Source organism: Pyrgilauda ruficollis, unplaced genomic scaffold, assembly GCF_017590135.1.
Source record: "Pyrgilauda ruficollis isolate IOZ18807 unplaced genomic scaffold, ASM1759013v1 scaffold1, whole genome shotgun sequence".
NCBI lineage: Eukaryota > Metazoa > Chordata > Aves > Passeriformes > Passeridae > Pyrgilauda > Pyrgilauda ruficollis.
Window position 1 is genome coordinate 4714738 of NW_024508100.1, and position 288358 is coordinate 5003095.

At 39.2% G+C, this 288358-nt stretch overlaps 5 protein-coding genes across 15 annotated transcripts; 3 read left to right on the forward strand and 2 right to left on the reverse strand.

Moving 5' to 3' along the window:
- The first annotated feature begins 6947 nt into the window (after positions 1–6947).
- Positions 6948–94147, forward strand: RGS12 (regulator of G protein signaling 12). Of its 5 annotated transcripts, none has more exons than XM_041464424.1 (18): positions 6950–10403; positions 16015–17965; positions 32002–32121; positions 50962–50983; positions 59250–59419; positions 62496–62588; positions 63699–63842; positions 67324–67503; positions 68739–68892; positions 70110–70186; positions 71900–72100; positions 72920–72993; positions 75163–75289; positions 76236–76332; positions 77815–77879; positions 78401–78554; positions 81149–81766; positions 93501–94147. In XM_041464424.1, exons 2-18 carry the CDS (start codon positions 16109–16111, stop codon positions 93860–93862), a joined length of 4515 nt encoding a protein of 1504 aa, XP_041320358.1. In that variant the 5' UTR covers positions 6950–10403; positions 16015–16108; the 3' UTR covers positions 93863–94147. The 5 variants fall into 5 exon arrangements, with proteins under 5 accessions (XP_041320527.1, XP_041320606.1, XP_041320358.1 ...); XM_041464507.1 differs by having other exon boundaries at positions 62496–62586; positions 63697–63842; positions 81149–81727; XM_041464593.1 differs by lacking the exon at positions 93501–94147 and having other exon boundaries at positions 6948–10403; positions 62496–62586; positions 63697–63842; positions 81034–83300.
- A 14846-nt stretch (positions 94148–108993) lies between these two features.
- On the forward strand, positions 108994–148249 carry HGFAC (HGF activator). Its single transcript, XM_041458065.1, has 14 exons — positions 108994–109062; positions 110601–110655; positions 112470–112566; positions 118031–118104; positions 122481–122594; positions 123248–123379; positions 124730–124840; positions 136440–136614; positions 138926–139011; positions 139462–139702; positions 142201–142340; positions 144456–144596; positions 145608–145756; positions 148079–148249. Exons 1-14 carry the CDS (start codon positions 108997–108999, stop codon positions 148247–148249), a joined length of 1752 nt encoding a protein of 583 aa, XP_041313999.1. The 5' UTR covers positions 108994–108996.
- Positions 148250–151897: 3648 nt separating this feature from the next.
- On the forward strand, positions 151898–217218 carry DOK7 (docking protein 7). Of its 7 annotated transcripts, none has more exons than XR_005955472.1 (14): positions 151898–152013; positions 152140–152185; positions 154393–154638; positions 158483–158683; positions 165126–165245; positions 172779–172886; positions 174255–175129; positions 193969–194011; positions 202725–202790; positions 203853–203924; positions 206698–206850; positions 214170–214234; positions 214506–216591; positions 217159–217218. XR_005955472.1 is itself a non-coding variant. In XM_041471633.1 (13 exons), exons 1-13 carry the CDS (start codon positions 151960–151962, stop codon positions 214638–214640), a joined length of 2184 nt encoding a protein of 727 aa, XP_041327567.1. In that variant the 5' UTR covers positions 151898–151959; the 3' UTR covers positions 214641–216831. The 7 variants fall into 7 exon arrangements, 5 of the variants coding, with proteins under 5 accessions (XP_041327567.1, XP_041327745.1, XP_041327834.1 ...); XR_005955471.1 differs by lacking the exon at positions 217159–217218 and having other exon boundaries at positions 214506–214875; positions 215203–216829; XM_041471633.1 differs by lacking the exon at positions 217159–217218 and having other exon boundaries at positions 214506–216831.
- A 2677-nt stretch (positions 217219–219895) lies between these two features.
- Positions 219896–229984, reverse strand: LRPAP1 (LDL receptor related protein associated protein 1). Its single transcript, XM_041458779.1, has 8 exons — positions 229762–229984; positions 225276–225420; positions 224711–224835; positions 223273–223393; positions 222634–222792; positions 222015–222097; positions 220934–221110; positions 219896–220617 (listed from the first exon to the last, which is right to left on the reverse strand). The coding sequence occupies exons 1-8, from the start codon at positions 229939–229941 to the stop codon at positions 220552–220554; spliced, it is 1056 nt and encodes a 351-aa protein (XP_041314713.1). The 5' UTR covers positions 229942–229984; the 3' UTR covers positions 219896–220551.
- Positions 229985–232069: 2085 nt separating this feature from the next.
- LOC121365757 (C-C motif chemokine 3-like) lies at positions 232070–233448 on the reverse strand. The gene is made up of 3 exons (XM_041490200.1): positions 233267–233448; positions 232923–233028; positions 232070–232335 (listed from the first exon to the last, which is right to left on the reverse strand). Exons 1-3 carry the CDS (start codon positions 233370–233372, stop codon positions 232245–232247), a joined length of 303 nt encoding a protein of 100 aa, XP_041346134.1. The 5' UTR covers positions 233373–233448; the 3' UTR covers positions 232070–232244.
- Positions 233449–288358: the final 54910 nt, after the last annotated feature.

Sequence of the window (288358 nt, forward strand, 5' to 3'; positions counted from 1 at the left end):
CAAAGATAGTTTTACACATTTCAGATGTAGATCTGTCATGCATTCAGGTAGGCTACATGTTCAGTGCCTCCTGACACTTTAACTTGTTTACAGCAAGATATAAAGAAATTCTCCCCTGACTCCACAGGAATTAATAGTATTTAATCTTACTATCTACTTGAATCATATAGCAATTAAATCCAATTAATGAGCAGTAACAATGGCAGCAGAGCTGAACCTTGTACTGTAGAGTAGGTAGCCCCCCTCCTTCCCTGTTATTACAGCTCCAGATCTGTAGGAACACAAGAATGGAGAAAATCTTATTCCTTGCCTGCTACCACGAGGAACCATGTCATATAATCCCTTTTGTAAATGTATGAACCTGTATCTTAAAATAAGTTAGGGGTTTTGTCCCCAGAATTATATGAAGACCTGCATTACAGACAGGTAAATGCAGTTTATAAAATTGCTTCTAGGATTATTCCTGATTAATTTATACCAATTTTCTTCTTGTATCAACCCTGATTTTATTGCTTTATATAGCATTTACTCTTGAGAGCTAGAGGTCATGTCCCATGCAACCCTTCTTCTGATGGATAATGCTCTTTTATAAGGTAGGATTTTGATGACTGTTTTGGTAATTTTGCTCTTTTGAGTTCATCTATTTTAAAGGTGAGTGACCAGAATGACACACAGCATTCCAGATGAGACTCCAAACATTGTCTTACATAACTGCTTTAAAGGAAATGATGTTTTCTGGTGGTTCTGAGATTTTTTTCTATATAAACCATCACTTTTAGTAGTTACATTTAGAAGTTAAAGTTTTAAATCCTCACCTCTTTAACAAAAGACTTTATTCCCATCCATGCAGATTACCTGTGTTCTAGCCCTGTTTTTGCCTAGAGTGAACACAGCAAAGCTTTAGACAAATATTACAAGTTTCATGTATGACAACTTTTCTAACGTTTTTTTGACAAGCTGAAAATTCCCCACCTACCCATAGTCTCCTTTTGCTGCTGTTTCTTTTGTTTCTGTAGAGACTGAAGGTTTACTTGAAAAAATAGGTTGAGTGTTTTTTGAGGGGATTTTTTTTAAGGTAGTCACAGTCTTTTCATCTGCATGGGACAGTTAGCTGCAGGTACAGATATTTGAATGTTTGTGATATCCAGACAAAATGTGACTTGAAAGACCTGCCTATAATTAAAATTCTTGGTAGAATTCCTGGTTTTGTAAAACAGACACTGCTGCTGTGTCTGTATGAGTAGGGAGCTGAGTATAATAAGTATTCAAGGGGAGCACATGAGGATTTACCCAAGTTTATAATTTTAACTATGACATTAAAGGAACTCCCTCATGGCTTCCAGAAGTGTGATCAACAAAGAAACTGTAGCATAGGAAAACAAATTTCTTATTTTCAGGGCAGTAATGGGGTCAACTCAGTTTGATATCACTTTTGCCAAATGAAGTGCTTGTATTATGTGTACACACACAGATGGTACAAATGGAAAAAAAATAAATAGGGGAGGAAATACACTGCCTGGAGGCAGGTGACTTTGTAAGTGATGTGACAATAAAGGAAAAGGAACCTGAGGAGGCAGATGAGAAAATGAGATGCTGAGAAACATGGAGACAATTGAGAAGCAGATTTTGATGAAAGTTGGGAAAGAATATGTTGGACAAAAGGGCAATGTAAATGCCGCCCAAAAAACCCCAGTAATGACAGGGATGAGGGAACACAACATTTTAGGAAGTGAAAATTAAAGAAAAAACATAAAGCTGAAGGAGAAAACTTTGAGTGTGAAAAGTAATGCTAGTGAAATTCTGTATATTTTGAATAGAGAGCCCCTACAGGTAACTTAAACAAGTTACAAACAGTGTAGAGCAAGGAGTGACAGTTCTTCCCACCAGAGGAAAATAAGGCTTTGAACAAACATTTGGAATCAAGGATATTTTTCACAGAGGAGTGAGGTTAAGTAATTTGTAGGAGGATCCTGTAACAATAATTTCTCATGCTGGTATTAAAAATTTGCTGGGTAAAAATGTTAGTAAATTTTTTAAAATTTATTTTTACTCCTTGACTTCAAACTGGAGAAGCATTTTAAACCTTCCGTTTATTTCAGGCCCTGCCAAGTTTAACAGTTATCCACCAGACCAGGAGATAAATTTATGGATGGGGTATGTCTTTTATCATATTCTCCATAAAATGCTCTCTTTCAAAGAAAAAAAAAAAACAGAACAAAAAGATGTATACAGGATTTTTTTTTTTCCACAGACTTAGCCTGCCCAAATTGGTGTAGGCAAATTGTTTATAACTGTAGACTTACCCCAAGTTGACAGCCTGGTTCTGTGAACAGTCTCCTGTTCTAAAGTCAATGGGACTACACAAATGAATAAATATATTGAAATCTTTATGTATATGTTTGCAAGATCAGTTCCTATGCTGATAATGTAATGTGAAAGACAAATTTAAAAAAGAAATTTAGGAACATTTGGTGGTGTTATGTCAGCAAGTAAATACTAACCATCTGGTCTCTAGATTGCTAATCTATTTCCCCTGATTTTATGGTAGCATGCTTCCTGTGTCTGCAAGCTTGAGACTACATCATTAAACTTTTGTGTTGATCTTTTTTAGTGTTTTAACAGAAACATTTGAAATACTTTGCCATTTTGGGTGCTAATTTTTCTTCCTATGCATATTTTTTCTGGCTGGAAATTTTTCATTCTGTTACAGCTTATTTTAAGGTATTTATTGGACCACATTTCTAATAAGGATGAATAATTTCAGGTATGTTCTTTAAAAAGCAGACCAGTCATCCACAGTGAATGACATCCACTTATGTAGAGCTGACTAATTGCTTCCTGTAGATAGGCTGTAAGATCTGTTTGATCCTAGTATCACACAGTACCAGGTTGAAAGGAGCCTGGTCCAGCCTTTCTTGGCTTTCTTGTCTGCAGCAGGGGCACCCTGGTCACTGACACTGAGCTTGCTGTCTACCAGGACCCTCAGGTCCCTCTGGCTGACAAATCCCCACCTGTGCTGCACTCCTGAATTGTATTTCCCAGGTGCAAATTCTTGTCCTTGTGGAACTTCATAAAGTTCTTGGCAGCCCACTCTTCCAGCCTATCCAGGTCTTCCTGCAGGGTGGCTCTCCCTCCCAAATTGTCCACTTTCCCCCTCAGCTTGGTATTATCAGCAAACTTCATCAGGATATACCTGATCCCATCCAGATCACTTATGAAGATATTAAACAGATGTGAGCCCAATATTGGTTCCTGGAGGACCCCACTTGTCACAGGCTGCCAGTTTGAAAAGGAGTTATTTCCCACCATCCTTTGGCTGTGTCTGGCTAGCCAGTTCCCCATCCACTGCATGGACCAGCTGTCTAGACCCTAATGCATCCACTAGTTTAGGAGGAGTCTCTGGGAAAATATACTGAAAGTTTTGGAGACAATGTTCATTGCTCACCCCACATCAACTGAGGTCATTGTGTTGTCAGGTGATCAGGTTTGTCAAGCATGACTTGCCTTTGGTGAATCCCTGCTGGCTTTTCCCAGTCATGTGCTTCATTTGACTTGTGAGAATCCCCAGGAGAATTTGTTCCCCAACTTTCCCAGGGAATGGAGTAAAACTGACAGGCCTGTAATTTCCTGGATCCCCCTTTAAGCCCTTCTTGTACATGGGCTGACATTAGCCTTCTTCCAGTCTTCTGGGATGTCCCCTGATATCAACAGCTTCTCCAAGATTATGGACAGCATCCTTGCAATGACATCAAACAGCTCTGTTAAAACCCTTGGATGGGTAACATCAGGACCCATCAGTTTGTAGGGATCAGGCTCCTGTGACAACTCACAGACAAACTCTTCTTTCACTGACAGTTGTTTCGGTGTTTTTGTCAGTGTATCTATAAACCTGGATTTTTAATTCTGGGACCTGTGTCCCAAGGTGAAGACAGAGGTTAAGAATGTGTTGGGAATCTCTGCCTTTTCAACATTATGGGTGACCAGCTCACCTCTACTGCTGAACAGTGGGCCAATATTTCCTTCTTTTTGTTGGTCATGTACCTAAAGAACCCTTTCTCATGTTTTTGACCTCTCTGGCCAATTTCAATTGAGCTGAGCTTTTGCTTTTCTAACAGCGTCTGCTCACCCTGGCAATGCCCTTGTAGTTCTCCATGGGTTTTCCATCTCTGGTACGCTTCTCTTTCAGTGTTGAGCAGACCCAAAAGCTCACATTTAAGCCAGGGAGTCTCTTATTCCACCTACTTTCCCTACCTTTAGAGAGCATGAACTGGTTTTGTGCTTCCAGGAGAGTGTCCTTGAAAAATTGACAGCACTCACAAGTTCCTTCATCTTCCATGGAAGCCTCCCAGGGAATCTGTCCCAGCTGGGTTTGGAGTAAGCTAAATATCTTGACTGCATGTTGTCACCTTAGGGGTAAGCTCTGGATTGCTATGCATTGCAAGAAAAAAAAAAAAGAATTGGTACATACGATTTAAACGTATAAAATTTCCAACAGACTGAAATGTTGAGAAGCACTTATCACAGCTTGAGGAGGGCTTGTTTCACTGAGGGAAACTATAGGAATATCAATTTTCTATGAACTGCAAAGTAAACATATTTAGAAAATTAATTAAAATTACTTTAAAAAACTCTCCATGATCCTTGTTCTTCTCCCTAGAGGTTTAACTATAATTTATTTTTAATTCAATATAATCAGATCAAATGCAATCTCTTTTATGAATGCATAAAACCTTGCCCACATGAACTTATGTTAACTATAATGCCTATGCTTTCTTTAAACTTACATGAATAAGATTTTCTATCTTTCCTTTTCATTTAACTTAACCTAGAACTTCACTAAATGAAATATACCAATGTTAAATCTTTAACAAAACTAGCTGCCCACACAGGGTTTAAATCTACAACTCATGAATTCAAGGATTTAAGCATATTTAGAGCTAGTTCACATTGGTTAACATTCAGTAAAAATGAGACAGAATTTCACTACAGTTGAAATGGCCTAATACAGATTATACCAGAAATTATGCACTTGTTTTGTGTCTCCTTGCTGCCAAGAGGTTCTTGTAGTTTGGTTTGTGTATTCTCATGAGAATAATCCATTATTTTAGGAAGCTGGTTTAAAAAGGCATAGTGTACATTGAAAAACTTTATTCTTAAGCAGACTTTCCTCCTGTAAGACTGTCTGTATGTGTTCATTCATGCAAGGAACTCCATGCAACATCCCTCCGGCATCGTGGTTTGCTTGCAGAAGGGCACCAGCACCTCAGCTGACAGCCCTGTGCTGACACACCAGGAACCAGCCACAGCTGTGCCTCTGAATCTCTTAGCTGGAAACACAGCAAATTCTTGTGATCTTGTCTTGCCCACTCCAAATGAAAGCCAAATACTTTTGATGTATAAGGTATGTAGTTTAAGTCCACTATTAAGATCTTATGAAAAAAAGCATAGGCTAGTTTTCTACTTCAGATGAAATTAGGATGTTATACTAGGCAATAACTTGGGGGATGCCGGTTATCAAAGAAAGAATGTGAAAATGCTTATGGAAGACAAGCCATAATCATCGGGACTTCAGCAGGAACTGCCTGGGTCACCTGATTCATGCAAGTCACCACAGATGTTGTAAACTTAAGAAGGTGAAAAAGGAAATAGGCTGCCACAGCCTGAAATAAATAATCCATCAACATTCAACTTTTACCATGGAACTTAAATTTTAATAGGAGGCAAGACCTTAACCTAGTTCTGAGAGGAACTTAAGAAGCAATGGTGAAGGTATTCAGAAGAATTCCACACATGCTGTCAAGGCCAAAATGACTCTTAACAAATGAACTTTCATTTCAGAAGGTCATTTAGAATAACTGCAAGTTTATTCTTAGATGAAACCACAGTTTTGGTGGAGCACAAAAAAATTATCCTCTTTTAGATAAGTGTATCTCAGTGCATTTTATATGAGTTTTAATTGCTGAAGTTATACAATAATCATGATGATTTTTACCTGGAATGAGCAAGTATCTTCTAATTTCATTTAAAAGACATTCAGAATCTCATTATGAGGTGGGGGAAGATGAAGTCAGCCTGAGCTGAAGCAGATTTGAGAGCCAGGGCAGAATCCTGTCATTCTGTGTTATTAGGAATGGCTGCTGTTTGTACCAAAACCATCTTTGCCAAGGTGGACCTCAATGTCATTGCAGTCATGCCATGCCTTGCCAGCTGAACTTCAGGAGAAGACAGAGCCACAAGCAGAGCTGTGTGTCTGGCAGGTATCATAAAGACAGACTGAACTTGGTCCAAAAGGACTTTCTGTCCTCTCCAAAGTTTGGAGGTGAAAAGCTTGGATGAGGAAATAGAAAAATGCTTGGACTTTGCCACATACTGACTAGAGCAAGGTAAAATGATTCTTGACTTAACTGCTGAGAGCAGAGATCCCTCCTCCTCACTTTAATGCCGCATAGTTTGTCCTGGAGCCAGGGTCTTTTATCAGAGGAATTATGTTAAATAGTTAAATAGACGGAAGTGTATAAATATTCTTGTGTCCTTGAAGTAGATATTTTAGCAGATTTTTTAGTTCTATACCTTAGGGTTGTTCATCAGCACTGCAGGTTTAACATGACATCACGTTTAACAACAGGTAGCTATACTTAAGGAAAGAAAAACTGACATCAGGGAGCACTACTTTGTGTTTTCAGTTTTTGACTACATCAAAATGTTTCATTTAAACTCTGTTAGTGAATTTGGAAAAATAAATACAGCACATTCTATTGTAGGGGAATTAATTTTCTTAGGATATGAAAAAATTATATTTATATTGTGGCACTTTCCAAAGGCACACTCAGGACCAGGGCCTGGCTGTGCCTGTTTTCACACACAAAAAATTATTCCAGACAGTTTACCATTTGAACCTTCAATTTTGCAAGTGGCACTGTTCTCATATTTAAATGCACAAAAGAACCTTTCCACACAAAATCTATTTAACTATATTTTAATGTTTAATTAACTATCATAGTAGGTAAGGACACTATTACAAAGCCAAGTAGATGCACAAGGATCAATTCTTTTATTAAATAGAATTTGGGAGGATATGTCCTCTATTGGCCAGTCAAGATTCAACAGGATCAGTATCCATCCCTTTTTATTTCTACTACTTCACAGCTCCTTGTAAGGGTTTCTGTACATCAGCATGCATGGATGGGAAACACCATCATCCAAACCAAAATGCATTTATACAAAATTTGGCCCTTTGAATGGGCTGGTTAACAGAAGAGCTTTTGGAATTTAAAGAATAAGTTCTTTAACAATGACTTTGCTCCCAACTATGTATTAACTGGCCAACACAAGCTAACTACACTGTATATCACACACAGTCTTCCCTGCTGTTCAGAACAAAATCAAGCTGCGAAAGTTGGAATCATGTTTGTAAATTGAAAAATCACCTGACACTGACAATCATGTACAATTTTATTATTTTAAACAGATGAAAACATTAAATGATAAAAGTGATATTTATGTGAGGATTTTTCTGTATCCTGTAAAAACCTTTTTGGAACAACCAGCATTTCCTTTCCTTTACTTAAGGTAATTAAACAATGGTAATTAAAACCACAGGCTTCGTCAGATGCTGGACTATATTTATTCTCTGACTTCTCATTTGGTGTTTGTGACAGCAATAATCTCACTCCATTACAGGATGCATTGTAAAGCTCTCCAGATGAAGCCTGACAAGCTGTTTGGTGACAGCCACCCTTGGTGTGATTGAGATGTCTGTATGCCCAACATTAAGCTACTTAGCCTCATAAGCCAAAGCTTTTCCAGCCCCAAAGCCACAAATCCTTATCACTTTGTTTCACACTCTTTCTTCCTTTATTGTCTCCAACAGTGGTGAAAACAGTAAGTTACAGCTGAGACCTTGTGAGGATTTTTGAGGAGCCATTAATCACCTTGTTCCAGATTATAACATGAAGTCTTAATCACCATTTCCAAAAGCACTGAAGAAAAGCACTAAATTCAGTCTGGATGAGTTGGATTTTCTGACTCAAGTAGGGCACGTGAGCACACCTGTGGGCATGTCAGTCCTCAGTTCTCACTTCTTCCTTCCTGAATATGACTGAAGTAGGAAATTCTGCTGTAGTACAAAATATCTTCTGTGAAGCCAGACTAATGACATGCTCCTGTGCTATTAGAAAGTGCAAGCAATTCTGTTGATTATCACAAATATAACAGACTCAGTATATTTGGAAGGGGTAATCTGACACTGCCATGGAGTAATTGGTTTGTAGTTAGCAGCTGATGGCACTTTTTAGCATTCCTCCTCTTCGAAACAAAATAAAACATAATTCCTGTGTATTAACTCCATAAAGATGCAGTGGGAGACCTGCAGTTACCTCTGTGGGATACTTACAATTCCACTTGTCACTTTCCAAGAGATTTTCTTCAGTTACAGCCATTTACAAGGTCCGACTGAAATACACTGATCAATTTTCCATTCAGTAGGCAAGGAGATTGTGCAAGTCCTAGATCTGTTGGGGTAACACAGCAAGAGAAGCAGTGGCAAAAGATATAAAGTCTTGACAACCCCCTGTGGCAGCTGGAAATAATTGGGCTCTTAAGGGATGGCAACCAAACCAACACCTTGGATTTGTGGAAGGCAATTCTTTACCTGTGACATCTTCCTAGCCAAAAGGATAAAGAATTATAGCTTCTTTGGGCAAACTTAAATCACTGGAGTATTTTTTTAAAATTACTGTACCTTGCCTGAAAGAATCAGCTGTGAGGTTTAAAATCAACCACTGAACTTTCTTCATTGTGTTTTGAATTTTTAGGCTCCCTAAGGACTTAATAATTACTTTAATGAGACACAATACATCTTACGAAGTTCAGAAATCTGTTACACTGATCTGCCATGATGTCTTCTGTGAGGATGAGAAAAAGACATAATACTTATTTTATTCAGTTATCTTTTCTTTTCAGAAGCTTTTCCCATAAAACTGGATAAGAGAGATAGCAAAACCGGGATCTAGGTCGATCTGAAATGTCTCAGATTGGTAGAAACCTCCTTGGGATTGTTTGACAAAGAAAAAAACCAGCAGAATGAGAAGGTGAAGGCCAGAGTAGAAGAGCAGGATCCTCTGTTTTTCCAAAAAGCTTTTTCCTTTGCCCTGTGTTTTTGTTTTTCCTGAAGACTCTGGTATCCTGTAAGCATTTCAGCTCAGGATGGAATTATTAAGATTTTGTAGACTGGATAAGAATTAGACAAATTACTAAAGTTAAACCATTAAGCCACAGTATTACAATTTAGGTATTATCTTACACAGATGACAGCAACGGTGAGTTGTGGGATAGATATCCTGCTCTGGAGACTGGGAACAAAACCCCAGAAGAAGGTAAGAATTCTCCTTCAATTTGTGCCTGGTAAGTTCAGTGCCAGGTTTCCTGTGCATAGAGAAATAAAATTAAATACCCCACATGCAAAGGATTTCTGTAAGTACACGTTAACGATTACAGATTTCATTCTTCTCCTAAGAACACAAAATCCTTTCAGGTTCTGTAGAAAAGTCAAAGAGATTTGGTTAATTCTTCCCTTTTTCTGACTCTTATATTCCTTACGAATTTCTTAACTCATGTTAACTTTTTTCCCCCCTCTTCCTATCTCTCCTATTTAAAATAAGGGCGACCTTTTGAAGTGAAGAGGTGTCCCCGGAGTATTTTGGGCACTTGCTGCCCGTGCCCAGCTCCACCCTGGCAGCAGAACTCCCCCTGCACACACACTTTGCCCTTAGTGTTAATTACCCGCAGTGCCTCCCTGCCGCCTCAGGCTGCCCGGGTGAAGGCAGCGCCCGCTGCTCCCCCCGCCCGCACCTTCACCTTGCGCGCTCTGTCTCGCTTCAAAGGCGCGGCACACCTGTCTGAGGCGGCTCCCAGCGCCTCCCTGTCCCACCTGCGCTCCGAGCCGCGGGCTGTCAGTCCCTCCCGGGCTCAGCTCTGTGTCCCGGACCCGCCGTGCCCGCGGTGCGAGGCCGAGCCCGGCTCCCGCTCCCGGCCCCGTTCGAACGGCCGCCGCCAGCCCGCGCCTGCGCACTGCCCGCCCCGCCGGAGCCCAGGGCGAGGCGAGGCGGCTCGGAGAGACCAGTGAACTACGCGCCCCGTCATGCCCCGCGCGGTTAGCTCCCCACGGCCGGAGCGAGCGGGCCGCTCGCAGAGCACGCCGGGAGCTGTAGTCCTCTGGCGCGGGGTATTGTCTCTCCCCTTTCTCTGTCCAGGAACCCGACCGCCACCCCGCCGGGCGAGCGCGGTGACTGACAGCGCCGGGCAGCCAGTCGTCGCAGCGCCGTGCGGCCGAGCCCGGCGCCGTCTCCCCGGTGACCGGGACAGCCGCTGCCTCGGCGGAGTAGCCGGAGTCCCGGGGGACAGAGGTGAGTGGGTCCGAGCGGGGCAGCGCCCACCGCAGCCTGCCCGTCTCTCCCATCCCCCTCACCGCCGAGCGCCCGGCCCGGGACCCCGGTGGGATGCGGCGGGAGGAGCGGGGACGGCAGATGGACGGCGGGAGGGGGGACGAGGGGGGAGGGGAGCACGGCGGCGGGGGCCGAGGGGAGGCAGGGGGCAGACGGGAGCCCCGGCCGCCCCTGTGCGCGCCCCTCGGGCTGCGGCGCTGCCCGCGACCCCCAGGCGCGCCGCGGGAGGGGACGGCGGGTCCGCCCGCGGGGGGGTCGCGGGCGCTCCGTGCCCTCCCGTTTTTTACCGCTTGATTTTTCAAATCGTTCCTGCGGGCTCAGGTGCCGCTTCTCCCCTCCCCGCAGCTCCACCCCCCGGGAAGCGCTGCCCCGGGAGCCGGGCAGTTAATGGGTAACCCCGCGGGCGCTGCTCCAGCACCGGGCCCGCCGCTCCCCGCGGGATGGCCCCGCACCCGCTGAGGGCAGCGCCGGAGCCTCCCCGGGAGCGGGGCAGCGGCGGCGGGCCCGTGCGAGCGGGTGTGCGGAGCTGCTGCGAGCCCGCCGGGCCCCCCTGCTCCGCAGAGCTCCCCGAGCCCTCCCGGCTGTCCCCGAGCCCGTCCCGCCCGGGTGTCGCTGCTGCCACCCCAAGTGCCGCCCCTCTGCACGGCGTCCCAGCAGTTCTGGAACGAATTTGGAAGAAAAGAACGGGGGGATAAATGCCTAACTGCGAACAAAACTTTTCCACCTTCTTAAGTACAGCAAATAAATTAGTCTGAATTGTAGGCGCATGACTGTCTGTACAATAGCTTTAGGAAACTCTGTCCTTGCTCACATGAGTCTTGTCAGACAAATCAGCAAATATCCTGTTTGTGTTCCTTACACTTTGTACACTGTCTTCAGCAGAAGAAGAGTTTTTATTAACTTTTTAGCCTGCTGTTACTAACTACAGTCAGTATTTTTTGAATGATCACACTAGGTACACCTAAAGGAAACATAATGGTCTGTCTTGCCAATTGTGAAATGCAATTGTGAAATGAGATTTTTTTTATCAAAACATTGTCCTGCCCAAGTTCTCAAACAACTGGTAGCTGCCTTCTACAGGTTGTGCTGTTACATTTCTTGTGTAACTTGTCTATAAACATGTACCACATTTGAATAGTTAGTGGAATTCAAATGTGACAGCTTCATTTGAGCTTTGTAGGGACTTGGCATCAGTTCTGCCTCAACAACTGGCACCCATGCTGAAGAGTCTTTTGCATTACTTCAAGACCTGTGTGAGAGATGAGGGAACAGTCTCTCTCCTCTGTGCACTTCCACTTTGCATACTTTATTCTCTTACAGTCTCACTACAGAAAAACAGAATAAAGCCAGACAATGAAGCCAGACAGTGTCTCTGCACATTAACATGGATCCTGTAGTACTGAGCACCAGCTTATTTCCAGAGGCTTTTTGGGAAGTAGTGGTGGTCAGTCATGTACTCCTGATCTTCAGGGGCTCCCCTGCTGCCCTCTGTGACTGCTCAGTTACAGTTTAACATGGGCTGCAGCAGGAGTGTGCCTCCTGTTTCTGTTCTCTTTGTTGCTATGGCATAATAAGAGCAGAAGCAGGAAACAAACCACCTCTCTCCCTTGAAAGTAAGCAAATACATGTTATTTTCTTTGGAGCATTTGAAAATGACTTGAAAAGCTAGCATGGATATGTAGCAGCATTCCATACAGAAATGCAGTGTTTGTGGGATACAGTACAATTCAACTGTAACTGGTATTTTTGGTGTTTTATACCCCACAAATAATTGATTCAAATGGTAGACCAGACTGTATACTGGCAGAAGTCTTGAATGTTTTGTTTAATTTTGCAGTTCTGTGTCAAAGCTGATATGTATAGACAAATTATGTTATTTCACATACTTGAACAACTCTTAATGTGTACATATTAAGTGTTTATGCCTGAAATGTTCTGTGAAATATTTTGTAGTTATAAAGCTACAAAGCTTTATATCAGTGCAAGTGAATTGGTGTTTTTGTTTCACTGTATATGTTATATGTTTTATAATTTATTACAGGAAAGGAATATTCAGACATGATTGCTTTGGAACTGTGAAAGTTTTTTCCACTTCTGTCCCTTATCTCTTCAGCTCCACGTTTCAAGTCTGCAAAGAAATTAGGAGAAAAGCTAGCAATTAGAGAAATTGATAATTTAGTTTTGAACTAGTCTGTTAACAGTTTGACAATCAACTAATCTCTGCTTAGGGGAAACACTATTTTCATAATTTTTCTATTTGCCTGTCATGCCTTTATTGCAGTAAAACATGGATGCTGAGAGTTCTTGCAGAAGAGATATATTGGTCCTTTGTCTTGAAGTTTCCTAGATACATTTAATGAGCTGGTTGCCCTGGGTGTAATTAGCATAAAGATTGCACAGTAATATTCAGGTACTGAGGGAGGGAAGAGGTATCTAGTGAAGTAATACAGTTTTTCTTTGGTTGGTATTTTTTTTTGGGGTTTTTTAGAGTATAGACACATTAATAGCAAAAACCCTTTAATGCTGAATTAGTTCCTAACTTTACACCTACAAAATTTCACAAATATATTAATAGCTGAAAGTCTTCATACCTCTGGAACATCGTTATTAGAGGAAAGTAACATGTTAGCAGCCTGCTGTTTTGTTTTTATAATTGTCAGGTTTTTGAATGACATTTCATTGTCAGTGGCTATCATCTACAATAAATGCTTGATGTGTAAGGGTCATAGGTTAGGAAGGAAAGTGGGTAAATTGACTTGTGAAGAGAGTTAAAAGGAAAACCTCTCTTAGCAAATGCAGAATTGTGATGTAGGACAGCATTGGGGTTTGCCTCTTCCCAAGAGCAGCCTAACTACATTTTCATTGTGTGTTTTTTATAGTGGCATTTAGGATATTTTTTATAGATTACAGAGATAGCTGTAAAAAACCTGTTTTTCTTATCAGCCACTTCAACATTACAATACGGAATCTTAAGTTTTTTAGTAGCAACTGCTTTTTATTATATTTTTAAAAGGAGATTGTTTATAATCTCATACTCTCTTGTTTCCTTTCCTCTTGCAAGCTAGTAGTCCAGTTTTAGGTGCCAGATACTATTGGGCTTTATGGTAACCAGGTTAACAGCACAGATTCAGAGGGTACCCAGGGGTCACATTAGGCTATTCTCCAGACAGCTGAAAACAGAAATATTCACTAGAAGGCAAATTAGAACATGAATATATTCATGCTTCTAGATAGAAGGTTTTTATTTACTGTTAGGCATTTGTTAGTTCTATTTTTTTTTTTTTTTTGGGAACTATATGTTGAAATATTTAATGATTATTCTCAAAAAGTACTAGACCTAATTAGAGGTAGCTGAATGCACAGTGACCTCTTGATTCCCAAGTTTAGCCCCATCAGAAAAGGGTCAAACAACGTTTAAGATATGAGACAGGATGCCAGTTGATGGGGCTTTCTTATGGCAATGTAAGAGTTAAGTTTGGTTAAATGTTTGCAAAGCACTCCTTATGTTATGATTTCTGTTTAAAGGTTAAGTGTGAGGTTTTATTACTTCTTAAAGCCAAGGTGTAGGTGTTTTTTTTTGTCTCAAATTATAGGAAAAGTATCATTTAAGAAGCTGGATAATTGCTACAGTAAAACAATTTGCAAAAATCATTCTACACTAAATACTTACAGCTGCACCATGGAGACATAAAAACCTGATGTCCCTTTGTTAAAAAAAAACCAAAACAAAACACCAAAAAACTAAACCCCCAAAGTAAGGCCAACTGGATTTCTTCTGGTATCTTGAAATCTGTCCTGTTTTGGGTTTAGAAGGATCCAGTGGGAATTACATCCTTCAGTTGAGTATCTAGCAGAATATTTGAGAAACAGCAGTGGTTTCTTAAATTTGGTAATCAAGGAGCTCATATGTAGATAAGTAATTAAGGCTATAATTCTGAACTATATTTTAGTTTTGGTTTGGTTTTTAATTGGTAAAACTTCTGAAGTAATTGCCTTGTTTGTTCTAACCCAGGCAGAAATACTGTGAAAGTAGCGTGCTGTGAATTTAATCACATTCTGAGTGTGGGTTTATTGTTTCTGTAGCTGAGAGCAATGTCAGTAGGATTTCTTGGTCATTTTTTGTCCATGCAAGTAGTGAGTGGGACACCACTAATTTAGCACTTTAGATATGATAAAGAAATGTGTTGTCTCTGTGTGTATGTATATTTATGTCTTTATGTGAATGCATTTATCTGAAATGTTGCCTGCATTTTGCCCACATATGCAAGATACTTGCTTTCAAGTACCTGTACACTTTAAATATGTTACAATGTGTCTGAGTTAAGAATAGGCCTGTGGACCAACTCAGAGTAATTATTGTCAGATTAGTTCTCACTTGCTCAGATGGTGTTTATTGCAATTTTATACAGCTGTAGTCCCATGGGTTTTTCTGTCATTCTCCAGACCTATGGAAGTGAGGGTTCATATAGTGCAACAAGGGGGGAGTTTCAAAAGTTGAACAAGTTGTCATTTATTTTATTTGTATTAGTAATTTTCATGCATTTTAACCTGCTTAGTGGGGAAAACCTCTCTAAAGCAATGGAATTTGCCCGAGTATATTTAGAACAAGACATCCAGACTTCAGTGCTGACACCAAAATGTAGTGAAATATTCTACTTCTTGCTGTTCATACAAAGCTGTTATATGTTAATTGTAAAGTCATGTCTAGATTAATGCTGGCAGCATGTGTCTTTTTCACTCCTTTTTTTTTTTTCCTTTTTTTTTTTCCCTTTTTTTGAATGTTTGAGCTAAACTAAAACACATGGATGTTGGAATGATGGTCTGAAATGCATTTTTACAGTGTTTGCTATCTGACAAATTGTTTTGAGTGGATTAATTGATGGGTGTAACGGTAAATCTGATCTTGGATCCCTTTGGTCTGATGCATGACTGAATGCCCACTTGTCATTGCATATGTAAGATAAATGTATGTAAGGAAGTTGAAGTCTGAGATACTTATTTTAAGCTGCCTTTAGAGTCTGTGGAGAGATACAGGCTACTCTAGGGGTAATTAATCTCTTTTACATGATACATGTGGTACCTGTTTCTGTACGCTGTGTAAAGGGGGTGAGGTGTAGCTGAGTAGATGAACATGAGCTCTCATTTTTGTTTTGGGAAAGGATGTATGAGCTTAAATAAGGAAATGTAAAATGTAGTGGTAGTATAATAGTGCAGTAGGCCAGAAGGTAACTGAATAGTAGGCAATGTGGGGGTATTGGGGAAGACATAACATGCTTAGTTTAAAAAACACTGACTGAACATCAAAAAACTTGGATCTTGTTCTTTGCCATTCTGTCGTGTTGTATCTTGGACAGCCACTTTATTTACATTTGCAACTCCTTTCTTATCACTAAAATTAACACTGTGGTACCTGTTCTTTTCAAACTGTTCTGAGTGTTTAGTTAAATCTCTGGCAATAGTTTTTGTAGAGTTCACTAGTGATTTTTTTCTCAACAGTAAAAGGAATACTTGGTGCTAAAAAACCTGAAATATGATAAGAATTAAAATGTCCTTTCTTTCTTTCTTTTTTTAGATCTTCATCAGACGGAGTGATACTCTTGAAACATGAGAAAAAACTGGACTAAATAAAAGTTTTCCTATTTTAGGAAAAAAAAAAATAATCCAAAATGTACAGACCAGGAGAAACGGTCAAACGTCGGCTCAACATGCACGCTCCTCCACGGATAAGAAGTGTGGAAGTTGCTCGAGGAAGAGCAGGTTATGGCTTTACCCTTTCTGGACAAGCTCCTTGTGTTCTTAGCTGTGTGATGAAAGGAAGCCCTGCAGATTATGTTGGTCTTAAAGCAGGAGATCAGATATTTGCAGTGAATGAAATCAATGTGAAAAAAGCCTCACATGAAGATGTAGTGAAACTTATAGGGAAATGTTCTGGAGTTCTGCACATGGTCATTGCTGAAGGGATTAGTCATATGGATTCATGTTCAAGTGATGAAGAAGTTGGTTTTTATGATGGTAAGGGGTGGCTGAAACCCAAACCTGACTCTAAAGCTCTGGGTATAAACAGAGCAGAGAAAGTTGTCGAAGAAATGCAGTCTGGTGGCATTTTCAACATGATCTTTGAGAATCCTGCTCTTTGTGCTGGTAACTCAGATAATTCTGCATCAAAACAAAGATCATTTTCAGTTTCTGCTGCTATGAAATTTGAAACTGGCAATGAAAGTGCAAGCAATCCAAACCTACTGTCAAAGGAAGAAATAGCCAAAGTTCTGAATGATGATTCAGTTTTTAGAATTGGACTGGAGAGTGCGGAAGACTTTGGGTTAGATGCAAGTATTTTGAATGTTGCCATGATTGTAGGTTACTTAGGCTCCATTGAACTTCCTTCAACAACTGCAAATTTGGAAACAGAGAGTTTGCAGGCCATTCGTGGGTGCATGAGACGCCTGCGGGCAGAGCAAAAAATCCATTCCCTGGTGATGATGAAGATAATGCATGACTGTATTCAGCTCTGCAGTGACAAATCAGGTGTTGTGGCAGAATACCCTGCAGAGAAACTGGCATTCAGTGCTGTTTGCCCAGATGATAGAAGATTTTTTGGACTAGTTACAATGCAGACAAATGATGATGCAAGCTTGGCTCATGAAGATGAAGGGGTCCTGAGGACATCTTGCCATGTTTTTATGGTGGATCCTGAATTATTTCATCATAAAATTCACCAGGGTATAGCAAGACGTTTTGGACTGGAATGTACAGCGGATCCAGATACAAATGGCTGTCTGGAGTTTCCAACATCATCTTTACCTGTCCTGCAGTTTATTTCTGTCCTGTACAGGGATATGGGGGAGCTGATAGAGGGAATGCGTGCGAGGGCTTTCCTCGATGGCGATGCAGATGCCCATCAGAATAATAGTACGAGCAGTAACAGTGATAGCGGGATTGGAAATTTCAACCAAGAAGAAAAGAATAATAGAGTTCTGGTGGTTGATTTAGGGACCAATCCAAGTAAACACATTCCTAGCAGCATATGGGAAAATCCAGTAGGAAGGGGACAAAATCAGCCTGCTTCCCATTGGAATGGCTTCTGTCATGAGCAGGAGGGGAGCATCCCTTTAGAAGTAATTCAGAATGAGAAGTCCCAAAATGTAAGCAAACACTTGAGCCCTTCTGCTCGTATTGAAGTTCCATTGGTTTCCTCCCGAAATTCAGTACCCCCATCCAAGAAAAACGCTGCAGGCCTGGGCAATCAGAGGTGGCTGCCTGTGCACGTTTTACAGGAATGGCAGCATGGGAATGCCAGCGACCAGGAGTCGTACACCGACTCCACAGATGGCTGGTCCAGTGTGAACTGTGGGACCCTTCCCCCCCCAATGAGTAAGATTCCAGCTGACAGATACAGAGTCGAGGGCAGCTTCGGTCAGCCACAGCTAAAATCTCACAAAAGTGAATGGTCCAAGAAGATGTTCTGCATTCAGAACAAATTTGGCCCTCCGCACAGTATCAGGAAATCTAAAGAAGATAAAAAGGTAAGAACATGCTGGTGTTGGTTCCTAACTGTATCAAAAACCCCTACACCCAAACCCATCTGCCTATGGTACTTTTACACAGTAATATTTGCATATTAAAATTTAAAGGTGTATTATATAATTTACAAAATTTCAGATTAAAAAAATATACATTCTGCTCTCGTCTGCAGAGGCGTTTCATATTCCTCTTTAATTGAGTGCAGCTGGAATTATACTTCTGCTGGAAGTGTTGTCTGTTAGGGCTTTCTCACTTTTCTTCTTGTCTCTCCATTGTTTCCAAATGTTTCAGTGGCACTGAAATGAAAAGGAGGCTTGACATTTTAGCAACTTCAATTTCTGACCTTCAGCTGCAAAAGAATGGAAACAGTCTGCATCTTTAGTCTGGTTCCTTTTTGTAGAAGGCTGGCTTGCAAATGTTGTTATTTTGGTGCCATCTATTTTTATAGAGACGTAGTCCAATAATCAGTCAAAAACCTGGATTATATACTTTTTAACCGAATAAGACTGTTTTATTACAAACTTCACTCCAGCAAACCTCTCAATACAAGTAACATTAAAAACTGACATAAAAAACTGGTAGTGGTAGGTCACAAATCTAACATTCTGCCAGCAAGACTGTAATTTAAATTTTATTCCAAATTACCGTTTCTTCTTGTTTTGTCTACTATTAGACAAAACAAGGAGACTTAAAAAACAAAAAAAGGTGTAGGAAGAGTATTCAGGATGATTACATACCCTTTGTGACTCCCATTTTGCTGTTAAGAGAGCTAATCTCAGGGGGGTCTGTTGTTGATAACTGGAATTCTGGTAAAGTGGAGGCCATTGTTCTGATACTGAAAGGATCAGTAGCAGTTCCATATCTGAAATGTTTGCTGACTCCAGGGAAAGACAGAATTTTATACTCCAAATTAGCCTTCAGGAAGCTTTGTCATTCCAGGCTGACATTAGTGTTCACCTTAACAACACACCAGTGTATAACTATTATATATACTAGTTTGTTTGTTTTCATTTTCAGCACAAAAAGTATACAAAACTCTGTATGTGAAAGTTTTGTGTATTGCTTATATTATTGTTTCAGACGGCCATCATGATATCCAAATCTGTTTTGAAAAAAAATGTGTTTTTTTCTCACCTGATTAAAAAATGCAGCCACTGATCAAGTGGATGACAATAGAGGTTCATTAGTTGTTTCATACTGTTAGAAACAAAACCTTTCTGGGGATTAGGCTGTAGAACTTCAGAATATTTTGGGTTTGGTATGGAAAGAGAAAATATTTTTTATTGCTTTTCCTGCACTGTAAAGCAAGCAACTTTTGTGTACGTTCTATTTTATGCTTTTTGTGCTGAAAATAAAAAGAAATAAACTAGTATGTGTAATAGTTATACACTAGTGTATTGTTAAGGCAAACACTGCTACAATGTTTTCCAGAGCCACAATAAAATTAAATTTCAAGTGTTCTTAAATACAAGGTGATTCACACTTTCAAAAGCCAAACAGAAACACTAAATTTGTAAACATTGGCCACCCAAACCACTTAAGACTCAATTCTGTATGCTGCCCTGAAGTTTTTGCTGATGGACCATGAAAAAGGCCCCTTTATGTGCAGCACCTGGTGCAGGTGCGTGGTGGATGTTGGTTGCAAGCACTGCATTGGATGCTGCTGAAATTCCTTCAGGGTCTCTGTTATAAGTTTGTGTTTGCAGTGTTGTCCATGACTGTAATATGGGTATTTTTCAGAAACGCTTACTTCATGGAAGTCAAGATTATACTAATTAAAATCTCATGGAAAATTTTACACTTTGAGATGAAAGATGCTCTACAGTTGGCTAAAGAGTAATAATATTTCACCTACTGTAACATTCAGATCATCATAAACCAACACTAAGAATGTCAATCCTCCCTTTTAAGTCTATCTGATAATAAAATAGACATTCTGTTCTTTGATTAATGACAAATTTGTTTGCAAGACACATTTAAATGTTCCTACATGGTTTTAGCATTTAATCTCTTCATTAAGGCTACAGACCCTCTTTTGCATTTTAATTTCATTTTTCAGTGTTACTGAAGGCTGTTGAAACTGATGAGAAAAGCTCATGAAGATTATTTGGAGTAATTCACAGAGATGAAGTTGTACAATGTTCTCATCTTAAATCTTTCATGTAAATAATCAGAGGATCTCATTACTGATGATCATACCTCTGTACTTCAGGTGCTGCAGAAATAGGGAAGATCTGTATTTGCATCTTAGAGCCCTAGTTCATTTTCATAAGAGAGAAATTCTGGCTTTCCTGTTATTTTGTGTGAAGGGACGAGGTAAAACTGCCCATTCCAAACCATTATTCAGGTGGGTTAGCTCCTGTGTTCTAGAAAATTACATGTTCTTAGCTGCCTGTGACCTTTTTAAGTGGTGAGGACTTATTTTACACAGCTTGCTCAGACTCATTCCAGTCAAGAATAAAGTGCATAAAGTGGCCACGTAGGATTACATTCATATTTTTACAGCCTGGTGGCTGAGTCTAAGTCTTCATTTGGCAGAACAGCACTTTAATTGCTTTTGTCTTTTGTATCAATACCAAAGGTAAAACATCCTAAGAGTGGGAATGTAGAAGCCACTATAGGGAGAAAAGGTTACCAAAGCTGGAGATTCTTGTGATGGACTCTGTGCTTCCATATGAAACACTGTCTTCCTTGGGATTTTCATCACACATGAGCTCCTGGGTGCAATTCTGCTCTAGCAGGGCTGCTGTGCAGATAAACAGTGATGATCACAGTGTGTAATTCCAAAAAATATGCTGTACTGTACAATGCTAGTGGGGGGTAAGATGGGCATAAACTGCTTCCAGATTTTATAGCTGCACTTACAAAAAACATTTGTGAGTTGTACAGCACACAAGAGCAGATGTGAGAAAGTGTAAGTGAACATATCTATTTAAAATTGCACTTTCAGAACTGAGTCTGGCAAGTGCTTCTTGTGAGTAGGAATAGATATGGCATTTCAGACCTCAGGTTACAAGCAAGTAAACACATTCTTTGAGCTTTGTTCTCCCTTTAGTGATGATGTTTTCAGCTCACAGACTAGAATTGTGATTAATTTTGTGGTAATTGGCAAACCCACTTTTAAAATATTAATTTTCTTTATGCTGCTATAAGGCATTTTAAAATTCAGTATAAATGTTAATCATAGATAATAGGTAAAAATGCCTAATTTTGTTGTTAGTGGATGCCATGAGGTTTCTTTTTATTTTTTAAATGTTGTAATTATGAATTATCCCCAAATTACTGAACACATGCTTTCACAATTGCTGTATATTTAGGTTTTATTTTTTTTTTTCTAAAACCTTTTAAAAAGGTTTCTGTGCATGGCAAGAGGAGAACTAAATCAGGGAGATTTTGGTTCTAGTCCACCTCTTTTGACTGAGACCTACCAGAAGTTATCTCTGGCCCTGTGCACCTCTCATATTGTTCCCTGTATTGAACTTCACATTTCTAGTGTTCCTTGAAAGGGTCACGTGAACAGATTTCTATTGAAGAAAGGAGACAATGAGGATTTCTACTGAAGAAAGGAGACAATCAATATTCTAATGAGAATTTTTTGGTGGCATCCATATCTTCTGTAGGTCTTAGATGAAAACAAGCAGGGAGAGGTCTGATGATGTTGCTGAAAAGGCAAATCATGGAAGGCAAGGCGCATTTCAGTCTGAGAACAGCTAAGGAAGATTTCTGGTGACAAGAAGCTTCTAAATTGCTCTAAGATTGATGCTGGGTAGGGGTGTATGCTCTCGTGAGGTCTGTGAGACCAACATGAGGAGCCTGGTTGTAGTTTTGGTAGGAATGGAATAATTCCTGCTTTTTTGTTTGTAATTCCAGTTGCACTGTCCTGCCTTTGCTGTTGCATTGCTCTTTTCACCTTCTTTAGCATCCCACTAAATTCCAGTCACTTACCTACTTGATCCTGTGCATGGTTTTTGGGTGACACAAATGAAAAGCACCATAAGCAATGTGAAAACATCAGGGGATGTTAGAATTGGCAGGGGAATTGAGAAATTGCTGAACAGGGAAGCATTCCTTTCCCTCTAGACTAAATTAATATAAATACGTTTGATTTTGTTCAACCCTCACTCTCTGTTTTCAGGCTAGTGCCTGGCCAAAAATATGTCTACCCATTACTGTTTTAAATTAAGTTTTACTGGGAAAATACTCCCTTTTCCACTGGAAAGCTTCATAACAGTCAGTTTAGTCTTTGAGTTCTCTCTCCATAAGGACAGAATCCTAGGCATTGACATCTCACCATTCTCTTTTTTACAAAAAGAAAGTCTGTTTTAATAGTGTGACAGTGAGTATAACATTGATGATCAAAAGGGGTTTTACAACCTGAGCCTGATAACTAGCATTAGGGTCCTAGGTTTATTTCAAGTGAATATGACAAATCTATTGAAATGTAATTAAAAAGCTTTTTAAAGTTTTGGGTATTGGCTTTTAGAAATCCTTTACTTTTATAGAAATTTAGAAATCCTTTACTATTTCACACTTGTTATACTTCTGTCTTGATCACATTATTTGTACTGATGAGAAGTGTTAATTTGTAGTTGGATCCTATTTGTAGATCTTAGAAGAAGACAAAACAGAAAATCTTATTTCATGAGACTCACTGGACAATAGTATTGCAAATGTGTATTTTTTAACAATAAGATATATCAACTGCTTGGTAACATTCATAATTTCAGCTCCTGAAAATATTGTAAAAATGTAGAAGAGAAGATAGGCAAGCTGCACTATGGGGTTCACTAAGGCATCTTTCCCTGCTAATCTAGTTCATGGGCAGCTATTATTATTCCTAAGAACTGTGATCATCACAGTTTTGTTCAGAAGTTTAACTGTAACTACTTTAGAGTTGTCATTGTTTCCAAAGCAAGTGTTACTGAAAAATATATACTGTCAAAGTTAAAAATGATTTTTTTTTTTTCTGGTGAAAATCTGTAATTTGCTTCATATTGCAGTTTTTTACTGTTGGTAACTGGATGGTGAACTGACTGCAAAGCAGATATTTTAGATGCAGAGACAATGTTGGCAAGCTTTGTCGTTCCCATATTTGTTTTTTTGTTGTATAATTACATGTTTTTTTCTCTTTCCTTTAAAATTCTGTTTGCTCACTAGCTTAAATTGTTCCACCACAGCTGTTTTTAAAGCCGAATTAATGGCAGCTGGATTGCTATTCTTATGCATCACAATATCATGTTAACTTTTGGATTTATAGGTTCTGATTTGATTTGTAATCTACCTATATACCTTAAAGAGAACTCAAGGAAAATCCCAAACACCAAACTAGATCTGAGAATGTGCTATTGTGAATTAATCTGCAAAGAAGCATCTATAGGAATTAGGTCCTCTGATTTTTGCTTGGAGAAAATGAAAAGCAATTCAATATTTAGTAATTCCATACAGCCTTTTCATATTAATTATAATATTCTAAAATTATTTTAAAAATGGTTCTAGGATCTTCAAAGTATAAAAAAGCCCAAATAATGCTGGCTGTGTTTCTTTGAAAAAAAAAATTAGATAAAATCTGGACAGTAAATGTCTGTGGAGCAATGCTGACTTTTGTGAAATGTCCTCATTTCAAGTTTGTGTATTAGAAAGAAAATGGTGTGGGAAAAAATTCAGCACAGATTGAATTGAAATAATGAAAAATGGCTTAATATTTATGTTTTAAACATAAAAGCTTTGAGATGGGAGATTATGAAATTATTGTCTGTACTAAGAAAGATCTGAGTTCTTGCAGTTGAGAAGATTTAGAGGAGAAAAGGAGTTGTAAAATACCAGTTTTTCACTGGACAAGAAACATGGAATAAAAATCTTTAATTAACAAAAATAAATATGGAATTGCTAAAACCTGTGTGAACTTGTACTTTTGGCATTCCTGATATCACTTGACTTACATATTCTGCAGTTTAATTAGTGTGGAAAGAAAACACCACGTAATTGTATTTTCTGTATAGTTTCATTTCATACCTGCTAATATTTGTCCTGAGAAATACTAACAGTCTTTCTCTCTACTTTCTCTTTGTGATATTATTTTTGGTTTAAACCTTAATCACCAATCCCTTACTTTCCAATCAGAAGTTAGCTTAGTCTTATCATTTCCAAAAGTCTTTTCATAATTATAATATAAATGGTTGCTGTAATATTATTTTTGAGATGGGTTACCAGAGTTATAAGCAGTTTTAAAAATGTGTGGACAGACAATGTATTCATATGGCTTATTTTTTGGGTTTTTTTTTTTGTTTTTTTTTTTTTTTTCTTTTATGATGATTCCTGGTCAGAGTTTTGATTGTTACTGATTATTTGGCTATACTGAACTAATGTTCCCAGCTAATGCCTACCTAATGTTCAAGATGATTTGAAACTAGTTGTTTTGTCCTTTTTTTGCATTTTTCTTCACATTTTCCCCTAGTGTAGTCAGGTCTTTCTGTGCCTCTGCAATTTCCAACTACCAGACTTCCAACTTATAGAAGATACTTTTATCTAGTTATACTGAGAAAATGATCTTACTTTTTCATATGCATAAATGACACCAAAATTTGTGGGTTTGGTGTTGTTTTTTGTTGTTTTTTGCTTGACAAGGGATTAGGATGGGTCAGGGTTTTATGCCTAATATCCTTAGTACAGAAGACAAGCATTAAATTTCATTTACTTGGATGTTAATGTCAGGACAGTCTCTTTTCTGTGTCTTCCTGGAATCCATGTAGATCTTATATGAAATTTTGCAGCATTCTTCATTGTATCATGGGCCAAACTGGCATTTAAAATGCCATTGTAATGGGTAGAAGGGAGTGAAATGTGTCATTATCATCCGATCAGTAAAGAAGTATTCTTAAAAGTCATCAAATCTGTTGGTCAGCACTGGTGAATGTAGCATTTGGATTCTTTGTCATCTGGGTGTATCCCAACTAAAAAAATAAAAAACAAACAAAAAAAAACCCCAGAAAAACTCCCCAAAACCAAAACAAACAAACAAAAAAAAAAAACCAAAAAAAACCCTAAAACCTAGGAACTGCAGTGTAATTAAAGCCTGCAGAAAAAAGCCTGCTACTAAAGTTTGAATGATGATAAACCTTTTTTAATCAACCCTTTGTCATCTAACTGGGTTTTGGGAGGTACTGTCCTCCATGGTGGTGACACAAGTGCAGGGCAGCCTCAAGGGTGTCCTTTCATTCTGGTTTTGTCCACAGCACCTGGAGCCCTCTCTGTCAGTGCAGATACACCTGGAGCCCTGTGCTCTGTCAGCACAGACACACCTGGAGCCCTCTCTTGTCAGCATTGACACCTGGAGCCCTCTCTGTCAGCACTGACACCTGTACCCAGAACTTGCTGCTCCCTGGGACAGCTCAGGGGAGGGGACCACAGCCAGGTTCCCAGCTCCCCCAGATTCCTTTATCTCTTTCAGAACACAAGAAATCCTTACCCAACATATCCCATATTTCAGTCTGTTCTGTTCTCAGACCCTCCTTTTACAGGCACTGATTTTCAGTGTCATTTTTGGCTGGGGGCACGTGATGCTGGCAGGTGGCATGAGGGACAAAGGAGGTCAGGACGTGCTCTGTTCCAGAGGGGTTCTCAGTCAGGGGTGTGGATGCTGAGGGTGGGAGTGGGCAAGATAGGAGCACAAAGCCACACAGTCTAGATCAGGATTTGAGACTGCATCAGCTACTTTTTTTTTTTTTTTTTTTTTTGTGATCCTTTCACTATTTTTGCGATTTTGCATGCTTTGTTGGCGTTACTGTGGCATCCCTGGTTTCCCATCCCTTTTCAAAGAGCTCTAAGCCAGGAACTTTCTTCCTGAAGTCTTAAAACTACATTATTTTTAAAGATAAACTGCCAATCCAGATTGACCCTTCTGCTGAGGGGCTTAACAGCCAGGATTAAATTCGGTAAATTTTGACTATCCATACAAGTTTCAAATTATATGGTCAGTGTATCTGGGCTCCAAACTGTTATGCACTTCACCACACAAAGTCACAGAATCAAACCTAAAAACAGTGGGAATTTTAAAAAGCTTCAATAGCTGGAAATAGGACACATTAAAATTTGGTGATTTTATAGTTAGTATGATTAAGTTCTGTGACACATAGAACATACCAAATTCTGTTGAGCTGCTTAAGTAGTTGAGCTTTTTAAATTGAGGCAAGCAGTTCTGTGTGAGCATTCTAGCATGTGCATGGTCCTTTGGTGTTCTCTTAAATGGCCAGGACATAGGATAATGTACTTGTTCCAGCTGAACTGGAGGGGAAACATTTTCTATGAAAATTAGTGCACACTGGTAGTGGTGTTTTTGTCTTAAAGCTCCTAGAACTTTGTTCATCACATTTCATTGATTTGTTGTGCTTTTTTTTAAATCAAACATTTGAACTTTTAAAACTATTTCGCTCAGATCTCGTGAGATGAACTTTTGTTGTAAAACAGTTTTGAAAGCATAGTTCTAGAAATGTAGATCATCAGGCTTATTAGTGCTTTTAAAACATTTTTTAATAGCTTCCCTTATATTTTACCTTTCCTTCTTGCTGCTCTTCCACTTCCAGAAGCAAAACCTCTGTCTCATCAGACTCAGTCCCTTTTAGTTTCCTAAACTTAAATTTAGTTTCCTCTCAAGATCACAAACTATAATGTGTTTTCCATGAAAAGTTGTAAATTTGTTGGAAGCTGGCCTAAAGCCTCACAGTTTTTCTTTCTCCTTTTCTCCCCTTTTTGGATTCCTGCTGCCAGCTCACTGTATTTATTTGTTGTCAGGGTTGCCAGAACTCCCAACAAAAATTCCCCCCTTCCTGAGTCTCTTCTGCTCCAATAGCTGCCTGTCTCCTTCCTTGCTAAGCCCTTTCTGCACTTTCAGCTTTAGAACTGGTACCAGAGGAGAGGAAATCTATTAGTAATATCCAGGCAATAACTGCAGAGAGGCACAAAGACTATTTAGCACAAAATAGAAATTTCAGGTTGTTGCATGTGATAATTTGTTACAAGGTTATAGCACTGAATAAGTGCATTTTCTGGAATGTAAAGGAGCACAGTACAGCTCGTGCTATAGCTGGGAATTCCTTTAAGCTAATTGAAGATGTTTTCTGAAGGGGTTTGGTTTCTTTGTGTTCTGAATAATTGATCAAGTTTCATCCACTTTCTTCTGTGCACTCAGGCTCTAGTTTGCAGTCACATATTGGCTGTCATAGTTTCATGTTGCATTTCTTTGGTTGTTCCAGCTTAAAAGAGTTCCTGTGGTGCTCAGGCCAGAGTTGGCAGTGAGTATCATGAGTTGTGCTGGCATGTGTGGATCTGCCTTAGGAACAGGATTATTTCATTTTGTAAACTCTAGTTTACTGTTAGTGGAGATGAGAGCACAGCCTGCTGCAATTTGTGAGCTTGCAGGAGTGGTCAGAGGTACATGCAAAACCCTTAAGCTGCCACAGCTGCCAAAAATCTTATATGGAGCTGCTGCTTAACTTGTTTATCAGTTAAAAATACTTTTAAGAGCCGATCCTTTTTCGTTCTATCTTTAAATAATTAGAGTTGTGCAAATCATCTTACACTGGAACCTTTTTGTTCTTTCTGTCCGTCTGTTTGCAGTCTCACATGAATCACATCCTTCTTCACTTCCTCTGCCTTGCTAATACATGAAATACAATATTTTCTCCTTTCTCATTTGTACTTTTCTTGTACATCATTCTTGTTCTCAGACAGAAACTGTTCTCACTTGGACACGTTCACAAAATGCTGCTGTATCAGTCCTCCCCTGGTGACCTGTTTTCAGTGCTCTCATTGTCATATTTGCACTTGCCATTTCCTATTAGCCATAAAAAAAAGGGTAATTTATCAAAAAAATAAAATAAAGGACACGGACCCCATTAATTGTCCTTTTCCTCTTATATTATACATATAACTTGTATTTCAATCCATTCTAATTTTTACTTTTTTTTTATAAGAGTAGAAAAAGGAATGGATTTTTTTAGAGCCATCAGTACTTTAATTCCTTTAATCCTATGTTGTTTTTCCTCTCCATCTGCCAAATTATAACAGGATAAAGGCTCTTAGAGATATGTTCTTTTATACTTTCACCGTGATAGATAGTAGTAGCAGGGTGGCAAGTATCTGCATTGCAAATAGGAGAGGATGTATTGCTGTGGCACATGCTTTTCACTGATCAATTTGTTTTCACAAATTTCTGTTCTTTTTGGTAGGCTTCTGGATTCCTAAAAGTTCTAAGGTGAAAGCACTTAGTAAAATGTCAGGTGGACTTCAGTTTCTAATTCTGTTCTCTGATAGAATTTCTTAGATTTTCTTGACTATTTAGATATTTTTAGAGTTTCATAGATTTAGCAACACTATTTTTGGAAGAGAATATTTAAGGTAGCATAATAAACAATTCTAGGGCTTCTAGGCAATCTGTATTTAAAACAAAAAACCCAAACAACCCTACAGGCTAATGTTCATGCAGCAAATGTCAGTGTTTTAGCTTGGCAGCTAACAGAGAATGTAACAGCATATCTTTCATAGAGTGGTTTGGGTTGGAAGGGACATTAAGATTGTCTTGTTCCAAGCCCCCTGCCATGGGCAGGGACACCTTTCACTGGACCAGGTTGCTCCAAGCTGGCCATTTTTTTGGTAATACATTTATTGCTCTGAAATTGTTTGTGGACAATTCAGTGGTTTTTAATATTTGTTTAATAGTGAAATAAAGGCTTTTAGAACTACAGTGATTTCTTTATGTCTAACAGACTGCAGAATTGACATTAATATCCGTCATTGCACTAACAATTTCTCTGTGTTCAAATACTGTGGATTTTTTTAGCCATGCTGGTTAGTACATTCTAGTTTCAATGGCTGTTTTCTGTTCAAGTCATGGATGCTTTTATTTCCAGCTCTTCAGAGTCCCATGAAAAACATTTGCCAAAATGGTGCTGTTTGCTTTAGATATGTGATTCTATCCTTCTTTGTGTGCATGTGTGTATGCACAGCCATTTTTTAATTGATCTGGAGGGGGAGGTCTGGCCTCATAGTCTGAACGTCTGGAATAGAGTCAAGAAAAGATGAAAAGGGAGACTTCCCAGACCTGTGAATTGTAGTCTTTTTGGGGTTTTTAATAATGGTCTCCTTAATTCCTAGATGATTAATTTGATTTTTCAGAGGAAGGAAGAGTTTTTTGTCAGTTGAAAATATTTTCTTAATTGCAATTGTTATCCAGATGGATTGGGGAAATGGTTAGCTCAGTGCATTTTTATAGTTTGTAATCATTACTTAAGCATTGTTTTATTCCCAGAGTCTCTTTTCTTAACCTGTTCTTATCTTTACTGTTCCACCCAGGGCTCAGTAGTCAGTTTTGCATAAAAATATAAAAACCCACAAATATAAACTTTGATTGGATACTAATTTACTTTCTCTTTTCTATTACCACACAATTTACAAGTTGTTTTTGTCCGCTCTCCCTCTTTCTCTTTGTTATGCTTCTGACCACAAATAGGTAAGCAGCTCAAATAGGTAATTATTTCCAAAATGGGGCATCTGGTGATAATGAATCTTATCTAGAGTCTGCTTCTCAGTGGAATCTAATTAGATTTGTCTTTAGGCAGTTGGTTCCTCTTCCTTCAATTTGTAATGTTAGTGTTTCAAAAATTTTTTGAGTGCATGTTCTTAATCTCCCAGCATCATATATGGTAGTCTGTACTATTTAAATAAATACTGGACCATTTATATTCTTTTTTGGGGATGAAATAGAATGAAAAATGAAAATGTATTTGTTATTCTGAACAGATATGTCTGCTACTGATAGTTTTTCATTTTTTTTCTTTCACCCTTTTATTTTCAATGAAAGCTGAAGTTCTCTCAGGGCATCCATCTACTTTTAAGAAACACATCAAAGACCATTAAGCATCCATACTGTGTAACTGTTTCATTAGTTTCAAAGTACCAATTAATGATGCCATTAATTTGCTGAGTAGTTGCTAGTCTGATAGTTTTATCACTAATTCTTGGATTAAAAATGAAAAAAATCACAGAATTAGTGTAGTTATGCTTGACTAGTGGTGAAATTGAGTAGATGTACATGTGTATTCATGTTCTAACAGGAAAATTCATACAGGAGGAGCCTTGTTGATGTTTTGATCAACTGTGCAGCAACAGTAATGGATAGAGCTGAGTTTAGTCAGGGGTTGAGGTGAAGTTCACTGTGTGGCACAGATTAGGTGTAAGCTTTCCATCCAACAGGAAAGGCTGGTGTGGCTGTAAGGGATGAGGCAGCTGTGAACCACCTCAGCACTACCTGCCTGAATGAACTGATGATTGTAAAAGTTGCTCAAAAAGATGCTCAAAAAGACAGGAACTGTCCTCATTCCACTGGGTGTTGCTTGTCAACATTTACAGAGAGCAATTTTCCTCTCTTCACATTTATTTGATCATTTAGCAAAAGCCACCTTAGCTTGTTTATACTGCACTTGTAAATACTCTCTTAAAACCTTGGAAGCTAAGATCCAGCTACTAGATTTTCAGGTTGCTGTGGCAGAACCTGCCGAATTTACTTCTCAGCCAATTAAAAAAAACAAAACCAAACCAAACCCTTAGTAAATAGAAAATTGGGAGGGAAAGAGATTTCATAGAGAAAGGGATCACTTTTAATACTGAATGAAGTTGAACTCTCAAGCCTGTTGAGGGGATGAACCCTGCTGCATACTTTGATCCAGATTCCTGTTTTGTCTTGACAATTCTTTGAGCTTGTAAACAGAATCTGTTGAGAGCGCTGGTGATGGCCAGAGCCCAGTTCTTTAGAACAGTGTTGTCTCCATGGGAATTAGCAAACAGGCAGACATCTCCGAGGCTGTACAATGCTCTGGCTGCTCTTCTCTGCTTTGTGTGAGTGGTTGTTGGCATGAGGCTATGAGGATGTGAAATTTGTGGTTGTTCTTTTGATTAATGAGATGTCTATAGACTTTCCAATGAGTGATCAAAGGGAGACCAAAATATTTCAGAACTCAGAGCACAGAAACTTGCCTTAAGGAAGAAATGAACACAAATAGAAAATTTAATAAATATTACAAATCTGCCAAATGAGCAATTATAAAAGTACTAATAAACATATTTTTAAGCTTACTATAATGAAGAAAGATGCTGACATGAAACAGAGGGGGATTTGCTCTGATTTAAAATCTTTTATTTTCTAAAGCAAAAAAGCGTCAGTAGACAGGGAGGAATTTTCCCCACATTGAATGTTACAGTGAAAGGAATCCAAAATTTCAGGCACATAATCACAAGGTTTTGTAATGTAGTGAGTTTATGTACATCTGCTTAGCACCAGTCACTGACTGTGCCTAATTTTAGGTTCAAGCTTACACTTTGCCATTTGGAATAAACTTGATATGTATATGCTGAGTAGCTTAACAGACATCTGGTGACTTTTTAGGGAGAAAGAGTATGATTATGGGCACAAGAGAAAACAGATTTAATTACTGCAGCACCAGTTCTAGTAATGGAACATCCAAGTGAGGGAGTTGCTTTCCTCAGAACAAAAGTTCCTGCAATTTTGTACTGTGTGATTTCAAAAGTTGGACTTTGCAGTAGCAAGGCTTTAAAAAAAAAAAGAGTAGTGAAAGTAAGATTTTTAAAAATGTGGAGAAAAGTTCCAAGAGAAGCTGGGTAAGATGATTTCTAGGATGGTAATTTCCTATAGAAAACACAAATATTTTGTAGTTAAATGGTTTTCAGTTAAGACAGGAAAGAGCCAGGATCATCTTGCTTTTATTACTGACATGTATTGTGTGCAACCTAACTGATCACTCATGTTAATACAGTAAATTAATGCTGAATGTTTAAGATATTTATTTTGAGACTGGAAAAGTCAACTTTAATGAATTTGAGTATGTGATTTTACAGGGGCATAGCAAATGACCAACTTGTTTTGAAATTGTGGTCCTGTTACATTTCCTTAAAATTCAGATCTCACTATGATCAGCAATGTACTAAAATTAAAGAAATAAATTAATATATATTTTCTGGGTTTTTTTAGGGTGCAAAATTTGGACATTCAATGGGATTAAATCAGGCTGCTCCTCCACGTTCTTCTGCTCGAAGATCATTTGGAAGATCTAAGCGATTTAGTATTACTCGCTCTCTGGATGACCTCGAGGTAATTAACTTTCACTTACAATTTAGAAGTGAGTCGTAGAGAACTTGTAGTAGATAATGCTGATAATTGCTGAAAGAAAGGTAGTAATGTATTAGTCTAATAAAGTAACTTACCGTCATATGACATTTGTGTGAGGGGAATACAGATTTCAGGTATCAACCTTTTTCAATATTTCTTTAGTAGGTTACGTTGTGGCCATTCTTTCTGTGTGGAATTCTGACTTTATTTTTCATATCACAGTTGGTCCTGTAAATCCAAACAATACACTTTTGCTGATCAAAAGGTTCATAATATCTCAGAAATTAGTATATCATGATATATAGAAAAATCAAATTTTCATCATATTCTGGTTTTTGTTCAGCTGATGAATTTTGATAGCAGTTGAGAAAAGGGAATTCCTAATCAACTTGGTGATTTTGGCTCATTTTAAGTGTAATATTATGCTATTTTACATCTGGTTTAGCATCAGCTGATGTCTGGTTCTCAAAACCATATTGACTTTGGAGAAAACTAGGAATGAAAAGCCATCCTCCTGTTCTACTGTGGGAATATGGCTTCATTATATCTTCACTCCTAGTGTGCCTCCTCAGGAAAACCCGACCCACAGTGATGTGAAGCTGAATGCAGAGATTCTTCCCTTAGCCCTTTAGCATGCTCATTTGGAGGAAGGCTGGTGTTTGGGGAGAACCAAAGATCTGTGCAGAGCTCTTGGCACAAGAGCCATGCAATGCAAACTGCACCACTTCAGCACGGAGGGAATGTGGCACACTGAGCCCTCCAAATGGGAAGGAGGTGTTTAAAAAGCGTTTGAGATGGGAGGAGGGAAGAAGGAGACTCTGAGTTTTCTGCTGTGGGAAAATGTAGGAAGAGCAGCATTTCACTCTGAACTAAAGGAGAAGGGAGCTCAGTGCAGTGGATGTTGAGGGAGCAGAATATATGGAGGAGCTTCTGGCATGCTTAGGGAATGCAGGTAGGAACTGTAATTACTTATTTCTCAGATGTTTTTCTATTTTTCTGTATTTCATAGCGGTCTGTTTTCTCTGAAGCTTTTAAGTGTCTTGCTTTTTTTCTAGTTATAGAAAATACTTAATTTCTATGTACTCATAACTTTAATACAGTAACTGCATAACTTAAACACAACAAGAACTTCTGGATAAAGGGGTTTAGGAACCATCTAGCTACATCTTTCTTAATCAGAAAATGGTGGTTCTTCTAATTTCAAAAAGTTTGTTGTTATATATATCCAGTTTTGACAGAATTTCTGATTGCAGTAAGAGTGAATTCTCTCAGAATACCAAAGAATCTAGTGCTAGTAATTCACATGCAACAGGAAAAACATGGTTCTTTCCACAGTCTTACAGACTGAAATTTCTTACAGGTTTTTTGCACATCTCATGTTTTGAGTGTTTTAAACATAAAAAATAAAATTTTATTTCTGTTGTTGGAGCTGTTTCACATTACGTAAGTATTCATTAAAACAGGCACTTGGGACTTTCCATTAATTTCAGAAAGATATGATAGTTATTGGCCTAAAAAGTCCCTTTTTCATCTCATTATGTCCTAGTTGGAATTCATTAGTGTCTGTAAACAGAGTAGCACCAACAGGAGGGATTGAGTCAATCTATGTCCCAATGTTCTCATCATTGCTATGTTACTTTGGAAGGGGAAACTTTCATTCCAGGTCACAATATGAACTGGACAAAGGAATGGTCTGAATTCAAATCTGTGTTTGGATGAATGCCCTTACTACATGTAGCTATGTGGGTGTGGACTGTTCTCTGTCCAGCTACTTCTTTTCACTTTGAAATCTTTTTTTTTGCTGTGCTTGCTGTAAGAGAATGATATCTTAGATATCCCAGCCACCAGGAGAAACAGCAATCCAGAGAAGAATTTAAAAAGCTTTGTATGTCAAAATAAAATAATGTTGAGGTGTTTTAATTTTGGTTCAAAATTCAACACTGCTGCTTCAGCACTTGTCCCAAGTACTCTAACACTTTGTGTAGTGGAACATAATGTTGTTAGTACATGTTTAGTTTATTTCAGGGCGTCTATTTAGGGTTGGTGGAAGAGGAAATAACAATAGCAGGAAATTCTTAGAGACTCCACCTTTGGAATAATGACCATGAGTGTATTGTATAGGCTACTTGCTTGCTTTTGTGTTCTTTTCAGTTGTCTTAGCAGACTGGATAAGGTAATAATCCAAACATGAAATTTGGAAGTTAATATGCTTCTCTGAGCTTGTGGGTTTGATTCCTGCTGGCATCCAAATTAATCTTCTAAATTGAGCAGTGTAAGTAGGTTCCATGGAGTTTCTTTTATGGGCATTTGATGAACACTGCTCATTGCTTACAGGTCTAAAAAGGCTGTATTTGGATTTCTTTGATGATGTATGAGCAGTGTGTGAAACACCAGCTGTCAGTGTTGCTGACTGCTGCCATAAGGTGGCGTGATTTCTTTGAAATTTGTTATTTATTTATTTTTAAAAGTATCTGTCAAACAATACAGCATATTCATAGATATTTTAATAAATAAAAACATTATTTCATGAATAAATGTCACTTTTTGTTTTAACTTGTTAGATTACTTCTGGCTATATGTGCACAGACAGAACGTTTAAGATTAGAATTACTAGTATAGTTGCCCCTCCTTAAGGATTTTCCTCTTACCTGCAGAAGCTGTATTATACATAGAAAAAAACAGACAAGTTTGTAGGATTAATGTCTAGCTGGTGTTTTTACTGATAGAAACTGTGCACTAGATTTTTTTAAAAATGCAGGGGTTAAGATGGCATGAGAGTGCAAAATTAATGGTGCAGTTGTGCTATAATTGTGGTAGGGAGAATGTCTCACACAGCAGAAAATGCACAATTTTATTTCTGAACTGTGGAAATTGTCCTTGTTCACAGCAGGTCTGATTATGATTAATTAGTCTTTAAATTGGAACAGAATTCAGAAAATAAGCATGTCTAGGATGTGCCCTAGTTATGTTATATTCACAAGAAATGTATTTAGAAAATTTTCTTTAATTAATTACAAGAAACCTGGTTTTGTTAAGATCAGACTTATCTTTTATCTAGCAATAACTTTTCCTGTGTGAAAAATTTGTTGTTATGAAGTAGTGACCATTAAAAGCCATGTTAACATTCTGTGATTTGCACCAATTTTACTTCTTAGCATATTTGCTGATTCATCTTTTCAAGGTGTAACTTAAGCTAAAAGGACCTTATGATTATTCAATATTTGGCTTAATGAGAGGGCATGATCCTGTCTTTCTTCCCACTTTTCTTTCCTGTAGGTAAATGCCACTACTCTCATCCTCTTGCACAATTCTACTGTGGAAAAGATGTTTGTAAATTTATAAACAAGTTAAAGGTGTCTCTGTGACACTGCAGACAGTAGAACACTATGTATGTAAAAATTTATCCTAAGCACAGTAATTGTAATTCTTCTATTCATCAACAGTTTTGGTAACACTTTCAACTGTAGCCCATTCCACTCATCTTTTAATTTTTCTTGAAGTCTGTAAAAGAGGGGGAACCTTGCAGTATTTTCTTGAAGTTAAAAAATTTAGGTTCCTCCTCACCAAGAAGAACATTCAAATCTGTTTTTTCCTGAAAATAATTTTGGTACTTGTACATTTTGTATTTCTCTGTGGCTGAAATTAGGGCAGAGTAGTATAATGAGAGACATAATCTCTTAGGGAAACAAGTGTCAAATTCTGTAAGTATTGTTAAATAATCATTTAATGCAGAGATATTTTTAAAATTAAAGATGGTTTAATTCTTTGAACTAAGTATCATGACAAGAAGAGATGGCTGTTGCAGCATTTCTTCTGTTCTCATCCTGTTTTGGAAAGCTTAAAGCTATATTGTATATTATAAACAACATTTGTTGTGTCAAATTTCTAGAGTTTAGTAATGTTTTCAAAGTTGGAATGTATCATGTATTCTTTTCAAAAATCAGTGTGAGGGCTTTTGTTAGAATGTTCCATCTTAATTATAACCACTAATAATGTAGTATTATTAGGTGTTATTATAGATAATAATGCTTGGTTTTTTTTCCTGTTTTGTTAATTCTACTGAATCAACTTCTTTTTGCATTTCATCTGCTATTTGAAAGCATACAGCACATCTCTTTGGTATGAGGTTTTTGTACTAATGGATGACATGTCTCTGCTGGATATTAGTTTTGGCATCCGTGGGTGGCAAAACTCCCCCTAAATGCTCTTTGGACTTAATAAGGAGTTTTTAAGTGGGTACCTGTTTTTGTTTGACTGATTTAAATAATCAGACAAAGCTTACACAGGGAGATAATAGCTTGTTAGACCAACTAGTATACTAGGAAAATCAGACAAGAAGATCTAAACATGCCCCAAACTTTTCCCGCCCTCTCATATGATCTAATAAAAAGCATTAACTCTCCCTGCAGAGGTTGCTTTATTGATGTTCTTAGATCATCACCATGGCCACAATGCCACCACTATGGCAAGTATAAGTACATGTTTTAAATCAAGAGGCCTCTTCATTCTCAGCTTTTAACAGTGAATTCAAAATTTGAAAAGAATGTATTGTTTTGTCTCAGACTTCACCAATTAGTTTATATATATTTGAAGAAGGAAACATCATGCCAGTAGTATACATTTTATTTTCTTCACAGATTGTGCTCTAGCATTACTGTTAGGTTTTTGCTAGTATTTTATACTATACCATATTTTTACAAAGATTTTCACTATCTACTCTTAAGTTTACATTTGTAGATATTTTCATGGAAAGTTCTTGTGCTCCTGAAACTGTTTTGTAAAGTATCTGACAAAGGTGGGTTGGTCAACAGATCAACACAATTGTGTGCAACCTCTTTATTGTGATTTTGAGGTACTTATTTCTACATACAATCCAGAATGTTAAACTGTGCACTTTTTCCCCAGACACTGAGAATAATGGGATTTATTTTCTGTTACTTCAATTGGTGAAATGATCATCCTTCAGTAATGTTATTGTTGACTATTTTCTCCTGCTTTTGGGTTATTTTCTTTACTTCCGATTCTGGAGAAATTTGCCATTTAAATTTGCATGTAAGAAGCAGAGTAGTCAGAGAATGTGCTGAGAGCTGGATCTCATCTCTGTTTTTTGTGAGGTGCATAAGGGTAGTGCTCATCACAGCAGTGCTCACCCCATGCTGTGGTGCTTGAGAAGAAACCAACAGTGTTGCCTAGGATGGATTCCTTTGGGAATTAGGTCCCCATACGTGCAAAGGCAGTTGGCACAGTATAGAGAAATTTCTTCTTGAGGAGGCAATCAGTAGATTGTCTGACCCTGCCACTCAAGTGCTGTCCCAGCCTTATTGCCTCCAGGCTTGGCTCCCAACACAAGTCCATTTCTGCCACAGAGACAGAGACACAATATATACTTTCAGGTACTAGAGATAGACTTGTATTCTCTATAAATTAATTTTCTTTTAGTAGCCAGTACTGCCATTCTTAAGACGTGTAATTAAAGGGACACAGGTAAATTCACAGGCTGTAAATACCTCTGCAGTTTGTGGAACTACAAGGATCAGACAGGATGAGCAAGTTCAAGTAACCACCTGAAGCTACAGAGGGGTTGCATTCCTTAGTTCAGCAATGTAAGATACTGGGATTTGGCTTTGGCTCTGTTATTTTGGTTCTGGTTTCTTTGAGTAGTGACAGAACTGTCAGTGCTCACACAAATGGAGCTCTTGTTAGGTTGGCAACCTCTCAGAGGTGTCTCTCTCCCTCATCAAGCATTCTTCAAAAACGTGGCTTACTCTCTTTGGACTGAAACTGTTCCCTCTTCTGGGTCTGAGGCATTAAGGCAGAATAATGCTACTATTTACTGCACTGACTCTGAAATGAAGAGCTATTTGCTGCTTAAGGCTGATCCTTGCTGCAGTTTCTTATATTACATTTGTTGATTCAAGGGCATCTTTTAAGGCTCCTCCCAAGTGAGGCGAAGTTACTCCAGGTAATAAGGATGAGAGCAGTCTCTGAAGATGAGACCAGGCTGCTTTTATAAGTCTGAATGACTGGGCAACAAAATGGCAGATGAAAATGTATGCAGATAAATGTAAAGTAATACAAATGAGGCAAAATAGCTCTAGCTTCATACAACAAATGATATATATGTTTCTCAGCAGACTGTTTCTTCTCAGAAGTGAGGTCTTTGAGTTATAAGGGAAAGTTGCATGTAAACAACAGCTCAGTACAGTAGCAATGAAGCAAAGTCCTGTATTACAGATTATTACAGAAGGAATAGATGATTTCATTGCATACAATGTGGTTTGGTTTTCCATACCTGGTCTCTTTATTTTAAAATGTTCTGATATATTAGAAGAAGAAAAGATTTAGAAAAGTGTAAGAAAGAATGGAAAATCATGGGTAGCATAGGAAAAGTAGCTGGGATTGATTGCTCACTCTCTCCTTCGGGACAAGAAGTCGACACCATTAATTAAAGATAGCTGGAGCCAGGAGCAAAACAAACAGGAGAGCATGATTGTTCATGTGGGAGGTGAGTTGGTCTGTGGGATGCCTCACCACTGAGTGCTGTGGATGCAAGAAATTTGCATGTCCTGGAGGGAAAGTGGACAAGTATTTGGAAAAGAGAGCCACTGGGGATTATTAAGGAGACAAGCCACACCAGGTTCAGGAAATCTCTTGAACTATAAATACCTGGAGACTGGGAGAATGTTACCAGAGACATGTCTGATATGTTGCTCTGTGCTGCTCGTTGGTAGGCTTCCCTGTGTGGCCACTACTGGAAACATAATCCTGGGTTTGATAAACCCATGTTCTGATTGTGTGCAGAGACGTGGGGGTGGAAAGTGCCTTTCCCTGGCTGTGGGACTGTGGTGTCCTCTTGGCACAGGAAGCTGTGTGACCTTTCCCTTGCTGTGAGGTTGTTGTGAAGGGCTGCAGTACCTGCTGGTGCTGGGTGCCTGCCCTGGGCACTGGGAGCATTCCCTGTGTGTGCTGCAGTGCTGGGTGGGATGGCTCTGGCCACTGCCCTGCCCAGAACTGCTGCTGCTGCTGCTGAGATTGCCCAGGCAGCTCCTGGAATGAGTAGGAATGAGGAACTGCCTGACTGGTTTGGTGTCTCTCCATCCCTGCCCTCCCTCACTGCTCTTCCTGTTACCTGGTGTGTCTTTTGACGTGACAAAATAATAACTAAGGAGGGATTTTTGCTCTATGATGAGACCTGGTTGATGTTAGGGAATGAATAAGGCTTTATTGAGTGAACTGGATTGGTATTTCTAGAGCATAATCACAGGATACATACAGCACATACTGATAGCATCTGCAAATTGTTTCTGTTTCTCATGCTTAAACTGCTGGGATTTTGGCTAGGAGTTTGTGCCACCTAATTTTCACTGTCCTCATGCATTTATCTGTCCAGTGAAACTGCAGAAAGAAAAAGAGGCCAGCTATTAGAAGCTTTTTATTTACTTACTAGCATTTCTTATTTACGATTAAATCATTAAAACATTTCACTAATACTTCTAGAACTTAAAATATACAGTAAAAAGCCCATCCACAATTTCCCTCTGGACCAAGGAACTGCTGAAGGATGATGTTTAAGGATTATTTTTGGGCAGAAAGTGCATACATTTTTTTCTGAAAATGCACAGATATTGTGGGTCTGTCTGGAGAGTAGGTGTGGTATTGAAAATTATGAGAGTAATGCTTCACTTGGAACATGATCCTCGTAAATGCCAATGCTCTGCTTACTCACAAGAACACGAAGAGTTGTGGTAGGATGAGATAGGTTGCACAATCTGCATACATGTGATTGTAATCACACTGAGACACGTACCTACATGCCAGAAACTGCAAGGAGTTTGCTGTGAGTCTTACATGTTTTAACAATATTTTTTAAAAAGTATTTTTAGATTATATTTTAATTATTTTTAGTAGAGATTGGTGACTCGGTTCATTCAGGTAATATGCTCATCAAAGGGGAATGTATTAAAAAAGAGAATACTTTGGATGAGAAAGCGATGTTGACTCAATTCTTCAACAAGTTTGGACAAACCTTCACAACAGAGTCCTGTAGGCCCTCAGTGAATGTATTTTACATTAGCAGATTCCTCAGCAGGGCTGTTGTCTTTACAGAAGCTTTATTGTTACGCAGGACCTGCCTCAACACCATTTTGAAAGCTGCCTGTTCCTTTTGATGAGAAGATACAGAACCAGTACTGAGGGCGGGGAATGTGCTGGGGAGGGAGGAGAATGGGAGAGGTGTTGATAGGGCAACAGGCAGAGAAGCCTCATTTTTTTACTGGACTCTGGAAGAAGTAAATATGTGTTCAGAAAGAGCGTAATAATAAAGTTGAAGGGACTGTTTCTTAACAATGAGATATTAAACCATTTATACATGGAGAAAACTTTTACTGATAGTCAAGTGTCTGTAAGTATAAAGTTTTGTTTGTCTAAAGCGAGCAGAAAACAGGAATATGGTTTAATGAGTAGTCTTCTGAGCTAAGAAATCTTGCAGTGAAATATGATAAATTATGCTTCTCAGGATTCAATGAGGTTTTAAAGAGACAAAGTTCGTAAGTATAAGTATTTAAGTTGACTTTCTATATAAGCTGTTATAAAATTAAGAGTACACAATTTTTGTAGCCATTTTTAAAATTCTTTACAGCATTGTATTATTTTTAAAGTGTGTAGTAGATAAACTGATACTTCTCTAAGTTTTTTTTGTAAAGCTTTCACTTAATTTTTATTATACTTGCACGTGTTTCCATACAGCAAAAATGTCTTTACAGATATGTTACCTTGTAATTGTTACAGTGCTTTTTTAAAAGTTGTGCAGCTAAAGGGATTTTTCTTCTTCCATCTGGAATTTTATCCAATAAAACAATCCAGATGGTGTGAGTTATTAGAATAACTGAAAATAAATGAAAGGTATTTATAGAATACAAAATTTCTGAGGTGTAGAGACTTAGATCAGTTTTAGCATGTTGCTGCTCAGAAAACGCTTATTTTGCAAGTAAGCATACTAGCTGTGTTATGAAATTTTTACATTATAGTCTTATTCTGTCTATGTATCTCAGTATAAAATTGTCTTAAATGCTAAAAGTATGGCAGCAAAATTTTCATATTTTAAAATCAGGAGGGAAGTAAATTGCAAAGCATGGTAAGATGTTGTATGCATTATTTACTTAAAATGTAATAATTTTCATTCTCACTTTTACATTGATTTCCTCAAAATCTATTAATTTTTAGGGGTTACATCAGTAGCAGGAAATTCAGAAGTAACTAAATGTGTTTCAGTGATCTGTCAGTTAATCATATCCTCTTTAATATGCAGCTTAAATTTAGTTTACTCTTGGACTGCAAGTTACCTTCCATTTGGATGTGTAAATTACGCTGTTTCTGCATGTTTTTATTACTGGAGAGAATTCAGTTGTCTTAAAATGTTGATCAACAGAAGGGGAAAATAAAACCATGAATTGTTCACCAACATTTTTGCAAAAGTATGTTTTTTCAATTTTTATTTTGCAGTCCTGGGGAATTATTTTTCAAACTTTAAAATATGGCTCATAGAACTAGATTTTTTTTTTTTTAGAGTGGATTTCTGGATGGCAAACCTTGAACTTAGTACTTGAAAAGGTGCACAGGAGTCTGAGCAGTGTGGCAGACAGCAGAGGGCACTCGGAGCAGTGGTTTGCATCATTCCCTCTGCTTCGCGGGATTTATTGTAGGGGAAGTCTCAGTGTCTGACAAGGCAGCTTGTACTTCACTTATTTATACACCAGCAAGTTCCAGCTAGTTTAGCTTCAAAATATTTTTGTTAATATTGCATTGGAATGGGAAGGACTCTTATTCAAAATTCATAGAGGGAATCTACAATGTTGTAAATAAGAGAATCTTTCCTCTTCTCCTCAGTAGCACATATGGGGTCTGTTTATTGTTGAGTAGCTGAAAAATCATTGACAAAAATATATTTAGACAGATTGCAGAAAATTTGGAGAATTAGGGGAAAAAACCGTTTTATTTTGTGGCAGAGTTTTCTTAACTTTTGTGTAGGCTTTTTGATGCTCCTGCTTTTTATTTCAGTAACTAGGATCAGTGAGCTAAAGCATATTCTTAAAATGTGGCTGTCATGCAAGTAGTTGTTACTTTAATATGACATTAAAAAAAATCAATACTTGATGAGATTTAAGATTTTTGGTGGTGCATTCTGCCAATGTCTCATTTAGTTTAGGACTCTGTGTGATGAGGAGCTGGTCCAGGGGATTGCCTCTTTCTGGTTGCTTGGTGGTTTTTGTGTGTGTTTTCTTCTTTTAGGAGTCAGGGATATAATAAATCCCATTAATCTTCTGACAAGTTAAAACTTATCCAGGCTCCCTGTCATTTGGTCTTTCTCTTCAGTATTTTCTGCTCTGAAAACAAATGTACAAAAGCAAATATGAGCAGGAAGTGGAGGGGAGGGTAGGAGAGAAAAACAGATCAACCTTATCTGGGGTCGCTCCCCCTTCCCACAGTTTAGCTCCTAAGCAGATGGATGTGGGTTTACAAATGTCGTCTTTGGTGTAGCTGAATAAGGCTTTTAAAGCTGTTGTACCATATTTTAACACTTTCCATTAATAGCTTTGCAAATTAGCACTCCTTCTGCTTTTGACCTTTGACCTCTGAGTTGCCTGCCCAATTTACAAATATGCTACGCAAAATCACAAGATTTTATATCTGTAGCTGCTGAAATAAGCTGTGAAAATGTAGAGGGATATGAATTTTTTAAAGGGCTTTCAGCGCCACACGACACTTCATAGCCATGATCATTAACTGCTGCTGCCTAATTGCAAGAGCTTATTTTTCAGTGTTAGTTGAGTTGCTGTATGGAAAAAACGTGGATGTGTAATGCTTAGTTCAGTGAAACAAAATCAACAGTTCTTCATGTCTGTTTAAAGGAAGGGATTATTAGGTTTACAGTGCCTAGAATGTGTAAAGCATTGCCCACCCACAGTGTTCCCAACAATGTTCACTGCAGTTGCTGCTGGTCTTGCAGCTACATCCCACTGTTGCATGTGGGGTCAGTTTTCTCTTATTCCTTCTTATGGGTAACATTCTCACCCGTTAAAATTGTACAAGTACTTTTTGTCCTTCTAGGTGATTCCTAGAGGATTTAGGTTGGATGTTAAGTGTAAGTGCCATTGATAAAAGTCTTGTTTTGTGTTACCCCACTTGTGATTATTATGCACCTGATTATTTGTGATATTGTTGCTATTTGATTAAAGTATTGACAAAATACATTCTGCATCCCACTTGGTTTAGTGTCAAACAAAATGCAGTATTGAAACAGCTCTGGCATTTTTTCTTTATGAAGTTGCACATTTTGAATACTTATCCACACACAGTAAAACTGTTTTGTGCAAGTACCATAGGGCACTTGCTTCTGAAATCCTAGAATAATGGAGGGTGTAATTTGTAGTTTTAAAAACACATTTCTTCCTGTCTACCCACCCATTTGTTTCCATTGCATTTGTCATGGTATTAAACGCTTATAGGAACATTCCAAACTGCAGTGGTGTGCCTATTCAAACAAGTAATCAATCAAAAAATTAACTTTCCGTCACAGCAATTGGCTTATGCCTCTAATATTCTAGTTAGGATAGGCTTCATCTGCAAGGGAATTAAATTTCTTCCCTGATCACTCTAAATTAAATTGAGAAGATTAAGTTTTCTGTTAACCAAGTCTCTAAATCCTGAGTGCAAAATGGGAAGATGTGCAGGCTTTTACATATTGGATGTAGCAAGTCAGTCTCAGCATGAAATATTGAGTAAAGGCTCTTCTTGTTCCTCATTTTCTCTCTTTACAAGTTCCAAGTAACATTTGCCTTCTTCACATGGCTGTTTGTGTATTAGGGGCTCAACCTAGGAACTGCATGGCTGTGGGGGATCCCACATGCTGTACTGAGCAAGGGAGAAAGTTCCTCTTTCCTAAATGACTACTAGCACGTCCACCTAGGGCTTAAGGACATCCCACTAGCATAAAAATGCCCAATAATCACTGCCGGATTGCAATTCTGGTGTTTATTTTTAGCAGAAAATTGTGTTCTGATTGCTTTAAAAATAACAGCAGTGAATGATTTAGGTACTGTCACTGTTGTGGACAGCAGCAAACTTCCTGAAATGCTGTACTTTCCATATAGAGTCTCTTGAAGACATCGCTGTCACAGGCAAGTGAATTGCACTTCCCTCTTTCATTACAAGGAGCCTATTTTGCTCTCGGTTCCTGAGGCTCTGTGCACAGAACTCTCTTGACATCAGCTGAGCACAGGTTCAGGTCGTGAGGGAGGAAGGGCAGAATAGAAGTTGGTTTCTGCAAGAATTTTGTCTTTAGTGACAAGAGGCTACTCCTAGGTTTAATGAAATGCGCCAAGTCTCCTTGTATTGCAGATTTTTATGTGCAGTTTACAGTGATAACCGCTGAAAAGTTAAGCAGAATGGACTATTTGAGGTCCTATTTTGTTCTGGCTTGCATTATGTAAACCTCTGAAAATAGTGATTTACTATGTAAATGTTTCTCTAACTAATGTTAGGGTGATTAACTAGTGTTTTTTTGGAAACTGTCTTGGAAATCTGTTTTATTGAATACAGGACTACCATAGGGCTCAGCGTCATTTTATTTTCCTGATTTGTTATAGGAAATGTTCTCAAATACAATCAGCATGATTTATATAAAATGATCGAGCTTTTCTGGTGAGAGATAATTGAGATCTAATCTGAATCCCTGACGAACCACAGCTTCCTGCATTGGCCTGTTGCTATTGGTAACATAAAGGGAGTAAAATAGAACTTCATACGAAATGCCTTTAAACTTTACTGGCATGTACAGGCATGGAACAGCGTTGAATTTTTTAGTTTAATCTTTGAGAAGCCGACGTGTTAAGGAAATGCTTTTTCCATATTAAGTGAAGATGAATTTAGGAAGAGTGCTGCTAGGAAAAATAACTGCTGTTTCTTACGAGGAGCGGGTAAGTGATATGAATTATATTTAGCTAAAGCAAGGCATTGTTGTAGTGAGAAATTAGAATAGGCTATTGTTATTGGCAAGAAATTAGAGAAGAATGGGATCAGCTTCAGAATGCTTTTTGCTTAGCCTTTGAGCTTTTTTGCTTAACAGTATTTGAGTTAAAATTCCTTTGTAAATGCAAACATTGGGTTTTATTCTCAGAGAAAAGTAATATTGTTATACCAACTAACACTGAGATTTTGATATGTATTTATGAACTATGCCCAATATGTATAAAGCTAAAACTCCAGTATGTTTATAATGTGTGCCTATTATTTCATTATGTGCAATGTGTTTTGTATATGCTTTCTGTACCATTATATCAATATTATATCTTTAGGTAAGACTGTATATATTTTGTATATATCTTTATAAAAATAATTTTAGGGATGGATTTGGCACTTAAGGTACTGTTTTTATATGTGATGAGGTTGGTTTTGTTTGGGGTAAAAAGTTGGACATTTATTTCTTAAAGGAATTCCAAATGTCACATCATTTATTCTTCCTGTGTTGTTTTTATAGATTCAAATATTTGACAAAATTATATGGAATGCATTTAGTAAAGTTATTGTACAGTAGTTGTGCAGTATGTTTTTCTTCAGAACTCTTACATATGGAATGCTTTTGTGTTAACTCTTACAAGTGCAATTTGGTGATAGAGAATTGAAAAGTGAAATTGTGTAATAGTCCTCCTTTAAGTGGCATTCTGAAGGGGCACTCTTCTCAAAGAATTCTAAATCATGAAATTTATTGCAATAATATTTTGAAATGGGGATAAAAAGCCTGCAACGTTATGCTACTTTTTAGGTGAGAAGTACATTTGAGGTTCTTTATTAGAAGGAAAAATTAGCAATAATTGATGAGTAATATAGCTTTATTTTTTATGTAAAATGTTAGAATTGTGTATAACATATTTTGAGGCACGCTCTCCCTCCCCTCCCAGAGTCCACTGGAGTTCATGGCATGAACTATGTTGATGCTGTAATATATTTGAAAATACATATATATCATGTAAATCTTGGAGTAATGTGACTGAAGACCTGGGGATTTGCTCATAATACATACCTTGGCAAAAGGAGAAATTGCTTCCGGTGATTTAAGAAGTAGTTTGAACAAAGCTAGATGCAAGCAGACGGTCAGCTGAGAGATGGGCTTTCCCTGAGATAAGTGACAGAATGTTTGAAAGTTGGCTCTTTGTATCCAGCCTGTAAATGTTCAGAACCCAGCAGATTTCCTAGCATTATCCTCTATACTGAAATCGTATGAGAAAATTAGTTTAGAAGGTTGGTGGAGCTAGGTGTGCTGTTCTAACCTGAAAGGCTTATATGCAGGGACTTTATAAAATAGTGTGTGAAGTGATGTTGTACTGGGTAAGTAACAGATTCTGGCAGCACTCAGAGAATTCTTTGGATGCAGCAAGAAGTCGATGCCTGTATTGCAAGAAAGTGTGCTTTGGAAAGGAGACAGAGAGGTCATTTTTAATCCCTTTTATTCCAAATCTTTCTGGATGCCCAGGAAAAGAATAGATGTTTCTGTTTAGTCTGTGATTCTGTCATTGTTAGAATAGGGGAGAGAAATAAATCTTCACTCTCCTTACAGATTTTACCCTCTGTGTCTCAGGAGGAGTGGGAAACAGAGATGTCTTTCTTGGCTCAGGAAGGCACTCACCCCCACTGTAATGGCACAGATGATTTCATGTTGCTCCATTTTATTGCTAAGGCCTGGCATTTCCCAGTATGTGTCACCCACCCCTGCCAGTATCCCCCTCTTCCCCTTTGTTCTACTCCAGTGTTTGAGCATGTCTTCGACTTGAGTGACAAATCTTGAGGTGGAGAGAAAGGAAATTTTTGTATTGTGTTACCTGGGTAGTTGTACACATGGATTTATTTGCTCAATATAATGCCTGGGCTATAGGTGGGGTATTTTTTGGTTTTCTGCAGGATGTTGTTATGGCAGAATTGGACAATACCTAGTCACTTCTGTGGGACCTGATCCTTGTGAATTGGAACATGTAAGATGGATAAGAGTTTCTATCACCTGAAAGATGTCATCAGACAAGCTTCATGCAGAGCTGCACACATCTAGCAGGTTATAGGCCATGAAAGCTAAAAGATACAGCCTGTTCCAACCTTATGAACTTTCAGCCTTGTGAATTATTCTCCTCTATGCCCCCTCTCTCCCTTTGTACCTTGCTGTTGGTGCAAGGTACTTTGTTGTCTACTTCTGCTCTGGGAAAAAATTAGGTACTCACAAAGTAGTTCTCTCCCTAATAATTATTGTAAGCTTAAACTATTTTAGATTTGTTGCTAGCAGATCCTGAACACAACATCAAAAGCTCACAGGCCCTTCTGGTTTTTCCACCTAGCAAAGAGAGATGATGCAAAGGGGAATGTAACAGGTTTTCTCTTATTCAGAACTTTATGCTATCAAATATATGCTGCAGCAATTGCCAGTTTAGAGAGACCTAGAGCATCTTTTGTGCTGTATGGTAGCTGGGAAACCACTCTTCAGCTTGCTGGCTCTGCCACTGAGCTTCCCTCTCAAATCACAGAGATCCAGACCCTCTCCTGAAGTCCCTGGCACAGAGTTGCATCCCCCAGCTTTGTGGGGTGTGTGAGTGTCTGTGTAACCCAGCTGCTAATCCAGTGAGATGAGCAAGCGGAGTTCCCGTGAAGGCAACTACTGGAAGGCATTTTAGCTTTCCTAAATTAGATTTATTTTTAAAATGTTGGTAATGTGTTGCCATCAAATTCCTGGCATATACCAGGGGCTTTTTCCTAAACCAATTTGGTAACTGGGGTAATTGGAAGAAATTTCAGTTCTTGTCTGGTTGTGAAAGATTTGATGGTTTCGTCCAATTAGATTTTATCTCTGGATGATAGCTCATAGGTACATTTACAACATATATGTTCTGTCATTTGTAATAAAATGCTTAAATGCTTTAAAAAAATCCTCACATTAGCCCTAACTGGCACAGAGTCATGCCCTGTCCTTCCCCCTCTTTCTGAAATGGCTCCCTACAGGAGCTTTTCAATTTTATAGCTTCTGATACATATATTTTTCAATAGGTGGTTCTTAATATATGTGTAGTGTTAAATTTCATCAACTAATCTAACTTTTTATGTGTAGTAGATCAAATTTTATCCTGAAGAGCCTCCAGTGGTGGGAAACATGAGTGCTGAAGAATGAAAAAAAGTCCCCAACATAAACTGTATTTTTAAAATGAGATCATCATAGTATTTAAAAAAATCTGGTCTTGCAACTTATACCTTTCAAAGACAAATCTAGACAAGTTTCAGCTGAACAGTTTAGAAGAGAAACTTCTTTGTCTGAATGTGGACTGCATGCAATTTCTGACAGGTTTAAACTGAGATTTCTGAGTACTCACAAACGTAGTTTGAAGATATTACTTGAATATTAATTCTTGCACAGTAATTACAAGCTTTAGTTTTTAGGTTTTATTGAATTAGATGGATTTAGTTACACAGATGAATTGAAAGAAATGTTCTTAAAATATATTTTATTCTGTGATTTATAGAAATAAAAGGATAATGCTTGGAACACAATAGGTATATTTAGTGACTCTGTAGTAAAATATATTCCTCCTATAGGTGCTTTTCTAAAATGTTCTAACATAAAAACTACTAAGGTCCTGCTTGGAGAGATTTTAAAATGCTGATACACCTAATGTAACCTGCAGTAGACAAAGCATTTAAAATAAACAAGCAAAACCAACCTGTGGTGTGCAGAAAGTTCACTGCATTAACTTATGCTAAATGAATTGAGATAAAACTCTCAGTGTCCATTCATGATTGAGCTTTTCTATAAAATTGCACCATTTTCTCTTGAAAATATCTTTTATAATTGATAACTTCCCAGTTTTTGAAAGAAGTAGTATGAATATTCTTTCTGCTATCATGAAAATCCTAATAATTTTGCTTCATACCTTTCAAAACCATGAAGAATTGTACTTGGTGTTTCAATCTAGGTTAATGAAAGCTAACAAAGTAAATGACCATTCCTAAAATATATATATTTTGAAAGGAATTTGGTTTTGTTTTCTGTCTAATGTGTAAGCTATTACTTTACTTTGAGTCATCATTTTCTTTGCTCTTTTAGAAATGACATTGAAGTTGTTTATTCATTAACTGTACTGTACAGTGATGTGCTAAGAAATTAGAAGCAATCACATTTATAAACCAGACTTCAGTAATGCAAATTAAATTTTCTGAATTACCAACATTAATTAAGTTATGGCTTCTGAATTTATAACATGATCACTAGGCTTGTGTACAAAATAGAAGTAGAAAAGATTTCCTAAGCCCCACTGAAGGATTGTAACCATAACCATGTTTTTGATACCTGAAACAAAGCTCTTAAAGGGAGATGCTTGGTGATCCTTTTTGTTATATTATTATGCTTCACAGATGCAGAAGCATTTATGTAGTTAAGCAAGAAGTGCCACCATTTTTTCATTTTTAAAATCTTTTTAATGAGAGGTGTATTTGTGTTTATCTGAACTAGCACCAGGGGAATGACTTTGAAAGTCCCAGAATACTTGTGCCAGAGACTAGCTCAGATCCTCTCCTGCTGATGGGAATGGTGAGGCCATTTATAACAATTTCTTCAGAGAGTGTTAACATCAGGGTGAGAGCCTGCAGTGAAAGAGAGGAAGAAAGGAGAATATATCACTAAAGGGTTTTTTGGTGGATTTTGAAGAAGAGTGGGATTGTTTGTTGCCAAGGCTGAAAAACACAAACTATGGAGAGGTAGCTGTTAGCTTGAATTGTGTTTATATTTGTGCTTTTCTTTTTCTGTGTGTTTCTGACATTGAAAAATTTTAGATACTGTGGGACAATATTTCTAAGCTTTCTAATGAGCATTACAAATGAAGAGAGTATTTTTTAACTATTTAGAAGGTTTCCAAAATGTTCAAGGACACTTTCAATGACCAAGAAAAGATTGGCCAACCTAAAATAAAAGTACTTTCTATTAGTCATTAAAAAATCAATGCAAACTTAAATCTAAAAATCATTTGTCCTCCACACTTCACTCAGCTGAGTGTCAAGGTTCAAGCATTGGAGTACCTATTTGGATTTAATGAGGTATTAGATGCCTTGAGGTCATTTATGATGAAAGTTGAGAAGTCTAGGGTAGATAAGCGCATAAGCTTCAACATTTCACTAGCATACTAATTGTCTTTGAAAATCTGATGTACAATAGGAAGAGGTGGTGAGGAATTCTTACTTATTGGAAGTTAAATTCTGGTTTATTGCAAGCACTCTGAACATCGTTTTGTTTCTGTGACAGTCAGAAGTGACTGACAGGAAAAGCTTTTAGGGTCACCTGACTGACAAAACACTGAATTTTCATTTTAACGCCACATATCTCCAAACACTACAGCAAATTAAAGTGCATGAGGTATTGTTTTAGTTCATATTGTTTTCCAGTCTTTGCAGGTCAGTTTTAGGTGTCTACCTTGTCACAAGTACCAGCTGATTGTCTCTGCCCCTCTAAGAAGGACTTTTGGGAGCAGTGTAGTTACCACAGCAGGAAATTCACCTTCCAAAAAATATTGGTGGGCTGAAATCCCTGGACAGTAGTGGTTGAAAGGGGGGAATTTCATGCTGGGGAGAAAACAACTGTGAGAAATAACAGCTGACTTCTTTAGATTTTCCTCCCTAATATTATCACTTATTAATAAGATGATAAAAGTAGCTAGTACTGAAAATGCTAAATGAATCTCAAAGATTTCTGATACTTGCCATGAAACTTCAGTAACACTTTTCTTTTTCTCTTTTTTATTGCAGTCAGCAACTGTTTCTGATGGAGGTAAGCTGATGCTTGTTTTTACTTTTATAATGAAAAATAATCAGTTTTCCACATTAAGCAACAAAATATGTGGTAAATTATGTGATATATTACAAGATGTAAGTCCAAGGTGGTGCATAACTCTGTGGCTGCTTTGGGAACTGTGCCAGTGAAAATATTGCAGGCTTGTGTTCACATACTTTCACTGGTTTATTTGCATAATATTTTTTGGGTACATTTATATATGAACATTTTTATTATAACTAGGTTCTTCATTCATAATAATAGAGGCAGAGCTGGTAGACTTCTGTGTAATTGGATGGTAGATAAAATCTCATTCTCTGTTTTATTGTCCTTTACATACCTTGTTTGCTTTTAAAGAGATGCTCTAGTTTCTGAGTTGTAAGCTGTGTTGGTACATTTGTTGAGGTTGAACTTTCTTAAATGTCATCCTTTTTGAGAAGGGGGTAAGTAATTTGATATTTGTAAAATCCCAGCATGGAGCTCTTGCATTTCTGGAGTACTTCTAAGTAAACTCCTGTTTATTGCACATAAGCTGGTTTGTTTTGATTTTAACATGCCTTTAATGTTTTAAAGGATGTCCACTCTTTGTTAAACATTAGAAGATGATTTCTCTGAAGCTTTGAAGTTAATTGAAACCGTTTAAAAAGGCTTCCTTAATGGAATAAGGGAATTTGTACAATGTAGGGTATAAAGGAGATGGCTTTTCTCCTTGTCTTCTCTGGCAGGAGCTGGTTCACTTGATCCTGCAGAAAAACCCGTATTTTTGCATTTGCTGTTCTTTGATAACATTACAAGATACATTTATTAAATAAAAAGGACAAAAGGGAACAAGATGTGTTGCCATAATCAGTGCAGTGAAATTGGAAAAAAATATTTGGAATGCTAATGATAATTTCTTTTATAATACATGCAAATGTAAATGAAAATTAGCAGTACTATTTACAAAACTTGTTCATATCCTAATTTCTGATTCCTTGCAAGACTAAAAGTGCACTTCAGAAAAACATTACTGTTTTGGTCCTTTTGCTGGAGCCATTTTCCAGTGGCTGACTTTGTCAGGTATTCTCCTTCTCTCCTGCTGACACAGTCTAATGCTTTACTGTACTTCTGTCTGGACAAGAAGCAGAGTCTGTGTTGTATCTGTCTTGTCCACAAAGTGAAAAACAACAAACCAGAAAATAATACTGTTTATTCTGCTTTCTATTTTTAAAATGTGGCCTGTGTTTTTGTGGGAAAAATACGTATTTTTTTTTCCCCCCACATGTTACCTTCTTGATATAAAAATCAAAGCAGACCACAGACTTTCTGACTGTGTATGTAGCTGTTGAGGACCAAAAATTTGATTGATATTTTTTTAGGTAAAATGCAATGTACTTGTATCTTGTCTCCATGAGGGGTCTTGTTCTGTGTTAACGAAAGTTATTTTGTGGCCTATCCAGACTTGGGAATCCCTGTGATAGTACTCATACAATAATAATGTCAAGATTTTTTATCCTGCCAGCTGAAAATTTATTTTAAAAATTCCACTTATTTTCAGTTCTTCCAATATGATTTGTGTCTTATTCCAAATCTTTAGGTAACTGTTTTCACAACTAATTCTATACACTTTTTTGAACTCATGAAATCTAAGGGCCGTGTAAGGTTACAGAGGTGAAAAAATAGCCAAGAAGTTATGTGCTATTTTTTGAGTTGTATTCCCTATTTTTTTAGCTAGCTCAGAATTTAACATGAACTCTCTCTTCATTGTTAAATGCTACTTAAGAAGGGGTATAATTTTTGTAAAAGTGGTAGTTGAACTATATTGAATAATATTGAATCAATGCTTAAGTACCCAGATAGTGGGTTGGAAGAATAGGAGCCAGAGAGACTGTAACCAGAAAAAGTGAAATTAAATAAATTCCTAATTCACCTCAAGCTGCATTGAGTAAATGGTTCTCATTCATGTATGAATTTTATTTTCTAGCATTTACTTTCATTTAGTATGGCGCAGTGGAATTTTTTCAGTTTTCCTTAATCTTACTAATACACAAATAGATCCACAGACAGACATTTTTAGGGTATGTTTAGTTTAGAGAAATTTTCCCCAGTGTAACCATTAGTACAGCACTGCATACTTCCCTTCCTAGACTAAATCATTGTCATCACAGAATCACAGAATGATTTGGGCTGGAAGGGACTGTAAAGGTCAACTTGTTCCAGCCCTGCTGCCATCCAGCCTGGCCTTGACACTTCCAAGGATGGGGCATCTACAGTTTCTCTGGGCAACCTGTTCCAGTGTTATCATTGCTGTCAGAGTGAAAAATTTCTAATATCTAATCTAAATCTACCCTCCTTCAGTTTAAAGCCATTACCCTTTGTCTGCTCTTGTCAGAAGTCCCTCTCCAACTCTCTTGTACCTCTTTTAGGTACTGGAAGGTGCTCTAAAGTCTCTCCAGGACCTTCTCTTCTGCTTGGTATTATTAATTAATATTATTTCTACATATAGCTACTATAAATACTGTTGTTAAGCTTTAGTTTGGGAAGAAAATTAATGTGTAAAAAGCAATTATGTTGCTTTATGTACATCTCTTCAGTATGGTGGGAGGCACAGCAGTTCTTTGTACATTTTCTTTCCAAAGTCAATGAAGATTTATGTGATATGGCTTTCATTATGTTAGAGCCTGGCCCTGGAAACCATCTACCCCTTTGTGTTTATTTTATATCTTACATCCCAGTTTGTGCAAGGCTGGGATGTTCTTATCAGCCAAAACTGCACTTGGATATTGTAAGATAGCTGACATGTAAATTAGTGTTGTTTCCAGATGTGCTGACCAGTGGCAGCTCAACTCTAATTGATTTGTGTAATGAATTGCAGACAATCAGAATGCAAACTCTAATAATGCTTAGATGCAAGATTACTGCTGTAGATCAACTAACCTGCAGCACCTCTGCTCTAGGAGTAGCAGGAACCATTTTATGTTACTACAGTGACCTGTAATTAGCAGGTTTCTCTGCTTCCCACCTCAGAAGCTGTCCTTTGCTGCTGACTGTGGGAGCCGTGGGAGTGTGTACACAGCACGCAGGCTGTGCCTGATGTTTTGAGCACTGTGCCATCTGAATTGTCACAGGGATGATCAATAGGCCCCTGCTAATGTCTGACTTTGCTATTTATACCTGGAAGGCACTTTAGAAAGGAAAAACCTTAAGGTCAAAGGATCTATAACAGAAGTACCATCATCATTCATCTCCCAGACAGAGGTGGTGAGGTATCCGAGCTAGTGAGAATGTCTGAGTCAGTTCTCACTTGCTGTTCCCTGCAGAGATCAGTTCCACAGAGCTGAAATACTTCAGCCTAACAGATACTCTGTGCACATTTTTTCCTAAGATACTACTTTGCTGTAGTTTTGGCTGATTTTTGCTTTTAGTGTTCATCATGTGGAAATAATTTTCGTAAGGAAAAGTGCTCCTAAAGACCTTTCTGAAAGGAATCTGATGTTTGCAGTAATAAATAATGTAAAACTGTATTTTAAAAAGTAATTGAGGAAGGTAAGGCAAAAAATTTACAGTGAAGTGCAAAATAAAACAAAACACTGTTTATGCTTTTTGCACTATAAATACAGATGGATTGTTTCCTCTAGCATGTATATGACTTATTTGTCAGTTCTGCTGGTGGTGCGTGCTCACTGTAGCTGTGTTCCACTGTAGCATAAATAATTCAAGTTCCTTTAGCAGCAGTGGCAAAAGGTCTTTTCTTTAAATTATTTATGTAGCATTTTATAATGCTTTGTGTTAAGTATACTATTGCTTCCCTCTGCTTGAAGCAACGAGGCAAGAATCAAGTTGTTTAGAAAGGTGTTTGAAGCTCCCAGGAGTTGCTGTGGGGAACTTTGTTAGCTTCTCTCATCCCAGAATTGCAGAGGAACAAACAATGTGCTGGACAGTGAGACTAATCTGCACCCAATGGGTTCCGGGACGTTTCAGCTGAACTTGGTATGGATTCAGAAGGATGGCTTTCAGTGAAGGGCTTGAAGTATTTGATTAAGTGGCACCACAGTGGTTCTTACCAGCTTTATCCAGGTAATTTATTTAGTGATTATATGATTTGTGTGCGTTCCTGTGATTAAGAGGAATGTGCTTAGCTTCTCACAACAATAAAAAGTATTTGTAGGCTGAAAAATGTATACAAAATACATAAAAATGCATACAAAATAGTCTCAATTTATTGTATTCAGGTTATGGCTTTATATTATCTAAACCAAAACTTCTGAAGCCATCCTATCCTGAATGCTTTGAAGACTTAGCTGATTAAATGCCTGTATTTTCTTACATAATGCTGTTTTTGTAGAATAAATAAAACCAAGACCCTCCATGGAACATATAAACACAAAAAGTGCAAAACATCGTTTTTTGAGGATTTTTTTAGATAGCATTCTGTGTCAGTTCTGTATTTCCAAAAGATAATAAATGAAACTGAATGACTTTTCACTCAAAGTAGTTTTTCCTCAGTAGGTATGGTTGCTATCAAGCAGAACAAAAATAAAGTTAGGTCCCTGGGATTTGAAATGTTTGATCAAGGAGCCTCCTTTTACAGGTAATACCAGATAAGTCAGTGCTTCCAGAAGTGATGACAAAGGAAGGCAGGCATTTGGAAACTTCCCAGCACTGCTGTAGTCCACGTTGTCCATGCAGAGCTGGGATTTTTCACATTAAACTCCTCTGGCATCTTGAGATTCCCAACTGCTCATGTTCTTTTTTAAAATACTTCATGGGGTGGAGGAGGAGGAGTCCACTTTGCCCAACAGCCCTGTGGTGAGAACATGTGAGGGTGGGAGTCAGGGCTCTGTGTTTCCTCTGATGACCATCACAGAAGGCTCATTAGATGAAATATGTGACTGGGTTGGAAAGTTTCTCCATTCCTGCTTTCCAAGGTGGGCTGCGTGTACCTAGGAATGCATGAGCTGTGAGAGTCAGGAAACCTGATGCTGGAGTCTTTCATTGGAAACATTCCTGTGCAAGAGGAGTGGAGCAGGAATTATGCCTTATACAGTCTTCATTTCAGTGTGATTTGGATAAATTGGGTACTAATGTTAGAGTCAGGGAAGTGTTTTTCATTCTATCTGATTTTCTTTTTCTCCAGTTCTAAATGGTGTATCTACACTAGGCTGTAACTCTTTTAATTGCTACTGATGATCTGGGTGGTAAAAGAACTAGAATAACCAAGCCTATTTTGGCAAACAACCTTTTCTGTATGTTTTCAGCTTGATGGGTACCACAGCAGAAAACTCTACAGATTTTAAAAACAAACCAACTACATTTTTTCATTAAGGGAAACCAAAGCTGTGCCAGGGTTAAGTATAAATTAAAATAGTTCTTTTTGAAAAAAGTTTGAATTACCTGAATGAAATCTACCATAACAGAGACAGCTTACTGGGAATGAGTAATCCCTTAATGCTATGTTAACATATTGGAAGACCTGTGCTAGTAGCTCTTTGGTTGATGGAAATAGAGTCTTATTTTGGTTCATCTGTTTCCACGGGATCTCCAGAGTCGGAAGCATATCAGAGGAGGGAGAACCCGGTGCAGTTTAGAGGAGTGTAACTCTGAGGAGCTGGAGAGAGCAGGCAGCTGGTAGCAATTAAAGGTAGTTAGCAGTTACCCACTGGTGTAAACACTGGAGGCTGTAATTGCAGTTTGGTTTCCCGGCTGCCATGGGGAAATTGAATGCCTGCCACTGGGAGGGAGGTGATGATGACTGGCTGGTGATTGCTGTGCCTGCCACTTCCCAATCCCTTCTGAGTCCTAAGGCACTGTGACTCCAGGATCCAGAGTTGAGCTCTTGGTGTGGCTGCTCCCTAATTTCTCTCTGTCAGCCAAGTAGGTTTCAGGGGTTTGGTATGTGGGATGAGTTTGCCTTTCTGAATTTGCCTGAAAGGAACAAGGAAATTTTCATCATTCATCTCTGGAGAACACTGGGATTGAACCCTCCAGGAGCAAGGCAGTATCTGAAACTGTTCCAGATCTATCAAGAAGTGGGTGCCTGGACTGTAAAATAGAACACATCCACCTGCAGAGTTAAAGCAAAATACTACAGATAATAAAGTTAGGTATCATTCTCTTCAGATTCACGTTAACTTCTTTCACAATAGTTTCACTCTGGGGACAGGTATTCTCTAATGAAGTTAACAATTGAGTTGGTTATGCTCTTTCATATGTCTTAAAGGAAAAAGTGAATAAATATTTGTATAAGAAAATTTGGCATTATTTGCTGAGTGTTTGTAATTAGCCTTGATTTATATGGTGATTAGGTGAAGAAAGTTATTTGTATACCTGATTTGTTACTAGTGTCCTTAAATATTATCATTAAAAATACAAAGTTACAGTTTGTTTTTCCCTCATGTAATTTTGTATCTTTGTCTTACTCATTTTATTTATGTCTTAAAAAATAGCTGTGCTTGCAGAAACTCAGGATAGTTAACTGTTACATCTTAGTGAATATTTCTGAGCTAAGAATATGTTTAAAAATGAAGTTTTGGAACTCTTAAAAATGTTTATTTTCTTATCTTTACAACAATCTTTATCACTTTTTCCAATGCTTGTAACTATTTTCAATGGTGTATTTTTTCAAAGCTCTTACTTCCAGGGAGGAACAATAGTGTTTTGTAACACGAAGTTTGGAAATGCAGAGTGCTTTCAAATACTTCTAACATGAATAAGAGATCTTGGGAGAGCATATACAGTAGGGTCTTTTTGGTGAAATTACTCATTGCTTTAGTTAGTCTAAGTGATTAACTGAGGAAAATCATAAAAATAGCCCTGTGAAGCACAGTCCCTTTCTGATTGGTTGTGAATTCAGTTTTCTCCAACAGATTGCATTTCTAGTGAGCTGCATACTTGCTTTTCCATTTGGCATAAAATTGCTGAATATAAACTCTATTTAATTTGAGGGTATTAATTTTCTAACATCTGTTACTGCTAATTTTTCAAATAATTGAATGTCTGTGATTTTTTTCATCCCTTCGTCAAAGAATCTCATTCAGTTTGGCATCTCTCTGTGTGCAACCTGTCGTGCTCGAAGCAGGGAGATCAGACCAGGTAGCTCAGGCCTTCGTTGTGTTTCCACAATGAATTAAACCTCACATCACCTCTATGAAGTGTGCAGCTGTGAGTTCAGCATTACCAGTTTTATATTTGTGTACACTGGGAGGTGGAGAGACCATCCTTTAAAAGGGTGTTCAAGAGGTAAACGACAAATCTGTGAATAGAGCTCTGCTGTAAGCAGTTCTGTCTCTTAGAGCAGCCATTTCTTTCCCCTTTCTACTTCTGTGAACAAATGGTCACTTGGACAATTTTTGTGAGCCTGTTTTGTTTACTGTCATGACAAAGATGATCTGGGGTTAATACTTGAAGTTTTTAGCCTGCTACACAAAGGGGTTTTTTTGTGTTTCCTTGAATTCTCCATGGATTCTTGTTAATTTGTTTCTCAGAATAGAAAATCACTTCTGTGATTTTTTTCAAGATCTTTTTCAAGATCTTCTGTGATTTTTTTCTGTGATCTTTTTCAAGATCTAAAGAATCTGGTAAATTCTTCTCTTGGAGTCTCTAGATTATTCCAGTATGTTGGCTGGAGTCTGGAAGGGATCCCTATTTTTATCAGAAACCATAATAAATTGAGGATCTGTGGTTTGATGTCTCTTACTTCCTGTGGATGAGGAAGGCATCCCTTACTATCTCATTTTCCTAATGTTCTTTTCCACAGTTGACTCCTCTCCTAAATTTTTGGTATTAATGGGAATCTTGTATTTCCATGCAAAATTTCACAGATTGCCTGTCTACCAATTGAAGTGTGTATGAAATTTTGCTGTCTCCTATCACCTAATAGGTTTTTGCCCACATTCTGGTAAACAGTGGGTTCTTGAAGGTCAACTTTCCTTGGATAATCTTCTGAAGGAGTGTAGTCTATAATATGAGAAATATTAAGAGGGAAACATATTTTATTTTGTGGAACAAGAAAAAAGATTTTGTTTTGGGCCTGCCCCTTTTGCTTCTGTCAGGGGACTGCTGTTATAACACTCATTTAATTTTCTTTGCAGTGGAACAGAAGACACTTGAGAGGTGTTTTGGGTGGTTTTTTCTATGCAGGTGCTCCTACTAAAAAGGGAGAGGGATATTTAGAAGTCTGCACCACTGTGAGCTTGAGCAGGAGGCGTGATAAACCAAATAAACAATCCTGAAGAGTAAAAGTGAATATTACTCTATTGACAGATGTAATTTCCTTTATTGACAGAGCTGAATAGCACTGAGTTGAAAGACTGCATCAGTGAGAACAGCCTCAGCAGCAATGCCAGCCTTCCCAGCGTGCAGAGCTGCCGGCGGCTGCGGGAGCGGAGAGTTGCAAGCTGGGCAGTTTCCTTTGAGCGGCTTCTTCAGGACTCTGTTGGTGTTAAATATTTTTCGGTGAGTTTTGAGGGACAATGAGAGGCTTTCCAAAATACCTGATACTGCTGCACTAACTTTCCTGTATTCTTTTTTATTTTTTTCTTGACACTCTCCTTGCACAGGGCAAGAGACAGGAGTTCATTCATGCGCTGTTGTTACCTGAGCATCTTTCAGAGTTTACACAGGGTCACAGTTGATTGAAAGTTCATAGTAATATTCAGATTGCCATGCATCTCTGCATGGCTTCCATTTTCACCTGAAACTTCTATATTTGGCGTTGACTGGGAACTTTTAGAATGCTTCCCCATTTTGTAAAATGGTTGGTTTCTTTTTTTTTTTTTTTTTTTTTGGTGTCTGTAGCCTTTGTACAAGAAGAAGGAAGTACTTTTGGTAGTTTCCTAAGAATGGGTAGTTATTTACATCCATCTCCTGAAACATTGGAAGTCACATAGAAGGTGTTTTCAATGACAGAGTGGCTTATTTTCCGGCAAAAGGTTTTTAGAAATACTTTTTGGAAGTAGTTATGGTAGTTAAGAGCACTGGTTAAAACTGCAACTGGAAGGAGTAATGCTGAGTATTTCCAAAGCATAAATACTTTGTAATACATAAATACTGTTCTGCACAGCACATTTATTGTAAATAGCATCATCTCTATTTTGCAAGGAAACTGAGGGTATATACTTTGGCTTTGTTGCACTGAGAGTGTGTTGCTGATTCTGAATGTGTTACACATGGACAGTTTGTGCTGCCCAAGTAATTTTCACAATGAGAATATAAGGAAACATGGTATAGGAGAAGTAGATTATTGGATCCGCAGTAACTCAGACTCTTTTGCTTTATACAAAAGTATTAAGGGATCACAATGGTTAATAAGCAGACTTCCATGTTAACTGGTGGGGGAACCCAAAACCCACATTAAGTTAACATCTGTTTGTGGAAACAGAGAAGAGGAAAGCAAAATAATACATTCTGGATATTGTGTTCCTTAGTTTAGCAGAGTAGTCTGAGAGTTAATAGCATTTCTGCTTTCATACTGAGACTTCTTGTCAGGCTGGAAGAAAAATTACAGTTCTGATCTGATGCTAAAGTTCATCTGAAAAATGATGTAGTTCATGGGGCCCCTACTGAAAGTTCAGTTGACTTGGTTCTAATTACTGGTAAACCTATTGCAAACTTGTGTACACTTAGAAAATTGCTGCATTAAATTTTTAGCTGCTATGATACTTCAAAATTTACATAATAAATGTAAAAAGTAGCTCATATAATTTTAATAAAAGTTCAGATTAAAAGGTTCACTTCATTTCAGCAAAAGGCAACCTCAGATATTCTGGAAGTTTTACTTTTCCCCTGCATTTTATTCTAATTAGAACTTCTTCCTATAAACATTGCAAAAGCACGTGTCTTAAAGAAACACCAACTTTAAAAAACAATTAGAGAATGTTAAAGTTTACTGTGTGCACCACCATTTTCTTGAGGCCCAGGAGATGTCCAGAGCCATTGCTTAGATCTATTAACCTGGTTGCCATAACACTGTGCAGTTACAGATTGCTGCCAGTATCCAGGAACATTGAGGCACCAGCATTTAATTTATGGCTCCATAGCAAGTGTCTTGGTGCATGTGGGATCCAGCATCTGCCTTTCCTGAGGACAGCTTTGTCACAGAGCAGGAATTGCTCTCTAAGAAGGAGAGATTTTGCATGTTTTGCAAATACTCGCACTTTGCATAATTGCTGCTGCTCAGAGCAGTCAGCCAGGAGGTGAGAGCTGTTTGCAGGCTCCCCCCACAACGGGTTCAGCCCAACCTCTGCAGCTTCCCAGCCATGGGTGACACCTGCTTGGCTGCCTGATGTCCCAGCTGGGGCACCACTCAGCCCTCCTGGAGAAGCTGTTGGACAGCTGTGCCCAAATCCTGTGGCCACAAGGAAGCAAGTGGGACATGGACTCTGGGTTCGCGGGGAATGTGCCAAGGGGGAAGTAGGCAGTTGTGTTCTGGTTCTTGCTCATTCATTTGATTCTCTTTAAATATGTAATTACATGTAAAGTGCAGAAATGTTCCCCTGACTACTCTCAGGATTGTCTTTTATGTGTTTGGTGTCTCAGCTTATGTATCTAAAGAACTGTAAATTCAGAGCTTGCTTGGGCATTTAGATTCCCTGTACTGTAGTTTATCTCAATTGCTTTGCTACAGCTGGACTCCCTAAACTCTTATGTAAATCTGAAAAGCACAAATATACTTAAGTATATTTCTGTGGAGATTCTTCTTATACAACTTTCTGTGGTTGCTTTGTATGATAAGGATGCTTCACTGGTACCCATGTGATGATTGAGTGAATGTTGTGGTGGATCGAGTTAATTTTTTTTCATATCTTTACTTTCCCCTGATGTTTAAAATGCTCTTAAGATGTGGAGAGAATATTGAATTATATAGATTTGAAAACAGGACAGTTTGTCATTGTAGAGTTTTCCAGCTGAATTAGTACCAGTGTTCATTTGGACTTTAGGATGCTGTAATATCAATTATGGTGTGTTGTACTGGGAGATATTTTATTTTCCTCTCAGTGAGTATTTTCCAAAGAGAAACCATGTAACCACATCAAACACAGTGAACAGTGATAGATTTTTTTAAAAAAAATTCCCATGTGATACAAAAAGACACTGTAATGAATCCAGGATTGATTATGGGCACATCTTGATAAACATCTACTCTCTTATATCAGTAGAACTGCAATTAAAGACAGTTTAGAGTGTCACTTTTGAATCTAGTTTATATACTATTTAAATTTTTATTTAAAGTGTATTCACCAGTTTATGCACTGCTTAGCATGACATTTCAAATTTTGTACTTGCAAATGATTTGATTGTAAGTTCATGTATTCTTCTTAAATATACATTTAAAAAGCGAGGAGAAAGAGGGGGAATACCAGGTATGTATTGGACATATATTGATTTTTACTTTGGAAAAGACCTGGATTGTGAGACGGATTGAAAACTTACATTTATGCAAACTTTCCAAGCATTATATATATGTTGTTTAAGCTGGCAAAAACTTTTCTTTGAGACATTTATTTATTTATTTGCTTATTTTTTCCTCTAGGAATTTCTGCGGAAAGAATTTAGTGAAGAAAATATTTTATTTTGGCAGGCCTGTGAATATTTTAACCATGTACCTGCACATGATAAAAAAGAGTGAAGTCAATGTACCTTGTGTTGCTTCTTCAAAAATTATTACTCCTTCAACATTATTGAAATTAATGGAGCTGTGCTTGGTCTGTGTACTGTGACATCACTAAAATAGGGTGGGATGACCTAAGTTTAAGATGCTGGATATTTCAAACTGCAGCAAAGTGCAGAGGTAGCTCTGTAAGAATGAGGTGAGGTATCCTGGGTGTTGCAAATGGCCATCAGTGGTCACCCAGTGCATGGAAGTGCAGAGCAAGTAAATTGACCATGTCAAGGAGAGACTCTTAGACTCTTTGAGCTACACTGCCTCCACCAAGCAAGACTGGGTTTCTAAATAACTTAATTATCTGCAGCTGAAAGGGCAGGGCTCTCATGTTTGTTCACAAATTATGAGAATCTCCATCTCATCCTTTTGAGGGAATCCTACATTGGTCAGGCAGTTTGGGTGAAGTTTGAACTTTGTACAGGTTGGCAACACTTCTGTCTACACCACAGCCAGATCTAGTCAGATTTATGTGGTGAAAACAGTTTCACCTTCCAAGTCTCTCTTAACTCTTTTGTCTACTAATGAGGTTTTTTTCTTCTTCTTTCTTCTGTCTTCAAACAAAGTATTTTCTGAACACCACCCTTAAGGGCTGTGGGCGCAGCTTGGTGGTTTTTTCATTATTTTCATGATGTGGGTGTTTCAAATAAATAAGTTAAAAATGAGTGGTTTTGACTGTAAATATTCATATATATATTTACCTTTTTCTCACTTCTAGAAATTTAATCTTAGAGGATGTATTTAAATAGTAACTGTTATGTAAAAGGTCTAAAAATCTAAAAAAAATCTGCTCTCCTTTTAAAAAATACTTGCTGTGCTTCACTGCTTGATTATTTTAATTTTTATTTGGAGGACAACTTTTACTGTTCAAGAAATATTTGATGAATACTTGTAATCATAAAGAAAAAACCCTATTTATGTGCTTAAAACTTGCAAAAGCTATTATATGAAAAATACATATATAAAAGATTCAGGAGTGGCTATCTATTTTTGGGTGGAATATATCAGTGTAAAAATGCCTAGCTAAAAATACAGTTTTAAAACCAACATACATTTAGCATTTGTTTTCTGTAGCTTTCTTACAGGGCTCGGGAGATCTTCAGTAAGTTCTTGTGTAGCAAAGCTACAACCCCAGTTAATATTGACAGCCAGGCACAGCTGGCAGATGATATTCTCAATTCTCCCCATCCAGATATGTTCAAGGAACAGCAGCTTCAGGTAACCATAGTAACCATGAATGCTCTATGTTTTTGTCTGTTATATTTTCCTTTATAGTCTATAAAAATAGTTTTACATACTGTATATTTAGACTCTGTTAGAAGAATAGAAAAAAGGCTGCTTGGCTGTTTTTCTGTTACGTGGAGAGAAAATTTTCACTTAACTAAAAAATAATCTGAAAAGTACTATTATTGAAATGGGGGTTTAGTGCAAGTAAATAATTCCATGTGTTGCTGCACCATTGATAGAGCGTTTGCATATGGCTGCTTTTCTTTAGTGGAGAGTTGAGTACAGAAATAGTGTCTAGTTTTGGTTTTTAAAATGTTGTATTAAGGGAGTTCTTCTCTTAGGCTTTGGTACTACTGTCAGGCAAAGAGATTATAGAACTGTTGGAGTCTGAAGACCTCTGAAGTGGATGTATTTTAAATAATTATTAATAATCAGAACAGTTGTGCAACAACAGGATACACTTTACATTTCCTATAGAATTTAAGTTTCTAGGTTTTTTTTTTCGTAAGTCATCTCTTTGGTAACTCTTCCATCCTACCAGTTTATTAGTAGTAGTTTTGATATCATCATTTTGAAATCAAGGCCATAGCTTTAATGAACCAGGCCACAGTCTTGGGACACAATCTCAGACCACGTGCTTTTGGGCAATCTGAGCAGCAGGGTACAGTGTCATCCTCCTGCAAAGTGGAGACAGAAAGGTAGGTCTGTCTGCTGGTCTGGTGGCTTCCAGCTTTGTAGCTACTCCTTCTGCACCTCCCAAGCCTGAACCTTCTGTGGGAATTACCAGTCACCACCTTCCCAGACATTTTTTCATGCATTTGTCATCCTGGTGTTGTGGAGACTGTGCCTGAATTCCTCCTTATCCTCTCCCATTTGTTTGGTGGAGTACAGGGTGTCTTGGTGAGTCAGGTGACAGGGTTGATGCAGGTTTTGTCCCTTTGAAAATGCTGTATTTTTAGATGGAGGGCTCATAATGAGGGAGAAAACTCTCATGAGAAGTCCTGCTGTGGGTCCAGTCCCAGCCACAACGTCTCTCTGTAGCTGACCCTTATCTCATATTGTCTGTGCCCCAGTCAGATCCCTCAGTCAGACCCACTCCCTTCACTGAAAAATGAAGTGAGGCAGGATGAGAGTTACTTCTGCTGCAGGACATGGCCTTGGAGCTTGTCTAAGGTGCTGGTGGTGTGTTGCCTGGCTGAGGTCAGTGCTGGGGAATCAGCTGCTTGGTGGCCCTTAATTTCTTGGTTTCAGGGAGTGGATCTGCAGGCCAGTTTGTGGTCTTGGTGGATGGCACCACTTGAGAACACACAGCTGTGGGTTGTGTAGTTACTGCAACACACCCACAGACTCTCAAAGTTCAGCTCATGGTGGTGACACAACCTTAATAAAGTGAAAGCTCTGCATTTGTGGTCTTTCACAAGATTTTTTAGATTTGAGCACTGACCACAGGGTGCAAGGGTGCTGCCTTGTGGTGGTGGTTGGATGGGTGTGACGCTGGGGAATGGGGAATGTTGCTGTAAGGCTGCAGAGGAGTGGCAGAAGTGTGTGGGAAAGTGCTTTGGAAACACTCAGGCCATTCTCTTTTCAAGTACTGCCTGTTGGGAATACCCCTGAAAGTTGCTTTCCATCCATATCCTGACAAATTTGTCAGTGATCTTGTTGTTAGAGGTTGTAATGGCAGTGTGGATGCAGCCAAAGTACCTAGTTAGGATGTTGTTCCCTTTTGTAAATTGAATAAGCATTTTCAGTGTTTCTGGAGGGAGGACAATGTAGGTCACTGGAACATACTAAAATAAGAATAACTTAGCATGTACTTCGTGTAGAGTTGATAATGGAAGTTTTTCTACTCTTGTTTATCTGAAAATTTCAAATTACGCTTTTAAAATATATGTTTCTCATTTTTAAGAACAAGAGCTAGCATCTGCTAGCCTTTTCTCAATAAGCAGAAATCATTAAGATGTGTAAATATGATAATAATTCTAAATATAGGAAATCATGGATGTAGTGTGGGCTTGAAACATGGGGCAGATGATAATCAGCTCAAGGTGAATTAGTTACTCTCTCATGACTCTGTCCAGCAAAGTTAAAAGGTTGTAATTTTTTTTCTCTGTGTTAAGTATGTTTAATTTGCAGACGGTCAAAGCTAGCATATCCAGAAATATTTTTCCATAGCTTAGCATGTGGAAAACGGTGCATTAAAAGGCAGCACCTAAGCAGGAATGGGAATATACAAAGGGGAAAGTCAAAACCATGGAAGTTGGCATTCAGTTTGAGTTAGGTTTCTGTGACTCTGTAGATTCAAGTACTCTCTGCTCTAGCTTGCTGTTTACAAGATAAGTTTTGGGCTAAAGCCTGTTGAGAAGGGTGTGTCTACACAGTCTGAAGTGTGGTTTCCATCTGCAAATGGGCCACTCGGTGATGGACTTTCCTTTATACTCCTGGGAATGCCAGAACCTGCTGGGTGGTGCCTACCTTCCTTTGCTTGTGGGGAATTTGTCATGTCCAAAGAAGTAGCCATTCATACTGATTTTTCAGATGAACTGAACCACGGGAGAAGATATAGAACTAAAAGTATGAATTCACTTAAAACAGCAGGTTTGCAAAAATGGAACAAAAAGTTAAACATTATTTAGCATTTAAGAAAAAGCTCTTTTTCACTTTCATAAATTTAGCTTTGGTTAAATCACCCTCAGATATTTGCCTGATATAGATCTGCTTTCTTCCTATGTGGTTAAAGATCACTGAATGTAAACTGTTTTCTGTTGAGATCTACAGCACCTTGATTATTGAATTATCCAGAGATACTGATGGGTTTTTTCTTTATCATTGGGCACATGACTGTGGTTTACTGTTAATACTTGTCAGTTCTGGGTTAATCATGTGGTGATCTTAGAGGTCTTTTTCATCTTAAATGATTCTGTGACTCTGTGAGCATTATATATGCTGCAAAGGACTCTCAGCTTCTCCTCACATCAGCAATTTACTTTGCGTGTCTTGTATCATTGTGTATTATTGCAAATTGTGATTATATCATACTTATGTGTTTTAGAACATAAACTTTTCTTGTTCACAGCTACCTTAAAACACACTTGTGTAACTTAATCCTGTCACATACAGTGCCAGTGTAATAACCTTTAAAATGTTTTAAATGGCCAGCTTGCTGCATGCTCCACACAGAATGGCATCAACGCAGTAAAAGAGGATGGTGTTGTCAAGACTCTACAGCATCTCAGCTTGCAGTTTGCACAAATCATAACTTATTTTCTGAACCTGTAATAAGAGAATAGATAAAATTATATTTCACTTTAAAATGGGTGCAGTGTGTTTAGCCAGGTCTAACCAATGTCATACCTATGCTGTTTACAGCCTGATGTCCTAAATTTTATGGGACTTTCCTGTTGCAAAGTAGCTTCATTTTCTTGATGTGTTACTGGAATGTATGTACCCATTATGCATTGTGGTTTAATTTCAGATATTTAACTTGATGAAGTTCGATAGCTATACTCGCTTCCTCAAGTCCCCTCTTTACCAAGAATGCATCTTAGCTGAAGTGGAAGGACGTCCTCTTCCTGATCCTCAGCGTGTTCCCAGCAGCCCCACCTCTAAACACAGCGTCAGTTCAGAGAAGTCCAACATGTCAACACCAAAAAAGGTGACTTTTGCATTGTTGTTATCACAAAACTGTGCTTTTAAGTAATGTTTTTCAAGTTCTTTAGAAAATCAAAGATAACATATAAAGTAAAATTAAAATGCGTGGTTAGAGATGCTGGCAAATACAATTGCAAAATTTTATGTACTCAGGAATATACTTATTTTTTTATCCTTGCCTTTGAATCAGTTTTCTAGATACTGAATTGCTGAACATAATTTTGAATCTTCATTATTATTTAACTGTATGTGTACAAATAAAAAGTAAGGGCTATTTTGTTAATGCATGTGTTCAGAAGCTTATTTTGTTTGAATATGGGAATTAGGATGTGATAATTTAACCTTTGCTGAGAGGAGACATTTTATCAGAAGTTTTGGAGAAGGCTTAACCCAAACTAACTCATTTTGGCAGAGGATAGTTTTTAATTTCTTACACCCTACTAAACTAAGATAATTCTGTGTTAAATAAGTACAGTTGCTTAAAAACTAGACCAGTAGTCTTACTGACTGATCCCTTGACATTATTTAGGGTTTATTTTTTCTTCTTGTAGATAATACCACCATAGCATTACATAACTGTATGGGTAAATTATAACTTCTCATTTTTCATGTCAATCACTACAGATTACCCCATCTGCCATTATGTATTCTTGTGACTAGGAACCTTTAAAAAGTAGCATTTCAAGGAATATTCTAATAATCTAACAAGAATACTAGCTTGTAAAAAGCAAGTTTAGTTTAATATCAAACATTCCTGACATTTGTATTCTTCAACTCTAATAAATACTTGATTATACTTGTAAATGTTAAACAGTACTTTGTCATTGTCTTTGAAAGCTGTTCATGTTCAAGCCTAGCCTAGGAAAATACCAAAGTGAAAATCAGTGTTTTAAAAGGAAGGCAAATGGCCTTTCCACATTAGCTTAGGCTTTACTGGTGAGCTGGGGACAGTTCTTTCATATTTGCTGGAGCTCTCCAAGGCTCACTTCCAACTACTGTTTTGTACTCGCTACCAAGCAGCATATTTCCATCTCTGTATTTCTTTTTGTTGCCACTGATGAGGTTTATTTTGATTGCTGCTGAGAGGGATGCTGGCACAGGCACTTGTGCGTGGGGTAAAGAAGGCAGCTAACCTGGCCATCACACTCTTGTTTTAGGAAGAAGTGTGGGAAGGTTTATTTTAGACAATATACTCACACCTGTGATCCAACCAGTGATTTAATTGTGTTTTGGTGATAGCTAAGTGGTAAGTCAAAGTCAGGAAGATCTTTAAATGAAGAGTCAGGAGAGGAGGACACTGAGAAGAAAAAGAGGGGAACATTCTTCTCATGGTCAAGAAGTAAGAGTTTGGGAAAATCACAGAAAAGAAGAGAAAATGGTGATTATCCAAACGGTGAGTATCACATTCTGCTTTGTTTCAAGGTTGTTTCAGCAATAGATATGACTAATCTCACCATGATTAGTTGCTATCTCAGTGCATTCTTGCGAGTGACAGAGGAAAGGAGCTGTCAAGTCAGAAGGCCATATTGTTGCTGCAGTTTTGTGCAAGATGTACAAGTAAATAGATGAAAATATGACAATATTTAAATTTGTTTTTACTGACTTCCACAAGACTTTTTTTTTTTTTTTATGTCTTGGAACATTTGCCTTTCTGTGCACTGGTAATTGGTTTTTCAAGCAGAGAGCTGCTATTTTTATAGAAAGATAATTTCAAATCTTTACAGAAAAGTCCAGGAGCAGTACAGCAAATAGTGCTATAGTTATAGCTATTTAAAAATTCCTCCATCTGTGTTATCCTACTTTTCTTTCTTTTATCAGTAACACACAGGTATGTTCACTTTTGAACAGTCACCATCTGTTTTCACCTTCCCTGACTAAAATGAAAAAGGAGACTCGGAGGTGTGAAAGCCCTTGTAACCTGCTGTTTTGTTACTTAATTGTGTTTGAGAGTTTAAGGAAGAGTTCCCTTATGAAAGCACCTGTATGTGATCTCTAGAGGAGACAAAAGTTTTGCAGTAAATTATTCTGTTGAGCTAAAAATAATGAAGAAATTCAAGCAAAGTGCCAAATTTGGTCCATATTTGATGATGTAGTTTTTGCTTCTGGTAATGCCAGACCCATAAGATAGCTTTGATCGTATGGATAATTTGGGTGTTCTTAGTATATTCATATGTGAAAACACATCAGAGGCATTTGCTGACATCATGGACATTACCTTCTGAAAGTGACTAGTAGTTGCATTAGATTTTAGTCTTCTAACACCATACTTGCACTTTAAAAAATATTTATCTCCCTGCAGAGGTAGAATAATTTTTTAAGATGAAATATTGAAATCTTATTAAATCTAGTTAACTAATATTTTTTATAAAAATATTTTCCCCTTTTTTTAAAATATAACACAAATGGGTTACATAACCAAGAAGCATTTGACCAAAAGTTGCTTTGGTTTCCATGCTTCTGTGAGCAGTATGAAGATTTGGTGGTTTCTTTTCTTTTAATTAAAAAAGAAACATTTGTGGCCCAATAACCTAATATTTGAAATAGTTGTCTGTGATAGAATAAATAATGAAATAAGCCTCTTTACTGATTGCTGATTCTTTGCACAAACAGATTCTTTTCAGTCCAATGGATTGTCCTACAGACGGGAATCACAAGGCTCCATGTCATCCACTGCTAGTCTCGACTTGGTAATGGCTGCCTCTTACTAATGAGCCAGTGGGGGAGCAGATGAAACAGGGAATTACTGATTTTCTAAGTAGTGTGAGGTAGCTTGTTTGATGTAATGCCTTGGGAAAGGGTTTTCAAGTGATACAGCTGCAGCACAAGATGTAATATTAGGCAATTTCAGAGTGTTAGAAATGCAAGAGATGTTGCATTTGTATATTACTACTTATGCTGTCCTTGGATATGCTTCGGATCTGGTCTGTCTTCACATCAGGCACCAGTGAACTACAGAAAGTTTCCCTTGTTAAGACTGTAGCTCTTTAAAACCACTTGGTTCTACCTGCAAGGATGAGAATCTGTTTTAAACAACCACAAGTTAAAGCTTTTCCTCTTCTTGGCCTATGCAATAAGGGGGATGCAAGTCGCATTAGGTTGTGCCAGTGTCTGTCGTGCTTCTTCTCTGTCTGTTTCCTTTAAAGTTGTGTGTTTTTGTCATTATGACTTAACTTGGTCCTAAAAACCTGAGAAGTTTGTTGTGAACACTTTGCCATGCTAAGAAATTAAGAATGAAGGCACTGTGATTTCTAACCATCAAGTTCTGCCTTCACAGTGTAAAACTAATGAGGTGCAAAATTAAAACAGTATTAATAAAACATAGACGTAATGCTTTATTTATTGATGTTGATATGGAGGAAGAATCTAAAAAAGGGAAATTGTAAAGTTTTTTTTTGCTTTTGATGCCCCTCTGGTAGACTAGATTCTGTGTAATTAGCCATTAACTAATAACAGTAATTTTATCTATGCTAAAAATATTGATCAGGGAAACAAGCATGGTGAAGTCATGTTTGTTTCTGTTGCAGAAAAGTCTTGTCTTAAAAAATAGAAAATGCAAAGCCACCCTAAAGCAACAACCCCTCACTTCTTTCCCACTCCCACCTGATTTAATTCAGAAGTTACTGTGATTTGAATGAGAAGCACCAAATTAAAGAAAAGAGAAAAAGCATGATGAGTACCCTAAAAGGCTGTCAAAACCAGTATTTTTTAGTGTCCTTTTAAGTTATAAGTGAGCTTTTGTTTAAATTTTCAAAGATACTTTTGATATTTAGTTGTAGTATTACTATTCTACTGTCACTCTAGAATAAAGGTTAGTGCCTAGCCCATAGCATTGTAGTTCTAATTCCCTTTAATAAAAACAATTAATGGTCATGAAGAAAATAATTTTAAAGTTTTAATTTCTCTGTGGTGTATTTGTGCATAGAATTCGTATTATGTTGAAAGAAGAGGAAATTTGGAGAGGAAAGATTGAGGAACCTGATATTTAAAGGCATTCCTCTTCACTTGAATGTTGATTCATAGGGTTCCAGTGGTAATTTTTACATAAGCAGGACATTACTGAGCACAGACATTTAACTATTTGGATGCTTAATGACATTTAATTTACTTTTATAGTTTTTACTTAGGAGTTCTTCAGTAAGTCTTGTAACTGTTTTACACACTTGCTGTGTAAAACTTCATCTGCTCTTGAAATAAATTTAGATTTGTGCAGTATTATGATCTTTATCTAATTTTTTTTCCCCCAGGATTTAAATTTATGTGATATTTGTGATATTTGGAAGGATTTCTAAAGCATGGTAGAAACTATGGTTCTTGGCTTGATTCAATCTGTGCGGGCTCTAAAAGTTTATACCCAGTCCTAATTTTCCCATTGGGCACTGACCTTTCTTTTTCCTTTCAAGTCTGAGACCTCAAGGTTGCCTGCATTTGTGCCAGATAAAGACAAATCCCCCAAGTACTGCTGTGTAAACCTTCCGGATGGCTCATCGAGCAAAATGGCTGTGAAATCGGGGTTCTCCATCAAGGAGGTGCTCTCTGGGGTCTGTGAGAAACATGGCATCAACATAGCTGCAGTGGACCTCTTCCTAGTTGGAGGTGATAAGGTACTGCATATTCCTGGGCCTTTTTGGAAGCATTTTCCTCCCCATTTTACAAATAAGGAATTCTGTTCTCTCCATACTGGTGCATATTTCCCAGTTCTGCCCATAGCTTTACATTGGCAGTGCTGGTTAATTGAAGGAGAATCGAATTGTCCACAAAGAAGACAAATGTCTGGTAGTAGATGCTGCTGCATTAAAGCCCTAAAACATAGTGACATTCAGTTTGTCAAAGACAAATGAGGTGCATTAATGCTAGAAATGAGGAACACGTTTTAATATTGAGGAAAACTTCCAAGACAACAATCTGTGTGGATGGTGCAGCGTGTGTGTGATGGCTCTTAGTCCAACAGAAATATTCTCCAATTCAAAGAGAAGCCATGGACATGAAGTATTTATTCTCTTAAATTCATGCTTTTGATCTGTCTAGATGATTACAATGCAGGCAAAAATCAATGAATGTCCGTAGTTACGGGCTTTTTCTTCTAAAGCTTTCAAAGACTGTTAGCTGGCTGTATTTCCTAATGCATTATTCTGTGTTATTTATGTAAGTTGAAGAATTTAGGTTTGTTTTAAAAACCAAGTTCCTGAATGCCTGCTGACTCCAGTGGAAATTGAATTTTGGTCATTGTTTAACGCCTAGCCAAAAAGAAAACACGCTTTAATCATGTTCCATATTGTAAAGGAGCAGTCACTAGACTGAGTGCAGCCTATATTAATAATATTCTGAGTTACCTTAAAAAAAATTAACAACACAGCTGCTCTTTTTTACATAGCTTAAAATTAATTTGCTCTCTCTTCTTTTATCCCTGGCGTGCTCTGTAGCCCCTGGTATTGCACCAGGACAGCAGTATCCTGGAGTCTCGGGACCTGCGCTTAGAAAAACGCACTTTATTTCGGTAAGAGTCCAAAGTAATGTCTTCCTCTGGCCTTTCCCACCCTGTTTCCCATTTTATTTTTTGTAAGTGCAGTAAAGATATGTTGCTGGTTACCTGTTCAGTGAAACAGGAGGCTGTGCAGCTGCAGGAGGGGGCTTTCTGGATGGCTCTTAGGATACAAGTGGGATTTTGATGCCAGTGTTTCAGTTTAGGGACATTTAAATATTATTGTGATGTCAAAATGCTCAAGGTGAGGCAGCTGTGAAAGCAGTGGGCAGATCTGTGGGTCCAGAGGGACCTTCCATATCAGAAAGAGACATGTTTAGTAGGTTGGAGTAGCACAAGATACGGAAATTGAGCTGTGAGACTCCTATTGTTAAAATTAAATGGATATATTTATTGATGACCTGTTCCCATTCAGTTATATCTGTATATATATATGCCCACCTGGAAAATTACAGTAAAACTAATTGTATTAAAAAAAATCCTCTGGTGAACCCTGACTCTTAAGCAAGTCAATGTTAAATTATTAGTATGGATATAATATAATGCAGTACATGGTATATTTAGTTTTGTGTAATATATTTGATAGTGTGTGGTTTTTTTTTAAATAACATTTGGTTTTTTTTCCAAAATGAATCCAAACTAATGCTGTGAAAACACCTGAAATAATTATTTCAGGAATAAATATTGAAGTAAAATATTTCTGAAGTGAATGAAGTTTATTTTGTGAGGCATTCCTTATTTTGGCTCTATATTACTTTTCCTTAGGAAGCTGGGCTAGTTTCTATTTAAAGCTACTTCAGGTTAATAAATACTACATGGCATATTCAATTTTTGGATTGAGATTGAGCAGTCTTTTATTAGGTGTGAGTTTGTTGAGTCTCCAAGTTAAAAAAGGAATTTTAAGTAGGCAGTACCATATGTTATTTGTGTGTTAATTAAAATGTAGAAATGTTCTACATTATTCCATTCTCTGGGTAGATACTATGTAAGCAAATATAGTCAAATATTTGGAACATTTTCAGACAAAGGGGAAATACTATGTGGGTATACTTAGTTACCTCAGTGTTTGCCACTTTTGTATCAATTACCAGCTAATGACTAAAATGGATCATTTCAATTTAGTAGCTGTTGAATTCAAAGAAAATATGAAAGACAAAGTTCCAGTTATTCTAGCTTCTTGTGGAAAAGTCAACATGACTTAACGTCTTGTGTTTAATTTTTATGAGATAAAACGTGAGTTTTATATTTAATTGTGACTGAAAAAATTGCTGATAATAGTAATATCTGAGGATGATGTACATTTCTTCTGATTGTTTTGTTAGCAATAAGCTTGTCCTTGATTTCATACTAGAGCATCATTGCAACCAAATGAGGCTTATGGAGAATTCAGGGGATAGATGAAGACCATTAAAAAAAAAAGCCAAAACCAAACCAAAGCTAGGTACAGCTCTGTGCAGGGAAATAGATGCTAATGAAAGTTGTTTTGGTTTAATTAAAAAAAAAAAAAAAGTATTTCATTATTCTTTTACTGTTTTAATAATGCAAAATATAAAATAGACTGTGAAAAGAGCTTTAGCCTGTAAGTTCTAAGTTAATTTTTCAGCTTTGGTATACAAGTTTCTCTTACACTGATATTTCATCATATGATGGCACCAACCCTAAAGAAGTAGATCATGTGCATTTCCACAGTGTTTCTTAGTCTGCTTAGAAATGAAAACACTTGTCCAAATCCATCTCATGTAATTGTATAACAAGTTGTGAGTCTGTCTTGTGGAACTGAGAAGAAATATTTTTCTTGCATCCAAGTCTATAGTTCAGGCATGGAGTCACTTTGGAAGGACTCCTGGACCAAACTGGTCAGAGAAATCTCCCTGTAAATATGGAAGTGCTGTGGAATGCATTTCCTTGGTCTGAAATAGACTGGCTCAGGCCTTCACTCAGCTCTGGGAAGCGAAACAGTACAATTTTTATTTGTGTTAAATATAAGTAATAATAAATATAATAATAAAGAAATATAAAATAATAAATTCTTTGTCGTTTCAGTTTAGCATACATTCATACTGCAGTTCCAGCTAGTTACTAGCTGTAAATTGGTACAACTATGTTGTAGATAATTGGATTTGACACTGTTCACTTTATTTACTGGAATATTTCACACTTGATGTTACAATTGCTGTGTTTCAGGCTGGATCTTGTTCCTATCAACCGGTCAGTTGGTCTGAAGGCGAAGCCCACCAAACCAGTAACAGAGGTCTTAAGGCCTGTTGTTGCAAAATATGGTTTAAATCTTAATGAACTTGTGGCAAGACTAGTAAGTATTCTTTGATGTAATTCAAGCAGCAGCAATATTTTCTGTCTGGAGAAGATCATATGATAGTCCCTGGAATGATTTCTCTCCAGACAATTAGGCATTTAAATATCTACAGCTACATTTTTAGATAAAATGCATTGTAATTATAACCATTATGCTTAGTAGTAGTTACCTCAAATATTTAGTCTACATCTGTTTTTATTCTCTTCAGAATAAATCCAACATCCAAAATAAGCAAGCCTGAACTTTGCTTCTTCCAGAGCTCAACTCCAATTACTAGCCAGGGAAAGTTGGTTGGATTAAAGCTTTTGTTCCATTGTCCTGGGAATCATTAAAGTTGCCACAAATCCCCTTGCAGATTTTTTTTTTTGTGAAAGCAGACTGATTCAACTTCTCTGCTACTGAACTCTTGGCTAGGCATGTTCTCCTTTCTATTGTGCTGGAATACCTAGGAATGTAAAGTTAATTTTGTGGTATTTCTAGTATGTACGTTGTCTTAGCTGAACCAGTCCAAGTTTTTAAGATAACTGAAAAGCATATTGGTATAAAGGTAATTCATTTAATGAAATTAAAAAAATTAATGAAATACAATCAATTTAGAATAAAAAAAAATCTAAAGTGTCCTCTCAAAAACATGACTTGCTGAATATACACACTAATGGTGCTAGAGTATTTGAGCACACTTACAAATTGGATGATTTTTTTTCCTCTATGTATCTTTTTTTCCCAAATACCATTCTTCTCACAGAATAGGACTATACTCATTGAAATCTAGGTAGTTTTACACCACTGGAGTAAACATTTTTAGAATGGTAGAAGGATAGATTGAAGATACTCTGAAGCACAAAAATGCTTTGCTTGTTTTCTTTCAAAAATGTCAGACTGCATAAATTTGTTCTGAAAACAGCTTTTTCTCTATTGCATACAAACTGTGATCCGACTTTAGAGTGGTGAGCAGGAACCCCTTGATCTTGGTGTCCCTATATCTAATCTGGATGGTCAGCGGGTTGTTCTAGATGAAAAAGAGCCATCAAAGGGTAGAGGTAAGTTTGTATAGAAGCTTTTGTTTATGGTTCCAAGCCAGTTTTATAAACCCTGACTATGGCTAGTTTTTCCTGTTGTTGTGAAGGTGAGGTAAATGTGATTAAATTTAGGTATATCACGTGTGGCATATATTCTTTTTAACTAAAAAGCAGTGCAGTTTCTGAAGATTGAAGATTAATTTAGTCTGTGATAGCAGGTACTTTTACTGTTGCTGTAAGAAATTTTGCTGTAATAATATATGAATTTTTTGTTTGCACTCAACCACAGATCCACACACAAACTTAGGAACATAGTGCCCAGTAATAATAATGAGAATAAAGTGCCAAATACCTGCTGTGCATTTGGCAATTACTCAGTAAGGAACATTCTGTGTAAGGAAAGCAGATGCAGTTTGTACAGCAGCTGTATATGCTTCTATCATAATATCCTTCTTAAGAATGAGAAAGTTCCAGAACCTACTTCTCCAATTTTAAGTGATGATTTCTGAAAATAACACCAAAAAGGATAAAAACTCATGACCCTATGCAACATAATTGGAAAAAAAAAATTGTCAGCTAAACAGTTTACAATCTCTTGGCACAATTAATGCTCTAGATTAATGTAAGCAGCCTTATGAGTAAAGATTTGGTTTCATTAGGAGACCTTTTTAGAGATATCAAACACTTATTTTCAAAAACCGAATTAGATATGGTTAAATTAAATAGACTTAGAGCTGAGATCCTCTTTGAGGAAAAATTGGCATTATAAAGATGGAGACATTTATTGAGGAGAATCAGATTTGTCATTTTTCTAACCAACAGAACCGATTTTTGTTTTGAAAAACAGTTTTAATCTAAATACTTTCACGAATAATTAGTTTAAAGATTACAAGTAAAGCCTAAATCCAGTGTGTTGCCAGCATCTGTATCATAGAGGATCATTCTGGCAGTGGTTCTTTGGCAATGTACCAGTGAAAGAGGGCAATGATTCTGTGTTACTGAATTTGCTGTAGGCAGATTTAATTTGATGGAGGCTTTTTGTTACTTAGAAGATGGCATGGAGGATACAGCAGTGTCTACAAAATAATTGATGTGTGAAACAGGATGGAAAAGATTCAACATGGCCTTTCAATGGTCTTTTCTGCTGATTTTCTTTCTTTTTTAAATTATAATTTTGAGAATTACAAACTGAATTATCAGATTTTACAATTATTTGATCTAAAGCAACTGAAAATTTAGTACATAAGTGAGACTTCGGCATCTTTTAACTTGAAAAAAAATGCCAGTGTGAGGAAAATCTGAAGATGGGAGGCAGATTCTGATAGGTTTCTACTGAAAAGTATCAGGGTTATCAACTGCTCTCACTCTTTATTTTCTGAGTACACATTAGAGTGATTTTAAAGCAAAAATCTGTTGTGTCCATCATTGTCCCTTAAATTTTGCTTCTTTAGGGAATTATAAATCAGTAGTTACAGAAAGTATATTTATGTTCAATGTTTACAGAGAAACAAAGAGGCGTATTAGTAAAACAGACTGCAACTGTATCTTCAAGAAGTCAAGGATCTACTGTAAGTCTTCTGCAACGATTTTTCTCCATTAGATCATCTTCTGTTTCCTTCTAGAATTCTGTATCAAAGGCTGCATTCACGCACGATTTTGAATCGGCCAAATTATGTAACTAGATTGAATATAGCTGTTCTCTGTCTGATAGTTTTCCACTGTCAACAGCATTTATTTGTGAAGAACTTTGTCTTCATGATGAATCAGTTAACTCTTTCACTGTGTTGTGTTTGTTGTTTCGTGTCACATTGGCTTATCTATGTTTTAAAATAATTGAACTACTCTGTAGTTCAAAGGCCATTTCTGTCATGTGAATTCTTCAGAGTAAACAATATTATATTTATAGCTACATTTTTGGCAACTGCTATGGCAAATGTTCTTTGCCATGATCAAGACCAAACTAAAGCATTTGTCGTGGTGTTAGAGAAATGTGTTTCCAAAATACCTTTCCTCATTCCTTTAGGCCATATTATGTATACAATGATAGAGCCTGATTGTAAGTAGTACCTTAACTTTCCTTCTAATGCAGGGAGAGGGAAGAACTCTAGGAAAGTCTAATTCTATCAAAATGAAAGGCGAAAATGGAAAAAATGCTAGGGAAGTCCGGCTGTCAAAGAGAGAAGACTCTATTGCAAAGATTGGGAAAAAAAAAAGTCAGAAAATAAATTTGGATGAAGCAGAGGGTATGTGAACTTTATAGCTTACATATTAACATAAGTAGTCTTAGAAAAATTTTGTGTCTGTGTAGGTACCATGTGTTTAATGCTGTGTTGTGAAAATCATAGTCTTGACCATTATATTTTTGTTTGGTGTGTTTGAATTGTCAAGTTTTCATAAGCGGAAGGTAAAATTTTAAGAATACCTAAACATCGGTGTAGGTGTCCAGTGGGATTTTCAAAAGTCAGGGGTACCTAATTCCTGCAAAATAAAAAGGAATTAGTTACTCCACTGCAGTTGAACATCCCATTTGATACTCTGTAAGCTGCGTAGAAGCTTGGCTTTCTCTTCACCTCTATATAAGTGTTTGACAGGCACTGCACAGTAGTGTAGACCCAAATGTACTCAGGTAAGAATTTTTGTAAGTTTTCTGCTGAACTCTGTAACAGCCAATGCAGGGCGGTCTGACTGTGGAGGAGATGTGATGGGCAACAGAAAAACTTGCATTCACCAAAAGGTGTTTAGAAGTAGAAATAAGCCAAGAGGTTGTTGGTAATCTTGCATTTTCTGAGTCCTATTTTTACCTTTGTTACATCTTAATAGTTCTGGTGATATCATCAGAAAAAATCTCATGAGAGAATTTGCTTTCTTATAGCAAGATGTCCATGGGCAAAAGAGAAATGAAAATAATGTAGCACTAGAAATTTTGGCATAATACCCCGTGCCCTAGGACATGAACTGAATTGATTACCTATCTGTCAGCCCTACACGCTCCTCCCTATTTTCCCATGTAGAAAAAAAAAACTCAAAGGACATATTTGACCCACAGATTAAAATCTGCTGCTGAAGTTACCCCGTATGCATATCCAAAACCTGGTTATGCACACTTAAACAGCAAATGAATGTTTACCTTTGAATGTTCATCTGTGAATAAATGTCCACTGACTAGAACTGAAAAAAGAATGCTATGGCAAAAACTTCTAATGCAAAATATATGTTTTTTCATATAAGTGTTATTACAAAATATTAGGGCATTTTAAATTATTTTCTGTTGCTTACTCTTTTGTTGACTTGTTTTCCACATTTTAATACTTTCATTTTTTTTCCTAGGACTGAGTAAAACATTAACATAATTTGAAAACTTCAGAATTCGAGGCTTTCACATTTTATTTTGAGTTTTGTGATATTTGTCAAAGTTTGGAAAATGCATACCAAATGTTGTAGACTGTTTTTTAATGCAAAAACAAACAACTGTTCTATGAACTTTGAAATTTCAGAAACATTTTTGTATGACACATCTTAGAAATGTTGCATGTTTTAATATGCCTACTGCCATTTTGCAAAACTTTGGCAATAAGAAGCATTTTGAAGCTTCCATCTTGGCTACGTTCAGATTTTACAGTATTTGAAAAAGCATGTTAAAAATTCATTTTTATGAATACATTGCAAAGCCTGCCAAGTATGAGTAGAGGATTTATGAATAAGGTCATACAAGTGCAAGTGTATGACTTCATATTATGCTAAGTTAAAACTGATACTAATGTTCTGTTGCTTTATTCCTTAATGGCTTTTGCTTCAAACAGTATTTATAAGCTGGGTTGGAACTGTTGATTTTACTTATCTGTTGGAGATGGCCTTTTTAAGCATCTTTTAATATTCTGTATTTAAAGTGCTTTCTTCTTGAAAAATTAGGACATGCAGAGACCCTATATTAAGAATTACATATTTTTATATGTCTATGTTTTGTACCAAAGAGTTTGTTTATTGTTGCAATGCTTCTTTTTTGAGGAGTGGTATAATTCTTGGCTTACAATTGATAAGTTTCTTGTTGCCAAGTTTTGAAACTTTTTAGAACAGTGTTGACCTACTATGAGTATTATTTATAGAAACATATTAAACCATTGGATATCATTAGGGACATGATCAGAAAATCACTTCTAATTGTGTTAAAGCCTCTTTAAAAAGCTGCCCCATTGCTTTTGGTAATGGCTCCTTGGATGGTTACTGACTATCTGTAAGCTACTGATTCATTGCAGCTCCATGTAATATGGGGTTACTTAAATCATCATCTGATCATACCCTGTGATGATAACATCCTGGTTTAAAACTACACCATGAATTGAATTGAAACTGTGATAAAATATAATTACTCTGAGAGAAAGTCAATATAACAAGGAAGTTTGCAACATTCTGAATCTTTGAATGTTCAAATGGCATGCTATTTTTGAGTTAAGATGGGTAAAACCCATCCAGAATATAAAAACGTGCACCCATTGTCTGTAAGACTAGAGCCTTGTTTTGTATAAAGAATTAAAAATTCCTGCATGTGTGTACAGATTTATTAACTGCGTAAAATAGAAGACGTGTTCAAGGCTCAGTGAATTGCAGCTGTTCTAAACTGCAAAACTCTTACAATAGCAATGCTGATGGTCTTAATTATAGTGATGCTAGTGAACATTGCTGCAATTGAAAAAGTTCCTAATTAACATGGGATCTTATTTCAAGGCAGCATTGAAAGAATTGAAGATCTTCATGGAAAATAAATGTGCTGAAAATGTACGTTTTAATAGCATTGCACTTTCTGACAAAAACTTGTCAATTTTGGGTTTTTCCCCAATAGAATTTTTTGAACTCATATCCAAAGCACAAAGTAACAGAGCAGATGACCAACGTGGACTGCTAAGGAAAGAAGACCTTATTCTTCCTGACTTTCTTCGTTTACCACCCACTGGACCAGAACCATCCTCATCTACACCCGCAGGTCCTAAAGGCCTCGGCAAGCGAGTTTCAAAAAGTGACAGCAGTGATGGATGTACATCACCCAGTGGAAAACAGGAGCCTGTGCAAAACTTTAATGAAAATTCAGTAAAGAAAGTGGGTTACTCAGAAAACAAACATAAGTCTGCTTTGGCAGCACTGCACAGAGAGAAGACTTTCAGTGTTCCTTTTAGTCCTCCATTGTCTCCAATTCCGCACGCACAGGAGAGCAACGCCGCGGTGTGGAAAAGGCAGTCGAGAGAGTTGCAGGCTGAAGGCATTCAGATGGTAGATGATGAGAATGTGGCAGACTTGACTCTCGTGGCTGAAGGAGATATTAGTAGCCCTAACAGCACTTTGCTACCACCGCCACCACCAACGCCACTGTCAGACATCAGTAAACTCACGGAAGCCAACTATCCACCCCCAACTCCTTTTGCAGGTAATCAGGAAAAATCTGGATTTCAAAGATCCAATTCAGGTATTTCTAGATTTTAATAGTCTTTCCTTTTGGGTAAAACTACTTTTCCTTGGCACTGTTAATCAGTATTTGGCACCCATTAAAACAGCAAAGAAAATTCTCTCTGCACCTTAATTTATTTTTTTTTTAAACCAAAAAAAGAAGGAAAAAAGATTTTAATTGCCTTAGTCTGTTATAACTGTAATACTTCTGGTTGCCTTTAACAATGTACTTTTGTTTGGATTTGGCATGTAACCATAAATGGCCACATGCAGACAAACCTTTCAAATACATCCACGTGCTATAATTATCTCATTCACCCTCAGAGTACAAAACAGGGTATCAGCATTTTGAGCTCCATAGCACTGTTGTGTTCCAGATTTTCTGATCCATTTCTCATAATGAGATACATGATTAGGGTTTGGAAGTTTAAGTACTTTAACAAAACCCCTAATTATGTGTTGAAAATTGCAGTATTGTTTATGATTAAAATTTTAAAGGGATAAGCCTCAACTTAGGATATATTTCACTAATAAATTTGATATTTCTGACGAAAATAAAAATGTTATTTTTTTTAACCCATACTTTGCTACACAGAGAAATAGATTGCATCTATATCACACTTTCTCCCAGAATATTCACGTATCAAGTAGCTTTCTAATAGATAATTTTAAAGAAAATATCTAACTTTTTTAGGATGTTAAGTTTCGTGGTCTAGCAATATCACAGAGCAATATTAGCCCAAGGCTGAAGTATGGAATTTCTTTATAAACACGGACTCTAGTAATAATTGCTACTACCAGAAACAGGAATTTGAAGACAATGGGTGTCGTGACATTGACATTTACAGTCATTGTACTGTGCATTTTAATGTAAAATACAAGAAGAGGTATCTATGTGCTACATTTATTTTTGATGTTTCACAAACATATGGTGCCATATTTGTATGATCACATTTCTTTGTGATGTGGGAATATACATTTTAATTATTTATCTTTTTACACAGAGTATTTGATACTGTTCTTTATCTGTATGGTTGATGATTTGTAAATACTTCTTTGGTTGTTGGATGCTTATAAATGGCAATGCAAATTACTTCATCCTCTTGGCATTTTAAAAGCCAATTCCTTTATTAGTAGTATCTGAGAAATGTTCTATTAGCGCTACCACTTAATTTCTGAAACTGAGTATTAGACGGACTTGTAACCAGTGCCTATGAATAACAGAACCACAAAATGTACTTCAGACATATTGATGTATATATGCATAGATTTGTGTTGGTGTCTTTCTGATAATATGTCAAGTGTACAACATAGGTATCAATTTACATATTTTTCAGTGAGAACTGTTAAAAAAACCATTTGCACTTAAAAAAAACTTCATGAATTTACAATATTTTAATGCATGCCATAAGTTTCTGTGTAACCACTGAGCTGTAGCTTTCCCTTTTCCCACTTTCTACTTTTTACTTTGTAGAAATCTTTGTGTAGTTTTCACATGTATTTTGTATCCTTGTTCTCTCAGGAGTAATAAATTCTAGCTCTAGTTACGCAAACTGGTTTTAAGCTTTCATTTTATTCATTGTTTTAAAAATTATTTCAGTCCTGGATTAAGAATTCTGATTGAAATTACCTTCTTATGACAAACAGATAAATAGATATGGACTAGCAATTACCATGAGACAAAGCTGACAAACATTGGATTTATTAATAATTTAGACATCAAAGGGAAAATGCTGTCTTGAGATGCTGATGGGTCACATGTGAAATCCATAGCATTGGCATGTGCTCCAGAAAGCAGATAAGACAGGAGATGTCTTTGGAATTAGTCATAACAGGAACTCCTGAAAGGAGAATTTCTTCTGTCTTTGGGTTCTTGGGCTAAACTTTATATTTATTACTTTCCTTCTTATTTTAAACTAAAGCAACTCTTCCCTGGTCTTTAAGAAGTGAGCTGGAGATCTCAGCTCATTTGATGTGGAGTAACCAAAGTAACCACCTCTTTATTTGGTAGACTTGGGTAAGAAATGAGGGGTTGGTTGGGTGATGGAGACCACATTACTCTTTTCACTCTTTGAGATGGGTCCTACATAACAGCACTGTGAAGCCTAATTAAAAAAAGAATAATTCTGCAGAGAGGCGTGTCGTGCTGTTAACTAGGTCTCATTGTGTTCTGGGGAATGAAAATCCAGTTTTTCCAAAAGTCACTGTGTTCTCACATATTTGTGGCCTTCCATGAAAGAAAATAAAGCTGTTGAAAGTCCTGTAGCAGTTCCCCTTCTAAAATTATTCTGACTTCTTCATAACAAATAACTAATACTCTCCATATTGAATTTAATTTTTTAAAAATGGATTTTAATTAGCATGTATTCCAACTAGTGCTCTCTACTTTCAGTGGTGATTGTGTCTTATTATTCTGTCATAGTCACCCATGGGAGTAAGTAATCAAACTAATTTTGCAAAACTAAAAATCAAAATTTCTTTTAGCTTTCTGACAAACCAGATTTTCTTTTAGGAATAACAAAATTTAAAAAAAAAAATATAAAACACCTTCCTTTTTTTTGCTACAATCTTACTGCATATGTTAGCTGTATTCTACACTCCTCTCACAACACACTACTATTTAATGGGAACTGCATTCTATTAAAAAACGGTGATTTTATGGAAAAAATGTGGGCTGAATCAAAATTTTTCTGTTTTCATGATTGGAGTTTGCATGGAAAGGCTGTTTGATGATGTACATTATTATAATAAAGATTTCTGGAAACTCTTTCCAGTCAAGAATTGAAATCTCAGAGGACTAAATCATTAATAATGGTTGCTTTTTTAAGTGCTTTAATGGTTCTTCATTCATAACCCCCATCAATGGAAATTGCATTTCTGATTGGTTTATTAAATTAAAATGTTGGGATATAAAGACAAATAATGACTACATAATTTGAAGAGGTCTCTAGTCTTGGTTCCAATTGGCCTAAAGACAAATGACGTGTGTGCTTACCCTGCGCATTTTGGGCTTATAGATGCTGGGAAAAGGACTGGGAGGAGTGAAGGGGTCCCTCATGTTCTGCAGGGGGCAATTTGCTGATGTAGCAAAGCCAGGCCAATGTCCATCCCTCTAATGGATAACACTTGAGGTTTTTTTCACCAGATGATCTAGAAAGCAAAATGCGAACAATGGAAGGCGGAAAAATAAGGTTTGCCTCACTCTGAGCTATTGAGAACACATTTTCAAAGTCAGTTCTTAATTTTCTGAAATAAGTGAAATGTTTTTATACTGTATTAATACTTAGCTATGAAGTAAATAGCAAATCAGTTAGCAACACAAGAGTCATTACTGATTCTAGTTGCGTTACTCATCAAGAGAAAATGTCTTTATTTTGAATAAGCCTGCTAGTTCTGGCACATTTCCCACTTTAAAAATCAGAGGTTTCTGGAATCTGAAGACATTCTTTCATGTCTCTGCATATAATAGTGGTCCCATCTGTGGAAGAAATAATTATTGTGTGGTGTGATTGGCTTGAAGCGATGCATTCACTTTTGAAAGTGTTAAAATGCCGATTTAATCTCCTTGGCTCTTTTTGGTTTTTTGTTTTATTTTTCTTTTTTAATTGCCTGGTAGAGTCTGGTTACTTTGAATGTTGTCCAGTTTTTCCCAAGAGGCTGGGCACATGTGTTACCCATGGGGAAGGGCAGCCTCCCAAATCTTTAGTCTCCTCAAGAGCTGTGAGTATTAAGCCACAGGCCTTGCACTGGATTGTTTATTCAGCAATATTCCACTGGTCTGAGTTGTTCATGATGGTTTTTGCCTCTACTACAAAGTAGATGGGCATTTTGTCATGATAGCAACTGGGCTGTTTCATGGAATACCATTTCAGCCTGAGATAGGACAATTTGCAGCAATCCAGATTGAAGTGCACAGACTGTAGGATGGAGTCCATCAAAATATTCTTCTTTGTCTTAAAAAAACTCTGGTTTTGGGGCTTTTTTTTCATCTGGGATGAGAATTATTCTCAAAATGACACTAGAATTATAGTCAGTGGAATTGTCTACCAAGTACGATGGATTTTTTTAAGGAGATGTATAGACTGGATCCAGCAATGCAATTAAAAAGTTTATTCAAAACTACCATTTAGGAAGCATATGATGTCATTGGTTAAGATAAGAGAGCCAGCTAGGGGAAATAAAAGCATGGTGAACTCTCTGTGATTATGCATAGTAGAATGTCTATGGAAGTTAAAGAATTAATTCAGACAGTCTAAAGTTATATAGCTTTTTTTAAAGAAACCGCCTTTTTTCTGAAATAGATTTGTACCCTCAAAATAAACTTGTTTACTTTCTTATTGGAAAGAAATCTTTCAGAAACTGAATAGTTAGTAGGATGTTTTTGTTGTGAAAGATAAAATATGCAGAAATAAAATGCAGGGTAGTCAGGGTAGTCTCTCAGAGTCTATATAGGCTATTGTTCCCAAAGCCCAAAAAAAAAAAAATCCCCAACTGATCTTTTTTTGTTATTCACAGAAAGGATGCAGTACCCCACAGCTGAAGAATGAAGAATAGAGATCAGATAATTAGAACAGAGATCAGTGGTATTTCTGTGACTTTCTCTTTTTTTGGCTACTAAATTTTCCAATTCTAATGGTAATGCATTCCAAGTGGAAAAAAGTTTGTGGTAGTTAAGGAGATTAACAGGAGATTAAGAGCAATCACATGTCTATCTTCAAAATTTGAAAATAAATCTTTTTTTTGGTAATAAATGATACAATATTTTATGTAACTAATATATAATCTCTTAATTCATGTGGCATATTTTAGAGACCGTCCAGTGGTGTTCCCTGTGTAAATCAAGATAACCACATGAATGAAAACATAAATAAAAATTCAAGAAAAGTAGGTAATTATGACATAAAAGATGTAAGAATAATGTAAATCATTACTTTTAAAAAAGGCTGTTTTCATGCAGTAACTTATATCCTTTAGTAGTTCTGTGTAAATTTATAGAAGATAATTGGATGGTGGATCAATATAAAGAAGCACCCATGAAAATCCAGAAATACTGAGGCTGGGATGTGTTAATCCTCTTTTAATCAGAGCACAATTAAATGGGAGAATTGCTTATAGTACATGACTGTGATCCACAACAAAGAGAGGAGAAGGAGAGTTTAGAGAAGACAGATGGGAAGCAAGGAAGACCTTGGGGGATGATTATTTGAAATGTAAACTTATTTTGATCAAGCAACAAGATAAACATTTTAGAAAGTATTGCAGATTTTATCAGTGACTGGATAAAATGTTAGAAAAATGACAGCTGCCCTTTGAACCAAATGCACGTGGGCTAAACCCAGATCTATGCAAACCCATGGCAGCATTTGGATGATGAAATGAACTTTGGTGAATTATTGGTGAAATGTAACCGGTAGCCCAGCGAAACCACATTTTAGACTTTCGTAATTGAAAAATAACCTAATGAATGGCAGATTAAATTAAAATTGATTCAAGTAATTCAATCCACTATCTCCCAACATAGGACTCTGCAATAATTAAACCTGCTGTTACCAACCACTGATGGAAAACCAAAATGAAGGTTAACAATAATGCTGGAAGATCACACTGAGGGCTGAATATGTGCAGGCTGCTGCAGAGTTGTTTTATTATGTGTACTGCTTGGAAAGGAGTCAAAAATTGTTTCCGTTTTAGCAGTGGAGAAACAGAAAATTCAAGCAAATTGGACAGTGTTTTTGAGGGCACACGTCTGCCTGGATAAAAATTCAGAACTTCTCATTTAATTTATTCGTGGAGTGCTCCTGGCTTTTAAATGACATTGTGTGCAGTTCCCTTCAGCTGCTGTTGTAGCCGTGTTCATGAAGGGTCCCTGCCCTCAGCACACACAGGTTGCAGTGCTCCCTCTTTTGTATCTGTGTCCACTGGTGAGCTCCCTCTTCCATGTGATATTCCAAATTTGTCTTTCTGAATAATGTTTGGTGCTTGGTTCTCCTTGCGGATGCTTTGGAGATGAGTGCAATGAAAGGATTTCCATCTGCCCATTTCTAAACTTAATGCTGCAAATGTATTTCCAAAATTCCCAGGAAAAAAGTAAATAAACTGGTAATGTGGAATATTGCTGCTTTGTAGCATAACCCATTTCCTGGCTCGATGCCTTCATTTTACTGAGTCAGATTTCAAGGCACTGAGCATATGCTGCTGTTGCTGTTTCATCATGCAAGTGAAATTCAGCATATAAAGTCAAATTTCCTTTGAAAAGATTTAGCATAAACTGTAGGTAGGAATCTTTTATTAAGTCTGCTTTCTCCTTGGTGCTGTATCAATTAAGAGATAAAAAGAAGGAAACTGCCAAAGAAAATTTAACCTCTGGTATTCTAAAACTTTGATGTGAAGTATCCTTTTCCCTTCAGAAGCATAAATCACTGTACAAACTTAAAAAAAAAAAAATTCATGTAGTAGTAACAGTATGTCAGCCAGTGTGGAAGTCATTCATCCACCACTTAAAAGAATCCATGTGTGGGAGGGCTAATATGTAGAAGTAGCATTTCCTAACAGTTTAGGACAGAAAGGGATAAGTGTCTTTCTGAGAGGGAAACTGCCAGATTACGTCCATGTTAAGGAGAAGTTATTTATATTGATTTATTTCTAGAACCCTGGAACTATCTATTCACCCACTAAGTGGAGTGACCATCAACGGGCTCCTTTTTTCAGTCTCATGTAAGAAAATGCTCTCTCAGGCAGTGTGGTACCACCTTGGGACAGGCTCCATGGAGTCAGAGACTGGAACAGTGTCTGCCCAGACTCCTGTGTCACAGCACAGCCCAGAGCCTTGCTGCTTGGGAGACTGGTTACATTTGGGGATGGTATATGTCTGTAAATCACCAATTCCAGGAACTGCCCCTGAAAACGTCAGGCTTCTTTTCACAAGAATTATATTCTATGTTTTATGAAATACTTCAAACAGATTTTTATCAGCTGTAAGTCAGTACAAAATCATTAATCTGGAGCTCATTCCCTTTAACTGAGATCAGATCCTCTCTCACATTAGAAGTCAAATGCCTGGGATCAAGGTATGAAAATCAGCAGGATATTCTTGTTATCTTTCAGTAGAACTTAGAGCCATCTAAATCGTTAATGATTTTGACAAGAACAGTAGGTTTTTAGCAAAGGTAGAATGATGAGTGAAACACTCAATTTACATGAAAGAAATTTTATTAAAAATCATAACTAAAATTTAGCACATTGAAGATAAAACGCATTTATTGATTATGGTATAGAAACCATATAATTGCAAGGTGTTGTGAGCAGGCCTTTAAATCCCCAAGCATCTGCATTAGACTTAGGGTTATCTGATTCTGTTGTCTACATTTGGCAATTAATGCTGCTCCTGAAATTTCCAGGTTTTTTGTGACCTTGTATCTGTGTGGAATTTGGTCAAATACTCCCTTATTCCTAAACTACCTGGAAGACAATGTCTTGTGATCTTTTGCTTAGAACTTAAAGTTTGAGGGTTATTTAATACAGAAGAAGATGATTTCCCTTTGTCTTTATAAAGATAGTTCTCCACAGTGATAATATTAAATTTAGAATGCTTGAGAATAATACACAAAATCCAAATATCACAAAAAGAGAAATATTGGTAAGAGAAATCAGGAGATCAGCCAAAACAGTGCCTGATTGTAGTCACCTTTGGAAAAATGCAGATGGGTGCAGTTAAGCCTTCTAAGCAGTCATTTGGCTGTGAGTCTGTAACACAGCAGATCTCTGGTTTAAGGACAAAAGATGGCCTGCATCTTCCAGTCTTTAAACCAGCTGGAACATATTAACGGGATCAGAGGCACAAGAAAATTCCTCAAGAGCTGTGTGGAATGCTTAGCAAGGGGGGAGATTACCAATAGGTGTGAACGTGGAATTCCAGGCTGGAAATTCACCAGTGTGACTGCTACCATAAGCAGTGTCTCCCTTTCTCTACTGAAGTTAGGTAGGACATCTGAGAGATTAGATTTGGGGAAATGTAGTAACATTCCTGACATGCTTTATACATGCCAAAGCATCTGCAGAGCTCTCCATGGAGGTATTCATCACTTCAGTCAAGAACATATGAAGAGAAATTTTACCTGTGAAGGCCCTCTGCACCTTAGATGGTGCCTGCACAGCTAAGTGTCCTCAGGTATGTGTTACTCAAAAAGAAAACATGAGAAGGAGACCAGTGTAAGAGTGTTACAAACTTCATTGAAACCTCATTATAAAGCTCAACTAAAAACATGCAAATCTTGAATCTACTTAAAAACTTGTGTGATACATTTATACACAAGCTGGTTTGGCATCTCTCGCCTACTATTTGTGTTAAATAGCCTTGCTCCCTAAAAGCTTTTTCTTAAAAAAATGAGGAAAAGTTTACATTGAAATATTTTTTCTGTGTAGAGCTACTCTTGAAATCATCTTCCTATTTGGTGAAGATGAGCTAAGATATTTTCTACCCTGACAGGAAAAGTGAAATCATCTTCACAGTATCATCCCTTAGTAATTCCATATTCTTTTGAACTGGTATTTTAGACAAGATGTTCTCTATTACTGCCCTGCCTCTAGTAGTAATTTATTTGATGCTGCAGAGGGATTGCTCTGAAAAATGGCATTAATAGAAAAATATGTCTATAATGTGGAATGTGTTCTTGTTCAGATGAGCTTATGTCTTGTGAAGCCTGAGAGCAAGCATTGACCTTATTTCTGCTGTGTTCCTATTGGGCTACTTGCACACTTGCTACTTGCTTTGTGTGGTGACTCAGTGGCACCATAATTCCAAGACTTAATGGCATTTCTTATATTTAACTGTAGAAGGGCTTAGCATCCAAATAAATACAGCAATACTTGCACCTTCCATAGTGTTCCTCAGCAGGAGTTTCCAGCTCTTTCATCTCTTGTACCCTGTTAATGCAGGCTGTGTCTTTTGACTGTGGAAAGTGTTTCAACCTAGTCCAAGTCAACAGATGTGAGACCTTCCACCCCAATCAAAGATGTTCCTTTACATGACATTTCATGGGAGGATGTATTCTCAGTGCTAGGACAGCTGGATGACTCATGCTCTGTCAATGCCATCTATTTGTGGTAATTTGTCATTAGTAGGCATTTCAGCAATTTGTAGCTCTTTTAAAGCAACTTGAAAGGAGAGTCACAGGTCTTCCTCAAAGGGCATAGAATAGCAGATTAAAGAGATCAAGAGAACAATTCAGTACACTCATGTTGTGATAAACGTTCCAGAACAGAAGAATAGCATTTTGCAGCACAGCCATGCAGGCAGCAGTTAAAATTAAGGCAATGTTCAGTTTCAGTAGGGAGATTTAAACACTAAGTGTAATATAGTCCCATTAAATGTTAGCTGCAATTTAGTAGGCTGAAGTCATGCTGGGCTAGCAGGGCTGGGAGCTTTCTGCCTCTTTGCTCAGCTGATTTGTTTGGAGTTTGATCTAATTCCTCTGAAAAAACAGCAAGCATTACTGATGTGAAATACCCACATTATTCATGTGGGGCTTCACTGCAAATACAACACTGAGCATTCCACTACTGAGGATTTTAACTTATTTTCCTTAAATAGAAAGCTTTAAGCCTCAAGAAGACCCTGGAGTGATTTGATTGAAAGTGTGTGAAAGTGCTTTTTTTGTCTTTTTCATTTCCATTTCCTCCATTCTCCGTACCAAAAAGTCTTGATTACGGTGATTATACATGGAAATTTCTTTTCCTTGTATAAAACTGTACTAATCACTTCATGGAAGAAACACAAAATATTTGAAAGACAGCTACGGGATTTAACCACACCAGTTTCATGGGATTTGTCTGGCTAAACGTGCTGGTCAGGCGCTTGCATGTATTGTGGCACAAAATTTTAGAATGCTTTGGGTAAATAATGTCAGATAAGATAGTATCTTTTAAAAGATGGATAAGAAGATATATGGAAAAAGGGAATTAAATATGAAATGCAAGTCCCTACTCAGGCCTGCTTTTGTGCCTTGAAAATTTATCTTTTTATTCCTTGGCTCTCAGTTTGATCTAATGAGAGCAGTTCTGTGTCTCTGAAAATGTTGCCCTTCTTTAGATCATTATGGGGGGAACCTCAGCTGCAGAAACCATGTTGCTAACTGTGGCTTGAATCCTGAAATCAACTCCTTCATCTTCCCTTCTTGCTGCTGTTGACACAGGCAAATCAGCCTCTCTACATTTATTTTGAATTATTCCTTGTACTTTGGAGGGTCACACCTAACACAAGGTGTTTTGGGAGCTCAGGGGTTTGAACTACAGCTGTCTTGGGATAGTGATGTGTGTGTAGTCTAGAGAATAGGCCTGGATCCTGGCAACTGTGATTTTAGATGTAACTCAGGTGTTTCTTGAGTGTTTAAAGCCCTCAGAGGGTTGTGCAGCCCTTCAGAAGGACCTCAGTAGGCTGGAGAGATGGACAGAGAGGAACCTTCTGAAATTCAGCAAGGGCAAATGCAGGATCTGCACCTGGGGAGGAACAACCCCACGGAGCAGCCCAGGCTGGGAGCTGACCTGCTGGAAGGCAGCTCTGCAGAGAAGGGCCTGGGGGTCCTGGTGGACACAAGCTGTCCACGGGCCAGCAGCGTGTCCTTGTGGCTAAGGAGGCCGATGGAGTCCTGGGGTGAGTCAGGAGGAGCAGTGCCAGCAGGTCAGGGGAGGAGATCCTGCCCCTCTGCTCAGCCCTGGAGAGACACATCTGGAGTGCTGTGTCCAGTTCTGGGCTCCTCAGGACAAGGAACTCCTAGAGCAGGTCCAGCAAAGAACTACTAAGTTGGTCAAGGGTCTGGAGAATCTCTCTTGGGAGGAAAGAATCAGGGAGCTGAGCCTGTTCAGCCTTGAGAAGAAACAACTGGGAGGAGACCTCAGCAATGTTTATAAATGTCTGCAGGGAGGGTGACAGAGGATGGAGCCTGGCTCTGCTCAGTGGTGCTGAGCTACAGAACACGAGAAATTGGGCAGAAACTGATGCACAGGAAGTTCCACCTGAATATGAGGAAGAACTTCTTTACTGGTCTGAGCACTGGAACAGACTGCACAGAGAGGGTGTGGGGTCTCCTTCACTGGAAATATTCCAGAACCATCTGGACACAGTCCTCTGCCATGTGCTCTGGGATGACCCTGCTTCGGCAGGGAGGTGGGTCCAGGTGCCTCACTGGGTTCCTTCCAACCTGAACCACCCTGTGATTCTGCAAAGTTGTTTCTTTTATTCTTGTCCTGTAAACTGTGGCCCATAATTGCTCTGTTGCAGTTCAGGACAGTGAACTGCAACTTCAGATAATCCCTTACGAGTCTGCTAGAGGATTAAGCCCTAGCCAAGTAAAAATACTATCTCAGCAGGGTCTTGAAGACCAGTTCAACTGAAGGAACATCTCCCATTCTGCCCCAGTGGAAGGTCTATATTCTCTTTCACCTTTGGGTTTGCTGCAGTGAGATTTTTTTGTTCTAGACGTGTACAAAATTATCCTAAGTAGTTATTTTTAATGGACCCTTTTTTAAAACTCTGAAAAATGCTACAGTAAGGCAGATACATATTAGTATTTCACATTTATCTTTGAGATCCAGTGTTTAGTTACCTACACAGTAATTCTCTTTGGTGGATGAATATCCCAGCTGAGTACCTTTGGGGCCTCAAAGAAGGTTACAATATTGAAAACTGCTAAAACCAGAAGATACATAATTCTCTTGTTTTGTTTTTATTTTTGTTTTGTTTTTAATTCTTCTGTTAGGTGCAAACAGAAAGAAAAATGATTCACAAGGGACTTCAGGAAACTCCTGTGAGCAGACCTCTCACAAAGCAAAGGCCAGCAGAAGCTTTAATCCTCCTGGTGTGAGAGGGAACCCGGGAATGGAGCTCCCTGTGAACAGGATAATTGATGTGGATGGGGTCAAGCTGGAGGACTCTGGGACACGCTCCTGTGACGATTCTGAAGGGAACCTCAGCTTTGAAGGTTACATCTCTGAACTGAGGTCTTGCCAAGGGAGGATGAGGACTGGAGTTTACAGGACTTCAGACCTTCCATCTCTGATAGCTGTCAAGAGCGAGAAGAATAAGGCCACTGAGAATCAGTACAAAGCTACTTTTGTTTAAATCTCTGCTTTTAATTAAATTTTCTGGTATTTTGCTTGGCATCAGCAGCAATGAAGATATGTATTAGAGACATGTTTCTGCAAGATGTAAGTGGTTTTCTATATCCACTTGCCTTCAATGAGCTGGCTAGAGACCATCACTTCTGATATGAATTCTGATATGAAGTCCTAGAATGAAAAAAATAGTATTCCAATGAAAGTATTGAGCTATTTGGTTTTGCTTTATTTTCCATTTCTGTATTATTTTCCCTGGGATGATTCCATTGAACAGTGCAATTAAAATAATGATTTCTACCCCTACCCTTCTTGTCTTTATTCAAGACACACTTACTTTAAATTTCCCTGTTTTATTTAAGATAATTTCGGTTTGATCTTCTAATGGTATTCCCTTGTCTTCAGGATTCCCTCTGTTTTAGTAGATTTTTGAAGTGTAAGTAAAAGCAGCTACTGGTGTAAAAAAGATTAAGAATATTTTCTTAATATCTTCCTGTCTGTCTCATAACATTTGGGAAGAGGTCCAAGTGGAATTCAGTCTTGTCTAATGCATTGCCTGGATATATGCAATAAGACCACTGTTATACAAGCAGCAAGAAGGAAACAACAACCAACCAACAAAAAATGAAAAAAAAAAAAAACAACCCCACCCCACCCAACAACAACCAAAAAAACCCCAAAATTGTGAATTTCCTGTGCAGGGAATAGTAGCTGGTTTTGTAGCCAACACTGGTGATGTTTCAATTCCAGAGATATATATCTAATTACACAGTGGTGTGATGGTCATTGGGTCCCTCCTCACCACTGCTCTCAGTGCCTTTTAACTTTGGGAAAAGGCAATTTTGTTATTGCTCTTTCAATAAGGGTTCAGTGCTTCTCATTCTTCTTGTTGTTCATTTTAGTTTCAGTTAATTTTCTAGCCTTAGGTGGAGTTCTGAGAAGGAAAAGATATTTAATACTGCTGAACATGTTGGTTTTGCCATCTGCTCCTTTTCCTCCATTACCATTTCTTCAGGAGAGGTTATAAGCCTGGACATGGAAAAGGGTGCACAGAGAACTGAGTGTTGGAAATCTACTCATCATATTGAGTGGATATAGAGAAACTTCTGGGGGTTCACTGGTAAATTGTTGTAAGAATTAAAAAGTCATGCTGCATATCTCCTGGGCTGCAGATCCATACAGGCAGCAGGTTTAAAGAATCAAGGTAAATATTTATTAATTCCTTTTTCTCTGCTCCTAAAGCATATCAAGAATAATGAATTTTTGGAATAGTTGAGAGTACTGGATGCTGTCACTCAGTTTCTTAAACTCAAATGTGTAAGGTGAGAAAGAAGGTATGTATGATTTTGTAATAATAAATTAAGATTCCTAAAGCTTAATGTTTAATATTGCATCAAATACTTCAGTGAGATTAAGGGATACAACACCCATTAGCTTTTATACTTTATTTTTTTCTACAGGTAAGTGATTTTGCTTTTGATATTGAGGAAAAATCCTTGTTGACATTAGACTCAACTCAGTGTGGGCCTGAATGAAATGCTGTGAAAATAGCTGTACTTTTATAACTTTCAAGCTTTAAACTAATTTTAGAATCATGATAAAATCGTGGTGGTGTAACGATACTAGAGATTTGGGAAACACAGCAGGCAGAACATAGCCCAATGATGTGAAAATACTTCAATATTTATGTATTTTTAAAGAGTTTATTTCTCCTTCTTCTTCTTTTTTTAATAGTATTTTGCTAATAGTTGCTCTTGAGCAGATATCTCTTTGCACAGATAAATGGCCATACTTTTTTCCTATCTTCTGGAAAATTAATAGCTTTGTTCTAATCAAAACTAAAATTACAGCAGTCAAACTCAAGAGAGGACTTTTTGACATGGGATATGGTTTGCACTGGTTTTGTGTCTTGTAAAATAAAATCCTAGCATCAGACAGATAAAAGACTTGAAATTCAAGTGCAGTCATTGCAGTCTTTATTAATCTCTGATCAATACATTAGATGAAACAAGCTTGCTTATCTTAAATTGTGCAAGGGCACTCAAGTGACTGGGAGTGAGCAATGCAGAATTCTTCATTTGGAAAAAGAGACAGCTGAGGGGAGATGCAAGGACAGCTGAAAAACTTTGAGTGCCATGGAGAGGGGGATTGACTTTCACACTCCTTTCTAATGCAAGGATTAGGGGCCACCAGATGAAACTAAGAGAAGCCAGGTGTAAATCAAAAAGCTGTTTCTCCACCCTCTCCTGTTTTCTGCAAATGGAAATGCTGTTCATAAATTCTAAGTGCAACAAAATGGATTTGACTGTATCAAGGATTCAAAGGGAATTTGACAGCATGGGAGTCAAGCTGTGTGCAGGAAAATGAAAGATGTGGAAGAATGGAGTTTTCTTTAACATGGAGAAAAGCCTTGGCATAATGCCTGGAAATCCTGTAAACAAAGGGACATGGGAAAAGCTGTTTCTCCCCATGCTACACTGTCATGCCAGTCAATAGCAGATTGTTTAAAAGAATGACTTCTTAGCTAGAACTAATAGAAATTAATTCCTTAGACCTAGAAGTCATTAATAATATTAGGTTTCCTTTCAATGTCTGGCAGAATATAAAAGCTAAACCAGCTGGAATCAGGAGTTAATAAAAAGAAATGTGGGCAGCCTGTCTCTGGCTGATGGTTTCCAATATTTTACTAAGGATGTGGTCTAGTTTTTATTACTGTGTGACTTCAGCATTATAATGTGATTTGAAGTTGCCTCCTCATACTGTGATTTACACTACTAATCAAATCTACTTACAGTTAAAAATCAGCCTAATTGAAGCCCTGCTTGATAACTTGATCCTGTATCTTGCCAGCTTGTTCCTGAAGATAATTGAATTCTAGCTGGCTTTATTTCTCTTCTACCTTTCCCATTTTTTCCATGTAGAAACTCCACTCATACAGAGTTACTCTTTTCTCATCCCAATCCCATGATGGTAAATAAAAAGCGTCTTTCCATCCTTTTAGGTGGAAGAGGGAGGTCTTGTGTCAGTACTCAAACGCGAAACTGTAACAACCAACAATATATAAAAAACTCCAATTCCAACACTCATAAAATCCTGCAGCATTCCAAGTCTTGTTTAATGTAGCAGTTGTCTTATATTCCACTTGTTGTCATGGTATCTGATTTTCAATTGTAGCTGTTTCAGCCTCATTGGTTCCACAAGTCACAGTTTTGTTGTGGTTTAATTTTAAAGGCTTTGTGAAGAATAGAAAATGCACATCTAGGCAAACTTGCAAAGAGACTTCCCCCACAGGATTACTGTAGTTTTGTGCCCTGTCAACAGGTTTGTGATATAACACACATGCAAAACAAATCACTGCACAGTTTAGCTCTGGGGAGCTGTGTGACCAAGAACTGAGGGATTATGAAGACACACAAACAGGCTTTGCAAAGAGACTTTGCAAGAGCTTTACTGCTCCGTGGGAAGGAGCCAATACCTGGCTGTATTGTCCTTTCTCATGCCCCTAGAAATCTTCTGGGGGCTATTTAATGTCCTTCAAAGATGCTGTGTTCTTCTGGCACTACTTCTCTGCCTGCAAGTTTTGGTTTCTTTGTGCCTCTGCTGTAGCCTGAATTGCATTATTCCTTCTTCTCTTCTGATGCTGGAATTTAATGTTCTTAACAGAAAACTTCTAGATGTGGCTCAGCTGGCAGCCTCCTTGTCTCATTGTAGCAGAGATAACCAGGACTTATGAGCATATTTTTATTTTTTGGAAGTAGCTTGATTTTTCACCACAAAACTGAAATCCTTGCCAGTAGTTGTCTCTCAGCAGTGGCGCTGCTGCTCACCCCAGCCCTCTCCAACACAGATTCTGCAACAAATACTGCAAAATCTGTCATTTAAAATGGTCTCTCCTAAGGTACTTGGTAGCTGGGAGTGTGTGTGGTAGTGTGATGCAAACACCTGGAGGCATCTTTTCACAATTTCTCCAAGATTTTGAAAAGTTTCCAAAGGCTCAGTCAGACAGCAGCAGGTCCTGTCGAGGGCTGTGAGAAGCCGAAACAGGTCTGAGGCACCTCCCAGCTCCCAGCCACAGCTCGGTGACTGGTGTTTAGAAATGTCCCTATTTTCTGCATGAACAGGCAGATTTCCAGGCTTTGTGGGGTTGTAGCAAACCTGTGTGACAACAGAGTTGCTCTGTGGGTAGTGTGGGTGTTTACCCACCCTGCAGCAGCACAAGTGGCACATCCAAGCGCTGCTCTCTGTGCTCTTGGAATAGCATCCAAGCTTAGCATTGTGGAGGGATGAACTGTGAGATTTGTGACCCCTAATCCAATGCCAGTTAAAATACAGGAAATTATTTCATTGATCTTACAGAAATACTTCCTTTCTGTAGACCAACTGTCGCTTTTAGCCGGGTTACTCTTGATTTTTTTCAGAAAAAACCCAAAAAACTGTTGAGAAGTGCTGGATGATCACATCTGCAAATCTTGCCTGCATTACTCAAAATATTACCAAATCCAAGATGTTGCACATGAACCAACTTTCTGAACTGTTTGTGTGAAAGATAAGAAAATTGTTTCTAATTTTGGTCCCAATTGATAAATCTGTTGTACAGTCTAAAATGCTGCTGTACAGAATTTTTATTTATCCTTGTTTTATTTGTAGTTTTGTCTTTAAATATCTATATGATCAGTTTCTAATATGAAAACGCACATTGGTTTTCTTCCTCATCCCTTATCTTCCCAAAGTATTAAGAAATCCTGCACTGCACAATAATGTTTATAGAATCTCAAGTGTATCAAACTCATTAAAATGTTAATTGTGTATGTAGTAAGTAAATAATTTATACCACTAGAGCTGATAATGTTTAATTGATATTTAATTTCAATGAAGGGAAAAGATGTGAAAAATATTTTTTCAGTTATTCTGGGACCTGCTGCCATTTAGACATTGCAGTTTAAATGGAAGTATGAGACAACATAAAAATCACATGCATTTTATTAGATTCTGCAAAGTTATCTTCTTAACCCTAGCCTACATAAAGAAATTCCTTTAAAAGGGGATCATTAAGAATTCTTGCCAAATATTTATATACCTTAAAAATAGCTCATCCTCTGGAATTTAATAATAGTAGGGTATGTTTTTAGCCTTTAATTATTTCCTTTTGCTCTATTCTAGCAACACAAAGGGATTGCAAGCCTGAATAGCCAAATGTTTTCCAGGTACAGTGTAATCCTCCTCTGGCTTCTTGTCTGCATAGTCTTGCTGTTGTCTGGCTCTGTGTGGTGATTTGAGGGGACCAGTGCATCAGAACTGCTCTGCCCTTGCTGCTAGCACTGCTGAAATGTACAGATGCTCTATCTGCCAGAGATGGATGGATGGAAGGAAGGAAGGAAGGAAGGAAGGAAGGAAGGAAAAGGAGAAGGAGGTTACAGGGGTTCAATGCCTGTGTAAACTAATCTGTATCAGCTACACAATGGTGCTTCAATCCTTCAAAAGGTCCCTTCTCATCCACATCCCTCTCTGTGCTTGGAACAATCTATGCCAGAACAAGAGGAATACAGAAGTTTCAGTACCAACAGTGGAAAATAATGACTGATGGGAGTGGGATGAAGCCTGTCTTCCAGGTCCCTGCTAACACTGTATTGCTGTCTGTGATAATCTCATCCCAGTTTCCAGAGGTAATTGTCAATCCCACCCCTGCAGGTCCAAGAGCTGCAAAGCCACTGGAGCATGTCCATGGGTGCCCAGAACCTGTAGCAAGTGTCAGGGTGGGTGCTGTAAGGGCATTCACCCACCTTCCTGGAGAAGGTCCTGGGGTCCAGGTTTGGGAAGTGTATTCTTAAATACCTTGTGTCTGCCTTGCCAGGGAGCACCAACCTGTTCCTCATTTGCATTCTTTGCTTGCAAAGATTTGCTCACAGTCTCAAAATAGTCTTGAAATCAGTTATTGTGCAGATTCACATCTCAGTTCCAGAGCAGGCTGATAAACAAAAAAAGGCCAGCTAGAAGTTCATCTGAATAAAGCTAATCCCTCTTGGAGTGGCACATTCTTAGGCCAGAGCACGAAAATGAAATTAATGCTTCTCTCCATTCTTTCCATATCTGAAAGAGGTAACTGGGATCTTTCTTAATGATTTGAGTATTTTCTGGAAAGATGAAACCATGTGATGAGGAGAAATTTAATTACTATTACTTTAATTATTATTCTCCCTCATTTATAGATTTGCACATGCATCCTTTTCAGTAGCTATTTGCCGTTATTTACCAGCATACCAAGAGCATCAACTCCCTCACCACCAACAGCTACATAACCTCAACCTCTTCCATGATTTAAAAATTTCCAGAGCCAGTGCTGTGTGCAGGACGAAGCAATGCCTGGCTGAGATCAGCCCTCTGTATGCAGAGCAGTTAGCTGAAACCTGTTTGCAAGCAGGAGATAATCCGTGGTGGTGGGAGCATATCTCTGATCTTGACCTTGCTCACTGGAGTGTTGACTAAAGTTTGTGTGTTAGAAAATCCAGAGCAACACATGCAGCAATTTCGTTCCCAGGTGAGATTGTGAAGGGAGGCAGATGTTCATCTCCTGTGGGAAGGTGCTGGATGGTGAGGCTCTGCTGGTCTTGCACCGCCTGCATTTCCTGGAAAAAGCTGCTTCTCCCATTGCATCTTGCTTTTTTTTTTTTTTTTTTTTAATGCTCTTGTGAGAAAGGACTGATGCAGATGTATGAGATTCTGCTGCCATTCACTTCAATGTCATCAGCTTGTACCATTAAAACACCCACTCTGTGATGTCATAAGAGATAATTTTGCTTGCTTGACACTCTGTAGTCAACAGGATTTGGCCTCCTGTTTGCAAAAGAAAGTCCAGTTTAGTTCAAAGTACACTTAGCAGAGCTGATATGAAAGACATGATTGCTCTTTTAGGAAAACTTAGTTGGGATCTTGCCTAACTTTAGGTGTCTACTCCAAAGCTGCCTTTGTATCCTAAACACAGGTGTTACTTTATGTATTTGTTAGGGATGTAATTAATACTGTCTGTGGTTATAAAGAATTGTTTGTTTAATACCTTCCATGTATATAAAGAATGATTTGTTTCATCCTTGAGCTGAAACATGCTTTTGCACAGGTGACTCATACCTTAAATTTAACACTTCTGTATTTTCAAGGTCTCCACTGCCTAATCTGTGAGCCTTGATACCTTGCTCAGATGTAAATGCATATGCAGGAGGCCCCTGAAGCTAGGTGGGGTGACTCTCATCTGCCAGTTCCTCCTGATCTGTGAACAATGTAAGTCAATGACAGCTGAGATTGTTTCAGCAGCAATTACACAGAGCAGCAATTACATTTCTGCAGCAATTACAAGGAGTGGCACTGGAAGTACAGGAAAATGAGGGGGAAAAAAGAGAGAGAAGGAAATACAGCAGGGATATTGACCATGTTGTGAAATCTTTAGCCTGAGCCTGTTCTCGAGTCTGTGAGTTGTACACAGTCACTTCTGAAGTCAGGATTTGTGCAGTGGGGAGAGGGCTGCTCACCAGAAGGGAAACCAGGTTCTTCCTGGGGCATCTCTGCCTGCCTTACCTTTAGGAGTGCAGGAAAAATGGCCCTGGAGTTTTGCCAGGGACAGAATCCCTGTTGATTTGGTGAAAAAAGTGTGCATCAGTCCCCCAGCAGGATGAGACCATGGACTGGCAAGGGCAGAGGGAAATAACAGAGGCATCAGTAGTGGGGTTTTTGAATGCAGTGAGAGGGCAGCCCTGCTAAGGAACACTGTGTCCCTCCTTCCAGGAGGCAGCCTTGTCTCTCTGCCTACCTGCTACATCACCAGCTCTCCCAAATACACCCCAGGGCATGGGACTGAGATCCAGAGGTCCTTTTCCTGCACAGGAACAAGACCTTGGCATCAGGGAGACTGAAGGGATAAGCTTGAAGAGTCCCTCACAGGTTTGCCACTAGATTTGGGATGCAAAAACTCCAGGGAAATCCGGGCAAACACTAGATCAACAAATGGACAAATCTAGGATGAGTATCCTTACAATGGTGTTGAAAACTGCAGTGTCCAAGCAGCCCTGCTGGCCCTGGACAGCTGCCTCAGTGACCCTGAGGGATGGGAGCACTCCCTGCACAGGGCACAGGTTTAGCAGGGGCACCTCTCTGTGTGGCTTCCCCTGGTCACCGTGGCCAAAAGGCTGATCACCTGGTGTCAGCTGGCTCTGCAGCCCTTGGCAAGGAGCTACTTGCTGAGCAGAAAAACATCTGGTTTATACACACACAAACACTTACACACAGATACATACATACATATATATATATACACACATCAAAAGCATACAGAAAATGTAGATATATCTATATATACATTTATATGTATACAGGTTTCCATACAGGATACTATTAGGCCTGCAATCAGAATAAATGCAGCATTATTTGTGAACTCTGCTCTCCATCCTACCATAGGAGATCACCCCAAAGTCAAGGCAGGCTGTGGGGCTGGCATCCTTCCCATGAGGTTGTCCCTTCCTTGTCAGTGCTCTTTCCCCTTCAAAAGGGAAGACTTCAGCTGCCTTCAGCTGCACAAGTGGAGCCACTTCCCTCACACATGCCTGACTTATAGACCATTTTAAAGTGTGCCATGGGGGCGTCTAATATGCTAATGAAGGAAGTGGGTGGAATTGCAGGAATTTGAGCACAGCTAAAAATGTACGTGCCTAACAATTGCAAATCAGCCTGTGCTCAAGTTACCTAAATGTGTTGGCATTGGTGGAAGGTGGGTGCCTCCACACCTCTTCTTGTCAGTTTTCAGTGAGTACACAGCTAAAAAAAACCCCACACGCCTCTGTATACGGGCCTACTGTTTCAGCCAGGGTTATCAGCAAAGGTTTATACCAAAGTCCTTGAAAAATACAGTTACCTGCTTTCCACTCTTATTCATACAGTAGGAGGAAGAGTCTCTTCATGCAAACGCACCCTGGGCTGGCTGCAGGCATGGTATTTTAGAAAAATCATGACATCGGGGTGTAACAGAACAAAGTGTTATCCTGAAATGGACTTCTAAAAGCTTGTTTAGGTCTGGGTTTGAGATGTATAAATTAGGGTTCTGCATATTGTGGATTGTAGCAGAGCTTTAAATCACTCACAGATTTGTGTGGTTAGGAGTGTAAAAGCACAGCTTGGTTTTGTTTCTGCAGCTGAAACCCAGCTCTTCCATTGCTGTATTGATATGGTTTGTTTTTTCATAGCAGAACTAAAGTTTTTTTGGTTGCATCTAAAAAACATCCATAAGCACAGCTGCAGGTGGAGGCATTAAACAGATGTACCTGCAATCTATAGATGCAATGCAGTGGCTGTGTCTGGCCAAAACTGAGATTTCACAGAGAAGTACACATGAAGCCATCACAAACATGGCCCAGGCTGCTGGGCTGTGGAGGGTCCTGTGCCTGCTCCTGTTCTTGGGCTGCAGGCAATGAGCACAGGCTGTGCAGCACTGGGCTGGGCAGGAGGTGGCTACAACACCCTCTGGCTGGAGAGGGACTCACAAGGTCTGGTACTGCTGGCTGGGGGTGGCACAGCTCAGGTGCAGAGCTGTGGGAAGAGAAGGTGCCAGTGCAGAGCCAGATCAAAGAGGTCATGGCTGAGCAGCAGCGAGATAAGAGAGCAGCAGTGTCAGATGAACACCAGGGTGTGGGGTTTAAAGAGAAACATGCCAAGGCCAGCTGGAGGAACCACGAGGAGAACAGCCAGGAGCAGATCCATCTCCGTGTGGAGATGTGATGGAAAGGTGAAGGCCTGCAGAGCTGCCAGAGGAGGTCCCAAGCCCTGCAGAAGGCAGTGGCAGAGGAATACCCAATAACACCCTGAGACCATCTTGTGCACAGAGGGATGACATCCCCGCTGCTGCTGCACTCTCAGAGGCGTTGGAGGCTGCTGGCAAAGCTCATGGACCAGGATGGGACATCCACAGCCAGCATGGCAGAGGGGAGGAGAGTGAGGAGTGAGTGAGATGAACGAAATAACGTGATAGAGCTGAGAACTGCTTCAGTCCCAGGAGAGAAGAGAAAGGAAATCAATGCAGAAAACCCCAGAGCTGTGAGCTTGTGGGTGAGGGAAGCCAGGAGAGCTGCTAGAGGTTCTGGGGGAGTGTGGGAGGTGAGAGGAGTGAGGAGGAGTAAACATTTGGCTGAAGGCATATCTCTCTGTCCCAGGATTATCTGCTGAGTGCTGCAGCGCCCAATCCATGCTTGCTGGATCCCAGCTGCTCAGCAGCCAGCACTCTGGCTGGCTTTTCCCAGCCTTGCCTCGAGGAGTGGGGAGGGACATTTGTAAAAGGGTTTGTTTGGCATAGATCATCCCCAGTTTGGGGACAGCAAATTCTGGAGCAAGAGAGGACAGACTGGGACTCCAGTTCTTCCTGAGAGCCAAAACTGTGTCATTTTTTTCCCCCTTGGATTTCTGAAGCTCCCGGGGCAACAAGAGGGACGACACACAGAGATGTACATATTTGCAATGTAGCTGGATTTTACACTGTTTAAAGCCCACATAATATCTCAACTGTCTGGTTTGATTTCTTTTTCCTTGCTGAAATAAGGAAACAAGCAAAATTATTTCAGCTCTCTGTCTTTGCTTTAGCAAAAGAAACACAATGGTTTTTCTTAAGGCACAACTCCAAAAGACATAAAAGAAGGTGGAGGCTCACTTGTCACCCAGTGGTGAAGATGCTGGTTTTGGGTGTGAGTGACAAGATTGAGGTTGCACCAGTTGCTGAGAAAGGTGTGACCTGTGCCCTGCTGTGTTGGGACAGCTGAGGAGTTTGAAGGAGAGAAGAGGAAGGGTTCCTCATGCACTCACAGTACTGCTGTGTTGCCTTATTTATAAAAAAAAAGTCATTACGCTTTTAGCCCATGAGTGTTCACCTCAGTTCTGGTGATTTGAATATTCACTAATTATCAGAGACTCAAACTCTATTATTATGAGTTTTAGTAATGGCTCCCAGGATGATGGGAATGATATCAAGCAGCAGAGCTGAAGGAAATCCCATCTGGCAGGGACAACAAGGTCTCTAGTGTGGTTTGCAGGTCCCCCAGAGGAAAAAAGAAGGGAGTTGGTTGGGTTTGTACCTCAGTCTCATGTTAGCACTGGGTCCCTTGTTAGTACACCAGGAACAGAACTGCCACATGTGATTGCTTGCATCCTACACGTTCCTGAAAGACAAATCAAAAGTTGTATTTTTAACGCCAGAAATAGTTCTAATTACTTCCTGTTCACATGTACTCATCAGGTTGCACAAAGGTCTTGGACAGAGCACCCTTGCAGAGGCTTTAGATCCTGCACCAGCTCCTTGTGCCAACAATGCTTCTGCAACTGTCTCCTTACCTGCGAAGCTGGGCTTTGTAGCAATAATGCCAACTAAAGCCATCAAATCAGATCACCTCAGGGAACAACACTACCCCATTAGTTTGGGTTATTTTATCACTATGAAAAAGCTTAGAAATTTGCAAAAATACAGGGGGAATCAGTCATGAGAAAAGTTTGTAGATTTTTTTTTCAGTTTTGCAGTGGAAGTTTTCTCACAAACATTTACAATGTTCAGAAAATACTGTAAAAATGGAGAACACATGAATGTGCAGTCACCACAGCCCTCTCACTACCTTGGTAGTTGGTACAGAGGAATGAATGCAAATGGATGTGTGTGTGTGTGTCTAAGCTTGTCTTTTCCACTTATGTCTAGTCAAGTAATTGATTAAAAAAACCCTCTGCAATTTTATTATTTCATATTGATGGCTGACTCAGTTAATTTACGTTTTGCAGATATTTAATGATTTAGGGTAGTTGTTAATATTGTTTCATTATTATTAAGTAGTTCAAAGGCTGGGTTCAGTCTGAGCTTTTATTAATTATTTTAAAATTTAAAGTAATAAAAAACATTGCAGTGTGGGAAATGAGGAAAAGGCGAATGTATGAGGCAGAGTTATCAGTATCTGTTAGACAGCCACAGCAAGACTTCTGTCTCTTTCTCCTCATTTATTGTGTGTTTATTTGCCTTTTCTTTTTCCCATGATGCCAGTATAAAGGGGAAAATTACTGCTGAAATGAATGGATTTCAGCCTTTGATACAGAAAGATTACACTTCAAACAAACATGGAAAAGAATTTCTCATCTTATTTTGAGATTTTCATTGTCTTTAGTAGTAGCAGAATATGGCTTCAAATACATTTGGGTTCTGTGTTCTGCAGGAAATGTTCAAAATTATGTACAGCAAAATTAAGAATCAGAATGTGCCTTTCTTAAAAGGAAAATGGAATTTTCTTTGAAAACAAGAGCCAGACTCTAGTTGGAATTTCACTGGTGGGATGAGTTGCAATGCTCCAAGCCTTACAGCTGCCAAATATTCTATCATTGCAAAGCCAGGTTTTCCTCTAGCTCATTTGTACAGATTTTCCCTCTCTTATTTATATTTTTGTATATGTATATACACATGTATTTATATCCATTTAGTATTTTACAGAGCCTCATTTGAAATGGGGACTAGATGAAGTCTAAAACCTAATATCAGGGAATTTATCTTGAATTCCATAAGGATTTTTTCTATAGCTTTGTTATTTTTCTCGTTGTTGTTAAGTTATTAGCTCCATAGACACCTGATTCTTATTTCCTTGTATACAGTTTCCATCACGAGGCTGGAAATAGTGAGTCACAGATGAGTAGACTTGAGAAGGTGGTGGAGAGCAGCCCTGCAGGCTCATCAGCCTGACCCATGGGACAATGGTTTTGGCACAGATGATACTCTTTGCACCAATGAACTCCCAAATGCCCAAAGCCCTGTGAAGTTTATAAGAATTCAGTATCAAAACTGAGTCTAGTTTTCTGACTAGTTTCCTGCCAATAAGATAAAATGTTTCTTTAAAAAAAAAATAAAAACACAAACATTTTAACAATTCTACAAAATGCTTGAAAGAGGCAGACAGAGTTTCTTCTGTTTATAAACAGCTGAAAGATTCACTGATCATTTAACATAATTTACCAAAAAACCACACCTCAAATCCTGCCTTTTTGCTACGGCTGTAAGACCTGTTCAGACACCTCTCAGCTGAACAAAGGCAGGCACTGCATGGAGCACTTGGGGATTTTAGTGATTCAGATCCACCTGAACCCTGAAATCACTCTTTAGACCTTACTCAGGGATAATTCCCATTTTATGGAGGGGCCTCTCTGTCAGCTGTTGCAACTCCTGGCTTTGGTGACTTTTCCTTTTACTTTGTGCCAGCCCCATCCTATCAGCTGAAGTGGCTCCTGGTGTTGGTGTTTATTCCTTTTGTCATGTTAAGGAATCAGTTGGAGTTGTGACTCCCCAGAAGGACAAGGTGCAGCTCTTGGTGGAGATCTACAACAGCAGACTGCATTCTTGCTTTTCTTCTCTGTTACTTTTAGGCATGGAAAAATGCTTCCCTACAACACACATTGGTCACCACAGAAACACAGTGTTTCTGGTCCTGGAAGTGGATGATTTTTTTTCTGGAAATGGGTGGAAGAGGGTATTTCCACAGCCTTAAAGAAGTATCTTCCTTCTCTCCTCAACCCCCTGCTCCTCCTTTTCCTACAAAACTTTTAGGAACTCTTGAGTGCAACAGCAGGTAATGGCTTTTTCCCCCCCTTTCTTTGCAAAATTTCAGTAACCTGGATGGTAAACAGATGTCTACAAGCCATTGAACAGGCATTATTGATTTGAAACCTGATGGCCAGGCTGAAGAATGAGGAGAGGAAGTGGAAATCTATGTTTCAGCTTTGCTAGATGTTCTCAGGCAGATCAGACTGTCTGTACATCCTATTTCTAGGTTTGAAACGAGTGAAAATAAGACAGATCTATTCCACAAGTCTATTCTTAAGGTTTATTTACTTCAAGTCTTTGGCAACAAACAATGCATAGAGGCAAAGATTTTTCTTCTGCCTGTTTGCTAGATTTTGGGAAGGAAATTCCAACTTTGCCTGCTTCCTGCTATTCCAAGCCTTGCTCACAGTTTAGTCCATAAACCTATATAGGCCTAGTTGAATTAACTGGAGTTATTACTGTGATGAAAGACAGAGCAGTGTGTCAATTCCCTGCACCATGATAAACCCTGTGTCAAAACTGTGCAGGGATAGCTCTGCTTCACCACTGGGCCCTACTGTCATGGCTTTGTTGGGTCAAAAAAACTGAAAATAATCATATCCCCTCCATAGCTGTGCTGGTGAAACTTCAAAGGGCAGCACACAACTTAAGCAAGGACTATGGTATTCTTTCTGTTGTTGTGGCTCTGGGGATTTTGGGTGTGAGGAGGTGTGGTCCCTGATTGACAGGACATGGCAAAATCCTCGAGCACAGACACTGTTGTACCAGCCAAACCTGTGGATTTTGGTTGTGGGGCAAGGTGGGGCTGAAAGACTGCTCTGGTGAAATCTCAGTTTTAGCAATACCCTCTGCATCTGTAGGAGAAATGATTCTGCAGCGCAGCTCAGACAGGCACTCACAACACAGAGATGGCTTTGCTCAGCTGGTGGCAGAAGGGAGCTTTTTGGTACACAACATGTGTTATCAGAGTAATGGGTCCTTTCTTTCTTTTTAGCTTTCCCAGTCTGTTGCTGGATGGCTGCTGTTCCAAGTCACACTGGGCAGGTAACCATCTGTTAATGAGTAATCCTTGGTGTTGGCATTGATCTGGTCCATATTTTGCAATGTGATGCCATCTCCTGAGCGGGCTTGCTTGGAGCTCCTTGTTGTTGTTATACCATGCTTTTAATTAGCTCCTGAAGAGAAAGAGAAGGGAAATATCCAGATGATAAATCAGCTCTAGTTACAAGCAACATTGGATCAGCTTCTCTGGAGTTGCCCTTCAGTGCTTGCTGATTACACCAGGGGCCATCTCCAAGGGTCAGGCACTTTGTAAACTCTTCACTCCTGGTGGCTGAGGGGGAGTCTCTCCCCATGGGGCATTCCCTTCTACTCACAAAGACATTAATGATTAACAGTGATAACAGCTCTGCTTACTTAGAAAGCTAAAATACCTTAAAGTCAAGTAAATCACAGTCCCTTGTGAAAGCTTGTTCCTGATTCACCCTCCTGCTTCAGCCCAGCCCTGGAAGTTTTCCTCTGCCAGGCAAAACCCTCATGAGAGAAGAGCAAGGATGAAAGTCTGTGCTCCTCTCACTGTTGTCTTGGCTCTGAGTCTGAGCAGTGGCTGTGCAAGGATGGTAAGTGATTCTTCTCTTTCTGAGTGATGGATCAGCTGTGGGATACCTGGCAGGACCAGGCTGCCTTGGGGTTGGATGAGTGAAGCCACTGAACAGACCCAGAGAAAGGGAGATTGAAAGGGAACAGAAGGGATTAGCCAGGTGAAGGCTGACAGCAGTCCTCACTTAGTGGGGGCACTGTGGGATAGCTGCTACTACACCTTTCTGTCTGTGAAGCATTTGCTTACATCCATGCCTTGTTATGGAGGAGGAATGGGAAGGGAGGAAGGACCACAAAGACGGAAATCCTTTAAAAATGTATCTCAAAAATGTGTTGACACAAGCAGGTACCTGCAGTAGCATGGAGGGAGAGTGCTCCACTGCCAGACACTACTGCTGCCTGGTAACTGGACAGGCCAGCCTAGGTGGCTATCTTCTTCTTTTCAGACTTCTTGTTTCCATGCCAAGCCCCTCAGTGTTTTTGCATCATGTAACCTGTGTCTTTTCTGGGGGTACGTCTGCCAAGCCCCTGAAGCACTGCTGAGCAGGCTGTGATGGTCTGAATTTGCTAGTTTGCCTAAAGCCCACCACAGCCCGGCATCTACCATGGACTAGCAGGGCAGTTAGTTCACTGCTGCCTTATGGTCAGCATTGTGGCCTTAAGATCAGCCTTATTTCTCTAGCTGGGTTAAAACTAGCTCAGATATACTTAGATGGTGTTATAATCCTAATTATATCAGTGAATTACAAAAGTATGTCCTCAGACATTACATGAGGGAGCAGAGAGGAATGCTCGTGTTCATGGTAAAGATCATCCCTGGCTGGAGCCCTTGCTTGGTGGTGGCAGAGTCTGTGTAGAGTGCAAAAGCTTTTATTTCCTCAGAACTGTTCAAGCCTTCTCTATGTATCTTAGCACCAGGTTTTTCTTAACCCTTTTTATGTTCCCTGTCCAGTTCTACGTTCATGATGTGTGCTTCTTTGACTGCTTCTGTGATTTTTTTTTTTTTGCTGTAGCTCAATTGCCAGCACCTTCGGTGGCCACAGCACTTTTATGTGTATTCTCTTTTTATTATTTCCTGTGGCTTAAAATCAGCTCAGCCTGGTGCTCTCTACTTGCTGATTGGCAAACCCAAATACAGTTAGAAGTTGCTTTTGTAACTAATGCCCTGGGGGGATACAGTTAAATAGCAGGAAAAGGCAAATGTTGGGATATTATTTGTAACTGTGAACCAGCCCCAGAATGCATGTATTCTTCCTGCTGAGAAAAATAGGAGATGTGTCCCTTGGCAATAGAAAGATAAAATGGAGAAGAGCTTTGGCCTTTGTTGTGTCGTGCTGGGTTTTCCTGGTTTAGCTGGCACTTTTAAGAGTCAACATGTATCTATCCTCTTTCACCAGACTGTGCCCCACCAAAAATCAAAAGCAAATAATAAGATTTTCTCAGAAGCATTGGGAGAAAACACAAGTTGAGGGCACCCTGGAAAGTAGTTTTTTACCAGTAGCATGGTTCCCAGAGTGAATTTGTGTCTCCAATCCACATTCTCTTTTTCTCTTTGTAGCACTACAAATCTGAGGCAGGAAGAGGCTCAAGGCATGGGTTCACTCGCCCACAAGGTACCAAGTCAAATCCAATAGGTTTCATGACAGTAAGAATGGTCTGCCTGTCTGTATCCATGCTGTGCAAGCTGGTAGGAAGCCTGTCTTTGTTTCAACATGAATAAGGATTATAGAAGGGTTATGCCAATATTAATTTCTGTTTAAAGGGGAATTTGAGATTAGCTCAGGAATCTCAGGTAATTTTCCTTCAGGTGCAGATTAATGGTAAGGTGCTGATGGGATTTTAGTTGTCTGAGCTGGCATGGCTTTATATTATTTCACAAGGTGGTGTGGCTGAAGATGTGCAACAACCTTTAATCAGAGCTGCAGCTGCCCTGTAACTTTCAAGCACATTAACTCTTTGTTTGTACAAGTTCAGTTTCTACCCTGGCCCTTGATCTCTCTGTGGGAGAAGAGTTTGAGTTGCAGGCAGCTTTCTGGGTTGCATTTGTTCTAGTGGCACCCCAATGATCAGACGTCCTGGCTGTGGGAGAGCACTGCAGTTTCCATTTTTAAAGCTTTTATTGTCCTGTGCTTTTGTTGTTGAAGATTACATGCATTGGGCCATTGGGATTTATAGTTTATAACAGTCTTCAGTGGCCTTTGGGATGCAATATATCTTCTGAAGGGGGATGTATTTTCACAACTCTTCTGCCTGCTTGTACTGGGAGGTATCAGACAGAGAAAGTTGATAGTGGAACATTTGCTTAATTAGTTCAGAGAATGAAAGCTGGGGACGACAAGGGGATGGCTGTGGCTATTTCATGCTGATAGAGAAGGAGGCAGTTAGGGCAGAAGGAGTGACCATAATCCCAACTGATTAAGAGGGGTCGGACCACAGGGATAAGTTATTTTTTCTGTAATGCCAATAACTGACCTTAGCAGCTCTTTGAGATGTCTGGGTTCATGGGAGTTAACAGATATTGTAAGAGTGTGCAGGAGCCCCAGCCATCATGGGGGGATAAGCTCAGGACAAGAAGCAGTCACACATTGTCTCTGAGAAATGGAAATGTGCTGTGCTGCCAGTTTGGTTGAATGCCCCATTTCTCTTTTACGGCAGTGGTTGGCTTCCCATTCAGACTTTGGGATTTCAAAACAGATTACTTTTAGTTTAATGGTTAAATAAGATCTGACAGTTTTTCATTGTCTTTTTTATCTTCAGCCTCTCTCATTATTAAGACTCGAAGGATTTTTCCCTGATAGACTCCCACTAGCCTTCCTTAAACTCCCACCACCCTTCCTTAGATTGCCATCACTGATGTGGCAAATATAAAATGTGCCCTTTTTAGACACTGGTCCCATCAGTTTCTCCCCACTAGTAAGGAATCTGCTTATCCCAAAGGGAAGGTGTTGTGATCAAAATTCTCTCTCTACCCCCAACCTTTAAAACCTTCTTCCTCCTGACTGTTTCTATTTCAGTTTGTACTGTCTGGTTCCTTAATTATTTTAAACAGATATTACAATGTGATATAGAGCCTGAAAGGATACAACTTCAGAAATTATTTTAATATGCAATTACAATACTACATAATTAGAAATTATAATTGCAATTAATGAATATAATTGGCATTTGCTGTACCAGAAATGGCAGTATATTTTGGCCTGAAATGATCTCTTTGTTCCATTGCAGAGTCCATTAATCTTTGTTGATTCAGTCATTGTGTAAGATTTTAAGTTTCTTCTTATGCACTAGACATTGCAGAGACACAGAGTCCAGATTACAGCTGAAAAATTTGCAGATATCTATCTTCATAATTTCATATAATAGTATATAATATAATTTGTGGGTTGGTTTTCAGCTGCATTATGAGTTTTTTATGCTTGTATTTCAGTGTTTACAGAGGATGGACATTTATGCAAATTTCCTTTCCGGTTTGGCGGAAGGTTTTATCACACGTGTTTATCAAATTTATTTTCCAGAAAGAAATGGTGAGTTGACATTGCTCGTAAATGAAAACAGCATTCAAATGAAATGCCATCCTTTTAGTGCTTTAACCTTGCTTTTGGAGTCATTGCCATGAGCTGGATGTTGTTCCATCCAGGTGCAGTTCTGCTGCTGGTGGCCGTGGCCCTCGGGTCCGGACGCGCTCAGGGGGAAGGGAGCCCTGGCTCTGGATTTCCACAGCCACAGGAGGCTCAGGAACTGCAGAAAAGTTTCCTTGCTGCCCTGCCTGTTGGAACTGCAATTTACATGGGTGACAAGAGCTGGTACAGAAGAAGCAGGACTGATAGAATGGCCCTGGGAGAGACCCTCTGCTGAGGGAGAAAGGACAGGCACAGACCTGCAGGAGAGGAGCCTTGCTTGGGGACTGTTTGATTTGCGCAGGCTGTACTTGTACTGCAGCAGAGACCATCTGATTTTTGAGGAAAGCTGTTTTCTCCCCACCCCCATGTCTCTAATTTCTACCCAGATTGGCACCAGAACCCCTTTGGACAGTGCAGTACTAAGAAGTGAGGTATTACTCCTGTTTGTTGGTTAATGATTTATTCTACTAGTGTGTTTAAGGCCAATTTGCCTTCTTTTGGGCAAAGGTTACTCTTTTACTTTTGCAGAAGCTGTTAGAAGTATTCATGATCCATTTTTGGGGTAGGAGCAGTCAGGTGGGAACCCTACTAAATTAAAGCTCTGAATAAAAAAGATAAACTTTGCAGACAAACTCATATGATGGGCATATATTAACTAAAATCAAAGGCAACAAAGCAGAGAATATGTGGGTACCAGTAATGTGAAAATTATGCCCAGATGAGCCATGTGAAAGGCAAACACTTGCCTATTTTCAGGGCAGAGATAATATTTTAGAGTTTATTTTACTTGCCCAGGCAGGGTAGAACTCTCATTTTTTATACTGAACTGTCTAATTTTTTCATGATCTGTTGGTGTCTTTCTGATGACACATCTGTTTCAAGTGTAAGTGCTGGTGCAATGTAAACAACACAAAACAAATAGACACCAAGCTTCAGGCTAGGAAACCACTTCAGAATTTCCCCAATATCCACTGATACAACCCAGCTAATAAAAGCCTCCAGGAAACAAGAATTTGAGACTATCTTAAGTAAAGAAAGAGAACTGGAATAATTTACCAGTTTGAATCCTGTCTTTGATGAAATTTAGCCACAAAGAGTTTGACCTTAGTACCCACTTAATTTCATGCAATGCTTAAGAGGGATCCTGTTAATACATGACACTGTGTATTTGTTTTTAGCCAGTTAGGCCACAGAAATGGAAAAACCTGTCAATGGATGGAGTCCAAGGTTAGAGCACACTTTAGGGCTGACCTTGAACAACTTGCTCTTATGCTTCTGAATTTTTAAAAGCCATTTACAAGCAGGGAGACAAGGAGGAGGACAGCTGGAGTTATTTGGATTTGACAGACCATTTCACCCTATGGGTGACCTTCTGACCAGTGTTTGCTCATCAATAATAAGCTAAAAGCAACTTAATGTGTGACTTCAGGCACAGAGGTGCCAGGAAAAGAGCCCTGAATAGCAGTTGGGAAACCTGCTCTGTGCACTTTCTGTGTGACTTGGCACTAACCCAGGCTGGGCTTACACTGAAAAACTGATCCCAAGAGACCCGGCAGGCTCCAGGTGGGGGCAAGGCTGGTGCCCTTCCTGCTCCTGTCTCCTGCAAGCTGCTAGGAAGGGATCATGGGAGGCTGGGTCCAAACTGCTTCTTCAGGGATAAATTCCAGGAAACCTGTCCAGGAGAGCACTGATAAGTTCATGTCCTCAGTCCTTAAGTCATACTTTGGGTCAGGACTACAGGCAGGACTTTACAGTGCAGGCTAAACCCCACTCAGATTGGCTTGAGATTTATGTTTTCTCGTACTACATATGACACAGATACTGTGCTGCAGCATAAATCTGCTCCTGACCACAGAAAGCTCTCCCTACTTTGAGAGCAACAAACAAGCTGTATATTTATAAATATTTATTGAAAATACAGGAAAGAAGACAAAATAATTGCACTATTTAAATAACAGACTTCCTTTAACAGCATCCTGTATTGCTTTTCTCCTTAATTATAATCTGTTTTCACAGATAAATTTCCATTTAGTGGCCTATTACCAAGTCTTACATGATATCTTGCTAAAGATATAGTGTAAATTTTCCTTTTGTGCTGAGGAGAAAAAAAAATAGCTGGAATTGCTACTGAGTTTCATTGGTACCTCCAGAAAGACAAAGGAGTGTAGAGACAGACAGAATGGGGGTGCAGAGAGCAAAAAGGGAGGGTGGTCTGAACTGGACCGAGCTGTGGCTGCAGGGAAGCTGCCAGCACCCTGTCCCTGTGTCCCAGGGTGGGATGGGTTCCTCAGGGGAATGGCAGGAGCAGACCTTGCCTGAGATTTTGGCTATAAATGGGAAGGTGTTGACTCATGCCCTGCAGAAGCCTTATCCTGTGCTGGAGTTCTGGATGGGCAGGGCCCCTGTGCCAGGGTGAGTTTAGGTCTGTGGAGGAAGGACGTGATCTCATAATCTTCCTTGGAAACAAGAAGATAACTTTTGATACGTTGGCCACAGACTGAAAACAGTGCAGAGGACAGCTTTTTGGCCAGCTGGATTTCAGGATGGGGAGTTTATGACAGTCCTAGAAAGGAGAAATACCTGTAGGCTGAGCTGGAGATGTCAAGCATCAGGCTCTGAATTTTCCTGGAGCTGGAAGTGGTTGGTCTGGTGTTGTCAGGCAAAGTCTGGCTGTGTCTCATGGTCAGGACAACACCTAAAAAGGTCTCAGGCAACCTCCAAGTCTCAAACACAGCAACAGCACCAGGTGTGATGGCAAAGCTCTTTCCTTACACCTGTCTGCCTCAAGCCTGGGGCTTTGCTTGTTCTCCAAACATCCTATTGTTAGGGCTCCCTATGCTCCTGGTGGGAAAACCAGCCTACTTTCATTGATCCTGCCTGCCAGTTAGGCCTCATCTTTTGTTTGTCCATTCACATGCTGCTTACCATCTATGGATTTAAAACGTTATTTAAATCAATCCCTTGTAGTGGACTTTTCTGATATAATTAATTCAGTATCTCTGTCCATATGTTTTCACTTTCATACTAGCAATTTTATATGACAAGCTGATGTAAAGATATTTGCTATACCTTAAATTTTGAGTGTGGGTGCATTTGCAAATAGCATGAAGATATAATAAAGCCACTGGGTTTGGCTGCTGGAGGCAACATTCCAGAAGACTGAAATGTCACCATTTCATTTTTGGTAAGCCTCCAATCAGACAAAAAATGTTTAAAATAAAAGGAGGGAGACAAGTGAAATAGCTTTGAGGATGAGCTGAGATTCTCACAGAGAGTGAGATCTGTGGTGGGAAATATAAAAGGATTATGTCACTGTGCAAGGAGCTTGGCACTGAGGAGGCAGCTTGGCACCACAAGGGAGGACCAATCCCACTGTAGTCACTGCAAGGCAACAGGGAAGGACTGGCTGTGGAGAGCATCTAGTGGGAGGACCAGTGGTTTGTGGAGAGCTGGCAGAAGAAGCCTCTGTCAGAGTCTCTGACAACAAAAGATCTTTAAGATGAAAAAATTTGAGATTCCTCTTTGCTTAGGACTTGGCTGCTGCTGGACAGTGACACCAGCAGTTCTGAGAACACTTTAAACTCATTTATCCCCTTCATTCTTGTGCATGCTTGACCACCCTTGAAAGAAAGCACAATCCACTTCCAACTGAAGGATCTTTGAGGAATTTCCATCAGCTCCCAGCAGTTGCATCAGCCTTAATTCCTGTGAGAGAACAGCCTCTTTAAGTATGTGCCACATTAATTTGCACCAGACTTCCAAGCACCTCTTTTAGTGCACCTTATATGATTGAGGTCACCAAACTCAATATACCTGGCCTATTCAGATAGGAATTATAGGAATTATGCATTTTAAATACCACATAGCATCTAATTAAAAAGGAAAATAGGGCAGTTAAAATGTAGACATGTGCTACAATAAAATTTCAATCTAACTTGTGACATCCTAGGGTGAAAAATTTGATCACACAACTCCTCGAGGAATGATAAACCCAGGCATAATGGAAATAGATCATCAGGCACATTAAATAAACTCCAGTGTCCTCTAATGCCATGTAGCTGATATCTATAATTCTGCATTATAACTGGCTAGGGAGGATGTTTTGGTGGACTGGGAGAGGACATGGACCTCCAAGGTGCAGCCTCAATTCAGTCATGGGCTCCTTGTGTGTCCTCAGGGAAGCCTCCAAATCTATTCCTGCAAAAGAGAAAAGCAGTTCCATGCTCCTTGGAGTGCTCTGAGCCTGAGATAGACTGACACAGCAGACCACCAGTCAGGGTGTGCAGGACTCAGCCCCCTGCTCTCAAAAAAGGAGAGGTTTTATCTGGAAAATAAAAATGGAAATCACCACCAGTCAGTTATTTCCTCATTTCATCTTGCACGTTCCAAAATAAGAATCCTTTAAAGGAACTGAGTCTGAAAAGGGTGAAATATGCTTGTCACTGAAAGTCAGGGAAAAGTCCCTTTGTGGACAGCCTCCTGCCTCCACAGCTTATTACAGTAACTGTCAGGCATCAAAAATGGGCTGGGTCCTGTTTTGCTTGTTTTGTAATAAGTAAAGAAGACATAATTTATATGCTTTCGTTTTTTTTTTTTTTTTTTTTTTTTTTTTTTTTTTTTTTTTTTTTTTTTTTTTAATTTCTGTCTTTCATTTTCTAATCCCAGAAACAGGAAGAATGTTGGGTTTTTCTGAAGGATTTATTGAAAATCCTAGGTCCTGCATTTGCATCTTATTTTTAATTTGTTTTTAATATGAGACAAGTGGAGCACAGCAACTTTAACAAAAGAAAGAATATTTTTTCCTCGACTCTTAAGAGAATTTGAATGAAACTGATGCTAATTAGAAAGAAAAACCAAGCATGAATTTCCAGGTCGCCAGAGTGTGAAGGCGCTGTAGTTTCCGTGCAGACATCCAGGTTATTTAAAGATGCACTAAGCTGCACCTTTGATTCTTTTCAGGTGTTCAACAACACATAACTTTGACCGGGAAAAAAAAAAAATTTTATTAGTTTTTTTTTTTTTTTTTTTTTTTTTTTTTTTTTTTTAATTTCTGTCTTTCATTTTCTAATCCCAGAAACAGGAAGAATGTTGGGTTTTTCTGAAGGATTTATTGAAAATCCTAGGTCCTGCATTTGCATCTAATTTTTAATTTGTTTTAAATATGAGACAAGTGGAGCACAGCAACTTTAACAAAAGAAAGAATATTTTTTCCTCGACTCTTAAGAGAATTTGAATGAAACTGATGCTAATTAGAAAGAAAAACCAAGCATGAATTTCCAGGTCGCCAGAGTGTGAAGGCGCTGTAGTTTCCGTGCAGACATCCAGGTTATTTAAAGATGCACTAAGCTGCACCTTTGATTCTTTTCAGGTGTTCAACAACACATAACTTTGACCGGGACAGGAGGTGGGGACACTGTGATTTGCTGCCCAGAGACCACTCAGGTAAGGCAAGCCATGGCTGAGTTGCTCCAGGCACCTGGCTCCTACTTTGCCACCTGCAGCAAGGAGGGACAGTGCCTTCAGTGCAACTTTTATTTTTGTATTTATTTTGAAGTAAGCCTTCACATCAGCTCTTTCCATAATCTCTTTGTGATGCTGCACAGCCATAGCATTAGACTGTGAATATCACACAGTCTTTAATTCACGCTCTGTTGACTAACTCGAAGCCATGGAGAGAAATTATGATAATGCCAGCATGGAAATCTGAACTCCTGCTGGAGCCAAACACAAAGGTGATCATCTTCTCCTCCCTCATTGCATGGATGTGCCTTTCAGCTTTCCCTTAATTTACACAGCTGCATTTTCTCTCTGTTTGACCAGTTAATTTTTTTGGAAGGCACAGAAACATTTGACACCCTGTACAACACACAGCTGTCACTTCCAGCTTTCCTTTCTTGAGATCTCAAGGGAAAGAGCAGATCTCAAACCCAGACTTCCTTGAGCTTTGGGCTGTGTCAGAGAAGACAAGAGGCCAGACATGTTTATTGCAGGAGTCCTGAGGGATAATGAAAGGATTACTTGGCTGAACAGCTCTGTGGCTTCATGTGGCCACCACACTCCAGTGCTGCAATTACCTCATTGCGAAAGTCTGTCCAAAAGGGGAAGTCAAGGTCTGTGGCAAAGTCACCTTTATATATGAAAGTCACTTTAATTGACACCCTGGGTGAAAGTTCACCTGGGAATATGCATCCCTGTCCTTAGCAGTCCCTCAGTGACTGGCCTTGCTTATCTCTGTGTTCCTGGCTCCATGAGCTGGATGCTGGGGAATCCCATTTTATAAAGAATATATATATATGTGTGTGTGTGTGTGTGTGTGTGTATTTGTATATATACATATATGTGTATATATCTATATATCTATATATATATATAAAATCCTCATTTCATACAGCCACAGACCAGCTTGAAAAATCAGGTGTTGAACTGGTCCAGCTTGATGCCCCTGAGGCTTTTTTTGGATCTGTGTCTAATTCTGTTGATGTTCCTCTTTTTGCCCTCTCACTATTTTCAAATGAGACATATTTAGTCTGCAGGATATGACCAGAAGCCTCAGGTATTCACTTCCCACTTTCAAATGAAGGGCTTTTTCCACCAACCCCTTTCAGGGAGTTCTCCACAGTGTCAGGAGTCTTATTGCCAAGCTGATTGCAATCTGCCAGAGCACTTGAAAAGCCAAATTAGCTGAATCACACTGACAGTCTAAAATTAAGCAGCGCACAGCATCACCTTTTTTAACATAACTACTTTAAATTATTTTCCAGCCTGGCTTTAAAACAGATTAACAGTAGATCAGAGGCCAGTGACCTAGCCCCAAAGCAAGCAGCAATGTACACAACTTTGTAATGCAAGTGTGCCAGACATGAACAGAGACTTTATGGGCAGTTCATGCTTACAAGATTTAGGTTATGAGTGCTGCACTTAGTTATTCATCAGTGGCTTCCCAGAGCTTAAAATAAAAAAAAAAAATTAAAAAAAGAGTTATATGTGTGAGAAAGGAAAGAGAAAAAAGGATGGGGTAGCTGGAAGAGTTCACTGCTAGCTGTTGCAAAATAAAGAGAACCCCTTTATTTCTGGAAGCATTTAGAATTTGAAAAAAATAAATAAAATGTTTTTGGTTGTTGTTATATTTATAAACATAAATCTACTTATGTTTTTTTTTTTTTAAGCAGCAAGCACAGTTTTTGGATTTGGGAAATGTTTAACAGATCATTAACCATACCTTAAAGTGAACAGGCCTGTGATGAGGTTGAAAGGAAAAGCAACATAATGGATGAAGGGAATTTGAAGCAAAAAAAGGAAAGTTTGCCTGCTGTGGGAGAAATAAGCAGTCAAACTGAACACTGCTGATCTTTAAAATGTGTAAAATAATACATTTTTTTTTTAATCCACTGAAGTATTAAATCTTTGGGTGTTTTTTCTTGAAAAACAAGGAAAAATGGAATTTCAGGGAAAGAGTATCCTTTGGCCATAAGAGGTTGGTGAGCAGTGTATCCACTGGCATGGAGAAGGAGCTTCTTTAGAGCAAAGGTTGAAGCACAAACTCTCTCCAGGCCAAGAATATCACACGTTTGTCACAAGTCAACTTCAAAACATTGGAGGTGCTTACAAATCAATGTTAAGCAAGCACTGGAAGCTTTGATCCAGAAATATACATCTGCCAAATTCAAGGGGAAGTTTAACCAAGAGGCCTTTAGCTCTAGGATGAAGGGAAGCCTGGGTAGGAAGTTTCTGCTGTTACTAGCTCACATGTATGTACAAATACCAACCAACGTGAAATGCCCCTAGAGGTGGGATTTCCAGATTTTGGGCAGTCTGATAGGACACTTCTCTGAATGTCTGGAAATCTCGGACAAGTGGCCAAAACCCCAGGGGAGACCCAAATACAGGGGAGAAAATTGCCAGACAGTATTTTTAAGATCCCTCTGGACTGATGTGGAAAGAAGTAGTACAGTGTACAGTAGTACAGTGGTGTGAGCTGTGCAGGCATCATCCCAGGAGGAGCTCTGAGGAAGGTGGGTGGCATAAACAGAAAGTTCTTGATGGGAAGTATGGGCAGAAAGGTGAGACAAGGCTACTGCTCAGTCAGCAGAGACTCACAGAGGTGGAGCTGCAGTCAAGATGAGAGCTAGCAAGCATGGAGTGTTTTATCCATGAGGGTGCTTTAGACAGTGCTGAGAAAGCATGGACTTGGCACTCCCCAGTTAATGGATAGTTAACTGTGGGCAGGATTCCCCACTGGGAACTGAGATGTGTCCATCTGCTTATGAACAGAAGTTGTTCCTGGCCTCCAGGAAAGATGTGGAGAAACACAGAACATGCCTGGAAGGTCAGACTGGAGTGGTGGGTGGGATGTAGTGAGAAACAGATTGAGAAAGAAATAAATGAGTGGAAGTGCTTTTTGCAGATTTAACAAGAGTACAAAAAATTTCTTGAACATTTGTTACAGCAGAAGATGGCTTGGAGATCAGGTCATGGTTTGGATGCAGTGGGAATAGGAAATACACGATTTTCCTTTGAGGAAACATTACAGCACTAGAAGTTTCATAACTATCAACAGCAGGAAGAGTAGGAATGTCACTGACTTCACTTGCTTTCCCTTGATGTTATCCTGGATGGAAGCTACCAGTGAAGAAGACCTGCTATCTGACAGGAATTACATCACTCTCTTCTGAAGTAAATATTTTGATCCCTGCAGGGGAACTTCAGATTTACCCTGCTGTAGCAAACTTCAGGATGCAGCCTTTGTGCTTCACCTCAGCCCTGTTGTTGTGCACCTGTGCCTCTGTGTGTTGCATCTCATGCTCAGGACACACCTGGATTGAGCAACCCTGGGGATGGCGTAGCAGAGTTTGACTAGCATTAAAAAGGAAGACTTGAATGCAGACAAGCTGTTGGGCCAACTCTGGAGTAGGTGTAAACATGCTGTTGGTTAACTTCAGGGGATATACATCCCTTGGCACTGCCTGAAATCAGAAACACTGCCTGACCAGCAAGACTCTTACTACTTTTACATTGCACATTGCCAAGTAAAGCTTCTATTGCATGAGCTGTCCTGGCATCTATCTCCTCTCCCACCATGTTTTCCCATCATTCAGAAAATTCCCCAGTAAATGGAGATATGCTAGACTGGTCGAGTTTTCATCTTTCTTGGACTTATTTACTTTGACATGTAAATGGAGATACAAGCATCATAATGTCACCCCAGGACAATGTGCTCTGTGGTTTGCTTTATAATTTTTCCCTTGGTTCCAGCTGTCCATTAGTTTTCTACAAGATCCAAAATCCCATAGCAAACTCTTCCGCCCAGGGTTGTCCTTTGTGCGGTCTGGAAGCGATGTGTGTCAGTGCGTGCTTTCAGTGCGAAGGAGACGCGCGGTGCCGGTGGCGGTGCCGAGGCTGCAGGGAGAGGCCGGGCAGCGCTGCAGCCTTCCTCCCTCCCTGCCTCCCTCCCTCCCTCCCCAGCGCAAAGGCACAGCTCCATCTTGTGGGCACCTGTCCCGGCTTCTTCCTCACCACAGCGCCAGCTCTGGGGCCTCCAGGTGTGCCTGGACCTACCCCCTTCAGACAGCCTAGTCTGGGGGGTGAAGGCTCGGCTTGGTGATCTATCGCATGGTTTTTAAAAGCTGGATAAATACGTTTCCAGCTGTTTTACAGCTGGAAACAACCCCACAGTCAATTGGTTGGACAAACTTAGTTTTACGTTAGTAGGTGGTATTAAACCCACTGAATGTTGAACCAAAATGGTTCATGGAGCCAAAAGGACAATGCACGACTTATACCATACTTATTAACAACAACTTCTTATGTAGCCCCTCTAGATCACTGTGCAGACAACCCCTGCCAGAATGGAGGGACCTGTTCTCTCAGTCACGGCCACAGGATGTACCACTGCACCTGTCCTGAGGAATTCACAGGCGAGGACTGCCAGCTGAGTAAGTGTCTTCTACCACGAGTGTTACAACATGAAATATGAATAGTAAGTAGAGCTCATTAATGTTTGCTTAATGAAAAGGTAGTGCTGTTGTGATGGGAGAGACCACTGCAGCACGAAAGTTTGTGTAGGTGGATTTCCAAATGGTTATGACAGACAATCCATTCCTGACAGGACAACTGAAAATAGCTTGACTGTGCAATTATAAACCCAAGTATGCTCTGAGTATGGGAAATACAAAAAGCCTCTTCCCCTTCCTTTGCTGTTTTTAAGATTTAAATATCCCTTACATGTTTGGAAATTAATATAATGTCTGGTAGGCAATGCACAGAGACGTGAAAAAGCAGCACAGTTTCAGGTGATGCCTTATCCCTTATGTAAAAGCACATGCTGGGTACAGTGATGATGTCCTGCCTACCCTACAGGGCTTTAGGAGAAAGCCACCTCTGTCCTGAGGTTCCTGGAGCTGCTGCTCTCCTGGCTCAGTGTCTCCACACTATGGAGGCTGCCTAGCTTGAGAAGAACTGTCAACAAACATGGATCTGCTCAACAGGAAAAAGGGGATGAGCAGGGAATGATAATAGAGATTGTGGTGCCATTTCTTGCAAGAAATAACATCTGAAATCTTGTGTTTTTTGTAAAATTTCGTTTCAGAGAAATGTTTTGACAACAGTCTCTACGAATTCTTTGATGTGGGTGCGAGCTGGTCAAGAGTCCAACAAGGAGCAGTGGAGCAGTGCAAGTGTGTGCACGGCCAGATGGAGTGTGTTCCTGTGGAACACAAAAGTAAGGCACCTTTTGTACCACAGCTGGAGGTCTGCATGGAGTGTGGATAAAGGACAGTGAGGGATACTCAAAGCCTGAGTGGTGTTGCACGCCTAATTCTGCCCTTGCAGCTCATCTATCCTCTCTGAAAGACAATATTTTAGCTTTCCTTTCCAAGAGTGAGCAGTTATACTGACCCAGGAAATCCCTTCAATGTGTCCATCCTCATTTGAAGAAGCAACTATAATTATGAGGAATTTTAGAGATACACAGTGTTTTATAGAGAGGGAAGAAACCCTGATCTGCAGCATGTAAGAATATACAGATTATATAGTAGAAGTGGTAACATTTTTTCTCCAAAACTATAACCTGTCTGGGAGGCACACCCTGCACACCAACAATCACTTCATATTGCTGTTTTGCCTCTGTGTTTCTTCCCAAGTCCATCCCACTCTTGAATTACCAGCATGTAAATTTTACTCGCCTCAAAGATCCCATAAGGCCTGCATTGGCTCCAGAGTCCCCATGATTTTTGGCCCATTCCTGGCAGGGGTGATGCTTACATTATGAAGCCTCCTCCTTTTTTAAGATGCTGCCAGGAACCCAACACCCTGGCCAGTCAGCACAGGATATGCACTTTTGGTTGTCACCCACCTGAAGAACCAGCACAGCACCTTTCATTTGGAGGAGAGATGTTGGGAAGCAAACCATGTGCCTCACCTGCACCTGTGCTCTTCCACAGCTATTCTGTTACTCAGCCTGGATAACTTTTACCCTGCTCAGATTCACAAGTAGGACACAGTACAAGTTAGTTTCCTAAAAGCCCTTTGAAATATGTAGGTGCTTTATTCCCACCTTATGCAATTGGAAACTAAAGTGTGGAGAGTCAGTGGCTTTCTAGGACATTAAGAGTCCATGTGAAAGTTGGGAAATTTGATAGGACTGAATACTTCCCAATCACAGATCTTAAATATTTAACTGAGCTCCCTATTAGATATATTATAATAAATTCTGATAGAGCTCAGTAGTAAGTTTGGAACTGGTAGAACCCTCTGTAGAGGAAGAAATGTTAATACCATCTCCACTAGTAATAATAATCACCACCCCCATTTTACCTATTGTTCATGGATAATAGCTTTCTGTAGCTGACATTATCCAATAGCACTGAAAACAATGAGACAGACCTTAGCAGGCAGAAATCAATTGAGTTGCCTTTTCTTTATCACAAGTGTAGGTCTGACATAAACAAAGAATAAAAACTTCCCCCAAATGCAGATGCACAGAGGAGATGCCCTAGAGTAAGTTAAAATGGACTGATTCTCTTCAATAATTTGTACCTTTTGTTTGATCATTGGTTGTGTTTTCTTGTAGGTTGTGTTCATGATCCTTGCATGAATGGTGGAGAGTGCAAGATGGTTGCCTCCACTGGGAAAATAGTATGTGATTGCAAAGAAAATTACGCAGGGAAGTATTGCAATATTGGTAAGTATAAAAGCCTAAAAGCAGACAGAATTAGGAGTTTTCATCTGTTTGTAAGGCTGGTGGGTTTGGCTCTGTTGTATTCAGTCTTTGAGGACATTTCTGGTACCAACTGAAGAGTTACACAGAACAAGGGTTTAATGTATTTCTCCAGTGTAAAACATAACACACACTTCACCACTGAGACTCTGGTTCTAAAAATATTTCTTTCATGCCCTTCACTTTATAGAAAATCAAACAGAAATTTAAATCCAATTACACATGCCTATAAAATAAGTGTATGCTTCCATTTTGCAGAATCAGTCACAGTGTTGTACTCTAGAGCTACTGCCTCCCTACAGATCCACACATCCCCTTATAAAGCAGGGATTTACATCTGACAAAATCTAGAAGCCATTCTTTGGTAGCACTAAATGACTGTGGGACAAAGAAAATGCCACCCTTTGGGTTACTGCACACTTTAAGTTAATAGCATGTTTAGCCCAGTACAGGCTGTACAAAACCCCTTCCTTTCTCTGGTTGGTCAGGGCAGAGAAATCTGCGTTTTGGTATCTATGTGTAAGTCCTGTTTTGCATTCTAGATGCTACATAGTTTTAATACAATTTTCTTCCAGAAGACTTAACATTCATCCCTGCAGGCGTTAAATCTTGCTTGTATGCTATACCTGCAAGTTATGCCAGTGGCTACTTTTAAAAGAAATGCACGTTTTAGGCATAAATTTTAACAGACCTTCAGCCACACCATCCTGTGATGCCATCAATTCACTGGCTGTGTCTTTCTGAGTGCATAAATCCCATGGCTTATCAAAACTGAGGACATGACTCCCAGTCGCTCTGGTGGGCACTTTCTTAATCTGAATGGGTGGTGGGGCAAAAAACCCATTAATGAACACTGCAATTTATATCTGGCATTCTTTTTGTTACTCTGATAGTTAAAAAATGGTGTAGCTAACTATTCTAGCTGGGGAAAAAAATTCCATTTGGGAGACCAGCAGTGCAGCTGGAATGGCAAATAGCAGGAGTGAGTGGGTAAATTGGACAGTGTATGAGCTGGTCCTGAACATTCCCTTACCAGGTACCAGTAACATTCACTTACCTGATGAGTCATGAGAAATGGGTTTGTGACTCTTTTAAGTCCTTCATAAGGAGCACTATTTTAGCTTAGTTGTTTTGTCCTTTAGTTATCCTGTCCCAGGCTTGGGATTGTCCCAGGCTTTGGGAATGCTGCTGCAGGGGTCTGGGTGAGGGGCTGCACAGGACACGTGTGACCTGGAGCTTGGGGCAGGGCTGCACTCTGCTCATTTTCACATTAAACTGCTGTTCCAATTCCTGTTTTATTATCAGCTTCCCCTGCCCCAAGCAGCAGTGGTGCACAGATTCTTCCACCCAGCAGTGCCTGGATCATAAATATCAGGACAGCAGAGTTACAGCTGTCAGTTTCTGACTAGCTTAGAACAAGAAATAAGCAGGTGCTCTTTGATTACTTGAAAATAATAAAGCAAACATTTGGTTTGCTAAACAAGTGGCTTTGGATGCTTACAATCCATCTGCATTCAGCTGCCTAACACCCCTACACAGAATGGGAGCTGAAGGATTGTGTTTGTGCGTCAGGGCCTTGCAAAGAGTCTTAAAAAAGAAAAACTCTTTGTCAAGATTGAGTAATTATAAATTAATGCAAATAAATTAGTCTTCAGGTCTATAGACCTGGTACTACCACCACAGCAGGGCAATGGCATTCTGGTGAAAATGCTACAGCCTTGTATTCTCAGAGCACTCAGAAATTATTTTTAAATATTTGTTGGATTGATTTTTTCTTTGACCCTTCAATTTGATGCAGCAAACAGAAATGGATTTTTTTTCTTTGTTTCCTTTTTACTGTCTTGTATAGTTTCCCTTGGCTAACAGGATGTACTTGTGAGGTTACCCTTTAGGTGGTGTAGTGCTTGATTCACAGAAAGTGTAACAGTATTTCCTGTCCAAACTGTACTTTATTCTGAATTATCAGTTAAAGAGGCAACCTTAAAGCCAAGGCGTGATGTGAAAATATCTTCTTAGATTTTTTTTTAAAGGAGAAATCAATAAATTTAATAAACAGGAAGTCTCCCAGACTGTTATTGAGCTGTAATGTGCTTGAGGTATCCTCTGCCCTTGACTTGACTTACACAAAGAATAACCAGCCTTCATGTGTGTCTAATGGAAACTCAGCAAATTTATCTTAACATTATACTCAAAAATATTAATAAATGAAGTACCATCCTTCATGCAGCAGATCACAAGCCTAAGTACTGCTGTGCCTCAAGGACTGGTACAGTAGAATGAGGAGCAAAAACAGGAGAAAAATACTGAAAACACTTCTCTTGCTTGAGGACTTAGCAGATGCTTGGACCATCATATCTGTCAGACTTTTACCTGTTTTCCATGTATTTTTCTAAACTCTTTAGTACTCCTTTATGCTTTTCTCTTTCACAGCATTCCATGTCAAAAAGTCCCTGAATATAAATAGATGTGATGAAATGAAGTATTTTCTATTTTTAACAAAAAAACCTACTGCCTGGTAATTTTATTCTTCCCCTTTGAACAATGAGTAACAGAATAATCATAACTTTTGTGATTTTAAAGATACCTATTTATCTGTCCATTGCTTTTTGGACTACAATATCCCTGCCAGTACTCAAAACTCATCTTTGATCTTAAAATTCTCTTGCAAACAATCATTATATGTGTGTGCATGTGTATGTGAGTGTATATATATATATATATATTTCTTGGCCATCATCATAAATGACCATATAGCTACTGGAAAATTATGAGCTGACTTAAAAAAAAAAAAAAAAAAGAGAGATAATAAAAGTAACAGAGGAGATATCCATCACAAAGGAGGTTGATATACAAAAGACAGTTTTTAATATAGATTCCTATTCTTTGTGGTAATACATTATTTTCTTCTTAAAGAAGAAACTTGCAGTACCAAAGAAAGAACTGCCATTTAAAAAGTGCTCTGAGACAGTTTATATGCATAGGATTTCAGTGAAGTTTAATTCTGAAAGAAATTAGATGCATCACCAACAAATCTCTCGCCAAAGAGATGCTGTTTAAAATTGTTCAAGGACCCATGTTTACTTAAGTTCAATAAATGATAATTGCCCTTAAATATGCACCTATTTTCAGAAATAAGGATTTTGTGCTAAAAGAGTAGCTGCATTCTCTTTGGAAACAGCTCTTGCTGGGACAGCTCTGAATCCAGGCTCTAGGTGAAGATTCAGAATCAATTGTCCAATCATGTGCAGCAATTGTCTCATTGAACACAGAAAGTTATCAAAAGGGCCCAAATCCAACGACTTTAGCAGTGGTAAATGTGGGTAAGACGTGAAGGCTGAGAAAGATGTGAGTGGAATATTTTATGTCTAGCCCAGGTTGGCATAGAAAATGGAGAGTGAATTTATTTGGTAGATAATTAACTTCATAAATATTTAGCTTCACTGGAGGTGATAATTGATGGCAAACAGTTATAATATGTAATTGTCAAATTACTTTGAGATTTTATGTTTCTTTGAACAGACAGGAACTATGGTGATGTTGGATACACAGCTAAAGACAGAGGAGGAGCTCTCTGGCCAGAGGACAGATAATTCATTATAATATGCATTTATGGAGAAGTTAAAGGGGGTTAAAGCATAAAGAAAGGAGATGTAGAATTTTTTTTGGGGCTTAGTGCCTTTAAGTTTCTGTGGTTGAAACCCCACCATGGCATTCGCAGTTATTGCTTTAGTTGAATGGAATGTGAATGGAAATGAATATATATTTTGCCAGATTTCAATGTAAAAGCACTTCCTTTTTCTTACCACAGCTTTGTTACTGTTGGTTGGATGTCAGTTAGTAAATTTGGGGTACTTATTTGTATTTTAAATTTATTCCTGATGTATTCCTATTTATGCTTTATTTATATTCTGATATGTTAGTGGGGTATATTTAATCTGTTACTTAGTCACCAAGTCTTTTCCTGAAGCATTTGCTCACTGTGGTTGTGGGTTGCACTGGGTTTGAGTGTACTGGGAGCACTGCACAGAGGATTAAACATTTTGAGTTTTCTTTGGATTAAGGTTTAGGTAGTCATAATGATTTTGATAGTATTTTGGTCATGATGAAATGTGAAGTTGGTGAAGGTATTTTTGAAACCTCTGCTTTTTTGGGGTATTTACCTCATTTTTGGGGGTATTTACCTCATTAGGCTATGGAGAATGGAATTAGAGGGGACCATATCTTTAAAGAAAGCATGAGTTGGAATGCTAATTGTGGAAGGCTTTTGGTTATGTAAGGAGATGTGGTGCATGTCAGAAGCAGGTTGAGGATTTTCAGAAAAGGAAGATGATAGAATAGCTGAATATATAATGACATAGAGGAAAAAAAATCTTCTTGGCCACATCTTTAGGGGTTAAACTGGAGGAGTTTGAAGTAATAGAATTAGCAAAAAAATGACAGCAAACCCACCTTTTTAGTGGTTCATTTACTGAAATAGCGTGTTGGCAGTTTTCTACTAAAAAAGCTACTTGAGTAAAGGAAATTCAGCTCTGGAGGCTGGAAGGAAAGTTTTAAATATTTTTTTATTTTCTGAAAAAGACATAAGATAATGAATTTTAACTTTTGGTTTATATTTACCCTGTACTAGAATGCTTTTGGATTAGTGTTTAATTTTTTACTTTCTAGAAAAGCAGGGGATAAAAGGGTGAAGTATAATAACAAGGTCATTTGGCTGACAATGATAAATGGGCATTTAACTGGTCAGTCAGTCCCCCACTGAACTTGGACAAGTAGGCTTGTAAGTAAGACTTGAAAAGGGTTTTTAAGTGAGACTGAGAAGATGCTTGTTGCTTGCAAGTGTGAAGCACTGGGCTTAGTAATGAAACTTGGCTGGAAAAGAATAAAGTAATTATTTCTCCACAGTTGCGGAAAAATAGACGGAACAGCAGATAAAAAAGCAACATTATGTATTAATATAGCTTGGAGAGATGATTATGGTATTTGCACAGGACAAGTTTTGTAGGTCACCTAGAATTTGAATGAGGAGAAGGCATGGGTTAATAATGCAAGGATAATGAAGAGAAAGCCTAGAGCACCACTGCAGAAATAGTAATGGTGGGTTGGATTTTTACCAGACTTTGAACTATTAAAAGAAAATTCTACAATGCTGGAGTTACATGGTTAAAAACTATGCCCAGTAGCGTGTTGCCTGCAATGAACAATAGTAGGAGGCATTGGAAGATGAAGAAATGGGTGAGCATGGCATTGTCCACTAAGTCCCCACCTGTGATTCATTGCACTGAGACAGTGCCACCCCAGGGGATGGCAGGCAGCAGAGCAGAGACAGCTGTGGCTTTCAAAACAACCATTCCATGTCATTTATGGAGATGGCAGGTGTGAACAATGATAGACAGGCTCTTTTTATCTCCCAGACTTCTTTATAATTTTAGGACCATAACAAAGCTTTTGGCTAATATAGAGAAAAACAAAAATGAAGAATGAAGTACTGTTTGCATGGAGGTTATGGATTAGTTATTTGTGTTTGACACCTTGGCAAATGTGGGCTAGAGAGGAGAGCTAATGAGCTGTGCTGGTAGCATCATGGCATGCAGCAAGAACTACCTCTGTAAGGATTGGGAGATAAGGCAGATACCAAAGAAGAGGAAAAAAATTGTCTGGTCAGAGATAGAAGTAGGTTTAAGATCCACAGAAGACTTTATTATTGCATAGATAATTTTCTTCCAGATGCTGGTGGGCACTAAGATTTCTGTGTTTTGCTCTTTATTCCTACAGTGTTGCCTTTCTAGATGACAAGTCTTTGTTGTAATCCTAGTATAAACTAATATGATTAATATTAGCACCCTTTAATATGATGCAGCTGCTTAGTCCTTAGTCTTGTGAGAGTGCCTGACTTGGCAGCAGTGTTACTGGGTGCTGGTTAATTGAAAACCATTTGGGTGTTTTTAATCCTATTTTTGATTTATTTGAGACATGACAGTGGTTTCAGTTCATTATGTTACAGAAGACACATCTCTTGAAGTCCAAGGGGACTGACATCTCTTAGTCCATGCAATCTGTTGTCCTGTGTAATTGTCAGGAAGGTGGTTGAAGGGAAGATGTGGAAGGTGTGATGCAGCTCATTGGATTACTGTACTGTTTGTTTCTCCCATCTCCTGCTTTCTCCTCTCAGCCCACTCTGGATGCTTTGGGGCTCAAGAGACCCCCACCTCTCATTAAAGTCTCTCCACAGAGCAGCTGCTCCTCTGCTGACCATCATTTACTGCTACACAGTCTGTTCCTTTTCCTGCCCAGAGAGTTATTTTGGCTCATTCTCTAAGGACATCAGGACCTACAGGTATATTGAAAAGAATGAAAGCTTTCACTATGAATTAGGCACTCAGATATTCTTGAAAATCCTGTATGGCAGTCTGTGCAACTGTCAAAGTACTATAGCACTGATATTGGCTTGTTGTTGCTAGAATTTCTTTCCCCTAGCCCTTGACAGCCTTTTCCCTAAATATATTGCTCCTATTATCTTTATATACCTACCTACTGGATTGCATTTATGACTCTGTAAATCATAACTATTGTGCTAGAATTGAAGATAATAAATAGAAAAATGAAATGGAAAAAGAGCCACTCCTTCCTCTTATCTAGGATATTACTTTTCTAAGCTATAAGAAAGTACTGGCAGAGTTTATAGATTTCTGGATTTAAACTTTTACATTAAAGAATTCAGCCTATTCAGAAGGTAACTTTGTACATTAGCTTTTATAACAGATATAAATCTCTTCAATTTTACCTCAGATGATCTAAGCATTGGCGAATATGAAGGTACAAAGACACTTCAAAGAAGAAACATATTAAAAAATAAGTCTAGTTTCAGTAAATGTAATGTGCCATCCTCATGTCAGGATGCAACTTAAAGAGTTTTTTTTGTGCATGTAAATCACTTTTTTCCCCACAGTCTTAAATCCATCCTTGTTTTACATGTTAATTTTCTGCTAGACTTACTGATTACAGAAAGATGCCAATTTTTCCACCTTTCTGCCTAGCTTTTAGCTCAGACAGATTGGTTGTGTCATAATCAGGCTGCAGTTTCAGCAGGCATTCATTGCAGTGTTAGGTGCTGTCAGTCCAGAGGTTTTACTGCTATTCAACAAACTAGGAAGTTGCACAATTATTTGAATCAGTTATTAGATATCTGTGTAATCTGCTGTTCATGACCCCAAACAGAAATATTAATATCTAGGTAAATATTATAACAGTATGACTGAATTACATTGAAATACAGATACATAGGTCCCCTTATGTTTCACTTGTGGTATGTGTTCCTTAATTTCTAAACTCTGAAAGCCACAGTGGGTGCTATTGCTGCTCACATTCACAGACAGGCAGGAAAATGTGAAGCAACTTGCTTCAAGCCAGGAACAGTCCAGCCCTGGTGCTGCTGCCATGCAATCCTCTGCCTCATGTCATCAGACTTCACATTCTCATCATTAATGAGTGAAAAAAATGGCAACTGGTTTCTTCAGAGGAGTCTGCACACTAGATATTGACAGAGATTTTCAGTGGCATAGGGACACACTGGAAGATAAATCTTCCTTTGGAAGCACTGCTGGGCTCACGTGGATGCCTTTCAAAGCTCTCTTCATGGTGTTTCATTTAGTACAGGAATATTTGCCTTATTGCTCTCAGAACACCTGGCAGGGTGTGTGTGTCTGTGTGTGCTGTGTTTCAGGGCATAGTTTGATGGAATGAGATGCCTGTAAGAGCAGTCTCCACCAGCACCAGACTCCTTTCTCTCACACACTGACTGCCAGCCCGGAGCAGTCATGGTCTGCCTGTGCAGCAGGGGAAGTGCAGCTCCCTGAAATCAAAGGCTTTCACACCTTTCATCTCTGAGGGGATCTCACAGCTACCCTGGAAAGGAACTTCTGGCTGGATGAAGAAAGGACAAACCCTGCTGCAGGCAGCCCATGAGTCTGAACTCATCTATAAAGGAAATTTGGCTTATACCCTTGTAAAGGATGGCTTGAAGGGCAACACATCCTGTAATGCTGCAGTTGTGTAAGCAACAAATTAATGCAGAGGTATAAAACATCATTGTTCAGAGCTGTTCATCTCGAGGAAACAGCATCAAGCTGAGTCATAGGAGGTTTAGGTTGGATATGTCCTTTTCCTCTTCCCCCCTCTCTGTTCCTGCCATCAGCATATACAGAGCAGTGCAAAAAAAAAATAATCTAACATTGTATTTCATAAAAGCATTACACGTTGGTCAGGGATAAATCAAAGCATTGCTGAATGAAAGGGATGCTTTAAATCATTCTGTCCCAGAATCAGAACCATTGGTGGAAAAATGTATTTTTATAAATAGAATGAAATGGCTTATATGTATCTGGAAAAAATATACATTCCAAGCTCAAAAACATCAGGAAAATTGATGGTGAGGTGTTTTGAGAAAAGAAAATGTGAAAGACTCATTGTTTTCTGCAGAGAGACTTTCAAAAGAAACTCCTAAAAAAGTTCAGATATGTAAGTACAGGACTTGGAACAAGACCTGCAGACAAAAAGTCTTGTGAATTGCTTTCAGAAAGTTAGCAATTAGAACAGGTTGGATAACTGCTATTTCAGCTTGCTGTTAATTTTAAGACCCAAAACTGTTTTATTGGAAAAGGCAGAGATTTGCTGTGACTTGCTTGTAAAATACAAAATCTTAACACACGTGTAATGTTTTACATGAGCTATTGAAATACCTTGGATTGAAAAAATGAAATACAACAAGAAATTTTTTATAATTTTAATAATATTTTTTCTGAAAATAAGCTAACAGGGGTGATAGTGGCATAGGACTGCAGAGTAAGTTGAATCTGCATTTGCATCAAAACTGTCATAATCTGAAAATTTAGGCCATTTCTACTCTTAGCAGTGATTGGTGGTAGTACAGGGAAGTGAATGAGCAAGAAAGCACACATTACATCCTCCATGACTTTCTTTCACATAAGAAAATAAATATGTTTCAGAGTTATGAGACATTGTGGAAGCTACGTGGATTTGGGACTGAACAGTTCCCAGTCAGAGCAATCCATTAAGAACTGCTGAAAGCAGACCACCTACACACTTTTTCTGACAAAGAGGGAAAAAGAGAGTTTTTCAGTGCTGTAACAGTTCAAAAAAAGAGAATTAGAGGCAAAAAGGTCTATATGACTGCGGTAATTACAGAGATATTTTTTAAAACTGTTTTTCCTGAATTATACGTGATAAAATACATAAAGCATTGCATATACTTCTCATGGCCTCAGTGGATACCATGGTGCTGCTGCCAACCAGTCAGATAAAACTTTCTGGAGTGGAGCACAGACCGATAGAAAGCTACTAATGAATGTTAATGTTTCACCTCAGAAGCCTTTCCACAATATAGCAAATTAACTCAAGTTATGCCTGTGTCCAAAATTCTCCTCATAAAACAAAAAAGAAACAAAAAACTTCTTGAGAGATATTACTGTTCCCCTCAACAAGGGGAAGATGTAATCTAAAATTCTTAGCTACAGAAGGAGAATGTGAGGGATGATGTGTGGAAGAAAGAGGCCAAATTCTTCCAGTTAAAATATGCTGGCAGCTTTAGCAATGACTGGCAGACCTGATGAAACAGAGATATGTTGGATTTTAAGCCTGACAAGGATAGGCACAAATTGTAAACACCATCTGCAAGACATCCAAACCACAGGTATTGCAGAATACGGCCCTGGTTATGTACTGAAATACAATCCCTTGTTTAATTCTCATAAAAGTAGCCATTCTAAATTGTTTCTGAATGCAACAAATACAGCACAAGTAAACACAGCACCTGGTACTTCCCTGCATAAATGAAAAAACTTAGCATACAGCATGATTGTGGTATTTTCATGACACTGTTTCAGACAAAGAAAGTAGTGTAATTTGCAACTTGCTCAAAAAATAAACTGCAGGTTTGCCAAGACATGGTTACTCTTGCTAACAGTACAAATGATAGACAAGCTATTTTCTGTGAGGTCTTAGATTATGGTTTTTAAAATGAGTTTGATTTAATTTTATTTTTATAGTCATCAAATAAAGGGAATTTGATTCAGGTTGCAGGTAGGAGAAAATGTGATCTCAGCATGTCAGAAGTGCCTGCCAGGACAAGCTAGAAAGTGGATTTATCTAAGTGTTTGTACACTAACTAATTTCTTCCACCAAACTTTTTGACCTTCATCTCCCGAATTTATGCCATATGCTTGCTTGTGGTTTTGAGGTCTGTCACTACACTGATGACTTGGCAGGGTAATTAACAGCAGCAGTTCAGTACTGTGGTTCATTATTTCAGTCCTGGTTATGTGCCCTGGTTCACGTGTCACCTTATTCTGTCAAAATAAACAGGTCTTTGGCAATAGCTGTCTGCACTGTGTGGTGTGATGGATTATCCTCAGAGGGTGTTTTTCAACAGTTGGTCAATGATGTTATATCTTTAAGTATGCCTATAAGTTTAGAAGAAGATTCCACCAGTCTTGTGACATGTCAAGGACATGTCATGTTGACATGGCTGGGACAAGAAACCCTCCGAGGCTCGGTCACAATTAATCCTTTTTGAGCATTAGAAGGTTTTGTGTTTCCTTTGGGATACTCTTAGCTGTGTTTTGAGGTGTAGGCTTTCTGCTCAGTGTAGCTATTTGTATATAAATGCATCCCCATATGTTTTTCAGCCATAATGCTGGTATGTGCTGTTGATAGATCTTGGCAGCTGAGTATACAGGTCATAGAATATGTATGTGTCAGACCTATCTGAAGAAATAGCCCTTATGCAGGTGACAAAGACGTGGGTTTTGAATAAGAAAATTCAACCTACTAGTTAGAATTTTGCAAAATGGATGTATCTGCAACATGTAGCTACATATTTGTAATATACATGAGTATAGTGTGTGTATATATATATATATGGGTACATATGAGGCCATTAAAAGAAGTATTTTCAAAAATCAGGCCCTTGAAGCACTTGCAGAGCAGGATTATTTTCACTGCTATGTCTCTGTTTGAGCTGGTTGCCTTAAGCACCCTATATTTTCAATGGAGATTCAGCCAATGTGGACAGGAGTCTATGGGGTCTACCTCACCTTAAAAAAGTTACCTCAAACAGGCTGCATTGGTTTGGCACTAGAAATCTCTGTTTCTCTTAATTAACTAAAAAGGGAGCCTCCAGAGATGAGCTCAGTTGTGTCTAAAATTAGACCAGAGGAATCCCAGCCATATTGCTGACTTTGCTGCAGATTGCTGACTGAAATCTTCCATCCACAGTACAACTTTTAGGTCTAATTTTCTGCTATTGTGCCTCTTGATTAGTTACTTGCTCCTGTGTAAAATGAGGTTAACTTACTACTAATTTTAAGCAGAGCTTTTAACTTCTTGGGTTCCTTTTTTCTTTACTAAAAAAAATCCTGTTTGGTGTATTCAGGTCCTGTGTAAGGTGAAAGGCACTACAGAGCTGGGCTCTCATTTCAAACTTCAGCTGTGGAGTGAGTATTGAACATGCAATTAGCACTGATTCCTGACCAGTCTCTTCCTCTGCCAGTCCCGAGCCAACGGTGCTACATCGGCAACGGCACAGATTACAGAGGGACAGCCAAGACAACCATTTCTGGACACAGCTGCTTGCCTTGGAATTCAGACCTGCTTTACCAAGAGCTTCATGTTGACAGCATTGGGAAAGCAGTGCAGCTTGGCCTGGGGCCCTTCCCTTACTGCAGGTGAGGAAAGTTCTTGTTTGTCCTGCATCTGTACCTCAAGAGATGGAAGCGCCGTGGAAATGAGAAGGGCCAGGGATCTCAAAACAGGGGTTACCCCTCTCTGGGGAAAGCTAGACCGACCTCAGTAATCAGCCTGTCAAGAGTGATTGCACAGAAGACAAGATCTGGTAGATAGGCTCAATAAATACCTGGGTCTGCTGAGAGAAGCTCAGACACAAAATAATGTTGGAAATTCCTGGTGCTTTTCTTTCCCCCTGGGTAATGAGTTCTTGCCCAAATGAGACTGTAATGCAAAACTTTTGACATTGTTCCTTAATGTTTATCCAAAAGGAGAAATCAATACACTAGCTAAATTGAAATGGCTAAATTTAACTTTTTATTCTTTGCCTGTGAAAGACATACCATAAAGAAATATTTTCAAAAGAGAAAAGTTATTTGAAAATGAAAAATCAAAGCACTATATTTAAATAAGGTTGAAATGGGACATCAAATTTATTTTTTTTGATTTCTTACAAAGGAAAACTATTACCAAAGAAGATTTCCCAGTGTTTCAATTTTGATTGCACCACATAGTGATGAAATACATTTCTGCTGAAGTTTTCTGTTAAGCTATAATGAAAATAGCTTGTGCTATGTAGGTTTGTGCCTTCTCCTCAGTCACCTTATGTTCCCCCTGTTTCTGAGGTGTCCATGAGCTCAATGGATATCCACAAATGTTTTTATTTAGACAGAATATTTCTCATCTTGGAGATGAGCAAATGCTAAACCTGCCAAACTGTAGATGATTCTCCATAAATTACTGGTTGATGCCTTTTGTTTGTTTGCTTGACTGCTTGATTGAAGATTTTGTTTGTTTGCTTGATTGCTTATTTGTGTGTGTGTGTGTTTTTGTTTTTTTTTAACAGAACTTAGACCAGTAGTTCAGGACAATCAGAATGTACTACACCTCCTAATTTGTTTGGTGATAAAAAGCATGCATGCATGCTGAAAGTAGCCCTTCTCTATCTAACACAAACTAACAATAAACGATTCCTACCCCATCCTTTAAACCTTCCCACTTTGATTTCCAAGGCTTGCTCCTCATGCAAACACTTCAGTATTTGATTTATGGTGTCCCAGCACAGTGTGGCAATTGATCTGGCACATATTTTGTGTTTTGATGAAACTTGAGCCCTTTGATTTACATCATTTATGCCCAATATTCACTTTCAGATTTGAAATGCAGAGAACAAAATGGTGTAGGAGCTGATGTGTTCATGTTCTGTAGAGCTGAGAAAAAAGCTTTTCACTTTTTTGTCAGCTTGTTACAATTTCTGGGGATATCTCTGCTGTACTATATAATCCTGCAGATATCTTTCTTCAAATAGTCTAATTTAGAAACATTGTTGGCGGAAGATGACTCAACCTGTGTTGCTTCTTCAGTTCTGAGAATTTGAAAGTGCTCTAATCTTTTTCTGAAGAGCAGTCAGATTGAAAAAGAAAAAAATAATCGAAGAACCTTACAATAACAGATAGTGCTTGTGATAAATCCAACTGAAATTAGAAGTACTGCTTATCTGGAGCTCTGAACTACCTTGTCTGTTCTTCTTGGTCTAATAAAGCCTCCCTATATTCTTGGAGGTGTAAACTGGGAAGATTTCTGGTTACTTATAATGCACTGATAAAGACAGGCTGTACCACAGAAAAACCCTAATGGAATCAAACCAAAATGTATTTAACACCAAGGTAATAAAGGGCGAAACGGTTTCCATTACTCTTTTTTATCCCCAACCTTTTTGAGGAATACAATATTTTCTTGAAATAGTCTTTCATTTCCTCAGACTCTCCAGGGACTGTGAACCTGAGATTTGCAAATTCATTTTTGCTAGCTATTCTTGTAATGGATTTTCTATGATTCTACCTGTGTTGGAATCTCCTCGCCTAAAAAATAACCTAAAACAGGAATCTCTCCTATGGGATTTAGTTCTGAAAATAGCTGAGATGATACCTGTGAAAGCACTTCAGTGTGGGCTGTAGTTAAACGCTGTGAACGTGCTCATGCATCCAAATACTTGCAGGCAAGTTTTACAGGTGTTCAGTCATGACAGTATTTCAGGTCCTAGCTGACATTAGTCTTGGTTAGTTTTAAGATGAAGGATTATATTGAAAGGCTGCTCACCCTTGTAGGTGAGTACTTTGTCAGATGGCTCAAAATCTGAGAGCCCTGTCAGTGCTCTGCATGGTGCAAGAGCAAAAAGCAGAAAATCTTTGGGAAGCTTAGAACAACTCTGTGGTTAATGCTTGTAATTCCCTCTTCCCCTGAATTAACCAGAAATCCAGATGATGATGATAAGCCCTGGTGTTACATCATGAAGGACAACAGTTTGTCTTGGGCATATTGTGACATTCCAACTTGTGGTATGTAAAGGCTTTCTTAAAATCCATGTTATGAATGAATGAATGAAGATTTATTGATACTACAACAAGGTTTCACTGTGTAATTTTGAATGTTCTACTGTTCCCAGAAGTGTTGAATATTTTACTGTTTCCAGTAAACAACAGGCTTCTTTTGCATTTTTTGGAGTTGTGATACAATCTGTGATTCTTGTCCTGAAATAGCAGCAGTGTCATACTGCTGTTTTGGTCACAACCCAATATCCCCAAATTTTCTGCTAGAACATGAAAGGTGCCAGAAATGACTGATGTTTTGGTAAAAATTTTCATCATCCTGAGAATTACAGGCCCAGAAAAGGGAGTGGGCCTCTGTGAGCAATAAGAGGTCTACATCCTGAAGATGTATGAGACACGATGTTTAATTCCAAAACATAAAGATTCTGGTAGTCTGATGTCATATCCCTTTTACCTCAGCAAGCAGGGAAAGGAGGCCACTAGTTCCAGACAAAGTAGATAGCTCTGCAAGCACCAAAAGACCATGTGGAAGAAGACACAAAAAAAGAAGTTTTGTGAGACCTAGGATTGTTGGGGGATCTTCATCTCTGCCTGGATCTCACCCCTGGACAGCAGCTATATATATTGGAGAGAGTTTCTGTGGTGGAAGCCTGGTTCAGACCTGCTGGGTTGTGTCAGCAGCACACTGCTTTGCTAACAGGTAAGCTCACCCTTGGTGGGACAGTGGGTCCTCTCAACAAAGCTGAACTGAAATAAGAAAGATGAGATTGTTAAAGACCAGTGTGTCAAAAGGGATTTCTGGCAATTTGAATACTCTTAGTGATCTAAAAAATGGTTTGGACTACTATAATCTCATAAGCCCTTGTCCTGTTCCTTAAGGAGTCTCAAACAATCTAAACATGCTGACTAAAGGAATAAGGTTGGGTGAAGCATCATGTAGAATGGGGCATAGCATGTGCAAGAACCTGCAGGGGAACAGAAGTATTCCTCTTCTTCTTGGTTACCTTTCTGAATGTTTATGCCTGTTTTGAGATATAACAGAGATGACTATGCTCACTGCTGTGTTTTGTTCAGAAAGGCTGAGACAGCCAAGCAATGATTTATTGGAGATGATAAATTACCGTTGGTCGACACAAATAGAGTGGGCTGAGCTTTACAAAAAGCCACATGGAAGAACTAAACTGTCAAACTTCTGAAGCTGATTTTCTTGTGAGATTTTTTTTCTCCTGTGGGACACTAGAGAAAATATTAATTATAGGATGCTCTTACTTTATTCTAAGTACTTAATTTTCTACAAATGTTCAACGCTTTCCCTGATTTCAGTTTGATCACGTTGAAGGGAAAAATATTACATCATTTGATACCCATTGTTCCTTTGCATAGTAAAGAAGCCAAGAGAAACAGAAAACCTTTTGCCAGAATATAGACACTGATAGCTTGTAGAGCTAATAATACCACTGTGAATGCTGTACTGAAGCATTTGGAGCTCAAGCCACAATGCATTTGTTTTTCAAATGTTGTGAAATAGCTACTAACTTTGGCAGCTGTTCAGGACATTTCCACCCACTTCCAGCTGGTGGTTTGGTACGTACAGATTTTCCATAATTACTGCATTGTAATTTGTGCTCTTCTGTTTGTTTAGTACCTCTGGTAGTCACAATTCCAACTGTTTTCCACTAGGCGACAATAGATACCTGTGCAGCTCAATTATTTGTTTTTTCTTTTCTGTAATCCCTCCTGTTTTATTTCTTTTCTTGAATGAACCATCTGTAAGTCCTAGTAGAACCATTCAGTGCTTCTGAAATTATTCTATATACTGTTCCAGAAAGTGAACTTGCACTGTTTTACAGGCCCAAAATTTGATTTTCAAGGAGGTTGATTTACTACTGCAAAAATACTGAGAAAACCATGGCCTTACATATTGATTGAAGAACATTTTATTGTCTTCTTGTATTTTGGTAGTACAGAATACACTTTGTCCTTTCCTTTGTTAACCTTAAGCACAGTTCTTGCAGCAGGGTTGTTGCTGTCTCTCTGCATTGCAATTGCCCAGAATCACTTTTCTCTGAGTCCATGGCTGCTGGTCATTGCTGTGCACTCAGTACAGTAGTTCTGGGCGAGGTTCTTTGGTGCTTTCATACCTGATGGGCACAGAAATGGAACCAGGGGAGCTGCAATCATGCAAACCACTCTGTGTCTGTGCATGATGTGTGACACCAGATATTTCCTTCTCCTGCACTGGGTAACAAAACACAGGAGTGCTCCAATGTTGAAGAAACTTGTTAACTAAACTCATTGTAGACTTATGCAGTTTGAATTGGTTTTAGAACAAGAGTGAAATATGAATTCTGTTGCTTTCAAAGCTAGAGAATATATTGCCTCTCCTAAACACTTCCTGATGATTCCCAAATGTCCCTTATTTCCCAGTTGCTGTACTTGTTCTTATTAGTTTTCTTTCCTAGGACACTGGATATTAGAGGACTGTGGTCTTAGAGTGAAAAACTGATAGCTGGAAAAGATGGTGTGAATTGCAAATACTGTGTTCTCCTCTGGCTGTGAAGTTTCCTATTAAATCCATGTGCTTTTGGGACTTCACCAGGCTGCTTTTGATTCTGGACAACAGATTTAACATACATAAGCAAATCTGAGAACTGGTGGTATCTTTTTGGTGGAAGCTTCCCAGATGCTCCTGAATTGTCAATGTGCCAGCACCTTTAAATCTTGGCCCATGCCTGTAATTTTTTTCAGGAGACTGTTTTCCCAGAGAAACAAGACATCCACCACTGATTCATCTTTTGATCCCTCCTTTCTTTCTGAGCAGTTTTGGTAATCATTGGCAAAGCTGAGTTTAAGTTGACTCAGTTAAGCTTCTAGAAGAGGTGTTTACATCCCTCAAAGATGTTTGTTAGCCAAGCAGCAGCTGGGCAGCAGTGCCTGCGCTGGCCCTTTCCTTCTTTCAAGAAGCAGTAGTCTTTAATTAGGCTAACCAGGACCCACAGAGCCTGGGTCTCACTGTAACATATTTTTCCTTGCCCACTGTACGAAGGAAGCCTGTGAAACAGGTAAAGGCATGAGAGGGTAAACAATGGACATGGTGGGAAGCTGAGGTTATAATGGTTCATAGGATACCCAGCCACTGGTAAATCAGCTGCATTTGTCCTGCTAATCACAGAACTGCTTGTCTCTTTTGCATTACAGTCCACTAAAATCCACCATTCGAGTAGTTCTGGGTCAACAAATATTTAATAAAACAACTGATGTAACACAGACATTTGAAATAGAGAAATACATCTTGCATCCTCAGTATTCCGTGTTCAATCCTACTGAACATGATATTGGTGAGTATTTTTCTTCAGACAGTTTTATTTTCCATTTACTCCAGCTAGTTTCAAGTTCAGATGGTCTGTTAATAACTGCCTTTAGAGTGGAAAAATCATAGATACTAGGAGAGGCTTTTGAATGCAGAGGGTTCTTAGTTCTACAAGAGTTATAACAGCATCTGAAGGCTAGACAAATTCAGATGAAAAATAAATTGCAAATTTTAAATAATTATGATAATTAGCCTTTGGAGCAATTTATCTAGATGTGTGGAAGATTCATGATCACTTCAAGTCTTTGTGAGATTAGGCATTTTTTCAACTGAACCAGAAGCTGTAGGCTTGATGCAGGAATTACTTGGTAAAATTCTATTGTCTGTATTGTATAAAGGATCTGACTAGATGAATGTAATAACTCCATCTGCTCTGAAACCTGTGGTACTAAGAATCATTTTTTACACTGAGATAGATTTAAAAATCAGCTGTCTTATCAGTCAGAAGTTAAATGCCCTTCTGATTGACCTTATAATGCTAGTCAGAATGACAATGGAGCAGCAACTTCTTATTTTCTGATCTGCTCTTGTAAAAGTCACATCACCCCAGGGCACCAAGCTGTGTGAGCACTTTGTCTGTGAGATTATTTAATATCCTGACATTGGGAATATTTTAGGTCAGGCATGTACTGGCTTTTTTTTTGGCTCACAGATGGTGAGTATTTTCTACTCTATAGCAAAAAGCATTCAAGTTCTGTGTTGGTGGGAGCTCTGTCACAGCCTACAAGGAGACAAATGGGATTTGAGACATTACTCTGCTCTGAAATCTCCTCGTGAAAACCACCCATGATGCTTTGAGATTTCATAGCTTTTTTAATTACTCTGAAATTAGGTAGACATGTCTCACCAGCGTGCTATGACCAAATCTAGGGAGAGCTGAACATGGAGTACCTAAGACAAGCCCAACTGCAAAAATAAATGAGAAAGCAGAAACTATTGTGGGGGGAAGATGCAGGTGCTTGTTCTGTCCAGTCAGTGATTTTTACTGATGCAGAAGAGTTTTGTCCTGCTGAAAATACTTTTCTAAAGGAAACAACTATCATATGAGTGTTTGCTAGGAAATTTGAGGGATTCAGAAGCAGACAGAGTTAGTGGGGAAGAGGAGCAAGGTGAGGAAGTGTGGGAGCAAGGTTTGTGTGGCCTTCTCAGACTGTGAAATACTGCTTCTGTGTTCCACTAAGGCCAAAAACTGTAGCTGGTAGAGAAATAAGACTATTCAGTGAGGTCACTTGCTTTCCACACAGCTGTGCTCACCAAATTTTGAGCTTCCAAAAGGCCTGATGAGAAGGTTTAATAGTGTGTCCACATTACCTCAGCTCTGTTCTCTTTGAGTGGTGTGGCCAAACCAACATGCTGCCCTTGCTCCATCCAGTACAAAGCCCCCTTTGCTGCTTTGTAGCCAACTGAAAGAGATTTTCTACAGGGGAACCAATTTTTGAAATATTTCAGTGTCAATCTCATGATGCTGCATAGCCATGTATTTACACTTTTTTCAACCCCATGACTGGTTAGTAAAGATTGTGTAGGTTATGTAATATTTTGTAGCTTCAAGAAGCTTGGTTTTGAAATGTCCCAAGGTTTTATTCCTTAATTTTAAAGATCTTGAATTTTGCTGAACTCAGTGATAACAGGACACAAAACATACCAGCTCTTGGAGTAATTAATTTTTTAAATGGAATTGGAATTAGGCCAGTGGCCAGGCTTTCAGAAGCAGTGAGTATTTGCACATCCCACTTATTTCAGCTGAAAGTTGGGGATATGTCACTGTTATTTAACTATAAGGTGGGAGGAGACACATGTATTTTCTATCTTTCCCCTTCTCTACAGAGGCAGTGAAGCAAAATCTGCTCAGTGAGCATAGCATAAAATAAATATTCCCACAAGGGGAGTAGCTGAATGTTTCAGCCTTCAATTTGCTGTGAAATCAGGTGCTGTTGAGATGAGTCTGTCTGTCTTTGATTGAAATATCTTAATTAAGAGAGTCTTAGGGGATAATTAAATTTGTATCTGAGACCCATTACTGCCAATCCCATTAAAGAAAGGGAACAGTCACTTTCTTCCTCCTGCATTTTCTGTTCTGCAGCTTTGATTAAGCTGAAGAAGAACGGCCAACGTTGTGCTGTCAAGTCCCAGTTTGTTCAGCCCATCTGCCTGCCAGAAAGTAACACTGTTTTCCCTGACCAGTTGAAATGTCAGATTTCTGGATGGGGACACAAGCATGAGAGTGAGTAAAATGAGAGCTGGTGTTTGTAGAAAAAAAATGGTGATAATAAAAACATAATGCTCAGGTATACTTCATACAACTGAGAGTTTGATAAAATGTTTTGCAAGGGACTTCTGGGTGGGATTCTTTTCACCTGCCTTTGGAGTTTACAACATTTACATCTGAAATAGTCATCCTGAACTTCATTTATAGGCCTTGGAATTTGGAGTGTGGTTCCTTTGACCAAATGCTTGCACCAATTTCAGGATGGAAGGAGCTATGAGCTAGCTAGATCTCAGTCCACTGGGAGGGGAGAAAGTAGCTCATTGGAGTGCCAACACCTGGAATTCTAGTAAAGTGAATCCTTCACCTGATTTCTCCAGACAGAGATTTTTAACTTCACCATCAAGAAACTTGGAAAATATTGCTAGGAGAAGGCCAGGTAGACCTTGGGCTAAGACGTGCTTACACCCAGCTTGAGAAAGGTGTCAAAAATCATCCCATCCTTTTAGAGGAGGAATTTCAGGATTATGAGGCTGGACCATGCTGCATCCATGTTGAGATAGCAAAGACCAATGCAGGTAGATGAGGAGGATTGAGGAGCTGGCTGCCACATTGTGGTGACAGATGAAGTATGAGCAAATATCCCAGTCTAAATGTGTAGTCTAAAGACAAAAAGAAGTAACAGAGCCTTTGAAAAATGGATAATTTATTATCACATCTGGAAAGAGGTGAGGACAGGAGTGCTGGGGCACTGTTGCTGATTCTTTAGAAAATGAGAGAAGCTAAAATGGATTAATGGCTGGACATTGCAATACTGTTATGGAGTCCGACTGGAGGATCAGAAAGTGATCACTATAAAAATTATTTTATTTTAAAGGTGTCCACAACATAAATACTACTGATAAGTGTTAAATGTGTTTATTATGTGTTAAATGTGTAAATGTGTTGTATTGTGCCTTTGTGGTTTCCTGTTATGCTCTTGACATTCTATAAAAATGACTTTCTTTTCCTTTCTGGGAATTTTTAAAGATATATCTGGTTATTCAGATGTCCTGCAAGAAACACTGGTTCCACTTATTCCAGAGGAGAAGTGCAGAAGTCCTGAAATTTATGGAACAGAACTCACAGAAAATATGTTCTGTGCTGGCTACTTTGATAGCAAATCAGATGCTTGTCAGGTAATGCTGGGTCATCTCTAGGCAGGTGATAGAAATGTATTTTGGTCAGAAATGTTGCAGTGTTACAATTCTTACTTTTGATTTTATAGTGTTCCTAAAGAAAAGAACCTTATGTGACTACTTCCACCTTAATTTTTTTATCATGTTCAATGTCAATTAAGCTCTACAGAAGGGCTCCAGTGGCTGTGCACTGGAGGGTGTGTTGCTCTAGTCCTGGCTGAGTCTGCAGGTGGTGGCAATGGATTTCTGCCCAGCTGGCAGGGATGTGCCAGCAGGAAAACCAGCATGAACCTGAGTGGGGACAAATCCCAGAACTGCTGCCTCTTGACTGAGGGAAAATGAGGACACCTGGGTAGGAGGTGAGGAGCAGCCATGAGGCTTGGAGGAAGGAGCTGAGGTTTCTATAGTGGATGTGACTGAATGGTGTAGAATGTCAGTCAGTTGGAAACTGTGTTATGTAACCTCAGTCTTTCATGGAATGACCTCATGCTCTTACTACTTTCAGTTATGTCACACCTCGGCTCTGAATAAGGATGCAGAATTGTTGTGGTGATAGATGAGACTTCTTAAAATGAAGGATCAGATTATTCCTTACATAAAACTTCAGATTTCATCTACAGCTCATTTTGAAGGAGGAGGGTTCTGCTCTATTAACATAAATTCGTGAAAAGGCAGCACATAGCTAATAGCTGGCAGTGTAAGTGCAGGAAAGAGTGTCATGTGTACTGTGTGCTGGAAGCCCCATAGAGGTCATAAACATATCCAAAGAAAGGTGGCAAGAGTGAAATGGCAGCAGCCAGCAGTGGCTCAAGGCCAGGGCTGAGACTCAGGCTGCAAGGGGTCACACGAGCCAGAGAAATGGAAACCACCCTGCCTGCCCAGCTCCCCTTGCCTTTCCCAGGAAGTGCAAATACAAGAGACAGCATCACAGCTGATTCTCTCTCCCTGCCCTGGGAAAACAGAAATCAGGAATGAGAAGGAGAAAAGAAAGTGGAGGGAAGGAGAAAGGAGTTGCACAAAGACAAGTGATCTGGAGAGAATGTCAAAGTCAGAAAATCAGTGATTTTGAATCGACAGATGTTGCTGAAGAACAGAGCTCATGACATGAAATCATTATTAGCGAACCAACAATTCATTTTTTCCTATTGTCAGACTTGTAGTGGGGTCTGAGGAGAAATAATGTAGACCTCTTAATGTAACAACAGATGTAGCTGACCTCTGGGTTTTCTTAATGTACACTTAGGATATTAACCTGTAAAACATCTGTTATGTATAAAAATATTCCAAGACCAAGAAACTTCAAACAGACAATGTGTTTCCCTTGATTATTTTTAAAATATTTTCTTGGAAACTTTTGTCATTTAATCTGTGCACTGATGCCAAAACTGCAATCAATTAGACTAATTGTGAAAAATATGCAGACAAGCAAGACTTCATCTGATGTCCCTCACTTATCACAGAAATCTTCAGTATAAAGGCAACACAATTTCCTATGTATTTTGGTCTCAAAGAATTTTTTTTCAGATAGGAAAAAATATATTTCTCCTTGGTCTCAAACAATTAGAGTGATAGCTGATTTCACCAGTACCATTTACTAAATCACATTTTTAATTTCTAACATTTTAATTCTCCAGAAAGTCAATCTAAGAGTAACATTAATAATAATAAAAAACCCTGTCCTGAATGTTTTCAAGGTTTAAATTAAGTAGAAATGTTCAAAATTAACCCTTGCTGTAGTGTAGTTTTGGCTGCTTTTTGATTTGTGGTTTAATGACAAGACAAACACTCAGTCGCAAATTCAAACACATGGAAAACCGCATATGCCACATAAAATTACAGTATCCCACAATCACAAAGTGTGGCTGTATGCAACAACTTTCTTTGAAAACTCTCACGTTCTCTGAAAATTGCAATAAACTGCATCAAGTAACTCTTCAAATGCGCCCATGTAACCCCCCAATGCAGTGCCGATATTACAACACAGTGCCAAACCCCAAAGGCTTGTTCACTTCCATTGAAAATGATCTACATCAACCATGCTTTTCAGTAGGTATCTGAATCTAAAAATGTCATATTTTTAAACAAAATCTGATATTTTGAAATCCACCATTATATTTGATTGCTACTAAAAATGTTTTCTGTAATGAAACTTCAGTAAACTGCTTTTTTTAAATTTTTTTTTTTTTTTTTTTTTTTTTTTTTTTTTTTTTTTTTTTTTAGTTTAAATCTCATATGCAAACATTCCTATTTTAGGATTTTCCCTTACTGATCTTCTGACTGCTTTCTATCAAATCAGATGACCTTTGCTTATTTTTGATGCAGGGAGATTCTGGTGGACCTCTGGCTTGTGAAGAAAATGACATCTCTTACCTCTATGGAATTATCAGCTGGGGAGATGGCTGCGGCAGAGTCAACAAACCTGGAGTATACACAAGAGTGACAAACTATGTAAAGTGGATTAATGAGAAAATAGCCCCTCGAAAAACTAGTTGAATAGTTAAATACATTAACATTTGAAGCAGGGTTCAGGAGTCTTTTGGTTTTATTAAAGTGGCATATATATTTTAATATAAACTGGTATGAAAAGTCTCATGGTAATTCTTAGCAGTTCCAAGCCAGACCACCAAAAGCAGGCCTGCTCCATCTGATGTCAGCAGTCTTGATCTATCATTCAAAGGCTGTGGATTGCTCAACACACATGACTGCCTTTATTTGTATTAATAAAAAATCTCAAACATATCGAGACAGTGCACAAAAATCTGCAACTCTCTGTCTGCTTGGTGGATTACTTAAAAAGGGATTTGATGTGTTTTGCAGCTTCTGGTGGAGCTGTCATCCCCCAAACCAACCTGCAACAATATTGTCCTTGTATGCTCAGTTGAAATGAAGAAATAAACAGGAGAATCAAAAATGAAATTCCCTCTCCCTGAGAAATGATCTCCTGAAGCTCAGGGCAAGAGACACCAAGAGAACAACGTAGGTGAAGCTGCTCCTCAGCTAACTGCAACAACGGGTCTGGGGAAAGAAACCAGAGGGTTTAGGTTTTCTCTCAACCAAATACGTAAGCATATTTTTATATAAACATATTTCTGTGTTCCACTGACGTAAAATCAGGAACGTGCCTCAGAGCTCTGCTGAATCTGGTGTGCAATTTTCCAGCAAGGTTAATGCAGCACCTCCTGAGAGCTCAAAGCCTTTTCCTGAGAAATGCTGGAAGTTAGAGCAGCTGATTTAGGTTGATACAGCCAGGACCTTTTGCAGACTGCGATCTGCTCCTTGCCCTAAGGATAGCAATGGAAATACTTCACCTTGATGATAAATCCCTAAACGTTTCTTTAATTTGACAGTGTTTTGAAGATGTCTTAGGTTTTGTACTAACAAGTTGTTCAACTATTTAGATAATTCAGAAAGGAGGTTTCTTGTAACAGATTTTTCAACTGGATGGCTGTGGTGCAGCTTGACATTTTCCTTAGGGATTTAGTGATATCATAAACCACAGGCTTTATTGTCATGGCCTATGGAATTGTTATGGGACCAACCAAAGCAATTATTAGAATATACAGCTGTTTAGAGGCAGTGGACTCAGCTGTATTAGCAAAAACAGGCAGAAAATGATTCAACAGAAAAAGTCTGACAAAGAATGGAAAATTGTTTTTTTTTTTTCCTTTAGCCATGTCAGATTTGTACATTTAGGTGTTGTGAAATGTATTTCTCCCCCGGCAGTGAACATTTATGGACTCTCTTAAGTTTTTCAAGCAAAGTTGTTTTTTAAAGTAATAGAATTTTAAAGCAATGCCTAGATATTCAGAGGTGTTTTTTGTTTGCAGTGTCCTCATGGGTTTCTTAGTAGTGGTGAATGTTATGTGCAGTTAAAAGAGATTTTTTTAAGGAAAAATAACCAAAACCTGCATCTGTGTAAGTACAAATATACAACAATGCTAATCTAGATAAATGATGTAAACTGTCGAATAAAAACATTTACCCTCTGTTTCTTGAACTTAGTCTGTTATGTATAAAGTTACAGTAAGATCTTTGAATCCCTCTGTAGGCTGTTCTAGAGGTTGAGAGCTGGTAGAAAGATGAAATAACACTGTGCTGGAAGGCACTGGAAAATCTCTCCAGTAAGGGTCAATTTCAGCTGGTGCTGCTCCCACTTTAATGCAAGTGTCATGCACATTTCCAGTAGGCAGATGTAAGCACCTGGATATGTTTTTCAGCTATTGATACTGGGAGTCTCAGGATTAAAGCCTTTAGTTGTTTTTTCTGAGGCACTAAACACTAGCTTGAAAAACTGAGATCCACCTCTGGGATCTTGATTTCAAACCAAGCTGAAGACTTGTGTGGCTCTGCCTCCCTGGCCATCTGCAGTATGAGTCTGGCTTGCTTAATGCCCTCAAATGAACATGACAATGTGACAGGACTAACTGTACCTGCTGCTGAGACAAGTACTGCATCAGCAGGAAGGAACTATTTGCACTTCTTTGGAAGGGATTCATCAGGAACAGGCTTCCACTCAAAGACGAAGCCATTCTGAATGTCTGTATCTGTTCTGTGACTTCAGTTTCACTTTGAAATTAATATCTATCCACACTGTGCACAGTTTTGATCCTGCAGTTTCGTGTTGTATATGCTCTCTTGGTCTTCTCTTGCAGTACAGAAGGTGGCTGTTTGATAGAAAAGGTGTTAGACTGGTGTTTCTGACAATTTGTGTGGAGTTTTTTTAGCTGTCCTGTTTTTAAAATCTATGCTGCTTGTATCGGTACACAGCAACACCAGCACAAATAACACACTCTGAAAAAATATATTGAATTGTCTGTTTTCTGCCCTCAAAGGTCTAAATGACAGATCTCCAGCTGATACTAATTTGAATACTTTGAATGCATTAAAATCAATTTGTGGCTTTCAAAGCAGCCTGTTTATCCACTGTGACTGCGTTGGCTTGGCGGAACTAAAGAGAAATCATTTGATCCTCAGCTGTGAGGTGACTAGCACAGTGTTACAAGCACAGAGTAGGGGTGGCAAGGAGATGTCCAGGTTATGAGATGTCCTGACTTCTCACACCCTGACATCAGTCACATTCCTTTGGGGCACTCCAGCATCTGCCTCCTGCCTTTCTGTTGAGCATTACCCCATGGAAACGAATTCTCCATATTTTTCACCCCATTTAAGTGATTATTGCCTTGATTAAAATGAAAACCAAACTCAAATGTATTAGTGAAATTTTATCTGATATTTTTCCTATCTCTATATTGAAATTGAATTAGAATGCAAAGTCAGTAGAACAAGCACTTCCCTAATTCATTATGAAACACACTTAAAAGATGGTTTTATTAAATTGTATGTTATTCCATGCAAACTGACCGATTTAAAAGGAAGAAATAAATGCAAACATCTAAAAAAACCCCTTCTATTATGCTACTGAAAGAAAAATGTGCTGTAGTGCTATTTAAAAAAAGCTGAAGAACTAATTACCATCAAATAAGATGCAGCAGGAGTATTTTTGGAATAATGGACTCTAATTAGTCCATTGCTTGTGGAAATAAATCTGAGGACATCATTAACACATCTTATTCTATTAATTGTAGCTGTTTCTGGTTTGGTGTAATCGGGTTGTTATCTCATGACAGTTGCATTGCAAAGAGGAAAAAAAAGTGAGAAGGGTATTTTTATCTGGGGTAGTTGGCAGTGTCTTCTGGGAGCCAAGGAGAGCTGTAATTATACTTCTGAAGAGTGAGAATTGGGCATTGTAAGGAAGGTGCGGGAAGGGGGCGTTTTGGCCGGCCAGAGGCGGATCCCGCTCCACGAAGCGAATCCGGTGCGGGCTTTGCGGCCGCCCGGGCGCGGGGCAGCCCCTGCGGGCAGCGGCAAAGCCCGGAGCCGGATCGGGGCGGGGGTCGCGCCCGGAGCGGATCCGCGGCGCTCCGGGTGCCCCAGGCTCTGAAACCCTGAGGAAAAAAAAAAAATTAAAAAAAATAAAATCCAAGATTCCCCCACAACACAGAAGTAAAACACGTGAACAAAGACTGCTTGGGACGGTCCGCCGACCCCTTTCCCAGGCGGCAGGTCGGGGGCCGGGCAGGGCCGCGCTGGCCGCCCGCCCGCGCGGGGCCCTAATAAAGCTATTTTGGAATTGACCCCTCGGGCGGCCGGAGCGCGGGGCGGGCGCAGCGAGCCGGCGCAGCTGTCCGGAATCATGACTGAAGATGACGGATTCCGTGGTGGTGGAGGGTCACGTCAAGTTGAGAGACGGAAAAAAGGTCCCCGCTCCTGGCGCCCCTTCGGCCCGCGGGGGTCCCCGACCGCCGCCCCTTGTCCCGAGGGGAGAGAGCCCGCTCTCCCCTGCGCGGCCCCGGCTAACCCTGTCCCTTTGCCTCTCGTTGCAGTGGAAGAGCAGGTGGCTGGTGCTGCGCAAGCCCTCCCCGGTGGCAGGTAAGAGGGGCCCGGCGGTGGGGACGGAGCTCGGGGCCCCGTAGCTTGCCCGGCTCCCCGGGGCCAGTGCCCGCAGAGCCCTCGGCGGGGCCGTCGCTGAGCGGCGCTGCCCGGGAGCCGCGTCCGGCCTGGGGGCGAGCTCCTGCGCTCACCAAAAACAACGGGAAAAGTGACTTTCCGAGGCACCGGGATTGCATTTGGTGCCGGTTCAAAATGCACTTTTTTTTTCTATTTTTTTTTTAATTTTTTAAATTTTAAAAAATTTTTTTAGTTTTCTGTGGGTGAACTTATTTCTTCAGGGTGAGGAATGGCTGAAAAAAAAAAAAAAAAAAAAAACCCAAAAAAACCCAAAACAAAAAAAAAAAAAAAACCCAACCAAACAGAAAAAAAAAAACCCACCAAAAAAACCCCTGACATTGCAAGCTTGGTAGTTATTTTTAATCAGTGTTTTGACAGAAAATATCACTTCAATTTAAAAATAAAATGACATTTTGAATTAAGGAAGAAGAAAAAAACAATAATCGTTTCCATGCTTCAGAAGGGGAAATTGAAAACGTTACACAGAGCTGATGTGTTACTGCTGCAGAGGGAAAAGTAGGCTTCAGGTTTCCCCATCTGTTCCCAAGAGGGAAAACATTTGGGCCCAAAAGTATATCTTTCCCGGGCTAAATGTTTCCCACACTTGGAAAACGTGAATCTGCACTGCTGCAGGATGAATTTTGGCAGCCTTTCATGGCTCTTGCTAGAAAGACTGAAGGCTTCTGAGTAATTCTTTGTTACTTGAGTTGTTACAGTAATATTTTAGTGTTTTAAGTACCTTTATCTCATCTAAATCTGTGAAACCTCCATGTGTGAAAGGGCATCTGTTGGTCTTAGAGCTAGTACATAGACCTGTGAACATGGGCCTGAGTTTCTATTGTGAGTAAGCCAGCTTTGAAGGCTGTAGATGGTGGAGCCTGACTGATAATGTAGTTTATTCCTCAAAAATACTAATTTTATTCTAGCTAATCTAGCCAGGTTTACTAAAAAAGCCCCTGTGATTTGGTTTTCTCAGTATGTAAACCATAGCCGTTCTTCAGACACACAACTGTATTACAGAATGTTTAAATACCATGGTTGCAGCTGTTTTTGCCAACAGGTGCACAAAGACAATTGGGAATCCATGCAAAGCTCTACATTAGTTAGCAGACAATTCAGTCTTTCAGTCATTTTTCATCTCTGTGGATGGAGATTTTGTCAGTCCCTTACCCAGCTGAGAGTTGCAGGGCACCTTAGTGGGGCTGGGAGCACCACCCCCAGTATTTATAAAATAGTGCGTGGGGGTCTTTGTCTTTTGTGGTTTGTAGCTCAGCTGAAGCTGTGCATGTTGCAGCTTTGATATTGACCATTAATTTCATCTGCATCTGAGTGCTGTGTGATAGGAAATGAATGTGGGGGAAAGAGGGTTGCTTTTGTCATAAATTCAAAAGGTGGGAGAGGTAGCTGCCCTTTCCTTTTGGGTTTGCTTGTGAAATGCTTGCTTTCCCCATGGGGCTGTGGCACTTGAACGAGTTTCTGCCATTGCACAGTTACTGTGTAATAAACACCTCTGGGAAGTGGTCAGTAACAACTGGTGACACAAGCGAACACTAAAACATAAATAAATAAAAGAAGGTGTGGCACATAATGATTTTTAGCAATGGCTGCTGTGTAGCATTTAACCGGGAAACCTGAGCCGACAGGAGCGATCTCGCAGCGCAGTCTGCTTGCCATTTAGTGGCTGGGTAATCTGTGAGCTACTGTAAGAATTTCATTTGTGGTTCAGTATGTTCTAATGAAAATACAGACAACAATAGCCTCTCGGACTTTAGAGTCTGTAATGTGAACAGCTATCCTAGCATAGCTCCTAATGCTCTGAATTAATGAGTCAGTCCCCACCGGACTCAGGAGAGGATCTGAAATGCCGCTGGACTTCGAATAAAATAGGGAAGATTTATTGTTGACCTCCTTATTTTTGAGCCTGCAGTTTAACCCTTAGAACATGCCTTCAGTGTTTGCTTCCTGAAAACAAGGACTATAAACTACCAGGGGGTGGGCTGGGAAAAGAAATCAGAGTTTTACATTGATTTGATTGAGCTGGTCCTGCAGTTGTCTAAAGCTCCTTTGTATTGCAGCAGAGTGCTGAGAATTTTGTTATGGTCTGTGCTCTGCATCATCATCTCTGACAGTTTTGCTCCTTTTAGACTGTTTGCTCATGCTGGTGTACAAGGATAAATCTGAACGAGCAAAAGGGCATAAGGAGAGGAGCAGCATGACCTTAGAAGACATCTGTGGCTTGGATCCTGGGCTCTCCTATGAGGGCCTGAATCACACGCTCGCAATCATCTGTCTGTCCCAAGTTGTGATGCTGGGATTTGAGAACAAGGAAACCATGTACGCGTGGGATGTGCGAATCCGCTACAGTTTGGGGGAAGGTAACCTTTTGTCTTCTCGCACTGTTTTTTTCTGTTGGTTTTTTTTTTTTTTTTTTCCTCCCACAGGATAAAAACCCAAAGAATAGTGAAGCTAAAATGCAAATAAAACAGTACAGTTCAGGACAGGATTGCCACTCACTTGAGAGTGGACAAACTGTTTTCCCCCTTAGATGTTAAAGCAGGTATCCCTTCCAATAGGTTTTGACTACAGTATCACCCAGTACTGATGGATAACTATGACGGCTCTTAACTTGGGGTTTTGATTTGGACACTGATGGTGTGTAGCTTTGAAACAAAGTGATCAGACTTCTGTTTCTGGTCCTACAACTGACTCAGGGATTCTAGCCAAAGGACTCAGGGGGAGGCTGAATTGAGAGATGCAAAGTCCTGAGTAGAACTTTGCCAGGTCATGCCCAGTTTGCTGAGCTGCCTACTGGGTGTTGCATTGATAATTCTCATTGCTGCTAGTGTGCCATTTCAGAAACAGACTTTTTGCACTAAGGCGTGTCATCAGACGCCTTCTTTCCAGCTAACTTCACCTTTCTCTTTCCTCCTATTATATTTTCTTGGTTAGCAGCTCTAAAATGTACTGTGGTGAACAAAGAGTGATAATGTTGGTAATCCATAGTATCTGTCTTATGTTTGTTTAGTCATAACTAGGAAGGAGGGTAGGTGTGTGGGAGACACACATTAGCAATCTTTATCATTTGTTACATATGCTCTGCCATCTGTTGGGTTTGTGGGCTCGTTCCTTTGCAGTACATATGTAGAAAGATGGCCTGGGAATTTACAGTAAAAATATGTAGAACTATAAGAAGTGAGATGTGTGGATGTACCTCTCAGGGCTATCAAATATGAAGCCTTGCATAACAGGAAAGGTTAGAGGGGTTGCTGAACCCAGCTGGAGTGGTTGTGCACATTGATGATACAGTTCTATAGTCTTCCAGTGCTGTTTTGCTGGGTTTTTTGTTTTGTTTTGTTTTTCTTTTTAACTCAGTTTAAAATCTATATATAGCATAGACTTGTCCTAAAAGCTGAAGGAGTACTTGAATATTACAGAGTGGGTCTGTTTTTTATGATCTTGCACTGATGTAGTGCTGGAGAAATCTCAGTCTGGGTGTGAGGGTTATGGTTGGGATTGGAGGACATGGAAGAGCAGCAAAGAGTTTTTTTCAAGGAAAGCTGTGAATGAGGTAGGAATAGAGCCTACTGGATTATGACATGTGCAACCATGGAGTAATGGTGAAGTGGGAGTGTGCTTGTGGAAGTGAAGAAATGCAGAAGTAAGAAAACAAGTGTAATTGGTTGAACTGGCAATAAATTTGTATAAAGTTAATTGCAAAAAATCTTACAGGGGGAGAATAAAGCAAAGCACTGAAATTTTTTTCAGAGTTTTGTCTTTCAATGCATGTTCAATTTGGAGAACAAAGTCAAAGGGAGTCTAGTTTGAGTATAGAGGAATAGAAAAGAGAGAAGATGTAGATGAAGAGAGGATGGTGACTGGTATTTTTTCTTAAAGTGTAGTAAGGGTGCCTTTGTGTGCCTTGAAAATAAGGTGGCTGGATGATAAAAATAGGCTAGGGAGGGATGACCTCAGAGTCTGGGAAGCAAAAAAAAAAAAGTGAAAGGAGCTGACACTGTTCTTGAATGAGGACTGCAGAATGGAGGTGTTCATACTGGAGTTCCCAGTGTTTTCTCTCAGTTTTTAGCAGATGAGGTGGATGTGATTCCTGGAATGTGCTTGGGCTCACAACTCATTTTGAGAAGTTAGCGTACTGCAGGTCATTGTATAGCTGTGAAGAATAAGAGATGGGATGAAGAAAGTGGTGGATTGAAGTAGTATTTTTGTTCAGAGATATACTCAGCTCTGTGTCTTCACAATTTTTTTTTAATAGAGTAAGAGAAGTCAAAGGCTGGGGAGAATTTTGGAAAAAATTCCAATTTAGCAAGAAAGCAGTGTATGAAAAAAGTTTTATTTTCAAAAATGCTTTTCCTTTTACTTAGGCTTCATTCATATTTGGGTATGCTGTATTTTAACAGTGGTCTAGAACTTGTGCTGGAGCTCTTTGTTTTCAGCAGCTGTTGTAACTTGCAACTGATTGCGTGAAGAGTGGGCTTCATTCCACTATTATGAAGGAGAAAGAATCCTGATGCTGCTTCTCCCATGGTTCAATTGCCAGCAAAATACTGGGCAGAGTTAACTGGGCAGAGGAGTACAAATGGCATTAAAGATTGCTTTCTGAGCATTATTGATCATGATGGTTTTACTGTCTTTTTGATAGCTGATGTTTAAGCAGGTTGCGTAACAACTTCGTGCCCAAAAGGGGACATGGTGTGACTATTGATTTGCTCCCTAGCAGTGCTCCTGGCAGAGCTGTAAGCAGAGCTGTGGTTAGTTAGATCTATCTCTGTCTCCTTGCACATTTCACTCGAATGACTTTGTGGCTAATTCTGCTGGAGCCTCAGGGAACTTAGCAAATGCATGTCATAGATGAGGAGTTGGCTTACAGCTGGGATCGTGACTACGAATACAGCAAGCAGTTAGATGAGAAGCAAGACTCAGACCCAGATGAAATTTGTGATGCTTGAAGAGGCATGGGCAAGAAACAGGGAAGAGCTGATGCAAGAACTGAGAGTACCTGGAAGTTACCCAGTAGATTTCATAGGCAGGGAGCTGTTTGTGTGAACTTTGATGCATAACCAAAGACTAAATCTATGTTGCTTCTTGATAAACACCACCAAAAACCTCCTCCTAGAAATTTAAGAGTCTCGATGCTTCTCTCTACCAAGACGAATGTTGTTTGTTTTTTTTTTTTTTGTATTTGTTGTGGGTTTTTTATTTTTATTTTGTTTGTTGGTTGATTTTTTTGTGTCTAATCACAATATGAAAGAAGCTAGAACAATAGTGGAGGTCAAAACAATTGTTTGAGAATTATATGTTGCTCACTTTAATTGTTCCCTTTGAAACACTGAGATTTGAGCCCTTGAAGTGATCCCAATAACTTATTATTCAGAATGCAATAGCCCTGGAAGAGAAAATGGGAGACCAGCCTAGAACAACTACTTTAGGTAAGGATACTGCAATTAGACAATACTGGAATTGGGATTTGAACCTGGATTTAGTAAACTTGAATGAGATAGGTGTTTCTTTTTCCACTCTTTTAAAATTCAGGATGTAAAATATGAAAAAATTAACTGACATCTAAAAGTGTTTGTTACTTATAAATCACTTAGTTTCCTAGTAATTTAAAATGTCCTGGCACCTACCATCACTAAGTCATGAAAGAATCACAAAGGTGGAAAAATGTAATTTTCCTCATTCTACTGCTGGGGAGGAAGTGAAGCAGTTTATTAAAGGTTGCAGATGAGTCAGTGATAGAGAGATTTGTTTAGTTCTTTGAGCCTTGGCTTTTGGGCTCCTTCAGCACCATTTTATTTTTGTGCATGCATGTGGGAAAGGAGAGAAACAGGTTAGAGGAGGAGACAGAGAGCAACCCATGTAATGATGCAAAGATGGAAGAGGTAAGTGAAGTCTGGGCTGGATCATTGCCTAATCTGAGATAGGGATTAGCCTGGAAGACTTAGGATAAATTAGTGTAGCATTGCAACTTTAATAATTTGTAGCATTAGGCCAATATATGGTGTTTTTTTTCCAATCCTTAACTGGCATAATAGAGGGTAATGGCCTCACAACTGCTTACATGTGGCTGTCTGGGCTCCATGTAGATCTTGATGCCAGAGTCTCATGGTGTGGGCAGGGTTTGGTCCAAGTACCACAGCCAAACAGAATGACTTACATAACACTTGTATATTCTGTAGTAATTTTCTTGTCCTTATTTGATAGTTCATAGATTTCAAGTCTTTGTAGCCCCTGGCACAAAACTAGAGAGTGGGCCTGCTACCCTGCATTTCTGCAATGACATCCTTGTCCTGGTGAAAGACATTCCTCCCAGTGTCATGGGGCAGTGGAAGCTCTCGGATCTGCGTCGCTACGGGGCTGTCCCGAACGGATTCATCTTTGAAGGAGGCACCAGGTGCGGCTTCTGTAAGTACAAATGGAACCTGTCCTCCAAATACTGCTTGATGCCTTTTGCAGAAATGTAAATGCACTCTCATTCCAAGTGGAGACTGCAAAACCAGCTGTGCTACTTTGTCAAACAGGCAGCCTCTTATCAGAGGGTCTGTTCTGACTAGATTTCTGCAGGCTTCAACCCTGGTGTTCAGGAGAAATGTGACTGTGTGCAGTCCTTGCTAAAAATTGCCCTGTGGCTCTCCAGAAGATGTTTAGTCAAAAGCTGCTATTGAATACAGAGCAAAAATAAGGTAATGAAATTTTATGGCTTGCGTTATGGAAGAGATAAGGTAAAATGGCTTAATGTTCAGATCATTAAATTGTTTGTTGAGGGGAAAGTGATGTGGAACTTTGAGGTTACAGGCATCATCAATGTTCTCATTTTGTAAATGCTAATTTCTAAATCCCATAGAGGATTTTTTACTCCTTAAAGTTAGAACAACTTTCTGGTCCCTTCCCTATTAGCAGCTTTGTAACTGTGGGGTGGAACCATGTGATTTTTGGCATCAAAATGAAAGCAAGCAAGCTGAGGCTAGTTTCCATAGCCTAGTGGCTAAGATACACCATTATATGGAGATAAATCTCTTGTTCCCGTGGCCGGTTTAGAACTTCTGAAATTTTCACTTCAGATAAAATGTGTGCAAGATCTGAAAAGGATAGTTAATAAATGCACAAGTATAAGAACATATAATTAGGTTTTTATTAATAAGGTTTTAATTTCATAAGCAGAATTTGAAGCCATGCTGATTTGATGGCCTGCGAGCACAGATGCATGTGCAGATTGCCAGTTTGGATCTGAAGTTGTTTGACTTGCATACTTTTTTCAATAAACAAACTGAAAAATTAGATTTCAGAGTTGATCCAATTCCAAATATATTCTTCCTGGGACTTGCATACTGTTGCTCTGCATGTAAATTCTGGTTGCTCTACTTCTATGGAGTGGAAACCCAAATTCCTGACCTCTTTCTGACCTGATGGAGGGTGTGGCCAGGTGGGGATTGGTCTCTACTCCCAGGCAACAAGGGACATGATGAGAGGAAGTGGCCCCAGGCTGTGCCAGAGGAGGTTTAGGTTGGGCTTTGAGAGGAATTTCTACACAGGAAGAGTTGTCAAGCATTGAAATGAGATGCCTGGAGAGGTGGTGAAATCAGCATCCCTGAAGGTGTTTAAGAAATGACTGGACATGGCACTTAGTTGACATGGTGGTGTCTAGTCAAAGGTTGGACTTGATTATGTCAGGATCTTTTCCAGCCTCAGTGATTCTGTGAAATGAGGAACTGTAGGTGATGGAACCTGAATTATTTGTGGTGGTTTTTCTATTTTTTCCTCCCATAAACTTACGCTAGTTTCTGGTGAGAAACAGGAGGTCATCAATAGCTCTCCTATGTACATGCTTTTAAAAATATGAAATTATTATTTTTTTAAGGTTACAAGTGAACAGAATTAGAAAAGTGCTTTGTAAAAGGTCCCACTACCTGTGGATCATTCTTAAAAAATGTGTGTGTTGATAGCTGAGACCTTTCAGTTGCCATGAAAGGTTATTTGTCTTTCCCCTGCATGTGTGCATTCAGAGAGAAGAACAGCATAGTCAATCATAGTCAATTTGGTACAAAATAGCCTGCCACAGTTGGAAACTCTTTACAAGTTCAAGCTGATCTTGTTAAAGGAGTTGTTGCCCCTAACTAAGCAGTCAAATGTATCCGCAGGCATAACAACATTTAAATATGTGTTTAGTCTAAACACTTGATTTAATATTGCCACTATAAGAAAAGGCTTTTTGAAAATAGAACCTAAAGAAAAATATAACTCTGGTTATTCTAGACAGAAGTGTGTTGGTAAAGAGAGACTATCTTTGTTCAGATATCTTTTACCTCAGTCCTCTGGAATTCTTGAAGCAAACAAGTAGTGTTCAAGAAAAAAAATTTATATGTTATTACAGAAGTTTTAATTCCTAAACAAAGCACTCTCCATTACCCTGTCATGTAAGTGTAATATAATATTATGCAGACTCTATTATTAATGTTACTTTCCTACAGGTTAAACCGTATCTTTGCTCACATTCATCCTGTGGAGCTTGGAATGCAGAGGATTAGTGAATTTAAGGTTTAAATAGCACTGTAATAGATACCTAATTAAAAGGAACGAATAATCTTGTGGTTTGATTGCCACTCCATAATAAAAGACATGAAGCCTCAAACTGAAACAGAGCTTTTTTGGATATGTCTGTGGTAGAACTGAGGTCTAAAAGGATACGAATTTGTTTTAGCTTTGTTTCTTGTTCCTCACAAAAATTTTTATAAAGATAAAACACTTCATTATGTTCTGTTGCATAGTACAGGTTTAATTCAACTTCAAAGGTTTTGGTACTCAATCCAGGAAGAGGGAAACCATCTGAGATAATGCTGGGATTTCAAGCATTAAATCTAGGTGCATTTTCAAGATGGTTTATTCATAAATAGGAAGAAGTTTATTCAGAAGTTTATTCACAAGTTTATTCATAAATAGGAAGAAGAGCATTTACCTTCTGAACTCCTCTTGCTCTTAAAATCACAATTGTGCTGCTATAGATTAAATTTTTTTTTTCTGCTTCTGAAAGCTGCAAATAACTTATTTTCTGGGCCAAAACTTTGTTCTCTCTGTAGCTGAAGCTTAGTCACACACCGTTTGCAAAAAAGCTGGTGTCTTGGCCTAGCAGTCAGTTGAGAGGTTTACATGGAGGAACAGGCTGGAAAAAAGGAGCCTCTCACTTTCCCAAGTTCCCAGCTGAATTAGCGGGCACCAGTTAAAATGACCAGTTGCCAGGAGAATCTTCACTTGGAGGTCAGTGTGAAAAAAATCAAGTAGGGTAATAAAAGGGCACATTAACACCATGAGAATTCAGGCTCTCCAATGTTCAAGTGCTTCAGGATTAGCTGCCAGAGCCAGGTTTAAAGCTGCCTCATATTTTCTGACAGCATCTCCTTGAGGAAAGGAACTTGTGGGACCCTTAGTGCCCTTTGAAAGAACAAATGCTAATTGCAGGATAAGCAGGAATATTTCTGTGATTGTTTTGGTGTTTTGATAAAATTTGGTACTTCCTTCCTTCTTTCCTTTCTTGTTTCCTCTTCTGAATTTATTTGAAGTTTGGAAGTAATAGGGGTGGTTAAACTGTGGCAAGATCTGGAATTTTTGGAAAAATCCTGGGTTGCATAGATTAAAACTTCTGTTTATATGCAGATATTCTGTGCTGTCTCCTACTTAGGCCTACTGCAGGCAACCAACATTATCTCTATTTATCTATTTTTAGTTGTCATGCCCATATCTTGGCAATAACAGGAATACTCTGTCATTTTCCCCGCAGAGAAGAGCGGTGTGAGGTCCCCTCTTAAGGGGTCTGCTCAAGGCCAGGGTTGGGATGTACATGCTGATTGCCATGGAATGAGCTGCTGTGGTTCCTGCCTGTCGTGCAGCTAAAAGGCTTCAGGCTCTAGTATTGTCTGACACCTGTTAGAAGTAGTGATTAATGGGAAAGAACTGAGTCTTCCTTCCTACTTTCACACACACTACAGGGATTGAAGTAATTTTTAGCTATTGACCATTTTTAAAGTGCTTTTGCCCATGGGTTTGCTTTTTTAATATGATGGGTTAAAATCAACATTGGCAAGATTAAGTAGTGTTTGGAAGTGTCCTGCATGTTTGAGGGACTGTACAATGCTTTACTGCTGGCTGCCACAGAGGACTGGCTGAGTGTTTCAGTCTTGTGCAAGTGGTTGGAGGCTGCTTTTCACCAAGTCTCATAGCCCATGGAGAGAGCTGAGTGAGCCCTTCAGTCTGGTGAACAGCTGCATGGTATTACACTGTGCATACCACACATTCCTTGGCTTCTAAATGCCTGTGCACCAAACCAGTTCCAACACATGACTGAGATTTGTAATTTCCAGTAGTGAATTTCTCAATTTTCTCAAGAAAGGAGAAAAGAAATGTAATCACTTGCTTTTATGTATGCTTTAGTTAAGCCCTACCTACTCATTCATCTCGCTTGATGTTTTTTGCAAGAACCCTCAGACTTCCTTCCCTTGCAGTCTAGTTCTACCTACCAAAACTAGAAAGAAAATGTTTCCTGTGAGAGTCAGTCAGCAATTAAGGTGCTCATACGAATAATAGAATCTACAAAGAGATTGCCTTTTTCTGTTGGATTTGTATCTGCATGCACATGGACATACACTCTTTGCACTGGTTATATAAAGGTCATCACATTTGGTTTTGGGATTTCCAAATGGCTGATAGTTTTTTGCGGAAAAAATCCTTTGAGTTAAGCAGCCAGCTCACATGTACACATTTACTTTCTTTGTTTCCATTAAAGTCAAAGGCTTGAAGAGCCTCTTAGGAGTTTAAGTAACTCTTGACAAAGGTGATAAAAGAATGAAGTGGTCCAGATGTAGTCCTTATGTACAGAAATATTTGAGGAATCTTTTTTTTTTGCCCTGAGTGGCAACAGGGAGATGTAGGATTCTGCTGAATTATCAAGCCACATAGTGTATCACTGTGCTTGAGACCTGAATGTCCTCTGCTATGTTGTGTCTATATCCTGCTTGCTTTTGCTGCATAGAATGAAAAGGTCCTGTTCCTGTAGATTCTCTGTACTCTGTTCAGGGAGGAGAAGTCAGCTCAAAGAAAAAGCTGAATTTCAGATAATTCCTGAATGCATTGCACTCAGGATTTTTTAATCCTAATCCAATGTACTCTGACTTTGGCATCTCCTGTGGAGTGGAGGTGGGGCAAGACTGCAAGCGAGTCGCCAGCAGAAACCTTCATATCTGTCAGGCTGTGTGATTAGTGTTGTAGTCTCCTAGATGGCCTCTGATCAAGAAACCAGGGTGTGTTCATGTTTCTTTGGCTGCAGAATTCTTGGTAGGTAAGATCTGAAGAGATGCAAATGTGATGGAGAAACAAATCAAGTTATTAAGATGCCTCTAACCATGTTGTCTTGAATAGATTTAAGCAGAACTGGGAGAGACCTAAATGTGGCATAAATTGAGAATGACAGAAGAGTGTGGACCAGGATATGTTTTTCCTAGAGAGATTAGTTTACTGCTTGCTGGTTATACCTAATTCACTCAAATAGGTATTGTGGTTTGTGGTCCACTCTCCATTACCCTTTTTGTTTGAATCCCACAGCCCTTTGTCAAGCTGTCAAAAGTGTATCAATTTCTTAAGTGAAATGTGAGTATCCTGTTGGATATGACGGGGCGTATGTTTGGAAAGTGATGGGGATGAAGCCATTCTAGTCAAGATCAGTTCTGCTTCTTTGAGTAAAATTGGAAAAAATACTGATGCAAGTTGGAATTGGCTAGAGACATGCAGAAGTCAATTATGTCCAGATTAGGGCCTGAGTCACAAGGAAGGTAATGTGCAAAACCCTGCTGCAGGTCTAAGATGTGATATTGGAGTTTTCTAGTATGCTTGGCTGTGGTGAAGTGGCAGCACTTCTTCAAGGTCTATATACTAACTTAATTTCCCTTTTTGTCTGGTATTGAAGTTTTATTTCCCTGAAATTGCTGGTTACTGGGATGGTGTTTTGTCTGATGTTTTAAGATAATAATTTTTTTTTTCCCTGATGAGATTTATATTTGGACTAACAATTTGTAAAATGTTCTGTGGAGCCCTTCTAGTCTTTTGTGTTGTTCATATGTCATGTGTCTTGGAGCTCATAACTTGTTTGTTTATTTAGTGAATCTCATTCTAATTTTGCTTGGGGCTATTCTTAATGAATGGAAAGCAAATATCAGAATAGAGCAAAGGGTAAAGATCTGATGACAACCTGTGGAGTTGTGTTACGTTCTGTTAATAATAGACACATAGGACTTAGTCTAGGAAAATTTATACTATAATCCAGCAATATAACCAAATTCTAATTTGTTGGCATATAAAAAGCTCCTCTTGCTTAAAAGTGGTTAAAAGTAGAATTAACTTGGTTCATTATTTTGAAGACACTTTAAGTATTCCTGACGCTTCCTGCACAGTTAAGTCTGAGCTACAAAATTTTAGGGGTAAATAAGAACAAAAGACCTAGACAGCTGTTGAGAATAAGGTGTCTGTTTTGACATTGAGGGGGGATTGGAACTAAATGATCCTTAAGGTCCCTTCCAACCCAAGCCATTCTATGATTCTAGAACACTACTTTAACTGCCTGAATGTCATAAAATTAGCATAAATTATTAGACAGCTATTGAATTTATATGTATGTTTGAGGTATCGTGTGTTTGTGCTGACCTGAATTTTTTATTTCTTTTCCCAGGAAAATATCTTGTTGACTTCTTTTCATGGCTTGCACTTAAATCTCTTTTAATTGCTGTATTATAAATAGCTTCAGCTAAATTTATTTCTGGTGTTTCCAGGTGAAAATCCTACATATTTATGTTGTGCTTTCTTGCAGGGGCTGGTGTTTTTTTCCTGTCTTGTGCTGAAGGGGAGCAGATCAGCTTTCTGTTCGACTGCATCGTCCGCGGCATCTCCCCGACCAAAGGCCCCTTTGGTCTGCGTCCAGTGCTCCCAGGTTAATACAGGAAGTACAGAGTAACCCAGTGAAGCAGGAGCTTGTCATGTCTCACACCCACTGCTGCTGGTGTGAGAGCAGCTCTCAGACACTGAGGGTGTGCAGAGTGCAAAGTGGTTTTCATTCTGAAATGTCACCGTACAGATTTATAAGCTGGATGTACCCAGTTTCCCCCTGCTGCTCTGGTTCATTTATGTTTCTGGTTATATTGCTAACTCCAGCCTTCTCTTATTTAACAGTACTGAAAGATGGCAATTTGAATTGCAAGGAATCCTAGATTTTTTAAACTTACACATTTAACTTGGATCCAGGTCTGCATTGCTATTTTGATAGTTTAATGGAAAACTAACTTCTGGAGCATTTTGAGTTTATCCAAAACTAAGTTCTAAGTCTTGTCAGCCTTAGAAAACCTTGTCAAGCCTCCACATCACATTTAAGTTTTCCAACTTAAGTTTTTTTCCTGATGTCTGAGGATTAAATTCCTTTTCCTATTTTGTGGTAAGTGCTGCATGTACTGCAATGTTCAAAGGTGGCATCATAATAAAGCCTATTTCCTTTTGATTTCAGCAGATGAAGTAAAGTATTGAGTCAGAATGACTGTCAAACAGGACAAAAGTGTAGAAATGAGATTGCAGAAAATTGGCTGTGATTTGGTGGTGGCATACAGTAGGAATAAGTTGCAGAAATGGTGAATGATGAGCTGGGATTTGTGCAATACTTACAATTTGTGTAAATGTTAGGCAGTTAATAAGTGTTCAACAGGGTTTTATTGCTGTTATAAGGTTAAGATAATTGCAGGAAGGAAATGTGATGGAAAAGATTAGATCTTTAGCTTATTAGATCTTTAGATGATGAGAAGCTTGTGAAAATAAATTATGAAAAAGTAGCTATTAGTTAAAAATTAGTAAATGCAGTAAACACAAGTTCATGTTGTCTCTCTCCTGATTGTAAGGCAGAAGTAAGTTAAATAATCAAGCAGAATAGTAGGCAAAAGTCATTCTTGTGTGATGATACATGTTTGCTTTCAATTAACTGGAGTGTTTAAATAAAGAAGCAAACAGAAAAAAACCCAACAACAGAAACACAAAAGTCAGTGTTTATGCTTAAAGCTTTGCTATTGAACACATTTTTCTGCATATCTAAAACTATGTGTGTATGTAAATATATGTATACAACCCCTGAGTCTTGTCAAACAAAAATTTCTATCTGGAAAAAATAAGCATACAAACAATTATTCTGCTGTCTTTTTTTTTAATTATTATTTTGAATTTTAATTTTAGCACAGGTTTTGAAGGTTCATTTTTGAGAAGCATGTAGGAGTAAATCTGCTTTCATATGTTAGTTATCTCTTCTGGTGTTTGTGGGTTGTTGTGCCACATACCACAATCTCTTCCCTCCTTCAGGAACTCTGACCTCACTGAGGTGCATGAAGTGGATATGGAATGTCCTGGGGAGTATTTGGTGTTTTTTGTAAGAGAAGATCTTTTCCCTGAGGTTTTTCCATTTCTCCTCTGTGCTTGATGTATTTACAATTAAAATCTCATCCACTTGATTCCATCTCATTTCCCTGGACAGGAGAAGTGTTTTGTCAAGAGTTGTGCTCGTGTACTTGCAGACTCCTTTGCCTTTATTTATCTAAGCTACCTTGAGCCCTCTAATTTTCATTCCTGTGTATTTTACCCTTTTCTCTTCCAGTTTGTTGTTTCTCCCTATGTACACATTCCTTGGGAAAAAAAAAATATTCTTTATTTATTATCCCATGCAGAAGCTTGTACAGATCTGTTTAAGGCACACACTGATGTACAGTTCTGGTGATTCATCCATAAACTAATTTTCCTTATCGAGTGTGTTGTTACACAGAATGTACTGTATTGCTTGAAAAGGTCGAGTCTACCAGCTACACACCATGTGTCAGGTATTGAAATTCACTCAACCTTTGAAAACATCAGCTTGTAAACAGATTAATTATCTGTACACTTCAGGCAACTAGATCAAAACTTCCAGATTGGGGATTCTACCAAGAAACCTCTTGTCTATTTAATTCATATTTACTGCAGTGCAGAATGCTACACAGCTTCAACTGTACTTTATGTATGCAATATTCTGCTTCTGTGCAATTTAAAAGCTTTTAGAGAAACCTTCTCTTCACAGTTTGCTACTTGAATTTGGCATCTTGCCTTTGCCTGTGCCTTTCCAACTTAAACATGAGCTATGCTTGAAGCACTGTGGTATTTTCAAGCAAGGAAAACACACAAAGGGCAGATGTACAGAGAAGGAATGTAATATGGTAAAAACAGTCACAGTGACAGTGTTGGACACCAACTCCCACAGTACAAATATAATCTATAGCTGTTATGCAATCAATGTAGTCTGTCCTTGTCTTTGTAGGAAAGATGAATTCATGAAGCCAGTTGCTTCATGTATGAGCAGCTCAACAATAAAAGGGGTGCTGAAATATTTATGTGTTATCATGATTAGGAGTGTTATCATTAATAGGAGATGGTAGAGAATGGTTTGAAGAGGACTGAAAAATGACCAGTTTTCTTAATTGCTATAGAGATTCTTAAACAAATGTAAAATAGCCAGTATCCAAATGAAATTGGAAACTGGGTGTGCAAGGGGTGTTTGCTCAAGGACAATATTCACATCTTCTTTTCAGGATTGCAGTTTTAAAAACTATACCTTATTTCCTTAAAAGCATGGTGTTCTTATCACATGGATATATGACTGCTGTACGTATTTTATGATGTCATCTATAAAATATGCAATGAAAATCCAGTGCAGTGGAACTCATAAACTTGACTTGCCCTTGCAAGGTTCCACAATCTGGTCTAATCTCTCAGCAGACCAGCTTTGAGCAGCCAGTCAGACTAGAGAACTCCTGAGATCCCCTCCAAAATGAATTATTCCATGATGTTTTGGAAATGAATTAAATTACTATTCTTGCAATAAAAAAAAAAAAATTCTATTATGTGTACACCCAAAATAAATTGGAAAAGGAAAAGAAAATTGGATGTTTTATGGTTTGTTACTTGTCGTACTTATTTTGGGAGTCCATTAACTTTTCAAAATTGTACCTCAGTAGTCCTATTGATATCCATTAGCAAATTGGAGGTTTTGATTTGTTAAAAGCTGTGTGATCAAGTCTCATAAAACCCCTCAGAGACATAGAAAATAGGAATGTGAAGGTCATGTAGGTATAGGTATCTGTAGATATTTTTAGGAAGTGTAATATTTTAAATTCAGGACTTGAGTGGTGGCTATGGGTGGCTTGCTTTCCCCAGCTGTTAGTTGGAAGAGAAGTGTTGTAACTGGCTACTAGCATGATCTCTTTTTTTTTTTTTTTTCCCCTTGAAGAGATATTTAGAAAACAGTCCAGAGAATTTACATTCTGTCTTGACAGAAGTCTAGATATGGACTTAGTAATGAATCTCTGATTGCAAGATTTGTAATCTATACTGAATTGCGTGTTTATTATTTGAGAGATGTTTATCAGGTGTGTGTTGAGCTCCTTTTTTTCACTAGCAAGATTCATCAGTTGAATTCCAAACCTGAGCACAGCAAAGGCCCAAGAGCCCATCAGGGATATCTTTGATCAGTGGGCAGACCAGTACTCTCTCTTTCTGATTATGTGACAGTCTAATCCTGCAGTCTGGAAAGAGCCCAGGTGTAATGTTGATAGTCTGGATGCTCTCTTTTAATCTGGAAGCTTCTTCAGGCTGCTTTGTGACTGACTGGAGAGCATACAGTTGCTGCTTGCTGAGGATCCATCTGATGCTCTTTCTTTTTGTTGAAACTCAATACTCCTTTGGCCATTGCAAGACAGCTCTGTGGCTGCCTTCTGCAGTATTTTTACCAAATAGATCCTCTTCAGACTTTTAGGACATCTTTTCATTCCTCCAGACATCTTACTAGGTGTGGAGATGTTAGCAACCTGGTGAGGGTCCAGGCCTGATTTATAAATGTGCCTACAGTTACACTGGAAGAAAGAAAAGAGATTTTCAGCCTATCTTATTTAATTTTGTTTAACAAAGTAATTAACCAGTGTTGCATTTTAAAGGTGCACATAATCAATTAGGTAGCTGCTGACTAAACTGGATACAATACATTTTTCCCTGACAGGTGCTTATTGAACAATGCTGGAGCTTTGAATTACTATGACACTTTATTCGTATGTTACCAAAATATTCTAAATCTCCCACGATGAGCAGCTGATGTGGCTTTAATGAATACCCACCAACGTAATGTAAAAATAAAATCTCCAGCAGAGGCATTTTTAGTCCAGCTAAATTTGATGTAATCCTTCCCCTTTGCCCCAAAGCAGTGTTTAAGATTTCGATGACTGCCTCACACAAAAGATGATTTTCTTCATAGCATGGGATCCATGTTTGATTGGAAAATGATAAGAAAAGTATTAATTGAAGGACCTGAATGAATCACAGGACAGGATCCATTTGTTAACAGTTTGTGAAAGGAAGGTGCTAATTGTTCTTGGAGCTGCTCTCGGATGTTGTGTGGGCAGAAGCTGTTGGACTTCCTTGGACAGCTGTCTCAGTACCGGTCATGCTGCTTCTGTCCCCCTGAGTTACTAACATGGTAAATTGCCACCCAGTTATTTAGAGGTTTTGTATTGGGGCATGCAAAAGGTAGAGGATGATGCCAATAAGTCCAACTTGTAGCATTATGGCCTAAAAAATGTATTAAAAAAAGGGTTATCACAACAGCACTCATGGGAGTCATAGGTTATGCACTCCAGTGAGGACTGGTCCCTAAAAGGTGGCTGCCAGTGACTTCAGTCCATAGTCAGATCCTGTTGGAAAATGTCCTGATTAGAGCTTGGTCATCTGTAACCAAAAATACTGGTACAAGAATCTGTTACTTCTGGGGATTAATTTGTGTGTGTTTTCCATAGAAGTCTGGCTTATTAGCAGAGAAGATTAAAGATGAAAACTAAAACTTAGGTAAGACTGATAGGTAAAAAACTTAGACTGTGTGTGTTTGTCAGGTTTTGAAGTTATTTCTCTTGGTATTTCCTAGAATTTGCTGAGGAAGGTTCTTCTGCTTAATCTTCCACTGGGTAATGGAAGCAGCACGTAACTATGAACACAATTTTATACAAATGTTTTATCCATAGGCAATCTTTAAGGGGAAGTTTAACAAAAAAATTACCAGTTCTATTGGACAGACAGTATGCCTAGAGCTTCCATGTTGTTGGGTGAAACCTGGTGTGTTTTGTGGCTGTGCAGCTGATAGGGAATTTGGCTTCTGGAAGCAATTGAACATGTGAAGTGCAAACTTTATGACTTGGACTTCCCTCCTACCTCATCTTGTATTTTATTATAAGCCAATTTTATAAGATCAGTTGTTTGACCATTTTTTTTAAAATTGTATCTTTTGCTGTCTGTAAGAGGGACATCATTTACTTAAGAAACCTAGTTGTTGTGTAGGTGCCCTAGTTATGTTTTGAAAATCTGTATTTGTCAAGTAGTCATATTCTGAGGAAAGTGAAAGGACCTTACCTATTGAGAATTCTTTGGTGTGGGAAGGGTTAGTGTCTGTTTGCATCTTTGACCAGTTTGCTGATCTGTTATGACAACTTTGTACTCAAAGTGTTTGTAGAATATCTTGGACCTTTTTTGGACATAAGGCATTTAACTAGATGCAGCAAAGTAACTGGAGGAGAGGACATTAAAAATAGGCAGCAGCTTGTAACACTGTATGCTACTGAGCAGATCTTTGCATGGACCTGTCTGGGTTGCACCATAGGTGCTGGTGGCCAAATGTTGAGTTTTCCTTTGGCAGAGGTCCATATGGAAGCACTGGGGGTTTCATTTGAGAAAGCAGTTGCAAAGGTTTGAACTAGTCAATGTCTAATGTGAACTACCTTGCAGTGTAAATAGGAATGGACATCTAGCAAAATAATCCACATCAAACAGTCCTATTTTCTGTCTGAGCTGGGACACACAGGGGTCACAGACCCTGTTTGTCATGGGCATTGTTGCCTTGTCCCTGTTAGAACACCCTTGGGTTCCAATGTGTGTTGTTACAGATGGATTGTGTATATCTTGGCTTTTCTGCTCATCTTACCCAGATGGCAGTCTGCAAAAGATGGAAACCTCCTTGACATGGGAAAGAAAAGTTAGATAAAGTTCAGCATTGTCATTTCTGTTCCTACTAGGACAGGTCAGAAAGGGAATTTGATTAGGGAGGAGGGATGTGGCAGTTTGTTTCTTGGGGCAGTTGATAATGTAGGGTGCTCCCATGGAGCTTTAGCTGAGCTTGCAATGCTCCTTCCCCTGATTATGAGCTTGCTTTGATTGCTGTGTTGACAATATCAAAACCAAGTATTTTAAAACTAAAAGACCTGGGGTGAAAATGAAACTTTTCTTTTGTCTTTACAACTGGTTTTTGTCTCTCAGTCACAACAATGTATAGCCTTTCTTATCCCTTTTCCCTCTCTTATTAAATGATTCAGTGTTTTTGTGGTGTGCTTCTACTGCCCATTTGATCAGATATACAAGAACAGCAGTTGTGAGGAAGCTAATCTGTTTTCGCTGTCATTAATTACTTTCCCTGTGTATTAATAAGAATTACTGAAGTTTCTGATGATGAACAAGTTAGCAGACCATATCCTTTGCAACTGCTGAACCTGACACACTCATCATTGCTATTTGAAGGAATCTGTAAGGTTTCTCTTGGGGTAATGGTTATGATTACTTCCAGCATCTGGTTTTATTGTTATGCCTGCTGGAAATAAAATGATTTAGAGGAAACTGGCCTGTTTTACTGATGAGACTTCCACATTCTGTTTAACTTTTGGTCTTTCTGCTTTTTTTGGAATATAATGAACTGCCTTCAGTGAAATAATCTCACCTGGAATGGCAAGCTCACTAAAATGTATGGGGAAAATCCCTAACAGTACATTGTAGAAGTTATATCATCCTAACATGTCTTGTATTCAGCATGAAGACAGAGAGCCACCAGGCTGCTTATTTTATCTCTGATGTCTGAACTTAATGACCATCTGAACATCCAACTTGAAAGCAAAGTTTTTTGGATGATTTGGATTGGAAGATGTCGTTTAATCCCTCTGATTCTGACTTTATGATGTAGATTTGTAAATTTCTAGGATAAAAAAATTTGGTCTTTCTGAATGTTAAAATTCCCAGTGAATCCAGTGAATTCAGGACAGATTTTATGTGGGTCAAATTAGTTTTCAAGTCCTCTAGACTTGCTGGATGCTAAATTTTTCTGTAGCTATTGACTTTGGTGCTGTGCTCTTCAGTGTTCTGTTCCTTGTGGTAACTGTTATAGACATTGGGTATAATCTCTGAAAATCTTTGACACTTTTAATTTTAAGTTACTGTGTAGCACATGCCCAGGATGTGCCTGAAATCAGATTGTCCCATACATTTTTCTCAGCAAATTGAATTTCCAATTCAAGCGTAAGAATGTAATTTTCTCCTTCTTTATTTTTTTATTTATTTTCCACATTACCTCCTTTATTTATTTATTTTCTGTTTCTTTTTAAAGATCCAAGTACAAACCCAGCCTATTCAGAAGAAAGATTGGCTCATGAAGCTTTGCAATTAGAAAAGCGCTTGAGCTTGCTGTCTCATACAAGTCGCCAAGGTAGTGGAGGTAAGAAATACCTTTAATTAAATAAAAATATTATGCTATGTTCCTTCCTGCCCAGGCTTTAAAATACTAGAGAAATGGTCAAGACATTTATTTGTTCTGTGTCTTGTGAGGCAGTTCTCAAGACACAGAACAAATACCAGCATTGTCTGAAGTCCTTTGATGTCGACTGGAGGTTTTCAACTCAGCAGACTTAGTTTTGAGTCAAACACTATTGACCCAGGAAGACCATTTAGGATGCTGAGTCCTACTGAATTTTTGCATTTAAAACTTAAAAAAGAACTGTCTTCATCAAATCTGATATCTGCTTAAGTACCTTACTCAGTGCAGCCTTTGAGATGGACTCACTTGTATGGGTCACAGGTCAGGCTTACAGCAGATTTTTGCAGTCGCACATAGGACTCCTGTACTTTCCTCTGCTATCTGTACATGCCTTTTCTGGAGTTGTTAGTGTGTCAAAGTAGAATTGGTGTTTAGCACAAGCCTAAAAATTGTCCCTGTGGAGATCCTCAGGAACTTCGTTATGTGCTTATATACATGTCCATGTCTGCTTTGGCCTAGACACTGCTGGGTAATGTGACTAAATTCTAATGAGACTTCCTGAGGTTTTTCTTAATTAGCACATAACTGCCAGACTTAACTGAATGGATGGAAAAACAATGAGACTTGATAGATAAGCATGCCTGTTTTTTATTTTTTTATTCAGTCCTTCTGGTCAGAAATCATGGCCCAATTTCATGCACAGTTTCTGCCTTTGTGCTACAAGAAAGTTTTGTATTTCTTTTGTATTTGTTTGGTTTTGTATTTGTTTGTTTGTGTGATGTTTGTGTTTTGTCCTTGTGCCCTTTCATGCCAATGTTTATTTTTTTTCACTCGTATTCTGTTTTTGATGGCAGTAATTACCTGTTAAAATGCCTTTCTTGCAACTATCATTGAAGAAAACTGTCTTGCAATATAGACATAAATGAATTGCAGAAGATATTTTTGTATATAGATATGTAAACATTTTTATAACAGCATTATTTTTATTTGTACAGTGATGTATGACTATTTTGGTACAGCAACCCAATTAACTGTAAGAAAGCAAAATATGTTTGAAAAGGGGAGAGCTTGGTGCATAAACTTTAAAAATTTAGCCTTGAATGCATTATGTTCCACAGCATGGTAGGGTTATGGCAAGGTGACATACCATTGCATTTTGTTTTTCCCGTGGGGCTGTGAGTTATTGTAGGAATTCTGGCTTTCTGACGGCAGTTCCACTTACAAAAAGCAGATGGAATCTCAGGGCCCTTCCTGTTTGTACATACTTGCCATGCTTGAGTCTGTTGATTGTGTTTTAAACGTAGGTTGGTGTGCTTCCTTCTTTTCTAGGAGATGATAGGAGTATTTCAAGCTCATCTTCGGATACCAGCCACTCGGATGTCAGCGTTGGGAGCAGGCTGACAGTGTGGCCTGAGCAGTCTTCGGCCAGCACCTCTCAGGAGAGCCATGGGCTGGCAGCTGCAAAGGGCATTCACCTGGGAGAAGAGAAGAACCTTCCAGAAGGGGCACGTGGCATCACTAAACCCCCTCCAAAGCCCCTCCGATCCAGACAGCTGCAGGAAATAGGTCGTCAGAGCTCTTCTGACAGTGGAATAGCTACTGGCAGTCACTCTTCCTACTCTGGGAGCTTCTCTTCCTATGCTGGGAGCTTAGACATTTGCCATGGTGATGAGTTTGGATCACTGCTAAGCTTGCCATTGAACTTTCCTTCAGATCAGAGTCTATGTACTTGCCCTCACAGTGAGTCCCAGAGAGGTGTGGGATCAGAGTATCAGGTTCCCAGCTCTCTCAGACACGTTTATGATATACCCAGGAGTGTGTTACAGGCAGCTTCTAAAGAAGTGCAACTGAAGAGTGCAGATTCCACGCTACCCAAGGACCAGGCCCTGCCAGCTCAAGGTGCCAGTGACCCAAGACTGCTACTACCACACTTGGAAGCACGGAGGGGACCTGAGCACAGCCAGCACAGAGGGAGGCCTTCATCTTTACTCACAGAAAGCAGCAAGGACTCAAGTGATGAGACATATGTGGATTTTGTTTCAAGGTGGTCAGACACAAAACCACAGGGACAGGTGTCAGACTCCAAAAGTAGTGAGCTGTCACCACCTGGTGGGGCTTCAGCTGACCCCTGTGACACATGTAGCCCCCACCTTGGGATGACCAGGGCTCTTTTTTCATCTTGTCCAATCTGTGGTGGACTAAAGGTAAATACCTAACACTGAGCGGATGCTAACAAACCTTAGTTAATAGAGCATGATTAATTTAAAGTTACCTAAGTTGTAGGTCATAAGTAATATTGTTTCCTTTATACTCTGAACAGGTAATAGCTTTTTCTGTTGTTTATGCTGAAATGGAGAGGCTTAGCACGTGATTTCCTCAAAATCTGTGCCTAGTCAAGGAAACACTGAACAATATAGACCACAACCATTACTTTTAAATTGGGCAATTTTGGCTTTGGGTACATGAAAGTGAAAGAGGAAAGTTTTGCAGCCACTTGATTTGTCATGTAATGGCAAGCAAGCATGAAAGACACTGACCTGTCTTGCTGTGGGTATTTACAAAGAAGGAAAGGAGGTTAAATAGTATATGCTGCGCTTAAGGAGATCTGAGTGCATACTTTTATTTTATTGATGTTTTTGTTTTCTTTGTCATTGTAGTTTGAACATACCTTGCACAAGAAGCCAGGTTAGACCCATTTCTCACTGGGGAAACACAAAATAGTCAAATCAGCATGGCAGTCTGGTTCTGTGACTGGCCAATGACAGGTACTTCAGAGCAGGTACACAAAATTTCACTAGCAGTCTACAAACAGGACAGTTTATTTGCAGAAAAATTTATTTTTGGTCACATAAAGACTTAATACCTAAACTGTGGAGGTTCACTTGCCTTTCCAAACACATTTGCCAGTTCTTGTCTTTTTAGGGGAGTAAGCTTTATACATTAATTATACATTGTATGAAAATGTATCTGATTTTATCCATGCTGGAGAAGATTTTTTTTTTTGGTGAATGTGTTTGCTAAACTTGAAGAAGGTAGAGCTGCTTGTATTAGTGAGCTTGTGAAAGGCTGGGAAGGTTAGAGGGAGTGCTTAATTTAGGGAATGTGTGAAGCAAGGATTCAGCAAGAGAGACTTCTGCATGAAGAATTAAACACTGCCATTGAAGTGTGTGCATTTAATTAAATATGAGATTACATAAACCACTGCTATGAAAAGGGCTTGAATGCCTTTTAGGTGATGAAAGAAAAAATTAAAAAGTTATAAATTTGAGGGCTTGTTTTCTTCTCATGAGGTGTTTCATGCATTTACATTGAGTGCCTTCACGTGTTTGCAAACTGTAAAGCTCTGTCTGCCTGGGCCACTTGCACAGCCCCATCACAGCACCTTGGATGTTACTGTGCCATGTGCCTGCAGCACTTGGCAGTAGGGAGGCACTTGTGGGACAAGTTTTCTAAGGCTGTGGTCAGTAGGATCAGTGATCTTCCAAGGCCATCCTTGCCAGCCACCTGCACCACGAGCCCTCTAGCCCAGTTCTGGAGGCCTGGCTGCAGGCAGTGGGGTGCACTGCCAACATCTGCTGTTGGCCTCCTGTGGCTGCTCCCTGTGGTCAGGGAGAATTTAGGAAAAATGGCCAAGACTGATTTCTGGAAGGGCTCTGCTTTGGGATTAGAAGGTTTAAAAGTGGCTTTGTTATAGAGAGGGAGGAAAGAGGTAATTCAGCTACAATTAGCTCATGTGGTCTAAATGTTTCTGCATGATCTGAATTGTTGGTTTAGATGTGAATTTGTCAGATCTTACTCTGGCTATCTGTGGAAGATGGGAAGCTGAAAGTGAGTGTTCCATTGGATATCTTCAAAATCATTAAAAGCTAAATTATGTCACTACAACTGCCTGTTGACCCCAGTGACATAAATACCCACATCCTTTATTACAGAGTGCTGTCAGGTTTAATGGTGTTTCTAGCTGCCCTAGTAAGTTGGCAAGAATTGTCTATACTTAAACAAATTTAGTGATAAACACTGGTGCAACCTTCTTACTGACTTTTGTTTTAGCATGAGATATGCATATCTGCTTTTTTTTTTTTAAGAACCCATTTATATGCAGTCACAAAAGAAGTCTCATTAAATGGAATGATTCATGGGTTTGTTTTTACTTTTGAAAGAAAAAATAACCCTTTGTGCAGTCTCTTGAACTGTCACAAATGAGTTATTTTAGCAGTATTTGATGGACACTGTCTTTGTTTCTCCTGACGAGTTCAGTGAAAGCACAAATTCACAGACTGTAACTAAAAAATAATTATTACTCCTTGTACTTTGAACAGAATATATTTAAGTTAGGGCCAGGAAGAGTTGATTTATGGATTGATGAAAACACCAGGTCTTCATGTTTATTCAAATTCACGTTCAAAAAGCTTTAATGTGCCGGTGTATGGAGTTCCTTTGCAATTTTGAGTTAAGCTGTTAATTAAATTGTGTTAATGGCTTTTAAATGCCTACCATTTAAAGTGACCTGTGTAGTGGAAAGTCTGCAGCAGTAATTAAGGCTATAGGCTTTTGTTTGTTTTGTGCCCTTTGGCACAAAAGGGAAATGGAGGTTAGGTTTGGGCATGTTGTGTGTGCATGTTGGGGTTCAGCATGTGAAGAGTTGGAGAGAGGTTGCAGGGTGAAGATGTGCATATGTGGAGGGCCTGGTGGGGGTCCTGATGGGGATTGACTTGTTAAGAACCACCTCCTCCTCTCATGACAAGGATGATGATGAAAACAGGGAGAACAGACCTGGGAAAGTGCCAAGGCTCAAACAGAAAATAGGGCAAGGAAGCCTTTCTGTCACTCTGCATGAAAAATACAACCAGCATGAAAAGAGTTACTAAATATTGCTTCTATTACTTGTATATTGTATTTCACATTAGACATTGGGGACTAAGAAGCAAGCATGCAGGGTGATTTGCTTTCTGTTGTACGTAATTGTGCTGTGCTCAAGACGTCCTTTACAGATTTCCAAGGTGTGCTTTTGCTATGTAATTTGACCCAGTTGATTTCAGTGCTGTAGATGATTGCAGAGGTGAATTAATTGTCTATTGTAAGTATAATTTAAGCTCAGAATTGATTGTTACAATTTCTGAGTAAGCTGTAGAGATTTATTATTAGACTTGACTTATTATGTTTTTAACTACTTAACTAATACTAATTTGATGAATAGAATTTCATTGTATGCTTCTTGCTTTGTAACTTCCTTTGATGCTATAGTTTGAGAAATGTCAACTTTTTTATAGGTTTTTTTTTTACACCATTGTTTGTAAATTTTCGTAGAAGTCTGAAAAATAAAATTATTTTCCAACTGGTTTTGTTCTTTTCCATCTGACAAGTTCTGGGTTTCATTTTGCTTTGCTTTTTGTCTCCTGACCTTCTTCTTGCAAGTTGAATTAATATGGAGTGTTTATGGCTGTCTCTTCATGCTACTTAGTGTAATACTCAAATAACTGTTGACAGCTCCAAATGTGTCTATTAGTAGTAATTACATTTATGTATGTCTAGCTCATGCTAAACTCATATTTATGTCAGTGGGAGTTCTTATTTATGTAGAAATATAGTCATGAGTACTGCTTTGGTAGTGAACTTGCTATGATAGAGGGGAAAAGAAGTTGTCAGTTTATGTGTGGCTGTTGTCATCAATCTCTCTTGGTATTCAGCCACCAACTTGAGTTGATGATTTTAAAATACCAAGGCCTCCTTGGGGACAATATGGTCCCAAATTAGGAGCTAATCTACCCAAATTCTCTGTGAGGTACTTGTATAATTCCTGCTACCACAGTGACTCTGTGCCTCCAACTTTGAATCTCCCAGCATATCTGTAGTAAGTGGAAATGTGGTGGTCTTGATGACTAAAAGAGGTTTTGTCAGGCAGCGTGATCCACAGCACTGAGAGGCTGAGAACCCTTCCCTACACAATCCAGGGAGGACTGGCACCTGCCTTGGGAGCACGTGGATCTCAGTTTAAGTGAGGACTTGGTTTGGCTAGGTGGTAGGATATTTAACTCTTTTAGTCTGTCCTGTAGAAACGGCTTTATTTTGCATTACAACTCCACGGGAAGGCGTGTGCATGCCTGGAGCAGGCTCTTTACTGCTGGGCTTGATCATGCAGCCCCACGTCCCCCTTTCAGAGCTGGATATCACCTGCAGCCTTGGGTGAGTGCAGAGTCTCTGGGTTCTGGAGAAACTGAATGTCCTTGTGTCCCTTGTGCATTGCAGACCAGGGAGAGAGACGAAGCCTAGGGAGAAGCACAGCTGATGTGACTTCAGGCAGAGAAGGGGCTGGAACTCTGCAGCATCCTACACTGACTTGCCTGGTAGTAATCTCACCAGGGTCATGAGCAGCCTGTCACTGGGTTAGGAATATAGCCTTAATCTTCCAAATCCTGTACCAACCCTTAACCATAGAGTTAGCTGGTGTTTTTCCTGTCGTTGTAGATGCTGCTTTTGAAAGTGGTGAAAGAGAAGGCCTGTAAGGTGTTAACTTTCTTAGTGAAATCTGAGAAATGGCAGCTGCATGACGACCTGGCCATATCTGTGTAACTGAGAATGTTTTAATTTTTTTTTGGCTTTTAATCAAGTACTTTTCTAATGTAGTACTAAAACAGATACTAAAGAAATCACAATGTACTGTTATCTACAACCTTAATTTGGCTATTATTTTCTGTTGGGAGTCATTACCTCTTTCCCCAGGAGACTGAAAACCTTATGTGTTTATCTTGTACTGTGTTTATTTCCATGCTTTCTCTGACAGTGTAGGAACATGATTATTTGTAATTGCACATCTTTTGCATCTCTTTTTTTACAGTATTGATGTGTGGTGCTGTAACATTTTATGCTTCCTCCCACCTTTAAAAAAGCTACAAGCTGTCTAAATTCTCAGCTGAGAAGGATGCATTTGTCATCTTCAAGAGCATTGTTGCTGCTTGTATTTCTGCTCTAATCTCAGAGCTCTGGGCAGTTGGGCTACACACTGTCAGAACTATAACAGGAACAGTTTGCACCTCAGAGGAACCTGTTATTATTGACCTGAATGATGTGTTTGTGAGGTTTCTGTGCCTGGGTCTTGCTGACTTTTTGCATGAATTAGAAAACTTGCTTTTGTGCTCTTTTCTTTCAAGATTTAATTCCACTTGTTTTTCTATGAGTCCTGACTGACTGTGATACATGAACCAGCAGTGATGTGCATCTCTCAGCACGTGCCACCACTAAATAAGGTGCCTGCATTGGACAATGATTTGGCCATCTGGTATTTTGCTTACATTACTGTTACTGGAAAAGGCTTTGAAGGCTCTGAAATTTTTACAATAAAGTAGTGTTACTCTTCAAACTTTTCAGAGATTCAAAAGCATCTTATAGCCCACCAATTTTTCCACAGCTTCTTTCTGAAATAGAAGAAACCCATGATCATTCCTGCTCTTGACAATGAAATGCAGTCATTTTTGGAGCTGGTTATGCTGACAAAAGCACCCAGTGCTGTGCAGATTAAAGATGAGCAAAAGTGTGTTCTCCAGTTGAAGCTGACAGAAAAAAGGGGCACAAAACGGGTGGATGTAGTGTCAGGCTTAAAGCTACATTTATTTTGTTTTCCTTTTAGTAGTTTTGGCCAGGAGCCCAAGTCTATTGTAGAGATCAGATCCATCCTCTTGATCTCATCTCCCATCCAGGTGTGCTTATGCACTGTGTAGAGATATTCAGCTTGCAGGAAAGGAAGAATTTTTTTTCTTCCCAGTTCCCCAGTTAACTTGTCCAGTATTTTACTGCTTCTTGGCAGCTTTCAGGCTTCACTCCCAAGTATTCAAGGAGAGACCCAGCTTCCTTTTCCATTGCTGTTGCTGGTAAGAGCTCACATAAGTGACCCAGCTCTTCCAAAGGTGTGCGTGGAGGAGGTCAAGGGTAAGAATTTGGATTTGAGATGTCGCAGGAACACGTGAGGCATGCCAACCCTACCAGGGCAGTGCAGATCTGACTTGCTTTCAGCCCTGTAGGAGGTTACCTTATCTTTTATCGAAAAAATTGTACTCAAGGTACTTTCCATCTATCATGAAAGAATCCTCACAACTTCTGTGCAAAGAATAAGGGTTTTAATCTAAATTTGGAATAATAAGAGTTGGCACACTTTGGGATCTGGAACTAAGGGGAACAGACAGTCTGTGGTCTGTAATGGGAAAAGGAGTGCCTGCCGCAGAAGCACTGGTGAGTGAAATGATAACAATGTCAAGAGAAGAGAGCATCTTTCCTTACATGAGGGAATGCAGACAATGTAACTCAGCAGAATTCATTCTTCTGTACCAAACACAGGTGTTCCTGGATTGCTTTTCTGTCAGAGAGCCTTGGAGATCTTGATAAACCACATTATTGACCTTCTATCCCCATCACAATGAACAAACGGGAAAATTGGCTTCCTCCCCTAAATAAAATCAAGCTGGATAATAGCTTTTATTATCACTGATACCAATGGCTGCTTCTTCCTCTGTTGGGAGCAGTAGCTTTTCTGAAAAGAGAGAAATGCTTTGAAGAAGTCATATGACAATAAAAGCTGGAAAAAGTTCCCTTTGGAATGCAAGGTTTGTGGGGTTTCAGTTTTGATCCAGCTGTGAAGGAAACTTTTCACATTGCTTGGAATGTGGCCAAAATGAGAAAATGGAAGGCTTCTTTCTTTCTATCTGCTCTCTCCCCCCACCTTAAAATAGAGATCCATTTATTTCCAGAAAAAATTCAACAGACTCCTACAATCCTACAGAGTGTTAGCAGACACTTTCTATCTTCATTTTCTAAAAGGGAGAAAGTAAAATTCACCTGCAGAGGAAGGAAAGAGAGGAAAAGCATAGATGTAAGGAAAGCATAGATTACATGGAGCTGATCTCAGGGGAAGTGAATAACTCTAGTAGCAGCCCTGGATTAAGATTTCCAAGTTTGATTCCCATATGGTTTATCTCCTTCTGGAAGATTATAAGCAAATTTGCTTTCAAAAAACCTCAGTTCCTTGACTTGCATTTCTGAAAAATGTTTTTAATGTCTGCCAAGATCCTATTTTTAAGGTTGTGCATTAAAAAGACTATGCAGGAAATATTTTGTTTTGATTAACAGTCAGTGATATCAAAGTAATTGCATGGCTCAGAAGGAATAGGCGAGTGTCAGTAGGATAGCAATCACTTAGATGGGATGTCTGGAGGGCTGACAGCAGCTCCCTGTGAGTAGATGAGAGGACTGAAAATAGATGCTCAGTAGGGGTGTGACCTTTCCAACCAACCTTTTTAGACAGAGCCACTTAAAACTGGAAGTATGCAAATTAGAAGGGTGAAATGTGTTCCAACAACATTATACAAACTGTGCTTAAGCTTGTCCACAACTCAGGACAAGACATAGGAGTGGAATTAGTTTTGGTAATTCAAGATTCCCAGTATACTTATTAGTTCAAGACATCCATAGAAATACTTTTCTGGCTGACAACATGTCAGCAGAATTACAGTGAGTTGTAATTACTTGTAATCAGATTATATCTGAAGGTGTTTGTTGTGTTGTGGTGTAGGCAAATCCTTACTGTTTGTCATATTCGACCCTATTCCAAGTTACATTACTTTAGTCATAAAGAACAAATAATTTTTCCATCTATTATGTGTGTGAAATGTAATAATATGGTAACAACATCTTTGTATGGGTAATGCGATTTTGGGATTTGTTAGCATGAAAATATGTGGCAACAAATCTGCAGAATAGAAAATGGTTTATTACCTACTTCATTGAACCTACTCCATGGTTTCATTATACTGAAACCAATTTGAGAAATGAATCACTGTAATATATTTATATGTTCAGAACTGAATGAATGCTTCCCATAGGCAAAGAAGGTAGTAAATGTGCATAAGCCATTCTGCTAGAAAAATGCTTGCTAGTTTTCACGATGGACTGTTTTTAAAATTCCTTGGGATTTTATTTATTGCTTTATTATGCAGAGTTCTGAATGCTTCTGCTGAAATGCCGGGAAACTTGTCTAGAGGAGAAAAGAGAAGGAATTCTTTAGAAGCCCATAAGGAGGATAAGACTGTCAAATTTGCTGCTCATGCAATTGTACAGTTCTGACCAAAATGTCTCTCTGAGCTGAGCAGAAGTCTTGTGCAGACTTCAGCTCCTTTCCTTTGACACTCCTAGAAGCAAAGCCACTGAAATCAGTGTACCTAAAATGTTCACTTCATTAGAGATTGGTGATGCATGCGAGTTAAAATAAATAAGATGGACCTTTGATATTTAAAACAGGCAGATTTCAAACCCTGTCCCATAGTAGAAGAGTGGAATTGACTGCTCTGGACCTCAGGGAATACAGAAAGAATCCATATTGCAATCTGGTGTTCTTGCTCTGCCTGGCTTAGTGTTGAATGCATTTGACAAACCTGGCACCATGCTATAAAGCTCCTTGTCTATAGCAGACAAGCTGCTGGCAGGAGTTTGTGATGGCACAGTGGTGTTTTGGGCACTGTCTCACTTTATAAAGAGAGGTAAGCAGCTTGAGATTTGGACTGATGCAGGGATTTTGTGTTAGGGTTTTCTTGTGACCAGTTTACCTCACTCTATCTGTGATATCTGTATTTCTTTCCCGGGGCTGTTGTCTGATGGGATGGTGTTTCTACAGGACTTTGGATCTTGAAAATTCTGTCCAAGTGCTAAAGATTATATTAAATGCAATGTTGTCTACATGGCAGTGAGAGAGACAGAAAGTTTGTTTGCCTTTTAAGAGAACTGTGAACAGAAAAGGAAGTCATTAATGAGAGTTGCTAAAGGAAAAAATCAACCTGCCAGGATGAAGCAGCTGCTCCACAATTTTTGTTTTAAGTTAGTGGCAAGTCTATCAATAATTTTTATAACTTCAACAAATAGTTGCAAGCCTTTTTCTGTTTAATGAAAGACCACAAATCAGTGGCACTGAATAAGTTATTTCAAGAGAATTTTTTGTGTGTGTGAAATTGAGCTTGAAGAATGGTGTCTTTCAAAAACTGCAGTGACCAGAAAAAAGTTATGAATGTGGGAGCCTTACACTCAATTGATTCAGAAAATCTGAGACTGAGGACATGGCAGTTGAAGATCAGTTCTTTCTAAGAACAGGATTAGCCTGAGGGCTGAGCAATTTTTTAGCATTCAGAAAGGAGTAAGGTATCAAGAACATGCTTGAGGATATGCCTGAACTTCAAGCCAAGTTGCAACAGAGGGAGGAAAAAATGATACTGGTGTTATGTTTTCTCAATATATTCTTTTCTAAAATCCTTATGGAGAAGCATATTGCATAAAATCTTTTTTTTTGCAAGTTTTTTGGATGCAATGACTTTTTTTCCCCCCCAATTTCTCTATTAGATCAAAAACCATTTTGCCCAAACAGGGATTAGGTAAAACTGAGCTCTTCCCCAGTAGGAAGTGTGAGAGCAGATGACTGCAGGGAACTTCTGGAGCAGTGTTTTTGGTAGCCAGTTAGCCCAATTGAGTTCCCATGGTTCTGGCTAAACTTGGCTTTGAAATGTAGGAACTCTGGATAAGAACCAAGGTGACACAGTGAAAACCTCAGTTACTTCACCTGACCAACAGAGTAAATATTTTTTAAAGTGTGAAAAAAAACCTCTTTTTACCAGTTACACACAAACTTATCTGTTGCATTCCTAAATGACACTACAGAGGGAAGTTCTTCCTTGCATTCTGGCCATCCCTGTTAGTGTAACAACATTTTGTGTCTTGAAAAACTATCTTACTTCAGCCAGTAATTCAACCCATGAGTGTAGGACAGAAGCACAGGGAAAAATGTTATGTGGAGCTGCTATTTTTTTTCTGTCCTCTCTGGTTCTGCTCCAGAGAAATTTGATGCATCAATATAACAATGCAAAATTTGTGTATGTGTGTCAAAGTTAGACTGAACTTTTTAGGGTGGGATGAGGATGTTCAGGTCAAAATAAGTGTGTTTGGTATGATAAATGAAAGCCAGGATGTGTGAGTGAATACCAGTCATATATAGGGCTTATAGGCTGCAGTAAAATGCCTTTACTGCATGCAAGCTCTGCTTGTGTGTCCTCCTTGGATGTCTTTCCATGGTTTTTCTTCCAAAAACAGGGTAGATGAAAGAAAGCAGACCTTGGGACTTTCTCTGCAGGAGTTCAGTCCCACTCGAGTCCAAAGTGTAGATGGAAAAGGGGCTTTAAAGTTGACTTTGTGCTCCTAAGTCTTGTCACATGAGGATAAAGGGTTATTTGCTGGATAAAATGCAGCAGCCAGCTGTCAATCAACTAAAATGACTGTTTCAACAGCTGGGAATCAGTGGGACATGAACTCTGGCTGTGTTCCCTCTGCCCTAGCCACATCCTCTGCAGTAGTCTGGATTCTGTGGAATCCTCTGTTAATTCAATGCTGATTGGAAGCAATTTTGGATGTACTAGAAATTTGAGCCTGGAAAATATTAAGGAAATATAAACCTTTTCCAGATCTGGTTTATTAGAAGGACAGAGAAGTGCTAAGTGGGCTATATCAGGACTAGTAACTGTATACTTGAATCCCCTGTAGCACAAGGAAAACATTTCCAGATGAAGTTTGCTGATTCATCTCATTCCTGGAGACACAAAGTCAAGCAGAACACATGTGTTATAGAGATAACTACTATAGGAGACTTTGGAAAAAACTGCAGATATAATTGTGCCTAATAATTTATTGCACTGGTCTCTGATATAGAAGAAGCCTGGGAGTAGCCCCCATGGATAGTTAAGTATCTCTATCCTTTGAAGCTGTGCAGCTTAATTATAGTTTCATTACTTTTGACAAACCATAATTTCAGTGAGGGGCTGGGGATAAAGAAAAACACTTGTCTTAATTTTACTATTTTAAGCTTTTCCTCCCTTGTTTGTCCTTCTACTTCCATCCATTTCTTTCTACTGATGATCACTGATTATCTTGTTAATATTTTTTTTCTGGGAGAAGTTGACTAACTACAGCTCTAAATGTGAGGTTGAAAAGGGAGGAAAATGAACGTGAAGATCATATTGCAAGGCTTTCATTTTTGTTCTTCATAGGCCCATAATTAAGCCCACTCTAGTTCTCTCTCTGTGGAACAGGATGCACAGGTTATAACAAGGATTCTTTTCTCTGTGTCTTTATGTGGAATGGGCTGGAAGGAAGGAATCAAGTAACTAGTCTAATGTAAATTGGCATAGCTCCATCAGCTACAAGACAGGCACAAGTGTATTTTTAGTGCCAGCAGAAGATAAGCTCACACGGGAACAACAGTCTTGGGGGAAATAGAGGAAGAAAAACTTTTCTTAGGGCTTTCCACAGGGTGAATGTTTCAAAATGGTAATTAAAGCTTAACGTAAACTTTCTCCATCTCTAAGCCCACAGGGGCAGGTTTAGTTTGTCTCTAAGATCTGAGATTTCGCTTTGCCAACTTTTGAAATGTTTTCATTTGTGTCCTTCTCTATTTACTGTCACTGCAGCTGTAGAGTTGTAGTTGAACTCCTTATTTGCATTAATAGCTGACTTGGATTTTAAATCTTGTTGCAATCAGAAAACTTGAGTAAAGCTATACTTCATGCACTTTTGTGTGTAAATTTTCCCTAAATTGCTGCTTTGCTAATGACAAGAGCAAGGCCACCTGAATCCCTTTGTGAGCACGTATGTCCATAGGTCCTCATGTTAATGATGGTCCTTCTTGTTTATTTTCAGCCTCTCCAAGCTTCCTGCTCCATAGTACTTTTGTACTGACTTTGTCTTGACGTGGGTTAATGCTCAGAGCTCTGTGGTTTCTGTTGAGCTGCGCTGTTCTGAGAAAAAGTGCAGCAGTCCTTCCCATTGGCCAGGTGTTGACATCTCAGTTTCTGCACTACTGAGATGCTCGGTGGGGGCACAGTGAGTCTTGTGAACCTGAAAATGCAAAGGGAGTGGGTCATGTGAGGTGGTGCATCCCATCTGTGAGCACCTTGCCTCTCCTGTTTGTGCTGTGTGCTGAGCAAGAAGAATGAGCTGAGAGCCACACACTGATTATTTGCACAGAGTCAAATCTGGTTTTCATGCCTGCTTGGGCCCATCTGAGCCTCACTTTCAGTGTTAGGGGAGTTTTGCTGGAGTCTCTGCCTTATGTGGTTTCCTTGGGTGCAGAATGAGTGGAAATTAACAGATCTGTTATACAAGGAAGCTCAGACTGTCAAATACGGGGAAACTGAGTGTATTCTAAATAAAAAATGTTCTTGCAGAAGTGTAATGCTACCCCCTGTTGGAATTTGGGATATATGAAACATAAAACAGAATACATGGAATTGAAGCCTCTGACTTTGTGTACATTACTTTGTTTCCATTGCACTTGACAAGATTTTAGAAGTGCCAGTCTCTCTAAAAAAAAGTATTTTTAAAACATAAATAGGAAAGTTTTTTTTCCTTCCAGTTACCACTGAATTAAATCTAAAATATTCTTTCCTGGTGAAATACAGCTGCAGGCACAAATGCCTGTCATTTTTACTGTCTTTCTATAAGAATACAAAGGTATAACCTGTTAATGTTGATTTTTTTTGTTCACAAACATCTCTTCATAAAGTCCTTGTAACTTCTAAAAGAGAAATGCAGCCTCTCTTTTTGCATGGCTAAAGCTGCAGTGTTTACTGTGATTCAGCTGCAAGCTGAGGAAGAGCACTTGTGCTCACCTGTGGAAATGGGAATGGCTAAAGCAATGCTGTGGGTGCCCTGCTGGACATTGAACAGTCTGGAAAAATGTGTTTGATCTCTTGTGCATTGGCACTGCAGCAGGAGTTTCTGTCTGTGCTTTAGGAGAGCTGAGCTGAACAATGCTCTGGGAAGGGGAAAAGGGAATGTAATGTTTCTATGAAAACATCTCTAAAAAGCTGACAACACTGTTTTGAATTGGAAAATCTGCTGTGTGTCTTAATGCTTAAATTAAAAATTGTTCTTTTTCATAAAATTGCAGAACATCATCTGCTACTGTAAATCAGGACAGCTCAGCTGAGGAGTTGGGGGGAACAATGTAGATGATTCTAATTACCTTGAAGAATTGGTTGTCTTTATTTTGGCCCAAAGAATATATGACATACTGAACTTCAGATTATATTGGGGTATTTGCCTTTGTTCTTAGATCTCACAGTTGGAGAGAAATCATTTATCACTTCTGAGCTGAGTGTGGTTTATTTTAGTGTCAATTGTGTAAGGAGTCGTTCATGTCCTGAATGGTAGAATGATTATTATGAGATGCCTGGTGAAAGATGAGGCAGTGAAGGCTGAGGTTAATGCACTGCATTATGTACCTAGCATCAATTCACAGGGGTATTTGTTTAGGGTTCTGTGCTCTGAAATCAGGAGATGCTGTGACCCCACTGTTAAGTTTGAGGAATATATCCTGTGACATTTACATATGGTGTTTTTATTTTTCATGAATAATTGTTTTTCGTTCCAGTTTTCTAACTCCTCCAACATTCTGGCTGTGTTTATCAAATACATTGGATTAAAACTGGTTTCAGAGGCAATTTGCTGTGTCTGGTGTAGCCATTTCCTCTGGCTGGTGGAATTCTTCAGCCTAGTCCTGCCTCCTGCTGTGAAAAGTCCTCCTGTGTCATGAGCCACAAGTGAAATGTTCTCTGACTGTACTTCAGTGTCCTTGTCCTGTGAGGTCTCTGCAGAATCTTAGATGAGCTCATCCCTTCAGCAATATTCATAATCATTAGTGCCCATCTTTCCATTTGAGTTTCTTATACAGCTCTCCTAGAGGGTTTGCTACTGCAGCCTCTCTGCAGATTGTCACTATATTTATCCCTACAAAATCTCTATGAAATAATGAAGTGCTTCACCTGTATAGAAACCAGAGCTTCTGAATTTTACCCGTGGTTAAAGAGGAGAGACCCTCAAATTCACAGAAGTATTAAATAGTTTTGTTTCATCTGGAGCCATCATGTCAATCTTTGAGAAACTCAAACCTTATGAAATTAGTAAGAAATGGTAAGACAAACCCAAACCTCAGGGTTTGATAGAGGTGGCAGTGTCTTTATTTTTTTTATGAGCTATAACTTGTAGTTTTGGGCGTGTCTCTGTAATCACAAGATAGCTGATATTGCTGTTGGGACAGTTTAGGAGGGTTTGGTCTTTCGTGCCTTCAGACTTTGCTATCAACCTGGGGTGTGTGTGTTACTGCTTTGGGTCAGCTGTACATTCTTCTGACTTACATTTTTGTCTAGCAAGTATGCAAGCTTGGCTTGTAGCAATGCCTGGAGACAGATACAAACATCACTGATGTGTTTACACCAGGTATTTTATAAGACTTGGAAGTATTGCATAGCCGCTTCTTCTAGAATTCTGTCCGAATACTTCTGTGCATAATGAGATATGTGTGTGGTGTTAAAAAGATGTGGTTTAGGTTGAAAAGTTATGCTCCTCAGTGCTGAGGAATTGACAGAGGCACCGTTGCTTATGCCACCTTGATTGTGGCCACACGTGTGTCTCTCTGGTGCAGTGAAGGAAACAGATGTCCCACGGAAAAATTGTTATGTGACCATGTAATTGCATTGCAGTGCAGTTGTTCAGCACACTCCTAGTGTGACTGTCCATTGTAGTAATTCTAGGTCTGGTTTTGAAAAGCAAAAGACAAGAGCAAATCATGTGCCTTGTTGCTGTGTCAGTTTCCCTGTGGACTCATATATTATCAGTACCAGAGATTGAAATTCGACCCTTCAGTGTTGCAACTGAGACTCCACCATGTGAATTTCTGCTGCCTGGCAGATGGATCCAGCTACTGGATTTTGTGGTAGGGAACTCAGCCCAGCTTTTTTTTCGCTCCCACGGGTGGACAGCTTCAGAGTGTGCTATAGGAAAGTTGTGTCATTTTTGGAGGTAATGATCACGTTCTGATGTTGACGGTTGTGGTCTGGTTGTGTGACAAGAGGCTCCTGGCTGCAGGCAGCTGGGAAGCCCAAAGCAAGGAGCAGGAGACACCTCTCAACAGAAGCACATAAAAATCACAACTGCAGAGGCCTCTGTAAAAAACATGAGAAGACAGTGACACTAATCTGGACTAGAATTAAACAATACTTTTGGTTGTTTCTCACCTCTTGTTTTTTAAACAAGACCTGTACCTTGTAGAAAAGCAGTGCTCATATATATATAATGTATATATACTGTATATATACCATATATATTTTATATATATAATATAGAGGGGTATATTTTAACAGGGGTATATTTTATACAGGGGTATGTACAGGGATGTATTTTAAGGGGTAAATTTTAATGTGACACAGCCCAGAGCTTGCCAGTGCCACTGAAATTGCCAGCTTCATGCCTCATAAAATAGCTGATGTTGGCTGAGCAAGTGGAGATGTTTCTCAACTGACTTCAGCAATCTTTCTGTAGTTGGCAGTGGGCTTATGACAGATGAAGCTGAGTAATCAGGAGTTTGTGGCTGAAATTGGAGCCCTGCACCAATGAAACATGCCATGGGCAGGAGTTTGTTTCATTTGGAGTTGTTAGGAAGGATCATAGAATTTAAAAATTTTGTATCTTTTGTTTTGAACCTGATCAACTGCTGGGTGAAACAGCCCATCAAGGCAGATGACCTTTAAAGGTTGCTCCATGTGCCTGTATTTATTGACCTTTCCTGGGAACTTTGTTTTTCTTGTGGCAGCCTAAGCATTCAAGCTTTAAACTTTACTGTGATTTAGAATAATAGAATAATCATAGTCTTTAATCCTTACCAGAAAGGTATGATAACTGTCAATTTCAATAGCGACTGGTTCCTTTTTGCTGAAATATCTGAGCTTTGCAGAGCTTTACACATACTTTTTCTCTTCCATTTTCTAAAAGCACTTTAAAATTTTCTTTGTGACGCTGATTTCAAAATCTTCATTCAGGATTTCTCATTGAGCCCTTTGCTCCTTGGTGAAGTTTCTGATGGTTCAAGTTTATTGTAATAAACTATATTATGTGACTGTAATCTGCTGCCTCCCTCTGCATGCAAACTATGTGAAGCAGTCAGAGGGTTGTGATGAGGTGCCACCAGCTACACACAGCAGGCAGGAGAGTGCTTTTCGTTGTTGGAGAAGTTTGCTCACAGTTCCTGGTTTTCAGGGACTCAGGGATTTTGAGTCATGATTTTTTGAGTCATGATGGTTTCCTCTTGAAAAACTGGATATGTTGTGTAGCCTCATTACTACGTAATAGCTTTAACGTAAAGGGAGGGAGAAAAAACAATCTGGATCATCTCATTTGTAAAAATGAAGCATTTGACCCAGGTTGCAATCAAGCCACTATTTATGAGTGCATTTTTGGAATGTGCAGAATAAAAATCTCACAAAGCAAATACTTGCTTCTATTACTGTCAAGTAATAGAAGCAAGTCCTGTTTCATAACAAGACAAATCTGGGAACCTCTCATTTATGTTGAGCCTTTCTTCTTCAAGTTTGAGGACTCAGATTGGGGTGAAACTTCAGATATGTGCTTAGACTAAAGCAAGAGAGACCTAAAAAGCACAGACTATTTTCTGCTGGAAGGGGCCTTTAAAGGTCACCCAGTTTAACCCCTCTGCAGTGAGTAGGGACACTTGCCACTAGGTCAGGTTCCTCAGAGCCCCAAACAGCCTAATCTTGAATGTTTTCAGGGATGGAGGATCCACAAATTCTCTCGGTGAACTGTGCAAGTGTTTCACCACCCAGTCTAAATCTATCCTCTTTTATTTTAAAACCATTACCCTTTTTCCCTGTCACAACACAGTCTGCTAAAAGATCTGTCCCCATCTTTCTTATAATAATATAATGTAAATACTGAAGGGCTGCTCCGTGGTCTCCCTGGAGCCTTCTCTTTTCCAGGCTGGACAACCCCAAGTGTTTTAGCCTTTCCTCAAAGGAGAGGTGCTCCAGCCCTCCCATCATTTTCTGTCCATGCTCTGGACCTGCTCCAAGAGGTTCATCTTTCCTGTGCTGAGAACTCTAACTCTCAGTAGGCGCAGAATAATGGAGCTATAAAAAGCTGCCAAACTTAGATGAGCTGAAAGAAAAGCTTTATTTCTAAAGATACACAGAGGGAATTACATAAGCTGTGGCTGATGAGGTGTGTCTGAAATGTTGGCACAGTTATCAGGTGACTGGCATTTCATTCCTCTTGCCAGTGATGATGATGGAGCCCTGCTCAGCATTCAAGCCTAAAGAGCTTTTTCTTTGAAGTGAAGTTACTCCTTTTTAGGAGGCAAAATAGGAAACAAAAATATTTTGGTTCTGTGAAAATGCATGGTTAATATTGATCAGCTATCCACCATAGCCAATAATGGGAAGAATTAGTTCTAAGACAAATTTTTGTTTTGTTTTGTTTGGGTTTTTTTGTTTTCATTCACCTAACTGGCAAGCTTCTGACTCCTTTTTATGCCACAGAGGTGAGCTTGCAAAGCTGTTCTGGTGCTTTTTGTCACTATGAATCTGGCAAAACTTCTTCTATAGCCAGGAAACTGTGCAGTACATATCTTTGCTCCATGTGTGGAGGTTATATTAGAAGATCTGGACTTTTTGGGCTGATCTTGAACCCAAAGACTAAAACTCCCATAAGCAGTACCAGAGAAGGATTAGGTATGTAATCATTAAAAAGTTAGAGATGGGAAGGACTGCTCCTCTTGGTACAGGATGGTATTTTTAACTGCTGATTTTTTTTAAATGAGAACTGGTGTGATCAATCACATATATAATAAAATTTCAAGTGAGTGAAAGTTTAATAAAATGAAATTTTAAAAGAAAAAGAAAAGATGAGAGGAAGGCAAAGATATTCCAAATACACACAGGAGGGGGGAAAAGAAAATCCTATTTTGATTGTGAAAAGGATTATGTGCCACAGTGGTTATTTGTACACACAGAAAGAAATGCCAGGCTTAAGTTCTATTTAGCCCTTTAGAGCAACCGAGCTAATCTATGAATAATGACCCAGCATATCAAACCACTGGGTTCTCCTAACATCAGTCATTGAACTCTACCCAAGATATTTGGAAGCAGAACATAAAAAATGAATGTCATCTGACAGCAGCCAGATCAGTACCAGAGCTAAAATAGCCCTGGCCTTGCAGCTCCTGGTGTGTGACACAGGGATGGTGCATATCTGCTTACGGAGGGTGCTCTACTGCTGGGGTGCCTGCAGCCAGCAGCCAGGCATCACAGACCCCAGCACGCAGCTCCCGGGCCACAGACAAAAGATTATATGTTTACATCAGGATATTTAACTTTTATTTATGAGTAATACAATGAGGCATGCAGGCCTTAGGTGATCCGTGTTAGTTTTTGTCTGAGTATCACAGCAGGTGTAACAAAAGCATATGATTTGAGTGAGGTCACTTACCCCTTTACTCCTTTGATGTAATCACAGGGTGGGTTGAGATCTGCATTATGCTCTGCATTTGAAAACCACGCACTTACATTTGTATATGATGCCATAATAATTTTAAAAGGTTCTCCTGCAGGAAAAAGCATGTTTTGCTGTGTTTTGCAGAATTATAAAAAGGTAGCTTTTACATCTCTCTATTGTTCTTTCTTCTGAGTTTCCTTTGCTGCTGCCACTGTTAGTGAAGCCTCTGTCTTACAGAGGATTGCAGCAGGAGGCCTCAGAGTTGCAGAAATAATAGAATATGATGTACTGAAAAGGGAAATGAAGAAAACCTTAAAGACTGAAAAAAACATTTAATGACAAAACACTGCTTTTATTTTTTATTGTCTTAGGCTCATTTCTTTAACTAATCAAAGCTGATTCTTGTAGTTATTTGTTGTCCTGCAATTTCAATGATGCTTTAACTGTGTCCTGCATCTGATGTAATTTCACACATCAAACTTCTGTTGGCATTTTTGCATCTTTGTCAAGTATAACCTAATATTTTCTGAAATGCTGTGGGATGTTTTTCACTTTTGCAAATGAAATTTGACCACATTTCTGATTTCCTCCCCTCCCTTCTACTTTTATATACCTTCTATGTTTTGTCAAGTTTCTACTTCTTGTACAGATTTTTCATTTAAAAATTTTCTGTTTTCTTTAGGGAACAGCAGTATTACAGTCTGGAGTCTTACCAGCTATATCAGGTAAGAGCCATTTAGTTATTTACTTTATTAAGTCTCAAATTGTGATAAGAGAAACAAAAGATTTATGGAAGCAGAACTAAATACTATATTGAGAGGTGTCCTGTTTGTGGTTGGTTTTGCTGCTGTGATTCATGACTTGCAGTAATGAAATACAGTGTAATGTGTAATAATCTTGGTTGAAAAGATTAATATATTTGTTTTCCCCTTTCTTTTGTTAATCTGAAGAGATTCAAAGTTGTTAGAGTCTTAAAAAAGCTGTTTACTGCCTTTTCTACTTACATATGCAAAGAACACCAAGAATTTTTTCTTTTTAGGCTATATTAGCACCAAAGGCAAACATGATTTATATGTTCAGTGTGTATAGTGACTTTCCTAAATAACATAAAACCACAGGAATGAATCTTTAGCAGCAGCAACTGGGAGATGCTTCTCTAATGTCAGTGAAGCTATTGATTGACCAACTAAATCATTAATGAGAGGATATTGAGTGTCTGGCCTGGAAAGATTATTTATGCAGAGGCACTGACCATCCCTGCATTGTAAACCTCTGTATCAGTAGAATGTGCTGGTCACCTGAGTTCCCTGTCTAATGCAGCCAAACTGGTCTGGCACATTTGAATTATCATTTTACTTCCAAGAAAACATTTCATAAGCATTTGGTTTTGTGTGATTTCTCTCCATCTTAGACCTTGGAGAGATCTGTGCAAAGAATTTGGTTACTGTCTTAAATGTCTTTCCATTCTTTAAATAGTTTACCTGATAATTCATCAGCTCCATTAAATTTCATAGGATTCCCACCTCCAATAGGTATGGAGCAGCTCTTTGTGGTTGGGTTTCTTTACCACTTTAAAAAACCTTGGCCAATACATAAAGCAGTGTGATGGGTGGATTCTTGTGTGAACAAATCCAGCAAGATACTCAGGATCAGGAGGTGTCTCTGGAGAAGGTTAAAAATAACTCCTTCCTTTGTCTGTCTTAGCAGGAGAAAATCCAGAAGCATTTAGCAGATCTTGTTGCTAATTATTCCACTCAAGTCAGTGGAATTATTCTTGATTTATAGAGGTGTAAGTAGAAGCCCAAATTGGATCATTAATTTTATCTTTCCCTCTGGTACTCAAGTTTCTAGTCCTCCACTCAAACCAAGGAAACCAGAACACTTATGATTCAAGTGTGTGTAAATACAGGGAAACTTCTGCTGCATGTGGTGGGCAGAATGTTATTTCTGTATTAGTTTCAGTGTCAAGTTAATTTTGGATGCAAACAACATCTGACAAAAAACTTAATCTCAGACGATTCATGCATATGAGGGAGTTAGCTGTTTTGATAAAACCTATTATGAAGCAAATTGGAACTGCAGAAATACAGGACAGATTTTTATATCAACAGAAAGAGAATCAAAAGAAAGAATGAAGAAGTTTGAGCAGGTGTGTTTTATTGTCTGGTACACTGGAAAAATATAGTTTATGAAAATAATGCAGGAAAAATTATAAATGTTTAAGACAAATGCAACATCTAAAGCCAGTGACTGAAATTTTCTTTGTGGGGTTTCACCTTTCAAATTTTCCAATATACCAGTACAATTTTATTCTTCAATGCTAAAACTATTTTTCAGAATACAAGAGGAGCGGAAGTTTTCTGTGTCTCATTGCATTTTTATTATCCTTAGATATTTCATTTAAATATTATTATTATTATTATTATTATTATTATTATTAATTTTATTTCTTCTTTATTATATTAAAGTTTTCTCTTTTATATGTGTGAGATTTTAAGTATAATTGAACTTGACATTGCAAAGCTTTCAAAATAATTCTGTAGCATTTGAATATTTAATCTAAGGTATTAACTGAAGGTCCCAGGCAGTCATTCACACTGTTCTGTTCCACTAAAGGAACTGCATTAGAACTTGTCTGTGGTTCTCTATTATGAGAGATTATTATCCATTGTTAGAGTAAAATAGAGGCACAGTAATTTGAGGTAGCTATTTTCAAAGCCTGTATTGTGCATACATATGGCAAGATCCCTCTGCTAACATGGATGACTTTAGAATGACACCCAATACCCAGATAAAACATTTCCTGGTGTAGCAGTTCACTTACTCACAAATACATTTCTTTTTTATCATATTTTCATTCAAATACACTGTAGAATGAAAACCCATTCCTTCCTGGGCTACAGGTGCCCACATGTTCTGTGCAATATTTTTGCTCTTGAATGTCTCAGTTCTGTAGCAAGACATGGAATTAAACAGTCACAAATCAATTGTTTGTGTATTTGTCTGTTTATTGGTCTGGAATGTGGGTATTCTCTTTCTCCTTTTAGCGAGATATGCTGAGCAACAGACTCAGCAACTTTAAAGAATTGTGTTTCATTCTAATGGCAAAGAGAAAAGTGTTCTAAATATGGCAACAATTTTAAATTGCATTGTTAGATGGAAAAAAACAAGTTGGGGTGAATCATTTAATTCAGGTTTAAATAATTTGGTTGCCTTTGTTATAAATAACTTTGTAAATATTGATTAGAAAGAGAGACGGAATTAGATTACTCGAGTTTGTAGGAGGAAAATGTTCCCATTGTTATCATAGCTTTGTACTACAGATAAAGGCAAGGGATTCTTTGGAGTTGTATGATGTGTGAATGTGTGCTCTTAAGTATAATAGACTGCATTTATAGTCATGATGGACCTCAAAATACCATGACAGGATAGAGGTTCAAAAATAGGATTCAGATTTCCTGAGACTGCTGGATTCTGGAGACACCTCAGTTTGGTACATTTTGTGTGAGCAGTTCCCAGGGGACCTGTACAGAGACTCTCATGACTGCTCAAGAAATCCTGCAGCTGGATCTGGTGGTTGCAATTTCAGAGATAAGTATGTAGGGCTTTTTCTCAGGAGCTGCTTATGTGCTTTGAGTTAAGGGATTGTGAATGAGATCCACACTCACTGTTGAGAGGTGAAGCAAGAGACTGCACATTCCTTCACAGAATGGTGAGCTGAAGAGCTTGCCATTATCTTCACTGTCTTTCTGGTACTATAAACCAAAGCACCCTAGGAAAAATAGGACTATTTTCTAGTGAGACTAGAAAAAATAGGATTAATTGTCTAGTGAGAGTCTCTGCCTGGAGGTTTGGATGTTCTTCTGTGTATGTCTGACAGATGTTTGTTTAGTTCTGCAGTGAGAATCCTTAATCCACCTTGAATCATCCAAAGTCCTCTGCTATTCTTACATTTATAATGTATTTCCTAGCAGTTGTGCTGTTTCTCATTGAAATTTAGGCCTCTTATTTTAGTCTTGTTCTCCTTCCTATTCCATTGCAACACCTTAGATAAGGAACCTCCAGCTCTTACTCATAAGGGCGAGTGATTTCCTTCAAAATATTTGTATTTTCTCCGTTGAGTAGAAGTCTGTCACAGCAATCTTCTTTTATGAATGATGTTTAAACCATGAGGATGTTTTGTGTGGAGGGGAAATGTCACTATTTTTGTCCTTAGGGAAATGCCACTATTTCTGTCCTTAGCTGCCAGCCCCTTCCAAATGAGCTGAGCAGACTGAATCCCAAGACTCCTATTTAGAGAAGGGGGACTGGGAGCTGGAATAGCTTGCAGAAGTGCTTAGGGACACTGCAGTCCCTGGAGAAGGCATTTCATGCCAGCTCTATGCACCATATTTCAGAAACTTTCATCCTTTCCCAATTCCCACAGGGGAGCTGCTTGCCTGGGCATTCCCATGAGCCTGGCCCAGCCCTGAGTATTTCAACACTCAAATTAAACTTGCCTAGAGAGAGGTCTGATCTCCCTGCACCTCTGTGCCACAGGCTCTGGCTTTGCAAAAGCCCATAGTTGTATGGACAAGTAACAAATATGCTCCCAGGGAAGCAGTGCACTTTCAATTTGCTTTTTGACTTGTAAATTATCTCTCTTCTTTTCCATTTCCCCCCTTATTCCATAGGAGCAAATTCACTGTCATTGCAGCAGACAGTCTTGCTCTCTGACAGCCCCTTTGCTTGCAGTACCAAACCTACACAATGCTTGATGGAAAATGTTCTGAGCAGATGAATTAAGGAAAAAAAATAAAACAATGCTGTGGATTGGAATTCAGCTAAAATATCACCTGAATGCTGATTATGAACACTGTATCTCTGTTAAATTTTTCTTAGGTAGATAGGGACTCAAGGCAGGCAGACAAGAAGAATAAAATTAAGTATATAACAGATGCTGAAAACGAAGTCAGCTGTCTGACAGCTTAGCTTTTCTGATGGAAAATGAGGTGCTTTTTTGTGCATTTTAAAATATTTTTATTGCATACCTATGCAGCATGATACTTTTATTCCAAGCTTAGGAGTCAGCTTTTGAGGAATTATTTCAGAGCAATGAGAAAGAAGAATCTGGGCTATACTGTGGTGGTTATTATTGCTTAGGTTGAAAAAAATTTACAATTCTCATTTTTTCAGGATTTGCGCTGTCAGCTCTTCAGATGTAGGAAGACCAAATGCACTCTGATATTTTTATTTAGCCAGTGAAGGGCTGTGTGTTGAACAGTGTCCATAGATATGTCATGTCATACCTTATAGGGCTAAACACTGTAATAGAAAAGCATCATTCTAATGAGAAACTGATTAATGAAACCCTGCCATAATGTGGCATGCTCTTTCTTGGTCCTACTTTATTCTACAAGTCCACTAAAAATAATTCTGCAGAGGAAGAAATACAGGAGCTCAGAAAAAGTAAACTTATTAAAATACATATTGCATTTACAAACTAAGTGTTGGTCTTGGTGACTGTCTGAATTAAGAGAGGCCTTTTCCCAGAGGAGAAAAAAATCTGTGGGGAAACCATGCCAATGAATGATCCCAATGCTGCTGCTTCACCCTCTGGGCTGAGCAGATCCAGCAGATCTTGTTCTCTGTACTGGGGGTGACAGAAGGTGTTGAGTCTGTGTCACAGTAACCCTCTAGTCCTGTCCTTTATTTATTTGTGATTTGCTTCTCTGTGCCTTCTCTGACACTGAAATCTGGGGAAATGACACATCCCAGCCTTATAGAACACAAAGGTGAGGACCTTATTTGAACACATAGTGATTATTTCAAACTTTAAAAAGAATTTTTGGTTTTGTGTCTGACCTTCATCCCTGGCCAGCATAGATCCTGAGCTTCACATGTATTAAGATTTTTGAATTAAATGCATGTAAAGCATCTTTGAAGGTGTATTTTTCAAAAAAACTGCAGACACTGAATTTCCTGGCAGGAAAATGGTAATAATTCTAACTGAATGCTTTTGCATTTTTAAGGATAGGTGGCTGGGCTGGAATGGCCCACAGCATGGAAGATGAGTAATTGCTTAGAGGTAGTTAGATCCTCTGTTATTTTTTTGCACAGACTAAATAGACATCTTTGAGGAGCAATATTTGAACAAAGTGCTTGAATGCATTTCTAACTTTGAGAGATTCTCCCACTTTAAGTTGTCTGCTAGAGAGACAGGAGGCATTTCTGAATATGGAGAAATCTGTAGAGCAAGCAAGCATTTTTAAGTAACCCCCTTCAGCTTTTATAGCTTGCAGATAATGCCATTTGTGTAGCAGAAAATAGATGAAATTACTTTGAAAATGGAAGAGAATGAACAGGGAGGTTTTGTAGTGCAAATATACAGGAGCAGGAAGTCTCCTGTTACATTTCCATGAAACAACCTCCTGGTGCTCTTGCAGGGTTCCTCCTGCCAATCAGTTGCTTTAGCCTTTGGATGCTCTTTTAGGCAAGGTATCTGTTTTCAGAGGAGGAGATGGGAATGTTGCTTGGGTGAGTGGGTCAAAGTTCTTCATAATAAAGCTAGTTTTAATTCAACAAGAAGCAGGGTTTCATCAAAGAATGTGGTGGGTTTTTTTTCTGTTCTGACTCCTTGTCAGGAAATTTAGTAGCCCAGACCTGAAGAGTTTGTGACCTACCCCTCAAAGAGGCTGGGCAGTGAGAAGTGGTCACTTGGTCAAGTGCAGGGCTGTGTGTGTCTCCTCACTGGTCATGCAATGATAAGTCAGAGGATGAAAATGTAAACTGTCTGGGCTCAGTTTATAGTTTATAGTCCATCTTCCCTCTTGTTATTTTCCTTTTCATGGCTATTTCTTGTAGCACATGTGCTGTAAACTACCCTTATTTTTGAAGAATAGGCATAAAGTACTAACTATAAAGCTAGAAAAATATTTCAAATAATTGTTGTCTTCACTGAGCTATGTTAAACTTTTGAGTCTAATCAAATGTTGGAATTCAAAATATCCTGCAAATTATTTTGTCAAATTTTGAATACCTTCTTTCTCTCACACATTGAGGAAAGTGGAACAGAAGCAACTCTTTTGATGAGATATTCAGTTCTGAGAGAGATTGAGCGAGTCAGCCACACAGACCTAGATGGCAGGGGAAGCTGAAAAAAAAATTCTTAACTTAACAATCTCTTGTAAAATGAGAAGAATAATGGAAGGGAGTGTCTGTCTCCTGCTGGATACTTTTTTTGCTCAGAAATTTATCTTGCTAACTTGCTTTTTCCATTCCTGCAACTGTTATCCTAGAATTCATGAATAAGAAACAAACCAGTTTATTCAGTAGCTGAAAAGAAGGAAGAAAATATCTAGGTTGATCTCTGTTGACATGTGTTTATATGATGAAGTTCAAAGCTTCAGAAAAATTCCCTGAGAGATTTGGCTATGTAAATATTTGTTAGTTGCCAGATTTGAAAATGAGGAAAATGCAACAGGTCAAATCCTGAAACATTAACATGGTTCTTTTAAATAACCTCTGAATGGGAAAATTTAAACTTGACCATAAATGGATTGGAATATCTTATCGTTTTAAATCTCCTTTCCTGACTTGGGCATTCTTCACAGATTCTAAAAATGTTGCTTAAGAATCCACAATGCCTCTGGAATAATTTCTGCTGAATTGCAATAAGTTTTTGAGGGAATAAAAAACCCAACCCAACACTAGTTTTGTGATGATGCTGAAATTAGCATAAGGCTCTAATCTTTCTTCAAAGTATGGGGAGGCTTTTGGCTTCATAAAACATATTCTGATGTTTTCAATGCAGAGAGAGGATGCACTGATGTGAGAATAAGGAAGATGAGTTACAGTGAAAATATAAGTAAATCAGCTAGCCTGGGGCTGTCCTATTTTTGCATTTATTTTTATCAGCAGTCTTGGTATAAACAAAATTTCAAATAACATTTTTAGTTGTTAAGTCCTCAGCAGAATTCTACAATCTGTAAAGGTTCTGTAATCTGACCGCATTTGTTAAAACACAAAATCAAATTCTCAGTATGGCATACTTTAAAATTGAATTTTGTAGCCTTGGATTACCCTATATATGCTTTCATGTACATAAAGACAACAAACTAAAGGCTTTAGTTCAGTTGTGCCCTTTTGAAATAGTTTTTTACTATTGTTTTAATCTGTTGTCCTCATTAAGTGAAATAATGAGTGGCTTTTTATATTTATTTTATAAAACTGTAGGATTAATTTTACATGCTTGGAAACTCTTAGATTTGGAATGAAAATTGTATATATACTTTATACAGGAGGAAAAAAAAAAAGAAATTGCCACTTTCTTTAGATTCCCAGGCCGTGCAGCTTTTTAGATATTTCAGAATATTTATCTCACAGAATTTCTTCATGTTGCATAAGAGCTGTGGTAATTTTTGGACGCTATTTTAAAAACAATTTGCAGAGCAGTGTCTCACCTGCTCAGAGACTATTCATCAGCTTGGAAGAGTGTTAATTTTAAAAGTGAACCCCAGCAGGCTGCGGCACATGGCAGAGCCGCCCTGGCAGCAGCGGCAGGTTACTCATACCCACAGCCTCCCACCCGCTCCCTGTTCGGCTCCATCTACTGCACAAGCAGTTCCCTCACAATTATTCATGCCAGGAAGTAAATGCCACTCAGCTCTGCTGGGGTGGCCGCAGTGCCAGCAGCAGGGAGCAGGGATTCGGGGTGGATGGGTGCGGTAAGCCGGCAGCGGGGATGGTGCTGCTGCTCAAAGAGGGAACGTGTGTGCGCGGCCAAGCCACGCTGCAGGGCCACCTCCCTGCAGGCTTCTCAGCTGATGGCTCTTTTTCCTCAATTTCCCTAGGGCAGCTTCCTGCTGGCCAGACTCAGGCTGGCTGTGCCATCTGGGGTGTCCATGGCTGGAACACTGGGAGGGTGTTTCATGGAGCAGATCCCTTGTGTTCCCTTGCTCTGGCCTGCTGTATCCATGCCTAGACATGGCTGGTGGAGTGCTGAAGTGTGGCAGTTTTCTCATTCACCTAGATAGGTTTTGGATCCACTCTGACAAGATTTTAATGAACACTTTAAACTCTGTTGTTGCTAAAGCTGAATTATGGATTGCAAAGGCATCTCCCAACACCATTCTCGTAGCCATTTTACTTCTTAGCTCAAGACAGCTTTCCCTGTGAGGAAGGTAGTACTCACCACAAACAGGGAGGGACAGCATCCTTAGGTTTTATAGAAGGCATCCTTTCTCTCTAAAGAAAGAAAACAACAAAATTGGATTTTAATGCCACAAATTCAGGGTAAAGAATTTAGCAAAAATTTTAAAAAATTGGCCAAATTTTTTTGAAGAACAATTACTTGTAATTCTTTGTGTTTTGTTTTATTTTTTTTAGATGTTTCAGAAACATCTGCCAAAAATGAAACAGGTATTTAGATTTAATGTGAATCTCTGTCTTTGAAAACAGGTGGTGCTTCTGTCATGGCAGCTTCTGGGTCTTTGAAAGTGCATAGAGGGCACAGTCTCCAAGCTGGTAAGTAAAAGTAGCTATGAGGTATGTGTGCATGTAAATTGAAACTAATTTAAACTTAAATTATTTTAAACTTCAGAAAATATTAAAGGTAACGCATGATTTGATTCCCTATTATAAGGCTTACGTATTTCTTTGGGTTTTTTGCTTTGAGGAGTTTTTGTCAGAAAGGCATTGACAGATGGGATAAGTTTAGAAGAGGCAGTGACAGATGAGACAACTGACAGAGTATAAGCAGTAATCTTATTCACAGCAGTGAAATACTGCCATCACTTTAACAAAGGGCACCCACCGAAAAAATTCACCTCAGGTCATGAGGAGTCCTGTACCCTAACAATGATATGCTGGGAAAAAACACCCACCATATTTAAATATACTTCTTTATGATAATGGAGGAAAAAACCCACTGCCAGCAGATAGAATTATGTGTGTTTGTAATTCAAAATTAATTGCAATATGTTCATTCTATGGACACAGCATTTTTGCTTGCTTGGTTTTAACTGGGGTGGAGTCCGAGATCGTGAAGAAACGTGGGCATCTCTTTTCAGCTTCATGCTCAGGCAAGACCAATGATGCTGTGCAGCCTGGCTTCTTTGTAAAGATGGTGATTTGCACTTGGAAAGCAAAGCTGTCTTTGTAAAGGCTAGCTTAAGCATTTTTGATGGTTTTTCAGAAATCAAGAAGTTATCCATCATGCTGGAGGTGGAATTTTAACAAGAGTCTTCCAGATGCTCCCAAGATCACCCACGCATTGCTCCCTGATTCATGCATGCAAGACAGCTCTGCTCCCACACTACTGTACAGCAAAATGCACTGCTGTTGACTTCAGTGGCCCTCAGTGTTGTAAAAGTGTCCTAAATTTTATTTCCTAGGTGTTACACTCATAAGGAAATGTTGACATCACTGTTACAGAAAAGTCAGCACTAGCCACTGTTTATGCTTTCTGAGGTTGTTCTGTATGATTTAGTTTGAAAGGTTGCAAGTCAAAACCAGAAAAGAGTAGCCTTTGATTATATTGCACAAATTCCTAAATCCAAAGCCATTAACAGTGTTCCTGTATTCTAGGTCCTAAAGGTGGGTATGAGATGCTAACCCTTCCTTCAGAACCTGGAACTCCAACTAGTTCTGAGGAACCTGGTGAGTACAGATTTTTGTGTCAGAGGTCACTAACACCTCTTGTTTCTTTTTAATTTTCCTTCTATTTTTTATTGTTGAGATCTCTTCTAAGTATAATTTTTGGAGTGTTGCCCTTTGAACATGTCAGCTTCACGTGTGCTCACACACACACTTACCTTTGGGATGTAGTTATAGTGCTGGTTTTCTTTCTGTGTAATTTATTGTTCAGTGCCTATATTGGGTAGAAAATATGAATAACTAACACTTGCTGAAACAAGTGAAACAACTTGCTGCTGCGACACCGGTTTCCAATATAACTTTCTTCTCCCCTCCCCAATTATAGTCTTTTCCTTTCTTTTCCCCTCAATTGAAGGCCACTAAATGTTCACTTTTTCCCTTCTCTTGTTACTTGCTTGACTATCTTTTTTGATTCATACAGTTTCTCCTTTTCTCTTCAAGCAATCATGATATTCTAGCAATTCTTTCAGAATGTTTGACCATGCACTGTGGTCTGCTCTTCTCTCAAATCCCCCTTTCACAATGTTCTCCAATACTGGCCCTCTGACCCCTCTTGGAAGCACCTCCTGTCTCTGTCCCCGCAGCAGGGACTGCTGCAAGCACTATCCATGGCTCACTCTGTGCACCATGCTTCCATTAGCTGGAACATTTGACTGTCCTTCTCTTCAAACAAATAAAAGCCAGTTTTCAGTGCCTAATAAGGTTTTGGTTTTTTTTTGTTTGGTTGGGTTTTTTAAGGAAAAATGAAAACCAAGTATTCCTATATTTACAAAGAAAGCACAGTTTCTATTGAGACAGCACTGACTGAACTACAGAAGGCTTTTGCTTTCCTTTCCTCCCATTCCAGTTTGCCCAGCTGTTCTTTTTTTTTGTTTTGTTTTTTTATCTTCTCCTTCTTCCTTTGAGAAGAATATTTGACTGTTGCCAGATTTTTTTTCTATGTGTTTCCTTTGCTTTTCTTGCACAAAGACCTACCAATTCTCCATGTGTAGTTTTTTGACTCTCAGGAAAATCCCTTGGCTTGTTTGCATCAGGTATGATGTTCAGCTTCCCTAAACCTGTTAACTGTTTAGTTCTATAGGGGATCTTGCTAGTTTTCATGCTAGCTAACTTTGAGGATGCTTCACTTCTGTTACATCCCTTCAACAGCATACAGAAAGATTTCAAAAATGATCTTTTCCTTCAGGACTGTTCGTGACTCTGTACTTAAGATTGTCACTTGCAACCTGTAACTTTTTGTGATGCAGGTTTTCAATGCTATGATTTTTCTGGGTCCCTTCCTGCTCAGTCAGGTGAAATTCCTTTGCAATACTTTGGACACAACAATTGAAAATAATTTCTGAGAATGGCGTTTGATGAAAATATAAAAATTCCTTCTGCATTCCGTTCTGCATTGTTTTTGTCATTTTGTTCTTAACATCTTGTTTTGCAACAACAACTTGAATTCTGACTGACAGAGAAATATTTGTCTACTTTTTGGATTTTCCTATGTTTTTTTAATGAAATTCTGTGAGAAAACTGGCCAAATTTCCAGTCTTTTCAGTTTTTGGACTGTACAGTAGACTCCTTTGATTTAAACAGCTTAATTAAGCCTAGGGAGATTCCATTATACTGGAACATACCCATTTACTGTTGCCTAACATTGTATAAGCTATTTCTGCTGCTCATAATACTTCCAAGAAGATGAAAAAGTTTCCCTCAATGGTTATTCACTGCTGCTGTTGTCTGGATATAAGTAATTTTTCCCTATGCTCTAAAATGCCTTGATATCCTGCTGCCTCTCTGTTCACATCTCAACAGGGCCTAAATGGGCAAAAAGGAAAAGCAGCATTTTGGACAAAAAAATATTTGATATGAATTCTTAGTGGGGACAAGGAAGGGCTTAAGAGGAGAAATTCAAGAAAAAGGAGAACCTCAAAGTGATATTATTTTCCCTCTGCACTCCCCTGTCTCAAACTGACTTAAGAGTAGAAAGTCTAAGGATAAGGACTCCAGCTAGACTGAACAGGCAGACAAGACTAAAATAATTGAAAGCAGGACTAGATGAGATCTTGCGAATTATACTAGTAGACAAAAAAATGTTTTTAAGTCAAAATTGTTTCATAGGAACTGTTTCCTAGTAGGTGTTGTTCTGTGTCTTTTTTAGAAAGTTCTAGAAAACTCTGTAGGATTTCCTCTAAAGTTCTTGTGATCTTTACTATTTAGAAGGGTTTTCGCACTATTTTTTTTCCTGCAATGAAAGTCCTTTAATACTTTATTGTCCTCACTTGGCATCATTCCTATCTTTTTCAATTCTGCACAGGGAAGCTGTCAAGCTCCTCAGGTTTGCCCTCCCTTTGCTTGAAACAGTTTTTCAGTCCCTGTTTTTGGGACATGCTTTAAGAACCTCTACTGATTTTGCTTTCTGTCTTGCAGATGATATAGTAGTTCACATCTTCCTAGAACAAATTACTTCACATAAAGTTTTACTAACCTCAGGTAGAGCTGGAAGCCTTGTGAGGTAGTGCTGCTGTCAGAAAAATCTGCAGTGTTTGCCTTCACAAACAACACAGCAAGATCCCTGTCTGTGGTTTGTGACTTTCTGCACAGATCCTGACTTGATCAATGTCTCAGGATATTTAAAGTAGAAACTGTAGTTTTCTCATGTCCTATCTACCACTGAGGAATGTCCTGGTTGGCAAGAGGAGTTATTGCTGCCCAGTGTTTGCTTTCTGTGTGTCTGTATGAACATTGGTCATTGCAAACAGTGCCTGTTTTAACTTTTTACTTATTTCAGAAGGGGCTGTAGGTTATTCAGCTGATGTTCCTACACCAGATCGACCCCACAGTGAGGCAGCCACCTATGTTAATATTCCTGTCAGCCCTACTTCCAAAAAACAGCTTCACTACATGGAACTGGAGCTTCAAGAATCTAGCACAAGCATAAGAGGTAAGGAAGTCTATGATACTTTCAAACAGCAAAGGATATGCAGAATGTATGGGATATGTGGAACCCTGATTTCATATAGGAAGCAGATGAGGGGGCTGGGGGTGTTCAGCCTAGAGAAAAGGAGGCTCAGGGGGGACCTTAATCCTCCTACAACTACCTGAAAGGAGATTGTAGTCAAGTGAGGGTCAGCCTCTTCTCCCAGGAAACAGTGACAGGAGAGGACACGGCCTCAAGCTGCCCAAGGGGAGGTTCAGGTTGGACATCAGGAAGAATTTTTTCACTGAGAGGATGGACAGGCATTGGAACAGGCTTCCCAGAGAAGTGATGGAGTCATCATTCCTGGAACTGTTCAAGAATCCACTTGATGTGGCACTCAGGCTGTGGCTTAGTTGATGGTGGTGCTTGGTCAAAGCTTGGACTCAGTGATTTGGAATTATTTTCCAGCCTTAATGATTCCATGATCTACCCACAGGCTTCTGCTAACAGAGGAGTTGAACCCTGCCATATTTCTGAGACAGCTTTTTAAATTGAATTAAAAGAATTTTTAATTTCTTTTAATTAAGAGTTTTAAATCTCTTCTTGGAAAAGATTTTTGAGTAGTGAAGTTCTATAAGATGTTGCATCCCTTTGACAGGTGATTGTACGTGCACTCTGTCTAAAGTGAACATTTCAGACTCTGGAGTTTGAAAGACAGTAATTTACTTGTGTTCTCAAGATTTTCATTGCATGTTAGGAGTACACTTACCTCATTTTTCTTTCTTGGCTTCAGAAACAGGGCTGTGGGTGTACAGGGCTTGTTCCTGGCATGGCTCTGGAGCCATGCAGCAAATGATTCAGAGCAGAACACAGTGTTCTTCTATCTACTCTCCATGTGGGCATGTCAAAGTGCTACAGAGAGAATGCAAATTATTTAATTTTTTATGTTTCTGTTTGTTTTTTTTTAATAATTATTTTGTTTGAATTGGATATTTTACTTCTAATGCTTGACTTGGGCAATTAAAGCATAAACATGCAATAGATCTGCCATGTGTTGTCATTTGGAGATGCAGTCCTTGCTACAGCAAGCCTCATCAGAATCTGGCATTTAATTCCTTGCATTTGATATTGGTAGGTTTTCCATCTATAATTCTCAACTATAAAGATTTTAATTTTTATACTTCTAATTTCAACAATTTTATTAACTTTGAAATGCTAGCACTTTTCCCATGCTTTTTTGCTTTTTAAATGTTTTTATGTTGTTCATTATGTAACTCTAAGCTTTTCCCAGACCTTAATGTAGTTCTCTCAACAACATTGTGTTGAAATGTAAAAGCAATATTTTCTCTTAATTTTAAAGACAATGAACCAAGGTATTAAAAATGAAGAGCTAAATGCTATAAATTTTCCTAAATGTCAGCTACCCTCCCAGTCTCAAATTGTGTAGCTTTAAAGATGCCTGTAATAACCATAAATATTTTATTTTTTTCATATTGGAGTTTTCTCAGCCTTACAGAAGTATTTTACTGCTTAACAGACTGAGGTGTTTTTGTCTCCCCTATTGCCAAAAAAAATGAGCTGAAGTGTCATTCTGAGTGAGGCTGAAGGTGGTTGCTCTGGTAAACATTCACAGGGTCCCTAATCCACACAAAGAGCAGTGCCAGCTGCCACAAGAGTTTTCTGTTCAAATAGCAGGTTTTGATTTCCTGATTGGTAGCTTGGTGAGGAAGCCTCCCAGAAGTGGGAGAGCCAAGTTCAATTTTGTCATTGACTGGAGTAATAGGGGTGGAGATTCACACCTGGGGCAGGAATGCCAGTGGTTCATTTGCTTATTTGGGGAAAACCAGACCACTAGAATAGGCAGATAACAAAGCTTTCGAGGTGTTCTTTAGTGGTGGTTATCACCTTGCTCCCTTTATACAGCTGTCTCTGAGACTGGACAAAGACAATCCAGGAAATCTGTGGAGGAAGTGTCACAGCAGCCTTTTCACTCAGGAATATGTGAGGGGTGTAGTTCTTGACAGGATTCCATGTGGTGTTTCAGGGGGTGGATCGTCCCGGTACGCCCAGATTGACATTGCGGCCACCGAGACGGCGCACAAGGTGGGCACGCAGCACGCGCAGTGCCGCGAGGAGCGCCTGCAGGAGCTGGAGCAGAAGAAGAGAGGAGCTCAGCAGTGACCTGCCTAGGAAAGAACTTTGTGCTCACCACAAATCCATACTAATTCATCTTCCGAAAGATTCACGTTTATTGTAAAAAAGCACTCACACGAATCGCTGCCGTTGCTCCTTGCGGTTATGCCAGATTCATTCCGATATCTTGATTCCTAATTGGAAGGCTGGTAGCACGAGGGGTGTGTTTGGTCTTTCCTTTTAATTTGGTTGTAAAGTCCAGATTTTTTTGTCATATGCAATGACAGATGTCAGTTAACTTTTTCTATAATTCTAAAATCATGGAGAACCTGGAACCAATTTCAGTGTTTATTAAATGGTGGCATTTTCTTTGAAAATAAAGAACTTGAATATGTGTAGATAAGGGAATGTGAATGTGTGTGGTAAGTGTACACATATGTTTGCATATGTCTGTGTGTAAGCACACATTACTGATAAAATATATGTATATATCTGAGTGTATAAAATATGTAAAACCTCTATTAATATATTAATGGACTCTTACAAAAGCAAGAAAATCCAGTGCCTGCTCTTTTTGCAGGTACAGTTTTGTTCAATTTATGTGCTTATTTATGGACATGCTCAACTATACCTATGGATAATTCAGTTTTATACTTCACCAAGTCCCGCAGCTTTGGCTAAGGTTGCTCAGATGTAAAAGCTGGAGTGTCAGGGATGCATATGTGTCTGCAAACAGAGAAGAGCACACAAACAAGGTATTTAATGATGTCTATAAACCACAGTAATGTGAAGGGACATTTGGGTGTTTCTGTTCTTGAAAAGCCTAGGTCAAACCATGAGTCTGATTTTGTAGTTGCTGGGTACCTGTAATTCTTAGCAATTTTCCTGGAGCTGAACATGTGTATCACTTTGAAAATCAGATCTCAGTTTTCTCCCACAGCATATTTTAAAACCAAGGTATTCAAAAGAAAGATTTGCTTTTCAAAACTGAGTCTTTAATGCCACAAAAACTATTCCTAATATAAAACCAGCATCCACCTTAAATCTGAAGCTTTATTGAATTATTCTCCACTGTCCCTGAGTAGCATAAAACCAGCTCTGTGTAAGAGGATGATATCTCCAGAGATGCTACAGCCTTGAGGCACAACAGGATATTATCTTGTAAAATAGGTTTACCCATGAATCAGCCATATCTTGCTTTTGTACAGTGAGATTTTATGATTCAAAACTTAATTTCCCATGTTGTCTATGTAAATATTTTTATTTGTCCTTATATAAAATGTTATTTAAATAAAATGTTAAATAAAATGTATGGCAGTGATGCTAGACTAACAAAGAAATGTACTTAAGAAGAAAAGAAATTTGTTTCTGATAGCATATCAGCTTTGGCTTCCAGAAGTTGCCAGGAGTGACATCTTGGGTATTATGGTGTCCTCTTAAGATCCAATATTACAGCCAAATTCTGTTTTCTAGATATGATTCTAATTTATATTGATGGGTGGAAGTTTTGTGCCAGTGAGGGTTTTACTAAGTGACTTAAAATGAGAGGTGGGGTTTTGTTTCTGAGGCAGAATTTAACCTACAAGTTTATTTGAATGTAGCCTCAATAGTAATGTAAAATACCAGAAATGTCTCAAATAAAAAAAACCCCAGTATTTGAGAGCTGACAATTGCCATTCTTATCTGTCCTGTGTTCAGATGTATTTTTCTGTTGATCCACCTAGCATATTTCTGAGGGGAAAAGAGATCTTTCTTATGGGATTCTAAGTTTAAAAGATTTTTTCTTTGCAAAGTGGACGCTGGTGATCTGTTTTTTAAATTTCAGTACAACTGGAATGGCCTGGGCTTCCAGGTTTATCTGAGTTCTTCAGTCAAGGATCCTCCCCTGGAGCCTTGCAAGGTTAAATCTCTTATTATGGGACTATGTCATATTTAAGATGAGAACAGCTTGACTGATGCATTGAAATACAGTATTTTCCATGACGATATATAATGAAATCGCAATATTGATATTGCAAAAATCTGTTTACTAGGAAAATATATTACCCAAGGTCTCTACAAAGGCTGTCTTTCTGAACTTTGCTTGCATTAAATTTGGGACTTCTAGCATGGGTAAGGATTTGACACAATAGTAAAGGTCATCAGATTGCTGCTGGCCTCACAGAGGAATCACAGTTTAAAAAAATGCATTTTTCAGGTTGAGCAGGGCTGTGAATCTGCATGCACATGGTTTTCTGTGCACATGTGTTTGTGTATATCATAGTAATTTCTATTTCTTTTAAATTATTTTTACTTCACTTGAATAGGACAAATAGAACAGATGACTTTCTGTTTTAGCTTTTTAGTAGTTTAGTTTTTTAAAAATTCGCTTTATATCCTCATGCACTAAGTTATATTAGGAGCTGAAGCAGGAGGCCAAGCCATATTATTGCATCTGTTAAAAACTGGTTGGTTTTTGTTTCAGTAGTACTTGCAGGTTGTACATCCCTGTCAAGTTACAGGCTTGACATTTCTGTTGAAGGAACTGGAGCTTTCTCACTGGAACAATAGGAGGTCACAGAAATGGCAAACTTTTTTCCTAAATGAATAAAATCATGTGCCTTCAACTTCCACTAGTGACCCAGGGGCAATGGAAATCAAACCATAGTCCTATTAGCAGGCTTGTGCTTGTTCACACACCTTGCATAAAAACATGTGCATGGGTGATCTAAAATACAGAAAATACAGTTTGTGATTTCTGTGGGATGAGTCCACATACAGAGCCTTTTGCAAAAAAAAAAAAAAAAAAAAAAAAAGAAATCTCCCACACTTTTGGAAATAAATGCAACTTGTAACTTCTGATGATAAAAAAAAAGGTAATGCTCATTTTTAATTTAGCATTCTATCAGAGTCAGATCTCTTCCTGTTTTCACCAGAAGCACAAGTATTAATTACCAGAAGAACAAGACAATGTGATGTGGCTGGTACTTCTGAAAGGCATTCCTGTAGGACTTTTATGTGGCAGAAGTGCTCTTGGTGATAGGAAAAAGCTGTCATCAAGTGCAGTGTTTGGGCATAAGCATTGGTGTGCTGTGTGTGCACCTCTTTCTTCTGGACAGACTTACTGCCAAATGTAACTGCTGCTTCAGTGGGGCTTATGGTATTGTTCATAAGCTGCTGTGGAACAGTTTTTTATGCAAATATTTGGGTGATGGAATTTTCTCCAAGGTAACGTGCTGCAGGATGGAGGGCTGGAGTTTGGAGGGATTTAATTTCCCAACAATGCAAATAGTTTGGGTTTTAATAGCACTCCGGCACCTAGTTGTGGAAAATGCCAGTAGGTGTCTTTAGGCATGTAAATATTTGTGAAAATCTGCCCTGAGAGTTGTTTTTCAGCAAATGGCTTGGAAAAAAAATCCTAATTTTTCCTCTCTGCTGTAAACAAACCAGTTTTAATTAGTGTAGCTTGGAGAACTATATTTGAATTTGAATTATGAGTGATTACATTTTTTGTGAGATGCTGAAACATGCAGCCCTTGGTAAGTTTCTCTTCCAGTTTGTCTGGAATAACGCACATACTTGGTATAATAACCACAGGAAGAAGACACAGTATTTTATGAGTTACTGTTAAAATTATAGGGAATTTTTTTTTTTAAGATGACAATGCTGTTACATTTTTATGTCACCTTTTCTATGGGAAGATCCTCAGCTCTCATTTGACCAGTCATACAAACAATGTTCTACAATCTAAATTGAAAGGAAAGGTTAATTTAATCTCATACAGCAATTAGAACAAGCAAAGCACAGTAAGGCTGGGAGAGTTAAAAGTAATTAAAAGTAATTTTTTTGTAAGGAGCAGGCCTGCACCAAACACAGCACAGACAGCTGGGCAAGAGAGGTGAATTTGTGTTCGGCTTTGGTACAGCCTTATCTCGAGTGCTGTGTGCAGTTCTTGGCCTCGCAATTTAAGAAGCAAGGGCAGGTCCCTGAATGTGTCCAGAGAACAACAAAGCTGGTGAAAGGGCTGGAAGTGCTCTGCGGGGAGGCAGAGGGCTCTGGGTTTGTGTTGTTTGGAGCAAAAGAGGCTGAGGGGTGACCTCATTGCTCTTTGCAGCTTCCTAAGGGGAAGCAGAGAAGAAGGTGCGGAGCTCTTCTTGCTGGTATCCAGAGATAGGATGTGCAGGAATGGTGCAAAACTGCACCATGGAAGATTTAGATTGGACTTAGGGAAGCATTTCTTTACCAAGAGGCTGGTCAAACACTGGAATAGGCTTTCCAGAGAGGTAATTCCTGTCTCAGGCCTGGCAGTGCTTAAGAGGCTGTTGGAAAATACCCTTAATAACATGCTTTAACTTTTTGTCAGCGCTGAATTGGTCAGGCAGGGGGATTAGTTGGTAGATACTGCTCCCTCCCCATTAAAATATTCTATTCTATTCTATTCTATTCTATTCTATTCTATTCTATTCCCATCCCATCCCATCCCATCCCATCCCATCCCATCCCAAACTTGTCAGGCTTCAGAGCAGCTTCACTCTGAGTGATATCAGTTGGTTATTGATAAATCAGCTATCAATTTTCTCTGAAAGACTGGAATATAAGTGACAGGAAAATACGCGTTTCCATGACTTGGATTCTGATAGAAGGAATAGCTTTGTAAGACAGTGAGCAGGTTTACCAAAGTGCAGCTGACATGTGAACTTTGAATTTAGTAAAAACTTGAGGGTGAGTGAACTTTAAAACTTATATACTTTCAAGTGCTTGCCTGCATCAGGGCATCTAGAAATTCAAATTTATTATCCCACTGTGTACACAGAGGCGTATGTAACATCACCATTTTACTGAAATAATACGTGTCAACTTATTTGAGGAACATGCACTAGGGGGGGTGGGATCAGAAAGCAGATTTAGCATGACAGTAATTTTTCTCTACATTATATGGTTGTGAAATCCTTAAAAAGAAAAATAAATAAATAAAAAAGCCCTAGCATCTGCTATTGTATAAGTTAAATTTTTCTCATATGTGGGCTGAGCTGGCAATTTATGGATAGTCCATATACAGAAAATAGAGCTGATTAGATGTTCAGAAAGGAACCTGCTCTTTGGATACTGGAGTTTTATTATGTAATGGATTACTCAGATTCATCTTTCCCCATATCTCTGCCAAATTTGGAGGATGAACCCCATGGCCTGCCTTTGGCTGCTGTAACACTTTGTCCTTTTACTGTCAACAGCCAGCAGTACTGGACACAAATTGAGAAGAACAGGAAAGTATCTTCCCAGGAATTTGATGAAGCAGGTAGGTGTCAGCAGAGAACCAGAAAGCAGCAGCTGTCCTTTGGCAGCACTGGCAAAAGGGCAGCACCACAAGATGTGTGTGTGTAAAGAGCAAAGTGCTGTGAAACAGAGAGCACCGTAACCTGAAAGGAGGGTGCCCTTAATTCTGTGTTCAGCTGCGCCAGTGTCATTTACAGTGGCTGGGGGGTTTGGTAGAGATGGATCAGGTCTGCTGAAAGACCAGGACCTGATCTTGGATTTGCTGTCTCTGTGTTTTCTATGGTGAATCACAGAACTGTGATAGTGGTGACCATAAAGTGACCAGAAGCAATAGCTGTGGGAATGCCTCTCCTGCGGTGACAGCCCCGGTTGTGCTGCTTTGGAGCTCTGCAGACAGCAAATACAGTGGGAACAGTGAACCAGCTTAGAGCCTCTCATTGCTGTTCTGCCTGGGAAATTGTCACGGTGCAAGTTGCAGCCTGCAGCTGGCCACATGTGCAGTGTGGCCTGTGATGGGAGCCCTGTCCCTCTGTCCATCAGCAGGGAGCTTGCCCTGAGCACTGCAGGGAGAGACAGAAGAACTGGATAACAGAAACCTGCTGGCCAAGCAGCAACACTGCCCATGTGAAGATGCCAAACTAACTGTGCCCTGCTGTCTCTGCTGTAAGTGGTCAAAGCTGAACAGGGTGAGTTGCTCTGTTCCTAGGCTGGAAGGAGATGATGAAAAGTTCATGGTATGCTTGTGGCTAAACAGGGTCACTCCTTTTCCTCCTGTAATCCCAGAAACATACTGTGGTAGCATTTTGATCTGGAATTCTGACTGTCCTATTTAGTTACATTGGCTGTTTTGGTCTTTCAAAAGTTCTAGTACAGCTGTTTGTACTAGATATGGCATTAAAATGAGAAGAAAAACAATTCCTAAGAACATCTCTGGAAAAATCTTGTTCTCATCCTGAATTAATAATCATGAATAAAAACTTTGTTTTGCAGTTCTGCAAAGAATAAGGGTCAATTAGTGCAAGGTCTAATTGGTGGCAAGGCTTTAGTGACACAAGCAAACTGAGGCTAATTCAAACGTGGTTTAGGACATCCATCCCAGACATAAACGTGAGACCCAGAACTTGGATCTGAAATGGTGGAAAATGGACTCTCTCCCCACTGAAGAACCATTTAGTTAATGGTTTTGGTTCAGATGTCTTCTTGAATTAGAAACTGAAATTTGAATTTTGACTAAAGGACCCAATGCCAGGTATTGTAAATTATTGGTTTTCACATGTGCTTCCAGTTCTCAGTGTGTTTATTCTTAAAATAGTGTAGCTCCCTTCTCTCTTTAAAGTGCTTGGAAAATTTCAACTGTAGCATGTTAAACAGCATTTTATTTTAGTAGGAGGCTTATTTCAAAGTGATTCAACACTCACTTTGCCTATAGAAATTGGCAGTTTTACAGTGGAGCAGTTATTGAGAGGTAAACTTGGAGACTGAAATGGTTAGTTTTATTAAAATGGACAGCTTTTGTGATAAATTAATGCATCATTGAAGGAACAAAGTTCACATATTAAGCATTAATATCTGTGTACTGTTTCTGATTTAGGAGAGTGCTCTTTTGTTGAGTGGTGGGATAATATACTTGAACATTTGGATATGAAAGTGCTTTAAAGGCTATTGGTAAAAGCACTTGTATTGCAAATGTTGCTGTACCAAATATGGCTCAACTTGAAATATTTACTGTGGAGAAGGGCTTATGAATTTATTTTGGCTCTACTGGACAGATTTTATGAATGCTTCCATTTTATGCCTGTAGATACTAGTAAAAGAAATCCATGCAGTCTTTTTTTGTAGATGAATATCCTGCTTCCCAACAGGCACTAGCTGAATAGACTGAAATACATTAACTGCATGATGTATTTGGAAATGTTGGTTTTGGTATTTAGCAGCACTTTGTTAAAGAACATAATGCATACAGAAAATGCAGCACCCAGCTCTCAGTTACAAAGGTAGGTCTGTTTGTATTGAAAGCAACAATCTATTCTATTTATTGACTTACATTACTTTATTTCTTCTATTCTCATTAAACCCTATGGAATGAAAAAATGTATTTAAAATATATTTTAGAACTTCTGTGTACTACTTACTGGTAAATGTTCAGCCAAGATCAGCTGTTGAGGCAGCACATTCTGGAAGCTAAGGTGGTTTCTCTGTCTCTTGCTTTTTACCCTAATCTGCATTAAGCCTGGCTTGAGGGAACCCCGCAGGGAGAGCTGGACACAGCGAGCAGGAGAGTCCAGGCAAGGATCCTGCTCCCACCAGATCCTGAGCACAGGGATCCCCTCCTGCAGAAACAGGATCTGAAAAGGCAGATGCCACTTCACCTGACAAAATGTAAATGATCTCTACTTGGTAAATTTAAATATTCCTGCTATTGCCAGATCTATCATTCATCAGGACCCCATGGGAGGGGAGAGGGGAAATTATTGCAGCAATAAATCTGCTACAGTGCTGTTCCTTATCTGTTTTGGTAGAATGATGCCATCTTAGCTGCTGTACCAACATGTAGGACGTGCTTTTTTAAAGAAAGGCTTGGTTATTTTGGTTGCATTTAATGCCTTATGTATTTATTTCCCTCACCTTTCCACCCCCCTTTCTAACAAATAAAATCTGTCTTACATGAAGTCACTGACATGTTTACTTAAATTGAGGTTCTTTTCAGGGCAGAATTTGACTGACTATAGAATTATTATTGAATGGTCTGGGTTTTTTTTTTTTTTTCTTCCAAAGAAAAGCAGTTCTTTTCTCCTTTTTTTGCTCCTACTTTTGTATTTCAAATTGTTTCTCAGAGTGGTTTAAAAACTTGTTAATTTGAAAAATTACAAAAGGATCAGCTAGAACACCTATTAAGGAAGAGAAGACTCAACCACTGTATAAAAGTGTTAGTTCTTTCCTTTTCAGATGCCTCTTCCATGCAACCCATGAACTCCATTATTCACCCCTTACAAGGTACAGGACTGCAGGTATATCTCATTTACACATTTTTTCTCGGCTCTGAATTTTTGTTGCTATTTACAGAAACACTGGAGTGGTGACTCAAGTTATTTTTTAATCTTTAATATCTCAAACACTACCCACTCTTGTTATTTTGACTGCATGAACAGTCTTTGGAGGACTAAAACTGCAACAATAAACTGAATTGTACATATATTGATGCAAGTGAGGTGCAGACCATAGAAACTAGAGTGGAATCAGGCTTTACACCCCCCTAGCCTGTCCCAAATCTTAAAAAGCAGGGAAAGCCCTGAGGAGCCTTGACAGGAGCAGACCATTGCTCATGCTTTCCCTTATGCTGTTGTACTCTAACTCAGCCACAGACTATTCCAAGGGGAAGCTGGGTGCAGGGGCAGCAACAGCCTTTTTATTTTGTTCTCCTGTTGGTTTGTGTGCCCCGGCTTTGGGCCCGATGACTCATTAACAGCTCTGCTCAGTAACTGGAGTGACTCTGCTGACCCCACTCTCCAACCTTTGCCTCTGATGAGCTGTGACTTGTTCCCAGTTTTACATTACTGTAAGTATTTTGTCAGCCTCTTGTACTTCGCAGCACTTGCCAAGCATTCTCTCTGCTTGAGCCCACCTGGCCTTTGAGCCCAATTACTGTCGTGGTGTGGTAGGTAAAGACAGCACAGCCACTGCCTGGTTCAGCCATCGCCTCTTTAAAGCCTCTGCTGCAGCACCTCTGCACTTGTTCAGTAACTGATCAGACCCTGGTTATTCATTCCATGAATACAGCACCTTCTGCTGTTCCAGACTTCAGAAATTCTTGGATAAGCATATTCTACTTCAGGTAGACACTGAAGATGAAACCCAGCTTTGTGCTGTGCCCTCCTGTGCGGAGCATACAGCTGCTGTGCCTGCCTTCAGTGCAGGCTGAGATGTGTTGCTTTCCCGTGGGCAGCACATCTCCCTCAGCAGCAGGATCTGAATGTGCCCTGTGAAAGCGGCTCCATTCCCTACAACCCTGCCAGGACTGCTCAGCAGCAGTGCCTCAGTGCTTTGTGTAGCTCCTCTCTATTGTGCTTGCAGGGCATCTCGACGTTGGAAGGAAGGAATGAATCTATGTTCTCAGAACGCTAATATTTTATGATACTATATTATATTAAAGAATAGTAAACTATACTATAGTAAAGAATACAGAAAGGATACTTACAGAATGCTAAAAAGATAATGAAAAGTCGTGACTCTCTCCACAGTCCCGAGACAGCTTGGCACTGATTGGCCATTGAGTCAAAACAATTCACATCAAAAACTAATGAAAAAATCTCCTGTTGATAAACAATCTCTAACTACATTCCAAAGGAGCAAAACACAAGAAAAGCAAATGAGACAATTATGGTTTTCCTTTTTCTCTGAGGCTTTTCAGCTTCCCAGGAGAAAAATCCTGGGCATTTTCTGAAAACAGGAATTTTTCAGAAAACATGAATGTAACATCTCTCCTCTGCATGTGCATTTACTGCATGTGTCTAAATTCTTCACCCAGGGCCATTGCTGTGGGACCCTCCACACCCAGCCTACAGCCACCAAACTGACCTGCAGCTCACAGATTTGGTTCTCACCCTGCCAAAGGGGAAACTGAAGGACATAGTGAAGTCTTTGCTTTCTAACATAATATAGATTAATTTCTGTTCTGCATTCACAGGGAATTGATGTAGACAAACATGTAAGATAAAACAGCTACTGCTCTGATACAGAAGCTGAGCAGCCCTTAAAGCCATACTCTGGGGAAGAAGTGTGTAGCATTTGAAAAAAAAAACCAAAGCAGTTTTCTCATAAATGGCCTGCAGCTATTTTCAGATTTACTTTTTTAGCTTGCCAACTAAAGGTATGCCATAAACTACATGAACAGAGCTGTCTCTAAGGAGACTGCTAATATTAGTGGTGGCTTCTTATTGTGATGGACAGCGATTCTCCGCAATATAAATAACTCTTAGCTTACATTAAATTAAAAAAATAAAAAAAAGAAAAAAAATTCTAACTTCAAAGAAAATCTCAAAGTAAGACTGCTACCAGTTTTGGTTCAGATCCCTTGCACATGAAGATACAGTTTTTAAGTCAAGAATCGTGTTACTTTTAAACCATGATGATCCAGGATGAGTGGCCTATTCTGACTGAATGGGTCTCTTCAGTATTTCTCATGGAATAGAATAGGCAGGGAGAGCCAGGCTTGAGGACAGCTGCCTGATCCAGCACACCCCAGCAATGCCATCTGTGAGGGACAGAGCTCCAACCAAGCAGCTGTAATGATGCACCCACACTGGACCTTGGCCTTATTCCTGGAAGAGTTTCATTTGAAACTTTCATTTGAAATAAAGGGTCAGCTTTGTTATTATAGACAATTTCAACCCACGTGTCTGATGTCTGCCAAAATTCTGACCAGAAAAATCTGGTCATGAAAGGAGAAGTGATAATAATCTTACTGGAGATTGAAGTGAAATATACACTCAGAGATAAGCTGCTTTAGAAATCTTTCTGCCTATTCAGAACATAGAAACACATCCTTGTGGTGCAAAACTACCCCTCCTCTCTCTTAAAAGCTGATGTGTGAATGAACATTCAGGAATCAGCAACATGCTCAAAAACCAGGTCTGATTACTTCTCACTATATGAAACGGAAGGTGAAAAAAAAGCCTCACCAGTATTTGTTTTGATTTTTTTAATGACCAAGTGTAGCAAAACCAAAGCAACCGTGAACAAGATAATTGTACACACACATGTTAGTCAATAACTAAACTGTGCAAACTGACCTCAGTACTTGTTCCCTCGTTACTCCCTCCCCCTCTCACAGGAAAGATTCATATACAGTGCAGCAGTGCAGCTCTGAGCCACTGCTCAAAGTCAGTAAAAATATTTTTGTAACCTTAAGTAGGAAATGTAGTAGGCCAAGGATTGAAATAAAGACTTTTCAGGCCTCTGCTTAACCTTCCTGTACCTCAGTGTTTGCTTTCAGTGATCAGAATACCTTACCTGACTATAAGATTAGTATTTTTTTACTAGCAGAAATCCTTTGAGAGTTCACATATTTTTCCTTTTGACAAAACTGATTATTTCAAAGGCTGCTACTTGATTCAGAAGTAAGATTTTTATGATCCGAGATGTGCAACCTAAATATTTAATCTAATAATTTAATTTTACAGTGCAAATACAAAATTGGTAATTAAGTAGACAAAAAAAAATATTACAGGACACTCTTGTCAATCCTTACTATTTCAGAAGGACTCCTTGGTAAGCCCTGTTCAAAAAACCACATTAACTGCTTTGTGTTAATAGACTGATCCCATGAAGCAGAACAAATTCTTATAGTTCATTGTGTTGAAGACCTTGAGAGATTCTGCTGGATAAGTCTTGCAAGTGCTTCTTTACCTATCAGGAAAACAAAACACACAAAACACACTTCAGGAAGACAATAAATTATCAATATAGTAATATATTCAGATTTTGCTACGAGTATTTGTAACAACAGAAAGAGCAGAGAGCAGGAAGATTTCAGGCCTTTTAGAACTATGTCTATAAAAAACAATTATGTATATGCTGTACTAAACATGGAGAACAGATGTGTCTTGAACTCCCCTTCTGGAATTCATTCAGCTTGCATGAAAAATCAGCACTGGATAATCTACTTCCCCTCTGCTACTGAGTTAAACTTTCAACATGTATGTAACACTGGATTTATACAGACCTTATATCCTAGTTCTTTTGTCTTTTCTTGCAGCATGGCATATTTCTCTTTGTTTCTGTTCAGATGATCCTTGTCTCCAGTTCCCTCTACATGCTTCAGTTTCTGGTGTGAAATCTCTAATTGTTTCTGGTAATGATGGTGCTTTTCAATTTTTGCTTCGAAATGTTTCAGCTCCTCCTAAGATAACAAATACACACAGCTTCAGAAGAGTTGCTTTCCAAGCCTTCCTTTCTCTTGCCAAGACACTCCTAATGATACTTTACTAAGTCAGGCGCAGAAAGCTTTTTCAGTTCCCTGCTTCTTAAGAATGTCTGGACAACCCATTACCATCACCACCAGACTGCTGATTTTGAAAGCAGTGCTGAAAACGACCCACTGCAGAGTCCTCAAAAGGAGACTGTGGGTGGCTGTGAGGTGCTACAAGATGAGAGCAGAGAACACCAAGCAAAAATTTAGGCATAAGAACAGTAGACTGAGGGGAGAGAGACAAATTTTTAAAAAAGCCTCTTTTTAAAATCTGATAAACAGGCAGAGTCAGATTTAAAAAACAAAATCAAATCTTTATATAACTTAAATTGAATAAAAGTGGTATGAACTGCACAGGCATGGATTTCTCTATTATTTCTCTATTATTTTCTCTATTATTTCCTTATCACAATAGTTTTGTGTCAGCTCAACACAGTTCCAACATGGGAAGTTAACAGTACAAGAGATGAGCATGAGAGGGAAATTGCTGGGTATAGAGATTGCAGTGCTTCCCAAGGACATAATTAAGACATTCGTAAGAGGGGTAAATCTGGTGCCTTGACAACAAAGAAGAGGAACCTGATCTTTCAGAGATTCAAAATATGCAACAGTTGTTTTGAGAGGATGCGGAATTTTCATTCTGCTGATTATAACAGAACCAGCATATGATTAAGTTATACACATGTCTATATATCTGAAGTATTAAAAAGGCAGCATGACTTTTTTATGGTGGCTGGAGGGTAATACAGAAGTTGCTGCAATCAGAGTAACAGCAAGCGTTTCTTTATGTAGCAAAATATCTTTCTTCAAGAGTAGTCACTGGAATTCTACCTACCCGAAAAGATTCAAGTTCTTTCTCAGTGAAATTAGCTGATTTGGCCATGTCCCACAAATCAATCACTCTTGGTTCTTCAAATTCTAAACAAACACATATAACAAAATGAAAATCTGGACACAATGCTTTTAATGCCCAACTTCTATAAAAGATGAAGAGAGATGCTTTCTCACATACATATAGTTAAGAACAGAGACAATAAGCACTGCATTTCTAATAGATCCATTTAGATGAAAAGGGAAAGTATCCAAGCACTGCATAAAACTAGATACCAGTACTAGGTAAAACAAGTAGGTTTTTAAAAGCAAAAAAGTCAAACCCGAGGAATTGGATGAAGGCATTGCTTGCTCTGCATGTTATCTCATCTACTTGCCCTCCTGGGGGGGCAATATCCCTTCTGATGGGGGCATGGAAGACAGAACTATCCTCTTAACACACTGACTGTATGCTTTCATTAGGCTTCCAGTGTTTGGCTCTAAACAGGACTGGCTGGCTCTATCTCTTCAGCCCACTGTGGTACACGATACACTGTGATACTGTGACTATGCCCTTGCCCAATGATTTTAATTTTTTAAAAATAAATGAATCCCAAGGAAGCACAAACCCTGCTGTATCATACCACTGGTTGTGTCATATCCCTGGTGACTGACTTTACGCAAACGTTCAAACCCCTGATTGATGCTTCTTAACTTCTCCTTGAGTTCTCTGTGTTTGTTGTGCAAGATTTCCTCTTTCACCAGGTTCTCCTCGGATGGATTGATAACATTTTTGTGCATATCTGTTGAAGAACAGTAAGTATTATTGATTGTGGGTCAAATCTTGATAGCTCAAAAACGCCAGAAATCCCCCAAATCTGAGGTGAATAAAAAATGCTAAGTGCTTAGGATTTAAGTTGAGTGCAAATAAAGCTGGTGAGATAAAACATGCATTTTGTGCAGACTTTAGCATCGCATTTTGCAGCAGTGAATTTAGGCTTGCTCCATAATTTCCTGTAAACTGCAATGGCCATCATTGCTAACCTGATGGGATTTTCCCTGCATGAAATGCAGGCAGAATCACAAAACTGAAATGGCAACAGTTTCATTAGTTGGCAAGAATTTTGGCAGCTAATGCAGAACTAAACCCTGGAAAATGCCAGCACCTGCAAGTGGTTCTGACAGAAATGTGAGGAGTTTCAAAGAAATTTGGAAGTGATGGAAACAATGGGCAGAGAAAAGAGATGTACTGATCTTGAAACATCAGAGAAATGTTCAGGCACCTTCTGTTCTGCTCACAGTCTCCAGCAGAATATTGTATTCACGAATCTTTTCTTTGTGATGCTTAAATTCTCGCCAAAGCTTATCCAATTCCTCATCAGAGAACTTCCCAGAGGTCTTAGCCTGAAAGAAACATGAGCTCATTATCCTTTCCAGGCCAAGCGCTTTAAGTGCCCTCAACTGCCAAAACGTCTTCCCACTTCTCACCACATTTAGAAAATTATTAAGTGCAGCTTTTCTTTAGATCTTTTGTTTTTATTCTCTTAATACTTGTATGTGGTCAGGATTTAGATGTTGATGGATAAGATGCATTTAATCATGTCAAAAGAAGTTTGCTTCAGACTTATAAAGCTGGGCTTGCTATGGACTACCCAGTGAAGAGTGTCTGGCATTTCTGTTCCATGGGAAACAATTTAATGTAGAAATAAGGGCCACGGAGCTCCACAGACAACTGTAAGGGAACCACTTGCATGAGGGATGCAGCCTGATATTAAACACAGTCATGTGAAGATTGTATCACTCTGCTGTGCACTTTCTCTCTAACCATTAAGTAAACCCTGCCCACACAGCTGGGACACTACCTACAAATCTGGTGGCATACTTGCTGCAATGCCTGATCAAAAGTGAATGTTTTTGAAACCTACTCAGACCACCTTTTTTTTTGCTTAGGGAATATTTCTCCTATTGCACTTTACTGTTCCCCAAAGCACAGGACATCATGTTCCTTGCCATAGCTGTATCTAGTGGCAGTAACATTTTAAAATCCAGCAAACCTTTTTTCTGCTTTACTATCACTGCACTAGACTCATGGGAGAATTCTTTAGATTTACCTGACTAGTTGCTTCTTAAAATTTGAATTATTTAATTTCTGAAGATTATAACTTTGCCAGTTTTAACCACCCAAACTTGACAATACATCTTCCACTTTTTACGCATGAATGCAAATCCTGAAAATGTTCAGTTGAATACTAGGTTGAGAAAACCCTTATTTAAAACCCTTCCCCACAATACACTTCACTTTTAGACAGTCTACAAAATGGTTCTATTTTAAATGCATCTTTTTAAAACATCCACAAACAACAATAAGAAAACCAGGAAAAACACCATAGATATAGTACCACACAGTGTGACAGTCACACTAAGGAAAACCATGAGTTCAGGTCTGTCTGACCTCAGGGGACCCAGACTCCACCCTTCAGATTAATGTGGGTGTTTTATTTGCCAAAGACAAACTGCCACAGCTGGACGGTCTGAATGCAGGTGGGCTTCTCTCAGGGCACAAAGATGTGAGCTACAGAGCAAGGCAGCTTCGTTCAGTACTTGACAAAAGAGTAGTAAAGCCATTAATTTCCAAGTCTGAGTGCTCTCAGAAGACACAGCTAAGAGTCCAGTGAAGAAATACTGATTTCCTACACTCCAGTTCCTGGAAATCTTACTCACCTTGCTCCATAATTTTTCCAGTCTTGGATCATCTAGTGTGTCACTTTCTGTGCCATCTTTAATATAGTTGGTATCAACTAGCTGAGAGTCCTTCTTTCCATTCATTCCATATTTAGTCATAATGACTGCAAGGGAATAGAAGATACAGAAGCATGAGAACTAACTGTGGTGCATGGAAGGTGAGAGATGGGCTACATCTGTGGCTTGCAGAGCTGGACTTTGCAGCTCATGGAGGAGCAGCGAACAGTTCAAGACACCGTGGTCCCAGGTGACCTCTTCTGAAATTATTGAGAGCAAAGGACTCTGTTAGGCTCCTGCAGCTCCCTACTGACCTGCAAAGCACTTGTTGTGTGCTCAATGTGCTCCACAAAGGCAACCTGTTCAATAGTTTAAACACAAGTGTCTAACCATGTGTGTGTGTGATGCGAAGTTTAAACTCCTTCTTTCCAAGACAGTCCTTACCGTCCACAAAGGCAACCTGTTATTCAATAGTTTAAACACAAGTGTCTAACCATGTGTGTGTGTGATGCAAAGTTTCTTTCCTTCTTTCCAAGACAGTCCTTACCATTTAAGTTTCGTCTGAGCTTGGCTTCCTTCTCTCCATCTTCATCCAGCCCTTCAGCCTTTAGCTTTTTCCAGCTCAGCTCATCCTTTTCTTGTATTTTTAGATCACTATGCAACTCCGCCAGTTTCACAGCAGAGAGGTGGAGCTAACAAGAACACAGAAAAGTTTATATTTAGTTATGTGGAGTCCCCTTTTGCTTCAGAGCTACCTCAGGAACCAGTACAGATACATAATAACCAGTATGGCACAGCAATTCTTCTCAAACAACATGCCATTGTCACCACATGTGCTTTCTTGTGGACCATCTTCCAACCATACAGTTATAGTGAGTTGAAAAACTTTATTGGTTAGTACAATTTTTCAGTTTACCAGGTCACTGAGGATGGCCTTGCAGGTCAAAGAGACACTTCATCAGCAATTTTTACTATGATCAAAATGAAAAAAAATATTCTCATATAATTTCTTAACATGGTTTATGTTTTATGCCACTAAAACATACAAAACCCAGAGGTATTCCTGTCTAAGATACTAGAAAAAAAAAAAAAAAGGTAAAACACTGAGGCTGAAGATAGAAAAAAAAAATTAGTTTAAATGAATGCTAGGTCATCTTGAAATTTTGTGAGCTACGGAGAAAACAGGAACAATGACTAACGTGGTTGGCTAAGCAGCACTGTTGTGAGTTGATCCTGAACTTCCAGATTTTAGTCACCTTAGTTATTCAGCTTAAAACAAATAAATGTAACAAACCATCTTAATACTTCAGAACCAGGTTTTTTTTTTTTGGTTTTTTTTTTGTGTCTACGTGGTCAAAAAACAGATGGTGAGGTGAGGAGAAGCCCAGAGAAGAGAGGAGATAAAGCCCCTCCAGCTACTGCATGCCCAGCTCCTGGGAGCTCAGATCCAGCTGGAAACCACCTGGGCTCATCAGTCCTAGCACAAGTTTATCTATTGGAGGGTTTTTTTTGTCATTAAAACCAGCTAACAGATTATAAAAATTCTCATTTTCAGTGAGGAAGGAGTATGTTTAATAAACACAGACTCAGAGCTCAGTACTGTTTTTAAACATCTGAATGATACTGAAAAGATTCGGTCGTTCCTTTGTGTGTCAGTAGGTTATTTTAAAGTGATTAGGAAAAGTGTAATTACTTTAAGCTGATGCACTTCCTATTGACAAGAATTCAGGGAAGTGTCCACATCATTGTTCATGTTTCCATCATAGGCTGTCCTATTAATTAATCTTGTGCCACAGCATACAATTATTTTGATTTTTAAACTATTTTTTTCCTCTGCATTTTGCACTTGGCTTACTGAAATTACTAAAATCTAGAGCAGTTAGAATCACAGGTAAATAAAGTACTTATAGAACACATTAAAATTTCTGATCCCTCTAATAATACTAAAGCAAAGGAGTGTCCCTGCTGTGTCCTTTACTATCTAATTTTGGGTAACTGCTTTACATAAACATAGCACTTAGAAGGAACCACTTTATTTATGGTTCTTAGTATGTGCTGAGTAAAAGAAAAACCATAATAATGTACTTATTTATTGTTCTGGTGCAGGATGACCTGGACAGCCCAAGTGTCACTGCTGCAGTGGCACCAAGTATCACTTTCCTCAGCAAGAATTGTGCCCTGAAGCTTCAAGACTGAGTGAAAGGTTTGCTACAAATTGTGAAAGGAATGGCCAAGTGTCTTGGTAGTTGGTAGTTTTCTCTGTAGCTCACCAAATTTCAAGGTGGCCTAGCATTCATTTAGTCTTTGGTAGTTATGTACTCTAATACTAGACAGTGTTCAAGTAGCGTGGACATCATAAGTAGTTGGGCTGAGGAAATACAGGAATAAATAGCCAGGCATAATTAGGTAAGAAGTAATTTAGCTCCTAAATCTAGTAAACTACTGCAAATATAAGAAAATAAAATCTTTTATATGTGACCTTGTCATCAGAAACACACTACTGTATAAAAGATTACACAGTGCAGTTTATGTTAGAGCCCTTCTGCAGTTAGTGCAATCCCATAAACATGCACAGCTTTCTGTTTTCTAGAAGTTATAGAAAAGAATATTAGAACTTCTAAACATAAAGTCTGCAGACATCATTAATCAAACATGTTAAAGTCTTAATAAATACTAAGGAACTACATTAAGCCCACTATTCCTTAAGAGAAAACAAGATTCTACTCAAATGACTCCCAATTAGAACAATATTTTTCTAATTCTCATTATAATTTAGTAGGAAACTAAAGTAAGCATCCTTGTAAGCATTATAAATCCTTTGAAACCTTTTGGAAGCCCCTTGCCTGTCCCATTAATGTAATACAGAGTGGATACATAAGTTAAAGTATTCAGTTCAAGATCTACTTCCTTTAAGGAAGGTTATCCCACGTTGGACCCTGAGTACACCAGGTAAAAAATGTCAATGGTAAGACTCCTCATCACTTTACTCACATCACTCACACGCAGGAGTAACTAACTAGAAGCAGAGGTGAAAAGTTAAGTTTAATGATTAAATAACCAAACAACAAACTCCTTAAATTCATTCCTTGTTCCTCAATCCTTATGCTGCCTGGACATTAACACCCATGATGGGCATCTGGCAATTCTGGGAATAAGTGCTGGAAACTTGTTGAACTTTACAACAATTACATCATTTGCTGTTGGGCTGGCTACAATCATTACCTGCAACATTCTTACCTACACTCTTGCCTCCAAGAGGAAAGAGCTCTTTACTACAAATTTACTATTTATGAAAAGACATCCTGGAGAAAGATCAAGCACTCCCTCCCACTCACCCTCAGGAAAACAAGAAGAAAGTCTGGGTTGCCAGCTTCTGGTCCCATTAAGTAATGTTTTGGGGCTTTTTTAAGGACAGCTTCTCCAGCTGTGTGTTGCAATGCTAAATTGCCATATCTCACTTTTATGTCAAAATAAAGAAGTTCCCTGTTCTCAGTAGTTTCTCTATTACTACCAAAATAAAGGAATGAAGAGTTCTGCACTGATACATGGAAGTATTTTAAATCAGATGTAACACACAGGCAAAGTTTTCCTCTTAATTCATATATTGCCCAGACATACTGAAAAATCACTTTATAAAGCACATGCTGGGTGACAATTGTACTCAAAAGTGAAGTTTAGATGGTGGCAAATTTCATTCAAATAGGTTTTGCATCTCTAAAACCCAGCTCACACATACAGAATTTACTAAGCTTTAGTTCCTTACTGGCAGAGTTAATCCATTTTATATTTTAGCATCTTAACATAGATGATGTAAAGCACCTCAAATTTTAATTCCAGAAGAGCCAGGTATGAACACGAAAAAAGACTGTAATTGGAAAGGTGACAGGTAACTGACATTACTATCATTACAGATCATTTCTAGTCTCAGGGTTTTCTTTTTCAGCTGTCAGTTCAACAGCTGGAGTTTCATTAACACACCTTCCTATGCCCCATTCCATTTGTCTCCCACCAAGGAAAGGAGTAATTTTGATACCTTCCTTTAGCACATTGGGAGGCAGCACTATGGCAGGGTTCTAGTTTTTGGCTGAACCCAGGGATGCCCTACCTCCAATTCAATAGCTCAGGCTATTCAGAATACAGAAGATCCAAAATGAATGTTAACTATATTTCGTTGCCTGAAAGAACTGAACCTTTACCAGTCATCACCCTAATTCCCATGGTCCACAACATTCAGAGCATATCTGCAGTGCATTCTTCTCTTCCCATTGCAGCTCTTCATTTCAGTTCTAAGTAGATATTTCCACTGTAATGAAATAATTTGATTGTATTTTCACTTTAATTAAACATTTTTTGTAGTCCACTGTGAGAGAAACTTAAGTACCGTTTTGACTCACTGTCAAAATTAAAGCTATCATCTGGGAATGGTGAAGCCCATTTGCTGGTCCTCTTGCATTTGTCTACATCACTTGATATGAATGTAGGCGACACAACCACCAGGGTGGAGGTTTCCTCTTCTCCTGCAGTGAACTTCTGCCCTGTGCCGGGCAGGAACCGAGGCCACGGCCTTCAGACACATGAGAGCATCACAGTCCTGAACAACACGGCTAAAGCATCCACCCAGCGAGCTCTGGAGCCAAGCGCAGATCCTACACGGCACCACGGCGGCTTCCCCCTCTCTTCCCACTTCCTGGGCATGTGGTTTAGCTGCTGCATTTAAACCCGGGCAGGGGAACACCTCCCAGGGTCAGACACACAGCCCCTCTCCCGGGACAAGGCTGCTCCCCGCCGCCGGCACAGCCGCCCGGCGCGGCGCTGAGCGGAGCGCTCGCTGCGTGACGGTCGGGACAGCCATGCCCGAAACAGAACAAAAGCCACCGCAGCCCCGAGCCGGGGCCAGACAGCCTCGGCCTCTCCTCACACACAGCTCCCCGCTCCTCCCCATCTCCCTGACGGGGAATGAGTGTCTGAAGCGGCCGGGCCCGACCTCGGAGCTGCCTCCGAGCACCGCCATCGCCCCGCGCCCCCCCACTCACCCGCTGCGCCTTCTCCCAGATCTGGTTCAGCCTCACCACCCGGAACTCTCCGGCCTCCCGCCGCTTGCCGTCGGCGGCCGCCAGCCCCTCGTTGGCCTCCCGGGAGTATTTGCTGGCCTGGCCGGCGGCAGCAAGGAGCAGCGCGGCGGCGAGGGCCGGCAGGACCCGCATAGCCGCCATGTCGAGCTGCACGGAGAACTACAACTCCCGAGATGCCGTGCGGGACCCGCGTCCCTCCCCCGGCTGGGGACGGGAGGTCGGTGCCGGAAGAGCGGTGGCAAGGCCGGCGAGGGTCCAAAATCCAGAGTCTGCTTTGGGTCTGGGGGGCGTGAGAGGAGTTAGGTTTGAGCTGTTTCTCCTCATGCCGTTCTCCTCATTCTCCTCAGTGCTTGCTTCACAAAATATGCTGAATATAGCACGCTTTATGAGTAATTTCCCCCCCAACACTTGGTGTTGATGTCAGCTGTGTGAGAACAAGGGGACACAGTGGGTTCGAGCACCACTACTTTCACCAAACAAAGTTTTCAGATATTAACACAATGTCCAAGAGTACACATAAAAAGACGAGGCAGCTCGGGGAATGGAAGGGAAGGATGGGGAGCGGTTCCCCCGTGCTCCCTTGGCGGTGGCAGAGAAGAACACCTGCAGTACCCGGGACAGCACGGAGGGATGGATGGTGGAGCGGGCAGGAGGCTTGTGGGGAATGCAGGGACACCTCGGTTGGGTTGTTCTCCAGGGGTGAAGCGTGGGAATGGCTCTGGGCCCCGTGGTGTGTGCTCACAGTGCAGCTCTTGGGCAGGAGAGCCGCTCCTGATGGTGCCAACCTCCCACCTTAGTGCGTCCTCCCCAGGGAGCCAAAGAGTGCAGTGGTCAACAGGCAATTTTGGGAGGGGATTAAGTCAAGCTGTATTAAGACGAAAGCTCCATGATGCTGTGAAAATGCACAGTATTTAATCCCGGGTTGGTATGTTTATAAGAACCAATAGATTGCCTAAACTGTAATGAGATTTGTGAAAACAGTGCCCCAGGGAGGATTTTTACTGGACTGTTGTTTTTGCCTTGTAAGTAATATAAAAGTCTTGTGTTTTCTCTTTCACATTTTTCCTAAATCAGGGATTTTCAGTGTTATTAACCTAGAAGCTGTTGCTATAAGACTGAATTGCAGAAGTGGACAAAATTGTTGCACTATGTATTGCATTGAAGAGCAGTTGAATTGAGCTTTGAAGTACAGCAAACTGATGATACAGAAAGAAGTCCATGAGCCTTGCCCAAATCTTGTGCAGACCTACTCATCAATTTTAGGGTTTAGAGCTTCTTTTAATGTCATTATTACAGTGTGTGTATGTATTCCTGAGTCATTTTGGAATACATGGTTCTATCTTGTCTGTCATTTGAAATACTGATTGAGTTTTCAGGCTCTCTGCAAATAAATTCAACTTCTGTGCTCTATAAACTCCAACAGGTTCTCAATCTTCTTCTAGTATTGTGTGTACTTGTGCACAGCTTTATGCATTTGTTTGCCTGAGTTTTTGAGCTACACAAACAATTTTTAGAAATAGGGGCTGCAGCACCATTAGTTTGCTTATGTTTGCTTGTTGGATGTCATTCTCCAGTGCCCTTACCTCTGTGACCCCAAGTGACCAGTTTTTGGTATAGTTCTGTATGTCCTGGCCCAAGCAGAAGTGGTGCAGAGCAGAGTGTGGCCCGGGGGCAGAGCTGGTGTCACCTGCAGAGATGTCCCACTCATGTCCCCAGTGCTGGGCAGTGGCATGAGGACAGAGGTGGTGTCAGTGGTGGGGACAGTGCTGCTTGCTCCTGCCTGCTCCTCTGGCAGCACTGTGGCACCGGGTGTGTATGTGGGGACAGCAGCACCCAGGAGCACCAGGACCTCAGCTCCACCCCTGCAGGGGGCTGTAATGTAGGAGGGGGCTAGGAGTGGGGGTGTCAGGTAGTCAAAGACTGTCCTCATCCTCTAGTCTTTGGGGAAAGCATGTCAAAGAGCTGCTTGCAGATGCCCAGCAGGGCTGCCTGGCCCAGGAGGTTTGTTACTGGGCTTCGCATGTGCTGTGTGGACAGGGCCCCAAGAAATGAGATGAGATGCCAGTGTCACCCCACAGGTATGTCTGGGTCATGCTGGGATGCAGGAGCTGAGTCCAGGCTGGAGAGAGGGAAGTACTGTGGGAGCTGTCATGGGGCCACTGCACAGTGGGTAGCAGTGAAACCAGGGAGTGGGGAGGGCACGAGGCTTCCCATGGGTCACTTCTGTCATGTTGGGGCTCCAGCAGGGACTTCAGAGACACCCAAAGGATTTGACAAGCCAAACATTTTATTCAAGCATTTGTGCAAGCAAAATTTAGTTAGACAAGTGTATGGCAATTGTAATAAATTTTCCCTTTGAAGAAGGATGCAGCTCAAGCACTCTTATTGCAGTCTCATTGTGGGGGCTGAGCCCACTGCCCTGGAGCAGCAGCAGGGACGAGTCATTACTTCCAAAGCTTCATGTCCTCCAGGTATTTCTGCACCCAGCTGGCACTGGGGTCTGCACACAGCTGCGTCCCCTTCCTGGTGATCAGGCTGTTGGGAAAAACAGTGTTGAGGTGTGGTGTTACATTTTAGTAAATGGTATGCTCTGTCTCACCCCTCGAAAATGTACGGTTTATTCCAGGCCTGTGATCCTCCCCTGAAGTATCACGTCTCTGTATTCCCATTGGCCCAAGTCTTATTCTGCTCCCACTTGGAATCTCCCTGCTAAGCTGTGCGAGGGAGACCAGACCCTCTCTTGGCCCTTCTCTCCCCTAGGCTCTCCCTCTCTCCCCCTCCCTCCCCCTTGCCCCTTCTCCCTCAGAAACCATGCTGCTCCTGGGGGTGGGACCCCCAATAAACCCTCGTCTTATTAGCACCCTCAGAGCCGTGTGGAGTCTCCCTGCCTGCTGGCTGTTACCAGCAAACACTCAGTTTAAGTGTTCCTTAGTGTTGCCCTCCGGGGACTCCCCAGGGAGGCCCCACAATCCAACCGCAACACTGAGGCACTCAGCCAGGGCATCAGGGCGCTTTTGGTAGGTCCTCCTGGCAGCACCCTTCCCCATCCTGGATGATCTTGGACACCTTGGGGCGCTGCCCTGGCTGGTGCGCCCTGGACCCCAGCAATGTTGGGTACTTACACCACAGCTGGCCTTGGGCAGGTTCTTCTGGTCATGTAGGCAAAGCTGATCACGCTGCGAGCAACGGGGCGTGAAACGTAGGAGAAGCAGCAGGGGCTGCTTTCGGCTAATGTAGGAGAAGAGAGATGGGCCCAGTGAGACCCCACACTATGGCAGAGGCTCTGCCTGTGGCTCCCAGAGGATTTGCCATCACCTGTGCTGTGTCCTCTGGGAGCACCCTGAAAACCTCCATCTCTGAGGCTTAGTCCCTGCACTAGTGATGACCACCTGCTCCCAGCCTTCTCCATAGACAAGAGGGTCTAATCAGTGGGGATGGGGCTTTCTCCTGGGGAAGGAGAACCTACCATTCTTGAAAGATGGAGCACTCCTGGAGACTCTGAGATCAGCCTCAGCCAGGGAGCAGATGGCCACAAGGAGCAGAACAGCCAGGGCAGCTGCAAGGACCCTCATGGTGCTGAGAATGCCGAGAGATCCACGAGTGAGGCTGGACCTGGGGTGTCTGTAGGGCTCTCCTCTGCACGGTAACCCCTCCTCCTGCTGATGTCCTTTTATACCCACACCACTGGGTGGGCACAGGATTTCAGGAAATAAAATGAGTTTATCATAAATATCATGTGAGGTGAAGAAACTGCAGAAAGGGAAGTGCCAGCCACAGGGCTGCGATTTTCAGATTTGAGAGAGAACAAGTCTTACGAGGAGCAGCTGAAGGAGCTGGGTTTGTGTCGTAGTTGAGACGGTCACAATACAAAGCAACACACTCCGTTTTCAGAAGGCTGCAAACCAGATTTTATTATAGCATGCATGCTTTTTATACATTCTTACAAAACTCATAAGTTTACACTTACTGATCACAAAAGACAAACAAGGTCCTTATTGCAATAGACAGTTGCAGTTTTCTCTTATTTATCCTTCTTTCTTTCTTGGTTTCTATGTCAATGACCTTGGTAGAAAATTCTCTCAGGGGTAGACATGGATTCTCTTATCAAACTTCTCTCTGGATCGCAAAAGTCACTGTAAAACCTCTTCCACAGGTTTCTTTGATGGTAGAAGAGGAAGCTCCCCTGAGGGGCACCTTATTGCTCTCTGCAACTTTTTGAAAGGCCTGTAGTGAGGTGGAGGTTGCTCTCTTCTCCCAGGTAACAAGTGACAGGATGAGACAAAATGGCTTCACATTGAGCCAGGGCATGTTATGAAAACGTTCTTTTCTGGAAGGGTTGTCAAGCACTGGAACAGGCTGCCCAGGGAAGTGGTGGAGTCACCATCCCTAAATATATTTAAAAGACATGTAGATGTGGTGCTTAGGGACATAGTTTGGTGGTGAACTTTGCAATGCTAGGTTAACAGTTGGGCTTGATGATCTTAAAGGTCTTTTCCAAAATAAATGATCCTACAATTTTCATGGTACTGCAGGGGCTGAGGGAACACAAGCGGGGCTGGAGCTGGGGTGGCTGCAGGGTTTTCCTCTTCACAATGCTCAGTCCCTACTGCTACTTCCCTCCTATTCACCCAGAGTTTCAAGGAGAGAAAATGAGTGCATCATGACAGGGAAATTATGCCAGGATTTCCCAGTTTTGCTGAGCTGGGGATATCAAGGAAACCACAGAAGGGGAAGTGCTTGCAACAGATCTGCAACTTTTCAGATTCCATTTGAATCTCTGGTGGGAATGGCCAGACCCCAAACCCCCAAACACAAGCCCTGCTATTGCTGCAATGACCTGTTGGCGAGAGCCAGGCTAGGATGTGAACTTTACTGACCAGAGTTCTGAGGAAAACCAGAACAAGGCTAAACACTGGAAAACAAGGAGGAAGTAGCAAGTTTCCTACGCTTGTTTTCTGAGCGTGCACTGTTGGGGTCTTTAGGAATTGATTATATCCTACATTTGTCAAGCAAGAATTTTTCTGTATTGGTGTGTCTGAGGTGCCCCCAGCTGGCAGGTGCAGCCCCTGAGGGGATGGCACGGAGGCAGCTGGTGTCAGTGCCACACTCCCCCGGTGAGCCTGGTTATCCCTTACCCCTGCTAGTGAGAACCACTAGCCACAGGAACCACTGATGACATCATGGACACTCTCAAAATACCTAATTTCTGCAAAAATGAGCCTTTTTGGGTAAATGAGGGTCCAGTGGGTTGTTTGCAGCTGGCTACCAGAGCATCCCTGGCCTGTGTGCTGCCAGACAGGGGGCATGAAGACCCCTAACCTCACCTTCTATGTCAACTGTGTTAGCTCCTGCTGACTATCGGGGAAAAGTTGTAGAATCCCTTTTCATTGGTCCCTGTCTGGCTCAGCTTGCTGGCCTGGTACTGCAGGAGGGGAAAACGGGGTATGTGCCAGGCAGTCTTGGAGGTGTGGAGCTTGGGGCCATAGAGTTTCAGCTCTGGGGACTTACCATTTTTATGGACACTGAGGCTGTCCTGCTGGCACAGTGACTTGCTGGCACAATATCAGCTCACTGGCACAGCCCAAACGGTGCCTGGAGACAGCACCAGTGTCCCCCCCAGAACCGTGCTGGAGTGCCAGTGGGGTTAATACCAGGAACTGCATGAGGGAGAGATCAGAGCATCTTCCACAGTTCAGGGGTCTCTGCTTGCACAGTGGGGCACCAGCTAAAAGCTGCTCTGGCAGGTGCTCAGGGGGATGCTCTGCATTCACCTTTCTTCTTGGGGACCTGATACTTCATTTTTGTGGGGCAGGGGTGCGCAGGAGTATCCCACCTGCTGCTCTGGCAGCACCCACATGGACTTGAAGGTCTTGTCAATGGGGATGGAGCTGTCTTCTGGGGAGAGCATACTTGGCTTCTGGGAGGACTCAGCAATGCTGGGGTCACATAGAGAGGCCTCAGATGGGGAAATCGTAAGAAAATAAGAACATCATAATGGGGAAATATAAGTGCATCATAACAAGGACATTGTCAGGGGTACCCAGATTTGCTGAGCTGGTGAAGGCAAGGAAACCACAGAAGGGGAAGTATTAAGTTTGTTTTTCTTGGGCCAGGTCTCATAAGCCCTCAAAAGAAACTTAATACACCCAAGGATAGCTCAGCTATTACTTTGGGGGCATAAAAGGATGACTTCTGCTGCGGTGTTAGAAACAAAAAAAAAGGTTTAATAAAAGGCAAAATAACAAACAGAAAACTCGAGCCAGGTGCAGATGTCTGCTCCTGGTAAAAACACCTCACAAAAGCACTTTAGCTCTTTTTGTTCTTTTCTACCTGATAGCTCAGGCGGGACTTTTTGGCTTCTATCCAATTAGATGTTCTCTAGTGTTTGGTGAAGTCCCTGAGGTCCTATGAGGTGGCTTTTCACCTAATCGTTGAGAGAAACTTCTGGGCTTCTTTCCTTTTTTGGGGGACAAAGGTTAGTTTTGCCACTCTGTCATTAGGGGACACACTCCTACAGGGAAGCACCAGTCACCGTGTTGTGACTTTCAGATTCCATTTGGTTCCTAGTAAGGACTTGCCAGAACCTAAACCTGCCAAGAGCCAGGCTGGTACATGCACCTCCACAACAAGAGCCCCAAAGAAAACCAGGGGCAAGGCTGGCAAAAGGGAAAAAAAGAAGGAAGTAGCAATTTTATCTATCGCTACTCTCTGATTAAGAGTCCCTCTCCAGCTCTCTTTCAGGGCCTCTCTAGGTACTGGAAGCTGCTCTAAGGTCCCCCAAAAACCTTTTCTTCTCCAGAATGAACAAACTGAAGTCATTCAGCAGTGAGTTACAGACTGGTCTTGTGAAGAGCCACAAAGATACCTTAACACTGTGTGTAATCCTACTGGCTCTACTTGCACCTGCAGTTGTTTTTTTTTTTTTTATATTTTGGATTAGGTATTAATAGTTTGAAGGCTTTTTGGCCCTATACAGAACAGGTTCATTCTTGACAAACTCTCCTGGGTTAATGTTGGGAATTGATAGCACAGGAGCTTTACAAATGAAGATGGCTTTGGAGATGCCTGGTTGTATTTATTTGGTGACACAAAACATTCTCTGTGCCTGGCATCCATCTCTCAGTATGGTTTTGTAAACAGGGAGGGAACCTATTTCTTGTTTTAATTTCATTTAGTAATAAGAGAGAAAGCATCTTTGTGGACCTTATACATTGATTTTTTAGAAAGATATGTAATTCACCTTAAATTAAAGAGAATTAAATTAAAGAGCGTTTATTCAGATGTGCTTTAAGTTTTCCAGGACAAGACAGTTGGAAATACGTATCTGGACTAACTGAGCTGAGCTCTCTCACTGAAGACACAATCCTGTTTGTCAAGGGATTAAGCCTGTACTTTCACTGTGTACTGTTCTGTAAATCTCAGACCAAGGTCAGAATCAGCTTTTAGACATCAGTCTTGACTACTTCAACAGGGCTAAAAGGAGCTGGATTCCTCTGATATTCCCTTAAGGCATCTGCAATAGCATACTGGGATGGAAAGTCACAGTTGTCTTAAAAACACTTGACATGCTCATCCCTCAGTGGCCCGGAGGCTGACAGCTGTACCTGAGACATTGCTGTAATCCTGCCTTCTCTGGGAAAACTCCATTTTCAGCTCAAAGAAGAGCAGGCTGCATCACAGCTCCTGTGTCCAGGATTCTCTGGATGGGTCACTCTCACTTCCCTGTCCAAGCAATCTTAGAGAATGTGTCCTTTTTCAGCATCAGAAGCTTTATATCTGCTTTGTTCCAAGTCTCAGTTTAGGAAAACTACTCTGTTGTAGTGTGAATGAGACTTTTTTTCCCCCTGTGCATTTAAATTAAGTTAATCTATATAATTGTTTTCTTTTTCTGAAATAGTTTCCTTATTTTCCTTGGATTTAATTCTGTGCATTCAAGCAGGAAGTTAAACAGTGTCAGACTAAAGAAAATGAATAGCATAACATGCTGAAGAGATGAACTGGGGAAGTGCTTGTTTTTACATTCCCTTTTTGCCTATGACTTTAATGCAAATTACTGAAACATCAAAGAGAATTAACTAGTTTGGAATTTATTTTAAAATATGTATTCTTATAAAGTGGATAATTTCCTCTATGTACTTAATTTTAGTAGAAGAACAAAGCAAGTGTTGGAATAATATTATTACAAAACATCCGTCTAGAGTAGTAAATTTTCAGGAGTTATAACAGCTTACCATTGCTGTTTTCCTCCTGAAGTTACTTTCTCAGCTGAATTGATTAGGGCTGATGCTGAAGATAAGCATATCAAAACTAGCTTATCAATTCTGCCCTTTCTGAAATGCTCTTTGCAGCTGATTAAACTGAACCATGACTTGTTTTGAGAGGAAATGAGGCATTCACTGGCATTCTCGTCTCTTTAAGTCCTCCTGAATGCAGTTCTGCATGAATTTTGGTAGAATGGGCCAATCCATCTTTCCTTTCTATCCAATTCTCAGCACATACTCATAAAGGCTGTTTTCATTTTTACATTTTTAATTGTGCAGGGAGCAAGGATTTTTATGTGGAATCTTGACTTGTTTCAAATGTCAGGAACGGAAAGGAAATCTCATGAAACAGAAAAGACATCCGAACACACTAGAAAGGAGACACATCAAATGAAATGCAATTGAAAAAAAAAACTACAAAAAAAAAACCCCAGAAAATTGGGACAATTCGTCCAAATTTTTTCCATACAAAAAATGGACAAGGATTCCATGAGCTACAGTGCAAAGGTCCAAAACATGCCAAAATTAAGCTGACATATACTGCAAAAGTAGGGGAAAAAATCAAGGAGGAAAACAACTTTGAGGGGAAGATATGAGAGACATGGCATGGATACTGAGGGGGAAAAAAAAAAAAAAAAGTCTTCACCAGTATCAAAGCCGTCAAAAGACATGGGATGCTGGGAACTGCAGGGACATGGACCAAAGATTGCATGCTTGATTCCCATTGAAATCGCAAGATTTTGTTTCCCTTCCTGAAAGGAAATTTTATTTTTATTTTATGGAGTTTTGGTTCTGAATATATTCAAGTTTTGAAATGAGAGGTGGGTTCTCAAGAAGTGATAATCCCAGAAACTATCTTTGGTTTATAGTTCTGGTACTAGTGTTTTATAATACATGAACTATACTTTTGTGGGACTACTTGCATTTTCATGAGTATCTATAGGTATCTTTTAATTGGAATTCGGGCTGTAGCTTATTACTATAAAATAAATAATGAATATTAATGAACAAATGTATTGGTAACAGCTCTCTCTCCTGCTTGAGTAATGCTGCTCCTCTGTGAGTGGAGCCCATCAGTGGAACTCATGGTTGTGTCTCACTCAATACAAAACCAGACCATGAAGTAACAAAAAGTATGCTAGAGAAATTCAAGTGCCATCTCCTTGAAAACCATATATTGAAGTGCTGTGTTTTTCTCTCATCATCCTATTTTATATAATTGATTGCAATTCCATTCCTCCTTAATCATCCTTTCTGGAATTCTGCAGTGCAGTATAGAAACAACCCTGACAGATATGCTCCTTTACATCTGTTTTCTGCCAGAGCTTCTGTGTCCTTTTTGTCTGGAATTTAGTTAAGGGCTCCTTCCAAGTATGGTTGCAGTTTCACTTGATCCCCATTTCTACTCAAAAATGTAGGACAGCAATGCCAATGGCTTCTGCAGTGCTGATTTTCACAGTGAGCTGTGACAGTAGGAGGTCTTCTGTGTCCTGCTACCTTGAATAATTTCTGCCCCTTGCTTACTTCTTCTTCCTCTTCCTGTCTCCCTTAGGTCATGCTGTTCCTTGTTTACTTACCTTCATGAGCTCTCTTCATTTTTTCCCTTTAGCATTGACATCACAGCTTTCTAAGTTTATATTCATAATAGGTACATTATTTTTCTCCAGTTCCTTTTCTATTGTATATATAGCTTTAGAACTTTACCAAACACCTGTACCTTTCAAAACTCCTGGTTTTCTTTTCCTAGATGTCCAAGGAAGAGTTGTATGTTGCAGTTTGCATTATTCACGTGTAGCTCAGTATCATTTTTTATATCTGTTGAGACATACAGAAGCACCTCTATTTTGTGGCATGTTTGTTATCAGAACTCGTGAAGAGAAACAGCAATATTTTTCAAGTTACTGTTATATGGGGAATTTAATGTTCGGTGAGCAGCCTTCACCAGTGGCTTGGCATTTTAGAGTACTGCAAGCTCTCGCATGAGCACTTGAGAATGAAAACTACTCCTTTTAACATTCTCATTACATTTCATATTCATTAATGTTCCTGAATTTTCGGCTACTTAAGCAGAATTTTAGAATAAGGGTCATGGGAGCTGTAGAAAATGAAGCAAATAAGCAGATTGGTTCTTCCAGTCCAGCTGAAATAATTACTCTTCCTATAGAAGGTTCAATGGGAGGATTTCAGAGCTAGAAAGAAAATCTACATCTCTTGCTATGTCTGAGATCTTAGTGCTTCCTAGTGGGCATTACAGAGAATTTCTCAAGGAGGGAGAGATTGCAGTTGAGTTAGAAGGACTTCAACAGCCAAACACTGATTTTGTTAACCTTATTGGCTAGGAGGCATTCAGATGTACAAAGCCTGAGTAGCAGTGGCTGAACATCTGGTCAAGAGGAATGAACCCAAAAGGACAATAATTGTAGAGGGAGATGAGGTCATACCATTTTCAGGAATGGGAGCAATTGTCACAGATTTCTAAGTTCCTGTGTACAACAGCCTGAAAAAAAAGACTTAGGAGCTAAAGGAAGTGACTTTTTCCTTGCCTGAAGTACACAGCATCCAGGTAAAGATGTGCTGCAAAGGAGAGGAGGCAGGGTTTCACAACACAGCAAGGAGTACTGAGCTTGCAATTATAAGAGAAATGTGAGTGTGTGCTATGGGAGGGATGATGAACTGACTTTCTTTGCCGCAGCCTGGGTCAAAAAGCAAGAGGAGAGGCAGAAAAGCCTGCATTAGCTGGTGGCATCCCCTTATCCTCACTTTTTTCAGTTGGATTCTGTTGCTTCTGCAAGATGGGCTACCATAAGAAAAGAAATCAGGGTAATTGTCAAGAAAATAGTTTTCTAGGGAAAAGTGGTTAAATTAAAAGAATGATTCTGGAGAGTGTTACATGTGGCATAACTAATATTGATGAATCCAGCAGCCCAAAAAAAAAAAGGAATCTAAATATCTTACTAATTTTTGTTTTCCCTAGATAGCATCCAAAATACACACTGATCAGAAAAGATGGAAAATTAAAATGAACAATCAAAAATTTACTGCACTTGAGAGTGAGCAGCAACATCCAAATGTGGCTGTGCATTGCCATAGGTTTAGGAAGGAGATAAACAAAAGGAAATGGATGAAGTCTCCAGGGTTCCCAGAAGAAATCTGATATCCTTCTTCCCCTGTCCTACAGGACACTTGCTGAAAGGCGTGGCCAGTGCATGTCCTTGCTGCAAGACTGCCAAGGAGCTTGAAAAATGCTGTTGTTTTTTTTACCTCCATCCAGAAGACATGGTTGCTCTGCCCAATTAAACCAAAATGCTAGCAAGCCTGTGACTTAACACTGATTACACGGAATTCATGAACAAGTGAGCTGTGTTCACTTGCCCATCTTGTGGATAAAACCTTTTCAAATATTCTCCTTCATTCCAGACTACAGTTCTGTATGCTTGGTCTGTACAAACTGTTCTTGGAAAGGAAGCATAGGTAAAAAACCTTTTCAAATACTTCCAAGAGATTGAGAATTATTTCTTACCCTGCTCTCCCTGTCTCTATGTACTCAGCTGGGTATGAAGTCTTCATTTTTCATCACATTCTACAGGCTCTTCTGGAACCTAATGCTAAGGAGATGCTGTTTCTCTTGAGATGATTATTAAAATTAATTGTTCACAAATTAGACAGCAAGTAAAATTTGTTGTCAGTACTTACCTGAAACACAAAGGCTTTTTTATTTTAACCAGAACAAAATTGTGTTTTGGAGTGGGCATTGTTATCTACTTTCCAGTGCATTGAAAAAGTATGGCTATGTCCAAGCAAGTCTGTTGTGGCCCAGGATTTGTCCCTTGTTTTGGGCTGTTTGTTTTCCAGAAATGACTTAAAATATTTTTGCATATTTTGAGCACAGATGTATTCCCAAACTTTTTCTGGCTATGTGAATTTCTTGTGAGTGACTTCTTTAACTTGAATGGAGCAACATAAGAATCAAGTATAGAAGATACCAGAACATATGTATAAATTGAAACCAGACTTGATTAAAGACACATACATTGTGAAAAGGAAAGGTAAAACATTCTTACATTGCATAGCTGGCAATCAGAAAAGGAAGATAGTGTCACCTTATTGCAAAAGCTCTATACCTTCTTGGTGATTTCTCATGGGCAGCTCCTCACAGCACAGCCAACAAACCCTAACTAATTTCTCAATCAGCCAACCTACTCTTTTATAATACCCATCCTAACTGGACCTAGCTGTGGCCTATTAAGGGCAGACCTGTTCCTAATTCTTGGTACTTAGTGCAGCTGTAACTCCTTAGGGGTGAAATTGCCTTCATCACTATCTCTATTCTCCTACATTCCATCCATCCACAGGAAGATGGAGCTGCTTATCCTTTTTTCTTCAGTCTTTGACAGATGGGCAAAAAAGCTGAATCATGTTGGCAGGTAAAATAGATTGGAAGTCCATTCCATGAAATATGTAAATTGAAATTAATCTCCACAGAAACTGTATCTTGGTTTTCAACAACACTTTGACATAATGGTGAAGAATTTAGACTGCTTTAAGCTACATTTGTCCTGCTGTTTGTGTAAATCTTTTAGTGCAACAGTGTTTTCTCATGTGTGTGGCTGATCAATATTTAAGAGGTTTTTATTATCTCCAAGTATTTAATTCAAGAAAAAGCTGTAATTTTGTTGGTAAAGTGATACTTTTGTTGGCTGAGTTATGGGGATTTCAGAGAGAACTTTATGTATTCAAGGGTGGGATGATGTCATCTGCTTTGTGCATTAGTTCTGCAGCCTAGGAACTTGGGTGTTGCCATGGGGAGCTGTGTGTCAGTCCTGTTGTAGTCTCTGTTTTTGCTGTGTGTGTGTCTGCAAACTCTTACACTGTGTTTGCTAAGTCACTCAGGACCTGATCCAAAAGACTTTTAAATCAGAGAAAATTGGTTTTCTTACACGGGTTTGGGGAAGGTCTGGAAGATCCATGCTTGCTCCCAGTGGAGGAATAGATTGTCTCTTAGTCTGAAAGTGGGCACATTCTACTTTTGGATTATTAAACAGGCAGTAAATCTAAGGTAGAAGAGGACTGATTAATGACAGTGCACAGAAAAAAATGCTGTCACTATTGAACGTCACCACTGAAGATGAATGCAGGTAATGCTTTCTGATGTGAAGAGCATCATCAGGAGAAATGTAAGGAGCCAGAGGGCCTGGGATGATGGCTGCTGCTTATTTTTCTGTTCAGCTTCTATGCCTTGAAATGCCCAGACCAGCTTTGGATCTAGGTTTTGGAGAGGCTTGCAGGTGAGTCTCCCAGCTGTCAGTTCCTTTCAGAAAGGTGGGTAGCAGGCTGTGCATGAGAAAGAAAGAAACAAATAAATAAAAAAATACAGTGAAACCGTCATAAGATTTGGTTCTTTGAGATAGTCTTTGGCCACAGGAGGGCAATACTGTTCTATAATAAATTTGGCAAGCTTTATTCTCTGAAAGTCTGGTTTGTCAGCAGGTACCTGAGGGGGAATGGGATTGATCATAATTACCAATCATCAAAGTTGGACTGATCAGGAAGTGGATTTATGCCTTTAGCTATGTTTGCAGGGGTTGAGCACTTGGTTCTCCCAATCTTTTCCAGCACAGCAAATTGCAGCACAGAATCTGAGAGCTGTGATGACATCTAAGGAGCTACTGCTTCTGCATCCCTGATTCAGATTGGTACTGCTTTGTGCTGTCCCTCCTTCCACCATCTCAGCTGGAGGCCAGAGCCAGGAGGTGGCACAAGCAATACAACAGTGACTGTGGCAGCCCACCAGCCTCCACGGCTGGTGGAGGACTCTTTGTCCCTTGTCTCTCAGCTGTTTCAAACTGAAGTAAGGAGAATTTTAAGTGCTAATGGTGAGAATCTCAGGGAGTATGACTCTCACTAATACTGACAGGAATTTTCACCTGGGAAAGGTGGATTTTGTTTTTATTTTTTCCTTCAGAAACTTTTTATGCTTTCCCCAGATGCTGAGGCCATGTTCTTCTTTACTAGAATCCAGGCACAGGAGCAGGAGTCCTAACTTATTAGGTTATTGATTTATGCCCTTACTCTTTGTTGATTCATGCCCTTGCTCTTAGCTGGTCAGATAAATCTCATTAGTTAGTAGATTCTCCACAGAAGCAAGTGTTGCGGGTTTTAATTCCCCAAAGGAGATGATTGAGTGTGCATTTTGTGGCTCTTAGAACAATAGGAGATACCACTGTTTGGTCTTATGAGAGAAAATGAAAGCTCCACTGTGTTCTTCATGAAGAGTAATCTGCCAGGAGTGCTTTGAGACCAGTGGATTTAAGTTTTAAAGGAAGGGGAATACTTGGTTTGCAAAGAATAAGAGTTTAGTTTGAGAATGGGGTTTGGCAAAGTCAGACATTTGAGTACTTAATACATCACCTAACATACTTCAAGTACTTAAACATGAACACGAAAGTAATTTATGCAGTTTGGGTATCTCTTTATTTTGGAGACAGCTGTACTCCCCAGACTAATAGAGAATAACAGGGAGCTTCCTAAGGGCCAGCTCTGTCATCAGTGTTACTGGTATGACAGGAATAGTCTTCAAGAAAAATTAAAGTAATATTAAAAGTTTAAAAGGCATATGTATGAAGGATAGATTGCTAGCTTCCAAGCTAACCTTTTAGGTCATCTGGAAATGAAAATGTTTCAGAGAATGAATGCTACTGAGCTGCTGCCCTTTTAGCTTCTGTTTCTGAATAAAGACTCAAAGAGTTCCCCTTCTGAAAGACAATTCTTCCAAGTGTTTTTCAGTTTGTAGTTTGCACATTGCTTCTGATGGATTTGTGAATGCTGAAACTTTTGTCTGTAGCTTTTCTTTAGAAGGTGCTGAACTTCCACTGAAGGTGTCTAAAGGAAGAAAAATAAATTGATATTTAAGACAAACATGACATATATGCTCTATTTTATGCTTTACATTTTAAAGTGTGGTTTAAATATAATCAAGAACAAAATGTTTTGTTTTGCAGGAATAATTTTTAAGGCTTTTATTTTAAAATTTGTCTGAGATGAACTGAAACAAATCTGAGCCTTTTATTTTAAAATTTTTCTGAGGTGAACTGAAACAAATCTGACAGTTTCAAGGTGATTGACTTGGCAAGGAGGCCAGGAACCCAAGGAAAATGGCCAGTCCTTTGCAGGGCTTTTGACCCAAACTGTCAGTTAGCATCTTCCAAACTACTGAGTAATTTTGGGAGCTGCTATCTTCAAGTGCTCTAAAAAAGAGAGGAATTCCTTCAGGTGAGTGACAGCCAATGTCTTTTTGGCAAAGGGTGGGCAATGATGATACAAACCACAATGTGATGAAGTTTTTCCAGCTAAGTTGTTTTTTTTCCAGGGGAATGTACATTTTGCAGTTAGACACTGAGGAAAGACTCCTTTTGTTTCCTTTTACCTATCACTTAATTTGTAAGCACAATGAAGATAAAACAAATGGAGCCAGTTACCCAAGTCTGTTGTGCACTTTTGTATGTAATCCCTTTCTCACTTCAGTCCATAGTCACTTTTTCTGCTCAATCCACTACATGAAAAATCCCATTATTGACTTTACTGTCTTAAGTATTGAAGAAGAGTTGGAATAGTGTTTTTTTCAGTCTTTGTGTTTTTGAACACTTGTAACATGTGAAAATGGTCAGGTCAAAGAAAATTCTGATGTTGCTTCCACCTGAAATTCCTTTCCTTCTCTCTACCACACATGTATTGTATTCCTAGGTAGATTTGCACGTATTTTCTGTCACTCCAGGAGAGGTCATGAACAGTCAAATGTCAGCTGAATGTCAGAGAAATGGCTCGTATAATGAAATCTATTAAGGTGTCCAATAGCCCTGTGCAAAAGAGAAGATAATCTTGCTTTGTGACCTTTAGGACAAATCAAACAAAACAATAAAACACACAGAAAGCAATGCCCTTCATGGGGTTGAAGCAGATGGCCAAGTGTTGGTAGAAGTTTTTGGCTTTATTGTTGTTTATGTTTTTTCTTTTGCTTTTTAAATAATTTACAGTGATTATTACTTCAAGTGCTTATTTTTGTCATACTTCCGAATGTTAGTAGGCAAACCCAACTTTTTAATTCTTTTGATCCTTTGTTTTTATTATGATCAACTTATTTTTGTGACTAGTCATGGAGATATTTGCCGTTTCTTTATTCACTGATTTAGAGTCTAGAAGAAACCATTAGGATTGTCTCATCTGACCTCCTGTACAAGCCAGACCAAGGTACTGAACTCCATAATTCCAGCATAGATTCTTATTGAGATAAGAAACACAGCTTTTAAAATGACATTACATTTTGTTTCAAGACTTCCAGTGACAAAAACTCACTATATTAACTAGTAAGTCTTTGAAATCCCTAATTACCTTTGCTTATGAATTGCTTCTTCTGTCTATCCTGGATGTAATTAGTGTCAGTTGGCTGCTATGGCATCTGGGTACATCTGGTTTTTTGCTCATGAGAGAATACTTGAGAAGAATGACACAGAATAACTTGTCTTGTTCCTCCTGGACCTTGATGCCTTTGGCAGTCCAGCTGAACTATCCACAAATATTTTTGGTTTAAACTTGGAAAACTATCTACACCAGGGTTTTAAAGGTCTTTGTTTTGAAGGTAGGTGGGGGACAGGAGAATTAGCATTTACAAAGGCTAACTTTATCCAAAAGTCCAAATGCTCCTCTATCAGCAACAAAATATAATGTTAGAATATTTGAAGTTAGGCTTCTGATTATCCAGGGACCAGGATGATGCTCTATAAATATTCCATAGTGTCCACAATATACTCTTCTAAGAGGTTTAATTTTGTTTCTTTTTTCTTTAGCAGTCTTTTGGCTACATGTAGGGGACTGTTTGAAGGAAGTGTACTTCCAAAAAGGGTGGATTGACTTTCACCGAAGAACCTATCAATTAAGAAAAAATTACTTATACCTGAAATAAAGGTAGTTTTCTTACCTCTGCCAGATGCATTCCTAGCTGGAGAGTGGTAGGTGCCTCTTTATGCTTTTAGATGAGGAAACAGTTCTATTGAAATAGATCAAGGACATTTAAAGTGTCTAATAATCAATGACATAACTTAAGTTACCTCTGACCTCAGCTGCAGAGATACTCCACCATTTGTTTAGGCTATTGTGCTTTGTGAATAGTTTTATATTTTTTTCAGAGTTTTGTTGTTATTTTTTGTTTTGTTTTATGCTTTCATCCCATTTGGTGATGAACAAGCACACTGTGTGGGATTGTTTCTGAGCTCTACAAATATGGTAGTGCTTTGTTACTTTTCCCTTACACAAGGCCACAGTGACATTAAAGCTGAAGAGAAGTACTATTCCTAAACATTGGGGTACATGAATCACAGATATTTAAAATTTTAGTGAGCCAGCTGTTCAACACAACCCATCAACTGGAGAGACCAGAGAGGTTTTCAGCAACATGGCCAGCACGTGCTGGAGTGGCATGATTTTTTTTTTCTGTGAGCTTTCCCAGAACTGCTGATATATTCCAATAAAAGTCTCTCATGACTTCTATTCAGTTGTATGAAATCTCATGTAGCTAAGTTCCTGAGCAGTGCTGCTTTGGCTATCTAATGGCTTGTTACTGATTCAGTTCTTTTGGATCGTGCACAGAGCAATACTGGCTGACAACTGCTGTCACCACAGGTAAACAAAAAGAATCCCTGTAATCCAAATTAGAGGAAAATTATGCTGATGGTAAAATCTTCTTGGCCATTTTACAGATTTTCAGGGACGTCATGAGAATCTTAAAATAATAGATATTTCAGAATTGGAATGAAGGAGAAATAAATAGAATTGACCACTTAAAAGATGCATGTTCTGTTCCTAGCTCTGGCAGTGATCTCTTATTACCTTTAGAAAGGCTTTTTCATCATTTTTCTCTTGCTTACTGCTGTCAGTTAAAAGGGTGAGCCTTTTGGAATTGGAGCCCTCTCAGTGTTCTGCTGTTTGATCACACCCACTCTTTTTCTTTTGTGGCTTCCATGCTCTTCTAGTAAACAATGCTTACAGGAAGCTCCAAGACTACAGAGACACACAGGTCTGTACTCTTTTGCAATCGATTTTTTTTCAGGTGTTATTATCATCACAAGACAGAGCCAATGGATCCAAAGCTGTGTCGAAGGCTGATCCTTGGTGACATACTGCAATAAGGGGTGCTTATTTCTATTTGTTAGTTAGCTATTCCAGGGAAAAAAAACCCAAAGCTGCTTAAGTTTTTAAACCTATTATGTGGTGTTCCAAAAGGTCAAGTTGCTGTTCTTTTAAAATACAATTTAATTGAAAATGGACAGCAGCCTGGATCTTCTTGAGGCGTAATGAAGTAGACTATTGAGATGCACCATGTGTTCCTGATTAAAATCAGAAGGCTAGGAATGTTCAGCCAATTATGCAATTTGTGAGACATTGCCCAATTAGTTTAGGACCATGCAGAAGCAGGTACACAGAAACATACTTTGTGTGTCCCTGTAAGCACAAATTCCCAAACTACAAAGGGCTGAATTATGTACAGGCTAATAAAGGCAATTAGTTGTTTGAACTGACTTGTTGCACTTTATTTATCTCCTAGAAAGGTTTTTATATAGTAGAAATTTACAGTATAGCATAATAATTTACAGTTGAATGTAACACAAATATTAATGCAAAGAATAGGAACAAAGGATACAGTTTAACATCTGGAAAATCCTCTTATTTTTTATAGTGAATGTAGCAGTTTCTGTCTGCTTCATTATACAAATTATTTAAGAGCAGGTGTTGGTGTTGTTGTGAAATTCTCTAGTTAAAATAATAGCATTTAAATAAGTACAGGTGTGGTTTTCATGATAATGAACTTTTGGATCATCTTAAGCAGGAAAATATTCACTGTGCTAGATGTTTAAACCACAGACAAATATAACTCCATGTATTTAAAGTTTTAGCTTTGTCTTTATGGTTTATCAGTTTGTACAGATTACTATAAAGTACAAAGACACATCTGGTAATGTAATATTTTGCAAGAATGTGCCTGAGCATGCATCTATCCAAAATACTGAACAATCTCTCAATGTGTTTAAAACATCAGAATTATTTTTTAAATAATTTTTTTTATTATAGAAAAAGGGAATGTTTAATTATCTCTAGCCTTGGAGTCACACATGAGATGTTCAGCAGATTTGTGCAATTTGTTAGAGCAGCAGTTGTTTCTTAACTGAAGGAAATATTGACACTGGCAAGTAAAGACAGGATAGCGAGCAATTCAGTCTCCCCCAAGGAAAAGAAACACCACATTGCAGAGGCTTTAACTGAAAATTAAAGCTTTGTGTAGTTTGCTTAGCTGGTTATAAAATGTGCTTCAGAGCTCCGGAGTGTCTGAAAACCAGGTTGATTTAATCATGGACTCAGGGGCTTTATTCCCATGAGCAAGGGAATTAAAGTTCAGCTGCTTTGTTGTGGGCTAATCGTTAATCCCAGGGTGGCTGGTACCGAGGGGCCTGAGCGATGGGACTCAGGGTGGTGAGAGGTGCTTGGCAGCCTGTTCCTTGCATTTGTGCTGAACAAGGAAGCAACAGGAACAAAAAAATCCAACCACGAATCCTTCAGGGAGTTCATCAGGTCAGAATCAAGGAGTTGGGTTGGTTTTTTTGGCCAGCAAAAGGTCTTGGTGGAAACTGGTTCTTGTAAGGAGTGCAGTGGCGCAGTGGGATCTGACAAACACCTATGGGATATTTGCATTGCTACCAGGGACAGCAAACAGGCACATTTCCCTATGTCCCAGTCCTGTCTCTAAAGAAATGTTAAGCTCCTCTGAAGAATTTTTAAGTGGACTATGTGTTAAAGACACCTTCATAGAGGAGTGGGTAAGCACGACAAATTCCATATAAGTTGAGTGGATACACTGACATTCAGATCAGTGAGTTTACAGAGGTTGCATCTTTGTGTAGCTCGGTTTAGCTTTTCTAAAAAGCTACCTGATAACCCCAGTCTCTGGTTTGGGTAGTCACTTCTACTTTGAAGGCTGTTTAGATGCCTAGAAGATACTCAGATATTGACTTGGTTCATTATTTTTGGTGTTTTCTACGCTGTAAAAACTGATACTGACCCGTCCTGTTCATCCTTTTCACTTACAAAATCAAGATATACATTGAACTGTTCTTTTAACTAATTCCTCTATATTCAGATATCAGAATATACTTTACAAAATCCTTTTTCTTTGCTTTGCACCAAACTAAAAATAATTTAAAATAATTAAAATAATTTAATAATTATTAAAATAATTTAAATATAATAAAAAATAAACAACATCATATAATTTACAGTAGCTGTGAGGTCCTTATACAAAAACTGGAAGTCAGCAGTGCAAATATCAGTTTAGATAACAGAAAATTTAAGCATTCTCCTACCTCCCTGCCATATTTTGTTTCCAGTGCCATGTGGGAAGAAAAGAAGAGCCCCAGGCAGGTCTCTAACTTTCAGTGTTTAGGAGAAAGCAGCATGCAAAGCACATAAACACACAGAATATGCATAGGCACAGCAGTGAACGTGTTGATATATGACAAACATTTCTCAGTCTGCTGTTACTGTTTCCCTGGAAGGCACTAAAACATTGAAATGCCCTCTTCCAAGTAAGGATCAAATCATAATTTCCTAAATGTTTCACACAGCCAAATGCTTCACAAGTGTATCCATTTCATCAGGAATAAGCACCAGCACTCACGTCTTGGTGACAATTTTGCATGACTGATACAGTGATTTTGTAGGTCTTGTGTTGTAACATATTGACCATACCTTTTGCAAAATGAGAGATCTTTCTCCGGGACTGTAGAGTTATGGCCTTAAGTAGCAAGTGCTATATAAAGCTTTTCCTACAGCTGGAGATTTTATAAGGCCTTTCTGTCTTGCAGATTTTCTATGTGAGGTCTTCAACAAATTCTGTTCTCTTTTTGGCCATCTTTTTTTTTTTTTTTTTTGTGATGACAGTAAGAGCATAATCATCTTTGAAATGTCAACTCTTCTTTCTTCTTGGACAGAAAAATGAGCAATAATGCAACAGTTCACTAGGAAAGACAGATGATATTATCTGTCTTCTTTCCAAAGAAAAGAAGTCAAAAAATAGGTATGAATTGTGACTATGAATGCTGAAGTTACCATTTCCTGTTACAAAACTAGATCAAAACACTAATCACAGAATAGTGTATAAGGCTCTGTTACTGCTTCAGAGCATAAATTTATTAAATTGTATCAATAACAATTACTAGAATATTAAAGACAGGTACCTGTCAAGTATATATCCTTGCTAGTTTCTGAATGTCAGATATTTTTTTTATATTGGTTGCAGCTCAGAAAATTTTGCAAATTTTTGTCACTGCCCATAAAATTGTACTTGGTGAATTTAAATTTGTATTTTGGTTGAAATTTGTATTTTGCTTGTTTCCTCAAAGTCCCACTGTTTTTCACATCTGATGTGCTCATATATTCTCTTTAAATTTTGTGTCACCAGGAAACTTAATTAATGTAATTTTCTTTTGGTTGATGTAATTATTAAAAACATTAGCTAACATCAGCTCCAAGACTGATTCTTTAAAAACTCTAAAAAGTAGAATCCTGCCATCCCTGTCAACACCCCAACTCCTTAGAAAATTTGCCTCGATTTCTGAATCTCACTTTTAAGGCAGTATTACAGGCTTTGCACCATATTCAGTGTTTTACTGAAAGATTAAATCTATTTTCTATCCTATGGAGAAATTCCCAGGTCTTAGCTCTCACCCCCACATCATCTTTATTCTCTAAAAGACACCTGCCACTTGCCGAGTGCTTTGTGCTTTACTTTGATTGTAATAATAAGCTGAAAAAGTGTGCCTGTGATTATTTACCAAACCTGAAACCAAAGGAGAAACTGCAACTTTCTCTTCTAGAAACTCTAAGTTCAATCTACCAGAAAATCACGTATTTAGGGCTGTGATAACAGATGCATAGCGTCTATGAGTCACATGTATTTTTTTTTATGTCAGATTCAAAATTATAGCTTTCTTTTAATAATTTGTACTCCAGAGTCTTGCCTCCAGAGGAAAAAGGTGAAGGAACAGCATCTGAGAATTAAATACCATGTGGAGAACATGACAATTCACCTTTCCTGCACTGGAATTAGAGTTTAATTACAATCAAAGAACCCTTCAACCTAAATTGAAATCACAGATTTTACAGCCACATCTGATGGTTCATGTCTTGCAAGTAGTTTCGTGGAACGATTTGCATCAGTTTATACTCAGTTTGCTAATAGTCCTTCTCTAAGAAAGAGCTCGAACAGAGATGATGGACAATGCTTTTGAAATCTCCAGGTCTTTCCTAGTTCTGAATTTGTTTCTCCTTCAGTTTTCAGATATGATATTGTCCCACAGCTGTGCACCCTGATAGCAAAAGTCTGCTTTTTACTTCAGCCCTGACTAGAAAAATCTGAAGCTGTAATTCTAAGGAATTGTCATAGTAAATGGTGCAGTCTCTCTGGTCAAGCAGGTCCCCAGATGTGCATATTCAGTCTATAAGAAACCTGCATTGTTCATCATCGGACAAAATGATAGGGTGCTGTACCAATAAAGAGTTTGCACTGATACCAGCCTCCACCTACATCAATATCTTATAGTTTAATTTTTTGTGATGAGAGACTTGGTTAGGATACATTATTTGATTTTAGCTACTTGGCCAACTGGCAGTGTTTCAGCTGTGGATTTGGGTTCTTAACACAAACTGAGTACAGAAGGAAATTACTTCTCTTTGAGAAAAGCCAAGCTCTTTTCTGTGTAGTAACAAAACAGGAGAGAAAGCAGGCTCAGGTAGAATTAACAAAAAAAGACAAGAATAGTGGTTTCGTGTACATAAACCAGATTTTCCAGCCTAAGATACAAAGGAAATGCTAATTTTTGTTTGCATATATTATAAAATGAATTGTGACTGATTTTGCCCAGCTTATTTGAGAATCCTTCTTTCTGAAATTAGAAGGGAGAAATCCAGGCCTGAATGTTTCATTGTTTCCACTGTGCTCTTGGTTTTGTCTGCATGTTGTCTTGCATAACAGCATCAATAGAAGCCATCCTGGTTACATGAATCCATTGTATTCCTGTTAAAGTAATTTTGCACCAATATTAGTGAAATACAAACCAAGCCTAACCTTTGTATTTTCCCCATCTTAAAAACTGGCCTAATCCCCAATTATTTTCATAAGGCTTGATGAGTAATAATTCATGAACACTTATGCAGCACTTCTGGATCTTCACAAAGAATGCCTAAAAGAAAGTTATCCCTTAATCTGCATTTAAATTTCCTCTGTAGTTTAAAATCTCAAAGCTTTTTATACATATTATCAGTTGAGTGCTCAGAACATGGGGGAATATAGCCTGTTTTTCTAAATGCTATTTCAAGAGAGAGCTTATGTACCCAGCATCTTCTTCTCTCCAAACAGGGAAGATACTGAGATGTCCTAATTTCCAACTGTACTTCCCATCCCACAGTGTCTGTTCCACATGCTTTCATAGCAGGTGTGTTTAGTTGTCCCCCTCATCAATTTTAAATTCAAAATGAATACATTTGCTTAGCTGCTTCTTTCAACAAACATCTCCAAAAAGATTAGTATCACCAAGATCACCCTAAATGACTCCCAGCTGATGAGCACGAACATAATATGATTTGGAAGCTTCAATTTTAAGATTGCTTTAATACCTCCAAGCTGATCACAGCCTTTCACAACTACTTATATACCAGTTATACATCTAAGTGCTGTCCTATTTCTTCTCCCACCTGTTTATGAGAATGCCTCTTTACAGCAATATTTTTTACACAAAAGTATCCTGTTTCAACACCCTTATTTCAAAGTGACTGCTGCCAGAGGAAATGCACCAGCGTGAATACTTAGATTGTTATGGAAATGCTGAAATAAAGAGTTTTACTGAAAGCCATCAAACAATTATGCTTATTGAGTTTTTTTTTATCTCCTTGCAGACTATGTGTTCTCTTCAATTTAGATCAGAATGGGTTGTTTAGTAAATGGCATGACATCAGAGTAGTTATCACACCAAAGTGATTGTTCTCTGTGTGCCACAGAATTTGGGGGTTTTTAAGACTTAAATGGTGGTAGCAGCAGCAGTTTTGAGAGCAGACTGGTTTCTTAATCAAGCACAGCATATCCAACCAAAAGCTCCCTTCTCTCTAAGCATGTAACTTGCCTCAATTCAGTGGGGAGGGGCACAAAACATATTAATATAATGAAATAGGGAGGCTTTCTTCAAGAAGAAAGAAATGCCAAAAAGACAGCTTTGAGAATGAGATATTGATGAGAATTTGACTGTGTTGAAAATGAGATGTGTAAATGTATTGCTTTTCCTTTGATGCTTCAAAAATACAATTTTTAACCTCTTGACTGGAACATACCTGAAATCATTCTGCCACTTGTCAGACCTCTGTCAGATGTTCTTTAAAAAGGTTATTTGGCAGATGTATGGAACAATACATACAAAAGGCTTTAAAGGTTTTGGGGTAGTGTCTGATAGCTGTTTGAGCTACTGACCAAATGGGCAATTGCAAACACCTTGTGGCACATTTTTCTCTCTGCTGTTGTATCACCTCTGCCTTTCTGTGTCTGAAACAAGACTCCTGAGGAAGGACTTGGGGATGTGTGTCAATATCTCCTGTTCTTACAAAGCAGTTTCAACAGCATGGCTGAATCCACTCCCATTTCAGAGAAAAAATGTGCGGCAAAAATAGGTTGCTGACATTTTATGTGCATTGGGAGGCATTAATTTTACAAAAATATTAGGTGTGCCCATTAATCTGTTATGAGCAATTGCCTTTCTGTAATTCATCCATTTTACCATTCGTTGTATTCTGTCGCAGCCAAATTACCAGCATTTCAGAGCACTGTGCCAAAAATCAGCTGAGGCAGTAGTTTACAGCTGACAGAAAAGGGGCCTGTTAAATTCAGAAGAGCTTTGGAAACCAACCTATGCAAGTCTAAGTACATCACAATTTCAGAGAGGCAACAAGCATTACAATTTTTTTATTGCTATTTACCCAGTCAATAAATGAGGTCTCTGGAATATTTGAACTCTTCATAAGGCTTTGGACTGTACTGTCTTGTAGATAACCAGCTTTACTGAAGATCAATGTAAAACCAAATGTACTCATGATTTGTGCTAAAGGCTTTGACCTCTGGAGAATATTTAAAGATATCAAAAGAGAAAACTCAGAATGTTGGCACATTAGATCACTATAGCTCTTCTGCATCGAGTTCAAGGATTTTTTTATGTGTTGAAATGTTAAATGAAATTTTCAGTAATATGCTTTAATGCATGTCCATTGTTTTAAGGCTGCTTTTAGGCTATTTAAAAATTGCAGAGTTCTTCTGTATGTTCATTAATAACTATGCAAATATGATAGTTTAATGTAATTTATTTCTTCTAATTTGTTATCACAAAGACCAAAATTGTTGTTATATAGAAGGGAAAAGTTAAATGAGTGAGGTTCAAACTCAACAACAGACATTTCATGAGATAATACTGTCTAGTAATATAATTGTCAATTCTGAGCAGCTGGGTTAAAAACCTAGAAAATCTCTGTTCGATACAAAAATCTTCTCCCCTGTCAATAGTTATTAGCATAACTATGTTTTCTCTTTCTCCTAGGCTTTTGAGACTCTCACTTTTGTTTGCTGGTTTTTCCATCTTGAGGCTTAGTCAATAAGTTCTCAGTGAGCATTTCTATACTGTTAATGTATTTAATTATCAAATATTTGTTATTTCCTAATCCTAGAGGGATGTCTTACAACAGTACATTTCTTCTCTGGGATGAATGCATTGATTTTGGATTCTATTGGATTACACAATGCTTTTAGAGGAGTTATAATTTAGAGCAGTTAAAAAGCTTTAACTGTTTTGGCACATGTTCCTATATTAAGAGCAGGCATACATTTTGACTCTCATATCCTCAGTCCTTTAGTTCTTCTGCCTGTGTAACAGGCAAAGAAAAATGCCTGTGTAAGTGGCAAAACCATTTATTACCCCGAGACCTCTGTACTTCTGGCCATGTGTGCTGGATTCTGGCACTAGGAGAAGGTAAAGTGAAAGATTTTTTTCCTGTAATGTGACTCCATCCTCTCCATGTGCTGCAGTTCCACAGCACAGGATTCGCCCCTTCCCATTAATTTTGCCTTGCAGAAGGCAGCAGGAGTGCAAGGGAGTGCTCTGGAGGTCACAGACCTGTGACAGAGCTGCTCATCGCTCGGCTCTGCCCCACACCCCTGACTGACCCAGGGCTCCCCTCCCTGGCAGGCAAAGAACGCAGGCAAAGAAGGTCTGGGTGCGATTCCATTTAGGCCAGAAATGAGGAATGTTGCTGCATTTTCAGTGAGAATGTGTTTGTTTTTTATGAGGACAACTAATGAGGACAACTAGTCAACAGAGCAATTTATGAAGTGTTGGATGGAGTGATCACTGGCAATTGTAAGAGAGTAATGTAATGCAGTTTTTCTAAAGTGCCTTTTCTCAGTCATGATTGAAAGCAGAGAATATTGTCAGCCTGCCTTGTGCAGAAATCAGAAGTTGATTTCCCAAAGGTCCTTTCTGGTCTTTCAGAGGAGGAGCACCTTTTTTTCTTGTCATTAAATAAAAGCCATTTCTGCATCAATAATGAACTAATTGTTTATAATTGTTAATTGCTTTGTCTTAGTGTCTGATAAAATTCTGCCACTTCCAAACTTAGTACTGATTTTCCACTTGTAACACTTTGTAACATTGTGCAACAACATTATCCAGGATTATTTTTTATTTCTTTTTTTCTCCATCCTGAAAATATCCTTATGTGTTTGATTAACCATAATTTGGATGTTTGTAATCACTTTGATAAAGACAATATTAATTTGCAGATAGTGCCAAAATTTTAAAATCAGACTGCTGAATGGCATTGAGTGAAATGCTTTCAGAAATCTCAACATATTATGTCAACACAATTACATTTATGAGAGAGATTAAAATCTTGTCAGGGACTCTGCCTTCTGCTGGATTCACAACTTCTAGCTTTAGTGAAGGAAAAAAAAATCAAGATAGCTTTTCACTTCAATGGTTGAAGTCAACTGAAGGATTAACCTGTCTTTCCCAAAAGGCAGACATTCTTCTGCATAACTATATCTGTGGCATGTTCATTTTCTTAGGAGCTTAGACATTTTTTATGCTGCTTCAGTAACTGACAGATGAACTGGAAGACAGGTTTCATTTCACATTAATTGTCTCACAGCTCTTGGACCATCCAGCTTGCTTGCTGAAGCAGTGGAACATTGCAGACTTTCATTAATACCTGTCAGAAGTTTTAATTTACCAAAAAAAAAAAAAAAAAGTACTGATTCAGAAACAGCCTGCTGGATACTCACTGTTTTAGAACATGTGCTTGTCCAAAATCTTCTCAAAGCTGATGGAAGTGGGTTTGTTTCAGAGGTAATAAATTTTCTGCATCTGTGAGCAATTTCTGCTTTGATAAAGGGAGACAGCACAATACATAACGATTGTGCTCAGACAATGTTCTAGAGTAGCACTTTGGCTTTTGCAAGTTGTCAGAGCTTGATTGACTTCAGTGGCATTATTCCAGTTTGCTGTCTGAATATTGGACTGCTTCTGACTGCACTTTTTCCTTCCCTTTCTTATCTGAACTTTTCATCTAAAAGATCTACCTCACTACTGAAACTTTGGGTGTCCAAATGCAGGTGTTACCAATCCCAGCTGTTTGCTTCCTTGAACTGAATGCCAGTCTCTGAGAGGAGCCCCATGCATCTTGTGTTTTCCTGTGCATAATGCAGAGATACTCTGCTGTGTTTTGTTTATGGCAATATCTAAAATTAACAACTTTTTTTTTTACTCATAAATATCACATAAACATACAGATATCCAGGTTGAGTGTCTGAATTTGTCTGGGATATTCAAACCAGAAATAATTGTATTTTCCTGATTTTGTACTGACAAGTGCTTGGGAGGTTTTCTGTCCTTGTTTAGTTAGCATTCAGCACGATCTGTTTTCCATTTGGCATCACTTATGTCATACACCCACAAAGGCAGAGATATCCTTTCTGTCTGCCTCCCCACACCACAGAAGCTACCGATCAATAAAAAAGAAGGCTACCTTCTCTTCTTAAGGTACTTTAAGCTATAGAGTTCAAGCAGAATGAGAAAAGCAATAAAAACACCTCTACAAAACAGAATCACCACAATCCCCCTCTGACTCAGAAGATAAGGTGTGTAAAACACTTTCTCCCTTAGCCCCAAACACCACATAAGCCAAAAGACAAAATATTCCTATGTTTCCATCTCACAGGTAAAATGAGTTGCCCATTTGAACATTATTAGTGGAAAAACAGTTAATTCCTGTGTAGCTGAAGGTAAAGTCTGTTTTAGGCAGCTGTCAAAGCAAGAGAGAAGTCCAGCATGTCAAGACTCTTAGTATGTAATTTGTATCTAGTAAGAGTTGAAGAAGTTCAGGCCTTCTGAAAACCAGATCATGCTCACAGGTGGCCTAAGCCCTTCTCTTAAGCATGGGAATTTGAATGCTTCTGTCATATTTCCTCACTGGCAAGATGATGAGTTCAGACAAACCTGCTTACTTAACACCATTCCATCCACTGCTCTAAGCTGAGATAAAAAATACAGCTGCAGTATTTCCTAGCAGACACTTGAGTTTTCTTTAAAGAATCCTCAGTAGTGTCAAGCCCAGTTTTTCTGAAAGTCTTTTCCGATTTTTAATTATCCTGGATAATTAAACTTTTTTGCCTTTGCAGCAATTTGTGCTTATTACTCTCTCTCCTATCCTCAATGGACATGAATAACAGTTTGCTGCCTCCATTTTTGTTCCAATCTTTGACAAGAAATAAGACCATTAAGTTTTCTCACTCTTGTTTTCTCTATGCACAATCAGCACAGTCCTTTCATGTTTTCTTGTTTCATACCTTATATGCAACATCCGCTCTGGAATTTTAATAGTGTGTTTGCCTATATGGTGGAAGTAGGCAAACAAAGCCAAGTGCATGGAATTACTAGGGGAAATCTTGCCTTTTGATGTTCTCTGTATATTAAAACCCATAGCCAAAGCAAACCTTGTCCTTGATGCATTTCTGCCAGATTGCTACTGGGGATCCTTTTTCATGTCATCTACACAAGGACATGAACATTGCAAAGTGTGCAGAGGTAGTAGGTTATTCATGGTAGTAAAAGTGACACCTGTCTAGGAGACAGGTGGAAGGAAAAGGTCTGCATGATCAGTCAACAGAATGTCAGATAGGATTCAGGGTACATGAATTGATGAATATGGGAAAAAGTTGTGTGAATTTCCCCTAATGGACCCCAAATTGGTGTCACCGATTGGAAGGTTGGGGTTTGGCATGGTCAGGTTCAGGGAAAGCAAACAAAGATCAAAAAAGTGAAATAGCTTCTGTTCAAGGAAGAGTTGTGTGACTGGTGAATCTTCTGGCTGCAAGAGACCTTGGGGTGAGAGCCACAAAATAACAGCAACCATGGAGAAAAAGATAGGGACTTTATATAAATAAAGAAGTAGGAATATTGAATGGAAAGAATGGGAACCACAGTTCAGACAGGAGGAAGAAGTACCTTGCATGTTTGATTGTTAACTTGTGAATACCCTTGGCCAGAATATTGTGGCTGCTGAATTCAAGGGAGTTTATCATGGACTCAGAGAGAGACTGGGCAATTTCATGGAAAAGGGCTTAGAGTAACTAAATATGCAGAAAAGAGCTTACAGCCCAGGAATCTCCTGAAGAGGACAAAGCTAGATGACAGGAAACCAGGTTAAAGAATTCTTCTACTGAAATTTGGTGCTACTGTTTTTGTGGAAAAGATTAGGTGACGTGGATCTTTGATGTCACCCAATGCCACCTTGATTCCTAAAGTCAGAGCAGTGCACTGAATTTTTTCCAGGTGCAACCAATATTTCTTCTCCCAAGGAGATAAAAATGAAATTCTGGGCTTGTTAAAGACACCAACTTTCTCACTGACGTCAGCAGATGAGTACTTCATTCCAGGAACTTCATCTACAATAGATTGTCCTGGAAGCAAGCACTAGAACTGAAAAACCTTCCATGATGTTGGCATTTCTGAGAAAATACTGCAAAATTCAAGGCACAGCACTATATTAATTATCCCAAATGCACAGAACAAATGTTTTGAATGGCAAATGTCAGAGACAAACATAACCAGAGACATATTTTGATTTCTCATATTTAAACTTTGAGATGTTATGTTTTCTGACAAGAACTCAAAAACATTATTTTAGAAAAAATATTTTTCTGAAAATAATATTACTGTGACCATAACAAGGTAAAATTCCTGTTTTGAGTTGGACCAATTGAGAGACACAAGACTGTAGTCCAGTGGAAGTGTCATGGCAGAAAATGGTGTTTGATTCTAGAAAATATTTTGTAGAGTTGGCACTGCTGCCCTGTTAATGGCTTTATGGTAGGAGATAGATAAGGTGTTATGTCTATGTTATGATAGATAAGGAGAAACTTAATTGGAAATTTAACTTTTTCTGATCTAAAAGTGTTTTCTCTGTGCCTGAGGTATGGCAACCTCATACTTTGTTCAGACTGTGGCAATGATCACTGCAGTTTTGCCTCTGATCCCCTGCAGATGTAACCAAGTTTTTCCCTCTAAGGAAGATGCAAAATTTTTATACAAGCCTACGGCACAAACACTGCCTCTCCTCTCCTGTGTGTACAGTGTTGGGGACCAGATACTGTATGAAGTGTCACAAATGGTTTGAAATACAAAGAAGTGCTGGATCACTTAACAGCAGTTTTGATGCTTTATAAAATCTCTAAAGCTTTATGGAATCGTAATGAGGTTGCATCAGTTCCCAGAAGGGGCTTGGACACCAAAAGAAAATGCATGAGTGTTTTAGTGCCCAGAATAGGATTTCAATTTTCCAGTTAATCCTCTCTCTACAAGAACCATAAAACCATGATTTATATAGTTAGGTATCTAAAGTGAAAACATGTACAGAGGTATGTGAAGTAAGCTGCTGTTCTTATTTATTGCTTGTTCTATAACAGTGCTCAGTAATCCAGTTCAGGGCAGAGCCTGATGTATATACAAAGCACTGCATGTACAACTATCAGGGAAGCTGCCTATTTGAAAAACAGTATATTGCAAAAGTTATTTCAAAGTAAATTTTTACATCTAGATATTTAGCTGGCCATTTAAAATTAAATGGGAACATCACTTTAAAAAAATAAAAGTTTCATTTATTTCCAGCTGAACAGTTTTGAAAGGAATGGAAATACTGCTAAAAAGGATTAAATGGTTAAGCAATACTTTTCTTATGAGGCTTCTGAATTCTACTTCCCATTGCAGACAGCTTACATCTGGTATGGCTTTCAGCTCCTCACAGAGGTTCTCATTCCAGATTTTAGTTTTTGATAAAGTGACCAAGTGCAATGTTAGCTTGGATGAACGTCACTCAAATGAATGTGACTCCATGTGAAAGTGCACAAACCTGAATACTATTATGTAATTTTTTTCAACCCAAAACACTTTCTGTTGATGACAGAGAGAGGTGAATCAGGGTCTGATGTGGCACACTGATGTATATTTTCAATACATGTGTGCTTTATGTATAAGCTTGAAGAAATGACGTGATGCATGCTTCTGTGGCTGCTAAGAAAGCAAGAAGAGGCCCCTTTCCTGTGATGTGTTTTAAGTGCAGATGTGACACAGACTGACATTCCTGGGCCTTTTCCTCCAGGTGCTTCTGAACATTGGGTTACTGTGCTTGACATGTCTGGTATGATTATATCACACCCTTGTCAAGCAAGGATTTTGCTGTAGTGGTGTGTCAGCAGTTTATGGAGAAGCAAGGGCCCATCAGCCTCACTTAGGAAATAAGTTAGAGCCAGCTTTAGTGGGAATGGCACAGAAAAGAGCTCTGCAGCCACTGCCACACCAGTGAACAGGGACTGTGTATGTTACACTGCACACGGTACAGGAATTGTGGTGAAAGGAGCAGCTGCTGTCTCCTTAGAGAGCCTCTCAGTAATGATCTTCAGAAATCACTTTCACTTATCTGCATGGTGGTTGGGCACTGGAGCAGCTCCCCAGGGCAGTGATCACAGCACCAACCCTGTCTGAGTTTAGGAAGCCTTTGCACAGCGCTCCCAGGCACATGGTGTGATTCTTGGGGTGTCCTGACCAGGGTCAGGAGTTGGACTTCGATGATCCTTGTGGGTACCTCCCAACTCAGGATATTCCATGATGTTATGATTCTAACTCACAATAAATAAACTCACTATCCCTTCATAACAAATTGATTCATGACAGCTGACTGTGAAAGGACCCGGAAGTTCAGACTCCTCATTTTATCCAGAAGGCTGAACCCTTAATTAGCATGAGCAGTGCTCCAATTGTAGGTAGCCCTTCAATCCTGCAGAGAAAAGTATAGCAAGATCCAGGCTGAAACCAGAGGATTTCAAGCAAGAAATAAAGTGTATTTTTTATTTGTTTATCTTTCTTTATTTTAAGCAGTGAACAAACTGGGTCCTAGAACAATTTATCTAAGTAAAAGTGTTTTCTTTAGCCTTAAAATTATTGGCTACTACTTACTTATTGGATACTTAGGTCAGGTAATTAAACAGATTAAGTCACTATTGTCTTCTTGGATTTAATTCTAGCTGTTTCTTGTACTATAAAATATATCAAAATTTAAAGTCTGTCACAATGTCCTGTCAGTTCTTAATTCTTCTTATTTAGTTTTGCCAGCACATTCTCCTGCCTCAGCTATTTGTTTTTTGATATTAATTTTGAAATGTGCATACAGCTGCCAAGTAGATGTACTGGTAAGCATGCTCTGGGGTATGGATAAATAAGATAGAAGCCATAGAACACAGTTCTTTGAGTAAATATATAATTGAGAATGTGAAGTGGCTTTAATTAGAAAACTGTGCTCAAAAGAGATTTGGAGAGATAATACTAGGTATATCATCAGGGTGTAATGTCTAGGTATATCATGCTGTAGATATATTCTAATATTTAATCTGAAGGCTCCAAAATGAGCTCATTTCAGACCAGTGATGCTGGAAAAGGTCTGACAATTTCTAAATTCTCCTTTTTAAAATTCTTTTGCAATAAATGTTTTCTACCCAAGACTCAACAATATTAGATTTTTATGCAATTGAAATGCACACTGAAGTGTTCCATTATCTAATAAGTAAATTTGATAATCTTGCAGGAAAATAATATTTGAATGCAATATATTTTCTGTTTCATAGCTGTGAAGAAGTGCATATTCTTTACTCTGTCATAGCATAGCAGTGTCTCACAGCCTGCCACCCCCAGAAAGAAGTGCTGAGACTTACAAGATTCCTACTTCTCCAAAGTCATTTATCCAAACTGACACATAGGCTTTAAAAGAAACGTTAGAGCTGGGGTGGTTAAAATTGTGTGAGCTTCATATAATCCCCTTTTCATAAGAGACACAAAGGTCTTTGTTATGCAGATCTGTGTCTGTGCCAGTGATGTACTGATCTCGTGCTGCTGCTCCTTCCTACCTTCAGTCCTACGTTCAGAAAAGCTGTCTAATGTGGGAATAGCAATCTGCAGGTGGGATCTCTAATGTGTATTAAGGTGGGGATAAGCAACTGAAGACATGCTGAGGGGGTAAAGTCATGGCTGCTGAGCTTAGGCCACATTTGTACTCAGCCTCAGGCAGCTAACTGAAAATGATAGCAATGACACATATTTTACCCAGTGTTTTTTGAGTGCAAAGCACTTCGCAAAGGTGATTAGCAAAGTTGTATCAGGAACTGCAGCTGCTCTTTGCCTCAGTGACTTGCCCACCCAGGAAACTACTAATGGTGCACTTCTGCTCTGAGCCACTCCCGTCCTTTGAGGTCACTCCCTGCAGGAAAGTGGCTACACTTCATTTGGAACAAAACTCTAGGTGGGAGAAGAGTAAGGTGTGAAAGATGAGAGGACTGGAATAGTTAATGATTCATGTAAATTTCTAAGGGCAGCCTGGCTGAGCAGAACCACTTATTGAATGGTTTGAGCAAGTGCCAGTTGTAGGTACCATGGTGAAGTTACGCAGGTGATGGGAGAGGTGTTATCCTGCTGTGGAAAGTGGAGGCAAGATTGGGGTATTTCCGAGGGAGGTGCTTGTCCCTGAGAACAATGAATGTTGACTCTTTGTTGTTACCAGGTGCCTGGGTAATTCAGATATGATTGGAGTGGAGGTGAGACAGAATTTACCAGGTCCTGCTGAGAAAAGGATGTATCAGCTTTAGGAAAGCCTCCACCTCTGTCTGGACAAGTCAGGACATCTAATTATTTATTTTGGTCTAGTGACCTTTGATTGTCCTGACCAGCAATTGCAGGCATGGAGTTAGCATCCCACTTGAGATCACTTCAGCCCAAAGACAGGCGAGCAACTGCTAATGAATGAATAATGCACAAGCAGATGCAATGTGCACCTCCAAACCAGTGACCTTCCCTTCCCTTCCCTCTCCCCAAATGTCATGAGTTTCAACTCCTAACACTGCAGGTACTTAAAATAGTCACACTGCATGCTGTGGGACCTTTTCATCAGTAGAAAGCTTTCACCAAAGGGAAAGAAAAAACATTTCAGAAGCTAAATTTTTCCTGGTTGGCTTTTTATTATAATTATTTTTCTGCTTTTATTTTGCAGATGATACTCCCCACTGCTTTTCTCCTAGATAAATCATTGCAAGATTAAAATATATTTGCATGTATGCTCTGTGATACCTTTTTATTCTTGTTTTAGTTGACATAAGATTTATTTTGCATTATCATTCAGTGCTTCCAGCAGTCTCAGAGGCAGTGCAGAGCCACTGACTCTTCGTGTCTTTTCTGAGACTTCCAATGGTGACAAATATTTTTTAGTAGGTTTTGCTTCCAGTTGTTAAATTACTCTCCTATTTCATGTTTTTATCTTCATTATTTCAAGGTGAGTATGAACAAGGGCAATTCTTCCTTTAATCCTGGTGTGCAAAGGGATGCAGTCAGCAGAGTTTGTACCACAGGCTGGTGGAGGAAGGCAATGAACAATGCTCAGCATCCTTTCCTGTGGTCTGGAAAATCCTCTTCCAACACAATTGCACTGTGGCAATTATCAGAGGGAGGGAGTCTCCACAGACCTCACTGTCAGGTTTCTTTTCAGGTGCCTTCACCATTGCACAAAAGTTTCTACAAAGCAGCAATTTATTTTATGAGAAGGGATCAGAGGGAGCCAGGGGACGGGGAGGGACTATGTAGGACTTTATTCCTCTTCTGCAGAATAGGAAGCTGCTGCTGAGAGTGCTTAAGTCAATGAAGCATTGAATTTGCCATCTCCCTGGGCTTGGATCATTAGCTTCAGTGTTATTATAGGTGTGCAGGTTAATCTAGGCCTGTTCCAATTCTCTGGGTAATTGAAACATGGGAGAAAAGCCCCATCCACCAACAACTTCCTGTAGCAGTTACTTTCCTTTGAGCTCTAGGGGCTGTTTTCCCTGGGGCATGTTATTGTGGTGTTACTAAGAACACAAATGTTCTCAGAAAGGGAAGACTTTGCACAGAAGATATTTTGGAAAGTGCTGAGCAGAGCCTGATGACATGTAAAATTGTGTACTCTTTGTCTTAAATAAACTTGCTACTGATCATGACTGATTATATTTCTTTTTAATGATTGCATCCAGAATGAAAATGGTGGCTGGGAGGCTTGGATATGATGATAAAGATGACTCACATCTGAAGTAGGATCACAGTTTAGGGAAAAGGTCTGCAGAAAAGAGGAAAGCTGCAAAAACAACAAAGAGTGTATGTATATAAGGCATAATTTCCAGGGAAGGAGGAGTAGGTACAGCAAACAAGAAAGCAAAATCGTTTCCTAATGACCATAGTAAGGAAATTCACTTCAAATAAGGTGTTTCAAGAATAGGTTTATGTCCAACATGGTCATGGTCTGTCATTTGCATGGGGGATATTGTACATTATGATCTAAATATATAGTGAGTGACTTTAAACACTTCTGTAAGGACCTTTAAAAAGGGTCTTTTTAAAAAACCTGACTTTGACTCAAGTTTAAAAAACTTGGAGCCTGGCGGTCTTTTTGCTCATAAGCATTAGTGCTTATAAAAATAATCTTGAAATACAGAAATCAGCAACTTGAAACAGTAGAGATGAGTCTGCTCCTACCTGATTGCTGGAACTAATCACTAGTGGAAAAAAATAACATATGTTTTTGTAGGTCAGTTCTGAAACAATTAGTGAACATAAGCATAAAATGGTATCAAGTATAGAAAGCCATAAAACTTAGATGGCAAATATATTCCCAGTAGGAAAACTGGCAAATGTAAAGGGAGAGAGAGCATCAAGGCTGCCAGAGGAGGGTTGTGAAATTCTAGTCCTGATAACTTAGGATATTTCACATACTCTAGCAAAAAACTTGTTAGGTGATGTTATAAGATGATGATATTTATACCAAATTCAATGCAAAATTGTTTATAGTTGCTGTATTTTTATTATTTATGTTGATATGATCCAGGACAAGAGTTGGCATAGAACGTCTTAGAGCAATTCTTTTAATGAAACCTCATGATCTTGTCTTTGGGTTTTTTCCAAACATTGATTGGGAATTCTGTGTATGCTCATCTAACATGGATCCTCATCTTCTTCATGAGCTTTGTGTTACTCCCAATGAGCTTATGGCAGAATTATTTCCAGGACTCCAATTAAGTAAGTTATGGTGTTGCCAGTAAGATTTTAAGACACCCTAAAATGATATAGTGGCTGGTGAGTGGTGCTGAAGCATTTACTGTGTATTGAAAATATATTTTTCCTATATATAGAAATATATAGTTACACAAACTGTGGGCCTCTGGAAATATGTAATAGTGCATGTGTGCCTTTTACTATAGAGATTAACTAGGTTGCAAATGAAACACAGATCAAAACTTCATCCCTCAACTACACAGTAAGAGAGTGGAAGTGTTAACCTGCTTTTTCTTACCAGCTGAGAAAATTGTTGTTTTCATTTGGGAACAAATTTCCTGTAGGGACAAATGCTGTCACTGCTCTGGAAGGCAGAGATGCATCTGCTGACTGTATGTTAGACAAGAGTTTGTGAAGCCCTACAGTCAGTGGAAGGACATGTGACACCCAAAATGACCTTCAACCACCGTGTGGGCTGGTTGGAGAAAACCCATGAAATATCAGATGCCAGGATCTCTAAAGTTTTCTTATTAATCTGTAGTTTTTAAATCTCCCCTTTTCACAAGGGAATATTATGCCACATATTTTTCTTCAAGTTCATAATCACAATGTGATGAATTATTTTTCTGCTGCAGCAATATCTTCAGCAAGAAGATCTTAAGTTGGAAATGCCTGACCTGATGGGCCAGAAGTGTCAGTATCAATATGTAAACTTACTCTAACCATGGAAATTTAGTGTGAGTCATACTGGACAAAATAAAATCTAGAGAATTAAATCTCTTCACTGGCCAGATTAAATCATTATTATATATTATGTAAAGAAGGAAAATAAACAGGAACTAATTTTCTGTTTATGGATTGAATATGAACGTATCATTGGTTTCAATTTCAATACCAAATGGTTTGCTGGTTATTGGACTCTCCCCAGAGGCATCTAGTAAGCGGTTTATTATTTTCTTATTGCATGTTTCAGATTATCTACAATATCTCAATCTTTTTCTCCCATGTTCCTAATTAAAAGAAATACAATTTTAAACATAAAAGTTTAGTTCATTTAGAGTCTGTAAAAGCCTAGACTCAAAGTTCACTTTTTTCAGTACTAACTTCATTTCTCAGTCCTAGAATAGTGAGAATATTTGGGGTAGATGAACACAGAAACGGGCACCCAGGAAAAATTAATTTAGTGCCTTGTGGCAAAGCTGCTGAAGGAAATGGCAATCTTTTATATCAACCTTGATCAGGAACTTATTTCTGTAGCATTCATTCAGTTCTTCAATTTCTATTTCAGATTAATAAACAGGCCCAGAGGGACAGAATTCCCACATCACCCACAAAACATCTCATTCAGCTGTTTCTAGAAGTTGCTGCATAGCATTTTCTTTCAGCTTTGTTGTTGAATTTGAGGTATTTTAAAATGTCATTACCTTCTATGACACTAAGTATTTTGCAGTAAGCAAAATGTCAGTATGTATGTGAATTCCCTCAAATTCTTGCTTTCATGCCACTGATGTAGGTGAGTTCACTCTTTCTGTGTGAACCATGATGTTCCTTTAAATTAGCAAGATGTTTGACTGTTAAAGCATGTAACCCTTAAACTTATTTTTTCATGTGGCTCATTGCTTCTCTTATCTGCTAGTTAATAAGGTTAAATAATTTTTTGTTGATTAAATGCAGCCACAGCATTTCCTTCTGCCATTTCAGAGAGGTGCCCACAAATTAATTTATAATTTCTATCATAGCCTACAAACTTTATGATCCTTCCTGGATCTTGGAAAATTATCTGTGGTGAAGAACTGTGTGGCAACAGCCTTACTTTGGTTTGTCCATCCCCTGTGCAGGTTTTCATATTAAGCTGCTCTTAGCTCTATTTGTAGAAACCTTGAGGGTTATTTTACAGAGGCTTTTCTTATCCATATAAATTTTTTTGCAAAGGATTGTCATGTGCTTGCCCTCCCAGTAGTTTTCTCAGTTGTGTTTCTAACATGGCGTTTAATTCATCACTTACACTCAGTGGCTAATGATTTAAATAATTTACACCTCTCCTAATTAAGTGATTCCCAGGGAAGTTTCATGAATACCTATCAACTATTTATTCCTGAAACCCATTGAGGTGAGGACCACTGGCAGACAGAAGCTGCCATCTCTCCTGATGACTCTGTTGGCTCCATCAATCTGTACCAGAGGTGTTTGTCTCTCATTCCTCACCTAAGACTTTGGCTCTATGTTACTGCAACTGTGACCAGCTTTCCCTTCTTCATTGAAGACTTAGGAAAGAAGAATCCCAATGCATCATTACAGCTACCAGGTGCAAGATGATTTACTGCAAACATTAATCTACTGGATAGTGACATACACACGCCAGTTCAGGAACAAAATGATTTCTAGTACATATAACAGTTTTCGCCCATTTTCCAATCAATTCAGATTGTTCTACAGTTGTCTTACTGCATTATTCACTCTTAAGCTGAAGACAGGTGCCCTTTAAATAATGTAGAAAAATTTCTGAATTGAATCAAATAAATAATAGACAAAGAAATAGATCCATAATGGAACAAATTGTTTCAATTAACATTTATCTTGTTCAGACAGTGTTAATGACGCAAGTAGGGCTGGGAAGTTAAAAGTCTTTAGGAAAGCAGGATTGGTGGGATCCCTGAGGGCTGTTCTTGCTGTCATTCCTGCTCTCAGCAGGAGCAGGGCTTGGTCTGGAAAGTGCCCAGAAGTTTTCACTCACCAGGCCCATAATCCTTCTCAAAATGCTTTTTTTCAAGGGGCCCCAGTTTCTTTCCTACCTGTTCCTTCTCTTTCAGAAGACCTGGATAAACCCGGCCTTCCATCGGATGAGGGGCAGCTGTGCAGCATCTTGGTTGTGCCAAGACTGGGAATTGATTGTCCCATCCAGTGCCCCATCCTATAGCCATGGGAGCTGCAGGGGGATTCCTGACAGATCAGAGGGGTGTCAGGTTTGTGAGGAGACAGCTCTATCTTCTAGAAAGTATGTAATAAATCTCTTTTGGTCTTCCCAAAAAAGTGCTGGTGAGCAAGCTGCACCTCTGCCTGTTGTGTGGCCTGGTACCAGCTCACGTGGCATTTGCAGTCAAGGTTTCAGAGCAACTCTGCAGATGCACAGCATGTGGTACAAGGACATTGTACTTTGTGTTGTGCTTTATCACACCACTCTATTATACTTTATTATTTAATCAAAATACCTCTATTTTACAGTGGAAGGTATGTTAGTACACTTTTTTTGGTTTTCCTTTGTGATATTTCACTCTGGCTTTAAAGTTCTTGGCATGAAACCAGAAGGCAAAACAAAACTCATGGGCAATGCAATCCCAGTAAGAAAGACAAAGCTCTCTCCTTAGGAAATCTCTCTTAAAGAGCTACTTTGGCCATATGGAGAAGTTGTTGTTTCTCCCTAAGCACAGAAATAACAAGGCACAACTGTTAACTGAAATGACAAATTCTTTCTATTTAGTGTTAGCGATTTTGCATTGACAATATCTCCCTGGCTGTGCCATTAAAATGGAGCAGGAAATAAGAAAACCAAAATGATAAAGAAAAGTACTGCTCATTATGGAGGCCCCAAATGTTTTGTAGAACCAGGCATTGATCCACTTGACTTCAGGGAGTACAGCATTGCATTGGTTGGTGGAAGGGCTGCAGTGCACTGTGTTATCAAGTTTATAAGGAGGTCTGTGACCTTTTAAAATTACTACAAAATTCCAGCAGATTAGCAAAATGCCTTACAACTTAGAGTGGAAAAAACATTTTTAATATTTTATGTTCCCTGAATAGCAGCAGAAATTACATATTTATTTCATGTTGTAATAAACTTTAACTTTGTTTTCTAGAAGCAGCCTGCATCCAAGAAATGATGCTTTTAATGGAATTCTTAAGCAAAAACCTGGAAAAGTTATTAAAGCTTTACGGGAATGGCCAAACAGGACATTGCTGAATTCCTTTCTATTTGTCTTTCAAAGATGATATTGTAGAAATAATAGATGTGAAGCAATAATGGATATAAGCCCAGTAGAAATATTTATAAAACCAAGGAGATCATAAATCTAATAATGCAGAGGAAAATATGTGTCTGATTCTGACTTTTTTTTATATTGCTGGACAAAAATCAGGAGTTTCTCCTTAGCTACAAGAAGAGTCACCTATGAGGAAGTGATAGAAAAAGCAGTTCTTGTGCCTTGTAGGAAGAATAAAAACCTGTAAAACATTGTATGTGTTAGTTCAAATGTGAACAGTATAATAAATTATGCTGAAAAATGAAGAAAGGTGTTAAATGAGCACATTTTATAAGCGAGAACTAAACCATATTTGAAGTATCTTGGCGGGGCTTCACAAATTGGGAATGTTTAACCAAGTAATCTTTGGCTCATTCCTAATTCCTCTAGTTGTCACTGTGATGGGTAGAGGAATATTGTTCTTTTAAACGAACATTTCACAAATGGTCTTTATTTGACTGAACTGAAAAACTCATTTGCGAAACAAGAGGGGATCTTCATGGCTGATACAAACAAATTGGATGTTTTCTGAATAGGTGTTCTACAACACCAACAGTGTGTATGCCTGACAGCTTAGCAGAGGGACAGCACACACAGGGTCCTGGCCTCTTGGCCATGCTGAATATTTTAAACTATGATGGTGTGTCACCAACCAAAGATTTCCTTTGTTGTTTTGTAATTCTAATAAACAGCTTTAGTGATTGGTTAAATCACTTGAGCCTTTTCAATCAGATCACAGCAGCTGTTTAATTTACAACACAGCTAGGCTCATCCTCTAGACCTGTGGGCTTTTGAGCACAATAATCGAGTGTAAATGATTTCTCTTTCAGATACCATGCAGTAAGTGTTGTTGTATTACATCTTTCAGGCTTTGGATCAGCAATGCACATCAAAGCAGTTGATGGGGTTGGATATGTAAGAATATCCATCTGCCTCTGACAGGGCACAAGGCTTTTTCTCTCAAGACATTAACACTAAAATGAGCAGTGCAGCTTGGCAGGTGCACTGTGTTCTGGCAAATCAATGACATTAATGATTAACTGCTTTGGGTCATTCCTTTGATGTGCCCATTCACAGACAATCCTGTAAGATGTAGCAGAGGCCAGCTGAGACTTGTTTTACATTGCATTCGTCAAATGATTTATTGGTGGATAAAGAACTTTTTTATTTATTTCAAATACAGTCACTATAGGATTGTGCCATCCCCAGTACAGTTGATGCATTGTACTGGAGAGCTGAACAAGTGCAAAAATCTGTTCTCTTGTGTAACCATCAGCTGAGGAAATGCTAGAAATGTATGACTCAGCTTGAGAAGTTATCAGTTCTTGAGATCTGCCCTTGTGTCTGAAACTCACTGGAGAACAAATTGTTGCTACTTATTCCACAAACTTTGGCTGCATATTTGAAGGTGAAAAACTGAGGTCTGCATTTCCAAATTATCTGGAGACCCACAGCACCAGGAGTGCTGAGGGGATAATCTGGGCACCATGGTTTGGAGTTGTGTAATGTAGAAGTGAGCTTCAAAATGTTAGCTTACATTTCATATCTATTAGTTTACATATATGAATGTACAATTTTTTAATGACTGAATTGCCAGAATAACTGGTGTGTTGAGGTATCACTTCATATGTAGAAACTGGTGATTCACATGCTCACGTGGATTAGTATTTGTGCAGTCAGAAAGGTCTGAAGCCAAAATTGTGTTCAAATGAAGACTGCAAAAGATTAAACAGTTCTAATTTCCCCTAAGACAAGGAGGCCTTCCCTCTGATAAGCAACAGAATATTATTTCCCTAACACTGCTGTTCACCTTACCTATGTTGTAGACAGTGCACCATGAATGAATAACCAAATCTTGTCTTTGGCATTGTCTTCCAAGAGCAAAACCCTCTGGTAACTCTGAAATGCAGGTATTACATAACCCACCATGCACAGCCACAGTATTTTGGCATTGTGTTTTATTGGAATTACTGTTCAGAAATATTAAGCTATTTTTGCAAAATAGGGCAATAGCATTCTTTCACTGGAGGATCATTCCTGATGGTTATGTGGGACTTATATGCAGAACATTATTATGGTAGGCAGCAGTGATGTTGCTGAATATCTGATATATCATAATGCAAAGCTGCTGTCTGTAAGTTATCCATATGATTTCCTATAATTTCTTTTTCTAGAAGATTAAGATATGGTTGTCTAAATGCACTCAGTTCATTTTTTTTTTAAATGACTGTCACTGATTTCATACCTGACAAACAACTTAAAAAGTAAACAAAAATTTAATGATGTGATCTCCTTCCATTCTTATGTCCATGGAGATGTAACAGTTTAATATTTTCCTGGTCTTTAGGTCTAAGACATTCTGAAAACAGCAGCATTTCCTCCTTCAGAAAGCATTTTACTACTCTATAACATATGAGCATCCTGGCAACCTTCCTAAAGCTGTGTGGAGAGGGATGTGGAAGCTATTTTGTTTCAAGATAACCTTTCCCCTATGTTGCTGTAAGTCTTGAAAACTATGGATCTTTCATAGGCAGTGCCTTATTAGCAGAGACTCTAGCTGTGTTTTTGTATTCAGTGTTTTCAGTTTCTTCTGTTTTGACTAATATGAAAGAAGTCTGTGTTTCTTTGTCAATTCTTTATTTAAAAATTTACAATTAAAAATTAACTCTGCAAGACATGAGGTGTTCCCCAATCTTACTCCACTTTTGCTGCCCCATTCAATTCAGAAGGGTCAGAGATATCCCCAAACTCTACAAACTATGACTTCAGTGCTTTCACTGTCAGTTTTAGAAGAAATTTGTAATTGATTAATTTATTTTATTAAGTCAATAATACTGAAATATGAAGGAGTTTTGTATACATGGAGTATACACAGAAAATAGCCTTTACTGTCTGACTGATATCTTTAAAGGAAATTACTGGTTTGATTTAAATAAAGATATTAAAAGAATTTCAAGATGGCAAAGAAAAGCATAGAAATATAGGACGTTCTAGAATTCCAACCACTTGTAAAAGTTTAATTTGCCCAATGTGTGCATTTTTTTATTCTGTTTTATTGCTATATTTTTTTCCCTTTAAGATATCTGCCACCTTCAACATCTGTTTGACAAGTTCTATCATGGTAATCTTAAACTGAGAAGTTCCAGCTGCCCTGCTTAGGGGATGTATTGGTCAGGAGATTTGTTGTTGGCTTTTGACATGATAGTTGGAAGACAGAATAAGAGATGTCTCTCCCTTTTTGGGGCCGTGGTTCAGAAATAACCAGTTTCGGAAAGGTCAGATTTTTTTCTTGCATGTTTTTTCTTTCCTTTCCAAGTACCTCCTGGACCAGGCTTTACACCTCCATGGGTCCTGTGGTGGAGGATCAAAGCTCTGCTGTGTGACCCAGCAGAGTTATTGGGGTGCTGCTTGCAGGTGTGTCATTGCCTCTGCTGCTGTGCAGAGCCAGAAGCATCAGTAGGTGGATGGATTCCATTCCTCCAGTGGGGAGGGCAGAAAAGCAGCTTGCCCCAGCGATGCTCAGCCTCTGTGCTATAGCCTGGTTTTTAGCCAGCTCCCTTTGTTTACATCCCTGCTAACTGGGCATTCAATTCTGAAGTGGCAAAGGCTTGTCAGATAATTTGAAATAATATATTCTAGGGGACAGTGCACTGCCAGAGCTCTATGCCTCCAGTGACTTCTCAGATTTCTCTTGATATTAAACCAAGACATTTCAGATCCTCTATGGCATTTCAAGTGAGTTTTGGTTTGGGAAATCAGACTGTAAAGAAAAAACATCTATCATGATCATTATACAAAGTTCACATTCTGCTTGGAGCAATTTTTGGAAAAATATTTGACAGTATTTTCAGGTATGTTGGTCTGAGAGGATCTTTTGAACTAATTTCTAACTCTTCTATATCTAAACTAATTGATTCACCTTTAACCCCGTTCAAACTGAGGAACTTCTGATGCAGCTGTGAGATGCTGCATCATTAATGCAGCACTGGCACAGCAGAGTAGCAGTGTGTTCACTGCCTGAATTGGTGGTTTTATTTTGTAGTTTCTAGGTTAATGGCTCTTTCCATAGAGCTGTTACAGAACCAAGCTACCTGGATTTTAACCTGCAGTCCTCTGGTCCCAGAGCTGACAAACAGGAAAGAAGACAGGCCCCAATAAGACACTGTAAGGTAGGATACCAGGTTTTCAAGCCATGAGAAAGAAGGGCTGGTTTCTCAGGTACTGCCATAATCTTGCCATAAATTTAGCAATCGCTCAGGGTGTAGAAAAAAAGAAACCTCAAGATATAATATTCCCTTTCTAAGCTGCTTGGAAAGGAAATATGTATGATGGAAAAATGATGGCAACAGAAGGGTGAACACAGATAATAACTTTACTCCTGGAGAGTAAATTGGTCTGTTGCTCAAGGAGAATAGACCAATACTATCATTTTCTGATTTCTCAAGAGAAATCAAAGAGCCTGGTCATTTGATGCCATATCCTTGGAGACTAATGGCTGATGTTTTTCAGAGCAAAATGCAGTATGGTTGTATAACTGATGGAAATCATTGGTTGTGAACATAACTAATTTTAAATTATTTATTTATATTCCCAATGAAGCCAGAGTGATATTATTTTGTGGGTGAAATACATTCAATTAAAAATGGAGCTATGGGAGAAGAACAAAACTGTTTTCAGTTTACAATGTTGGAAAAGTTGAGGCTGCAAAGAATGGAGGAACATATTCAAATATCTGAATACAACATCTCAGTGATTTTGGAGTTAACTCTGGCTTTGTTTCAAAATAGCACTTTTCTATTAAAAAGTGAATCTAAATTAAATGTACAGATCTACATCCATACTCTTGTCATCTTTTGATGGAACAAAACAATCTAAGCTTCCCACCTACTTTGCTGCAGCTAGACAGGAAAACATAATTATTTTTCAAGAGGAAAGCCACTTTTTCTCACAGTAATGTGGCCATTATTCAATCATCTTTCAATCAGCCTAAGTGGCCATACTCACTATATCTCCCTGGTTTGTTTGCATCTAAAATATGTCAATATCTCTTTCTATTAAAGTGAAATATGGCCATTGTAGCAATGTATTCCCATTTCAGATTTACTTTTAATGAAACTAAGTAATTATCTTTAAAACATTTATAAATTAAAAAAATGCATGTCAAGAACTGTATTAAGTAAATGGATTCATAATTACAGGTAAGCTGTACAGAGAATCTCATGCTGACAAGACTCCAAGTCCCTGTAGACTTACTATGAGGTCAAAAGACACCTGACACAGAGGTGCTGAAGTGGCAATTCTTTTAAATCTGCTCTCACTATGGGAACTGATGACCTTTCTGGGACTAGGAGGTAAATATGGAATGAGTTCATGCCCTGTGGTCTTGCTCTGAATATAATTATGTTCAAGATGCAAATGAGCCAAGATGTGAATGACAGCGAGGGACAAAAGGATTGGGGTGTGCCTGGGGAACCAAACACCAGCAGATCACTCAGATGTGTTTTCATCTCGACAGAGTGTGTGACTGGAATTAGCACCCGACTCCTCTATGGCTCTGGCACTGTTAAATGTAATTTGGCACATGCTTGACTAGGCAGGCTTCTGCAAATCTGAGGTATGGATACCATCTCCTGGAAACAAGGGCTTGTTATCCTGCTACTGAAACACTGTGTTCTGCAGACCACAGCCGCGGAGGGCAGAGACAAGACCAGGAGCAGAACATTCCCGTTCCTGATCTGGACAGCTGTCTGGAGCTGGTGAGCCAGGGATGGGTTAAAATTGAGATGGAAGGCAAGCCCCTTAATTCTTCATCTCGAGGGATAGGCAGTGGTGTGTTACCTGGGGAGGAAGTTCTGACTGTATGATACAGGAGGAGCACGCAAATGCCCAGTTCAGGAATTTATCATCTTGCAAGTCTTATTGCAGGGAGTGAAAGTTCTGCGTTGTGCACTCACTGGAGACTCAGAGGTATCACTGAAAGAGCAAAGAATGATTACACTACAGGAACTATGCAAGGAATAGCTTTGAATCAAGCTTTTGGTGGATTCAGGGTTACAGTCTGTTAGAGTCCTGATTGTGTATAGATTTTCACTTCATTTTGAAGTTGGATGTGACCTTAAAGATCAGCTAGTTCACATCCCAAATAATTTGTATGGATATGGAAGAAGCACACTTTCCCTATCATATGAATAAATAATTTATGGAATCTATTTTGCTGCCCTGAAAGGCAGCTGGCTTGGAATAATCAAAATTTGACTTGATGTTAAGGAAATACATATTCCTGTATGTATTCCTGTTGCTAATCAAGGAAAATACACATGTAGTGAAATTCTTCAAGTCATTTTGGTAGAGAATGGTAACCAGACCGTGTAAATAAAGAAATGCCTGTCTCCCATCCAGGTAGGTCAGTTCAAATTAGTAGTTATCTGTGCATCTGTGTGTGTCTTTGTCTGGGCACTCCCCCATCTTTCCTTCTGCCCTGTTTTTCTTTGGATCCTGAAGGTCCTCCTGTAACAGTCTATTTCAGAGTCAGGTCATCAGTGTCTCAGTATAGCCGTGTCTCAGCTGTTATTCTGTCACAGTTGCAATATTTTCTGGGCCTCCCCCCTGCCCCCCCCACTTTTTTCTTTTTCCTTTTTTTTTTTCTTTTCATTCACATTGTAGTTAGAATTTTCCTGGACCTTGTCTGTCTAAAGGTACAGAGAGTCACGAATAACCTGTCCTTATGAGGATGTCTTTTTTCCATTATTTTCCACTTTGTATTAGCTCATTTGTGCTGGAACCATCTCAATAATCTTGCAGTCAAGGTGCCCACGAGCTTCTGCAGCTATTTCAATGTTAAGGGCAGACTGCCTTCAGCACTTTCATTTCACTTCTTCAAAACAATTTCTGGAAGTATTTGTTCATTATGAGGCTGGCAGCCCTGAGACTGCACCTTAGATGGAATGAAAGTATTGCAGTGGTGTGCACTGCTCGGAGAACCACAGAATCCCAGGGTGAGGATTGGAAGGAGACTGTGTCCAAACCCTCACTAAAGTCAAGGTCAACAACAACCACTGCTCTTCCTTCATCCTGCCATGCCATCACAGAAGGCTGTCAGATTGGCCAAGTATGATTCCCCCTTGCTGAGTCCATGCTGACTACTCCCAAAGACTTTATTTTCTGTTACTTGCTGTTTGATGACCACCAGAATGTTATCTTCCATCACCTTTCCAGGGATGGAGGTGAGGCTGACTGCCCAGCAGTTTTCCTGGGTCCTCTTCTTGCCCATTTTGAAGACAGGTGTGACATTTGCTCCCATCCAGTCAAAAGGTGGTTGTTTTCTGATACCAGATCCCTGGGCTCAACAGAAACAAATAGGTTTTTTAAATCCAGCTGATGCTTCTGTGCATCTGGAGCTATGGTGATCCATAGCTACATCCAGGAAAAATCCCCAAACATCTTTTCTACCACACATGAAAGACTGGACCCTCTCATCCAGTCTGAGCCATTTTCAAATTTAATTTTACCTTACAAGCTGCTCACCCCAAACTTCCCTTGCTCTTCCTTCACTGACCAACCTTTCAAATCACAGATGTTGAAATGCTGACTCTCTTTATCTTGCCCATTAGGGCCAGTTGCCTCTGGGAGCTCTGAATGGAGTGGGATGACATGGGAAAAGGATATGGCAAAACACTTCTACTCCAAGAGTAGGAAATGTGCAACTCCTGTTTTACTGTGGATCCAAGGATTTGGGGAGTGCTTAGAACACAGCAAGGTGAGGCTGTGGTCCCCCTATTTCATGCAAAATGATGCAGGCCTCGCTAAAGCCTTGTGCATTCTGGGAAGTACATTTATCATCAACGTCCCTTGACAAATAAAGGTAAATTACAAATTCGTGGTACTTTGATGCTTGTGTCTCCTAGCAACAGTAGTTCCTCTGAAGATGACCCCTGTCATTTCAGAGTGCCTGAACCTGGACATTTTAGATAGCCTTCTCTGGATAAAATAAGGCTTTCTATGGACAAAATAAGCCTTAAATAAGCCTTTCCTTTATGAAAGCCTCATTTCCCACTAAGCAGATTTTATTTCCAAATCTCATGATAGCTTAATGATAAAATATGATAATAGTTCTGCTGATTCTGAATAGAATCACAAAGAAGGTAAGTGGCTTCTTATTCATAAGTGCACCTGAATTAATTTTTAATAACTAGCTGTTTTTTAAAACTTGTCTTTGAGGTTGAGAAAAGCAGCTCTTATTTACTGAATGAAGGGTTTAGGGCTTTATAACCGATATCTATAGTTATTTGTATACCTGAGATGCTACTGCATGACTGTTAAGTAATTTTACTTGACTTTCATATTTCTAAATTTCAAATTTCATTCCAAATTTTTCTCCCACCCCATTTTCAAAACTCAGGCTTTTTCTTTTCTCTGTGAAATATAAAATTTTAATGAGAAGACGTCTAAGGGCTTCAAAACTAACTGGAGGCTTCAGAGAGGCAGGTATGAGTTGTGCACTGCGTGGTGCACAGCTGTGTCCTGAGGGACCTTCCGAGGTCTCTCGTGGCTGTGATGCCGTAGGTGCTTTTATTAAGGGGGTGAACGATGGTATGGAAGTGATGCTTGCTCACTCTGCAGATTCTCTGGATGAATGGATGAGTGTTTAAGCTGATCTTGATGTAAGAAGGAACAGGATGCAATCTGATGAGGATGAAGCCCTGCACTCATTCAGGAACAGTCATTACTGCCATCCATGGAGGAATTTAAGAGGTGTGTAGATGTGGCACTTAGGGACTTGGTTTAGTGGAGGACTTGGCAGTGCTGGATTAGTGGTTGGATTGATGATTTTAATGCTATTTTCCAAACACTTCTATTTTACAGAAAAATATTAAGAAAAGCAGATGCAGATAAGCTGGCCAATGCTCTGTGTAATTCAGGTTTCAGATACCTAGATCATGAAATATAGAAGCCTATATTTAGCATTTGGCAATATATAGATTTATTTCCCCATATATGAAATTTCCCCATAGAGGTGCAGCCAGGTTCAGAGGCTGATAACCTGCATAATTAATCTAGTGTGCTTATTTATGGTATATGCAGTCTGCACTGCAGTTATTGGTTGCATTTTGTTGCCAGAAATGCATAGAAGGATCCTCTTCCACCTGCCTTATTAATGGATTCCCATTTTTTCCCTCAGCATTTATTAGTGTGCTGGACAAGTCTTAAATGGATTTCTAAATTGGTATCAGGTATCTGTATGTTAAAGGATGAGGGTGAGGCAGGAATAGGATGGGGAGGTTTGTACTCATGTAACAGGTTTATGGTTACAAGAGTACAACACTGTCACCTGGGAAATGGAAGTGATTGAATAGAAAAGGGCTTAAAAAAGGACACACATTTCTAGCCAGCTTTTGTCAAAGTATTTAAAGCAGTTCAGTGTGATACCTATTGGAGGATATCAGAAGAACCACAAAAATTGGTGCAGCAATCTATTTGAGCACATCTGGAATTAAACAGCAACATTAACAATAAAATATTGCTGGGTGAGAAGTGCACACTCCTCTGCTTTAGCAAAAAGCAAAACCCACGGGCATGCAGCATATTTCCCTTTCCCTGATGACATTCCCTCATCCACTGAAGTAGCAGGTTCCTTTGTGCTCTCACCAGAGCTCTTTGCACACATCAGTGGCAATGCCACAGCGCAAAGCACTAAATTAATAGAAACGTTTTCATTCTGATAAGTGCAAAGAAGTTGATCAGTTACCTTCTATTGTAATTAAATAGCCATTGTAACACTTGTCTCAGCAAGGGAAAAATGACAGGCTTGTCAGGGAAATACACGATATTTTGAAGCATCTGATAGATAGCTATTAAGTTGTTAAACAACAGCAGTCTATGGAGAGTACAAGAGACAAGCAAAAGATGTTTAAATGCTACAGGATAAATCCATTTGAAATATGAAGACAGAGAGATAAAAACACTGTATCATGTACAGGTTATACAAGGCAAGAAAAATGAATATTAAGATACAATTCAGGTCTGTACTCGTCTTGGTACTATCTCTTGTCTGTAGAAATTATATAAAACAAATAAATCAATATTAAACTCTCAGTTTCTTGAGTAGTATGAGTAAAATGCCACTGATACACATTTTTGCACTCATGTTTGAAATATGACAGCTGAGATGAAGTTAAATAGTCACTTAAATTTTACAGAAATATAGGCTCTCGTAAGAAATCAAAATGGAAGATACCTTCACTTCCAATCTGGGTCAGCTGTGTGGTTATACCAGGATGTTCAGGAATTTATCCTGACTTTGGAAAGCTGCACAGGACAGTGAATGGCTCTCTGGGCAATCTGTCTCGCTGTCTGACTGCCCTCCCAGGGAAAATCTTTCTCCTTGTCTCCAGTGTGAACCTCTCTGCTCTCAATGTGCCTGTGCCAGGGCCCTGGGGCTGCTCTCACCTGGGAGCTCAGCCAGCTCCTGCCCTGGGCTTGGGAGCCCCACTGAAGCTCAGACTTTGTCACCTGGTCTGTGCCACTTTGCACACTGCTGGCCTTGCCCCCAGCCCTGGCTCTGTCTCCTTTGGCTCCTGGCTGCAGTCTGGCCCTCTGGGGCTGTCACTTCTGGGGCTGCAAAGTGCAAAGTTCTTCCAGGGCTGGTGCCCCCAGCCCAGAGCCAGCTTGGCTGCCACACTCACTGCCCTTCCTGTTTGTTTGGAAAATCTCATCTAGCAGAACATCTTCTGTAACTGGCCAAAGGCCACAGCCTGGACTGAATTCTGCCAACCTCATGTCCAGGGTGCTGTCTCCCGTTTCAGAGCCTTTGCTTCCATTTCCTGATGGTGTTTTTACTGATACAACTGGACTTTAGCCTGAGAATGCTTTATTTTCATAACATCAATCTAAAAATTTAGCAGTAACAGACATTTGGCAATTAGAGCTAAACAATGAAGGAACAAGGGAGTTTCTTAATAAAATTGTCTAGAACATCTGTAATGGAAACAAAGTAACTAAATAAACTTCTAAGTAATAAGTTGTGTTTTTAATATTAATGTAATCATATAACATTTCATCACTTCATATTTTGTTGTTAATAAAATTTTATGTATCAGTGAGGATTTAAATATGATTTTTTCAGTCTCTGTTAGATACCTCAGTGAATCCCAGGCACAAATATAAGCACAAACGAAAACAATGAATGTAACACTAATAAGCTAAAATGAAATTATAGCCCTTTGAACTAATACAAATAAAGGAGATATGGCTGAACAAGTCTGTAAAATCATGACAGAGTTATTATAAAATAGTTATTACAGCTGCCTTTACTTAGAAAAAATTTTACTTCCTTCTTGAGAGGAAATTTTGAACTAGCTAATAAGTTGGAAGTTGCAGTAGAAAGGAACTGTAGGTAATGGTGGATCACACAATTAAAGGCTTTCACATCTGAAATCACTTTTGTAAATTTTTTTTTATTCTGGAAAAGCACTGAATGTCTGTGCAAGGCCTGCAGGCAGAACCTCTGCTTAAAATCAGCCCATGCATTCAAAAAAAGTAGGCAGAACAGCACGACAATTGAGAAAAAATACAAGCCCTTTCTATTAAAGTATCATTCCTCCAGTGAAACTCGATGGCCTTACATTTCTGGTCTGATTGTTGTAAAAGTTTTAATATTGTATGGCCTCTGAGAGAATCTGGTCTCAGTAGGCAGGTGGGAGGTGGTGACGTGGTGACTTCTGATTCTTATCCTTTCCTGCTATTCCCCCTCTTGCTACATGGCTGGTCAAAACAATAACCCTCAGCCAGACGTCTTATTCTCTCTCTTGCTTGGAAATATTCATCTTAAAGCCTTTCAGGAGATGCTGAGAGCCTGTGGAATTGCAAAAACCACTCACTCTCTTGAATCCCTGTTTGGGACCGGTATAAAGCAAAGGCAGTTCTCCAGCCTCTGCTTCTTTCACATTCCTTATACCTCAGATCCCTCTGGGAATAAGCTCTGTTTTGTGTTCTTCATGAACAACACTTATGTTTTCATGCCACATTTTTCACAGGGATTTCTATAGCCTCTTTATTTCCAGGCAGAGCATAGCCATTGTCTAATCCCAGGTGTGTTTATGGTTAATATCTAAATTAAACTGTGAGCAGCTAAAACAGCTCATGATCTTCTGCATTTCATAATAGATGAATATTTGGATTTCCTGCCAAAAGACTGTGGCTCAGATGAAGCAGCCCCAATAGAAGAAGTAAATAAGTTAGGAACTTAATTACTGCCTCACATGATATGTATTCAGAAGTTTCTGTGCATAACAAAACAAGTTCAGGGAATTGCAGTAATTTCCCTTGCCACTTTATTTGATTGTGTGGTGAAGGAGAGGGAATAAGGTAACTTAATTTGGATTAAAATTATGATTTCTGTTTTTCAAAACCAAATATTCACTGAGAACAGGAAAAAGAATAAAACAGCCCATTTAGGTGTTTTATTCACAGTCTTATTTTGCATCAGTGATAAATTACAGTGATTTTATATTCCCTCAACAGTATATTAAACTGTCTTGTAATAAGCAGATGCTAAAAAAACACTCATAAAAATATTGCATAGGCCATTTTTACAGTGGAATTAGTCAAAAGTTTTATGACCAGAAAAACCTGTGGATGAGAAATGGGGCTCCTGCTAAAAGTCTGTTCTGGAAATGAAGTATTTACAGTCCCATGCTTATGAAAATAATTAAGTCAGAGGCCAAAGGTGGTTCCAGAGCAGATTATAAATCATGAGATTTTAAAGCAGATCACCTCTGAGATTTTTAAAATTTGTTTTTCTGATTTGGAAACCCTTAGGCTGTACATATTTCCTCTTATCTTCCTAAGCCACAGAAACTTGGAAACTTATTTTTTGTTGCCCAAATGAAAGCTGAGATTATTATGTACAGACATGAGTTAGCAGCTTGGACTCCAAGAAACACCAAATGAATTGCAAAGCCATTGCTGAGAGTTTCAAACCCAGCTTTCTTTCTTGTCTTGATTTTTCTTTTCCACATAACTGAAGTACAGATTTCAGTGGCATAGACTGGACTGGACAAAATTTTGGTAAGATCTGTAAAATTCTTGAAGAAGAAAATAAGATAACAGGAGGTCTTTCAGATTTGGAGAGAAGACATGTGCAGAAACAGAGAAGTAGAAACTGCTCACTTGGAGCTGGAATATCAAGCTCTGAGATGCAGGGAAAGCTTTTGCTTACCAAATTATAGGTTTTTCTTATGCAAGATTGTTCCCATTATCTGAAGAAAGCTTTGTGCATTGTGAGGTGCAAATACAAAGTCCTGCCAGGGGTTTTCTCATGGGTGCCTGTGAGCTGGTCCAGCTGCCTCTAGGGAGCTGTCACGCTGCAGCCCACGCTTGATGGGGAGGTAAATAAAGTGTTGTGGAACACCATGATGGAAGTAGGAGCCCCCAAACCATTCAGCTGGTAAATGGCTGCAGGGAAACCCAGTCCTGCAGCCAGTTCCTCACCTGGGAACCTGCTGGAATCACACTTGCACTGGTTTCAGCAACCCACCCCTAAATAATTGCGGTGAAATATGCCAAGGACCCGCAGAGCTGGGGCTACACACACACTGAGGGACCTGACCACATCTACTGCGCCACAGTTCTGCAGCTGGACTTTCTACTCAGCAGCTTGTTTACTTAGAAATATGCTGCTAAACAAGCCTTCAGTTCTCTCAGGTTATTTATGTATGTCATTGCAGTTGCAGATGAAATAGCCTAGGAAACAAAATTCAGGTGAGAGGCGGATGAATTGATGTTTTAAGTTGGGTGCTTGGTTTGATTACAGTCATTGCTTTCATCCTTTGAAATTTTGTCTTAATGAAACATGGTAACCTCTTAATGTCAGGCAACCTTTGAGAGATGCACAGCCTTAAACTGTGGGTTTAAATGATGTTTTCTTTCCATGGGGGTTTCAAGAAGCCTGTCAACATAAATGCATATAATCTGCCAAACATGCATAGCATTTTCTGAGAAAACATTTTTTATGACAAACTCTGCATGGGGATAATGGATTGCAACAGCTATTTCTTTCTCTTTTTTTGGAGGTAAAATAATTTTTCAAGCACTTTTCAAGACCAATGGTCAGTGCTTCATCAATCCATTTTCTCTCCACAGGTGAGAAAACTTAATAAAATAGTACAAAGTATAATACCACAACATAATCCCAAAGCATAAACTATGGGTATCTGTTGCCCCTTCTGAAAAATCAAAACGCACTCCCCATGGCTTGCAGGATTCTCCACCGCTGAGATTAAATTAAAAAAATTAAATTCAGTTTTCCTTTTGTTTACAGAACTGCAATGAACTGCTCCCCCTCAGGCACCAACTTCCATTATTTGGGCATGCCATGGTGGAGGAATTGTTTTTGTGTTTTAGCACTGTAAGACCTTGTCATCTCCTCAGCAGCAAGACAGAGGAGCAGTGAGATACTAACACAGGCCCAGCAGTTGCCAGTGACAAAACAGCATTTTTTGAGCTCTGCTGCACATTAAGAGCAACTCCCCTACCCTGCATGTGGGAAAGACTTGCCAGAGCAAGAGCCCATGTAGTGAGAGCTGCAAAATCAGTGAGTAAAATAATCCCAGGGAAAGGGCTCTTGAAGTACTGAAATAGCACTTCTTCCTTCTTCTTTATACTTTTTAAAATATATTTTCTCTTTTCCTCTCTTCAGGAATGTGCCGAAATGATATTAATGAGCTCTTAAGAGTTCGCTGATCCAGGAATCTCATTGTAGGGTAAAGTAGTAGTATGAAAGCCTAAAAATTAAGAAATTTAATTGTTTTAATTATGCAACTGCATGGGGAGCTCGAGAGTGTGCACCATAAGCACTCAGACAGTGCATTAAAGAGGAAGGTGACTGAAGTTCTCAAAGGGCTGACAAAGGCATGCACAAGGCACCTGTGGTGATTTGAGGAGGAGGATGTGCAACTTGGGTTCTATCTGACCTTACAGCTCTGTGACTTGTGTTGATTCAACTCCATGGTTCAACTCACCTGCCTTAAAACTTCTTAAAAATTGCATCCCTAAAGTACTTCACCCTTAAAGTATTCATCAGTATGCAAGTAAATGGTGGCATGTGCAGTAAGATGGTTCCTCACTGATGAACACTTGCTATGGTGTTTACATAAGAAGCTGATTAAGTTACAAGATGTTATTGCTTATATTTGTTGCACTGAAGCAGCTTAATAATTAAACACTGCCAAGTGCTGTGTGCTTGCCAGTGCACATCCTTTAGACCCCTGAACTTTACTACATGAGAAGTGTGACAGTAAGTTGGGCTGTACAGCTGGGAAAGCCTGATCAGTTTCATATTTGAGTAAGACTGGAAAACAAACTCTTGAAGGAGCACCTGCAGGCAGTGGGTGAGCAGCTGATTTGGAGAGCCAGGGGTGGTCAGAGTCCTTAGAGCTCCTGATGAACCAGTGGCCCTGGGGCGAGAGATGGGTTTGATAGGGTGGAGCAGTGGATGAGAGTGTGCATCACATCAAATGCACATGATGCTCTTTATGATTTCCTGGCTCTTCTCACTCTTCAAGAAGGGATTTAATAGGCAGTCTTTGGCTCTGTTTCAGTAAAACTTGGTGAAAGAGATGGGGCAGATGGTGCCAGCTGAACACTTTCTTTGGTGTCACAAAAAAGGTACTGAAGATTATTCAGAGAGAATGCAGCTTTGCTGCAAGGTTTTACTTTCATTTCAGCATTTATGTCTACAAAATTAGTCTTAACTTTGCATTTTTATGTCTTCACGTACAATCCAGTGCAATTTAGAAAGGTGAGCGCTTTTCAAGAGTGGTCCTAGCACCAAGACTAATTTTTTCTCTCTTTCTATGTATTTCTCTTCAGAACTGACAAATGTCATGTTGCTATGCCCTGAAAATCACATTGAGAAGTCACTTAGCACCAGCTATGCTTTCCAGCTTGCTGCAAGATTAGAGCTAATAGCAATACCTAAAAAACACCCTGCAGATTGTTTTAGTGATTAGCTGTTGACTTATGTTTGGTACAGAACATGAAGTGGGAAATTACTTCCATCCTTGTGAGCAAGACCTTGCCTGTGTTTTTAGAAGCTTACAGCTCACTTCAGTTTGCTTGTAAAATAAAGAACATCTTAACAGGAGCCATGGACACATAGCAGGACTATAACAGGAACACAGCTTCAGTGAAAGGATTAAAAAGGTCTGTCCTGTCAGAGTGTCTTGAGTGCAACAGAACCATGTGCATTTTTTGCTCCAGGTGTCTTTTGTACCAGCACACAAGATATTTCATAAAGTAAAGGAAAAAAAAACCCAGACAGATTGAAAAAACTGTGCTTGCTATTTCTTTACAACAGTAGGTCTCGACAAACCGCACTGGCCCAAAATAAATTGAAATTGTTTGTGGTAGTTAAGCATGATCTCCTGGGCAGTGTCATAGAACATACCTATGGGGTAAAGAACAGTGAAATATCTATAATGAATGGATCATATTTTGAGTCTGCAGATGCTGTCCCAGGCGTTTGTAGGATTTCTGTCTCAGAAGAGTGTAGTTCTGCATTGAAAGTTAACAGTAAATAAAACATTGGATTTATAGAGTCTTTTCCACTTTTTTTTGCTCAAACCTCTCCTGCTGGGAAACCTCACTGCAGCCAGAGAACTGGCTGTCAGACTACTGAAGATGGGGAAAGGAAGTTTTTTGGTTCTAGCAATCACCTCCTCTAATGTAACACACAGGCTGCCTCCTGGGGAGCTGAAGCAGTGGGCAGCTGCCCTCTTGCATCCCTACCCCTGCTCCTTTATGTGCCCAGGGCAGGCTGCAGAGCCCCTTTCCCACTCTGGGTGCGTGCAGCACCCTGGAGCTGTGTAGGAGTGTGGTTTCAGTGCTCTGGCAGTGCAGGACTTTCTCCTTAAGGAGGATGAGTGTCAGAGCTGCTCCTCAGAGCAGGAGTCCCTGACTCACACACGCACAGAGCGCTCAGTCCATTGAACCCTGCTGACCTCCACATTATCCAGCTTGTTCCCCCTCTGCGCAGGAAAATACCCTCAGTGGTCACAGGGGAAACCAGTCAATCGGCAGCAAATTAGCTGAGGAGGGAACTTAATGAGTGCTGGGTGTAAATGTCACTCCCCAGCCCAGGTTACCCCCCACGTCCACATCTTTCTGCTCCGTGGCCTTGGCCCAGGGCAGCCAGCAGGTTTTCTTGTAAAATACTCGTTAAAGGAAGAACATTTCCATGTATTTCACTAGTATGACAGTCAAGTGGGAAGTTAGATTTTTCTGTGCCACATACTGCAAAGAGATTAAAGTCGGTTGTCTTGCAGGAACGTGTTACCATATAAATCACACAGGTATTGTTACTAAGGAAAAATTAATACTGAAGGAGCTTTGCTATCCATCCAGCATGACATCCAGACTAGAGGGAAAGGATGAGACATACACTTTCCATTAACCATAGCAGTTACAGATCTTCAAAGTTTTAACTGATTTCAGCATTAAGGAAATGAAATCTACTGTTGCTATGGGAGACAACAGACAAAAC

Bases quoted from the DNA above. Each gene is read 5' to 3' on its own strand.
- RGS12 (XM_041464424.1), top strand. From the start codon at position 16,109: ATGTACAGACCAGGAGAAACGGTCAAACGTCGGCTCAACATGCACGCT. The intron at 68,893-70,109 runs GTGAGTATCACA...TTGCACAAACAG, and splicing joins AAATGGTGATTATCCAAACG to ATTCTTTTCAGTCCAATGGA. The intron at 78,555-81,148 runs GTATGTGAACTT...TTTCCCCAATAG, and splicing joins AAATTTGGATGAAGCAGAGG to AATTTTTTGAACTCATATCC.
- HGFAC (XM_041458065.1), top strand. From the start codon at position 108,997: ATGAAAGTCTGTGCTCCTCTCACTGTTGTCTTGGCTCTGAGTCTGAGC. The intron at 112,567-118,030 runs GTGAGTTGACAT...GATTCTTTTCAG, and splicing joins TTATTTTCCAGAAAGAAATG to GTGTTCAACAACACATAACT. The intron at 124,841-136,439 runs GTAAGTATAAAA...TTCCTCTGCCAG, and splicing joins AGGGAAGTATTGCAATATTG to TCCCGAGCCAACGGTGCTAC.
- DOK7 (XM_041471552.1), top strand. From the start codon at position 151,960: ATGACGGATTCCGTGGTGGTGGAGGGTCACGTCAAGTTGAGAGACGGA. The intron at 175,130-193,968 runs GTAAATACCTAA...TGTTTTCTTTAG, and splicing joins CAATCTGTGGTGGACTAAAG to GGAACAGCAGTATTACAGTC. The intron at 194,012-202,724 runs GTAAGAGCCATT...CTTTGAAAACAG, and splicing joins AGTCTTACCAGCTATATCAG to GTGGTGCTTCTGTCATGGCA.
- LRPAP1 (XM_041458779.1), bottom strand. From the start codon at position 229,941: ATGGCGGCTATGCGGGTCCTGCCGGCCCTCGCCGCCGCGCTGCTCCTT. The intron at 222,098-222,633 runs GTATGATACAGC...GTGTTTGTTTAG, and splicing joins GGGATATGACACAACCAGTG to AATTTGAAGAACCAAGAGTG. The intron at 220,618-220,933 runs GTCTGTATAAAT...TTTTCCTGATAG, and splicing joins CAAAAGAACTAGGATATAAG to GTAAAGAAGCACTTGCAAGA.
- LOC121365757 (XM_041490200.1), bottom strand. From the start codon at position 233,372: ATGAGGGTCCTTGCAGCTGCCCTGGCTGTTCTGCTCCTTGTGGCCATC. The intron at 233,029-233,266 runs GTAGGTTCTCCT...CTCCTACATTAG, and splicing joins TGCTCCATCTTTCAAGAATG to CCGAAAGCAGCCCCTGCTGC. The intron at 232,336-232,922 runs GTAAGTACCCAA...TTTTCCCAACAG, and splicing joins TGCCCAAGGCCAGCTGTGGT to CCTGATCACCAGGAAGGGGA.